The sequence below is a fragment of the Schistocerca cancellata genome, chromosome 7, assembly GCF_023864275.1.
Source record: "Schistocerca cancellata isolate TAMUIC-IGC-003103 chromosome 7, iqSchCanc2.1, whole genome shotgun sequence".
Taxonomy (NCBI): Eukaryota; Metazoa; Arthropoda; class Insecta; order Orthoptera; family Acrididae; genus Schistocerca; species Schistocerca cancellata.
Window position 1 is genome coordinate 464769225 of NC_064632.1, and position 288358 is coordinate 465057582.

Consider the following 288358-nt stretch of genomic DNA (forward strand, 5'->3'; position numbering starts at 1 on the left):
CTTTCGCTGCTTGTTTGAGAACATTGACTAAAATTATAATCTTCTCAATGGTGCCAGTAGAGTTATCTGTGAAACCATGTAGGTGACTCACCAGATTGTCAGATTTCGTCCACTTGTCACATTTCAAGTTCTCTTAATCCCCAGAATTAATATCCATTTCAAGGTTTCTGTAGGCAAACACACATTTTTGTGAAACACTTTTACTTCCAAGGAACTTGATATCTTGAAGCACACTGAAACTAATGGCACATCACTGACTGAATCATCCTTTAATTTAATGAAAGATACGTAGTCATACTTTACTAAAATTGTAAATGGACAAACATTCCTTTCTGCACTTCGCTTTGAAAATGCTGAAAGTAAGGTATATTGTCATTTTCGCACCACTTACTGAAACTACATTCATCACATTCCAGTAGCTGTTGAACACGATCTTCAGAATTCTTCCTTTCCTTAGGAACTGGTACTGTGTGATAAGAAGGTTGATTAGGAAAGATAGTTGGAATTGTATCATTTGTTAGTTTTGGTATTTTTCGTGGCACATGTATTGGTTCACTATTTTCCACAGGAAAAATGTCTTCCCTAACATCGTTCACTTCAAAATTATCTCGATGAATTAGTTTAATCTATTTGTTCCTCAGTGCTGTTTCTTTGGGAAACTTAAATGTTGAGGTATCGCATGTTTTGCCGTAATTGGATTTACATCCTGGTACACAACAGCTACGACCCATCGCAAGAACAGTTTACACTTGAAATTATGCCGAACTTACTACAGAATCTAGAAAATAAATACTAGCGTAGCACTTGTGACGACATTCACAGCATATAGCACAAATAACAGCTAGTAATAAATGCTTCCGCTTCTTTTGAACTTCGTGTATACAATGCTACACACACACGATATGGAAACACAAACACGCTGGATTGTTTCCCCCACGATTGGCGCCATATTGTCAACTATCGATATCTGCCTTAAGGTCTGATTTATTGTAGGTGGTCTTGGTCTGGAGACCGGTCTTATGCAGCTCTCCAGGGTGCTTTACCCTGCGCAAGGCTCTTTATCTCCGAATAACCACTGAAAACTACAACCATCTGAATCTGCTTACAGTATTCATTTCTTGGTCACCCTCTACAATTTTTATCCCCCACGCTTTCCTCCACTACTAAACTGGCGATCCCTTGACGTCTCAGAATGTGTGCTATCGACCGATTCCTTCTATTAGTCAGGTTGAGCAACAAATTTCTTTTCTCCCCAGTTCTGTTCAGTGCTTCCTCATTAGTTATGTCATCTACCCATCTAATCCTCAGCATTCTTCTTTAGCGCCAAACTTCAAAAACTTCTATTGTCTTCTTGTTTAAAGCGTTTATCATCCATGTTTCACTTCCATACCTAGTTACACTTCATACAAATACTTTCAGAAAATACTTCCTGACACTTATATATGTATTCGATATTCACAAATTTCTCTTCCTTCGAAACTATTTTCTTGCCATTGCCAGTCTGCATTTTATATCCTCTCTACTACGGCCATCATTAGTTATTTTGGTGCCCAAATAGCAAAACACATCTATTACTTTAAGTGTCTCGTTTTCTAACCTAATTCCCTCAGCATCATCTGATTTAGTTCGAGTTCATTCCATTATCCTCGTTTTGCTTCTCTTGTTCTTCTTATATCAAGACCCTGTCCATTCCATTGAACTGCTCTTCCAAGTCTTTTGCTGTCTCTGACAGAGTTGCAATGTATAGGATAACCTAAAAGTTTTTATTTCTTATTTCTGATCTTTAATTCCTACTAAAAATTTTTCTTTGGTTTTCTTCACCGTTTGTTCATTGTACAGACTGAATATCATCGAGAGTAGGCTACAAACCACTCCATTGCCTTATCAGTCACTGTTTCCCTTTCATACCCATCACCTCTTATAACAGTTGTCTGATTTCTGTACAAGTTGTAAATAGACTTTGGCTTCATGTACAGGGTTATTACAAATGATTGAAGCGATTTCATAGCTCTACAATAACTTTATTATTTGAGATATTTTCACAATGCTTTGCACACACATACAAAAACTCAAAAAGTTTTTTTAGGCATTCACAAATGTTCGATATGTGCCCCTTTAGTGATTCGGCAGACATCAAGCCGATAATCAAGTTCCTCCCACACTCGACGCAGCATGTCCCCATCAATGAGTTCGAAACGGTAAGGCTTCTGCTTTAGCCTTTTCCGAAAGATTTTCCAAACCGTCGGCTGTGGTACGTTTAGCTCCCTGCTTGCTTTATTCGTCGACTTCCGCGGGCTACGCGTGATACTTGCCCGCACGCGTTCAACCGTTTCTTCGCTCACTGCAGGCCGACCCGTTGATTTCCCCTTACAGAGGCATCCAGAAGCTTTAAACTGCGCATACCATCGCCGAATGAAGTTAGCAGTTGGTGGATCTTTGTTGAACTTCGTCCTGAAGTGTCGTTGCACTGTTATGACTGACTGATGTGAGTGCATTTCAAGCACGACATACGCTTTCTCGGCTCCTGTCGCCATTTTGTCTCACTGCGCTCTCGAGCGCTCTGGCGGCAGGAACCTGAAGTGCGGCTTCTGCCGAACAAAACTTTATGAGTTTTTCTACGTATCTGTAGTGTGTCGTGACCATATGTCAATGAATGGAGCTACAGTGAATTTATGAAATCGCTTCAATCATTTGTAATAGCCCTGTATTTTACCATGCCACCTTTAGAATCTCAAACACAGTATTTCAATCAACGTTGCCAAAAGCATTCTCTAAGTCTACAAACGCTATAAACATAGGTTTGCCTTCCCTTACCATGTCATCTGAGAGGAGCCATAGATCCAGTATTGCTTCCTGTGTTCTTACATATTTCCGGAATCCAAATTTGTCCTCCCCGATGTTGGCTTCTACCAGTTTTTCCATACTTCTATAACGAATTCGTATTTGTATTTTGCAACTATAACTTAATAAATTGATAGTTCGGTTAGCTCCTGCTTTCTTTGAAATTGGAATTATTATATTATTCTTGAAGTCTGAGGGTACTTCACCTGTCTCATATATTTTGCACAGCAGAGGGGGGTATTTTGTCATGGCTGCTCTCCCAAGGTTATTAGTTGTTCTGATAGAATGCCGTCTACCCCCAAGGCATTGTTTCCACTCAAGACTTTCAGTGGTCTCTCACATTCCTTTCCCCCATCTCATCTTCATCTAAGTACTCTTCTGTTTCTGTAAAGCTGCCTTCAAGTTCATCTCCCTTGTACGGACCCTCTGTATACTCCTTCCACATCTCAGCTTTCTCTTCTTTGCTTAGGACCGGTTTTGATTCTGCGCTCTTGTTGTTTCTACAACTGCTTCTCTTTTCTCCAGAGGCCCCTTTAATATTCCTGTAGGAGATATCTATCTTCCCTACATTGAAATACGCTTCTGAAACCTTACATTTACCGTTTAGCCATTTCTGCTTAACAGTCTTGTACTTCTTATCAATCTCATTTTTTATACATTTTTATTGGGTTCGACCTACTACATTTACTGCATTTTTATATTTTCTCCTTTCACCAATTAAGTTCTACACTGAAGGGCTAAAGAAACTGGTATAGACATGCGTACATAGAGATATGTAAACAGCAGACTAACCTGTATAAAACAAAAAGAGTCTGACGCATTTGTTAGATCGATTACTGCTATTACAATGGCAGGTTACCAAGATTTAAGTGAGTTTGAACGTAGTGTTATAGTCGACGCACGTGCGATGGGACGCAGCATCTCCGAGGTAGCGAAGAAGTGGAGATTTTCCCGTACGGCCATTTGACGAGTGCACCGTGAATATCAGGAATACGGTACAAAATGAAACCTCCGACATGGCTGCAGCCGGGAAAAGATCCTGCAAGAACGGGACCCGCGACGACTGAAGAGAACCGTTCAACGCGACAGAAGTGCAACCCTTCCGCAAATTGCTGGAGGTTTCAATGCTGGCCCATCAGCAAGTGTCAGTGTGCGAACCATTCAACGAAACATCATCGATATGGGCTTTTAGGAGCCGAAGGCCACTTGTGTATCCTTAAGACTGCACGACAGAACGCTTCACGCCTCGTCTGGGCCTATGAACACTAACATTGGACTGTAGATGACTGGGAACATGTTTCAAGTTGTACCGAGCGGATGGACGTGTAAGGGTATGGAAAAAACCTCATGAATCGATGGACCCTGCATGTCAGCAGGTGACTGTTCAAGCTGGTGGAGACTCTGTAATGGTGTGGACGTGTGCAGTTGGAGTGATACGGACTGTCAGGTGACATGTACGTAAGCATCATGTCTGATCACCTGTATCCACTCATGTTCACTGTGCATTCCGACGGACGTGGGCAATTCAAGCAGTGCAATGTGACGCCCCACACGCCCAGAATTGCTACAGAACGTGTGCACAAACTCTCTTCTGAGTTGAATCACTTCCGATGGCCACCAAACTCACCAGACATGAACGCTGTTGAGCATAGCTGGGATGCCTTTCAACGTGCTGTTCAGAAGAGATTTCCACGCCCTCGTACTCTTACGGATTTATGGACAGCCCTGTAGCATTGATGGTGTCATTTCCCTCCAGCACTACTTTAGACATCAGTCGAGTCCATGCCACGTCGTGTTTCGGCACGTCTGCGTGCTCGCGGGGGCCCTACACGATATTAGGTAGATGTACCAGTTTATTTGGCTCTTTCAGCTTATCCAGATCCCATCTCCTTAATTTCCTACCTTTTTGCAATTTCTTCAGTTTTAATTAACAGTTAATAACAAGTCAATTGTGGTCAGAGTCCATACTTGCTCTTGGAAACATGCTGAAATTTAATATCTAATTCCTAAACAACTGTCTTGCTATTGTATAATAAATCTGAAACCTCCTTGTGTCTCCAGGTCTCTTAACGATTCTCTAATCAGGTCTCGGTGATAAATGAATTGTGCTATGCGCATAATTCTAACAGGCGGCGTCCTCTTTCGTTCCTTTTGCCCAGTCCAGTCTGAAACCACCTACAAGTTTTCGTTCTCTTCCTTTTCCTGCTATCGAATTCCAATGACGAAATTTTCGTTTCTCTAATCTATCTGAATAATTTCTTTTATCTCATCGTATATTTCTGCGATTTCTTCACCATCTGCGGAGCTAGTTGGCATATAAATTTGTACTACAGTGGTGGCTGTGGGCTTCGTGTATATGTTGGTATCTTGGTTACAATAATGCGTTCACTGCACTGTTCACAGTTACCTACCAGCATTCCTATTTTCTTATTCATTATGAAGCTGACTCCTGCATTACCCCTGCTTGATTTTGTATCTGTAACCATGTATTCAATTGTCCGAAAGTCCTGTTCCACTTCCCAATAATCTTCACTTATTCTCACAATATCTAACTGTAGCCGCTCCATTTCCCTTTTTAGGTTTTCTAACCTACCTCCCCCTACTGAGAGATCTAACATACTACTCTACGATCCGTAGAACGCCAGTTTTGTATTTCCCGATGTCATCCTCTTAAGTAGTCCTCTCCTGAGTCTCCGAATGGGGGACTATTTTATTTACTGAATTTTCTACCCAAGGGGATGCCATCATCATTAAACATTACAGTAAAGCTCCGTACCCTCGGGAAAAATTTTGTATCTAGTTTCCCCTTGCTTTCAGCCTTTAGCAGTACCAGCACTGCAATATCGTTTTGGTTGATATTATAAAGCGAGACCCCTCAGTCATCCAGATTGTAGACTTATAAACTAAAAATCTACAAAACCCATCAAGTGAATTACAAAATAGACTAGCAATGGGGATATTAAGATGTAACAGCATACACTATTTATGAAACAGTAGTTTACGGGTTAAGAAAATACGTGTACCTGTTATTCTTACATGTTGACTTTAGTTGCTTGCATCCGAGAGGGTTACGTAAACATTATACAAGGACGAATGATGGAAGACTGGAAGACTGAACGATATCTTACATAACAATGCTAGAATGCAAAATGCTATCATAGCACAAAAAAAGACTACGAAGGCCTGTGCAGACTTAAGGATGTAAAAGAAGGGAACTAGCTTTTCTACTTGTCTGGAACATTCAGAGACATTTAAATCGAAATATCTTGACATACTCGCAATTTTTTACTTGTTAGTATTAGTACACGTGCCATGTAATGTTATATAATGTGTCATGTCAAGTCTAGTAACATCATTAGCCGGCCGCGGTGGTCTCGCGGTTCTAGGCGCGCAGTCCGGAACCGCGCGACTTCTACGGTCGCAGGTTCGAATCCTGGCTCGGGCATGGATGTGTGTGATGTCGTTAGGTTAGTTACGTTTAAGTAGTTCTAAGTTCTAGGGGACTGACGGCCACAGCTGTTAAGTCCCATAGTGCTCAGAGCCATTTGAACCATTTAACATCATTCAAGATGTCATATAACACGAAACATGGCTTCATGTCTATCAGAATGGCATTTGCCTTGTCGTGCGGTATGATACAACTGGTCACTGAAGTTTAGGATGCATGCATCCCCACTAGGGGATACATTCTATATACTCGTACAAGCAAACACGTATCTTGGATACTTCCTATTGCAGATACATTCCACTCCCTTTGTTCTTACTTCTCTTACCGTACATGTAACAGGTGGCGGGCTTGGGGAGAAATTGTCCTTTCGAGGAAAAAGAATAAAGAATAAAATGTTTTTTCATCCCAACAGTAGCAAATCCAGCCCCAGAAATTTTGTCCCTGTAGAAAAACTTTCTCAGAAATTACATGTATGCTCTTCAGGCGTATGGTACTATATATTGTTTAGTATGGCTGACGAATATTCTGGATTTTGGCACAGGATGAGAAACTTTTGCAAGATCAGGTGTACCAACACATTGCAGCTCAGATAGCTCACTGCCCTGAGGATGCAGGGTTAACTCAAAAAAGAGTGAATATGTCAAGACGTTTCTATTTAAATTTCTTTGAAGCTGGCAGATAATTTTCCTTCTTCTGGATCCCTAACTCTGCCCAGGAGGTACTCATCTTTTTTATGCTACAGTAAGGGCATTTTTCATTCGTGTGTCCCAACTTTTACTATATCACAATTCTCACATTAGACCGCCACAGCTTGCCAACCGATGTATATTTTTGTTGACTCGGACGACGACCGACCCGGAATAGGTTTTTTATTGTCCTTTCCACCATGTTCTTTGAGGTGGGCACCGTTAGTCTTTCTCCTCTACCATTACCAACCTGGGATGGTTGGACTTGTCCAACTGTGTCCTCAGACCATGCAAGCATGACCACCACACCAAGGTCACATGCTTGTACGACGGTTTTTGCTTTTATTTTTTCATACGTTTTTATTTTTTACTATTTTTCTATTTTGTTTTATAATTTGTATTTTCTAATTCTGCATATTTTTATTCTTAATTTTTTTGTTTTGTAATTACACATCTGATTCATATACGCATGAGGCTGTCTACGCATTGTAAAGATAAATGCTCAACACAGTATACAAAATAACAGCAAACAAAAATAGGATACATACAAAACATTAACTACTGTTCGAAGTTTTTGATAATATTTATATAAATATTTTATGCTGCCTTGATAAACTTACGATACAACCATAATATATAAATAAACTTAGGATGCGAACAAAAATGTGGAATGGCTGTACAAAAAATTACGTGTGCACATGGTTCATGTGAAGTAGCGGCTTCGAAGCTTAGGAAAATGTGTAAATATTTCCACTCACACATACTACTGTTAAAAAGGGTTACTTGTCAAAGGCTTTCTGGACGGCAAATGTCTTTCGCCTATTTCAACAGCAACAAGAGACGTTACGTCATTTTGCTTCATAAAAGTAGCTGCAAAATAGCCAACAAGATCAAGTGACCAAACACTTTCACAGACAAAATTACAATCGACCACTATAAAATGTCAAAGTATCTTTTTAATGTATCATGTCATGCAGGTAACCACACCCTAGGATAGGCTGACCAACATATACCCAATTTATTGGGAATCGTACAGATCTGTGGTCCAATGGAACCTGCTTGTCAGCTAAGCGTATGTGTTGTTTCAAAATGTAGAAAATTTCCGAATGATCTTGTAAATGGAATGTTTTATCTCAATCACAACAAGAAAAAAGTACTTTGTAATGAATTATACGAAAGCTGAAAGTTTCGAGCAACAAATAATAAATTACCGAAAAGCATACATGTTGCTGTTATGACTTATCTTAAAGTTCTTGTCATTGTTTGTTTGAACAAAGCAATAACATCTACATCTACATTGATACTCTGCAAATCACACTTAAATGCCTAGCAGAGGGTGCATGGAACCACCTCCATCATAATTCTCAGTTATTCCAATCTCGAACAGGGCGTGGAGAAAACGAATACGTATTCCTTTCCGTGCGAGCTCTGGTTTCCCTTATTTTATTATAATGACCGTTTCTCCGTATATAGGTCAACGTCAACAAAATAATTTTGCATTAGGAGCAGAAAGTTGATGATTGAAATTCCTTGAGAAGATTCTGCCGCATCGAAGAACGCCTTTGTTTTAATTATGTCCACCCTAAATTCTTTATCATGGCAGTGACACTCTCTCCTCTTCTTCGCAATGATACAAAACGTATTGCGCTTCTTTGAACTTTCTCGATGTATTCCGTTAATTCTATCTGGTAAGGATCCCAGCACTACTCCGAAAGAGGACGGACAAGCGTAGTGTAGGCAGTCTCATTAGTAGGTCCGTTACATTTTCTAAGTGTTCTGCCAATAAAAGGCAGTCTTTGGTTTGCATTCAACACAACATATTCTAAGTGTCAGTTCGAATTTAAGTTGCTCGTAATTGTAATGAAGAGGTATTTACTTGAATTTAATGCCTTTAGAATAGACACTGATTTATCGTGTAACCGAAGTTTCATGGATTCCTTTTAGCACTCGTGTAGGTGACCTCACTTTTTTTTATTATTTAGGAGCAATTTCCAATTTTCGAACATACAGATATCTTTTCCGAATCGTTTTGCAATTAGTTTTGATCTTCTGATGACTTTACTAGTCGATAAATGACTGCGTCATCTGCAAACAACCTTAGTCGGCTGTTCAGATTGCCTCCTAAATCTGTATACATAGATAAGGATGGTTCAAGTGGCTCTGAGGACTATGGGACTTAACTTCTGAGGTCAGCAGTCCCCTAGACGTAGAACTACTTAAACCTAACTAAACTAAGGACATCACACACATCCATGCCCCAGGCAGGATTCGATTGTGCGAACGTAGCGGTTGCACGGTTCCAGACTGTAGCGCCTAGAACCACTCGACCACCCCGGCCGGCATAGATAAGGAATCCAGTCACATAAATGAGACGATATTCCATAAGCACGCGATTACACTACACGCCGCCTGTGTGGTACAGTGTCAAAAGTTCTCTGGAAATCTAGAAATACGAAATAAATTTGAAATCCCTTGTGAATAGCACTCACCACTTCGCGTGTGTGAAGAGCTACTGTGTTTCACAAGAACGTTTTCCGAATCCGTATTGACTGTCTGGCAACAAACCGTTAGCCACGCGGAGGGGCCGCGCGGTTCGAGGCGCCATGTCAATGACTGCACGGCCACTCCCATCGGAGGTTCGAGTCCTCCCTCGGGCATGGGTGTGTGTGTTGTTCTTAGCATAAGTTGGCTTGCATTAGTTTAAGTAGTGTGTAAGTCTAGGGACCGATGACCTCAGCAGTTTTGTCCCTTAGAAATTCACACACATTTGAACATTTCAACAAACTGTTCTCTTCGAGATAATTCGTAATGTTCGAATACAACAAATGGGTTCAAATGGCTCTGAGCACTATGGGACTTAACGTCTAAGGTCATCAGTCCCCTAGAACTTAGAACTACTTAAACCTAACGAACCTAAGGACATCACACACATCCATGCCCGATGCAGGATTCGAACCTGCGACCGTAGCGGTCACGCGGTTCCAGACTGTAGCGTCTTTAACCGCTTGGCCACACCGGCCGGCTCGAATACAACATATGCTCCAAAATTCTGCTGCATATCGACGTTAATGATACGCGCCTGTAATTTAATGACTTACTCCTATTACCTTTCTTGAATATTGGTGTGACATGTGCAACTTTCAGTCTTTGGGTGCGGATCTTTCGTCTAACGAGCGGCTTTATATGATTGTTAAGTATGGAGCTATTGCATCAGCGTACACCGAAAGGAACCAAATTGGTATAAAGTCTGGACCCGAACACTTCCTTTTATTAAATGATTTTAGTTGCTTGATACTCCGAGGAAAAATGGTTCAGATAGCTCTAAGCACTATGGGACTTAACATCTGAGGTCATCCGTCCCCTAGACTTAGAACGACTTAAATCTAACTAACTTAAGGACGTCACACACATCCATGGCCGAAGCAGGATTCTAACCTACGACAGCAGCTGCAGCGTGGTTCCAGACTGAAGCGCCTAGAACCGTTCGGTCATAGCGGCCGGCTACTTGTCAGTTATTTATGGTGGCAGCTGTCCTTGATTCGAATTCTGGAATACTTGCTTAGTCTTCTTAGGTGAAGGAATTTAGGAAGATTGTGTTTAGTAATTCTGCTTCAGCAAGCTTGTAATTGATAGTATTTATCGTGCAGAGAAAGCACTGATTGTCTCTTGCCACTATCATACTTTACATACGTCCAGAATCTCCTTGAATTTTCGTTGTGGAAACTATTACAAGCGTTTCGCACTGAATTCCGCGTTAAATTTCGAGCTTCTGTAGAAGATCGCCAATCTTCGAGTCTTCGCGTTCGTTTAAATCTGGCGTGCTTCTTTCATTGTTTCTGCAACAGTGGTATAGCAAGGGGATCAGCTCGGTCGTTTGTTACTTTATTTGGCATAACTCTCTCAATTGCTGACGATAATATTTCTTTGAACACCGGTCTACACTTGCATTGTTAATTTGGAATGAGTGGAAATTGCTCCTTAGGAATGCGTCAAGCATATTTTTATCAGCTTTCATGACTAGAGGTTTTTAGTTTATTTTTGGTGGACTTTTAAGTTAAAGTATTTAGTCTCGCAATGACAACACTGTGTAAACTAATCCCTGTATCCGCTTTGATGACCGTTATTAGCGCAGGATTATTTGTTGCTAAGAGGTCAACAATGTTTTCGCATCCGCTTACTATCGGCCTGGGCTCATGAATTAACTGCTCGAAATAATTTTCAGTGAACGCGTTTATCACAGCTTCGGATGATGTTTTATGCATACCTCCGGATTTAAACATGTATTTTCGACAACGTATCCATTGTACATTAAAGGCATCACCAACTATAACTGTATGAGTCGGGTACGTGTTTAAAATTAGACTGGAGTTTTCTTTGAGTCTTTCAGCAATTGTATTATTTGGGAGGTCTATAAAACGATCCAGTTATTACTTTATTCCAGTTGCTACGAATGACATCCACCCATACTAACTCGCAGGAACTGCCTACTTAAATTTCGTTACAAGATGAACTACTTCTAACAGCAACAAACAAGACAACGCTGACTGTGTTTACCTTATCCTTTCGGAATACCGTTAGATTCTTTGCAAATCTTACGGCTGAACTTATCTCCGACTTCAGCCAGCTTTCAGTGCCTAAAACGACTTGAGCATCAGTGTTTTCTATTACCACTTGAAGCTCTGGTACTTTGCCAACACAGTTACAACAATTTACAACTGTTAAACCGATGATTCCTAGACCTACGTTCATCTTGCACATTTTGAGACAGGGCCCCTTTTTTTCTTTCCCCGAGACTCTGTAACCCTAAAAACCGCCCAGGCCACGCCACACAGCACCTCCTACCAGGTAACGCCGCATCATGTGTGTAGTGGGCTCCTGACCTATTCAGCGAAGCACGAAACCCAAGCACCCTATGGCGCAAATCGAGGAATCTGCGGCCTACACTGTCACAGTACCGTCTGTGCCTCTGATTTTGACCCCCCACTCGGTTCTCTACCAGAGGTCCGCGATCGGTCCTTGTCGACTATGCTGCAAACGTTGCGCTCTCCTTTCATCTCGCCACCAGGACTATCAGCTTTTGCCACTCTGTTAGCCTCTCGAAACCAGAGAGAATTTCTTTCGATCCAAAGGGACGCACATCAATGCTACCGACTTGAGCCACCACATGCAGTTCGCTTTAACCTCTTTCTTCATGGCATCCGGAAGGACCCGATCCATTTCTGGAATGACTCCACCCAGTATGCATACGGAGTGCACACTGGCTTTCTTCCCCTCCTTGCCAGTCAATTCTCTAGTAAGCCCCATAACACGTCTAAGATTGGAGTTCCCAAATACCAATAATCCGATACTCTGTGACTGCCCGGATCTTGCAATAATAACAAAAACTGAACATTAAAAATCCATCGCCAGAGAATTTCATATAATTAATTTTGGCACGAAATGTTGCAACAACCACACCGAATTAGCAGTGAGTATGATTGGCTGAAATAAACAGACGAACAGCGAAACATCCTATGCACGATAAAATACTATCAACTTTTTAATCCTGTATGAAAAATGATGAAATTAAGCGTGTTGTGTCCGAAAATAAATTTACTGTAAGACAACACGTTAGTGTTTAAGAAAACGCAGAAAAACCTTATCTACTGGTTAGAATTAAGGTGACCTCTTTTCTGACACTTACTTTTGTACCAATTCGTAGGTTAGTTTAACTGTCTGCGTGGTCGTCGACAAAGTTTTAAATGCTCTAGCACACAATATATCATTTTATACAGGGCTGTGCATAATTATGGTTTGCTACATGCTTTACGAGGTGCATTCAAGTTCTAAGGCCTCCGATTATTTTTCTAATTAACTACTCACCCGAAATCGATGAAACTGGCGTTACTTCTCGACGTAATCGCCCTGCAGACGTACACATTTTTCACAACGCTGACGCCATGATTCCATGGCAGCGGCGAAGGCTTCTTTAGGAGCCTGTTTTGACCACTGGAAAATCGCTGAGGCAATAGCAGCACGGCTGGTGTATGTGCGGCCACGGAGAGTGTCTTTCATTGTTGGAAAAAGCCAAAAGTCACTAGGAGCCAGTTCAGGTGAGTAGGGAGCATGAGGAATCACTTCAAAGTTGTTATCACGAAGAAACTGCTGCGTAACGTTAGCTCGATGTGCGGGTGCGTTGTCTTGGTGAAATAGCACACGTGCAGCCCTTCCCGGACGTTTTTGTTGCAGTGCAGGACGGAATTTGTTCTTCAAAACATTTTTGTAGGATGCACCTGTTACCGTAGTGCCCTTTGGAACGCAATGGGTAAGGATTACGCCCTCACTGTTCCAGAACATGGACACCATCATTTTTTCAGCACTGACGGTTACCCGAAATTATTTTGGTGGCGGTGAATCTGTGTGCTTCCATTGAGCTGACTGGCGCTTTGTTTCTGGATTGAAAAATGGCATCCACGTCTCATTCATTGTCACAACCGACGAAAAGAAAGTCCCATTCATGCTGTCGTTGCGCGTCAACATTGCTTGGCAACATGCCACACGGGCAGCCATGTGGTCGTCCGTCAGCATTCGTGGCACCCACCTGGATGACACCTTTCGCATTTTCAGGTCGTCATGCAGGATTGTGTGCACAGAACCCACAGAAATGCCAACTCTGGATGCGATCTGTTCAACAGTCATTCGGCGATCCCCCAAAACAATTCTCTCCACTTTCTCGATCATATCGTCAGACCGGCTTGTGCTAGCCCAAGGTTGTTTCGGTTTGTTGTCACACGATGTTCTGCCTTCATTAAACTGTCGCACCCATGAACGCACTTTCGACACATCCATAACTCCATCACCACATGTCTCCTTCAACTGTCGATAAATTTTAATTGGTTTCACACCACGCAAATTCAGAAAACGAATGATTGCACGCTGTTCAAGTAAGGAAAACGTCGCCATTTTAAGTATTTAAAACAGTTCTCATTCTCGCCGTTGGCAGTAAAATTCCATCTGCCGTACGGTGCTGCCATCTCTGGGACGTATCGACAATGAACGCGGCTTCATTTTAAAACAATGTGCATGTTTCTATCTCTTTCCAGTCCGGAGAAAAAAAATCGGAGGCCTTAGAACTTGAATGCACCTCGTATTTTGATGTACAAAGATGTTTAGAGAGTTATAAGCCACTGGTGAATAAAATGTAAACGCATTAATAAGGAAATGATAACCAACTGTAATAAACGTTATTTTAATTATGTCCAAATGCACAGCTAAAAATGAAATGCATTTCTACGAAACACAATTTCACGTGAAAACGCATGATTTTGCGCAAGTGAAAGACGAATAATAAAAGATTTTGGCAAACATTTCTTACATTTACAGTAGTACTGAATTTGTTATTATCACCTCTGTCACCTTAAACGGTCTCAGCTTGTGCTATTGACATAAAAACAGATTTGATTTGCATTTGTGTGCAAACTTAGACCGCTATATCGTGGCAAGAGATAAAGCTTTCACAAAAAAATAGGATATCCATTAATTACACGATTTTGTCTAACTTCTTACAACATTTGAACCGATTCGCGCAATTTGGGAACATAGAAATGGCATGGCGTGCTTAGAAAGGCTCACAGGAATGTGTATTTTGCATATAAAATCCAACTCTATCTAAATTTTTGAAAGCGAGTTTTCAATTTTATCGTAGTAATACGTTTTGTATTTGTTTGATTTACTTGAAACCGTTTACGCGCATTCGATTCAATTAGGTACGAATTTTATGTACTACAATAACCTCGAATCTAAAGTATTTTATCTCGATAACGGATCAACATTATTGGATTAAAACAAAATTTTTTGACTCTATTTATCTACATTCGTGCAGTGTTTGAGCAGTTTTGTATCAGTTTCAATTATAGAAGTGACGCGCTTCAGAAACGGCACAGGAAACGGTGTTTCTTGTACGTAAAAGCCAAACGAAGCAAGATTGTTTTGAAACTGTTGAAACTTATCTTAGACGAAGGTCCGACACATGAGTGGACCAAATTTGAACCATCAGTCTCACTCCAGTCAGCAGTTATTTAAGGACGACTTTTTTTCCTCATAAAATACGAATGGTTCACATACAAATGGTATCATTAACTGCCGGCTGATGTGGCCCAGCGGTTCTAGGGGCTTCAGTCTGGAACCGCGCGACCGCTACGGTCGCAGGTTCGAATCCTGCCTCGGGCATGGATGTGTGTGATGTCCTTAGGTTAGTTAGGTTTAAGTAGTTCTAAGTTCTAGGGGACTGATGACTTTCGATGTAAAGTCCCATAGTGCCATTTGAACCATTTTTTGGTATCATTAACTGAGCTTTAATTTCAGCCGAATTGCAATCTTTAGCGAATGGAATTAATCGATTCATCGATTTTTCCTGAGCGCCAGCTCCGGGTCGTCGATCAAACGTTGCTTATTATCCTGTAAAAAAGCTTATTATACTGTAAAAAGTAAACGTCAATAAAAATGGCCGCGGGTCCGGGCTAAAGAAAAGTATTTATACCCTATGTTCTTAGGTCAAACAGGAACCTAACACCAAGAGTCCGCAAAAAACAAGTCCGTGCGTGGGCTTTTCTACACTGTAACAATTCATCTCTCTTGCTTGTTACTTTAAATGTTTTTACTGTCTATCATACTCCTTCATACCATTTTCGTTATAGATTTATTTTCCTTTGTTAATCCACAATTCAATGTCTCTGTTGCGTATGTGCATTCTGTCCCAATTAATATTTTGTAATGATGAAATTTTGAACTTTTGCTTTCTACACAATGTTTTCTTTTACACATTTTCACGATTTTCTTGCAGTTACATAGCTTTTGAGGCATCTGTTTGTTATTGCTGTCAGTCTCTAGACTTTAATTAGCACCTTTCTCTGAAATATCCCGTCTTCCATGAGTGACAGTGCTGGGAAACTGCTGCGACGTTTGGAATGTGGGAGAGAGGTACTGGCGGAAGTAAACCTTGGGAACCGGTAATCGAAACCGGGACCCCGTGATCCAGAGGCAGCAACGCTAGCCACTAGACGAGGAACTGCGCACAACATCATAAGAGGAAAAATCTGTTTTCCATTGTTGTGAGCCCAGAAATTCCATGAAAAGCAACAAACAATTGGCTTTTACCTGTCGCAAGACTGTTCCAAGATATGTTCAACAGGCTGCCCAACGTCTTCTGCACAAGTTGAGATTGAGAAAAAACATGTTCCACAACAGGTCGGAGTATCTCAGGGGTCACGTTGAGAATGCGTTGGGCAATTTGTGCCTTCAGTTGAGCTACATTCGTAATGGGAGCCCTGAACACATCTTTCACAGCCAGAGATTGCAATGAGACTGTGGGAGACTGATTAGAAGAAGGGTTTAGGAGAGAATACAAGCTAGGTAGTAGGAATAACAGAGGAGAAAGACTAACGGAGTTTTGCGATAAATTTTTAGGTGCTAATAGCGAATATTGTCTTCAAAACTCACAAGAGGAGGAGGCATACCTGTAATAGGCCAGGAAATACAGGGCGAATCCAGCTGAATTACATTGTTGTAAGGTAGAAGTTCAGAAATCAGATACTGAATTGTAGGGCTTACCCAGGAGCAGATTAGATTCAAACCGCCATTTGGTATTGATGGAGGGTTGGCTGAAGATCAAGAGACTATTTAGAAAGATTCATTGCGTAAGATAGTGGGTTACGGAAGTACTAAGGAATGAAAAGATAGGGTTTGAGTTCTCTGAAGCTATAGATACTGCGAAAAATATATTAGTCAGTAGGCAGTTCAGATGAAGAGAAATGAGCGTCTCTAAAAATGGCAGTCATAAACGTTCGAAAGAAAAACGTAAGTACATGAAAGGTAACGACGAAAAAACCGTGTCTAACAGAGGAAATACTTCAGCTGGCCGACGAAAGAAGTAACTACAAAACTGTTCAGGCAAGTTCAGGAATATAGAAGCTCAAAACACTTAGGAACTAAATAGGATATTCAGGGAAGCAAAGGCGATATGACTACATGAAAAATATGAAGCAATCGGACAATAAGTTACTGTCGAAAGGACTGACTCAGCATACAGAAAAGTAAAACGAAGGCGTTAACACTAAGAGTGCAATGGAAATTCCTCTACTAAATGAATAGGAGAGAACGGGTGCGTGGAAAGAGTACATTGAAGGCCTCTGTGAGGGGGAGGACTTGCCTGATGACATCATGGAAAAATTAAGTAACGGAAGTCGACAGGGAAGGGCAAGGAGATGCAGAATTAGAGTCAGAATTTAAGAGAGTTTTCGATGAGTTGCGGTCACATAATGGAGAAGGGATGGATAACATTCAGTCAGAATTTCTAAAATTATTCGGGGGTGTTGCAACAAAACGACTAGTCACGTTGGTGTGTAGAGTAAATGAGACTAGTTATTTACAGTGTGACTACCGGAAAAATATCACTCGCCAGAAATGGATGGGTTTGAGTGACTTACAGCGATGGACCAGTGGGTTTGGTTAGGGGAGCTGGTGTGACTCTGAGGTGAGTTGCATGTTAAGAAAAGCCCGAGTACGTTCGCATGTCACAATTTTCGGGAAAGTTTTTAAAGGTACTGATAAAGGAAAAATGAGGGAGCTGATAACCTGCTTTTCAGTCAGAGTCCTTTAAATAAACAGGAACTTATTCGAATTTTTTGTACTCCCATATAAGCATTGTTCCACCGGTTGACAGATCTTTGGAATACTCGTAGAAACGGGGCTCGGCTACAGAATGTTCCGTGGTCGCTCATTGTACACTGCCATGCGAGCGAGGAATTCTAGAGCAAACGTGTGTCTAACTCGACGCCAGCATGAAGCAAGTCCTGAAAATGAGTAATTTTGTACGGATATGGATACATGATGTTTCGCAGAATTTTATGCACCGGTCTCACAGGCATGTCCAAAGTTCGGGAAATTGCCCGTGCAATCCATGTTTACAAACCTCTGCTCGAGCCCCCTGGCAATGCAGAATATTTCTTCAGGAATATCGTCATCATTTACTCCAGACCCTCGGCAGACATCGGACCAACAATCTTTTCCATACCCCTGAGTGTCCAGAACTTCTGCAGAGGTACTGGCGCACAGTCACCGTTCTTGTAAAAGAGCTTTACAAGCAACTTGCGACCCCGCATTGAGACCGTTACTCTGAGTATCTCAGACTCAAACTGAAAAACAGCCATTTACCATGTGTCTTGTATTTTGCATATTTTCCGCCTTACTGCGCCATCTGATGGCATAACTTTCGTATTTCTTTTTCTGTAGCGTTTCCGCCTTTTTCGATAATAACCCGTTCAAGTTATAAATAGTTCTGAGAAATGGTTAGCTGTTTACAGCGTTTTGAAACTGGAACTACCATTTTTATAACCTGGTGAATCCATAACGTTATTTTTCTTTCTAACACCATTATTACAGGGTGTTACAAAAAGGTACGGCCAAACTTTCAGGAAACATTCCTCACACACAAATAAAGAAAAGATGTTATGTGGACATGTGTCCGGAAACGCTTAATATCCATGTTAGAGCTCATTCTAGTTCCGTCAGTATGTACTGTACTTCCTCGATTCACCGCCAGTTGGCCCAATTGAAGGAAGGTAATGTTGACTTAGGTGCTTGTGTTGACATGCGACTCATTGCTCTACAGTACTAGCATCAAGCACATCAGTACGTAGCATCAACAGGTTAGTGTTCATCACGAACATGGTTTTGCAGTCAGTGCAATTTTTACAAATGCGGAGTTGGCAGATGCCCATTTGATGTATGGATTAGCACGGGGTAATAGCCGTGGCGCGGTACGTTTGTATCGAGACAGATTTCCAGAACGATGGTGTCCCGACAGGAAGACGTTCGAAACAATTGATCGGCGTCTTAGGGAGCACGGAACATTCCAGCCTATGATTCGCGACTGGGGAAGACCTAGAACGACGAGGAGATCTGCAATGGACGAGGCAATTCTTCGTGCAGTTGACGATAGCCCTAATGTCAGCGTCAGAGAAGTTGCTGCTGTACAAGGTAACGTTGACCACGTCACTGTATGGAGAGTGCTACGGGAGAACCAGTTGTTTCCGTACCATGTACAGCGTGTGCAGGCACTATCAGCAGCTGATTGGCCTCCACGGGTACACTTCTGCGAATGGTTCATCCAACAATGTGTCAATCCTCGTTTCAGTGCAAATATTCTCTTTACGGATGAGGCTTCATTCCAACGCGATCAAATTGTAAATTTTCACAATCAACATCTGTGGGCTGACGAGAATCCGCACGCAATTGTGCAGTCACGTCATCAACACAGATTTTCTGTGAACGTTTGGGCAGGCATTGCTGGTGATGTCTTAATTGGGCCCTATGTTCTTCCACCTACGCTCAATGGAGCACGTTATCATGATTTCATACGGGATACTCTACCTGTGCTGCTAGAACATGTGCCTTTACAAGTGCGACACAACATGTGGTTCATGCACGACGGAGCTCCTGCACATTTCAGTCGAAGTGTTCGTACGCTTCTCAACAACAGATTCGGTGACCGATGGATTGGTAGGGGCGGAACAATTGCATGGTCTCCACGCTCTCCTGACCTCAACCTCTTGACTTTCATTTATGGGGGCATTTGAAAGCTCTTGTCTACGCAACACCGGTACCAAATGTAGAGACTCTTCGTGCTCGTATTGTGGACGGCTGTAATACAATACGCCATTCTCCAGGGCTGCATCAGCGCATCAGGGATGCATGTATCCTCGCGAACGGAGGACATTTTCAACATTTCCTGTAACAAAGTGTTTGAAGTCACGCTGGTACGTTCTGTTGCTGTGTGTTTCCATTCCATGATTAATGCGATTTGAAGAGAGGTAATAAAATGAGCTCTAACATGGAAAGTAAGCGTTTCCGGACACATGTCCACATAACATATTTTCTTGCTTTGTGTGTGAATAATGTTTCCTGAAAGTTTGGCCGTACCTATTTGTAACAGCCTGTATAATGAACACCCGCAATCGAGTTAAACAGATTGCGAAATGAATTTTGAATTATCATTAATATGGTCCTGATTTAAAGGTCTTACCCTTATTCACCCCATTATGATCTGAGCAATTGTCGCGTTGTTATCAGGAGGTCGAGCGGAGAGCGAGATTGAGTGATCCTTCAGAACGCCAAGGCGCTAACGAAACGTCATTAAATTAAAATCGTTTCTTGGCGGGAATTTTACAGTCGCGCAGTCTTCTTCCCTGTGCTGTCTAGCAGCGAACGTGCCGAGTCCGCGCTGCTTGAAAGCGCGAGAGGTAGCGCGTCAGTGCCAGGCAAGGAGGAACTTGCCGAACACAGGTCCCGTGTTCCCCGTTGTTAGCGCTGCGCCTCCGTCGCAGGAGACTGCGGCGGCCGTGTGTCCCCGCAGCCCGGCGTGGACGTGGACGTCCGTCAGAGCCTCAGCGATCTCGACGAGTGAAGCAGCACCGAGGCTCGGTCCCAGGAATCCGCTCGTGTCTGTTGTCGGTTGTCGAGACGGTCTTTAGGCAAGAGACCCAGCAGCAACACACAGCCGGTACGGCTGTACTTGTACTGCCCCAGTAGCGGTGACACAGGCGCCCAGCCCAAGCTGAACAGCCTGAAGACAGGTAGATCGGTTCTTCACCGACGAAAGACAGGCTCCCCTCCCCCCCCCCCCCCCCCCACCAACCCACGCCAGCCACTGTTGTGGTCGGCAGGAATGCGGATCGTATATCAGAAGGCCGGACGGTTGTAGATTTGCAGCAGTGGACTCCAAGTTGCCGGAAGCTTGTAGACGGTAGTTGAATTCACCAGAGCATCCTGTAAATTGGGGATGAAGTGGAACTATCACCCCCCCCCCCACCTCCCATCCCCTCGCATACTGGTGACTCTGGTGACTGAGATGATTGAATATCCTCTCTTTTCCAAGCCTGTAAGTTCTATATTGAGCAAGCAGTGAAGGAAACAAAAGAAAAATTCGGAATAGGTATTAAATTCCATGGACAAGAAATAAAAACTTTGGGGTTCGCCGCTGTCAGAGACAGCAAAGGACTAGGAAGAGCAGTTGAATGGAATGGATAGTGTCTTGAAAGGAGGATATAAGATAAACATCAACAAAAGCGAAACGAGGATAATGGATTGTAGTCGAAATAAGTCGGGTGATGCTGAGGGAATTAGCTTAGGAAATGTGACACTTAAAGTAGTAAAGGTGTATTGCTATTTGTGGGGCAAAATAACTGATGATGATCGAAGCAGAGAGGATATAAAATGTAGACTGGCAATGGCGAGGAAAGAGTTTCTGAAGAAGAGAAATTTGTTAACATCGAGTATAGATTTAAGTGTCAGGAAGTCGTTTCTGAAAGTATTTGTATGGAGTGTAGCCAGTATGGAAGTGAAACATGGACGATAAATAGTTTGGACAAGAAGAGAATAGAAGCTTTCGAAATGTGGTGCTACAGAAGAATGCTGAAGATTAGATGGGTAGATCACATAACTAATGAGGAAGTATTGAATAGGATTGGGGAGAAGAGAATTTTGTGGCACAACTTGACTAGAAGAAGGGCTCGGTTGGTAGGACATGTTCTGAGGCATCAAGGGATCACCAATTTAGTATTGGAGGGCAGCGTGGAGGGTAAAAATCATAAAGGGAGACCAAGAGATGAATACACTAAGCAGATTAAGAAGCATGTAGGTTGCAGTAGGTACTGGGAGATGAAGAAGCTTGCACAAGATAGAGTAGCATGGAGAGCTGCATCAAACCAGTCTCAGGACTGAGGACCAAACAACTACAAGCCCTCTCGTCTGTTCTAATGTTTAACTTCAGGGTTTCTGAGTGTTCCTTTATGTGAACTTTGCGTCCCTAAAGGTATTCTTATGACACCTCTAAGTGAAGTTACTACATGTAGCCTCGTTGCTGTGGGACGTTCTGTCTGTTGCGCACTGTTGTCGAAATGCTGAATCGGTTGTTCTCGCATTCCCAGTCGCATAGTCTGATGAAATGTGCCCGTAAGTTGTTTGCGCTTTTGGCCTCCAACGTTGACATTCGGGTGCAACACCGTTACGAAGCCGGTAGCAGTTGCGGCCCAGTTAGCCATCTCTGTCGGTTCTTAACAAAATATTATCCGAGTTCGGGCACACAATTTTAATCTGCCAGGAAGTTGAAAATATTATCCGTGTACTACTTACTATTCCACTGTGCAACACACCTCAAAACGGTTAAATGTTTCTTAAAGGTCTGAAAGGGAGCTAAATTGGACTTACACATAAAAAGTGGAGAGTAAAAGCACTTGTTGTTACAAAACATGATTTTTAAATAGAATTTCTGATCCAATACTACGGAAAAAATTCGCAAAAGAGCTTCTGTAAGGTTTGGAAGGTAGGTGACGAGGTACTGGCAGAAGTAAAGCTGTGAGGACGGGGCGTGAGTCGTGCTTGGGTAGCTCAGTTGGTAGAGCACTTGCCCGCGAAAGGCAAAGGTCGCGAATTCGAGTCTCAGTCCGGCACAGTTTTAATCTGCCAGGAAGTTTCATATGGAGTTGCTGCTTCATAATAACGCACGTCCTCACATCGAAAATGTCGTGATGTATAAGTTACGCCAACGTAAGTGGGAGACACTTGAACATCCGGCCTATAGTCCTGAACTCATCCCGTTGGATTATCACGCCATCGCTCTCTTAAAATAAGACCTTGACAAGTCAGCTATACCTGTCGGAGGATGTGTATCAGGTAGTTACGCACTTCGTCAACCAGCAGGACTTGTTCTTTTAGCTAACAGTTATCTCCAACCTGATGCGTCGGTGGGATGATTTCCTGAATGCCCACGGCGATTTTTCCTGATCGGCATACCGATTCTGGACTGTACGGCTTTTAAGCAGAAACTTTCTAATCGTTCTTTATATAATTAGATGACTGACAGACATATGTGATTGAGCTTAAGTTGACATTTTATATGATTACGATCTTATTTTTTTAAGTTACTGTCATCTTCTTAGTAATCGTTTGTTTAGGTAATCCGTTCTAAAAAGACATTTTCTTCAGCACCAAGCTCCACAGCTCACATTACGCTCTCCACTAGTAAGTAGAGCAAACACAGACTGATCCATTAATGTCTCCTATGGCAAATCTTAAAGTGGACAGCTTTCATCTAGACTTGTCTGAGGATTTAGTGTCATCTAATCTGCCATGGGTCGTTCTAAGGAACACAACAGTTTAAGACCTTCCTGCAATATACCAGGAAAGTCGACACTGAAAAAATTATTTGTAACAGATGTATGAAAAGACGATTGCTGGTATTAAAACAGACATTTATGACCACTGCATTTGGTTTTCAGTCGACGGGACAACAGACGTTATGGCAAACCTTTCTCAGTCTCCAAAAATGTACTGAGAGACAGCAGAAAAGTTTCACATTACACAGCTTAAAAGTGTGGTTCATTGTGTACTGCAGTTCCAAAATGTTATATGATTGTAGCGTTAGGCCACGGACTGTGGTCGTACTCAGGTACGCATAATAAGTCTGTGTTTTTGTGTGAGTGACATGTGATAGGATTTTTTTCCGTAAAACGCATCCCATTACTATATTACCAAAAGAGAAGATAGTTTTAGCACCTGTAAATATCACAACTGCTTGTGAATTTTTCCGAGTTTCGACATAGGGAATAATTAGGCGCTCATTTGCTACAAAGAACTAGCATGGCTCTGTCAAAAATATAATGACGGCTTCTATGTTAATATTGGGAGTCCATTACACTTTCAGTTGAAGGACTCCAAAAACGCTAAAATCAGTCTTACAAAAACGCGATAATGCGGGCGCTAGTCATCACCAATATTCGCTGCTTAGTATCGGTCCCAGGGCAGGTTCACAACAATGAGAAAATCGCGCGACTTGACTCTGCCGTTGCTTAGCAACTGTCTGCTTCGAGAGCTCAAGTCATCCGGGCGTGTGTCGGAGTTCTTTGAGAGAATACAGTGATTAAAGAGTTTGCCGCCGTTCTTAGCACACAGAAGTTAAATAAGGCTTTGAAAGAAGGTTAACTGTTGAAGAGAAGCAGACTTGTGACGAAAAACAATGGAGGTAAGTGACCAATCCATATTCAGCCATCATAACAAGTCCGCGCTGAAATCTGATACTGTAGGCAACAATTTCAAAAGCTGCTACTGCTGATTGCTGCGTGTCCTAAAGAGAGGAAGATACAGCGTGAATCCGAGCATCACCAAAACCACTTCCAAAGTTTATACGCGTATTTCCTTAGTATTTTGGCTTGGGAGTCTCCTGTGAGTCGTGCATCACTCCGCTTCGACAGATATGCTCCGCAAACCGCTTCACGGTGTGTGGCACAGAGTGTTCCAGCGCTCCTGCCTTCCCTCTTGTATTCGCACGTCGTACAGTGAAGTTCTCCTGTAAACAAACTATCGTAACGACTCCAATTTACCAGTAGTTAGCATTTCGTGAGAATATTGTGCCCATCTTTCTTCGACATGTATGCTCTTTAAATTTCTACAGTACCATCTTCGTGATGTACAACATCTTGTGGCGTCTACGACTGGAGTATGTATTTTGAGCTTGCCGTAACGTTCTCGCGCCTACACAAGAATCCTTCGACGAAACGTACTGACCTTAGTTGAATCTTCTCAGTCTCTTATATTAGTCAAACCACACAAAGGCTCCAGGGTGATCAGCAATTCTTAAAAATCGGTCGAACAAAATTTTTGTAAGTCACTTCTCTCGTGAATGAATTACAGTAATACCGGCCTGCAATTATGTGCATCTACCCGACGACTCCTCTTGAATACGGGAATGCCTTGCACTTCTTTTCCAATCGCTTGATCCGAGTAGTCTGTGTAGAATGCCGCTCTGTCTCATGCATCAGGTATGTGTTTTCTTCTGATGAACGATTTCTGTTGATTTCCTATTTCGTGGTCGCTTGTTTCAAAACTAGCTCTTCGGCGTTTTTGTGCGATGATTCAAAGGAGCAATAATTGTAAAGCTTCGTGGCATAATATTTTCGGACAGTCAAATACAGCAATTCGACCTTCTCTTTATTGTCCTCTATTTCTGGGCCAGTAGGGCTAACGCAACGACTAATCAGAAAACATCGATCGTTTAAGGGGACTTGCGATGAACTCACACGTAGTAAGTGGATCTACACTTACGATGCTCTCAGCATGAGCCTCATGAGACTGACAAAGCGAGTAGCGGATACTTCTTCGCTAAACCACGTGAAACTAGCGTAGGTGCAGTAATCGAGAATGCACGCTGCTAAATTTTAACTCCGCTCAGGTGTGTGCATGTTCCTACAAGCAGTAAATATACGTTCGAAGGAAACAGGTTCGCCATCTTAGATTAATTCTTCGTGATATATGCTAAGCAAAACAGATCACCTAATATCCATTGTCAGTCAAATTACATTTTTTTTTAGAATCAGGAGAGATCGATTTCGATTTGTTTTGCGTTTGTAGCGTGACTGTAAAACTGCAGTAGTAAAACAAGAATCCCAATTAAATAACGTGTTTTCTCACTACGTACGAACCTATTTGTCTGATTACCATTAAGTCCTTTATGTTCAGTACACATGAAGGTGGAAGTGAATTAAAATATGTGGTTAGATGCATCTGAAAAGAATTTTAGCAATAAATAATTAAAAAACAATACCAGATACGGAATCATTTTCACTGTTGCCTCTCATTATCAGAATTTGCTGTTCCACTACTTAGAACCATTCATTATGTGGTACGGAATTGAAGTGTTTCGTAGGACAGCGTTCATACTGAATGTCATTATCAGCTTAGCATTAACATTACCATTGAAGTTTCTCTTAACATTTTATAGAAGTTTACATGTTCAGTAAAGTATGTATTACATAAATTTTCTCAGGCATTAGAAGGTAAAGACACTGCACCATGCATGTCGCCATGGGATGTACGTATTAATCTTCCTCGATTCCGCAGGATTTTGCATCTGAGTACGAGACATAAGATGACAATTTAGATTTTAACAACTTGTTTGCATGTTCCTGAAACTACGATCTTCAGTATTCTTATTCGGACACAACGATATATCAGTCACAAGAAAGGTGTAACATGAATATAATTAGTCAAATGTTCTCAAGTCTGATGCGCATGTTCATCACAAGATGTACGCTGCAAAGTCACCGAATTTTCTGATTCTGCAGCGGCTATGTTGTAACACTGGTAACTATTTACTGTAAACGCAACTAGCAGTTAATTTGGGAATCTCAAGTGTCTGATCATGATATATCTACTATCGGACTATTTACTGAAATTTGTGACTAATCCAATGAAAGATACTGTTTAGCTTTGTTGGTCGTAGGAATCGTTCCCTACTTAAGAGACAACCCAGAAAGAGGGATGGATGTGGATGCTAACCATGGCCGATTGACTCCATGGCGCACTGCTTCACTCTTTACTCTTCATCTCTAAAGAAAATAATGAAGGAAGGAAGGGAGATAATGCAAAGTTGATTACTAGGATCCAAAAATTTACCACCTGATTTCTAGAGCTGCGTTGGACCTTCGGCCTATGCTGTGAAGCTCTATATTCACAGACGTGGTCTAATGAATTCTCTTACTGCTTTGGTTTTTGATGAAAGTCTGTGTGTGTGTGAATGCAGCTTGCTTTTAACTTGGTCAGTAACGTTTTGTCTGTCCAGAAGTGTATCTGTCGCCTTTATCGCTCTCTCACCCTCATACACAATTCTGTACAATAAAGTCAAGGGCTTAGGTTTTCTTATCAGGCTTATCCGTGCAAAGACAGACAAAAAAAATTATACTAATGGGAGGATTCTGGGTAATTTCTAGAATTCCATTCGCTCTCTCTTTCTCTCTCTCTCTCTCTCTGTCCTTTATCTGTGTACAGTTCAAATATAAGTTACATGAAATCAGCCTAGTAGAATCTCTGGTGGAGCCCTTCGTCTTAATATTCAGTGGCTGGCTTGCTAGAAAAGATCTTTACATACGTTATTATTATTAAGCGCTGCATTCAGTTGGGAAAAACCGATCGTTTGAACACTTCGTTCAGTTTACGACAGATCTAGAATTTCAGATGTGGACGAAGCCTTTTTGGACGATTTCAAAAAAAACTCAGAGATTGCAGGCTCTCTTCGTCACAGCTGAAACTTCCCAATTAATTACAGGGCCCAGACAATCATCAATGATTCAGACAGAGAACGCATTCGTCATTCACTCTAGAATAAAATGGTCACAAACCTTATTTCTGAGGAAAATTGTATATTGAATCCATTTCCGTACATGTTCCGTTTCCGTGGATTTTAAGTCTCACGCAACTTACTTTTACAAGTCCTTCTTTCTCTTTATCTACCACGCTAGCGGCACAAACTTTCCTGTCTCGCTTTAGCGCGAAGAAGAGTAAATAAAAATCTCCTTTAGCAATCCGAAAATCTTTCAACCGATACTTTCCGAAGCTGTTCCTTTCTCTCTCCTCTCTCTATAATGACCATGGAGCATACATCTCTGTACCTCTGTTGTTCCAAAGAATAAACGTACTAGAAAAATACCTTGGCGTCGACGAGCTGTCGGCGCATATATTACTAGAAAATCTGCTCAGATACTTTTCAAACGTAAATAAATGTGGATGATTTGATTGACCATTATTAATTATTGCGTGGTAGAGGGTAATTTTCCGTGGGGAGATTACAGTGGGAAGTTGGTTTTGACGACTCGTCGACTTTCGGATTGGGCAAAGGTGTACTATTAAATGGATCATAAACTTTTCAGGTGAACCAATCCCGTTTCGTAAGTGGAAATGAATTAAATTTCACGTGAGATCGCTGAATGACGATGTGAGTAATTTTTGACGTATGAAACTCCAGAGCGTTAACCGCTCCGCCAACACTACAACATGGTTAGAACTTTACTAGAGAAATCGTTTTGTGTGTTGGAATTTGCGTGAGGTCAGTCCATTGTTCCAACGTCATTTCGCCGACGATACAGCAAGAAGCCACCTCTGCACTTGTAGATTTATTAGTGGTATACAAAATCCTTGAAAGTTGGTTGTATACCCACAGGGAAGGGCATTGGTCGGTTACGCACGTGTGATGATAACGTCGACCATGTCCGAGACGCGTTCACACAGAGCCCTCGCAAGTCCACAAGAGGGCAAGGACATGAATGTAAAGTTCCTCAAACAACTGTGTGGCTGTTCTGAAACGACGTCTGCATATGAAGCGGGAGGGGGCAGGCTACAGAAGACTTCCCGGGGAGGCCACCCCGGTTAGGTTGACAAACAGATTCCAGGTGCTATCTGCGGCTGACAGTGTCCCTCAGTCAGATGCACTCACTTGCCCTATTTCAAAAGAAACTTCTCTGCCTGCAAGATCCGGGCACTCACAAAGGGTTGGATTATTGGTAGCTGGGAGGTCCAATGTCAGGCGCGTTATGGAGACCCTTTAGGGATATGGCTGCCAAGGAAGGGAAGAAAGCCCACGTGCATAGCCGGTGGGGCCAATCCAGATGTGGAACGGATCCTTCCGGATGCCATGAAGAGCACAGGGTGCAGACAACTGCAGGTGGCTAATAGAAAGTACTGATGCTCTAATCGTTATAGGTACTTAAAGTTATGCTTAGACGACATTTTTTGCGAAGAACCTAACAGTGTTCAGAAAATATAGGCTAAATACAGCTGGCAATCTCGTGTTTGTTGCTGTTAGAAGCAGTTTATCTTGTACCGAAATGGAATTAGATAGTTCCTGTGAGTTAGTATGGGTACATGTCATTCTTGACAACCGGAATAAAATAATAACTGGGTCGTTTTACCGACCTCCCAGCTGAAATAATACACTTGCTGAAAGGTTGAAACAAAACTTCAGTCTAATTTCAAAAACGTACCCGACTCATACAGTTATAGTTGGTGGTGACTTCAACTTGCCCTCGATATGTTGGTGAAAATACGTGTTTAAATCCGAAGGTACCCATGAAACATCATGCGAAATGGTGCTAAACGCATTCTTTGAAAATTATTCCGAGTAATTAGTTGACCAAACTATTAGAATCTTAAATGATTGTAAAAACACTGTTGATCTCTTAGCAGCAAATTATCCTGAGGCAGAGACAAGCATCAAAACGGATACAGCAATCAGTGAACACAGGGTTGTCGTAGCGAGCCTAAGTACCGTAACTCCAAAGTCCACTAAAAATACTTCTATTCAAAAAACCAGATGAAAATTTCCTTCACTGTTTCCTGAGAGACAATTTATATTCCTCATTAATTAACAATGTAAGAGTAGAGTTGATATAACTTGAATTCAAACAAATAGTATCGATAGCAATTGAAAGATTTATACCAAACAAATTAAAAAACGACTACACAAACCAGGTCATAACATCGCTGCAGAAATAACGAAAAAGCATGCCAAACTTAAAAGGACGCAAAACACCCAAAATTGACCATCTTTTAGAAAAGCTCGAAATTTAGTGCGGATATCAACATGAAATGCTTTTATTAGTTGCCATAAAGGACCTTTGCCTCGAAACCTGGTAGAAAATCCCAAGAGATTTTGCTCGTGTGTTAAATATCTAGCGAGAAGACACAATCAGCACTTTCTTGCGTCAGAGCAAAGGAAATACTATCGATGACAATGCAGATTTGCTAAACAAAGCCTTCCGAAATTCTTTCAACAAAGAAGACGGATTAAATATTTCATAATTTCAATCAAGAACAGCTGCCAACAAGAATAACTTTTCGTTAAATGTCCTCGGAGTAGTGAAGCAACTGAAATCATTTAATAAAATCATATTTTCCGGTCCGGAATGTATGCGAATTAAGTTCCTATGAGAGTACGCTGATGCAATAGCTTAACAATTAACAATATAAACAACAGCTCTCTCATCGAAAGATCCGTACACAAGGACAGGAAAATTTCACAGGTCGCACTAATACTCAAGAAAGGCAATAGGAGTAAACCACTAAATTATAGAACGTTAACGTCGATATGTAGTCGGATTTTGGAACATATATTGTGATCAAACTTTTACCTCGAATATTTAAAAAAACATCGTTCTTATGAAACAGAAGTAGCTGTATACTCAAAGATGTGTTGAGTGGTACCTGCAAAGGATTTCATATTGATTCTGTTTTTCTAGATATGCAAAAGGCTATTGACACCGTACTTCACAAGTGGCTTGTAATCAAATAGCGTGCTTACTTGATATGGCCTCACTTATGCAAGTGGATAAGTGGTTTACTGTCAGAGAAGTCACAGTTCGTAGTAGACCGAGCGAGATTGAGGTTTGGTTAGCACACTGGACTCACATTCGGCAGGGCGAAAGTTCAAACTCGCGTTCGGTCATCCATATTTAGATTTTCTGTAATTTCCCTTAATCGTTTCAGGCAAGTGCCGGGATGTTTCCTTTGAAAGGGCACGGACGATTTCCTTCCCCGTCCTTCCCTACATAGTGCAGAGTTTCACAGACATGATACGGGATTTTGGGTGGGCGTCATTAAATCACAAGCGTTTCTCGTTGCGCCGGGACCTTATCACGACATATCAGTCAACAGTTTGCTCCTCCGAGTGCAAAAATATTTTGTTGAGGCCTACATACATCGGGAGAAAAGATCATGATGATAAAAATAAGGAAAATTAGAGTTCGCACGGAAAGGTATATGTGTTAGTTTTTTCTGCGCATTGCTCGAGAGTGGAATAACAGAGGATTATTGTAAAGGTGGCTCGATGAACCGTCTCCAAGGGATTTAAGTGTGATTTGCAGAGTATCCATGAAGATGAAGATGTAGATGTATGCAACTAATTTAGACCCTCACCCTCAAACGTTCCACGACGTTATCTCTACAGCAGCAGGTCGGCTCAGAAATCGTAAGACGCTGGAGCACCTATCTTTAACGACTTTATTGGTCCCGGTTTTCTTACCTGGTAAGCGCTTTCAGATGCTCGGACACTGTTCTAAGGAGTTCCGGCCTCGGCTTTTAGAGACTGTGGCTGGCACACCCTGCAGTATGAGCATACTGAATGAGTGACCTTGCATTCTTCCTCGACAGTACCAGGCCTTTAGGATGTGGGTACTTCTCCCTCTATGTCATAATTAGAACGCTGGATAAGTTTTGACAAGGGAAGGTGAAAAAGCTCTGTTCTCTCTGGTTCCAGCCTAGACACCGAGAAGAGCACGTGGTTCCAGTGTTTGCTAAAATTAAACATAACGTCAGTTCTACACTGATCAACAGAACTAACCACCGAGAGAGCTTAGCATTGGTCGCGGAGAGAGTGCGTGACATGTGTGACCGACTTGATGTGACATCCAGAGTGTTGCTGTCTGTACACTATTTTATTCCACACCTTCTAACCAGACAAGTCTTGAACCGATCTGATGGCAACCTTTGGCCGCTATCAGAGTACACAAGGAAGAAATCAGCGTCCTGTCAACTAGCCAAGTTTGAACGTCTTAATAACATGGCGCAGCCGAACGAGGACGCTCGCACGGTCGTCAACCTGAGTGAGAAGGGTTTCGACGCAACCACACTGAAAGTGCTCAGCAAGGGTCTTAATTTCTCAGTTACCCCCATAAATGTTCCTGCGGCGGCCTTCGTTGGTGCAATGGAGCAGGTGGCCCTGAAATTTACTGCCAATGATGCTGAAGACGTGCGAGGGGAGATTCGCAGACCGCTCACGAAACATCTCTGGAGATGGGATGTTTTCCCTTAAACAACTTTGGGTAGACGATAGCGTTGTGGTGTTACCAGCAGATGAAGGGGAATGCTACCGTCGTCCTAAACGAGGCAAATTATCACAGTAAGGTGCGACAACTTCTGGACGACCCGGTATAAAGACCAGTGGACAGCGACTCACAAGACAAGGTGGATAAGAAGATCTGGGCTCTTCTAAAGGAAATCTGCCTTCCAGAAAAGATCGTTAAGCAGCTAAGAGTAAAAGCACCAGTGACGTCAAGACCTTGTGGTCTGCCTAAGGTGCAAAAAGAAGGCGTTTAGAGGCCCAGTAGTCATCAACACGGGCGCAGCCACCTACCTCACTGCTCAACACCTTCAGAAGATGCTCTCGCCATATGTGGGAAAGTGTCCCCGTTACATTCGTAACGCCTGAGGCAGTTACAGGTCAAGGTATCTGACATTACGGTCGGTCAGCTTCGACATGGTGCCCCTGTTCACCCGCGTACCACTGAATGATTCACTTGATCTGATAGGGAAAAGTTCGACGGTTCTCTGCTAGACTTACTGAGGCACATATTTACCTCGACGTACCTCCTATACGGGGATCAATTCTACGTGCAAATGAAAGGGGTAGTAATGGGTAGCCTTCTCTCACCGATGATGGCCAATCTCCTTATGGAGAGATTTCAAGAGGAGGCACTTACATCGGCCCCAGATCAACTGTAATGCTTTTTAGGTACGTGGAAGACGCCTTCTGAAATCGCAACGGGAACAACATGAAGACCCCATGGGACACAAATATCAAGACGGAATCAGAGAAAACTGCCCGGTGCATGTAGCATAGGGCGCACATGAAGTGGTACCTTAGACAACAGATCAATACCTGAGGACACTCTACCGGGTATCGAGCGGCAGTTTGAGCAACAGCGGCCTGAAAACAACACTGCAGCCGCCGCTGGTGGGCACTGACCTCGCACGGAACGCCTGACACGGCACGCAACGGTTACAGAACGTCCTACCGTAGATCACAGGTGACGACGAGCGGAAGGTAAAATGTCTAGCACGACTTGGACGTCGTTCAGAACTGCAACAGCGAGACTGACAACGGGTAATGACCACAGCGTTCGGAACTGCCTCGGCCAGAGGGGAGCACTACAGTCGCTGCTATTGGTCGGTGCGTACCACAGACAGAGCGCATGACGCGGCGCGGACCGCAGAGAGAGCGCCTAGCACAACATAGTCATAAATACCGGACTCGTTCCACGCTGGAGTCAGTATCAGGCAGCACCTGAAGAAGACTGCGAGCTACACAGTTGAAATATCGGTACAAGAAAGCGGCGAACAACCGGCAGAAACCCGATCTTGATTTCTTTTCTCTGCACATTATTTCCTACTCCAAAATTTTGTTTAGTTTTCTATACTGCCTGCTCTGTGTACAGACTGAATAACATCGGGGATAAGCTACAACTCTGTCTCACTGCCTTCTCAGCCATCGCTTCCCATTCCCGCCCCTCGACTCTTATAACCGCCGTCTTGGCTTTTGTACAAGTTGTCAGAAGCCTTCACTCCCTTTATTTTACTCCTGTTGCCTTGAAATTTTCCAAGAGAGTGTTCCAGTCAGCTTTTCTGTAAGTTTTTCCTACCTCTACAAATATTATAGGTTTGTCTTTCCTTAATCTATCTTCTAAGAGCGGTCGTGGGGTCAGTATTGGGTTGCCTGTTATACCTTTCTAAGGAATCCTAACTGATCTTACCAGAGGTTGACTTCTACAAGCTTTTCCATTCTTCTGTAAAGAATTCGCGCTAGTATTTTGCAACCACGTGTAATTAAACTGATAGTTCGGCATTGTTCGCATCCGTCAGCACTTGCTTCAGCGCGGATGCACAAAAACGTCCGACTTCCTGCTGGAATCTCGAAGTCGCCACCATGAAGGACATGGGAGGGGAGTGCAGTTAGGTGGCGCCACACAGGAATGTGGGACTGCTGGGAGAAGCGCCAAGATTGTCAGCGCGTCTGCAGTAACTACCGGGTCGGGGTAGCTCAGTTGTAAACGTAACTGCCTAGCAAACAGGAGATCCCGGTTTCGAATACCTGTCCGGCACACATTTTCACTCGTCATCGCTGACTCTGCATTCCCGGATGCAGCTGATATCAATATTTCCTACCCTTTCAGTTAGTTTCTCCACCTTTTTTTCTATAGGATGGTGCCCCTCCACGCCCACACCGACGTGATGACCAAACAAAAAGTTCTACTGACACCACCACATAAGATGTTAGTTTTCGAATCAGAAGTCACAGGGTGCGGGCTGTAAAGTTGTCCATGCTTCTGGGTAAGATTACTCATTAACATGGTACATCAGGAGATAGAAAGTGGGCGAAAGCGATCGAAGGGTAGCGGTCTGTAAGGGCAGAGGGGAAGAAAATCCCAAGGCAAGCACCAAGAGAAAAAATCCTCTGCGACAGTAGGACTGTTAGTAAGGGCAGTAGCGGCTTGCTAGCTGCGACAGCGCATGCAAGGTGTGAGGTATCGTGCATCGTTACCTTTGTCGTTGCGGAAGCTCGTTGTGGGCTTGCTGCAGCGGCTGCGTCCCTGTAACATTAGTGGGCGATCGGCCATAGTTCAGCTCACAGTGTAAGGGGTGTGTGTGTGGCTGGTTTGCGTGCTGTGTACAGTACGGCTTCCCTGCGATTGCCTGTTTTTCGGCGGGTCGAGCATCTGCGGTTGCCGGTAGTAGCTGTGTTGCAGGGGCTCGCCAGTACTGTTGTGTTAGCGTGCTATGGACCATAGATGTTTAGTTTCCTTCTAATAGTGTCTTTGGTCTATTATGTTTCCATCTATGGTTGTGGTCGCAGTTCCCCAGAGAAAGAATAAACGGGTTACGCGAGTGTCTCGTGTTTCTGTAAAGTCGTGTGGAGAATTTTTGGAATACCTGCAAGACGGTATCTAGCCGATATTCCCGGTGAAGATCCGCGGCGCGTGTGTAACGCGGTGCATTGATTATGATTCTGAGTACTTTGTTTTGTATGAGCTGCAGACGGCGCAATGTGTGGGCGGAGCTTATCCCCAGATGGGAGCAGCATACGTCATCAGAGGTCTAACAAGTGTGATGCACATGGACCTGGACACCCTCCTATTCAGTGTGCTACGCCTGTTAAGCATAGGATAGAGTTGTTTGAGCCTCGCGTTTGCTTTGTAGTAGTTTCCGGTCCAGAATAGTTTCCGGTCCAGCTAGACAACAAGGTATTTTACCTTCTCACGGAAACGTATTAGGAGTGCATTTAGTGTTATTGGGTTGCAGCGTTGATGTTTGCGCAGTAGTTTCGGTCTTCTAGTGAACAGAACGGCTTCGCACTTGTCGACGTTTATTCTAATACCCCATTTTACCAACCAAGGCTCTGCCTCTCTGAGTGCAGTCTGTAGTCGTTAGTTAATGTTGGACGGTTTCCAATCTTGCTCGAGGGTGGCAGTGTCATCCGCGTAGATTGCCACCATCGTGTTGCGTGTAGCTGGAAGTTCATTAATGTAGAGGTTAGACAGTATGGGCCCTAGGATGCTTCCTTGGGGTACTCCAGCCTAGATACCATGTCGTGTTGATTGTTTGCCCTGCACGTCGGTCTTGAAATTCCTGTCCGTGAGATATGAGTGTATGTGAAGTACGAGCCCGTCGGGGAACCCTCCGTCGCCGAGTTTGCGTATGAGGCCGTTGTGCCACAGACGGTCAAATCCCTTTTCGATGTCCAGGAATACTGCCCCACTTGCTTTGTTTGTGTTGTATCCGTGTGTGATGTATTCAACGACGCGGAGGAGTTGGTGTGTTGTCGAGTGGTGATTCCTGAAGCCTTACTGCTCCGGCCTCAGGGTGTCTTTTGTAATGCTAGGATTACCTTCTACACGATCTTGCTGAGTGCGCTCAGCAGACTGATGGATCGGTAATTTTGTGGGAGGGAGTGGTCTTTCCCCGGCTTTCTGAACATCAGGACCTTGGCCGTCTCCCAAAAGGCGAGGAAGTGTATAGCATTCGTGATGTGTGTGAGGTATTCTACTGCTTTATCCATGAACTCCTGGGGGACACGGTTTTGAATGCCATCGTGACCAGGGGCCTTCCTAGCTATGGTATGCATGATGGCCCATTTGACTTCAGCTGTGGTAGCCTGTCGAATGTCATTGCGCGATGGTTCGGCCAAGATGCCTGTAACCTCCTGGTCGGTCGCTAGTGTGAACGCTGGGTCTGACGGATGCAGCTTTGGTGTGAATGACGCTGCAAGTGTGAGGGCCATAAGTTCCACTTTTTCTTCCCCAGGATATGCCGGTCCGTCGGACCCTTGTAGCGTGGGTGTGTGTCTTTTCTCCCTGGTGAGGTGAAGGGGGCAACTGCCACACACCAGGTTGCGTGGTGTCCAGCCCTTCGAGTTTCTGGTTCCACTGTTGTGTTTTAAATGTTTGGATTTGGTCCCGGATTATTAGTTTCTCCGTCCTCCACTATCAACTTATATACTGTTTATTCCGATGATGTGAAAACTTTTGAGCAGCAAATAAAGAACCAGAAGACCTCACTCATGACTTCGAGAGCACGAAGACAAGCCAGCACATCCCTCAGCAAGGTTTTACTTATTAGGAGCTTATTGCACCACTTGCGGCTTGGTGGGAGGCTGGTGGGAGCGTGTGGTGGGAACAATGGAACGCTCGCCGAGAAAAATTTAGAAAAATCGCTGGTAGATGAGGCAACACTTAGGACTTTATTGTTGCAATTAGAGTCCGCCATCAACTCGCGACCAGTCGCTCAGGGAGGCTCGGAAGTACCTACACTAAGCTGATACTTGACTGGAGAACGGTTGGCTATAATACCCATCGGCCATAGACAAAGTATACCGAAAGATATTGAAAGAGAGGCCAAGAAACGAGGAAGAGGGCAAATGATGAAGATATGGAAGGAAGCATACCTGCTCGACCTCTGAAACTTCCATAAAGTCCAGCGATCTAATAGGAAAACTGGGAAATGTCGAGTGGATTTTACCCTTGCAGGAAGACAGAGGGTGAAGCACTTGATGGAGAGAACCGGCATTATCGACAGAAGGCCAGGGAGAGATGGAATAGCAAGGACCTTAAAGCTTCGTACCCCAGAAGGAAGAAATATTAGTCGGCCGGTGCAACGGGTCATCCCACTTGATACTGACCAGGTGGTGAGGCTGTTGAGGATTAAATAAATTCTGAATTAGCGATTCATCTTTGTAATACTTATATCTTTGAAAGGAGACGAAAATAAAGCAGTAGATACGACATGTGGTGTCCGCTCAGTTAATACATGATATAAGATTGAGGGTGTTAGTTTGTTGCCTTGCCCAACACGTTCTCTAGATTGAAAACGTCTGGTAGTGCGTTGTCGAACGGCTAGCACTTGCTAGTCACGACAGTGGGTGGACTGTGGCCGTGAGTTGAAGCAACTCTGGATGATGTGCCCGTATCTCCCCTCTAGGCTCAGTTCAGTGCGATGGACGACCAAAGTAAAATTAATATCCCAGAGTGAGGAGGCAGTTCTGTGTATGTCACACTCTGAACGCCCCCGGATCACATGCAAATTTAAACGTGTATTCTTGCTGCTCTTGCATATACACGCAGTGAGTAAAGCTTCGTTACTTCTTAATCTTCCTAGTGTTACCATTTTAATGGCCAGAAGTGCACCTTTTTTGGGTGGTTGATTTAACATTAAAGGGATACGTTAAAGCAGGAATTAGAAAGGTACCTCTAAACTCTGTAACCTCTAGATAAAATGTGTTGCTTTTATCATTAGCGTTATGTGTTCTTAAGACTGTATCATCTTATGTCAGAGGAACGCTTACCAATGGGCATTTAAATTTCCTTTTCTCGTAATACACTTACACATGTACCAGTATTTCTGCAACATTTCCTCATAGAAAAATTAAAGACCAGGTTAAAACGTCGAGTAGATGACCATATCTTCGGAGAATTATCACAAGCACGAACTGAACAATGTTGGTTAACGGAGTGAACTGTGAACCTCTTCAATGGGCCCCGCCAGGCATTGACCTCAGTCGATGTAAGGTATCAAACAGAAGAGCATAATGAGGGTGGTCGGACGAGTGGGTGAACCCTTGTTATCCCGAATGTGACAAAACTGTCCTCTTCGTTCCTTTTCTTGGATAATGCTGACTTACACGTTCAACAGAAACACTTCAATTAATTGATTAATCATTCATTCTCTCTGCTATTGCGTATACGCACAAGTAGTAAGGCCTCGATTATTACTAATCATCTTGCTGTTGCAATTCTAATGGCCAGCGAGGTTACGTTACTAGTCGCGATTGCTTCAGATGTGCTAGGTACAATGAGTCCGTGTCTCAAGTTACGTAGAATGCGTTACTGCCGGTTTTTCTTCAGTTGAGAAACCATTAATGGAGCGCCTGGAGTAAAGCATTTAATTCCCTGTTTCAAAGAATGCCTGTGAAAGTACGACATTGAGACTTTACACGTGCCGACTCATTTTTCTAGCTGGCTACGCAAAATATTCACGGTTTTTGTAAATTAGTGAGCTGTGGGGTGAATCAAGCGATCAGCAGAAGCGATGTATTCCTAGCGAGTGGCATTAGCTAGCAACAGGTGCATGCCAGGAGCCACTGTGCTGTTTCAAGGGTCCGCAGTGGCGATTTCCTCTGCGGAACTTCTTAGACCGTGCTATCCACGTCTCACAGCGCACTCACCCTGTAAGCTACCTGAAAGTAACTTGTACTCGCTGTCCCTTCGATATTCCAATATCCTTTACATGTTAACTACTTCTAGATACCAGATCCCCTTTGTTATTACAGCTAAATCTACAAACCGTCAGGTATTCTCATTTTACCAGCGACATTCTACTGGCCCATATTCATTCAAGCAGTTCATCCAGCTTTGATCGCTCCTACGCAGTATGAGGCAGACATGTTGTGAATGGAGCTTCTTATTTATAAATAGCACTTTTCTTCTAGTACACACAGTGAGATTATTATTCACTTGTATTGAATTGCTAGTTAAAATATCCGGGCATGGTCAGCCAACTGTAAAGCAGCATTAGATATTATGTTACGTGATATGATTAATGTTAGCAGGCTAGGCCAACTGGAAGGTTACTTACATGGGAAAGAACAATGTTGCGTCTGTGAATATTGTACTTTATAGGAATCACATGTGCAGTACATATGTGTCTGTAGTCTGTTTAGCATCAAGTCCAATATTAATATACTGAAGATCAAACAAAACAAGATACGCCAATGATAGCTAATTTTTGATTTAGCGGGTTGTTGGATGAAGCAGGTATAATAATGTCTGTGGCTGTTGACTTTCAGAAGATGTCAAATGTGTGTTTATTATTCTTTCTCTTTATTGTTATATCCAAATAAATCTAAAGCAATAGTCTTTTGCTACTACACCTTGGTTGGCGATTGTTGATTCGGATGGTATTTTTTGGCTAGTTGAACTTTGAAACTGATTCTTCAGAACTGTTGTACGAGTATAAGCACATAATATTAATTTTAGTTTTTATTATTTTATGTCATTTGTCTGTTGCTTGAGTTTATACAGAAAGCCACTTACCTCTCTCTTTGCGAGCCTCTTCAGAGCAGAGGGGTACTTCCACCAAACGTCTTCAATTATATCTCGTACATATTCCTTGCTCTGTCTTCCCCTACAGTTTCCAACCTCTATAGATCCCTCTAGTGTCAAGAAAACTATTTCCTGATGTCTCAACACACATTCTATCACTGTGTCTCTTCTTGTGTCCTCTGTCCGGACGCCTTCTGCAGAGAAACTCTTCATCCCAGAACGAAATTTTCACTTTGCAGCGGAGTGTGCGCTGATATGAAACTTACTGGCAGATTAAAACAGTGTGCCGGACCGAGATTCGAACTCGGGACCTTTGCCTTTCGCGGGAAGTGCTCTACCACCTTTTTTTTTAATTATCAGATTGACTTGGTATTTTCATGAAAATGAGACAACCATAGTCTAATCATCATTTAATATCAGCTGCAAAAAGAAAATCAACAAATTAGTTCAAGCACAAACAATTATTAAATTCTAAAGGGGAAGACTAACCCATTATCCCACCCTTCTTGTCATTTCCCTATATACATGTGGAAGAAAAAAGTGACAAAACAAAGCTACAAGGGAGGGGACTCAAGCTCAGAGGAGAAACAGGGATCACAGGGGAGCTTAACCAGCACCTGGACAGTTAAATACAAGGAAAAGCATATTCGCAAAAAGCGTTCGGAATCGTGGCAACTGCTGTTGTCAGATAATGGTGAAAACCGCGGGGATCTGGGTCATTCCCACCTTCAACGACATAGTGAACATAGTAACCCAAAATTTGTTTTCGTCTGAGGAAAAGGAGAAAAGGATATGTCCGGATGTAGGAGAATGTTGTCTGCGAAAGCAGTTTCAGTCCCTCGAGTAAGGGAAAGCTAATTGACGGCGAAACCAGAGCCAACAGGAAACAAGCCTCTGAAATAAGGTGTCAGTGTGATGACATTCCTCGCGCTGATCAGTCGGACGATGGCCAATACCAAAAAGACGATCACCAGTAGGTATCAGACTGTGAATGACCTTACACCACGTTGAAGTCTTCTCCATCGGAAATACAGGAAGACTAAGATGAGACCAGACTGTTTTCCAACACGTTGATGGGGAAGCAAGTTCAACAAAGAGAAAGGGGAAATAGTGCACCCCAACGAGGTGACAGCATGCTCGTATTAATACGCGTCATAGAAAGTATGTCAGCACCTAGGATACCGATAATTAGAAAATATTCACGAATGTTCCGCAATTTAGTATTAATCCGTCCAATATCAACAGGAGGGGTCAGACAGACCAGCCAGAGGCGGGAAAGTAAACGAGAGGTAACTGAATGCAGAGCCCGCGTACAGGTTAAAACATTGCGGCAGGCAAATAAGATGGATGTCTTCATTTTGACATCGGAAAGAGCGAATCCTCCAAGCTTCCGAGGCCTGGCCACTACTTCGTACCGGACACGAAAGATATGGCGACGCCACAGGAATCGACCAGACACCTGTTTCAGTCTGCGGACCATCATCGCAGAAGCGGGAAGACCTGCGCAACTTAATATACTTTACTGAAGACATAGGTTTCTAAAACCCGTACCTGGTGAAGGAGGCTAAGCTAACGGCGTTCACGATCAAGGATCGCCCCGTCAACACGATTCGCAACCTCACGCCAATTTAGTGTCGCCATTTTGATCGGATTGCGATCCACTAAGATCCCTAAAGTCTTGGCGATTGACGACTGTCGCCTAAGGAATGACGACATTATCGAAGCCTCTCAACGGTAGGAACGTGCATTTACGATCATTAATGCGAGCACCAGCAAGACCAGCAGAGCGAAAATTTCATTCTGGAAACATCCCCCAGGCTGTGACTAAGCCATGTCCCCGCAATATCATTTCTTCCAGGAGTGTTAGTTCTGTAAGGTTTCGCAGGAGAGCTTCTGTGAAGTTTGGAAGGTAGGAGACGAGGTACTGGTGGAATAAAAGCCGTGAGGACGGGTCGTGAGTCTTGTTTGGGTAGCACAGATGATTGTGCACTTCCCCGCGAAAGACAAAGGTCCCGAGTTAGAGTCTCGGTCCGGCACACAGGTTTAATCCGCCATCAAGTTTCAGCTCTTTATTACTTATCTCAACAATCCAGGTAATTCTCAGCGCCATTCTGCAACAGCACATGACAAACGCTTCGATAATCATCTTACGCGGTTTCCCCACAATCCTTGATTACTTCCATACAATGATGTATGCCAGACACATAGTCAAAGAAATTTCATCATTAGTTGTTAAGGCCGATGAGCGATACTACTGGGCTTCTTTTGACCAGGAAGGCCTTCATTCTTCTAATTCATGGCCCAATTTTTATTTTGAGCTTATGGGTGTTCTCCTTTCTCCTACTCCTAATTGCTTTCTAATCTTTCTGGTTTACTCTGTAACTACTGTCTGTGCTCTTTAGACTATTGATTCCATTCAACAGGCTTTGCATTTCTACCTAACTTTCAATGAGGGTAGCAATGTCATCAGCACATCCTGTCATTGATATCTTCCACTTTGAATTCAATGCCAACTCATGAATTTCTCTTGTACACCCCAGATTGTTTCTAAGACGTACAGGTTGAACCATAGGTTCGTCTCTAATTAGAGCTCTCCGGTGTTGATTTTTTATTTCTTTCGTTCCCTCTTGCTCCTTGTACATATTTTATATTATCCGCATTTTCCTACAAGCTACACATTTCCTGTGAATTTTGAACATGTGGTACCATTTTACATTGCCGAACACTTAGTCTGTTGTCTTTTGTCTTAATTTTCCGTAAATCTTGCTTCAATTATCAATCACTATGTCAGAACTGCTTGCTCGTGTCCATCTTCATCAAAGCCAAATCCAGAAGCAGATCCAGATCATTCTCTCTCAGTCTTCTGTATATTATTCTTATCACCAATGTGGATGCACGAGCTGTTAAGCTGATTGTGCAACAGTCCTGCATTATGCTAGAGTAGCATTTGTTTCATATACGTATGTACTTCAGTCGTGCGTAGTAGGTGGAACATTGTGGACCTCTTGGCTGCTTGCTTCCGTTGTGCCATGACAAGAGCCAGGTTTGTTGGGTCGCTCAACTTTAAACCGGTCCGAACTTAAGCTCTAGAGCTTCGAAGATTGTGACTGATTCCAGTGACGAGTAGCCAATCTCGTGATCAAAGCACCTCATAACTTTTCGCCCATTATTAGCCGAGCGGTCAGAGGCGCTGCAGTCATGGACTGTGCGGCTGGTCCCGGCGGAGGTTCGAGTCCTCCCTCGGGCAGGGTTTGTGTGTTTGTCCTTAGGATAATTTAGGTTAAGTAGTGTGCAAGCTTAGGGACTGATGACCTCAGCAGTTAAGTCCCATAAGATTTCACACACATTTGAACATTTTCGCCCATTTAACGGCATTCATTATTTTTATTCTTTGTGGTCAGTCTTTGCGACATACGATCATCACCTACACTACCTGTGGATAAATACAGGTGTTCGAAAGCAAGTGCCATATATTCCAAACTGACGCAGTATTGTCCAAATCAGCAAGGAAATTTCCCGTAGTCACACATGGAGCTAGACTCTATAAGTAGGGCGGCGTGTGATTTTCTCGAATCATGACATCCTTCTCTGCTAAGCACACTGTCTTTCAAATACACCTGCCTCTGTCCGGATTGCGTTACATGCGTTGGTCACACGCTTCTGTTACGTTGGCACTTTGTCGATGGACTGGGCATACACCGATGACCTTAAATGCCTCCACAGCCAGAAATCCGGCACATTCGTCTCCGGTGAATGATTGGGACATGATACCGGACCTACTTGGCGAGGATATCGCCTAAGAAATGATGCGGTATGGTGTCCCGCTGTACACAGTTCTCTAATAGGACTGGTAATCGGTAATACAAAGCACTTGTTAACCTATCTGGATACGTGTCTCGCTCAATGACTCTGTCATCTGCAACTGCTGCGCACCCCACAAAGCCGCGTTCGCAGCAGGAATGGCATCAGCCCTGACGACCGTACCGCAGTAATTTACTGTGCCATCACATGAGATGCCGCCTTACTTGTAAATATAACGGAGACTGTGAACTGCGGATACTCAACGATCTATATCTCAATATGTTCTTGTTTACGAACACCTCATTATTTTCTTCTTTCAGTTTTGAATAATACTACATCCTGCAAGAATATCTGAAACTTTTTAAAATAGCATGCATCAGTTAACGCCTACATAGTGAGAAAAATCCCGATGGTATATGATTACAGGTTGAGCCAGCTTCCGAACTGTCTGTTAAGTCGGTCAAGATCTCTGTCTGCAGAAGACTCTTTTACAGATTTTCTTTCTGCTGAAACGTCCAAATGACTGAGCATAAAACTTGTTCCACAGATCTACAACAGACGGATGTTGTCAGTAGCGCCATATTATCATGTGAATCTGCCCGGCGACTTCTCCTGAAAACTGGATTGACGTACGCTTCTTTTCCAATCACTTGGTACCGTCAGTTCCTTAGTTGCTCCAACGACCTATAATAAACTGGTAATCGAAGGGGTGCTACTTCTTTGAGTGACCTCTGTAGAATGTCCCAGCTTCTCATCCGACCTTGATGCGTTTCCTCTGGAAAGGGATTTCAGTTGATTTCCTCTATCCTGAATACTTGTCTCAAAACTAACACTTTCACGTTTGTGCAATGGCTGAAAGCAGCATCCAAATTACGATCTGTTACAAATTTCGGAAAATCGAATTCAGTAATACGGTCTTCTTTTATCGTCTTCCATTTCTGTGCCAGTATGGCCAACGAAGTGACTGACAGATAATTCCGATTATTTACCATGAACCATGGACCTTGCCGCTGGTGGGGAGGCTTGCGTGCCTCAGCGATACAGATGGCCGTACCGTAGGTGCAACCACAACGGAGGGGTATCTGTTGAGAGGCCAGACAAACATGTGGTTCCTGAAGAGGGGCAGCAGCCTTTTCAGTAGTTGCAGGGGCAACAGTCTGGATGATTGACTGATCTGGCAGTGTAACATTAACCAAAACGGCCTTGCTGGGCTGGTACTGCGAACGGCTGAAAGCAAGGGGAAACTACAGCCGTAATTTTTCCCGAGGACATGCAGCTCTACTGTATGATTAAATGATGATGGCGTCCTCTTGGGTAAAATATTCCGGAGGTAAAATAGTCCCCCATTCGGATCTCCGGGCGGGGACTACTCAGGAGGACGTCGTTATCAGGAGAAAGAAAACTGGCGTTCTACGGATCGGAGCGTGGAATGTCAGATCCCTTAATCGGGCAGGTAGGTTAGAAAATTTAAAGAGGGAGATGGATAGGTTAAAGTTAGATATAGTGGGAATTAGTGAAGTTCGGTGGCAGGAGGAACAAGACTTTTGGTCAGGTGATTACAGGGTTATAAATACAAAATCAAATAGGGGTAATGCAGGAGTAGGTTTAATAATGAATAAAAAAATAGGAGTGCGGGTTAGCTACTACAAACAGCATAGTGAACGCATTATTGTGGCCAAGATAGACACAAAGCCCATGCCTACTACAGTAGTACAAGTTTATATGCCAACTACCTCTGCAGATGATGAAGAAATAGATGAAATGTATGACGAGATAAAAGAAATTATTCAGGTAGTGAAAGGAGACGAAAATTTAATAGTCATGGGTGACTGGAATTCGTCAGTAGGAAAAGGGAGAGAAGGAAACATAGTAGGTGAATATGGATTGGGGGGAAGGAATGAAAGAGGAAGCCGCCTTGTAGAATTTTGCACAGAGCATAAATTAATCATAGCCAACACTTGGTTCAAGAATCATAAAAGAAGGTTGTATACCTGGAAGAATCCTGGAGATACTAGTAGGTATCAGATAGATTATATAATGGTAAGACAGAGATTTAGGAACCAGGTTTTAAATTGTAAGACATTTCCTGGGGCAGATGTGGATTCTGACCACAATCTATTGGTTATGAACTGCAGATTGAAACTGAAGAAACTGCAAAAAGGTGGGAATTTAAGGAGATGGGACCTGGATAAACTGAAAGAACCAGAGGTTGTAGAGAGTTTCAGGGAGAGCATAAGGGAACAATTGACAGGAATGGGGGAAAGAAATACAGTAGAAGAAGAATGGGTAGCTCTGAGGGATGAAGTAGTGAAGGCAGCAGAGGATCAAGTAGGTAAAAAGACGAGGGCTAATAGAAATCCTTGGGTAACAGAAGAAATATTGAATTTAATTGATGAAAGGAGAAAATACAAAAATGCAGTAAATGAAGCAGGCAAAAAGGAATACAGACGTCTCAAAAATGATATCGACAGGAAGTGCAAAATGGCTAAGCAGGGATGGCTAGAGGACAAATGTAAGGATGTAGAGGCTTGTCTCACTAGGGGTAAGATAGATACTGCCTACAGGAAAATTAAAGAGACCTTTGGAGAGAAGAGAACCACTTGTATGAATATCAAGAGCTCAGATGGCAACCCAATTCTAAGCAAAGAAGGGAAGGCAGAAAGGTGGAAGGAGTATATAGAGGGTTTATACAAGGGCGATGTACTTGAGGACAATATTATGGAAATGGAAGAGGATGTAGATGAAGACGAAATGGGAGATAAGATACTGCGTGAAGAGTTTGACAGAGCACTGAAAGACCTGAGTCGAAACAAGGCCCCGGGAGTAGACAACATTCCATTTGAACTACTGATGGCCTCGGGAGAGCCAGTCATGACAAAACTCTACCATCTGGTGAGCACGATGTATGAGACAGGCGAAATACCCTCAGACTTCAAGAAGAATATAATAATTCCAATCCCAAAGAAAGCAGGTGTTGACAGATGTGAAAATTACCGAACTATCAGTTTAATAAGTCACAGCTGCAAAATACTAACGCGAATTCTTTACAGACGAATGGAAAAACTGGTAGAAGCCGACCTCGGGGAAGATCAGTTTGGATTCCGTAGAAATGTTGGAACACGTGAGGCAACACTGACCTTACGACTTATCTTAGAAGAAAGATTAAGAAAAGGCAAACCTACGTTTCTAGCATTTGTAGACTTAGAGAAAGCTTTTGACAATGTTAACTGGAATACTCTCTTTCAAATTCTGAAGGTGGCAGGGGTAAAATACAGGGAGCGAAAGGCTATTTACAGTTTGTACAGAAACCAGATGGCAGTTATAAGAGTCGAGGGGCATGAAAGGGAAGCAGTGGTTGGGAAAGGAGTAAGACAGGGTTGTAGCCTATCCCCGATGTTATTCAATCTGTATATTGAGCAAGCAGTAAAGGAAACAAAAGAAAAATTCGGAGTAGGTATTAAAATTCATGGAGAAGAAGTAAAAACTTTGAGGTTCGCCGATGACATTGTAATTCTGTCAGAGACAGCAAAGGACTTGGAAGAGCAGTTGAACGGAATGGACAGTATCTTGAAAGGAGGATATAAGATGAACATCAACAAAAGCAAAACGAGGATAATGGAATGTAGTCAAATTAAGTCAGGTGATGCTGAGGGAATTAGATTAGGAAATGAGACACTTAAAGTAGTAAAGGAGTTTTGCTATTTAGGGAGTAAAATAACTGATGATGGTCGAAGTAGAGAGGATATAAAATGTAGACTGGCAATGGCAAAGAAAGCGTTTCTCAAGAAGAGGAATTTGTTAACATCGAGTATAGATTTAAATGTCAGGAAGTCGTTTCTGAAAGTATTTGTATGGAGTGTAGCCATGTATGGAAGTGAAACATGGACGATAACTAGTTTGGACAAGAAGAGAATAGAAGCTTTCGAAATGTGGTGCTACAGAAGAATGCTGAAGATAAGGTGGGTAGACCACGTAACTAATGAGGAGGTATTGAATAGGATTGGGGAGAAGAGAAGTTTGTGGCACAACTTAACTAGAAGAAGGGATCGGTTGGTAGGACATGTTTTGAGGCATCAAGGGATCACAAATTTAGCATTGGAGGGCAGTGTGGAGGGTAAAAATCGTAGAGGGAGACCAAGAGATGAATACACTAAGCAGATTCAGAAGGATGTAGGTTGCAGTAGATACTGGGAGATGAAGAAGCTTGCACAGGATAGAGTAGCATGGAGAGCTGCATCAAACCAGTCTCAGGACTGAAGACCACAACAACAACTAAGCGGATTTGCAGTCAACTTACGCATCTTCAGTGGAGTACAACTTGCAGTAGTCACAGTATGAGCTCGTTGAGTTCCACCAAACTGCCAATGCGAGCAACGTATTCTCTTTGTGCTGGTTAATATGAAACTGTTTCAACAAGTCCACAGTGCAGATATAGTAATCGAGAATGCACGTTGCTAAATTTCAACTCCATCTCATGTGTGTGCACGTTTCTGCAAACAGCATTAAACACACATCCCAAGCAAATAAGTCAGTTAAATATCTCATCCGGAACCCTCCCACCTAACGCCATCGTAGATAAGTTCTTCGCTTTACGTTCTATCCAAATAGATCGCCTTATGTCCAATGTCAATAGCAAAACGAACATCCAAATTAAATAAACAGTTTTCTCTGGATGCACGAACCAACTTGCCTTATTACCGTAAGTGATCGGGTTCATTCCACAAGAAGGTGGAAGGGAATGCAAATACGTTGTCAGATGCATGTGAGAAGATTGCTAAGAATAAGTAAAAAAAAAAAAAAAAGCACACAGTTGTTGTATCATCATCACTATTCCCTGACAGTATCAGTTGTTCGTTTTCCACTACTTACGACCATACGTAGTGGGAGATAGAAGTGAAATAGTCTGTAGTAAGAACGTTCATACTGGCTGTGATTCTCGGCTTAGCATTATCATTAACGTGAAGTATTTCGGAACGTGTTATAGTGGTTTATAGGTTCAGGAAAATATGTCACATACGTTTTTTTAGGCGTTGGAAGTCAAAACCTTGCAACATGTGTGGCCGAACGACATCGTCGTCGGCTCTATGTGATGATGTGATGATCCTCCCCCCTTTCATAGCATTTTATCACTAACACCCAAACCTCCAGATGTGAAACAGTTAGATCAACACTAAACGTTGTGTGTCGATGGAGTACCGACCTGCTATTCTCGGTGGTATTAATGTTATATACATACATACACACACACACACACACACATATATATATATATATATATATATATATATATATATATATATATATATAGTATGTTCGTTGCACCCCCTACGCTTTCCTTTGTTTACTGGAGTGTGAAACGTCCCCTTAGAAAAATTTATGAATGACTGTGCTGATAAGCCTCTTACGTTATTTGCTTTTCAAACAGCTGAGAAAAACTGAACGTACTCAGGCATTACTCTCTTTACTTATTCTGATCAACAATAAACTGACACACAATATTTTTAGCGCAACGCAATCTGACTTTCAAAAATCCCTACAAAAGAAGGGCCCTGACTAACAATAACCTATAACTTTCATGAACCACTTACCCCACAAAAATCTTCGTTACTCGAAGTACTGCAATACAACGAGCGCCAATGCTGCCAGCTAAATAAAACATTCTAACTACTGAATGCACTAACTACTGATAGGCATAGTCAGCAAATGAAAGAGTTTGATAGAGAACAAACAATTTATTTACCTTAATAATGTTCCAAAGTCATCATATATATCAGTTTATGATATCTAATATTACAAATTTACTCTTTCTGATGGACACACCTCCAGATCCTCAAAATTCTGCCATTTCTCTCCCCAAATCCACCACTGCTGGCGGCTCACCTCCAACTGCGGAACGCTACGCGCTGTTCACATCCAACTGCCTAACACTACAATAGCAAATATTCCAACAATGCCAACCAGCCACAGACTGCACACAGCACAAACAGTGATTTTCATACAGAGCGCTACGTGGCGCTACAAATATAAAAAACCTAAACAGCCTGCTTACAAGTGTAGGACGGGATATGGTGGCCAGCAAAAATAACGTTGCTACAAACTCCGAAACGTCCTTTTACATGTCAGGAATATGTTATCCCTTATAACAATTTCACGCGTAAACTGTTTAAAAAATCGTCGTCAGTGGGCTTCGAACTCGGGACTTAAGACGAGGAGCTAATGCCTCACCCACTCGCCTACCAAAGCTCTCGGTGGCGTTTTATCACAGATACGCTTCTCCTACACTCCATTGTGCTGGTGTTACTTTTAATGATCGTTTATGAATGGTCTATTGGACGACAGAACCCAGCACGAACTAAATCGGTGTTTTGGTTAGTACTCTATTGACACACAACGTTAGGTACCGATCTGAGTGTCTGATATCTGTGGGTTTGGGTGTAAGTACGAGCAATAACGACACAATTTAAATTTTCTAACTTTTATTTGCGTGTTGCCTAGTTTACAATCTTCAGTGTTCTAATTTGGATGCAGTGATATATCAATAACAAGAAAGGCGTAACTGAAATATAATTATGTAAACGTGCTTAAGTGTGATGTGCATATAAATTACAAGATCCATGACTACACTAAAAGAGCTGAAAGACAACAGAATTTCCTCAATCTGCGAAGGGAGCAAATTGAGAACTGGCGTAACACGGATAAGGACATACAGTAAACGCAACTAGAACTTATTTTTGGAGTCTCAAATGTTTGATCACGATGGATTCATAATTGAATTATTCAGTGAAAGAAACTGATTAGGGTTACTGCTGCTACGGTACGTCTAGTACCTCAGGGAGACAACATGAACTCAGGAAAGTTGGATGGATATCAATGATAACCTTGGCAGTTTTACCCTATGAGGCATTACCTTTATTCGTTACTTTTCAACTCTAAATAAAATAGTGAAAGTTTAGTAGGCTAAAGGAATGAATTAAGATGATGTAAACTTGATTACCCCACATCCAAGTTATCGATAAAGGATCCAAAAAGTTGCCAACTGATTGAAGGAATTTCTAGAACCGCGCTCAAACTTTATCCTACTTTGTGATGTACTAGATAAGTAGAAACGAAAATTTGCTTTTGACGTCTCGTCGATGTTCGGATCGGACAAAGGTGTACCAATAAACGGATCATAACCTTTTCAGGTGAACCATTTCGGCACCTGCTTGAAGTGGACTGAGAAAATGAATAAAATTCAGGTGAGAACGTTGAATGAGGATCTCAGCAGCTCGAGATGTATGAAACTCCAACGCGTTAACCACTTCGCCAACACGGCCTTCTCTTCTTTCTCGGCCATAACTCAAAGAATACTTTCTATCTCATTAAGACATAAGATGTAGGCTGCTAGGCGCTGCTAGGCATTAGATACATTTGATGCACCGGTTTCCTCTCCCTCTTGGGGTCGATAATCTAACGACATTCTTGTTAGTCCTCTCATATTAGCTCTCAAGTCGATTTTAATCAACTGGGGAGCAGAGGAAGTAAAGTATGTAGTTATATGAAGAAGGCATAGGTAGGACAGCCAACACACACACACACACACACACACACACACACACACACACACACACATCCACACACACACACACACACACACACACACACACACACACACATCCTTTACTTTGTTGCATTTTTATTAATTTTATTATTACTACATTATTTCGCTTGGGTTTACTGAGCCCTACTGCAAACTGCGTGGTACAAATGTCAACTCAAATATTCAGAGAAAACATAGAATAAATAATGTAAACAACGGCTTTAAATTAATTTGCTGTTTGACATATGTTCAATACTTAGAGCTAAGGAATCTTCACATATCAAATGTTGTCAGAAAACACGAAGTAGTATCCAAGAGAGAATGAAATGCATACACACAGAGATTAACAAGAGTATTCACTTATAAACAAAAAACCATATTTCGTACAACCACACTATTATTTCGTGTAAAGCAAATAAGGGCTTTCTTGAATGACACCTCAGGTTGACTGCCGCATTATAAAATCAATTTCATTCAGTATTTTGGCGATCCAGCTGCTCCCTATCCTTATCAGAACCCCTGTTTCTGAGTCCTGTTGAAAACTGATGCCAAGGTTGCAGGTCTTCGTAATATACAGGCCTCTGAGGAGACTTTCGATTCTGATTACTCTGGGAAAGCCTAAAATTTCTAACAGGAGCTTTATTTATTCTCTTCGGTTCTGAGCTTGGGTTTTGCGAACGAAAATTTTGTATTGATTGTCAATTAAATGTTCTGGGACCGAATAAGACTTAAATAACAAATTTTAAAAAAATTCTTATGAATCATAAAAGTATTAGGGCAAATAGCCTGTTATATCCTACATCATTCATCAAACTCGTTTTACATCCTAACAATGACATATTTTCACAGATTATCTTTAGATATTTTATTTGTAATCTGACAACTGAAATATATAAACATTTTTACCTAAGTACCGCAAAATGTTAGTTAATTATTAAGTCATAAAATACTATCAGAAAATTGTTCACTCCAGCGCCTTCAGAAAGTACGTTGCACGTTGTTATGTCATGCCAAGTATATTATATTGATTGGTGTATTAAACTTCAAACAAACACAGATACATGACAATGTTTTGCAACACAGTCATCAAAGCTCTGTAAGCAAGACTCGAAATGTTTTAACAGTCGCTCACTTTCTCGACTATAGAAACCCGCTCCTGGTCACGCAGCCATTGTAGAACAGCTGTGTAAATTATACTAAAATGTAGACTTTCACAGCCGGAAATGTCAAGTCCATTATAATTATCCGGGCTGTTATGCCGTGGTCGGTTGATGAATTCTGTGTCAATTCCCAACGTTTCGTCCCCGTCTGCGGAGGACATCTTCAAGGGGGTCTGTAGCTCGATGGAAGGTCCAACACACCCACTGGTGATCTGAAGGGTACCGGTGTCTTCACTGCGGCAAGGTCGTTGACTCTATTTGTTATGGAACTGAAAAAATAGTTCCTTCTTTCTCTTTCTCTAAAACGAAAACGTATTTTCCATTTAGTGCACTACACAAATGTGATATGAAGAACATCATTACACCAGAGGTTAAAACTCCCCGGTATGCAGATGATTTATGCCTTTTTCTACACTTAAAGGCCAAATCTCTATGCCTGACTGCAGACAGGTATCCTTAAAACCAGGCAACGCAATCAGAATCAACTTTTACAAGTTTTATTCAACATCTCAGGTAGATGTACTATATGAAACATCCTTAATGTTCCGTTGGCATAGGCTTTGGTGTTCTGGCGCATTACCTCATTGGAAATGTGTAATCTTTGTCATCGTATTCGCCTTCTCTTCTTCGCTCTCTTCTACGTCTATTATTCTCTGCTGTGAATGTGCCGAATGGAGACATAGCGCTACACCTATAAACAGCATATCTGTGTTGTTTTGAGGAAATAAATGATCTCGTTCTCTATAGCGCAGGGTATATTAACATTTTGAAGCACTTTCTATAGGCAATCCAGTCCAAAAGTACAAAAATTACCTCTATTTCTTAAAACCATGCTAACGCTGCGATAAACATGTTTCTTCAGTCAACCTACTGGGAGCTTGCAGAAACGAAAGTGCGTGATGAACAGAAAGCACGTGGTGTGAAGTACAAGCCACAATCGAGGACAGCGAATTTACTTACTTTACTGAGCTAGAAGAAAATAAAATTAGTATGTAGCGTAAACGCATCAGAAGGAGTCGGAAAGATATTTGAGGATCCATATGATATAACAAAACATGAGCACTTGTTGGAATGGGAATCATCAATTTCAGAAGGTTTTGCACTAAAGAGTTTTCATGTATTTCCAAGTACTTGTAGGTAAACAGATGGTTACTTGCGTCTCCTTCTTTCTTGTGTCTTCTGGCACTCACAATAACGGATATACCGGACATCTACCAAATGTAAGTGCTTAGGATGAACTTACGGTTCATACAAATAAGTACCAAGACAGTTTTCCGCTTCTTGCTAGGCTGAAAGTCTCGAAGACAGAAGAACCTTCTGATTACTAGCTGGATCGCAGCGTCGCTCGCAACTGGAAATCTGAGGATGGTAGAACGACGTTCATCACACATCCAGAACCATTGGAATTCTTCGCCAGCTTTGCGACTAAGTCTCCTAAGCCAGCCATACATGATCTGGGGCCCACTGCAATGAAATTCTCATGCCTTTTCTTTTATTTCTCAATGTTTATCGTAAAATTTCAAATACCTGAATATTCATCTTACTGTTACACTCTAGTCGGAATAGAATGGAACACGCTTTTTGATTCCAAGACTACAGCAGGTTCTGGAGCCTCACATAATATCTAATGTCAGAGCCTCTCGAATCCCTGCCGCTTCTGCAGTAAAATATGAACAAGGTGGCGGCAAACGAAGTTCTTAGGAATACTTCAGCTGCGGGGAAAGTAATACGCATCTTTCTGCTGAAGTCTCTTGAAATTAAAAGCAATCAATATAAAAGAGAACAAAGTGCATTAGTAAAGTTTAAAGTAGGCAATGAAACTGGAAATCATTGTGGCAAAGCAATTTTTCGTCGTACTGTAAATAGTGACTACCGCGATTTTGCATCTGATATCGGAATGGATTTCTAAGTTGGTCTATGGATGTATCTGTTTGAACCTGACTGTAGATACTGTGCACCGAGCCCAATGCTTTCACTAGCAGAGGGCAGACACTCCTCATTTCCAATGCAGACCTTGTGTGTGGAAGACCCCCTCATTTGTGGCAGGAGCACGATTAATCTGTATTGGGCTGCTGCCCTACTTGGCTATTGTCGAAGTACTGACGTCGACATGCAGTAGAGCTTCAACAACTTCTCCTAGTAAGACATTCTTGTAAGTTGATCGCATTTCTCCAAGGCCCACAAGCCTGCAACCGAATTCTACTAAGTCAAACTGATGAAGTGCACCTTTCGCGACGGTATGGTACAACGATCATTCTAATCGATGATGCAGCGGACGAAGACAGAGTTACAGTGGTCACACCGTCAAGTTCCAGCTGCAGGTCTCATTGCGTTAATGCTGCTTCTTTTCGTTCTTAGCCGGCCGCGGTGGCCGTGCGGTTCTGGCGCTGCAGTCCGGAACCGCGGGACTGCTACGGTCGCAGGTTCAAATCCTGCCTCGGGCATGGGTGTGTGTGATGTCCTTAGGTTAGTTAGGTTTAAGTAGTTCTAAGTTCTAGGGGACTTATGACCTAAGATGTTGAGTCCCATAGTGCTCAGAGCCATTTTTTTTCGTTCTTACACAGTGGGCTGGTAACAACTGTAGAAAATTTCTTAGTCAAACTGTTGGGTCGTTGGCAGTCATACAGTCATTGAAGGCGTAAATGGCTCTGCCTGACATTAGGCATAGAGATCTGGTCTTTAAGTGTAGAAGAAAAGCGATAAATACTTTGCATACTGGAGAGATTTAACCTCTTGTGTAATGATGTTCTTCATATCTCGTGTGTATATTAAAAACGGAGTAGTGCGGTGATCTGGGCGTTTAGGGAGTCCTCTAGAGTTTGTATGAGTAATTTGTTTTATTCTTACACACTTGGTACTGTGCTTTGGAAAGATCTGAACACAAAACAAAATAAGTCTTTCAAGAGCTCTTTTAGTAAACGCCGACAAGCCGACAACGGGTTAGGTATGTAGGAAGTTGGACTTCCAGGCACCAATTTAGATTAGGGAACTGGAACCATTATTTGAACTGTTCAGGGAGGTAGCAGACTCTGAATCAGATGTCGATAAGGTTCGTAGAAAAGTCGTGAAGGGATGATTTGTCACGAGAGACGGCACAGGACAGTGAGCATAATACATTCCAAGGACTGAATTCGTAGAGGACTTCCGTATATAATTTATCTCTTTCATCTGAGACGGGGGTCTTAGAAAATGATCATATGCGATGACTGTTGGGGGGGGGGAATTTATCCAGTTAAGAGGTTTTCACAATTTTTAAAACATGTTAGTTCGAGCATTTACATCCCAGTTTCACGGGTAATCTTCCACAGATGAGAAGATTTCACCCTTCTTACGTTCTAGACGACGTTCGGTAGTCACTGGTGAGTATTCCGTATTCCACCGTACCGCGGAGTTCTTAACATGTAAATGTCGCTTTTGATACTAGAAGTCTTTCACATTTAATACTCTAAAGAATGTGTAGTATTATACTTACACTGAGCCGGTCTCTGGTAAACTTACTTCAGCAACTGTATTATTACTTTTTGAAAGAGTGCCAGTTTTTGTTGTTTATGTTCCAATGACTTTTAGGAAAGAATTCCACGTCTCTTGTTGTCGCTTCCATCGCCCAAATAACAGGAAAAGTTAGCTTATCCTGATTGTTGATGCAATATCGACCGTGTACAAATATTCACTTTTGGTGGCAAGAAATACGTGAGCCACTATTGTGGCGAGAGACTCCAGGATAGGAGAGCCGTCGTTGAGGCTTGTGGTGACTGTCTTCCATTACATCAGGTGAGCTCTGTCCTGGGCCTCTCGTACACGAATTTCCCTAAATAGAGGTGTGAGCGCTGAAATTCCCGCAGAGCACCAGCGGTTGCTCAAGTTGGAGCAACATTACTTTCAACTCTTACTTCACCTATCTCGGTTCTCGGGTATTTAAAACCGGCTAACGGGGTGGATAATACAGAACATAATTTAATTCTTGCTACCGATATCTGCAGTCCTGCGGTAGGGGAACTAATGTGTATATCCGAGAAAGTAATTCCTGCCACAGCAGGACAGCGGCACGCCCCCCCCCCCCCCCCCTTTAGAGTCGAGTCTGCCTGCCATAATAACAAAGTACCTTCTACAGGTGATATACCTATCTAGTTTGGATCACGTTTCGGAAATCGAAGCAGCACACACATTTTTTAGATGGATTTCTTGTAACAGGCTGTCTCTGTTGTCTACGGCTGACCGAATATGCCATTGAAGGACCATGAAAATTTTGATTGGAAATAGTGCTTGGAGTTAAAATTCTTGCGCCTCTCGTGCCTAACTGCTCGGATAAGGAAATACACCTCACTTGTTGATGTGACACTCCAGACATTATCTCGGAGTTAACTGCAGCTGCCATTCGTCGTGGACGTCCTGAACACTGACACTGTGTTACGGCTTGGTAATGTGGAATCCCAGATACTGAGTGAGCCTCTATTGTATCTCGTAACTCCTCACTTGATGTGACATAAAACTAATTCGAAAACATATGCATACCCTCACTGTTGGATATTGCACTTCACCACAGTCCCACTGAAATTGAAGCATTGATCGAAGTATACATTTAATTTTTTTTCTCAACGTTTGGAATAAATACGTCTATTAAAGCAGATCTTACAGTTTCAAGAGATTATTCCAACAAACTGAGGCAAGGGTCAAATCCGTGTCGGAGCCCGTCCACAAAAAAAAAAAAAAAAACTCAACTTTCTGATCGCTATGTAGTCCACGTTTGAGGCGGCGTCATCGTTGTCTTAATGTATATGCACTGGTTTACGCGTATAGTGATTTTGTTTTGGCTTCTCAGGTGCTACGGCGCATCTTGTGCTGTTCGTGTATTCCCTGCAGGAAGAAAGCGAAGAAAACGAAGAAAACGCAGAAAACGATGGAAGCGACACCTTATGTGGAGCGCTACACAAGTAGAAAAGAGTGGAAGAAAGACCTTGATGCTGGAATAATGGATCTGAACATGGTGAGCAACTCCAAGATGTATCAAAAACGGCACAGCGATGTTAAAGCATTGCTGAAATTAGTAGCAATGGTTACTCTAGTAGCAAAATCTGTTGCTTAAACTTCTCAGTTTTTTTCAATATTCGAACTATTTGTTTTATTTTTCTGTTTTATATTAAATCTTAAATTAGACCTTACAAACATATACCCTCGTTCGGTGTCTACGACTAGTTCTGGAGAACTGTTGTTAGACTTTATCTGATATCTTTACGCTCTCAACGTTAATATAAAATCGATGAGATGGCTTTCATTATCACATTGACTTTCCAGGTGCAGTTTTTTTATTTTATGTACTTCAAAGATTATGATTGTTGTATCATTTTATGTTCATCTGAACGCTCTCCCTCATCGTTGGTGGTTCACTGTCCAAATCTCTTTGCCCTCAGCCATCCACTCTCACTTCCCATGAAGAGTTTCAGATCTCACCTTAAGATAATTTTACGTCTTTATGAAGAACTATATTTTCATAGGTAATGAACATATATTTAAATGAGGAGCGTAGTATTATATAGTCGAAATATTTGTCTTATAAGAGGACAAATACTAAGAATTAAATAAATCCGTATAAATCAAATAGTGGGTGTATTATTAATAATTGCAAATCATATAATGCCTATTCGCTTTCATTAGTAAATTCTACAGCAGTATCATCATAAACATATGTTTTAAACGGATTTTGTTTTGAATATATTTGGCTTCAGTTGCCCATGAACTTTGCTACGAACAGGCTTTACACAAACACTGATCAGACAGAACATATGACGACGTACCTAATAGCCGGTATGTCTACCTTTGGCACGGATAACAGCGCTGTCACGTCGTGGCAAGGAAGCAGTGACACCTTGATAGGTCACTGGAGGAAGTTGGCACAGCGTCTGCACACACGAGTCACCCAATTCCCGTAAATTCCGGGAAGGGGAGCTGTAAGCTCTGAAGCCACGTTCGGTCACACCCCACGTGTTTTCGGTGGGGTACAGATCTAGCGGGTTGAAGTGTTCGTCAAACCACTCCACCACACTCCTGGACTTGTGACATGGTGCATTATCTTGCTGAAAATCGCACAGATGTCAGCACACGTAATCGTCATAATGGGATGTACTTGGTCTGCAAAGAGTGTACTCCCAGCCGTTACGGTGCCTTGCACAAGCTAAACTGGACCCACGGATGCTCACGTGAATGTTCTCCAGAGCATAATGGAGCCGCCGCCATCTTGTCTCCATTCCGCAGTACAGGTGTGAAGGCGCTGTTAACCTGGAAGACGATGGATTGGCCCCCTCCCATCGGCATTATGAAGAAGGTATTGGGATTCATCGGACCATGAAACGGTCTGCCACTGTGCCAACTCCTGTGTCGATAGTCACGTGCCCGTTTCGGCCGTAGTTGCCGATGTCAGGTGCTGACATTGGCACACGCATGCGTCGATGTTTGTGGAGGCCATTCGTTAGGAGTGGTCGGTGCTTCGTGTACTCATGTACACTTGTACTCTGCGCAGCCTTAAAGTCTGATCTTAATTTTGTCACAGTTAGCCACCTGTCCTGGTTTTGCAGTCTGGCTTCTGTAATGAGATGTTGGCGGCCAACGTCACGACGTAAGGACATGGTTTTACCTTGGTTTCACTGCATCTTGAAGTCATTCACCACAGCACTTCTCGAAAACTCGGTAAGTCGTGCAAATTCCTGCACGGTCATGCCAAGCCTCTGGGCCATCACAATCTGACCTCAGCCCAACGTAGACAGATCGCGCGCCTTCCCTTTTCTACAAACGAACAACATTGTCACTGATAGTACATGCACAAGCGTGTGTCAGACCGGCAGTCATTCCTTGCCGTGTGACGCCGCTATTGCCTGGACGTCTTTATACAGGGTGAAAAGTATTTAAACCGACAAACGGTGGGAGGTTGTAGGGGACATCGAAACAAATATTTTTCTCTCATGTCATTTTTTCCTATGAGGAGTATTTAAACCGGTAGAGGAAGATTTCTCTGAGTCAAATTAATTAAACCAACAAACACTTTTCCATTTTTTATGACCAAGAGACAACACATTAACACAATCTAATTTCAATTGCAGTAGATTTTCAAAAATGCCTCCATTGGCACGTAAACAAAGATTACATCGCCGGATCATGTTCTGTCTGACACGGACAAAAACCGCAGGAGTATCCTGAATTGTTCCTGCTGCTGCTACTATGCGGGCAAAAAGATCCTCTTCTGATGCAACAGGATTGCGTAAACAAGGCTGCGCATCTCTCCCCACACAAAAAAGTCCAGAGGGGAGATATCTCGGGATCGAGTAGGCCATGGTACAGGACCACCTCTGCCAATCCACGTTTCTGGGAAATGTCGGTTCAGGAATCGACGCACACGACGACTCTAATGTGCCGGCGCCCCGTCATGTTGGAACCACGTGCGTTGTATTGTAGGGAGCGGGACGTCTTACAGCAATGCTGGCAATGCTCTGATGAGAAAATTGTAATAGTGCCTCCCATTTAATGGCCTAGGTAGCAGATACGGCCCAATTAAACAGTTCCCAACAACACCGACCCACACATTAACGACGAACCGCACTTGATGAACGCTAGTAACTGTGGCATATGGGTTATCCTCACTCCAAACATGCGAATTGTGCATGTTAAAGACTCCATCACGCCCGAACGTTGCCTCATCTGTAAGCAACACAGAGGATGGAAATGTAGGATGCATTTCACACTGTTCCAGGTACGACTGAGAAAACTGTGCTCTGGGTGTATAATCAACTGGTTCCAGGCTATGGACACGCTATAAGTGGATTGGACGTAACAATTGCTCTCGAAGGACTGTTCTTACATTCGTCTGATTCGTCCCCACGTTACGTAAAATTGCACAAGTGCTGATTGAAGGATCCAGATCCACATGCTGCAAGACAGCTTCCTCAAATTGCAGCGTTCTTACCGTGCGACAGCGTGCCTGTCCAGGTAATCGGCTAAATGACCCGGTCTCATGCAGTTATTGGAACACAGCAGGAAAGGTCGTATGATGCGGGATACGGAGATTAGGATATTGTTGATAAACCCGCTGTGCAGCTCGTCCGTTGTGGTGCGCTACGTAGTCCGCACCAACCGTTTCATTGTACTCAGTCCAGGTGTATCGCTCGATTAGTAAACAGAGACAATGCACTACTAGACTGGTGGACAGCAGTTACCTACAACTGAAGAAAGTAATACGCCCTCTAACAACTGAAGATCGCAATACGACCTCTAAAAACTGTAGAGCGTAATATGGCCTCCACTGGTTTAAATAATCCTCATAGGAAAAAATGACATTAGGGAAAAATATTTATTTTGGTGTCCCCTAAAACCTCACAGACTTTGTCGGTTTAAATACCTTTCACCTTGTATGTATAGTAGGTCTGTGGTCATAATGTTCTGTCTGATCAGTGTATGTGACTTCTGCTGTGGTAAGAACTAAATATAAAACCGTCACCTACGCAATACCATAACTCCATGATATTTTTAGGTCATCAGACTCTCTGCTGTTTCATATTGCTTCCTTCGGTAATATTATAATGGCTGTGAACCTGTTATACCCATCACAGGTCATTGTGCGCTTATTCTATTGTATTCTTTACATACACCTACACTTGTCCACTCCATATGCCTTTTAAAGATTGAACTACACAATTTTCTTTTGGCAGGAATGGAGCTATACTAACTCATCAAAACTTCTGGCCACTATGCGCCCCGTAAATCTTTTGTTCTATGTCCACCCGTTTATCTACTTTCATTGCTCTCTTAGGATTAACTTTTAAAGAACAATATATTTGACCTGTGCGAAATATGATTTGCTTATTTTAGTGCGATATTTATTGGCTGAGTACACGGGGGCGCCCGGGTGTTTATTTCTCCCAATTTACTATTAGAAAGGAAGAAATACACACGTTTTCTGTCTCCTCTCTTCCATCTGCTAACTCACACACTCTCCCTCTCCAATTGACCACTACGTCACCATCTCCCTCATGCACACTTCCCAAACGCCCCTTCCCTCTATCTGTCTACTTCTACCACTTCTCTCTGCCCATCCCCTCTTTCCACCTCTCTCTGGCCATCTACTAGCCCGGTCTTGCTCCGTTCACTTCCTCCTCCCACACTATGTTCATGTACTCCTCCCCCTTTCTCTCCGTTCATCTTTTTCTCACAATATCTCCTGTCCAATGCGCCTGTCTCTCTTCTCTCACTTCCATCTCTTCTTCCCCTCACTCTGTCCGTCTCCTCTGCCATGTCTCGATGTCCATCTCTTCCTTTCCCTCTCCGACTGTCTCTTTCCTCGTCGCTCCTCTCTCGTACTCTCGTATACACATTATGACACACACAGAAAAACAGCAGTGTAACCCATAACACGCGAATAACCACACTGCATGCTTTCAGTATTTGACCTGAGAATGAGAGCACTCAGTGTCTTGCAAATTTCTCTCGTTGACAACTCCAGGAAATGAAGAAAGGAAATTAGTTTGACGTTTCTACATTTTCGCTGTTCGCACAGCATCAAGTTTTAATTTATTACTTCTGTACTACTGTGTACGAGACACCTCTTTGCAGGCTGTATTCACAATACCACAGAGTCTACCATTGTTGTACCACATATAACTGAGGAGGCATGATATCGAAGACTAAGAAGCGTGAAATACTGACACATCATGCATGATTTATTAATCTGTTGGTTCTTTACTATCAACTGCATTCGCAACGCTTGTGACAGACGTATCCACAAATCCCGTAGAACGTACTTAGAAAATTATTTATTTGCAAGTCATATATAATTCAGGAGATTTGATGTCATAAATAGTGAGCTGTGTGGAAATAAATCTGCAGGACGAACTTCGTTAGAGATATAGGTATAATATATCTACCAGACACGTTAAATACAGAGTCCGAAAGAAAAATTTATACACACTTTAAGGAACGGAACTTATTACTTATGTGTTATTTTACATTTAATAGTTATCACACATGTTTTACAACCTACAGTTTCGCACATTGTCACTTTAATTGTTCAAAATGTTCGCCGTTGGCGGCTGTACACATAACAGAACGACGAGCGGTCGCCGCAACTGCACCAGTCACTGCTACAGTGGAGATCGCTGCACATGTCGCTGTAATGTCCTGGCGAAGTTCCTCCAGCGTGCGTGGCTTACGTCGATAGACGTTATCTTTCACAGTTCCCCACACGTAAAAGTCCATAGTTGTTAGACCTGGAGACCGAGTAGGGAACTCAATGGGCCCTCTTCGTCTAATCCAGTGCCCCGGAAAATTATCATCCAGGAAAAAATGGTGTGGCTAGGTGGTAGTGTCCTGTTGGTTGAAGACCTCTTCATCAGCTCCATAAAGAGCACATATACCTGGAAAAATTTATGTGTGTAATATTTCCAGGTGCGTTTCTCCAGTGACAGTAACATCAAAGAAAGAGAGTTCTACTAAGCCCCTGGTTGATAGTCCACACCACAAATGGACTCCTGGTAGTTTGAGTGCTTTATGCACATAAAACATGCGGATTTTTCCGTTGTCCAGCAGACACTGTCATGGAGATTCACAGTTCCATTAAGTTTAAATTGATTCTCGCCACTCCACACTACCTTCGTCAAAAACTGTTCGTCATCCTTTAGCATTTGCTGATACCATTCGCAAAATTGCATTCGGCGATCAGGATCGTCATCATAAATCGCGTTCAGTAATCGTGGAATGTAAACTCTCAACTTTGCAGCTTTCAGGGTTCTTCGTACACTTGTACTGCTAACCCTCACTTCAAGTGCACATTGCGTAGCAGACGTCTGAGTAGAATTTGCAAAATAATTTTCAACACGAGTGCCGACGAAGCAGGACTTGTAGCTGTACGCTGCCTTCCTTATCTTCCTTTATGAATATCACAAATCGTTCCGTGCAATTCAAACTTGTCAATGATGCATTTAATTGTTAGGCGGGTTGGCGCTTCCCTTTTCCAACTCCCGCCTGCACTGAAATTGCACTTCAACGGCATTATCAAACCTGAAAAATCACTTCATTATACATTTTCGCTGCTCGAATGTCAAGCGTGCTCCGGCCATCTTCTTTTCTCAATTCCAAGATAAAAGTACTAACACCTGTTGAGACAAAGATCTTACTACAACACACTCGGAACTCATATCGAACGACATTATCGATATCTCGATAGAGCCTGACAAAGAGTGTATACATTTTTCTGGCGGACTCTCTATTTTAAATAAATGTGAAACATAGTTGTCATGTCCAACACAGCAAAAATCTCATTCTTTATCTTTAACATATTTGGTACACATATTCGTTACGATCTGGGAAAAACATATTGTGAACCGCAAGCCTCCTATACTTGTGAGAGTGATACCATGGACAGACAAGGGGAAAGGAGGATGTGGATATACAGTGAGGGAAAAGGAGGAGATCGAAACAGACAGTGAGAGGAGGTGACAAACAAAGAGTGGTGGAGGAAGAAATGGGCAGAGAGATGGGAGAGGAGGAGATGGACAGCGAAAGGAAAGAGGAAGAGAATGACTTTGACAGGGAGAGAAGACAAGGGTGGAGAAAGGAGAGAAGAAGATGGACAGAGAGAGGGGGAGCCAGAAATGGATTGAACAGGGGAAGAGAAGGAGACAGTCAAACAGAAGGACGCAGGGAAGGATGGGAAGAAGGAGTAAGAGGGAGGGGGTATGAGGAAGTGGAAGTAGAGGGGGGGAGCAGGAGATCGACATAAGGGAAAGGAGTGCATAGATAAAGGGGGAGCACAGAGAAAGGATGAGCAGATGGAAGGAGAGAATGGTTCAAATGGCTCTGAGCAATATGGGACTTCACATCTTAGGTCATCAGTCCCCTAGATCTTAGAACAACTTAAACCTAACTAACCTAAGGACATCACACACATCCAAGCCTGAGGCAGGATTCGAACCCTGCGACCGCAGCAGTCGCGCGGTTCCAGACTGAAGCGCCTAGAACCACTCGGCCACAGCGGCCGGCGGAAGAAGAGACTAGTGAGAAGTAGAAAGATGGAGAGATTGGTGGGAGGAGACAGACAGAGTGAAGGGCACGAGGAGATGGACAGAGTTGTGAGTACACAACGTCCAACGTATAATGCGTCGAAGAAAGCGGCAGCTAGACGAACGTTGATCGTAAAAGGAAGAAGAGTGCTTCTGCGATTCCATTTGCTTGGTTACAAGTCCCCTATATTCTTTCTCTCGAAACCGTTATGGAGGATAATTCCGATTACCTTAATAATATTAGCCCAAGTGACCCGTTGAGACAAGTGTGATCCTGTAAGGAGATGGTTTATTTGCGCAGTTTGTATGAAAACGTAGCGAACATGAACTGTGTAGGATAAATCGTGAAAAATATTGCTGCGCTTCATTAGAGAGGAGCAGAGGTGGCGAATGTTTCACGGTACATTTTCTTGTCAAGATATTGTGTGGACCAAACGGCATCCTACACCTATTACACGTATTCGGAAACTGAATCTAAGTCAAGGCACCATGATATGAACACATTAGTGTCTGATGGCAAACTGTAACCAGAATTGTGGAATTTTGTGTTTCGGCTCACGACAGCAGTAAGCTTTTTCGAGGGTGAATTCTTTAATGAACGAATGTGACATTGGATGAATTACTTTCTGTCTCAGGTTAAATCAGACCTCATTGACGACCCTGAAATCTGCTGAACGCGTTGCTTGCAGTAGTAGTTATTTTATCACTGTTTGAGCTGAGCTTAACGATAGAAGTGTGATTCAAGAATGGAGACAGACGGGAAATGTTTTAGACCATATGCTCTTTCCTGGCCACACGTATCACATAGCGTGGTGGAAATCTCGACCCACGACGTCTGAAGATAGCGAACCAGTACAATAAAACGTTTGTCAGCTTATTACCCTGATGAAAGCCTTGCCTGTGTCAGAAAAGCATTACAAGTTACCAGTTTCAACATCAAAAGCGTAAACTGTGCAAAAGAGTCACTGTTTAGGAATTGTCATGCTCTACTCAGAGGCAATAGACAGGGTATTTCGTCACAAAAAGAACACTGACTCCGTCAGTCAATACGTATCCCCAAATAGTCTCTGTGCTATAACCGTAATATCATCGTCAATGCGTCAGCATAAGTGCTGTTAAGGAGACGTAGCACGAGTGACAGTTAAGATTACTCCCTTAAAGAATACCACTGGTGCATGGTAGAACACTGATTATTGGAAACCCTGTGGAAATCGAAAGTATTGCGGAATGATGGCCCCTGGGACCGATCTAATGGCTCATTGTTCGTCTGGTTTGCATTAGAACGCTCCTTGCATTTATTAGTAGGGAAAATTTGATTGAAAGCATTGGCGCTTACGAATACTTGCTTGTTTTTCCATTTGATAACACAGCTACATTATTCGATGGAGAAATGCTGCCTTTGTTGCATCAAAGCGGAGGTTCTGGAACTATAAACATACAAGAGCATTTGCCAATGAAACTTAGATGTTACCAAAAAACTGGAAACCATTTAGGCCATTGAAAGATATTCTGTAACGGTAGATCAAGTATGTTTACTTAGGGAGATACCTAAATGAAACAATTGCCCTATAATAAAACAATAATTAAAAATAATAATGATGTACATATGGGATAACATTATGCGTGTGAATCATTAAAGAAAAAAAGATATAGTAACTTTAGAGCAACTATACAACTTCAGGAACTATTACACCGTGCGATGAATCTGAATTATTATATGTGGCTAAATCTAATAATATATCAGGACACATAATTTATATGCTATTAACAAGGTATTAGATTAATTAATTTAATCCAGCAGATGATTTAGGGTAGTATTATTAGCATAACTGTATATTATCGTTTCCAAGCCTCATGTTTACATTTGCATGCAAATTTTACTATGTACTTAGTGTTCACATCTATGCATACACATGTGCTGTGTAATTAGTAAACAAAACAGCATCATAGACGTTATACACACCCTGGGCCAAAGTTAATCAATTATGGTTAAGAAACATGAGTCTCTTGACTGGTTTCATTCTTCTTCACGGGCTAATCTTTTAATATCAGTATGTTTACCACACTGCATTGGCAAAATCTGCTTAATATCTTCTACAGTTAGCACCTACACAAAAGTTTTGGTTTCAAGTGGCCGTTACTAGTTTAGGATTTCTTAGCAGCAGTCTCATTAACCTGCGTCCAGTCCTGTTGAGCATGTTCCATTAAAGGCTTACCTCACCTTATCACTCTTGTATCTCTCATTTCTCTACTTTATTTGATTTCTTAATGTATAACCACTCCCTATAACACTATGTAACACATTCTTTAGACTTTACACTTACAAGTGCCTATGTGATATAAAATCCATTCAAGGGTGGTAAGTCGAATCTCTAGAGTATTCCTATGTGTTAGATATATGCAATACTACATGAGTCAGTAATAGCAAAAACAAAACACCCACAGTTTATGGAGTACGGACGCTTCAGAGAGAGAAGGGAGCCAGAATATCCGTCCATCTTCGAGATCTTTCCCTGTCAACCGACTCCAGGACCTGCCCCTCGCATCAAGAAAGAAGAGAATAGTAACGACGATACTCGAAAGGACGGCCGTGCAGAGGTGAGCAAACATGAGTACTACCGGGTATACAGCGCAGAATTAGTCACTCTCCCAGACGTGGGACTAGGTAAGGAACTTTGTTGTAATCCATTAATACAAAATAGCAGTGGTTACAATATCCTAAAATAAATGTAACATACAACGGAAAGATACTACTGTGGAAAGTAAACTTCCGTTGTAAAATTACAAGGCTACGGAATATACCACTCGTTTGAAACACAAGCTAAAAACGCATGTTAACAGTCGATTCAGTCTTACATGCTACCTCAATTGTCCAGTACACGATGTACGATCATACGGAGTGTTAGCTTCAATACCTGTCCATGAAACTAAGTACTGCTATGAACTGCAGTGGGCATATGCTGTCGGTAATAAGAGGCACAAATCCGACTTCAACTTCTATTCAGTAGCTGCAGGAGAAACACACACGATACCAATGCGACGTAATATGGTTTACAGTTCCAGTGCTTGTGGTCCCCATCAATGCGACATGCAGAATAAGGTTTTGAACCATGATGAATAGTTAATAAGAATATAAGTAACCAGACCAAACCACACGAAGATATAACAGAGGGTTGTATAGTGTGAGGGGCTCTTAAACAAAAGGTAACGATGTTGTCGTAATCTTTTTGTGTAGTCCTCCAGAATATGAATTCTGGGTAGAGTAGGCAGCGTCATAGAGCTTTACACGTATATTCACGTGACGATCAGAGGATCAAGTGAGAGAAATTAAGGTGGTAAGAGAGAGTATTATAAAAATAAATGTAGGTTCTAAGTAGAAAATTACCTTGTTTAGAATTGCCTGCGTATTTTACTATGTTCTTGCTGTTCGTATACTTCTGCTCTATTGTCGCAATTAGTGAACAAAGATGCATTACAAACGTTATACACAAAACAGATCACAGACAATGTCTATGTTTTTCGAGTCATATATCTATTGACTTGTTTCAGCTTTCTTCATATATTGTGTACCACACAGTGCGCGGACAACGATCTGGTGTTTATACACTTTGCACACGTTCACATTCTTCTCCTTTCAGATGTGGGGTTCATTATTCGATTGTTTCAAATGGCTCTGAGCGCTATGGGACTTAACATCTGAAGTCATCAGTCCGTTCATTATTCCTAGATGCCTAATCATTATTCGTGTCAACCAACCTTTATTTTGTTAAGTGTGCCCCATTAAAACATTCTGTACCCTTCTCATTCGCGTGCCTCTCAGTTCCCTATCTCAATTTGATATATTATTTTTTGACAAACGCCTATAGCAACACATTTCACATTCGTTATTAGACACAATTATGTTCTGCTACTTGATATACCAACTGTTTAACAAAGCTAAGTCAGTTGTCTAAAGTTTCCTTCTGTTAGACATATGGCATCGTAGTTGAATAAGAGATAATAAAACCAAACCATCTACAGGGCCATGCTGTTGGGCGCGTCAAGAAGAGGAAGGCAGCCGAAGAAATACCGCCGTCTGATGACCGCGAGCGCAAACACACCGAGCAGCGTCGCCGTCGCCGCAAGAGACGTGAGAATAAACTGGTGGCCGCGCCGCAGGAGGGCCCTGCTGGGGTAAGTCAGCGTCATCACTGCCGTGGAGGGCAGGCAGGGAGAGGCGGACAGACAGGTTGAGAGCTAAGAAACAACAGGTACTTCTTAAACAGCACTCATTGAAGAATCAGCCACTCTGCCAGATCATGTCTATCGAGAATTCCTGATGCTCCAGACATGCCTCCTCGATTATAAATTCCGGAAGGATAGTTTAAGGGATTCACTTTATTGCAATCAAATGATAGATTGGTTACAAGATAATGATGTAAATCTTGGGTCGTACGGATAGTTATTATTGTGGGACAGTAAGGCCCGGTGTAAAATATCCACGGGTTACGATTATAAAACTTGTGTGAAACACAGCAGCTTCAAACAGCTTCATGTGCACAAATTATAGATCTGCAGCTGTGCGAGTCACAACTGGCCAATGACTACTGCCAGTCGGAGACACATCCGTCCCTTAGTATCGCAGATTTGAGGTAAGACTAGCGAACGGCTTCCATTGTCGACGAATTCAAAAAAGTTCAAATTTGTGTGAAATCTTATGAGACTTAACTGCTAAGGTCATCAGTCCCTAAGCTTACACACTACTTAACCTAAATCATCCTAAGGACAAACACACACAGCCATGCCCGAGGGAGGACTCGAACCTCCGCAGGGACCAGCCGCACAGTCCATGACTGCAGCGCCTTCAGACCGCTCGGCTAATCCCGCGTGGCTGTCGACGGATTCATTATAGATGTAGTTCGAAGTGTGGAATGACGGGGAATGAAACTGTTTGACACATTTTAAACGCAAGTATGCCGATAACCGTTTTATGTGATTTGTGTAAACACGGAGAACTGCAATCCGATTGGCCGACGTGAATTTAACTGTGCACAAATACTGGCGCCAGGACGTATCACATCAAAGAGAAAACTGCCATGTACGTAAAGATATAGGTATAGGTGATATTAGTCCAGACTGTTAACGGAACTGAACACTTCAGTAGGATACCCTCGTACGAAACCACAAGCTGAATATCAATGACGCCCCATATAGCATCAGTGGCACTTATGAGACATTAGGGAACCAATAAAGCACTCGGAATCAATTACAACAGTTCGGCGATTTATGCCTGCAAGAAAGTGATGACTCATCTAACGTACATGGTAGAAGCGAAGTGACTACCTTAACATAGCAGGAAACTCGGTAAGAATTAGTCGATGTTAATCAGACTTCGAATACATTCCAACTGTACTAATGAAATCCTCTGTGACTGATACAAATGGCATACCGAGAACAACTTAAATTTCTTAAAACAGACCTGACACATGAAGAGCATCAGTGCAGTCTTTTCTGGTTTATTATAATTCCATCAACAATTGTTCACGTGATGAGATAAGCGTGAGTTTGCAACTACATAACTTAGCCAGACTATTTGTGTGAAACAGTAGTAATAACAGTCGGTAGAGCACACACGACGTCAATGGCACAACTCGCAAAAATGTGTTACTGCCTCTCACTGGAGCGAATCAGAGATGGCCCAGGAGCCTTGGTGCAGGTTCTGATAGGATTACTCCGAAGACGAAACCAGATGTCATCCCATCTATATGTACACTTCGTCTGCGATCAGTTTAAGAACTGAAGTTTTAGCACGTAAAGATACTAATTGAGAGCAAGGACAATGTACACAGATATAAAGGGCTCTGATATGACAGGTGTGAACTGATAAAATTGTGCCGCGTTAATAATCTTACAGCAGATATAGGGGCTCTGATACTATACACGAACAGCGTGTCACTAAGTACTTTCAGTATAACGAGTAATGTTTTATCGGGGCAACTGACATATAGGTAATTAATAACTCCACGTGATTCACATTTAATTGAAAGTAACACTTCTCTTTGGCACAAGATTCTGCATAATAATGTAAAAATAAATTACGTTTTCGTTAGGAAGCTCCCGTTGTGAGGTTATGACGAAGCCACCGACATACCTCTGTGGAAGTCAGAAGTATCTGTACCGGATGACCTTACCGGTTAACAAATCGCTTGCTATAGGATCACAGGAGTTTAGTTAAAGGTATTGGCAAGGCCAAAATTAATAAATTGAATTTATTTAATAAATTTTGGTCCTGGCGGCGTTATAAAAATAGAAATAGTGTGTTTATGATACTACTTAATGAAACAGTGGTCACTATAGTGCTCTATATATATTACAATTCGCTACAGACGTCATGTTAAACATAAGCGTACACGAACAGAAAACTATTATAATCAAAATATCCACGGGTATGCTGCCGGTCTATAGTGTCCAACGGGCACAATATTTCGGCGATCAAACATGTCGCCATCATCAGGTGAACTGACGGACTGAGCTCCTGTGAACGTACCGGCACGGAGATCCGTACGCTATGGCTGCTCAGAGGGAACTGGGTTCGGTCGCGGCGGCGGCCGATTTAAATACCCTCCGCCCGCGGCGCGCTCCCTCCGCCGTCCGCGCCCAGCGCCACGGTCGCGCGGTGGAACAGATTGCGACGGCGTCTGAGATGACGTCGGTGTGATGGCTCTGTCCGCCGTGGTCGTCACAACTATACGTCTGCTCGATTTACTCTTGATTAACCCGATCGCTGGTTCCCAAGCCTTGCTAAGATTATAGCTGGGCGCGGACAGCGGAGGGAGCGCGCCGCGGGCGGAGGGTATTTAAATCGGCCGCCGCCGCGACCGAACCCAGTTCCCTCTGAGCAGCCATAGCGTACGGATCTCCGTGCCGGTACGTTCACAGGAGCTCAGTCCGTCAGTTCACCTGATGATGGCGACATGTTTGATCGCCGAAATATTGTGCCCGTTGGACACTATAGACCGGCAGCATACCCGTGGATATTTTGATTATCAAATACGCCGGGAGAAACTCAAGAATCACAGAAAACTATTATGTTCATTAAGCACACTACTGGCCACTAAATTTGCTACACCATGAAGATGACGTGCTACAGAGGCGAAATTTAACCGACAGGATGAAGATGCTGTGATATGCAAATGATTAGCTTTTCAGGGCATTCACACAAGGTTGGCGCCGGTGGTGACACCTACGACGTGCTGACATGAGGAAAGTTTCCCGCCGGCCGGGGTGGCCGAGCGGTTCTAGGCGCTACAGTCTGGAACCGCGCGACCGCCACGGTCGCAGGTTCAAATCCTGCCTCGGGCATGGATGTGTGTGATGTCCTTAGGTTAGTTAGGTTTACGTTGTTATAAGTTCTAGGGGACTGATGACCTTATAAGTTAAGTCCCATAGTTCTCAGAGCCATTTGAACCATTTTTGAAAGTTTCCAACCGATTTCTCATACACAAACAGCAGTTGACCGGCGTTGCCTGGTGAAATGTCGTTGTGATGCCTCGTGTAAGGAGGAGAAATGCTTACCCCCACGTTTCCGACTTTGATGAAGGTCGGATTCTAGCCTATCGCGATTACGGTTTATCGTATCGCGACATTGCTGCTCGCGTTGGTCGAGATCCAATGACTGTAAGCAGGATATGGAATCGGTGGGTTCAGGAGGGTAATACGGAACGCCGTGCTGGATCCCAACGGCCTCGTATCACTAGCAGTCGAGATGACAGGCATCTTATCCGCATGACTGTAACGGATCGTGCAGCCACGTATAGATCCCTGAGTAGCCAGATGGGGACGTTTGCGAGACAACAACCATCTGCACTAACAGTTCGACGACGTTTGCAGCAGCATGGACTATCAGCTCGGAGACCATGGCTGCGGCTACCCTTGACGCTGCATCACAGACAGGAGCGCCTGAGATGGTGTACCCGGATGAATCCAGGTTCTGTTTACAGCATCATGATGGTCGCATCCGTGTTTGGTGACATCGCGGTGAACGCACATTGGAAGCGTGTATTCGTCATCGCCATACTGGCGTATCACGCGGCGTGATGGTATGGGGTGCCACTGGTTACACGTCTCGGTCACCTCTTATTCGCAATGACGGCGCTTTGAACAGTGGACGTTACATTTCAGATGTGTTACGACCCGTGTCTCTACCCTTCATTCGATCCCTGCGAAACCTTACATTTCAGCAGGATAATGCACGACCGCATGTTTCAGGTTCTGTATGGGCTTTTCTGGATACAGAAAATGTCCGACTGCTGTCCTGGGCAGCACATTCTCCAGATCTCTCACCAATTCAAAACTTGTGGTCAATGGTGGCCGAGCAACTGACTCGTCACAATACTCCAGTGACTACTCTTGATGAACTGTGGTATCGTGTTGAATCTGCATGGGCAGCTGTACCTGTACACGCCATCCAAGCTCTGTTTGACTCAATGCCCAGGCGTATCAAGGCCGTTATTACGGCCAGAGGTTGTTTTTTTGGGTACTGATTTCTCAAGATCTGTGCACCCAGATTGCGTGAAATTGTAATCACATGTCAGTTTAGTATAATATATTTGTCCAATGAATACCCGTTTATCATCTGCATTTCTTCTTGATGTAGTAATTTTAATGGCCAGAAGTGTATTAACTTACTTTATACCGTAACTAAAATATCCATACCTTGGTAAAGATTGGTTAATTAGTTTGGGAAAACAACGACGTTCGCAATAGCTCCACAGAGCTTCCGTAATTTTAATCATATATGAAAGAAGTACAGAAATACTCGTGCCTGCACCCACTGCCGTGACTGAGTTGTGTTCGAGATTACCAGTAAACTCAAGTGAACGGTGGAAGTCGTAATGTCAGTCTGAAATCCTTACATACGCCCTGCAGCTTAGTTAGCGAACGCCGCTGTCGCTCACCGTACTTAGCGTTACCTATGGCCGCGGGCGGCTGCCGTAGTGGCTGTAGCACTCTCATTCATCTGACCTGTACTGGAGACTGCTCTCCCTGAGGGCCGAAACTCTATGCGCCTCTCTCTGAACTGATGTGTCTGCTGGCGAGTCTCTGATGGAAGTTTGCTCTACAGGGCGCTCCCAATAAGGATCAGAAATTTTATTTACTTTTTGGAGTGTGCATGGTGTCAGATAATCAATGACTTACTCTCCTGAGCACCAGCCAATGAGATCCCTTGTAACAGTGCAAAAATCTCCCTTCCCTATTTAGTTTAACATAATAAACCAGTCATAGGTTCATTGTGCTGGAGCTGAGAAACAGGCAACTTCTGACTCGCACCATCTGTCCTATGTCACGTTCAGCCAATCAGGCGTTCTTCATGTAGAGATATGTGAGTTCTGTTCTTCCACTCGAGAATTTATTTGCATTATCCTATGTCAGTGCTCGCACGTTTCTTAGCAGAGTCAACGAAATTTCAGTTAGCTTCGCAGCGCCTGTCATCTCACGGAGCCGTGGCGTTAAGCACGTAAGATCTACATGGTCTTTCGTCCCACTCCAAACTTAGGTTTTCACCGTTGTGGGCCTCAAGTTCCCAGAACATGGGAACACAACCTGTAGCTGCTAACTGGCGATATGCCTGCTCTGCGCCAGTGGACACACCAAGCTAAAACGTACAGATCAGCTTTCCATCGTTTGGGATGCAGACACGGGCAGTGCCTCTGCCGTGGAGATCACGCCACGTGCAGTATACTGTGGCCGGACACCGAGACACGCTCCCTTCTCCTGGGGGCCTGTGTCCAACGTGTAGTCAGTAGGATTCCCCTCTACTCATTTAAACAATCGCCCACATTCAGGAAATAATATGGAAATCTAGCGTTAGATACGAAAATCACTGACGTCAGTTTCAACAAAAACACTTATTTCTTGCTGGGAATTGATTTAAATTCGTTGGGTTAGTGAAGCTAACGGAGTTTGAGTATGGCACCAGACAGGGTTTACGAAAACGTTTGCACAGCACCCTAGATTGAGATACATGCTTACCTTACTGTGTATTTGGCATGCATAAGTTTGTGCTGCACTGTGGTAAGCAGCAAAGAAAAAATCTTCACGAACGTTACCTCCAAAACAGGCCACGAAAAATGTCTCATGTGTTTACATCTATCACTTAAGAGGCTGGTTTCATTCTTCCGTGTGAGCTAAACTCATTATTTCAAATGGTTCAAATGGCTCTCAGCACTAGGTGACTTATCATCTGAGGTCATCAGTCCCCTAGAACTTAGAACTACTTAAACCTAACTAACCTAAGGACATCACACACATCCATGCCCGAGGAAGGATTCGAAACTGCGACCGTAGCGGTCGAGCGGTTCCAGACTGAAGCTCCTACAACCGCTCGGCCACGGCCGCCGGCTCTTTATGTCTTCTCGCACATTATGCACTGCTTCGATAGTAAATTGTTTCTTATATTCCAATCTAGGCACATAGTCTCAGCTTTTGCTATCAAGTGCCTGCGTAACTAGCGTAACTATTCATGGATGACATAGAAACAGTCATGCGAACCTACCACTAATCATCGACCTTCCATTCTTGTATCCCACAGTTGTCTACCTTGTTTAATAACTTAGCTTTTAACTGACGTCTTCTAATAGTCTACATTTAAGGGCTGCTAATTTAATATATAATCTGTTTAAAAATGCTAAGTGAAGTATCTAAAGCTTTATGTATGACTGATATATGCCATCCTAGCGGAATAAGTAACTATAAGATCAAACCATCCACAGGTCCACGTTATTGGGCGCTTCAAAGTAAATAAGGTCGAAGAAGATAATCCACAGTTTAAGGATCAAGACATCGACCAGACCACACAGACAGAGATTTTCCTCAAGGAACGAGATATAATACTGGTCGATGCGCCGCAGAAGGGCCCTAGTGAGGTAAGTCGACATTGTTACTAACATTAAGAGTATGCGTGTGAGAGCGATGAGGAAACAGTTACGTCTCTGACTGTACACACTGCATAATTAGCCACTTAGACAGGTGATATCAGTCGAGATAATCTCATGATTTGCACACATCTCCATGACTGTAAAATGCAGTTGTCCCTCATATTTACATGAGGTATTAACAGACTGATTCACGGTATTAGAAGAAGAAGGTTATTATATCCCATCTAACACGGATGGTTGAAATGGTATAATTACTACATCTAGTAATTGATAACGGTACTTTGGCATGATCTCTTGAAACAACTGAGTAGGATATATTCGGCCTCATAAACATTCCATCTGTGTAAATAAATGATCGTCTGAGCTAATGAACATTGTCATCTCTCTTCCAACACTACTCACACAATGAGAGCACAATTCGATCCAATTTCGTGGGGTCTCCTTTGCTCTGTTACGACACTTCTTCGAACATTGAAACAAACGTGATCTTGTAAAAGGATTGTCAGTCCATATTATCAATTTAACTTGATAAGAAGTGCAGGGGCCCAGGTTATCAGAAAGTATTACTGTCTCTCATTGAGGCGAATGATAGGTTTACGACGTGTCTCTATGCAGGTACTGCTAGAGATACTATGCCCACATTAGTTTTCAACACCATAATACTTAAGTTTTGGAACCAAAGAGATAATTAACAGGGTATTACCACATAATTCATGGATGTTAGTCTATAAAGTGGAATTACTTTGTTTTCTATAGATATAGGCTGCTTTAGAATTAAGCTGATTAAGTTACAGCTAGAACAATAGTGAGGATTATACTTTGTTCCAGACTGAGCAACAAGTTTGAGGTAAAGCGTACAAATTATAATTTGACGTGTTAAAAACATTTACTTTGACACAGCTGACGCGGATTGACAAAAAATTTACTCTTAGATGGAGGGTAACAGAGCAGCGTGTGCAAGGTACACTCTGATCAAAAGTATCCCAACATCTGGCTGAAAATGACTTACAAGTTCATGGCGCCCTCCATCGGTAATGCTGGAATTCGATGTGGCCAACCCTTAGCCTTGATGGCAGCTTCCACACTCGCAGGCATATGTTCAATCAAGTGCTGAAACGTTTCTTCCAGAATGGCAGCCCATTCTTAACGGAGTGTTGCACTGAGGAAAGGTATTGATGTCGTTGGGTGACGGCTGGCACGAAGTCGGCGTTCCAAAACATCCCAAAGGGGTTCTATAGGATTCAGGTCAGGACTCTGTTCAGGTCAGTCCATTACAGGGATGTTACTGTCGTGTAACCACTCCACGACAGGCCATGCATTACGAACAGGTGCTTGATCGTGTTGAAAGATGCAATCGCCATCTCCGAATTGCTCTTCAACAGTGGGAAGCAAGAAGATGCTTAAAACATCGATGTAGACCTGTGCTGTGGTAGTGCCACGCAAAACAACAAGGAGTGCAAGCCCTCTCCCTGAGAAAAACGACCATACCCTAACACAACCACCTCCGAATTTTAAGCTGGTAGATGATGTTTACCGGGCATTCGCCATACCCACACCCTGCCACCGGATGGCCACACTGTGTACCGTGATTCGTTACTCAACACAACGTTTTTCCACTGTTAAATCGTCCAATGTTTACTCTGCTTACACTAAGCGAGGCGTCGATTGGCATTTACCGGCGTTATGTGTGGCTTATGAGTAGCCGCTCGACCATGAAATCCAAGTTTTCTCACCTCCCGCCTCTCATAGTGCTGGCAGTGGATCCTGTGGAAGTTTTAAATTCCTGTGTGATGGTGTGGTTAGTGTCAGCATATTACACATTACTACCCTCTTCAACTGTCGGCGGTCTCTGTCAAAATGATGAAACCAGCCTGTAACCTTTTGTGCTGTACGTGTCCCTTCACGTTTCCACTTCCCTGTCACACCGCAAACAGTGGACCTAGGGATGTTTAGGAGTGTGGAAATGTCTCGTACAGACGTATGATACAAGTGACACACAATCACCTGACCATGTTCGAAATCCGTGAGTTCTGCGAAGCGCCCCATTGGTTCAAGTGGCTCTGAGCTATATGAGACTTAACATCTCAGGTCATCAGTCCCCTAGAACTTAGAACTACTTAAACCTAACTAACCTAAGGACATCACACACATCCATGCTCGAGGCAGGATTCGAACCTGCCACCGTAGCAGTCGCGCGGTTCCAGACTGAAGCGCCTAGAACCGCCCGGCCACCAACAGCCGGCATTCTACTCTCTCACGATGTCTAATGACTACTGAGGTCGCTGACATGGAGTGCCTGGCAGTAGGTGGCAGCACAATGCACCTGATGTGGAAAACGTATGTTTTTGGGGGTGTCCGGATAGTTTTGATCCCACAGTGTAGGTGCATTTCTCCCCTCACATACAGCACAGGCTAATTACTCAAACATGTACCCATTTCTGAACATTTAAAGCGTCTTGCCATTAGTTTTCAGAACTTATCATGATCTCCTTCTTCTTCTTTGGTCTTTAACTATCAGGTTGACTATCAGCAGCTTGCCAAGCATTTCTGTCTCCGGCCTTTTTCTTGAGTACAGTATAGGTGGTGGAACATATGTCGTCCACGATACGGTTGATGTATACTAGACTAAGTATGTCTCCTGTGTTCTTCCTTTCTGCTGTCCTTTGAGCAACACCTTTAATGACACCATAATGTCTCAACATGTGGCTGACACATGTGGCGTTCAATAAGCTTTAGGAGACATAGCTGCACGTTATCTACACTGCAGTTCTTCAGTTCGCTTAATACGTTCTTTTCACAGAAAATCTTGAGACTGCTGCGATAGAACCACATCTCGAAGGCTATTAGTTTTTTTTCGCCTCCTCGATTGTTCGTATTTCACATCTGTACAGCGGCACTCTCCACACAAAATCTTCATGAGGTCTTTCCTCAGGTATTGGGCTATGAAACGAGATGTGCAAGGTTCCTGCTTTTGTTGAAAGCAGCTGTTGCCTGCTTTATTTGGCTTGCAATATCCTTCCTCGATCAGTCTGAGAGTGGTTTTACTCCATAGGAAGCAAAAGGATTCTATTGTCTCCAGTCCCTCATTGTTAAGTGAGCACTGGGCAACGGTATTTTGACTACTCATCAAGATTATTAATTGGCATGTTAGGAAGAAATGGGGCTGACTTTCATCTGCATCTCGCTTTTGTAGTTCCGCACATTCACTTAACACTGTAGTATCATAAGAAAATCTCAACATGTCTGTTATCTTACCTTCAATTTTAATTCCTAGTGTGTCCCTAAAATCATCTAGAATCCTCTGAATGTATCCGCAGAATAAGATAGCAGAAAGTGAACAGCTCGGTCATACACCTTGTTTAACAGTGGCTTGCTCTTGATGTTATCCGTTTCTTATCACAGTCACCTTTTCTCTGTAAAGTTACTGCAGTACTTCTCTGTTCTGATACATTACGGCATACCACCTCTCAGCATCTCAAAAATCTATCGCTAGACTACAACGTCTAATACTCTCTATTTGTCAACGTAGGCAGTATACAGTGTCCTGTGAGGTATGATCAGTATTCAGAGATGCGACAGGAACGGTCATTCGAAGGAAAAGAGACTAGTAAACATGAACTCTACTCGTAGCTCAAGATCTGTAAGTACATGTTTTGTGGAAGAGATGTGTTTCACAACAGTGAAGCTGCACAAGTGCCGAAAGTCTGAAGGTGAGCACTTTACAGCCCATATTTACATGAAATTGTTTTCGTGATTTGGGCCATACTTACGCCCCTCAAAATATAGAAGGCCAAGACGAGGTTTTGTTACACTATCGAAGAAGAAGTGCTCATTGCTGCATTTTAGAGCCCATGTTTAGTAGACGGTTAAGCTTCGAATGATCGTTCCTGTCATACACCTGAATACTGACCATTCCTCCTACGACACTCTGCTGCATTCTTGGCTCTTGCTTAGTCTTGTCTCAGGTATTAGCCGCAACCCGAGTACTGCTTCTCGCGTGCCTAGAGCTCCTCTAAAGCCAAACTGATCTTCCGTATCTTGTACACCTATCCTTTCTTCAGTCCGCGTTACAATGACAGAGGTCAAGATCAGGGTGGCGTGTGTTATTAAATTGAGGGTGCAAAATTGTTCACATTTGTTTGCAGATACTTTCTCTTGTGTTGGTGCTGTAACTATTCTTCGAAGTCTTTTCGGTGTTCCCAGGTTTAGTATGTAATTTGTATGAAATGGAACAGTTCTTCATGTAGCTGTTGTCTAGCAGTCTTGATGAGTTCTGCTGGTTTATCACCATCTTCAGCGGCTTTCCCATGTTTTAGCTGCTTGACTACGAGATACAATTGATCACGCGGGGAACAAACTCCCCCCCCCCCCTTCCGGATTGCTTGCCTCAGCGTTCTCCAGTTCCTTATCTTCACTATTTCTTGCATATGGCTTTTCAAGGCATTATTTCCACCATTCTAGTACATCTTTATGATCATAGAACAAGAACCAGATGAGGGCGTAGAAGGTTGCTTGAAATACATTAAATGGTTACGAAAATATAATCCACTTATTGAAACAGTTCACGTTGTGGCAGAGTGAAAATATCCCGATGTTACACCAGACATCGTGCGCAACATAAAACAAAAAATTAAAATAGACGTGTTATCAAATGCCATGACAATAACAATCTAGAATAATCAATTACAGAAGATTAGGAAAAGAAAGTGTACTGAATGTTAGAAGGGTAATGCAGCTATTGAATATGGAGTTATAGGAACTGCTGTTTTACTACTTACAGTGAGTTAATCACCGCTACCAGAATGCACCACATCAGAATATTTTTCGCGTGAGGGTATATCCATGGAGTCTAGGCCCCTCTTCTTCAATGAATAACATCAATACGGCCATTTCCCGTTGGTAAGTAAGGGCCAAGCAACTGTTAGAAAATCTTCACGTGGTGTGTTGTTGATGATGCGGTCTCCCGTTTGAAGTACGATGTGATGCAGGTTCCCAGGGTAGTCTATCCTGTGAGAGGCTCTTTGCTTCTCTATAAGTGCAGCAGCAGACATTAATTTCAATCTGCTTAATGTGTTCAAGTCTTCCTCTACCTGTACGAATCTTACAACCCTTCCACCTCCTCTCCCCACTCGCCCTCTCGCAACACCCTGTTAACAGCGTAAGATCCTATGTATCCGCACGATGCATACTAGAAACTGATCCCAGCTATCAGCGAATTGTGTGATAAAAGACATTTTCCTCCATTTCGATTCATTTCCTCCTCGCAAGTTACACGCTGTACCCAGCTTATCTTCAGTGCTCCCCTGGAGAAATATATCAAAACTATATATTCCATTCTTTATGAACTGTCTATCTTCAGCGTTCCACTCATGTACATGGCTACACTATAGACAAATACCCCGAGAGAAGACTACCTAGTACTGAAATTTATATTATAGGTTAATTAATTTCTGCTTTTCAGAAACGTCTTTCTTGCTATTGACATCCTGATGTTTACATGTCCTCTACTTTGCTAATAATCTGTTACTTTTGCATAAACAACAAAGCTCAGTTTACTTCTCTCAGTGTAACTTGTTAATATTTTTCCACCTTCAACTCCTAGTTCAATCCTACTGCATTTTGCTATCCTACTTTTACGTTTGCTAGTATTCACAGATAATTTCTTTTCAATACATTACTCATTTCGTTCAACTGCTAATCAAAGGAAATTGGTGTATCTTACAGAACTGTAATTTCATAAACTCAACTTAAAGTTTTATTTTTTCTCTCTGAGCTTCAATCCCCATATATAATTTTTGTCTACTTTCCGTACTGCTTCCTTAACTGCTAGGTTACAAAGGTATCTCACTCCCGTCCTAGCTGCTGCGAGATCCTGAGACCTTTATAATTGCACTTTGTTTTATGCACACGTTTTGGACCACATCACTCCCTGTATTTTATCCCTGTGACCCTCAGAAATGGAATTCCTACAGATTTACTTTTGCCTAGCAGCAGTCTTTCTTCAGAGTCCTAAAGTCGGAAATGACTTACTCGTCCCCATACTTCCGCGAAACCTTCGCTACCAATGCCTTCATTAATTCGTATTAGATTTTTCGTGACTATTCCGTTAACTTTGAAACTTGTGAGCATTTGGTCTGGCTGGGTATGGGATTCTTACATTTTTTGGAAGTATGAGTGTATTTGGCCTGCTTAGGATGTTTTACGTATCACGTGGAACACCTTTTTCAGGTTCCCAACCAGTGATCTTAACAATTTTGAAACATTGTAGTGTATACCATGAGCATTTCTCCTAACTGGATCTATTACTGCAGTGAGAAACTCTATTTGCTGTACCATATTTCACTTCGAATCTTCATCCACTTCCTTTTTTAAATTGGTTTACTTTGTAGCACCCATTCATACGTTAAACCCAGCTTTCAGACCTCCGTCCTTTCGTTCGTAATGGCTTGCCAGGTAAGCGTTTGATATTTATGCATCTGAATCTCTCTCCTCTAACGGTTTCCATAATTTTTCCATATATGGTATCTAACTTTCCGATTGTTACACACGCTTCTATTGTTTCGCATTTCTTCTGCATCCAGCCTTCTTTTCCGTTTTCAGCTTACTGCACAACTTATTTTTACGTGTGTGTATTCACGTTTGAGGCTTCATTTCCTGTTTTTCTTTTTTAATTTTCTACTTTAAACAGTTAAAAGCAGCATCTGGAAAATTGGGTAAGAATTCTATTGGAAATAATCTTTTTGCCTGTGTGATTCTCTACTGCTCTCTCTATTTCATCTGTTCAATTTTTCCATTCGTCTTGTAATGCAATGCTTCCCCTTTCTCAGTGGGTTTTGGACTTATATCGGACCATTTTCCCAGATTTCTATCTTTTTGCAGCTTCTTCAATTTCAGTCCGCCGTCTATAAACAACACAGTATGGATATAGTCCATAACTGCTCATGGAAAGAAAAACGAGTTTCAAATCTGGTTTTCAAATCTATGTCTTGTTAATACACAATCTGCGCGGCATTAAAACATAGGGAATAAGAGAAAATGGGGAATTATGCGTCATTTGCGAATCCCCAAATCACATAACGCTTGTAACTGACACAGTTCTTCGTCGGGTGGTAGTATCATTTTCCGAGTCTATACTAGCACTACTGAGGGCGAAAAGACCGACATACGTCAAATTTGCATCCCGCACTTCGGTTGACGTATACAGGTCAACTGACGTACGGTATACTGGTGCTAGCTAGATGAAAAAAGCAACATGTCTAACATTGATGTGATTTACCCATATAGGTCAGTTGAAGTACAGAATACACATGTTACAATTGTTGTCATTTCCCATTCTGTGATAAATTTCAGTCGATGTTATAAGTATAGAAGCCAAAAATAAATTGTATCCCCTACTTCAGTTGACCTACATAGGTCAACAGGTTGCCAATGATACGTAAGCAGATTTCCTCGTTTCCGTTAGCACTAGTATCTTATTCTTCAGTTGAACTATTAGGTCAGCTGAAGTATGGGATGGAATATCATGTATGTAGATCTTTCTGCCTTCGCTAGTAATATTATGTACATCAGAACAGAATGTTAGTAGTAGTGGAGGCGAAAGAAACAACACCTTTAAAATTTGTATCTCGTTTTTCACTTGACCTATACAGTTCCACTGAAGAATAGGATACCAATGCTGACGACAACGAAGAAATCGACGTACGTTAAATTTGTATCCCTTACTGCAACTAACCTACACAGATCAACTGAATTTCGAGATGCAACTCATATATATGTCAACTGAGGTACTCTACGCTACCACTACTTCTTTCCATTTATTCGTTTATTTTTTACAGAAGCACTCGGACTCAAAACAAGCGGTATCCTAACATTATGGTCGAAACATTACTGGACGTTATATATGTCAACCACCTGTTTTTCTCTCATGCATTCCTTAGTTTAGGAACATTTGTCTCCACTGTTAAATCTGTGAAGTAAATCATCTCTGGCAAAATCTGACGTCATTGGTCAGAGCCGACAGGTTGTATCCCGTTCTTCAGCAGGCCCGAAACATTTTACTTACAGACATGCTGCCAGTATGAGGATCTCAGCGATATATTATTGCTAAATCGGTGATAATGGAAGACCCTCTCTTTCATACCATACACTAAGTCATCAGCTTCTAATGCCTGTGCGGTAATAATATTCCAATATCTTACTACCTGTTAAACACTATCAGTACGACTGAAATTTTTAATTTCTTTTGAAGCTGACATTAAACAGTGATAATCCATAGAAACCTCTTGTTCAACGCAATGTCTGAAAACTCATACCCATTATTATTTCACAATGTAAGTTCTAGCGTTTAATGTTGTTTCTATTTTAACCAAGCACCTAAAACTATCTTGGTTGCCTAGGTGGATGTTCTCAAGATGGATCAAGAGGAGGAGAGAGTAGCTGATTGTCTCGTGGAGGCTGTCAAGATCGACCAAGCCTGTCAAGATTTAGAGGAGGAGTCAGCTGAGAGTTTCACGGGTGCTGCCAAGATGGGCGAAGCATGTGGAGAGATTAAGGAAGGGGCAGATCGTGGTCTCATGGATGTTGCTGAGACTGACCCAGTATGTGGAGATGAGGTGGAAGGGGCAGCTGAGAGTCTAATGTGTCCTACCAGGATGGAACAAGCCCATCAATATTTAGAGAAGGAGGTAGCTGAGAGTCTCACGGGTGCTGCCAAGATGGGCGAAGCATGTGGAGAGATTAAGGAAGGGGCAGATCATGGTCTCATGGATGTTGCTGAGACTGACCAAGTATGTGGAGATGAGTTGGAAGGGGCAGCTGAGAGTCTAGTGAGTGCTGCAAAGATGGAACAAGGCCATCAAGATATAGAGGAGGAGGCAGCTGAGAGCGTCATGGGTGCTGCCAAGATGGGCGAAGCACGTGAAGAGATTAAGGAAGGGGCAGATCATGGTCTCATGGATGTTGCTGAGACTGACCAAGTATGTCGAGATGAAGTGGAAGGGGCAGCTGAGAGTCTAACGTGTCCTACCAGGATGGAACAAGCCCATCAATATTTAGAGAATGAGGCAGCTGAGAGTCTCACGGGTGCTGACAAGATGGGCGAAGCATGTGGAGAGATTAAGGAAGGGGCAGATCATGGTCTCATGGATGTTGCTGAGACTGACCAAGCATGTGGAGATGAGGTGGAAGGGGCAGCTGAGAGTCTAGTGAGTGCTGCCAAGGTGGAACAAGCCCATCAAGATATAGAGGAGGAGGCAGCTGAGAACGTCATGGGTGCTGCCAAGATGGGCAAAGCACGTGAAGAGATTAAGGAAGGGGCAGATCATGGTCTCATGGATGTTGCTGAGACTGACCAAGTATGTCGAGATGAGGTGGAAGGGGCAGCTGAGAGTCTAACGTGTCCTACCAGGATGGAACAAGCCCATCAATATTTAGAGAATGAGGCAGCCGAGAGTCTCACGGGTGCTGCCAAGATGGGCGAAGCATGTGGAGAGATTAAGGAAGGGGCAGATCATGGTCTCACGGATGTTGCTGAGACTGACCAAGTATGTGGAGATGAGGTGGAAGGGGCAGCTGAGAGTCTAGTGAGTGCTGCCAAGGTGGAACAAGCCCATCAAGATATAGAGGAGGAGGCAGCTGAGAGCATCATGGGTGCTGCCAAGATGGGCGAAGCACGTGAAGAGATTAAGGAAGGGGCAGATCATGGTCTCATGGATGTTGCTGAGACTGACCAAGTATGTGGAGATGAGGTGGAAGGGGCAGCTGAGAGTCTAGTGAGTGCTGCCAAGGTGGAACAAGCCCATCAAGATATAGAGGAGGAGGCAGCTGAGAGCGTCATGGGTGCTGCCAAGATGGGCGAAGCACGTGAAGAGATTAAGGAAGGGGCAGATCATGGTCTCATGGATGTTGCTGAGACTGACCAAATATGTCGAGATGAGCTGGATGGGGCAGCTGAGAGTCTAACGTGTCCTACCAGGATGGAACAAGCCCATCAATATTTAGAGAATGAGTCAGCTGAGAGTCTCACGGGTGCTGCCAAGATGGGCGAAGCATGTGGAGAGATTAAGGAAGGGGCAGATCATGGTCTCATGGATGTTGCTGAGACTGACCCAGTATGTGGAGATGAGTTGGAAGGGGCAGCTGAGAGTCTAGTGAGTGCTGCAAAGATGGAACAAGGCCATCAAGATATAGAGGAGGAGGCAGCTGAGGGCGTCATGGGTGCTGCCAAGATGGGCGAAGCACGTGAAGAGATTAAGGAAGGGGCAGATGAGAGTCTTGTGGATGCTTCTGAAATTGACAAAGCAGGTGTTGATGAGGAGGAAGAGACAGCTGAGATTCTAGTGAATCCTGCGAAGATGGAAAAAGCTCCCCAAGACTTAGAGGAGGAGGCAGCTGAGAGTCTCATGGGTGCTGCTGAGATTGATGAAGACTGTGCAGATGAGGAGGAGGGGTCAGCCGAGACTCTCGTGAATGTTGCAAAGACGGAACAAGCCCCTAGAGATCTAGAGGAGGGCGCAGCCGAGAGTGTCAGTGGTGATGCCAAGATGAAGGAAGTCAGTGTAGAGGTGGTGGAGGGGGTTGCTGTGAGTCCCTGTAACCAACCCTCGGGTGCCGCTTGCACCCACTGAAAAAATGTTTGTTTGTTCCTAAAGTTCTTGTTTGTGTTACGATTTTGTTCTGTTTGTTTTTGAGTTCGTTTTTCGTTCTGTGTTTAATTTTTCGTTGTGTTCATTTAATGTTGTTTGTGTTTATTCATTTTTCAATGTTCTTTAAGAAGCCTTGGTTTATTTAAAACAAAAAAATAAATTTTACGTATTTCACCTATTGTTCTCTTATTTATTTAGTGTACATGTGCAACAATAATAGTTACCGAATTGAAAGTACGTTTCATTTTCAGTTTATTCTATAGCTGACTGTCTCCCTCTCGTTACAATGAAATAAACAATAGACTAAACCTGGGACTCAGTCTAAGGCATTTATGAAGCTCATTTCAGTGGCACGAAAGGTCTGTGATATATACACGATAATAGTCATCAGTAGGTGCTACATTCACTTCTTTATTGCGAACATCACATAATGCCGATTTATGCAGTACGATTTTATAGTTGTTAGAGAAGGTCATGTAACCAGCCGTAATATTGTTGGCCCGATGTCTCTAATGACTCTGGGGAGGATCATGGCATGGACAATTGTCCGCACTTGTGACCAATCTGTGTGAGTGTATTTCATGGCTGCAACACGTGTGGGAGAGAGTTGGATGAAAAATGCCCGAAGAATATTGCATAGATTGCTGTAATCTGCTCTCCTCTATGTAGCTAAATTCTTTGTAGTAGAAGTGTACTTCCTTAAATCTGAGAGTTGTCAGATTCGGGACATTTTGTTTGTGATTCTCCCTGATTCTCCACTGAATTTCTTTGTAGCTTGTTTAAAAATACTGTCGTGACGTGCCGGAATATACAAACTGAAGTCAAGCTGCCATAATCTCATTTTTTTCTGACATGATTCTGCGCTAATAACACATGCGCAATAAATTGGATTGGTTTAGTATCCTCTCGGTTTAACTCGGGAAAATCCCTAGAGAGGAGATATAGAGTAAGAGTGGTTGTGTGGGGAAAAGTCCAGATTCGAGCACGTATCCTTCTCTGACCAGCTTCTCATCTGCGTAGCACGGTACTATGGTACACTCTAAAGTGAAATAAATGTATCGTATGCCACTCAGCTTAATTATGCTACTCATTCCTATCCTCAATGAATATTTTTGCACTATATGCTCATCAGTAGTATGTAAAACGACCCGGTTATTTACGGTTAATGGGCTACGAAAGTACGTGCGTGAGCAACAGAGATTTCTTCCGTATGCTAAACCAACGTTTAGTATCTGAAAGCACGTGTGTGGGGAGAAACAAAGCATACAATTTTGTAACTACATACAGTAAGTACAGGGCGTGGTGTACCATCTCAGTATGCTAAATGGTCTCATCATTATTTAATTTAGTGCAATGGATATGGAAGGGAAGTGTCTTCAGTAACTTACAGGTCGGTTTTATAGCTGGGCCGCAATACAATCGCTTTAAAAGTCTTAAGAAATCAACTGGGCCACCGTACGCCTACCAGAAATTGTGGGAAATCAGAACGGAGACTAAATATTTACAAACGGTACACAGAGAGAGCACACGTACCCATTGTTTGTATAAGTTAAGCAAGTAAGCGCAATAACAAAAAGAAGGTGTGCTCATCGGTATATCAGCGTAACAGAATTCACAACATCGCACAGGCCAAGAAAGAAGAGACCTCATCGTCTATGTAGTTGTGACCATGTGCGAGCATAGTAGAGATGTTTCATATACCTTACTCACAGCCACATCGTTCACGCATCGACTACAGTGCACACAAAAGATTTATATCAAATTCACATTAACACACGCCACTGCCTGATCTGAAAGCTACGTACAAGGAGCGATTGCCCATTGTACAGTCATGCGCACATGGCTTTTTTAAAACGATGGTATACACATTACGCACCATTTAATAGATCTTCATTCCGATAAAATTCACACACTAATATTCTTTCTCAATGTATGTTTGCACACACATGCTGCCTTAAATGAGAGCCATTGATGAACGATGAGAGATCACTGTCTGTGTAGTCATGGCCACGTGGTACATGGAGAACAGTGGCATACAGTTTACTGACCGTGAGATCGTTCGTCATTGTAAGAACGTTCACACGATAATATTTCTATGCAGTACACACGAAACATGCAACGTATTCTGTATGAAATGTCCGAGTTGAAGTGAAAGCTAATTGTCTGTGCGGCCAACAACGATAGCCCATGGAAGGCAATGGCTGATACAGATTGCTGGAAAAATATGAAAGGAACACCTGTAATTAAATAATGACAACATCAGCAGTCTTAAAGTTAAAGGTTAAAGGCTAAACGCTGATGATTCAATGATTGCAGGATAGAATTTCCATCAGACTTTGCTCTTCCTATTGAATTTACCGGAAACAAAAAATTAATGTGTATTATAACACTTTGCTACTATTAACAGATTCACAAGGAAAGTGATTAATCAGTTACATTTGTAAATAACTCATTCTTGTACCTCAGACAGCAACCTGAAGGAGACGCTGTGACGAAGCGACCGTTCACTTAAAAGACGAAGATACGATGAACATCGTGGCATACAGATGAGGCTGCATCGACTTTCTGTTCCACGGTAGAATAAATTGCATCATCTCTGTGACCAATGATGGCACAACAAATTTAATACTATTGTATATCCCCGTCATACCTATTTTGTTTGCTTTTTTAACATTTTTAACATTTTTATGCAGCGACAGCAACTGATATTGTTTATATAAGAATATGCAGCCTACAGTTGCAGGTTCAACGTTATTAATAACGTCTTCTTCAGAACCTGTTTTCTTTTTCTTTATTGTCATTTTGAAACCTGTATTACAGGCAGGCCATGCAGCAGCAGACGACGCCGCTCTTTAGCCGTAAAGAACACAAATATACAAATGAAGGCATTGAAAGAAAAAACATGGTGGACATATAAACGGAGACAAAACACTGTTTAAAATACAAGGTGCCGTTCACGGGCATAGAGTCTAAGATAAAATTGTTCAGACACTTCGACACAGACAGAGACGAAAATTGTCACACGTGAACGTAGGGGCACAAAACGAATAACACTAAATCACTGAAGCACAAAACGACGGCGCACACAGAACACGAGGCGTTGATCTCCGGCGCGCGAATGTTCACTATCCGTTTACGAGTCCAGGGACCTGCCAAGAGAGGAGCAGAGGGGGGGAGGGGAGAAGGAGAGGGGAGAGCAGATGCCATGGGCAGGGGAGAGAGGGGGGAGGGAGGGGAGGGAGGAAGGGGGAGGGGAAGCACGGAGGAAGAGGGAAGGAGGGAGGGGATGGGGAAAAAGGAAAGAGAAGGGAGGGAGGGTGCCTAATGAAGAGGACACAGGATGTGGGGGGGGGAGGATCAAAGTTGATAGGACGGGTAGATGGAGGGGAGGAGGACTTCAGCAGGGAGGGGGAGCTGGCGGAAGCCACCTTGGGAGAGGGTGAGGAGGGTGGAGAGTTGGAGACCAGGTGGGACGTAGGAATACAGGCGCGGCAGCGGGCGGGGGTGGGAGAGGATGGGTGAGACAAGCGGATGAGGAGGATCGAGTTTGCGGGAGGTGTACAGGATCCGTATCCTTTCAAGGAAAAGGAGGAGGTGGGGGAAGGGGATGAGATCATACAGGATCCGCGTGGGGGAGGGGAGACGGATGCGATAGGCAAGGCGGAGAGCATGGCGTTCAAGGATTTGGAGGGGGCGGAGATCCAGGCCGGATGGGCGTAACAAAGGAAAGGGCGGATGAGGGATTTATAGGTGTGGAGGATTGTGGAGGGGTCCAGACCCCACGTACGGCCGGAAAGGAGCTTGAGGAGACAGAGTCGGGAACGTTCCTTGGGTTGGATTGTCCGGAGATGGGGAGTCCAGGAGAGGCGACGGTCGAGGGTGACGCCAAGGTACTTAAGGGTGGGAGTGAGGGCGATAGGACGGCCATAGATGGTGAGATAGAAATCAAGGAGGCGGAAGGAAGGGGTGGTTTTGCCTACAATGATCGCCAGGGTTTTGGAGGGATTGACCTTGAGCAACCACTGGTTGCAAGCGGTGAACCGGTCAAGATGTCAGAAGCTGCAACAAGTTAGTATTATAATGCGCTAGTAAATTTCATTAGATATGGTCATTCTACAGGATGCAACATATAGTACTTACATAAATTATTATTTAAATGTTTGCCTAAAACAGGCCATGTCCTAAGCCAACTTCATAAAACTTGGTGCATAACCATAAGGTTTTGTCACTTCTATTAAACCAACTGTAGAAATTCACTTTAAGCCCGTTGTCGGCCAGTCGAGTTCGCGATGCCGACGAGCGAGGACGATGCGTGCGCGGCCGGGGCAGCCGCCTCGGACGCGCCGGAGTCGGCCGCTGGTCGGTCGGTTGGGCCTGGCCCGCCGGACGCCCCAGGGGCCGCTCCCCACAGGGCGGATCCCAGGTTGACGACCCAGGCTACGGCACCGGTTCGTGACAGGTTAGAACGACGATCGACAGGCGCTATTCGACCGCAGAAGACTACACACCGCACGACGAAACCGTATTCGGACGTCGGCCATACATCACATCACGACGGACGCAGCAATGAAGACGACCGCCAGGACTACGCCAGAAGACTCGATATATGTCGGGAGGAGGAAAAAGAAACGCTGAAGGGCATACAACGCCTTATCCACTATTCACGGGAAACGCAAGCGCAGGATAACGACAGCTGTCTGGCATCTCCATCTGTGGACTCAGATGTCGAATCACAGCACTCCCACCAAACGGTCGACGACGCGGAGATGGCAGCGGCCTTTCCAGCAGAAAACGACCACGACTCCCCACACGCAGAGGGGGACTTTACGCTCGTACACAACAAACGGCGCAGAAGCAACGCATTAGCCAAGGACTTAAGCCAACCCGGCTAAGAGACGAACGGAGACCATCCCCACGACGAACCGATTCGCCCCACTGACACATCAAGCTGCGCCTCCATCAACCACCAACAAGCCGCAGGCACAAACTTCTACTGCCGCAGAAGCTGTGGACAGAGACAAGAATGTGCTTCGCAAAGTGCCCCCAGTCACAATTTATTACACAAAGGATTACGTTCACCTCAATGAAACGCTCAACGGACTTCTAGAAGGCAACCTTAAAGCTATATACCAAAAGGACCGCATCAAATACCACTTTGAGTCCTTCGAAGACCAAAGACGTGCAATAAAATTCTTCACGAACCACAGCTTCTCCTATTTTACGCATCAAGCACCAGACGACAGGGAACTGAAAGTAGTTGTCAAACGCCTTCCGGCAGAAGTTACCGAAGAACAAATTTACTATGCCCTCAAGGAAAAATGCTTCAAAGTGCTACCAGTCTACCAATTTAAGGAACGCGACGAGAAGACGAAACAATTGATACCGCAACCTGTGTACCGAGTCACCCTCCCATCCGGAAAAGACTGTGACAAGATATATGATGTCAAATACCTGCTCTACACTGTAACGTCTAGAGAAACAAAAACAATATATTATGTAGTAATTAGAGAATTAGATGTATCATATTGTGTCATTGCATAAAATTATGTATTTTTTTTATTATTTATTTGTGAAAACGTCTGCGTCGGCGAGTAATAAAACCGACACAGAAGATAAATGTTAAACAGAGATAAAAGAAATGAACTAGTATATAATACGTGATGTAGATTAATGTCTTTGTCTTCTTAGTTTGGAAGTTGCGCGAGTAAGATCTCCTGTTGTTGTCGTAGAGAACGCGAATGTAGCACTCTTTTGTCGAAACTAAGCATTTGACGCCATTATGTCTGAATTCACAAAGGTCTGTAATCACTGAGATATTTAAAGGTTTTAATAGAGTTGTTTAAATGAAAACTTGTATCATTTATTGTTAAGCTTGCTTGCATATTATCCCATCCTGTTGAAACATTTTTCAGTTATATAAATATTATCTGTGGTGCTGAGCTGCGTGGAGAACGAAAAGCCGCTGCCGCGGCGTATTTAAACGACTTACGATATAGTCGAGCATACCGCAAGGAAGCGGTAAAATAATAGTAAAATAATATTATTTCTTTTAGCTCCCAGACTGGCAGTGAAGATCAGCGGATTTTATGATGTGTTGCAGATTGACGCGGGCTGCTGATAGGATATAATTTACAGTGCAAATAATTTAATGTACCTTCATAATCTGATAGGAATCTTGCTGTGCTCCGTTCTGATCTGGCAAACTTTATAGTGACAACGTATTTTTTAATGAGAGTCTCATGTTCTTGGGCTAGTCGTGGTGTGAAATAGCATTTTAACGAGAAATAAAATCCACTGCGAACTTGTGTTTTTGAACGATCATACGAACTGTAACATCAGTGTTCATAACAAAGTAATTTCAACTTTTACTCATTATGAAGTAGGGAAGATATATTGATTTCTAGCATGAGTTGCAGTTACGAAAAATCGTTCCTTAAATTGTAGGCCAGATCCAGAACAATCAAACTTCCATGTATACATTTTATTCCGCTAAAAGGTAATGATGATAATGAAAAGCAAAGCACAGCATTGATAAAAGTATTTCGCGTAACTCTTTCCGTAAATGTGTTGTTACAAAGAGAATAAATAAACCAAAGAGCAACAATTTAGCAATACGCGAGAAAGAGAACTATTACGCGAAAACACACGAGTGATAATAGAAACCTATAATAGTAAAGAAGGACTAGTCCAGTGCCGACATTGCCAACGTTTCGAGCATACAGCGAACTACTGCAGCATGCCAGCACGCTGCGTCCGCTGCGGTGAATCCCATAAATCATCGAATTGTACCCATCCTAGGACGGCGCCCCCAAAGTGCGCCAATTGTGAACAAGAACATCCAGCGACCTTCCGTGGCTGCCCCAAATTTCAAGAACTCCTACGGAAATATACTAGAAGGACACCAAAGAAATCGACCCCACAACGGCCTATAATTGCTAATAACTCGGCCATGGCAGCGATTCCGGCCACCCAACAACAAGCGGCACCTCTCTCTGTGGAAACAATCGCTTCTCGACCACAGCCGGCACCCAGAGTGACTCTACGACAGACAAGACAACAGCGCTCGTACTCCGAAGCAATACATGCCCATCCACCGACGCCAACACCAGCGGAGACATCATCTGCCTGGTCGACCACCTTTACACCACCGTTAACAGATATTCTTCAACTACTCACCGCCCTCCAGCATAAGCTGACTTCTATCCTCTCGCTTGTAGAAAGCGTACTGACAGCTTTTCAAACACCCTAAATGGATAGACGGCATCACACGAGGAATCTTAACTTCTGCATTTGGAATGCCAACGGCCTGAAACTGAAGAAAATAGAATTCACGGACTTCTTACATCGCTACAAGATAGACGTAGCATTTGTCTCCGAAACACATCTCCGCGAGTCAACCGACGTCCGCTTGAGGAACATGCACATCTACCGGACGGACAGACGGGACCAACGGGGTGGAGGGACCGCAGTTCTGATCAAAAAATGTATTCGTCACCACCAAGAACGTTTACCCCAACTCCAGACTTTAGAGGCCACGGCAGTAACAATCCACACGACGCTCGGAAACGTTACCTGTATTGCGGCTTACCTTAGCCCAAAGAAGCCTCTCCACCCAGAAGATCTTTACGCCGTCCCTAAAACTAGTAATAGAATTGCGAATCAGACGCATTGCGTATTCCAGCCAGTGGCAGCCGCGTCTTTGAGACGCCAGCTATGGTCACTTCCCCGCCCGCTGTAGGAACACATCTGTTCGTTTTCTTCCTGCTGGTGCTGTAACTAAGATTTGGCAAGAAGGCAAGGTATGTTTGGCAACTTTGTGATCGACGAGTTACTTCGTGGTATGCACAGAATTAAGCCTCAAATTTCACTTGATTTTTCCTGTCATTTCCATTGAATAATCTTAGTTGTAATCGCTTGAGGTGTAACAAAAGATTGTAAATTTGCGGTTTTCAGCCCACGAAAGTCATTGAACGTGGAAATCTGAACTAATCTCGTCCTTTAAATAGCGGTTTACGAGTGCTAGACACTATAGGCCGCGTAAGACGATGCTAAGACACATGCCTCTTCGCTAGCTCTGTGGTAACATGCTGACTTGTGAGGAACCGCGTGTTATGGTTCACGGTTACAGTCACACTGACTGTAACGATTCTATCCATTCTGTGAAAGAGCTACAAGCAGTCAAATTAGACATCGATAAGGACGTCATAAGAAAATACTGTCGGCTAATAGTGCAATGATGAAAAACATAAAATGCCTCTTTCTGATGCTGACAAGCAAATTTTGGGTTTCTAGGAATACATAACTTTATTTATGAATGCCACATTTGCATACCTGTTGAGTATGACACAGAATACCAATTAAACAGAGACCCAATCGAAATCTAAGTGAGTAGTATTTTACTAATTCGTGCAGATAGAGGCACGCTTGTGTACAGATACTCAGCTTTATTGAAACAGATTTTCGTCGTAAGGTTATCGTGGGTAGTTTTATTTCATTTCGTATAATACAATGCATAATTTTCGTAAGGTTTCTTTTAGTGTTGTTAAAACAATAGTAAACGTGTGAGACAAATTAATCATCAATGACATATACGAATTCTCTGATGTTTTTTACAACATTCTGAAAATGCACATGCAGTTTATTGATTACATGCATGTAGAAAAATTGTGCTGAGTTAAGGCTTTCAAACAACATTTGAAGAACAATACAATGCCACTACCACACGACAGCTAATGTAGGAAATACTTTCCTGACCTATTTTGGCACGATGCGCTCTCTCCATACTTAATACAAAAGTTTCGAGATGCATCTGCTGCCTGGCCGTCTATTAAAGATGAAGAAAAAAAAAATGTCGCAGAAGTTAGACCTTTATACACATGCGGCTATTTTGGGTTTAAAAGTGAAGGGTATTATGTTCAAAGTTCCATTACATGGATAACTTCAGCGGATAGCAGAATTGCGTTTTAAAAAATGCAGCAGTGAATGTACTCGAACTCGCGACACTTACCATGACGCTACCAGCTGACACATAGCTACATCAACTCCAGAAGTCAAGAACATCTCCTCCAGAACTTCTGCATTCCACAGTGCTGTGAGATAATGCATATGGACGTATCTAGACGTGTGAGAGACAGACAGTTACACCTTTTCTTTTGCACTGCACGACGTTTTCAACAAACAGATAGCGCAATAGAGTAGCTCAAGTGGAAAGGAACACTTCCCATTTGCCGGCCGGAGTGGCTGTGCACTTCTAGGCGCTACAGTCGGGAACCGAGCGACCACTACGGTCGCAGGTCCGAATCCTGCCTCGGGCATGGATGTGTGTGATGTCCGTAGGTTAGTTAGGTATAATTAGTTCTAAGTTCTAGGCAACTGATGACCTCAGAAGTTAAGTCGCATGGTGCTCAGAGCCATTTGAACCAACACTTCCCATTTAAATTTCTGCATCCTACAGTGTTGGCAGTTCTGTGTAGGTGGCAGTTAAATGATTTTTTTCGGTGAATATAAAATACAGTCGAATGTATCCACTGGATAGCCGAGGCAGCTAGTTCATGGCGATTCGGACAACCAAGTAAATGAATGTACTGAACACGTTGCAAACCACTACAGGGAGCCTGTGTGTCAGAATTCAAATCAGTGTGGCGCACCGCGATACGATAGAAAAATGAGTCACCGAGAAGAGGATTTGGTGATCTGTTGGATTGATGATGGGTGCATATACTTATGGTCTGGGTTCGATTCCAACTTCTGCTGATGATTTTTGATAGGGGGAGACAGACTCTATTCTCTTCTGGCTACGCCAAGTGAAGAAGATTTTTTTCGGTGAATTGTGGTCTGAAATTCACATTAAACATGATATTCCCTCTCTACCAAGTACACATTAGGTTGAAACACAATAAAGTCAGTAGTGGCGACATGTAGAAACTCTATCACCAGTAACCTTTCTTATACTAGTTATTTATTTCTAGTGACAGTACAAACGCTATGTAAGATCACAGGACACTTATTCCATCTTTTATTTGAGCTTCTGTACGTCGATAAAAATGGTTCTGAACTGGGAATGCAACTCACACCGCCTTCAACACGGTATTTGACCTCATCGTGACAAACAGCTCGACTACTATTTGTTGTTTGTTCAAAGCTTCAGATTCTTCAGCATCTCCACATATTGAGCGACAATGGGTTCGAATCCTAGCACGGCACTAAAGTTTTCAGTATGTATTATCAAAATGAGAACGCCTATCTGCTGGTGGATAATAATTTTGATTTTTAATGTATTTTCATTCGTTGTCAACACTAACGATATCTGACGTTTTTGACTCCCATTGAGACACAGAACTATTTTTGAGATCACAGTAAGTTCAATGATGTTATTCGGAGCTGCTGGTGGAGAAAAATTCGGTAGCTGACGTCTCTTTGTGTGTAGTCAACAACGATATGTGTGGGGTTCGATTACCAGTCAGCACTTATCTCTTCGTCATATTACTTCTAGTTCAAACATGCTCCCGCGTCACTGCTGATGTAACAAACCCGTATTTAACGTTCCGTTTCTCTAGAATATAACAGCGATAGTTGCCAGGTTGGAGTCCTGGGAAGGAAAAAATTAATGTTTGATCTCGTCATCTCAGTTAAAACATCTAGCTACTGCCGAGAAAATCCGGTATGTCACAGTTGATTATGCTTCGATAACAATCCGAATAGGTTCTGGGTGCGAATCTCTGTCCAACACAAAGCCTTACCTAACGGCATTTCAAGTAAGTCACTTGTGAAGAAGCAATGTTTAACATCTCTCGTAATTCGTTAACAGGGACAACAGTTGCTGGATGGAATTCGCGAACGTTAAAAATGTTTACGTTTTGTAATTTAAAGTTGATATTTGCTACCTGATACTATCTAAAATCGAGGTATATCACTTTCTGTGTGCCCTGTCAAGAATGACTGATAGTTTCCGTCAGTCAAGAAATCTTTGCTTAGTCTGCATCTCCTGGGTTTGAATCCATATGCAGAAGTAGACAGTTCGTCGTGGCGTTTGAATTTCAGACATATTCTCAATTATCTGCTCGTGAATAACTTAAATTTTTAATGTCATTTTGTGTTAAATAATAAGTACGGCATGTTACTTTGAAGAGGAAATCATGAATACGACGAACTTACTACGTGCATTGCCTATCTGACGTAATAATGAGAGTGGTAACATTTCAAGTATGTCATTTATTGTAATAAATATGAGCTTACAAGCCTTAAGGACAGTCTTATCTGTGATAAGGTGTTCCCTGGTATTTGTAGTATCGTGGTATTACTTTACATCTTGAATTATTGCGATACAGAGCAGTGTTTTCTAGTGGTGACTTGTTGGAAGCATTTTCAATAGTCAAACGACTGTACCGAGGAGCGATTAGAGGACCTGCTAGACAGCTGCGTTATGAGGGTTGTATGCGAATCAGGCGAAATGTAATTCAGGGCGTTCGGATACTTATGAGCACGACTGTACAAGTTGTTGGAGAAACCAACCTATTAACTGGGTTTGTCGCTCTCTTATTTACAGCGATTCCCACATCCGCTCAAATTTGTAACGGCAGGCTGTTTACAATGCAGCAATGCGGTATTGGTAGTTTATTCCAACAGGTTTCTCTGATTGTGTAATGGCTGATTTTTTGAATAAGTAACTCGATATATTAAGGAATGCTGGACACGTCCACTCGTTAATTTTTACTGGACACCCGTTTCTTGGGGTGTCTTGTACTCCCACCCCCTGCTGTGTCCGTAAGCGTCAGGAGACCATGTGTAAACGGCACGCCATGAAGTTGTCGGCCCGTAGCAACTGGCTCTGCTTCTTTGGCGGACATTTGCAGACTGCCAGGAATTTTAACGGAGATGTAACTCAGTACCAGCGATGGAAGGGGTCCCAATTAATTAGGAGACTGAAGGATGTCCACAGCAGGTACAACTCTAATTAAGACAGATGAATTTTTTTTCTTTTTTTTTTTCCTTTATTGAATTTCAATTCCCCCTGAAGGGGGCGGGCTGGCAGCAGCTTAGGACGCCGCTCTGCAGCCTACAGATTTTCTGACAAAGAGAATAAATAATAATAAAAAACAGGCGATAAAATCGGGGACTTAGTGAGTAACAAGGTGAAAAGAAAATGGGGAAATTAAAACAAACAACAGAGGGATGATGAAGCGAATAAAAATACATACGGAGCAGACAGGGGAAACAATAGACAATTAAAAAAACACGGCGTCAGTCTGGATTCTGTTCGCAAAGTATATAAAATGCACACCCAGCGACAGCATGGTTTCTGTTCGCAACACAACACTGAATAGTCACTAGAACACAGCACGAAAAAGTCGGCAAAGGTGACACCACAGTCGAGAGCAGGTGGGGGGAAACTGGACAGGAGATGGGAAAACAAAAAGGGGGGAAAGGAGAGTAAAAGCGAAGGGGGGGGGAACCGGGAAAGGAGCTGATGGAGGATGAGGACCCATAAGAGGGGTGGGGGGCAGACGCGACAGGGAGGGGGGTAGGCAGAGGAGGGGAATACAAAAGGACTGGGGGGGAGAAGGGAGGTAGGGAGAGGTGTAGTGGGGAGGAAACAGGACGGAAGGGGGGGGGGAAGAGGGAGCCCAGGGAAAGGACAGAGGAAAGGAGGGGGAGGGAGGATCAGAGTTGAGACAGATGAATGTTTAACAATTGTTTATATTTCTCTAAAATTTTGAACATATAGTTGAGAGCAGCTTTCACTGAGCACACAAACAAACTACTGACATATAAAGGTTGTAATTAATGAATACAGGAATAAACACACGCATAATTATGAAAAGGAACTGTGAAGTTTAATGTGCAGGACACAGCTGAAATCATGCGAGAATCCCAACTTACGAGGGTTATTCGGAAAGTAAGATCCAAGCGGTCGTGAAATGGAAACCACGGAGAAAATTAAAATGCACTACTGGCCATTAAAATTGCTACACCAAGAAGGAATGCAGATGATAGATAAACGGGTATTCATTGGACAAATATATTATACTAGAACTGACATGTGATTACATTTTCACGCACTTTGGATGCATAGATCCTGAGAAATCAGTACCCAGAATAACCACCTCAGGCCGTAATAACGGTCTTGATACGCCTGGGCATTGAGTCAAACAGAGCTTGGATGGCGTGTACAGGTACAGCTGCCCATGCAGATTCAACACGATACCACAGTTCCTCAAGAGTAGTGACTGGCGTATTGTCACGAGCCAGTTGCTCGGCCACCATTGACCAGACGTTTTTATTGGTGAGAGAACTGGAATATGTGCTGGTCAGGACAGCAGTCAAACATTTTCTGTATCCAGAAAGACCCGTACAGGACCTGCAACATGCGGTCGTGCATTATTCTCCTGAAATGTAGGGTTTCGCAGGGATCGAATGAAGGGTAGAGCCACGGGTCGTAACACATGTGGAATGTAACGTCCACTGTTAAAAGTGCCATCAACGCGAACAAGAGGTGACCGAGACGTGTAACGAATGGCACCCCATACCATCACGCCGGGTGATACGCCAGTATGGCGATGACGAATACACACTTCCAATGTGCGTTCACCGCGATGTCGCCAAACACGGATGCGACCATGATGATAGTGTAAACAGAACCTGGATTCATCCGAAAAAATGACGTTTTGGCATTCGTGCACCCAGGTTGAGAACACCATCGCTGCGGAGCTGATAGTCCATGCTGCTGCAAACGTCGTCGAACTGTTCGTGCAGATGGTTGCTGTCTTGCAACCGTCCCCATCTGTTGACTCAGGGATCGAGACGAGGCTGCACGATCCGTTACTGCCATGCGGATAAGATGCCTGTCATCTCGACTGCTAGTGATACGAGGCCTTTGAGATCCAGCACGGTGTTGCGTATTACCCTCTTGAACCCACCGATTCCATATTCTACTAACAGTCATTGGATCTTGGCCAACTCGAGCAGCAATGTCACAATACGATAAACCGCAATCGCGATAGGCTACATTCCGACCTTTATCAAAGTTGGAAACGTGATGATACGCATTTCTCCTCCTTACACGAGGCATCACAACAACGTTTGACCAGGCAACGCCGGTCAACTGCTGTTTGTGTATGAGGAATCGGTTGGAAATTTTCCTCATGTCAGCATGTTGTGGGTGTCGTCACCGGCGACAGCCTTGTGTGAATGCTCTGAAAAGCTAATCATTTGTATATCACAGCATCTTCGCCTCTGTAGCACGTCATCTGCGTGGTGTAGCAATTTTAATGGCCAGTAGTGTATTATATTTGCAACAGTTTGCTAAACCTTCCAGCAACTTCTCTACATAGTCGCCACTGCGGCTTAGACATTGGTCATAGCGTTGTGCCAACGCCTCAAATACCATCCTCATAGAAGGCAACCGTCTGTACTTGCCGGAACTTCCGTCACTGGTCTACAGTTCGTTGTCTGTACCAAAATGCTGTCTTCATAGCCAGCGGTTCATGATAGCAGAGCGGAATATCAGTGGGAGCCAAGTCCATGCTGTACGGTGGGCGCTCAAAAACTTCCTATCGAAAACGCTGCAGGCTCGTCCTCATTGCCATGCAGTGTGCGACCGAGAATTGTCATGAAGAAGAAAATGCATGACAGGTACGTTACGTAGGGTTGCACGAAATCAGCCGAAACCTCGCAGTGGGGACCAATTCTGGACTGGAGACTACCGTTCTAGGCAACTTTGCCCGCTCACTGTGTGCCCAGGACTGAAAAGAGCCACGTGAAACGACCGACGGACATAGTACAGACATTGCGCAACACATCTGTGCAAATCTTCATCGGATTTTCACTGTTGTTTCCGTTTCGCAATTTATCGGGCGTTAGTTGCCGAACAGTCCTCGTATTACAGAGACAGCTGAAGCCAAGAATCAGCTATCGGCTTGACAGAAAGGGAGTGGTTGCGTCGATGGCTTGCTGCATGGCGGAGTGTGTTATCTCGCTGCAAGAGCACGACAGAGTCACGCTCATTCGTTGTTGGTTGGTTGGTTGGTTTGGGGAAGGAGACCAGACATCGTGGTCATCGGTCTCATCGGATTAGGGAAAGATGGGGAAGGAAGTCGGCCGTGCCCTTTCAGAGGAACCATCCCGGCATTTGCCTAAAGTGATTTAGGGAAATCACGGAAAACCTAAATCAGGATAGCCGGACGCGAGATTGAACCGTCGTCCTCCCGAATGCGAGTCCAATGTCTATCATTCATTGTAAACGGTGGTGCCCATACACGATTGACATTTCTGCCTTCTCTTCAAGCTAATGAACAGGCAGACATTACTCTGACTTACGGTAGCAAATGCCGAGAGCATATCGCGTGTGCGTCGGAGTCGTCTGACTGCAACAGAAAAATAGGGCTGGTACCAGCTGGTGGGAGGTGCCGTGGTCAACGACTGCCTGATGGGGCTCAGAGAACAGGCCCCGTATGTTGTCCGCAGAGTTTTCCTCTCCTGCCTTGACCCCAATCGTCTAAACACAGTTGTTTTTGTAGAACTGTGTTTCCTGTAGGAAGAGTAAGATCCGTTTGCATTTTTGGCTGTATTTAACAGCTGACGCCATCTTGGGCAAATAATGAAATCGTCTCAAAATGATCGCATCCGAATTAAGGGTAGTGTATACTGTCCCTTATTCTGAGGGAATTAGATTAGGAAATGAGATACTTAGAGTAGCAAAGGAGTTTTGCTATTTGGAGAGCTAAATAACTGATGATGGTCGAAGTAGAGAGGATATAAAATGTAGACTGGCAATGGCAAGGAAAGCGTTTCTGAAGAAGAGAAATTTGTTAACATCGAGTATAGATTTAAATGTCAGGAAGTCGTTTGTGAAAGTATTTGTATGGAGTGTATCCATGTATGGAAGTGAAACATCGAGGATAAACAATTTAGACGAGAATAGAACAGAAGCTTTCGAAATGTGGTGCTACAGAAGAATGCTGAAGATTAGATGGGTAGATCACATTACTAATGAGGAGGCATTGAATTGGATTGGGGAGCAGAGACGTTTGTGGCACAACTTGACTAGAAGAAGGGATCGGTTGGTAGGACACGTTCTGAGGCGTCAAGGGATCACCAGCTTAGTAATGGAGGGCAGCGTGGAGGGTAAAAATCGTAAAGGGAGACCAAGAGATGAATACACCAAGCAGATTCAGAAGGATGTATGTTGCAGTAGGTACTGGGAGATGAAGAAGCTTGCACTGGATAGAGTAGCATGGAAGGCTACATCAAACCAGTCTCAGGCCTGAAGACCACAACAACGACAACAACAACAACATTCTGTCAAGAACATATCTATTACGGTCTCTGTTCTCTCTGAAATTTTAACCAGTGGTAAATTGGTATTTTTGTTTGGGCAGTAAAGTGAGGTGACAAAAGTCGTGGGATAGCGATATGCACATATTTAGACGGCGTTAGTTCCACGAACAACAGGTATAAAAGGGTAGTGAATTGGCGGATCTGTCATTTGTACTCAGGTGATTCAAGTGAAAAGTTTTCTGATGTGGTTGTGGTCGCACGACGGGAATTAACAAAATTTACAACGCGGAATGGTAGCTGAAGATAGGTGCATGGGAAAGGCCATTTCGTGAATCATTCCGAGATCCACAGTGTCAAGAGAGTTCAGACAATGCTAAATTTCAGGCATTACCTCTCAACATGGACACTCAATGACCCACAGCAGCGGCGTTTGCGTAGAGTTGTCAGTGCTGACAGAGAGTCAAAGCTGCGCGAAATCATCGCAGGAACCAATGTGGGACGTGCGACGAACGTATCCGTTACCAGAATGGTGCGAAACCTGGCGTTAATAGGCTATGGTAGCAGACGACCTAGGAGAAGGCCTTTGCTAACACCGCTACTTTGCCTGCAGCGCCCCTCCGGGGCTCGTGACCGGCTGGACCCTAGACGAGTGGAAAACCGTTGGCTGGTCAGATGAATACTGATTTCCGTTGGTAAGAGCTAATGGTGGGATTCGAGTGTGGTACTGACCCCACGAAGCCATGTGAAACGTCCCCTGAGAAAAATTTATGAATTACTGTGCTGATAAACCTCTTACGTTATTTGATTTGCAAACAGCTGAGCAGAACTGAACGTACTCAGACATCTCTCTCTTCACTTATCCTGATCGACACTAAACTGACTCACAATATTTTTAGCACAACGCATTCTGACTTTCAATAATCTCTACAAAAGAATGTCCCTGACTAACAATAACGTATACCTTTCATGAATTACTTACCTCACAAAAATCTTCTTTACTCAAACTACTGCAATACAGTATGCGCCAAAACTGCCAGCTAAATAAAAGATTCTAACTACGGAAGGCACTAACTACTGATAGGCATAGTCAGCAAATGAAAGATTTTGATAGAGAACAAACAATGTATTTACATTAATAGTGTTCAAAAGCATCATATATATATATATATACAGGGTTATTACAAATGATTGAAGCGATTTCACAGCTCTACAATAACTTTATTATTTGGGATATTTTCACAATGCTTTGCACACACATACAAAAACTCAAAAAGTTTTTTTAGGCATTCACAAATGTTCGATATGTCCGCCTTTAGTGATTCGGCAGACATCAAGCCGATAATCAAGTTCCTCCCACACTCGGCGCAGCATGTCCCCATCAATGAGTTCGAAAGCATCGTTGATGCGAGCTCGCAGTTCTGGCACGTTTCTTGGTAGAGGAGGTTTAAACACTGAATCTTTCACATAACCCCACAGAAAGAAATCGCATGGGGTTAAGTCGGGAGAGCGTGGAGGCCATGACATGAATTGCTGATCATGATCTCCACCACGACCGATCCATCGGTTTTCCAATCTCCGTTTAAGAAATGCCGAACATCATGATGGAAGTGCGGTGGAGCACCATCCTGTTGAAAGATGAAGTCGGCGCTGTCGGTCTCCAGTTGTGGCATGAGCCAATTTTCCAGCATGTCCAGATACACGTGTCCTGTAACGTTTTTTTCGCAGAAGAAAAAGGGGCCGTAAACTTTAAACTGTGAGATTGCACAAAACACGTTAACTTTTGGTGAATTGCGAATTTGCTGCACGAATGCGTGAGGATTCTCTACCGCCCAGATTCGCACATTGTGTCCGTTCACTTCACCATTAAGAAAAAATGTTGCTTCATCTCTGAAAACAAGTTTCGCACTGAACGCATCCTGTTCCATGAGCGTTTGTCTTTGTCATCGGGTGTCAGGGCTTGTAGCAATTGTAAACGGTAAGGCTTCTGCTTTAGCCTTTTCCATAAGGTTTTCCAAAGCGTCGGCTGTGGTACGGTTAGCTCCCTGCTTGCTTTATTCGTCGACTTCCGCGGTCTACGCGTGAAACTTGCCCGCACGCGTTCAACCGTTTCTTCGCTCACTGCAGGCCGACCCGTTGATTTCCCCTTACAGATGCATCCAGAAGCTTTAAACTGCGCAAACCATCGCCGAATGGAGTTAGCAGTTGGTGGATCTTTGTTGAACTTCGTCCTGAAGTGTCGTTGCATTGTTATGACTGACTGATGTGAGTGCATTTCAAGCACGACATACGCTTTCTCGGCTCCTGTCGCTATTTTGTCTCACTGCACTCTCGAGCGCTCTGGCGGCAGAAACCTGAAGCGCGGCTTCAGCCGAACAAAACTTTATGAGTTTTTCTACGTATCTGTAGTGTGTCGTGACCATATGTCAATGAATGGAGCTACAGTGAATTTATGAAATCGCTTCAATCATTTGTAATAGCCCTGTATATATATATATATATATATATATATATATCAATTCATGATATGCAATATTACAAATTTACTCGCTCTGGCGGACACATGTCCAGATCGTCCGCTCTTAAAATTCTGCTATCTCTCTCCCCACATCCACTACTGATGGCGGCTCACCTCCAACTGCGCAACGCTACGCGCTGTTAACAGCCAACTGCCCAACACTACAATAACAAATTCCAACAATGCAAACCAGCCACAGATTGCACGCAGTACAGTCAGTGATTTTCATATGGAGCGCTACATGGCGTTACCAACATAAAAACCTAAACAGCCTACTTACATAGCTCCCATGCTCCCCACAAAAAAAATTTACAAATTGTTTTGGGCAATGGCAAATACAGATTTGAAGAAATTTTTCATAATTACAATAACAAAGAAATCAAATGCAGACACTTATTGATACAATGTTCTCACAGTCCATGAAGACAGTCCTGATCATTCATCACAGTATTGCAGTGTTTTTCTCGAAGTCTGAGCAGTAAAAGAAAATGCACACGGAAGTAGTGGATTTCCATGCAGTCTTGAAGAAGTAGTGTTGTCCTTCCAACGGAAAGACAGTGCTGACTCTTGACATGCAGACAGGTAATGGGCCACAACAGAGCTAACCCACCTCAGAGTCAGTCGAAGTTTTGAAGAATATTGGTAGGTAGGTCATCACAGAGCAGATCCACTGTAGTCCTGGTAGAGATTACGGTATTGGTGGACCACCAGAGTTGCAGACCCACTGCAGTCCTTGCAGAGAAGGCCAGCAGCCACCTGTTGCGACTGTGCAGGTGCACAATCACCATCGAAGAGTCTTGCGGACAATATAGCAAGTCCATGAACCACCACTTGTGCACTCACAGAAATTTTCATGAAATGTCCTTAGAACCAGCAATTCTGTTAACCAGTCCCTTGCTGAATTATTAACACAGGTGCAAACACTAACAGTCCCAACTTCTCACATATTGTGCATATACTATGACCAACAGAAACGTGTGCAGTAAAATGCATGATTACAAGTTACTTAATTTGATGAACTGGTGTCCATTACAAGTTTACAACATCAGAATACAATTACAAAGATACAGAAAACATCATTAAAATAATTATAATAATACAGATAACATTTGCAGTAATACAGGCTTTACAAAAGAATAGAAATAGACATATACATCAGTGTTACAGGAATTATGACATAAATAAATATATAAAATAATGAGAATAGTTTTTGAAACATTAATTTCACACATGAGTATTGAAACAGAACAGAATTAATAATATCTAAACATCTTTACAAAGAAAATAACATATTATTAGAAAAATTCTACAACATAACTCTTATCAGCTAAACACATAAAGACAGGAAAAGCACAAATACACAAGAGTACACAAACACATAGCGGAATAACACAAAAGGAACAGACAGGGTTTGTTTTCAGTGAGACATCTGGAACTGCAGCCCAACCCAAAACTTCATTCCATAGATCTTCCCTCTTATTTCAACATTTGATCCTGCAAAAAAAAAAAAAAAAAAAAAAAAAAAAAAATCTATCTAAGCCTGTTGTCCTTAAACCCTACTGTTTTGTTCATACCCTGTTTCAAAATAAATATTTCTTATTGTACAATACTCATTTTCCCCAAATCTTTTTCATATAACTTCTCAATGCATTCTTTCCCTATTCTTCATAGTTAGTTTCTTATATAGTCTACCCCCTCTTAAGCTAACTTAAATCTACTGAGCTCAGATATATATACTAAGGGATGAGGCAATGCAGCAGCACATAACAAATTAACACAAACAGCAATGACAAAAAATACAAATTGGCAAAGCAAGCAGCAGTATATCTAAATTAGCAAAGCAATTGCAATATTACAACTAATATAAGGCACTGTGCAGTAAACAAGAAAAATAAATCAGTAGTAAAACTGGCTTAACAGAGTAATACAAAGTCAAATTCAGTAACACTATGCCTGGCAAACAGGAGCAGTAAATGCTATAACTTATACCTAAACATGACAAAGTTCAAGCAGAAAAAATATTACAGTAACGATAGGAAATGTCTAATAACTATGTCACATCTTGACTTACTCTACGAAACAAGTTACCAAATCGTTGAAAAAATTATGTTTGCAATTGCTGTGAAGGGAAATGTCAATTTCTGCTCTCTTATCTAAGAAAGTACATGGTGAAATTATTCTTTACTGGGTCTGTAAACAGAAAATAGTGATATTAGTACATCTATTAAATTTTATTTTAACCAGTGCTGCAGTGCAACTAGAAACTAGATATTAAACAAAATAGGCATATATATGCCAATTTATTTTAAACATTGCTGCAGTTCAACTAGAAACTAGATATTAAACAAAATAGGCATATATATATATGTGTGTGTGTGTGTGCCAATTTTGTTTAATATCTAGTTTCTAGTTGCACTGCAGCACTAGTTAAAATAAAATTTAATAGATGTACTAATATCACTATTTTCTGTCTACAGACCCAGTAAAGAATAATTTTATCATGTACTTCCTTAGATAAGAGAGCAGAAATAGACATTTCCCTTCACAGCAATTGCAAACATAATTTTTTCAACGATTTGGTAACTTGTTTCGTAGAGTAAGTCAAGATGATGCATCACTCTAGTGTTAAGATGTGACATAGTTATTAGACATTTCCTATTTTTACTGTAATATTTTTTCTGCTTGAACTTTGTTATATATATATATATATATATATATATATATAGGGTGAGGCAGCTAACGTTACCGCTGGATATATTTCGTAAACCACATCAAATACTGACGAACCGATTCCACAGACCGAACGTGAGGAGAGGGGATAGTGTAATTGTTTAATACAAACCATACAAAAATGCACGGAAGTATGTTTTTTTACACAAACATACGTTTTTTAAAATGGAACCACGTTAGTTTTGTTAGCACATCTGAACATATATAGAGATACGTAATCAGTGCCGTTTGTTGCATTGTAAAATGTTATTTACATCCGGAGATATTGTAACCGAAAGTTGACGCTTGAAACCTCCGACTTTCAGTTGCGTGTTGTAACAAACACGGGCCACGGTCGGCGAGTAGCATCTGCAGGGACATGTTTACGATGACGACCGTGTTTACGAGTGTGGCTGTAGTGCACTTTTGTGGTTTGGTCTAGCTGTCGCAGTGTCCGCATGTAGCGCTTGCTGCTATTGTTATTCTGTATTCGTCTCCGCACGCAGACCAACTGTAGTACACCGTGTTACCAGACGTCTGTGATAGTGTAGTGTTGTAGGAACTGTGACCATGGTGTATTCGAACTCTGAAAAGGCGGAAATGATACTCATCTATGGCGAGTGTCGACGAAATGCAGCTGAAGCCTGCAGGGTGTATGCAGAACGGTACGCGGACAAAGAGCATCCAACGTGCCGCACATTGCAAAACATCTACCGCCAACTGTATGCAACAGGTATGGTCGTAGCACCCAAACGGGTCCGTAACAGGCCCGTCACAGGAGAAGCGGGTGCGGTTGGTGTGTTAGCTGCTGTTGCCATGAACCCACACATGAGTACACGGGACATTGCGAGAGCCGGTGGACTGAGTCAAAGTAGTGTCATGCGCATACTGCATCGTCACCGCTTTCACCCGTTTCATGTGTCGCTACATCAGCAATTACAAGGTGATGACTTTAATCATCGAGTGCAATTCTGTCAATGGTCATTAACAGAGAATGCGTTGCAGTTCTACCTGTTTACCGATGAAGCTGGTTTCACAAACCACGGGGCAGTGAATCTACTGAACATGCATTACTGGTCCGTGGACAATCCTCGCTGGCTCAGACAGGTAGAGCGACAGCGACCGTGGACTGTAAATGTATGGCGCGGAATCATTGGCGACCACCTCATTGGTCCTCACTTCATTGCAGGGGCCCAAACAGCTGCAATATACATCGCGTTTCTACAGAATGATCTGCCAACCTTGCTCGGAAATGTCCCACTGGAATCGCGTCGACGTATGTGGTATCAGCATGATGGTGCACCTGCACATTCCGCAATTAACACTAGGCTGACCCTCGACAGGATGTTCGACGGGCGTTTCATGGGACGTGGAGGACGCATAAATTGGCCAGCCCGTTCTCCTGATCTTACACCTCTGGACTTCTTTCTGTGGGGTACGTTAAAGGAGAATGTGTACCGTGATGTGCCTACAACCCCAGAGGATATGAAACAACGTATTGTGGCAGCCTGCGGCGACATTACACCAGATTACTGCGGCGTGTACGACGTTCATTTCGCCAGAGATTGCAATTGTGTGCCCAAATGATGGCCACCACATTGAACATCTATTGGTCTGACATGTCGGGGTACACTCTATTCCACTCCGTAATTGAAAACGGAAACCACGTGTGTACGTGTACCTCACCCCTCATGGTAATGTACATGTGCGTCAGTGAAAAAGACCAATAACAAGGTGTTAGCATGTGGACGTAATGTGCTGTCCCAGTCTCTTCTGTACCTCCATCACCGTTCCCTTTGGATCCCTACGTAATTCGGTGCTCTCTGATACACACGATCGAACAGCGGAGAAGTGGTACTCAAGCGTCAACTTTAGGTTACAATATCTCCGGATGTAATTAACATTTTACAATGCAACAAATGGCACTGATTACGTATTTGTTTATATGTTCAGATGTGCTAACAAAACTAACGGGGTTCCATTAAAAAAATTGTATGTTTGTGTTAAAAAACATACTTCCGTGCATTTTTGTATGGTCTGTATTAACCAATTACACTAGCCCCTCTCCTCAAGTTCGGTCTGTGGAATTGATTCGTCAGTATTTGATGTGGTTTACGAAATATATCCAGCGGTAATGTTAGGTGAGTCACCCTGTATATACAAAGCAATGCGTGAAACGTCATTCACTAGCCATATGGCATTTCATACGGCAATAAAAAAGTCTCTCAACTATAAAGACAATAGCCGTGAAATGTTTATCATCATTTCATTAGTCAAAAATGGTTCAAGTGGCTCTGAGCACTATGGGACTTAATATCTGTGGTCATCAGTCCCCTAGAACTTAGAACTAACTAAACCTAACTAACCTAAGGTCATCATACACATCCATGCCCGAGGCAGGATTCGAACCTGTGACCGTAGCGGTCACGCGGTTCCAGAATGAAGCGCCTAGAACCACACGGCCACACCAGCCGGCTTTCATTAGTCATTTGACCAATATCAGAAAGTGTCGTATTTGCGAAGCTTTCTACATAGGAATGTCAATATCGAGGTTAATGGCCTCTTTCTTCTCCACCTAATGGCTTTTCCTCCAGGCAACTGGCACAGCTGGGCGTCCACAATGCACTATGTCAAGGTCACTTAGCTTTCTTACCGAAATATTTACGACAGCAGTTTGCACTACAGTGACAGTCTCATATAAAAAAAAAATTCACATGTCGAGAATTTGCGTTACAAATGTGTAGAAACAAAATCCTATAAATGTAACAGTGTCCAAAAAATTTTTGCCAGCGTAGTGATACATTCACGCATTTACACAAATTTCATAACTCTTAAAGTACGATTCTTGGTTTCCAACATCCTTTTTCACAAATAAGAGTACCTAACCACTACTCATTATTCCTTACCTTATTACACGTATAGATATTCGTCGATACTTCTTCAATATTTCATCATAATAAGTATGTAGTATAATCAAATTCCTCATATAGCATCAGTTTATTGATCATAAACATACCTCAACAGCACAATACACATCGGCGTCATAATAATATCATAACACCTCTTCCAAATCTCAAAAACGTCGTAGCTTTCTGCAATAATTTCAAAACCTAAAAAAAATTCTCTGCTCATTTCAATAGTGTCATCTACCTCAAATGTACTTTAAAAATTATGATTCCATTCCAAATACATCATTCAAAGCTCTCACAGTATCACAATGATTCCGAAAAAATATTAACAGTTCACAAAGTACAGACAGAATATAATTTCATAAGTGTGAAGTTATCCAACTGTGTAATTACGTAAACATCTGTCACTGATGTAGTAAAATAAATGTTTGTCTCCCTCAGTTAAGTGATCAGATAGCTGTGTAATTCTGTGTTACACAGATATGGTACCGATGTGTAAAGTTGTATAAGCAAATACCATATTGGATAGGGCTCCTTGTGCTTGCTAAACACATGGTTCACAAAGTAAGCGTGTACCCCACTGAGGATTAATGTAATTATACCCTCAGGTGTTACAGATTACAGCAATCGAATCAAATGTGTCACAGAAAACCTTTGTATCTTTGTAATTCAAGAATCTTTAAAAATAAATGTTTTAAGTACAAAATCAATCACACAAATGCGTGTCCTGTAGCGCTAAATGTGCGTCTTGCTGTAAGATAATTCTGTGGAAATGTCGTAGTTATCGTCCTCTGTAAGCAAAGTTCTGCTGAACTCAATGTACTCACCTCATCATAAACAAAAGTGAAATGCTTTGCGTATAGATAACTTAGTTATTACACTTATTGCCGTGATGAAGAAAGTACTGTGGTGTAACGTATTGTTGTGCTACGGAAAAGGCTGTCTCATTGTAGCTATACCACACAAGTTACTACTAAAACATGTTTTACTTTCCAGAATAATACAGAAAAACTGTGCACATATAAAACAGATACAGTGCAAAAGCAATAATATAAATTGTGTCACTCATTAGTAGCGTCGTGATATAATCGTGTAACTGTCAAATAAACTAACCACCGTGTCATCTGGTATCTTTCAGAAAGTACTTTAAATCCGGAATGTATTTTCAAGTAAACCAAAATGTTGCATTAAAATCTCATTAGCAGTACCGGTATATGTTCTAAGTATATAAGCCTTATAGTCGTTAAGTATTCAGAGGACTAAGAAGCAAGAATGTACACACGCAATAACACTGTGTCATCTGTTCACTAGAACAATGCATTCGTAATTACTGTCTAAATAAGTTGCCCAGTTTCTTGACGGGATAGTTAACTTTAAATCATTGTTCCATGTTAACAGTTTCTAAGTGTGACAAAGCTAGCGTGAAGTGAAAAATTTTATGGCAAAGACTAAGTTAAAAAGCAGCTAATCTTTCAATAAACGGTTTTACAAGTGAAATGTGGTGCAATCTTTTACCCTTTTTTACTACATAGAGTTACAACTTGAACGCAATTATCATGTGGTATACTGGAATTTTTCTCAAGGTTAGCGTCAGTGTTATTTTTCTCTGAGCTAACCAGCGCACGTGGATGCCTGCGGTGCGACCCATTGTCTGTCTCTTAGTTGGCGCTCGTCGTTATTGGGATTTGGAGGTATAACTTCTACAAATTCATCTTGCCGAGAGTGTCCTGCCCTGTTTGAATCCCGCCAGTTCTGATGAAATTCAGGTCTGTCGTTATGTCCGTAGTTTAAATAGTTTCTTGTTTGTCTGTCATGTGGTCGAGAATTTCTCCCGGAATCGTAACTGCGCGGTGGACCGTTTCGTCTGAAGTTATTCTGTCTCCCTTGGTAATAATTATTTTGGTTCCCATATTGACTGTTTCTCTGATTGTCTCTGTCATAGTCATTACCGGGGAGAGATGATCTTTCCCTGTAATTATTACCACTCTGCCAACGGTTGTCATACGGGTGGTGTCTGTTTTGGTCACGATTTACATTGTAAGAATAGCCTTGTCATGTCCAGTTATTATTTCTTTCATCGCGGAATTGTGACGGATGTGACCTGTAATTGTTGTGTTCCTGTCTTCGTGTCCCATGATTGTCAGTGTCAATTTCCAATTCTTGTAACAATCACTGAAAAGCTTCAATGTCGTGTTTGCAACGTCCTGACAAAATAATATGTCGTAAATGTTCAGGCAATTTTATTAAACAAATGCCGATGAGTTGTGAGGGGCTGTATGGGTTTGACAGGTACTGATTCTTGTGCAACATGTCTTCAAAATATTTCACAAGACTAGAAAATTCAGATTATTCGAAATGTTTCATCATTATGATGCTATGTTTTACTCGGTCTTGTGTAGCTTGAGACCAATATGCTGAGAGGAAGGCATGATAAAATTCTCCTTCACTGTGACAATCGTGAATGACCGATCGCATTCTTACAGCTGGTTCATTCTCTAAATAGCCACACACAAATTCTAACCTGTGCTCCAGTGACCAGTTGGGAGGAAAACAATGAGAGAATTGATGAAGCCATGCTTGTGCATAAATGACGTTGCCAGAATTCTTATATGTTTTGAATTTACGTGTAGGCTAGTCATGAACAGCTTATAGTCAAAATCATCATGTCGGCAAGTCGCATATCGGTCATTGTTACTTCTTTTCGGCTGTTCCATCTCAAAATTCGGTGTACCTTGCCAAATTCTTTCATAATTTCCTAAGTGCCCTGTGTTACTATTTTGTGGCTGTTCCGTATTTCTATGTCCCTCTTCCTGTATTGGAGCGTGAGTGTCCTCTGAAATATGTAATTCTTGTGTTACTTGTGCCAACTGATCTTGTACTTCCCGGATTTCTCTTTTGTACTGTGTATTGATTTGATTTTGATTTTGTTTGAATTTTCTAATTTGTTCAAACTCTTCTGTGTCAGTGAAGGCTATGGGTCTTGTGTCATTCATAGCATCATCTACTTTGTAGATAAGTTAGTGAACTGATCCGAAAGTTCGGCTGCTTTCTCCGATAGTGAACTGATTTCCTCAGTGTGTTTTTCTGAACCAAGTTTCAGAGTGTCCATTTGTGTTGAAATCGTATCTACTGTGCCCTCTGAGTTTTTGCAAGTTGCGTAACCGAATCGGTAGATGCAACTGAGTCAATTTTAGCTTGCAAGGTGTCGTGATTTTCATGAACAATAGTTTGCAGTTCTTTTATGGCTGCTTCGTGATTCTGTAACGCGTTTTCATGACGCGAAAGAATAGGTTGAAAATGCTCACAAATTTGTGTTTTTACGTCATTACAGACCTTTTGACATTTCGATTCGATTTTAAGTAATTCAGCTGTTAAACCTTCACGTGTTTGTTTAAGCGTTTGTTCCATTGAGTCTAACTTTTGAAGCTGTTGCTGTGTTTGTCTCTGATTTTGTCCCATTCTGTCTAACGTTTGAAGATTTTGTTCCATTGTGTCTAACTTTTGAAGCTCTTGTCCCATTTGTTGCATTAATTGTAATAACAATGCACTGGTGTCTGAAACATGTTCCTCAGTGCTATTCGGCAGTGCATTTGAACAGGCTATATTCGTATTTTGAAAAGCAGAAAATGTGTCTTGACTTATTTGAGAAAACGGTGAGGACGCAAACCTGAATCTACAGTATTTGCAAGATTGTGTCCTGTCATTTCGTATTCCTGAGGCGAGCTGTTGCCGACCGATCGACCGATAATGCTTCCCTGTTCACTAATTGTTTCACTGTCTGCACCATTACTTGCCGCCCGCTCCATTTTCCTATGCACAATTACCAAATTACTACTTTGAATGTCTATTAATTCATTACACGGTGCTGCTGATAAGCTATAATCTACGACACTATCATTTCTCAATTTACTTTGGAGCCTAGTGTTACGTTTTTCACACGCCATAATCATCACGTATTTCACACGATAAAAAGAAAAGCACAATTTTAAGAGCAAAAACAAGAAAACACATTAACATAGCACTGAAAATAATATCTAGTTAATTGCAAGCGCAGCTGCGAAATACTTGGTGCAAATCTACATGCATGCCACAACTGTTTTACTGTACAACAATGAAAAACTACAGCTACAAAGGAAATTTTCTCCATAATTACGCGCTAGAAATAAACAATGGCTACACTAATTACACAAACTACAAGGAAACCACAAGAAAAAAACAGAAGATTCCAGTGAGGTGTCCTCGGCTAAGGGTCGACATATGAAAAGTCCCCATAGAAATACACTCCTGGAAATTGAAATAAGAACACCGTGAATTCATTGTCCCAGGAAGGGGAAACTTTATTGACACATTCCTGGGGTCAGATACATCACATGATCACACTGACAGAACCACAGGCACATAGACACAGGCAACAGAGCATGCACAATGTCGGCACTAGTACAGTGTATATCCACCTTTCGCAGCAATGCAGGCTGCTATTCTCCCATGGAGACGATCGTAGAGATGCTGGATGTAGTCCTGTGGAACGGCTTGCCATGCCATTTCCACCTGGCGCCTCAGTTGGACCAGCGTTCGTGCTGGACGTGCAGACCGCGTGAGACGACGCTTCATCCAGTCCCAAACATGCTCAATGGGGGACAGATCCGGAGATCTTGCTGGCCAGGGTAGTTGACTTACACCTTCTAGAGCACGTTGGGTGGCACGGGATACATGCGGATGTGCATTGTCCTGTTGGAACAGCAAGTTCCCTTGCCGGTCTAGGAATGGTAGAACGATGGGTTCGATGACGGTTTGGATGTACCGTGCACTATTCAGTGTCCCCTCGACGATCACCAGTGGTGTACGGCCAGTGTAGGAGATCGCTCCCCACACCATGATGCCGGGTGTTGGCCCTGTGTGCCTCGGTCGTATGCAGTCCTGATTGTGGCGCTCACCTGCACGGCGCCAAACACGCATACGACCATCATTGGCACCAAGGCAGAAGCGACTCTCATCGCTGAAGACGACACGTCTCCATTCGTCCCTCCATTCACGCCTGTCGCGACACCACTGGAGGCGGGCTGCACGATGTTGGGGCGTGAGCGGAAGACGGCCTAACGGTGTGCGGGACCGTAGCCCAGCTTCATAGAGACGGTTGCGAATGGTCCTCGCCGATACCCCAGGAGCAACAGTGTCCCTAATTTGCTGGGAAGTGGCGGTGCGGTCCCCTACGGCACTGCGTAGGATCCTACGGTCTTGGCGTGCATCCGTGCGTCGCTGCGGTCCGGTCCCAGATCGACGGGCACGTGCACCTTCCGCCGACCACTGGCGACAACATCGATGTACTGTGGAGACCTCACGCCCCACGTGTTGAGCAATTCGGCGGTACGTCCACCCGGCCTCCCGCATGCCCACTATACGCCCTCGCTCAAAGTCCGTCAACTGCACATACGGTTCACGTCCACGCTGTCGCGGCATGCTACCAGTGTTAAAGACTGCGATGGAGCTCCGTATGCCATGGCAAACTGGCTGACACTGACGGCGGCGGTGCACAAATGCTGCGCAGCTAGCGCCATTCGACGGCTAACACCGCGGTTCCTGGTGTGTCCGCTGTGCCGTGCGTGTGATCATTGCTTGTATAGCCCTCTCGCAGTGTCCGGAGCAAGTAGGTGGGTCTGACACACCGGTGTCAATGTGTTCTTTTTTCCATGTCCAGGAGTGTATTATAAATGACTGTGCTTAAACTGACACACAATATTTTTAGCACAACGCAATCTGACTTTCAATAATGTCTACAAAAGAATGGCGCTGACTAACATTAACGTATACCTTTCATGAATTACTTACCTCACAAAAATCTTCGTTACTCTAACTACTGCAATACAGTGTCAGCCAATACTGCCAGTTAAATAAAAGATTCTAACTACGGAAGGCACTAACTATTGATAGGCATAGTCGGAAAACGAAAGATTTTGATAGAGAACAAACAATGTTTTGACCTTAATAGTGTTCAAAAGTCATCCTATATATATCAGTTCATGATATCCAATATTACAAATTTACTCTTTCTGGCGGACACACGTCCAGATCGTCCGCTCTTAAAATTCTTCCATCTCTCTCCCCAAATCCACCATTGCTGGCAGCTCACCTCCAACTGCGCAACGCTACACGCTGTTAACAGCCAACTGCCCAACATTACAATAGCAAATTCCAACAATGCCAACCAGCCACAGACTGCACACGGATCAGTCAGTGATTTTCATACAGAGCGTTACATGGAGTTACCAACATAAAAACCTAAACAGCCTCCTTACACATGGATCAAAGTTTTCAACAAGGTACTCTGCAAGCTGATGGTGGCTCCATAATGGTGGAGGTTGTGTTTACATGGAGCGCAATGGGCCCTCTGATCGAACTGAACCCATCATTTACTGGAAATGGTTATATTCAGCTACATGGATCGTTTTCAGCCATTCATTCACTTCAAGTTACCAAACAACGATGGAATTTGTATGGATATCAAATGCGCCACGTCACCGGGAGACAAGTGTTCGCGATTGGTTTGAAGAACATACATGATAATTTGAGCGGATGCTTTGGCTGTCCAGAGAACGGACATTGATTCCATCGTACATTAATGGGAGATAAGCGAGAGGTCGATTCGTGTACAATATCCTACACCAGCATCAAATTCGCAACCATGGACGGCTATAGAGGCATAATGGCTCAAGATTTCTGGGGGGGAGTTCCAAGGACTTGTTGCGTCCATGCCACGTCGAGTTGCTGCATTACGCCGGGCAAAGGGCGTCAGACACAATATTACAGGTATTCCATGACTTTTGTCACCGCAGTGTAGAACTGCTAACGTGTTAACAAGTTCCCCGGTGAGTTAGCTGTTAAAAATGACTCCGGATTCTGCACTGATACGGACTGAGTTTCAATAACCTGGTATTTCTTTATTTGTTAATGGCCTGTCGCCAAACCACACATGCACATCAAGACGCATGACGAGTCTTCCCAGGGTTATAGTCCCATCACACATAAAGAAATTATAGCTTTCACCGAATGGAGCAGAGAGAGTAATAAGCACATCGTACATGCCTCAAAGAGAATTTTAATCTTTCCTTCACAAAATTTATATTCACTAGTGATAACCTTAACCTTCAAAAAATACCTACGTAATTTGAAGTGGTTAATGATGTGTGAAGCTACAACTATGTAGTGCTCATAAATGAAACTGTCAGTGGCGGCTCTAAAGAAGAGCGATACGAAGTCACAAATTTTTTTATCATTTGCAAAAAAAAAAAAAAAAAAAAAAAAAAAAAAAAAAAAAAAAAAAAAAAAAACAGTGTCTGACGGGTAGGAAAGCACATTTCAGATCTAGCCTAAAATCTCGTCTTCTGGAAAACGCATTCTTTACTATGACGGATTTTTAATCGAAAATCGTCACCGTGTGTAGCTAAAAAACTCAATTTCAGTGTGCCATACCAGTTACATGAGTGGTATTGTTACGTGCAGCTTTTCCTCAATACTGTCATGCAATACATGGTGGTCCATTGATCGTGACCGCGCCAAATATCTCACAAAATAAGCGTCAAACGAAAAAACTACAAAGAACTTGTCTAGCTTGAAGGGGGAAACCAGATGGCGCTATGGTTGGCCCGCTAGATGGCGCTGCCATAGGTCAAACGGACATCAACTGCGTTTTTTTTTTAAATAGGAACCCCCATTTTTATGACATATTCCTGTAGTAAGTAAATAAATGTGAATGTTTTAGTTGGACCACTTTTTTCGCTTTGTGATAGATGGCGCTTTAATAGTAGAGACAAACACATGACTCATAATTTTAGACCAATAGTTCGTAACACGTAGGTTTTTTAAATTAAAATACAGAACATAGGTACGTTTGAACATTTTATTTCGGTTGTTGCAATGTGATACCTGTACCTTTGTGAACTTATCATTTCTGAGAACGCATGCTGTTACAGCGTGATTACGGTAAATACCACATTAATGTAATAAATGCTCAAAATGATGTCCATCAACCTCAATGCATTTAGCAATACGTGTAACGACGTTCCTCTCAACAGCGAGTAGTTCGCCTTCCGTAATTGACAATGCGTTGACGCATGTTGTCAGGCGTTGTCGGTGGATCACGATAGCAAATATCCTTCAAGTATCCCCACAGAAAGAAATCCGGAGACGTCAGATCCGGTGAACGTGCCGGCCATGATATGGTGCTTCGACGACCAATCCACCTGTCATGAAATATGCTATACAATGCCGCTTCAACCGCACGCGAGGTATGTGCCGGACATCCATCATGTTGGAAGTACATCGCCATTGTGTCATGCAGTGAAACATCTTGTAGTAACATCGGTAAAACATTACGTAGGAAATCAGCATACGTTGCACCACTTAGATTGCCATCGATAAAATGGGGGCCAATTCTCCTTCCTCCCATAATGCCGCTCGGTACATTAACACGCCAAGGTCGCTGATGTTCCACTTGTCGCAGCCATCGTGGATTTTCCGTTGCCCAATAGTGCATATTATGCCGATTTACGTTACCGCTGTTGGTGAATGACGCTTCGTCGCCAAATTGAACGCGTACAAAATATCTGTCATCGTCCCGTAATTTCTCTTGTGGCCAGTGGCAGAACTGTACTCGACGTTCAAAGTCGTCGCAACGCAATTCCTGGTGCATAGAAATATGGTACGGGTGCAATCGCTGTTGATGTAGCATTCTCAACACCGACGTTTTTGAGATTTCCGATTCTGGCGCAATTTGTCTGCTTCTGATGCGCGGATTAGCCGCGACTGCAGCTAAAACACCTACTTGGGCATCATCATTTGTCGCAGGTCGTGGTTGACGTTTCACATGTTGCTGAACACTTCCTTTTTCCATAAATAACGTATCTATCCGGCGAACGGTCCGGACACTTGGATGATGTTGTCCAGGATACCGAGCAGCATACATAGCACACGCCCGCTGGGCATTTTGGTCACAATAACCATACATCAACACGATATCGACCTTTTCCGCGATTGGTAAACGGTCCATTTTAACACGGGTAATGAATCAGGAAGCAAATATCGTCCGAACTGGGGGAATGTTACGTGATACCACGTACTTAGACGTTTGTGACTATTACAGCGCCATCTATAACAAAGCGAAAAAAGTGGTCCAACTAAAACATTCATATTTCCTTACGTACTACACGAATATGTAATAAAAATGGGGGTTCCTATTTAAAAAAAAAACGCAGTTGTTATCGGTTTGAGCTATGGCAGCGCCATCTAGCGAGCCAGCCATAGCGCCAGCTGGTTTCCCCCTTCAAGCTAGACGAGTTTCGTTCTCTGTAGTTTTTTCGTTTGATGCTTATTTCGTGAGATATTTGGCCCGGTCACTAGCAGTGGACCACCCTGTGTATCTCATGATATTGTATGCTCATCCCCTTTGGCCAACGTAATCGCACTCTCGTACTGCTTCATAACTGCAGACAATGTTCATTGCCACCAGTGACTGCCCAATAATTCTTCTCTTCCCTGCTTTTATTGCGGTAAGAGTCTCTTTAGTTTTATGCAGAGCTGAAAACTTCCAAGTTGGCTGGGACGAGATAGGGGTTTACATAAAAGGAACAGGGATATGCATCATAAATTTGCTAGCGACGAAGGCGACCCCATTACAGGTAGCCAAGAACGGAATTCACTTAGCCCACCCCCACACCCCAGGCGGTACACAGCGCCAGATATCTGCCAGAAAACATTATCGTTCGAAGAATCCCTTTAGAAAGATAAAAATCTAATCGAGGTGTAGCCTGTCAGAGACACTGCAGTGTGAAAACGCCGTTTGCCTTTGCATCACGCTACGGAAGAAGGTTTGGTTTAAACCTATGGGACAGGCTTCCTCCTCGGTTCATAGTAATATTTTGTATAGAGTGCATGCTTTCTCGTTTGTGCCTGCATGCAAGCCTTCCCATTTCTAGGCTTCAAGTTGTACCGTGGAATGGGAGAGGTTTCCTGAGCTCCTTCCCACTCCACAGCACTATTGGTTGATAATAACAAATTTGTCGCAGTATCTCCCGGTTCATTCCCACCTGTTGTGCAACTCATCTGTTTGTTTAACGTTATTAAAAATTATTACTGGGCGGCACTCAATGTCTGTCGCTACTGACCGGCAGATTCTTGCTTTGGCAGAAAAAGCCACGTTTCAGTGTATTAAGATAGAGGACACTTCTCATTGGGAGATGACGAGATGAGTAAAGACTCGCTGCTACACGAGACTTACGGAAGCACGTCGCCACTTCAGTTCTAAGTACAGAGGGCGAGCTAAACTTAGAATCTGCAGCCATTACCACCGCTGCCTCCTGCATTCACGCAACAGGAGAGTGAAAAATGGGCCAGCATGGCAATCACCGATTTGATGGAGACGCGACGTTGCTTAACTACCATAAGAAGCCAACTGCAGTTTTACCGTTTCACAGCCAGCTTGTACTGTGGCGATCTGACTTGTGTCCGAACTTATTTTCCCGTGTTATTTCTTTAACCATTAACCACTATTGCAGTCGTTGTTCAAATCTACGATTTATTACCGTGTTTATGTGTTTGTAGTGCTCACCCACCTGTGCCAAAGTTAGATTTACACGTTACAATCCTTTGGCCATTCATTAAATGTTCGTTCACTTATCTCAGTGTGTATTTCAAATGCTGATGCTTTACAATAATAAACACGATTGTTACAGTCACCACTTGTTTCTGTCATAGATGGATGATCCCTCCAGTCATTAATATATCTACGTGTGCTGTGGTAACCATATTTTCACGCTTCGTTGGGTCACTCCTACTAATTGTCACATAATAAGACGTTTCTCTTTGCATGACATTAGCATTTCATTAAAAATTTTGATGATATGGGGTGTTTCCTTTCTCTGTAGGTCAACAGAGATAGTACTATAGTATTTTAGGAGTATTCTAAATAGCGGAACTTACATCTTCGCAACATTAAAAGATAATGTGTGTATTGTTATTGAATTTAAGTCAGTATGTTATTTAGTAATCAGGAAATGGAGGAGATGTAGCATTACCCACAAACAAATCGTGTTTATATAGCCTGTGAGCTGAACCACACCAAATCATTTTGATGAAAAACGTGTATTTATGTCCTACACACAGCTCAACAATGTATTTCGAGACACAACACTCTCATCACATCAGACTATAAAATTAAGCTCATGAGGTTCAAACACAAAACTGTCCACCAATAATAATAACTGCGGCATTCATAAGATAAAAGAGAAAGAAAACCACATTCGAAATTATTACATTCCATCTTCGCGTGGTGGTACAGCAACGTTCTTCTGCTACAATATAAAAAACAGTCGTAGGTTGCAGAATGTTCTTTATTAACTTAACAACGACGCGTTTCGCCCGGATAGGACATCATCAGGTTATCTGAAAATATAAGGGGACGAAGATCCTACAATAAATCCAGCGTGGTCCTACTCTGGACTACTATAAAAGCAAGTAAGCTTCAAAAACCGACCGAATAAAATTATGTAGAGAAACGTAATGTATCTCACGTTAAAAGATCAGAAATTGTCTGCCAAAAAGCATACGCCAAGAAGGCACGATGTCGCATAAAACATACTAAAACGCAACTTGTATGGAAAAATCACATTGGAATGTGGGTCCTCATCTCACATTACAGACTAAGTGATTATGACAAATTATCTGTTGGAAATCATATATACGAAACATGTCATCGCTTTAAGGGAATAAAAGAAAAAAAATATTGGACTTGGAAAAGAAAGAGGCTAATCTAGATTTGCTAGAAGAATTTGAGATCATCATTCATTAAGAGAAAGAAGGCAATATTCTGAATGCACAGGTGAAAGACAAGGGAGTGAGATCTCTTAGCGGCTTTGTAGAATTATTGCCGGCCGGTGTGGCTGAGCGGCTCTAGGCGCTTCAGTCTGGAACCGCGCGACCGCTACGGTCGCAGGTTCGAATCCTGCCTCGGGCATGGATGTGTGTGATGTCCTTAGGTTAGTTAGGTTTAAGTAGTTCTAAGTCCTAGGGGATTGGTGACCTTAGATGTTAAGTCCCATAGTGCTCAGAGCCATTTGAGCCATTTTTGTAGAATTATTTTACGGCAGATACGTTATTATAATTTTGTAATACTTGTTACATCAAGCAACTGACAATGTAGGTTAAAAGTGCTAACTTGATACCCTTGGAGCTCACAGAAGAGAAGTAGGGCGTGGCCTGGTTTAGCATGTGGTATGAGATGGGATGGCCACTGATGGACGTCGACTACTTTAGTGTAAGACGAGAACCCACAGCCCGATATGTTTTTCTTCTATTTTTTTCTTATGAACGCCGCAGTTATTATTGTTCTTAACCGTTTTTTTGCGTTTTAAGCTCATGATTTGACTACAGCTTGGTGAGAGCATTGTCTCTCGAAACGCTTTGTTGAACAGTGTGCTGATCAGAAGTACAATTGAATGCAACCAGTTATTACTATAAACTGCTGTGAACAAGTGTTGACGCTGACAGCACACAAAGAAAGAGGTTTCCAAGATGTAATGAAGACAGACGTAGTGGTGCTGAATCTGTCAGTTTTGGACCCAAGGGCTTTAGGTAAACTCGCAGAAGTCACCAAAGTGAACGCTAAAGATCATGAAATCTATGCTTTTATAGACAAGTTGCAGAGTCCGTCTGAGAGGTAAACAGTGTCAGAACGCTACACAAGGGCCTACCACAAGGTTCAGTTCTCGCCATCTTACTTTTCAAATTCCATATCTCCTTTAGTAAAAGATTGTGGATTAGTCCCCCATACGGATCTCTAGAAGGGGACTACCAAGGGGGAGGTGACCTTAACAAAAAGATAGAATAACCAACGAAAGGATAACGATCTACGAGTCGAGGCGTGGAGTTTCCGTAGTTTGAACGTTGTCGGGAAGCTAGAAAATTTGAAAAGGAAAATGCTGAGGAGTCTAGATATAGTGTGGGTCAGTGAAGTGAAATGCAAAGAAGACAAGGACTTCTGGTCAGATGAGTACAGACAGGGTAATATCTACAGCAGCAGAAAGCGGTATAATGGGAGTAGGATTAGTTATAAATAGGAAGATAGGGCAGAGAGTGAGTTACTGTGAACAATTAGGTGATAGGGTTGCTCTCACCAGAAACGACGGCAAACCGACAACGATAGTTCAGGTATGCACGCCGATGTCGCAAGCTGAAGATGAAGAGATTGATAAAGTATATGAGGCTTCTGACGGCGTAATTCAGTACGTAGAGGAAGATGAAAATCTAATAGTCATGTGGGACTTGTAGGGAAAGTGATAGAAGAAAGGATTACGGGAGAATGTTAGCCTGGTACAAGGATTGAGATAGGAGAAACAGTAATTGAGCTCTGCAATAAATTTCAGCCAGTAATAACTAAGACTCTATTCAAGAATCGTAAGAGGAGGAGATATACTTCGAAAAGGAAAGCAGATATAGACAGATTTCAGTTAGATTACGTCATAATCAGGCAGAGATTCCGAATGAGATACTGGATTGTATGGCGGATACAGGAGCAAATGCAGACTCAGATCACAATTTAGTACTGATGAAGAGTAGGCTGAAGTTTAAGAGACTAGTCGAGAAGAATAAGTGCGCAAAGAAGTGGGATACGGAAGTAATAAGGAATTAAGGGAAACGCTTGAAATTCTCTGAAACTGGAGATACTGCGACGAGGAACAGCTCAATAGGCAGTTCATTTGAAGAGGAATGTACATCTCTAGAAAGGGAAATCACAAAAGCTGGAAAGAAAATTATTTGTGCAAGGAAGGTAAATGCGAAGAAGTCATGGGTAACAGAAAAAATAATTCAGCTGATCGATAAAAGAAGGAAGTACAAAAGTGTTCAGGGGATCTAGCAATGAAACAAATAGTAAGTGCAAGGAAGCTAAGGCGAAATGGCAGCACGAAAAATGCGAAGAAACCGAAAAAGAAATGATTATCGGAAGGACTGACTCAGCTTACAGAAAAGTCAATACAATCTTCGCTGAAACTAAAAGCAAGGGCAGTAAATTTAACTGTGGAAAGGGGATTTCATTGTTTAATGCAGAGGAGGGAGCGGATAGGTGGAAAGTGTACATTGAATGTTTCTGTGAGGGGGAAGACTTGACGTGACAGAAGAAGAAACAGGTGTCGACATTGAAGAGATAGGGGATCCAGTATTCTCATCAGAATTTAAAAGAGCTTTGGAAGACTTAAGATCGAATAAAGCAGAAAGGATAGATAACATTCCACCAGAATTTTTCAAATTCTTGGGGGAAGTGGCAACAAAACGGCTATTACGTTGGTGTGCAGAATGTGTATGTGTCTGGGGATATACCATCTGACTTTCGGGAAAATAGATTCCACACAATTCACAAGATAGCAAGAACCGACAAGTGCGAGAATTATCGCACAATCACCTTAATGACTCATGTATCCAAATTTCTGAAAAGAATAATGTACAGAAGAATGGAAAGGAAAACTGAGGATGCGTTACATGTCGGACAGTTTGGCTTTAGGAAAGTTAAAGACACCAGAGAGGCAATTCTGACATTGCCGTTGATAATGAAAGCACGATTAAAGCAATATCAAGACACGTTCACAGAATTTGTCAACCTGGGAAAAGCGTTCGACAATTTAAAATTGTGCAAGATGTTCGAAATTCCGAGAAAAATAGGGGTAAGCTATAGGGAGAGACGTTTAATAAACAACATGTACAAGAGTTAAGAGGGAACAATAGAATGTATGACCAAGAATGAAGTTCTCGGGTTAAAAAGGGTGTAAGACAGGGACGTAATCTTTCGCCCCTTTTGTTTAATCTACACACCGAAGAAGCAATGACGTGAATAAAAGGAAGGTTCAAGAATGGAGTTAAAATCCAAAGTGAAAGAGCATCAATGATAAGCATCACTTACGACATTTCTATTAAGAGTGAAAGTGAAGAAGAATTACAGGATCTGCTGAGTGGAATGAACAGTCTAGAAAGTACAGAATATGAATCGACAGTAAACCGAAAAAAGACGAAAGTAATGAGAAGTAGCAGAAATGAGAACAGCGAGAAACGTAACATCAAGACTGATGGTCACGAAGTAGATGAAGTTAAGGAATTCTACTACCTAGGCAGCAAAATAACTAATGACGGACGGAGCAAGGAGGGCATCAAAAGCAGACTAGCGGTGCGAAAAGGGGCATTCCTGGCCAAGATAAGTCTAGTAGTATCAAACATAGGCCTTAATGTGAGTAAGAAATTTCTGAGAACGTACGTTTGCAGCACAGCGTTGTATGGTAGTGAAACACGGACTGTGGGAAAACCGGAACAGAAGAGAATGGAAGCATTTGAGATGCGGTGCCACAGAAGAATGTTGAAAATTAAGTGGACTGATAAGGTTAGGAAAGAGGAGCTTCTCTAGAAAATCGGCAGGAAAGGAACTTACGGAAAACACTGACAAGAAGAAGGAACAGTATGTTAGGGCATCTGTTAAGACATCACGGAATAACTTCCGTAGTGCTAGAAAGAGTTGCAGAGGTTAAAAACTCTAGAGGGATACAGAGGCTGGGTTACATCCAGAAAATAACTGAGGACGTAGGTTGCAAGTGCTACTTGAGATGAAGAGATTGGTACAGGAGATGATATCGTGGCGGACCGCATAAAACCAGTCACTAAAATTGAAAAAAAAATTGCGTTTACCCAGCACACGACGCCGATTATTTAGCAACTGCCACACAATCACAGTCATTTGAACACATCTAAGATACCATGAATAGTGACCCAAATACTCTTCTAGAGTATTATATCAAATAGTATTTCAAGCCAAATGCTTCCCAACCTGTAACTATTGCTAAGCATTTCAACATTAAAGAAATTATCAGGAGAGTGGACCTTGAACTCAACGGAGAGCCAATGAACATGAAAAGACCCCAATAATAAGGAGTTAAAGTTGACCGAACGCTTTCCTATAGGCATCACCTAGAAGAAGTGAAAACTTAAATCCACAAACTCTATAGTAGCCAAACTCGCAGGCAGCTCACTGGGAAGCGACGCAAACACATGCTCACAACATGGGCATTGTTATATAGTACTGCGCCACAGTATGGACAAAAAGTTTATATGGAGTACAATGAATCGATGAGTGTCGTCAGTGGCTCACTGAAACCGATTCTCACATCCTGACTGCCAGTACTATCCAGTATCAAACCACAAAACATCAGACGTAAAACTGCAATGAAGAAAGGAGTGGAAGCGGATCTCAAACCAATGCAGTCTTCCTATTCATCATAATTTACACAAAAAGGACCGAGTGAAGTCGAGGACGCCTCGGTGGTAAACGGTCCAAAGATTAGAAGTTTTTGAAGAAGAAAGGGGTGGCAGGAACACTGGCGAAATAGATTCCTTATTCCTGACGTGTCCAAACAAGTTCATGATTTTGAGTTTCTAAGAAGAATTTGGACAAAATTAAACGGAGTAAGGACTAGAATGGTCCGCTTTAATAGATTAATGGTGAAGTGGGATCTTGCGAATGATCCTTTCTTAGAGCGCAGTGACCTTCAAACGACGGACCATATTTTAAATAGCGTAATTTACGGTTTTAACGGAGGAAAAATTAAAGATATATACAGTGTTTCAGGAGAAGCTTTCTAGTGGCTGAGTAATCTTCAGTGTGCTATTTGACTGTAGTGGGTGTAGTGCATATCCTATCTCACAAAATATATCTAGTAAACATGTGCTCTAAAATGCATACTTTAAGAGCTATGAGCAATTGTTCATCTTCGCTATTGTGAAACACATCTTCTCTATTGAATAAGGGCTCATAGCTCGTAAATATGCATTATAGGGCCCATGTTTACTGGATATTTTTTCTTGTTTTGGTCCATACTATCACCTCTGAAAATTCTGTACCCTAAAATCTTAGCAACAACAGTACCACTCCATGTATTTCACTGTCAGAGGTATCAGAACGGTTTGCGCTTAACTTTCGAGTCGTTCTTTTCCGGTATCTGGACCGTTACCTCAAACTGATGCATTTAATCTTCTCCACCATCCTAAAAAAGTTTGTAACAGCATCACGGAATCACCCAGTACACAGGGTGGTCCATTGATCGTGACCGCGCCAAATATCTCACGAAATAAGCGTCAAATGAAAAAACTACAAAGAACGAAACTTGTCTAGCTTGAAGGGGGAAACCAGACGGCGCTATGGTTGGCCCGTTAGATGGCGCTGCCATAGGTCAAATGGATATCAATTGCGATTTTTTAAACAGGAAACCCCATTTTTTATTACGTAAAGAAATATGAATGTTTTAGTTGGACCACTTTTTTCGCTTTGTGATAGATGGGGCTGTAATAGTAACAAAGATACGGCTCACAATTTTAGACGAGCAGTTGGTAACAGGTAGGTTTTTTAAGTTAAAATACAGAACGTAGGTGCGTTTGAACATTTTATTTCGGTTGTTCCAATGTGATACATGTACCTTTGTGAACTTATCATTTCTGAGAACGCATGCTGTTACAGCGTGATTACCTGTAAATACCACATTAATGTAATAAATGCTCAAAATGAGGTCCGTCAAACTCAGTGCATTTGGCAATACGTGTAACGACATTCTTCTCAACAGCGAGTAGTTCGCCTTCCGTAATGTCCGCACACGCATTGACAATGCGCTGACGCATGTTGTCAGGCGTTCTCGGTGTATCACGATAGCAAATATCCTTCAAGTATCCCCATAGAAAGAAATTCGGGGACGTCAGATCCGGTGAACGTGCGGGCCATGGTATGGTGCTTCTACGACCAATCCACCTGTCATGAAATATGCTATTCAATAACGCTTCAACCGCACGCGAGCTATGTGGCGGTCATCCATCATGTTGGAAGTACATCGTTATTCTGTCAAGCAGTGAAACATCTGGTAGTAACATCGGTAGAACATTACGTAGGAAATCAGCATACACTGCACCATTTAGATTGCCATCGATAAAATGGGGGCCAATTATCCTTCCTTCCATAATTCCCCACCATACATTAACCCGCCAAGAACGCTGATGTTCCACTTGTCGTAGCCATCGTGGATTTTCCGTTGCCCAATAGTGCAATTATGCCGGTTTTCGTTACCGTTGTTCGTGAATGACGCTTCGTCGCTAAATAGAACGCGTGCAAAAAATCTGTCATCGTCCCGTAATTTCTCTTGTGCCCAGTGGCAGAACTGTACACGACGTTCACAATCGTCGCCACACAATTCCTGGTACATAGAAATATGGTACGGGTGCAATCGATGTTGATGTAGCATTCTCAACACCGAAGTTTTTGAGATTCCTGATTCTCTCGTAATTTGTCTGCTACTGATGTGCGGATTAGCCGCGACAGCACTTAAAACACCTACTTGGGCATCATCATTTGTTGCAGGTCGTGTTTGACGTTTCACATGTGGCTGAACGCTTCCTGTTTCCTTAAATAACGTAACTGTCTGGCGAACGGTCCGGACACTTGGATGGTGTCGTCCAGGATACCGAGCAGCATACATAGCACACGCCCGTTGGGCATTTTGATCACAATAGCCATACATCAACACGATATCGACCTTTTCCGCAATTGGTAAACGGTCCATTTTAACACGGGTAATAAATCACGAAGCAAATACCGTCAGCACTGAGGGAATGTTACGTGATACCACGTACTTATACGTTTGTGACTGTTACAGAGCCATCTATCACAAAGCGGAAAAAGTATTCCAACTAAAACATTTATATTTCTTTAGGTACTACACGAATATGTAATAAAAAATGGGGGTTCCTATTTAAAAAAAAACGCTGTTGATATTCGTTTTACCTAAGGCAGCGCCATCTAGCGCGTCAACTATAACGCCATCTGGTTTCCCCCTTCAAGCTAGACGAGTTTCGTTCTTTGTAGTTTTCTCGTTTGATGCTTATTCGTGAGATATTTGGCCCAGTCACTATCAATGGACCACCCTGTATAACATACATTTACATGCGCCTGCGTTGTGTAGCCGGCCAGTGTGGCCACGCGGTTACAGGCGCTTCAGTCTGCAACCGCGCGACCGCTACGGTCGCAGGTTCGAATCCTGCCTCGGGCATGGATGTGTGTGATGTCCTTAGGTTAGTTAGGTTTAAATAGTTCTAAGTTCTAGGGGACTGATGACCTCAGATGTTAAGTCCCATGGAGCTCAGAGCCATTTGCGTTGTGTACCGTCGTTGGATAACGTTTTCGGACGTGGATTCCTAAGTAAAATTTGCTATACTAAATTCCCTCCACAGCTTCTAGAAGTGTTGACACAAATTGTGGAACATTCTGTATGTACTGTAAAAACTTAACAACTGTTACCTCATATCCGTAATGGAGAAATGAGCATTTAAGAGTTTCCGGAATTACACTTCTGGAAAGGAATCTTAACGAGCTTCTCCTCCAGGCTGTGGAGGCCCAACGGATGTCGACAGGCTGCCGTGTTGTCGTCTGCTTTGAGTCGTCATGGGCATGCGGTATGGAGGGACATGTGGTCGGCACACTGCTCTCTCGACCATTTAGTCGACTTCACAGTCCGTGGGGCCACTACTTTGCTTTGAATAGCTCCCCAGTTGGCATCACGAGGCTGAGATCACCCCTAAGGAAAAGCCCTTGGCGGTACCGGGAGTGGAACCCAGGACCTTTGCATGGCAGCAATCTACTCTGACCACTCAGATATGGAGGCGGATTGGAAAGGAATCTACTAACTGGAAAAGAAAGTAGGACGAAGTTCATCGGCTCAGAAGACGTATAAGTCGAAGAAGAAGCGAATGTGTGACGTAAGAAGCTGTCTCTCACTGACTAGGAATCCCCCTTGAATGTCAGGTCGCTGAAGGCCTCTTACGCTCACAACATTCGACGCCCCACATACCCACATTGTTGGTTGCTAATGACGACAATTGGTGGGACCTGGACCTATCCGATAGTGTGTGGTGTCACCGCCAGACACCACACTTGCTAGGCGTGCCGCCACTATCAGTGATTGCAGACCGAGCGCCGCCACAAGGCAGGTCTAGAGACACTTCCTAGCACTCGCCCCAGTTGTACAGCCGACTTTGCTAGCGATGGTTCACTGACAAACTACGCTCTCATTTGCCGAGACGATAGTTAGCATAGCCTTCAGCTACGTTATTTGCTACGACCTAGCAAGGCGCCATTACCAGTTACTATTGATGCAGTAAAACATGTACCGTCAAGAACGATGTTCACCAATTATGGATTAAAGTTAAGTATTCCAGCAGCTACGTACTTTTTTTGCTAGTATAATTATCTTGTCCTGTTCCAGTCCTCACGCCAGCCTGCGTGAGCTTAAACGCGTGGCTTTCGGCTTCCTGTCATAGTGGATTGGCTGTCTTGCCAATCCACAACATAGTGAGCACAGCTTAAGGCTGTAAGGCTGTGGAGCGTGGCTGAACTCCTTAGTCGCCGAGTAACTCACAACAGTGCTACAATGCTAATGGCCTTGATGCAAAGCAGAGCAATGGCAACGGTAAAGCAAACACTGCGCTTTATCTACGACAACAACAACTGCCGAAGTTGACATTTCGTCAGGAAGGATCTTAATGAATTCTCCAGATTGAGAAACAAGTGGCAGATGAAAATTTTAGGTTTCTGCAAGATGAATCAGTGGAATGTGTGGTGTTATATACGCTCGACTGTGTGGACAATGTAGGTGATGAGTACAATGATGAAAATACGTGCTTAATACGTGAAAGTGATATTCAAACAGGTGTCGAGCCAAGTAGTTCATTTTCCTTGTCGGACAGGGAGCACAAATCCCGTCTCCAGTGAAGCGTAGTAAAACACAATCGTTGTCCAAGGAGGGAGTACTAAACATATATACGAACATGGAATAAAAAACCAATTATGAACAGATTTCGAATGAATCCTCAGCAATATGACTGTGTAGGGCATAAGAAACGCTATGGATATTCAAGGGAAGACAAGGAGCACTTGGTACAAAAATGGTGTTTGCACGTTTCAAGGATGGCCGATACAATTTACAGGATGTTCATGATAGTGACCTACTACGTTATGCACATCAGATTGCGCTCGACATAGATTACAGTGATTTCAAAGCAAGCAGTGGACGGTTGCATAACTTCAAACAGAGCTACGGATTTGGAAGACGTAAGATAACGATATTTCAAACCAAGCGTCAACTTGACGATGCACAGAAAACTGCAGAATCGGTCCGAACATTTAAACTTATCTCATCGTTTAGTAAGGAATTTGTTTCCAACTCCAACCAATCGGAACTCGAAGAGCAAATGCGTATGGAAGGAACACTGGAAATTATAGGAACAAAGAAAGTTGTAGCAAGATAAACTAACATCAGTGCCTTAACGCATTCGTATACAGTTATGCGGACTGTTATCGCATGGTAAATTGGACGGAGAGAAGTTGGAGGTGCTCTGTCACGTACGATTCTTTCTCGTGTGTGTGATCATGCAAGCGCGGTAGGGAATGTTTACGTCACAGAAAGCAAGAGCCGGCCGTGTGGCCAAGCGGTTCTAGGCGCTTCAGTCTGGAACCGCGCGACCGCTACTGTCGCAGGTTAGAATCCTTCATCGGGAATGGATGTGTGTGATGTCCTTAGGTTAGTTGGGTTTAAGTAGTTCTAAGTTCTAGGGGACTGATGACCTCAAATGTTGTCCTATAGTGCTCAGAACCATTTGAACCACTTAGGAAGCAAGAGTGGGAAAATGGGCGTAACATAACGACGATCACGGTAAGAACACTGCTTTTGGCCAATAGCTGGTCAAAGTAGCTTGCTTGTGCTTGATTCCTGCTCTGCGTGTGAAGGTCATATTCCTTTAGAGCAAATTATCTCTCCTAAAAAATATGTGACATTGCAGTTAATACCTCCTGGGACCACTGGACAAACTCAGCCCCTGGATGTGTTTTCTTCGTGTCTGTAAAGCATATTATCGCACTGTCTGCAGCTACGCCTTAAACGATAGCCAGTTCCACGATAAGCTCCACGAAAGACTGTTTCACATTCGGTTGCATGCCATCAAATTCCATCAGCTGTCATCACCCATTACACCATTGTGATAGAGAGTTTAAGAGTGGATACCTAGCCAACGTCCAACACGGACTGTAGCTCCCAAGGACTTCGCCTTCGATCTTGATGGTGGGAACCTTTGAGATCACTGCGGCGACCCACTTTTCGTTCGGTGTTCATGGTGCAAGTTAATGGTTTGCTTTGAGCATTTCTTGAATCTACATCTACATGTAGGTCTGAGGGTCTGAATCAGAGGCTGAGACGGTTCTGCGACCATGTGGGCTGCAGATTCCTCGACTTGCGCCATAGGGTGGTGGGGTTTCGGGTTCCGCTGGATAGGTCAGGAGTCCACTACACGCAACAAGCGGCTACACGGGTAGCAGGGGTTGTGTGGCGTGGGCTGGGCGGTTTTTTAGGTTAGATGGCCTCGGGCAAGTGCAGAAAGGGCAACAGCCTCAACGGGTGCGGGGCAAAGTCAGGACATGCGGGGACCAAGCAGCAATCGGTATTGTAATTGTAAACTGTCGAAGCTGCGTTGGTAAAGTACCGGAACTTCAAGCGCTGATAGAAAGCACCGAAGCTGAAATCGTTATAGGTACAGAAAGCTGGCTGAAGCCAGAGATAAATTCTGCCGAAATTTTTACAAAGGCACAGACGGTGTTTAGAAAGGATAGATTGCATGCAACCGGTGGTGGAGTGTTCGTCGCTGTTAGTAGTAGTTTATCCTGTAGTGAAGTAGAAGTGGATAGTTCCTGTGAATTATTATGGGTGGAGGTTACACTCAACAACCGAGCTAGGTTAATAATTGGCTCCTTTTACCGACCCCCCGACTCAGCAGCATTAGTGGCAGAACAACTGAGAGAAAATTTGGAATACATTTCACATAAATTTTCTCAGCATGTTATGGTCTTAGGTGGAGATTTCAATTTACCAGATATAGACTGGGACACTCAGATGTTTAGGACGGGTGGTAGGGACAGAGCATCGAGTGACATTATACTGAGTGCACTATCCGAAAATTACCTCGAGCAATTAAACAGAGAACCGACTCGTGGAGATAACATCTTGGACCTACTGATAACAAACAGACCCGAACTTTTCGACTCTGTAAGTGCAGAACAGGGAATCAGTGATCATAAGGCCGTTGCAGCATCCCTGAATATGGAAGTTAATAGGAATATAAAAAAAGGGAGGAAGGTTTATCTGTTTAGCAAGAGTAATAGAAGGCAGGTTTCAGACTACCTAACAGATCAAAACGAAAATTTCTGTTCCGACACTGACAATGTTGAGTGTTTATGGAAAAAGTTCAAGGCAATCGTAAAATGCGTTTTAGACAGGTACGTGCCGAGCAAAACTGTGAGGGACGGGAAAAACCCACCGTGGTACAACAACAAAGTTAGGAAACTACTGCGAAAGCAAAGAGAGCTTCACTCCAAGTTTAAACGCAGCCAAAACCTCTCAGACAAACAGAAGCTAAACGATGTCAAAGTTAGCGTAAGGAGGGCTATGCGTGAAGCGTTCAGTGAATTCGAAAGTAAAATACTAGGTACCGACTTGACAGAAAATCCTAGGAAGTTCTGGTCTTACGTTAAATCAGTAAGTGGCTCGAAACATCATGTCCAGACACTCCGGGATGATGATGGCATTGAAACAGAGGATGACAAGCGTAAAGCTGAAATACTAAACACCTTTTTCCAAAGCTGTTTCACAGAGGAAGACCGCGCTGCAGTTCCTTCTCTAAATCCTCGCACCAACGAAAAAATGGCTGACATTGAAATAAGTGTCCAAGGAATAGAAAAGCAACTGGAATCACTCAACAGAGGAAAGTCCACTGGACCTGACGGGATACCAATTCGATTCTACACAGAGTACGCGAAAGAACTTGCCCCCCTTCTAACAGCCGTGTACCGCAAGTCTCTAGAGGAACAGAAGGTTCCAAATGATTGGAAACGAGCACAGGTAGTCCCAGTCTTCAAGAAGGGTCGTCGAGCAGATGCGGAAAACTATAGACCTATTTCTCTGACGTCGATCTGTTGTAGAATTTTAGAACATGTCTTTTGCTCGAGTATCATGTCGTTTTTGGAAACTCAGAATCTACTATGTAGGAATCAACATGGATTCCGGAAACAGCGATCGTGTGAAACCCAACTCGCTTTATTTGTTCATGAGACCCAGAAAATATTAGATACAGGCTCCCAGGTAGATGCCATTTTCCTTGACTTCCGGAAGGCGTTCGATACAGTTCCGCACTGTCGCCTGATAAACAAAGTAAGAGCCTACGGAATATCAGACCAGCTGTGTGGCTGGATTAAAGAGTTTTTAGCAAACAGAACACAGCATGTTGTTCTCAATGGAGAGACATCTACAGACGTTAAAGTAACCTATGGCGTGCCACAGGGGAGTGTTATGGGACCATTGCTTTTCACAATATATATAAATGACCTAGTAGATAGTGTCGGAAGTTCCATGCGGCATTTCGCGGATGATGCTGTAGTATACAGAGAAGTTGCAGCATTAGAAAATTGTAGCGAAATGCAGGAAGATCTGCAGCGGATAGGCACTTGGTGCAGGGAGTGGCAACTGACCCTTAACATAGACAAATGTAATGTATTGCGAATACATAGAAAGAAGGATCCTTTATTGTATGATTATATGATAGCGGAACAAACACTGGTAGCAGTTACTTCTGTAAAATACCTGGGAGTATGCGTGCGGAACGATTTGAAGTGGAATGATCATATAAAATTAATTGTTGGTAAGGCGGGTACCAGGTTGAGATTCATTGGGAGAGTCCTTAGAAAATGTAGTCCATCAACAAAGGAGGTGGCTTACAAAACACTCGTTCGACCTATACTTGAGTATTGCTCATCAGTGTGGGATCCGTACCAGATCGGGTTGACAGATGGGATACAGAAGATCCAAAGAAGAGCGGCGCGTTTCGTCACAGGGTTATTTGGTAAGCGTGATAGCGTTACGGAGATCTTTAGCAAACTCAAGTGGCAGACTCTGCAAGAGAGGCGCTCTGCATCGCGGTGTGGCTTGCTCTCCAGGTTTTTTGTAAGCCACCTCCTTTGTTGATGGACTACATTTTCTAAGGAGTCTCCCAATGAATCTCAACCTGGCACCCGCCTTACCAACAGTTAATTTTATATGGTCATTCCACTTCAAGTCGTTCCGCATGCATACTCCCAGATATTTTACAGAAGTAACTGCTACCAGTGTTTGTTCCGCCATCATATAATCATACAATAAAGGATCCTTCTTTCTATGTATTTGCAATACATTACATTTGTCGATGTTAAGGGTCAGTTGCCACTCCCTGCACCAAGTGCCTATCCGCTGCAGATCTTCCTGCATTCCCCTACAATTTTCTAATGCTGCATACAGTATCATCCGCGAAAAGCCGCATGGAACTTCCGACACTATCTACTAGGTCATTTATATATATTGTGAAAAGCAATGGTCCCATAACACTCCCCTGTGTCACGCCCGAGGTTACTTTAACGTCTGTAGACGTCTCTCCATTGAGAACAACATGCTGTGTTCTGTTTGCTGAGAACTCTTCAATCTAGTCACACAGCTGGTCTGATTTCCGTAGGCTCTTACTTTGTTTATCAGGTGACAGTGCGGAACTTTATCGAACGCCCGCCGGAAGTCAAGGAAAATGGCATCTACCTGGGAGCCTGTATCTAATATTTTATGTGTCTCATGAACAAATAAAGCGAGTTGGGTCTCACATGATCGCTGTTTCCGGAATCCATGTGATTCCTACAGAGTAGATTCTGGGTTTCCAGAAACGACATGACACGCGAGCAAAAAACATGTTCTAAAAGTCTACAACAGATCGACGTCAGAGATATATGTCTATAGTTTTGAGCATCTGCTCGACGACCCTTCTTGAAGACTGGGACTACCTGTGCTGTTTCCCAATCATTTGGAACCTTCCGTTCGTCTAGAGACTTGCGGTACACGGCTGTCGACCATGTCCATTTTGTGAAGTGTATGTAATACATACATTCCGTAGAAGGTTCATCTCTGCACATATTGGACTCTCATTTTCTGTCGCCCTTGTGATGTACATGGTGAATCATTAGCAGCTAATATTTTTTTTGTCATAATTCTTGGCTCTGAGCACTATGGGACTTAACGTCTGAGGTCATCAGTCCCCTAGAACGTAGAACTACTTAAACCTAACTACCCGAAGGAGATCACACACATATCCATGCCCGAGGCAGGATTCGAACCTGCGACCGTAGCGGTCGCGCGGTTCCAGACTGTAGCGCCTAGAACCGCTCGGCCACTCCGGACGGCGTCATAATTCTTAACGCAACACCTTCAAATGACCCTTGCTAACGATTGAACTAGCGATCTTTCTCTCAAGGGGTTCCTTGTGAGGCGTGGGTGTCGCGGGGAAATTGATTCTGGCGCCCTCCGTCAGGTGACGTGTGACGCGCAGCCTCTCACACACGTCTCGCGTCGTCGTGTGGCTCCTTCTGCGACGTCGGGACGCCGACGCCGACGCCGACGCCTGCGCAGGCAGCGGTAATTACGCTCCGCCAGCCGCTCGAATCTCGGCGTTTAATTAGCAGGGCCGTGACGTCACGCTCCTGGCTTATGATCCACGGTTTTAATAATCGCACAACTTGAGCTAGTGCCGGCAATCACACAGGCATGACTCGTCAGACAGTGATCGCACGACAAGTGCAGGCGTATGAGAAGTGGGAATGTGAAAACCTTCTGAGCGCCAAATCTCACATTCGTCAGGAGAATCTAAAGACAGAGAATCATAACTTACTCGCATCCAAAATATTGAGTGACTTGCGAGGTGCCGGGGCAAGCAGTGTATTTAACACTAAATTCTTCTAGAATCTACATATGTAAATGATGCTCTAAGCCCCCCCCTATTCTAACTCCGACTTTTGCTGTTGCACAAGGATTTAAAAAATACGCGAACTGACTCTAATCAACCCTGCCAGTGGAGTAGAAGAGAGTTTGGCACCTGCAATAATTTAATTTGATAAATAAGTTAAATAAACGAAGGTTTCATTAACATGGTGAGGAATGATAGGGTTGCTCTACCGATTAACAGAATGAAAATTCTGCCCAAAATAACAATATGATTTATTAAGACTAAACACAAAATAATAAACAAAAACACATGAAACATTTACAATACATCAAATTGGCTCAAATTGGATACTCAAACAAACGCTGTGAATGTGAAGTTGTCCCTAAACTAGATTGTGAGGATTATGACGAAGTGGTATGTGCAGCCATTTCCTTGCAACTCAAATCTTAGAGAAAACACATAGCCAACTCAACATTAATTGCTGCTACCCAAGACAGAACAAAGTTAGAAAAAGACGAACAGGTGCGCTCTGCTGAGCTCTGATTATCACCTAGGAAAATCCCTGTCTGCCGGTGCTGCGGACATACCTTACCAAACTGTCTTCTTAACTGCCAGAACACGATCTGGCGTACCGGAGGCGATGGCTGGTTGCTTCAACGTCCTCGACCGAAAGGCGAGAGCCGACTACCCACCAGAGCACCCATACAAAACCGAACACAGAACATTCCCGCCCCCACGACAGTGGCCGTGGTTAACCGTTCCCATCAGGAACTCGAAAACCGGCGGAAAATTCCACTCCATTGCCGGAACACTACCATTCCACCAATGGAGATCCTTGGCGCCAATTTCTGCGCCGATTTTGCTACGTCACGGAGCTATGCCCTGAGTAAGCCAATCACAGTTACGATTTTGCAGAAAGCGCGGGAATTTGCCCGCCACAACTGCCTGGGTACACAAGTCATTCCCACGCCTCGCTGGTAGCCCGGTAGAAAGTGTTTTCGCTAGGTTTCTGCGAAGTAACGGAACCTCTAGCCCAGCTGCTACTTCAGGCCCCTGCGGGCGTGCCTCTTGTTAATGTCGGCGTCTGGAAAGCATTCACTCGACTCCCTCACACCCGTCGGCTTACCCTTTCAAAGTCATCAGAGCCCGCCTGTCACCGGACCACCCGGGTGACGACAGACGCTGCGTGGGAAGTCCGCGTGTGAAGGAATAGCAACTTTTCACCGCATGCAATTAGAGAGGAGAATCGTAAGATAGAAATATGAGAGGGGGCTCATGCCACCTCTCAGACTATTCTGTTACAATCTTATGCGCTCTTCACTTCCTGACTGTTGAAAAAATAATGAGACGAATTAGAAAAAAATTGCCAGGTGCGAGTAGTTCTCGCGTTTCGAGGGTTACGTGCAAACTTAGTTTTGTATATAGACACTTCTTCCATTCCGGATATTTAGGATGACAACGATTTTTGCCTGTTACCGACGTTCACACTGACAAGTTATCGGTCCTAGGTATTCCAAGACTTTCGAGAAGATTTTAATTTCAACTATGAAGTTGACTACGAAGTCTTTCGCAACGGAGTCCTTGCATAAAAAGTTCCTCGGTTTACTTGCCGCGTCGAATTTGGATAAAATCCCGAGCTTTCGATTACCACCTCCGTCATCTTGGGTCAGGGGTAAAACTGATTTTAGCCAAATTTGACGCGGCAAGTAAACCGATAACTTTTTATGGAACTTTGAAGTTGGATAACAAATGACAAAAGAAACATTTTTTTAGTGTAATGTAATTACTAATTAACTAGTGATGATTTTTATCTTTTTCTTTTAATGTGTAACCTTTCTTCCTGCCAAATTTTATGATACGCGAAGTACCTTGTAATTTTAGATATATGACTTGGCGAGGACTAAATATGTGACTTAAATGGCTGTATGTTTTTATTGCATTGATTTAGAAGCTATCATTTATGCCGCAGAGGGACCATAGACTTTAGTGCGTGACATAAATTTGAACCTGATACGTCTACTCGTTCCTGAGAAAAAAGGTTTTGAGAAGTCGGCAGACAGACGGACAACAAACTGATCCCATACGGGTTCCGTTTTCCCAGACTTAGGTACGAGACCCTAATAAATAATTTATTCGGAACGATCTAGGTAGCCTGCCAGGAAACTGATTGATTCAAAATAACAATAAGCAATCTTCTGATCGCCTGCTACCACCACTAAAACACTACTTTTTATACGTGATAATACAAGAATAATACAAGAATAATAAAATTCAAGGGAAAAATCGTCCAGTGTTGCCTTGTGCTTCTTACGCACCTACACTACTGGCCATTAAAACTGCTACACCAGGAAACTGACGTGCTACAGAAGCGAAATTTAGCCAACAGCAAGAAGATGCTGTGATATGCAAATGATTAGCTTTTCAGAGCATTCACACAAGGTTCGCGCCCGAGGCGACACCTACAACGTGCTGACATGAGGAAAGTTTCCAACCGATTTCTCATACACAAACAGCAGCTGACCGGCGTTGCTTGGTGAAACGTTGTTGTGATGCCTCGTGTAAGGAGGAGAAATGCGTACTATCAGGTTTCCGACTTTGATAAAGGTCGGATTGTAGCCTATCGCGATTGCGGTTTATCGTATCGCGACAGTGCTGCTCACGTTTGTCGATATCGAATGACTGTTAGCAGAATATGGAATTGGTGGGTTCAGGAGGGTAACACGGAACGCCGTGCTGGATCCCAACGGCATCGTATCACTAGCATTGGAGATGAAACGCATCTTATCCGCATGGCTGTAACGGATCGTGCAGCCACGTCTCGATCCCTGAGTCAACAGATGGGGCATTTGCAAGACAACAACCATCTGCACGAACAGTTCGACGACGTTTGCATCAGCATGGACTGTCAGCTCAGAGACCATGGCTGCGGTTACCCTTGACGCTGCATCACAGACAGGAGCCCCTGCGATGGTGTACCCAACGACGAACGTGGGTGCACGAATGGCAAAACGTCATTTTTTTCGGATGAATCCAGGTTCTGTTTACAGCATCATGATGGTCACATCCGTGTTTGGCGACATCGCGGTGAACGCACATTGTATTCGTGATTGCCATACTGGCGTATCACCCGGCGTGATGGTATGGGGTGCCATTGGTTACACGTCTCGGTCACCTCCTGTTCGCATTGACGGCACTTTGAACAGTGGACGTTACATTTTAGATGTGTTACGACCCGTGGCTCTACCCTTCATTCGATCCCTGCGAAACCCTATATTTCAGCAGGATAATGTACGACCACATGTTCCAGGTCCTGTACGCGCCTTTCTGGATACAGAAAATGTTCGACTTATGCCCTGACCAGCACATTCTCCAGATCTCTCGCCAATTGAAAACGTCTGGTCAATGGTGGCCGAGCAACTGGCTCGTCACAATACGCCAGTCACTACTCTTGATGAACTGTGGTATCGTGTTGAAGCTGCATGGGCATCTGTACCCGTACCCGCCATCCAAGCTCTGTTTGACTCAATGCCCAGGCGTACCAAGGCCGTTATTACGGCCAGAGGTGGTTGTTCTGGGTACTGATTTCTCAGGATCTATGCACCCAAATTGCGTGAAGATGTAATCACATGTCAGTTCTAGTATAATATATTTGTCCAATGAATACCCGTTTATCTATCATCTGCATTTCTTCTTGGTGTAGCAATTTTAAAGGCCAGTAGTGTACATTCTGGGGACCAGACGTTGCAAATTTACTGTATTGTGCCCTTTGCTGTTGTGAAAGAAGTGACGTTTCGTAATAGACAACCGCTGTTTCGTCCTTTCCCTCCTCCAACTTTTTTTTTTGCTATCTCTGAAATCCAAATTACCTCCTTTCTCTATAAAGGTGTTTGGTGACGCGGAAAAAAGCTTACAGGCATTCTCCTTACCAAACAAATTGCGCATCAGCTAAATGGAGGCAACCTTGACGCACTGCACTTTTTAGTCCAAAAAGGAGCCCTGCTTGCCACAAAGACCATCCAATAATTAGTAATGAATTTTCTAATTTTTTTTCCAGGGCTTGACACTTCGAACAAGTCTACGAACAAGTAACAGAATACCGTGAACACGATAGCACTGAAAACGAGTTTTGTTAAAAAGCGCCACTCAAAACGTTTGAAATTTCCACTCCTGATAAGCCGGTTGTTCCGGAGAATTCTCCCAGTGTATTGCAATGGGGGGTAAGTAACTGCGATAAAGTGAAATTTATGACCATGTGCTTCCACGATACAAGTTTTTGTTTGGTAGGAACAGAATACAAAAATATTTAACGGCTGTGTTTGGAGTCTTGTCTGATTTAAATTCGTAGAATATTAAAAGAAAAGTATTCACCTTAAGTCATAAATCTTAGTTTTAGCTGAAAGCACTATGCATTTCTATTTCGAGATATTCACCTTCAAATACTTAACGTAACTATATCGTCATTATTACACTAAAGCGCCAAAGAAACTAGTGTAGGCATTCGTATTCAAATACAGAGATATGTAAACGCGCAGAATACGGCGCCGCGGTCAGCAACGTGTATATAAGACAAGTGTCTGGCGCACTTCTTAGATCGGTTACTACTGCTGCAATACAAGTTTATCAACATTTAAGTGAGTTTGAGGGCGGTGTTATAGTCGGCTTACGAGCGATGGGTCACAGCATCTCCGAGGTAGCGATAAAGAGGGGATTTTCCCGTACGATCATATCACCAGTGTTTCGTGAATATCAGGAATCCGGTAAAACATAAAATCGCCTTCATCGTTGACGACGGAAAAAGATACTGCAAGAACGGGACCAACGACGACTGAAGAGAATCGTTCAGAGTGACAGAAGCGCAACTCTTTCGCAAACTGCTGGAATTTCAATGCTGAGCCATCAACAAGTGTCAGCGTGGGAACCCTTCGACGAAACATTATCGATATGGGCTTTCGGAACCGAAGACCCACTCGTTTACCGGTGATGACTGTGCGACGCAAAGCTTACGCCTCGCCTGCTCCTATCAACACCGACATTTTGCTGTTGTGACTGGAAACATGTTGCGTGGTTGCACGAGTGTCGTTTCAAATTATATCGAGAGGGTGGAAGTGTACGGGTATGGAGACAACCTCATGAATCCATGGACCCTGCATGTCAGCAGGGGACTGTTCAAGCTGGTGGAGGCTCTGTAATGGTGTGGGACGTGTGCAGTTGGAGTGATACGGAACCCCTGACATGTGTAAATACGACTCTGACAGGAGACACGTTCGTAAGCGTCCTGTCTGTCCACCTGCATCCATTCATGTCCACTGTGCTATCCGACGGATTTGGGCAGTTCCCGCAGGACAACGTGACACCCCACACGTCCATAATTGCTACACAGTGGCTGCAGGAACACCCTTCTGAGTTTAAACTCTTCCGCTGGCAGCCAGATTCCCCAGACATGTACATTATTGAGCATTCTGTGATACCTTTCAACGTGCTATTCAGAAGAGATCTCCGCCCCGTAGTTCTCTTACAGATTTGTGGACACTCCTCCAGGATTCATGGTGTCAGTTTCCTCCAGCACTACTTCAGACACTAATCGAGTCCATGCCACATCGTGTTGAGGCACTTCAGCGTGCTCGCAGGGCCCCTAACGGTATTAGGCAGCTGTACCAGTTTCTTTGGCTCTTCAGAGTATTTTCTACGTTCCTAGTACAGTTTAGTTTCATGATGATGGTCATTGTATGTGAATAATGACCTGGCAGTTTGTGAAAACACACTCGGTGTCGAACTGAGATAACTGAAGGACATTATGTCCAGATGGGCAATACCACAAACAAAACTTCTAGGTCAGGTTAAAATCCTAAAAGAGGAAAACAAAAATCTGAGGATGCCCACAGAAGTTCCCAAATCTTACTCTGAGTTTTATGTGTGTTTCCAGTAATAGACCCGAAATAAAGCGAGGCTAGTCATGGAGTAAGTATGTATATATTTATTTATTTAAACGTCAAGTTCCCTAGGACCAAATTGAGGTGCAAATCTCCAAGGTCATGGAACGTGTCAGTACATGAAATTACAACATAAAAGTAATAACAGATAAAAATAAAATGTTTATGAACCCGAAAAAAGTCAGTCCATAAGTTTAAGTAATCAACAATACAAAAAGAACCAGCTTAATTTTTCAAGGAATTCCTCGACAGAATAGAAGGAATGACCCATGAGTAAACTCTTCACTTTCGATTTGAAAGCGCCTGGATTACTGCTAAAATTTTTGAATTCGAGTGGTAGCTTATTGAAAATGAATGCAGCAGTATACTGCACACCTTTCTGCATAAGACTTAAGGAAGTCTGATCAAACGTTTCTGAGCCCAAAATATCCTTTTAAAATGGGAAGAGTTACACCAGAATATAATACCATACGACATAAGCGAATGAAAATAAGCAAAGTAGACTAATTTTTCGTGTCGAACGGTCACTCACTTCAGATACCGTTCGAATAGTAAAAATGGCAGCATTAAGTCTTTGAACAAGATCCTGAACATGGGCTTTCCACGACAATTTACTATCTATCTAAACACCTAGAAATTTGAACCGTTCAAATTCACTAATCATATGCCCATTCTGTGAAATTAAAACGTCAGGTTTTGTTGATTTGTGTATTAGGAACTGTAAAAACTGTGTCTTAGTGTGATTTAGCGTTAGTTTACTAATATTTTCTACAAGCCATGAACATAGGTCATGAACTCCACTATTTGAAACCGAGGCTACGAAGCTAGTGTCATCAGCAAACAGAAATATTTTAGAGTTACCCGTAATACTTGAAGGAATATCGTTTATATAAATAAGAAACAGGAGTGGCCCCAACACTGATCCCTGGGGCATCCCCCACTTGACCATACCCCACTCAGACCACACATCACAGCCGTTATGAGCATTGTGAATAATGACCTTTTGCTGCCTGTTGCTAAAGTAAGAGATGAACCAGTTGTGAGCTACTCCCCGTATTGCGTAATGGTCCAACGTCTGGAGCAATATTTGGTGATCAACACAATCGAATGCCTTTATTAAATAAAAAATATATGCCTAGCGTTCGAAAAGTTTTGTTTAACCCATCCAGTACCTTACAGAGAAAAGAGAATACAGCATTTTCAGTTGTTAAACGACTTTCGGAGTCTATGGGTGCTCAAGGACACGGTTATCAGCTACCGTACGCATACCGTAAGAAAGGAATGTGGATAAAGGTACGACAGTTGTTATCACTCAGTGAGGATCTAATGAATTCTCTTCCTGCTTTTGGTTTTGATGAAAGTCTATGTGTGTGTTAATGCAGCTTGCCGCTAACTCGGTGTAATGTTTTGTCTGTACAGAAGTGTATCTGTCGCCTTTATCGCTCTCTCACCCTCACACACAATTCTGTACAATAAAGTCAAGGGCTTAGGTTTTCTTATCAGGCTTATCCATGCAAAGACAGACAAAAAATATTATACTAATGGGAGGATTCTGAGTAACTTCTAGAATTCCATTCGCTCTCCTCTCTCTCTCTCTCTCTGTCCTTTATCTGTGTACAGTTCAAATACAATTTACATGAAATCAGCCTAGTAGAATCTCTGGTGGAGCCCTTCGTCTTAATATTCAGCGGCTGGCTTGCTAGAAAAGATCTTTACATACGTTATTATTATTAAGCGCTGCATTCAGTTGGGAAAAATCGATCGTTTTGAACACTTCGTTCAGTTTACGACAGATCTAAAATTTCAGATGTGGACGAAGCCTTTTTGGACGATTTCAAAAAAACTCAGAGATTGCAGGCTCTCTTCGTCACAGCTGAAACTTCCCCATTAATTACAGGGCCCAGACAATCATCAGTTATTCAGACAGAGAACGCATTCGTCATTCACTCTAGAATAAATGGTCACAAACCTTATTTCTGAGGAAAATTGTATATTGAATCCATTTCCGTACATGTTCCGTTTCCGTGGATTTTAAGTCTCATGCAATTTACTTTTACAAGTCCTTCTTTCTCTTTATCTACCACGCTAGCGGCACAAACTTTCCTGTCTCGCTTTAGCGCGAAGAAGAGTAAATAAAATCTCGTTTAGCAATCCGAAAATCTTCCAACCGATACTTTCCGAAGCTGTTCCTTTCTCTCTCTGTAATGACCATGGAGCATACATCTCTGTACCTCTGTTGTTCCAAAGAATAAACGTACTAGAAAAATACCTTGGCGTCGACGAGCTGTCGGCGCATATATCACTAGAAAATCTGCTCAGATACTTTTCAAACGTAAATAAATGTGGATGATTTGATTGACCATTATTAATTATTGCGTGGTAGAGGGTAATTTTCCGTGGGGCGATTACAAGGAGGGAATCTGTAAAACGACAATCAAATAATCAATACGCAAAGAAGTGGGATACGGAAGTACTAATAAAAGGTGAAATACTCTTGAAGTACTCTGAAGCTATAGATACTCCAATAAGGAATAGCTCAGTAGGCAGTACACTTGAATAGGAATGGACATCTATAAAAACGGCAGTCACAGAAGGTGGAAAGAAAACCTTAGGTACTGCGAAGAAACCATGGGAAACAGAAGAAGTAATTCAGCTGATCGATGAAAGAAGGGAGTACAAAAATGTCGAGGGAAATTCAAGAAAACAGAAATACAAGTCGCTGAGGAATGAAATAAATAGGAAGTGTAGGGAAGCAAAGACGAAATGGCTGCAGGAGAAACGTGAAGACATCGAAAAAGAAATGATTATCGGAAGGACTGACTCAGCATACAGAAAAGTTAAAGCAAACTTTGGTGAAATTAACTGCAAGGATGGTAACATTAAGAGTGCAACGGGAATTCAATTGTTAAATGCAGCGGAGTGAGCGTATAGGAGGAAAGAGTACATTGAAGACCTCTATGAGGGGGAAGATTTGTCTGATGTGACAGAAGAAGAAACAGGAATCGATTTAGCAGAGACAGGGGATCCTGTAGTAGAATCAGAATTTAAGAGAGCTTTGGAGGGCTTAAGGTCAAATAAGGGAGAAGTAACATTTCAACCGAATTTCTAAAATCATTTTCGGAAATGGCAACAACAGGACTACTCACGTTGGTGTGTGGAATGTGTGAGTCTGACGACGTACAATAGAACTTTCGCAAAAGTATCATCCACACAATTCCTAGGACTGCAATATACAATATTTACAAGAGCCAAGAACGAAGGGCTCGAATTAAAAAGGGTGTAAGACATTGATGTAATCTTTCGCCCGTACTGTTCAATCTGTACATCGAAGAAGCAATGATGGAATTAAAGAAAAGATTCAGGAGTGGAATTAGAATTCATGGTGAAAGGACATCAATGATACGATTCGCTGATTTCATCGCTAGCCTTAGTGAATGTGAAGAAGAAATACCTGTCTACTGAAAGGGATTAACAGACTAACGAGTACAGAATATTGTTTGAGGAGAAATCGAAGAAAAACGACAGTAAAGAGAAGTAGCAGAAAGGAGAACAGCGGAAACTTAACATCAGGATTGATGGTCACGAAGCAGATGAAGTTAAGTAATTCTACTACCTAGGCAGCAAAATAACCAATGACGGACGGAGCAAGGAGGTACTAGAGGGAGCTGTAGACAGCAGAAACTGTACAGGAAGGCAGAGAGTGGAATACCTTGAACAAATAATTGAGGACGTAGTTTGCAAGTGCTACTCTGAGATGAGGAGATTAGCACAGGAGAGGAATTCGTAGCAGGCCGCATCAAGCCAATCAGAAGACCGATGACTTAAATAAAATCTCCTGTGTCTTCTGTTCTTGAAGGAAGACTCAGCAGACCCTACTCCAGATGGGGTGATCCCCAAGGCAATTCACACACTTCGGAGGAGATGAACATTTGACTCCTTCATACGCTGCTTTACCACATTTTCCACAAGTGGCTTCTCCCTTACATCCAACAGTGATGAGCTGAAGCATTGGCATTTAAAACAGCGCATTAGGTTGGGAATATGGGCCACATGGTTAATTGAAAAGAGCCCACCTTAATATTCTCTAGGAGTTCCGTGCTATTACAAGTGGCGACGATCGAGCTGGACTTGATCAGATCGACTTCCACGCTTTTCATGATATTCTGCGCGCCTACAATGCCTTCTTGGGCCCACTCAGCACATCCACCATGTCCCTGCACACCACAACACCGTTGCTATAGTTTAAGGTGGTGTGGAGCTAGTATTAATGGCATATTCACCAAGGAATTTGGCTTTCTGCAGGGTTGTCGCTTTTTGGAAAATTGCGTTTTCGACCAATAGCTGCCCATTTCACAACTGCTTATGAGATTTTAATGTACCTGCGTTCCCTTCTTAACCTTTTTGAATGTATAAAGGGAGACTTGTTCAAGACTTCCTTTTTAACCAATATAAACATGCACTGGCCAGCAGCATGCAGTTTGTTACTAAAGACACTAGAATTCTGAAACATACCTGAGACTGGAGGACTGACTATATGGGACCTCTTATTTGACTGGGTGTTAGTACCAGCGATCCACCCATTCCGCTGAGAGTGGAAGGGAAAGTTTTAAAGGGGCCATCTCGGTCTTACGAGTAGCTATGGAAATAAAAATCCATCTAGGAAGAGCCCCGTGTACCTAGGTAGACCTTACACAACTGAGGCGCGGCAGCTTTTCCCAAAGGTTGCCTGCTAACCACTGTTCCACCTCAACAGCTGTGCATCTCATCAGCGCGCAGCAGATTGAGGTTTTTTTAGAGATTTTCACCGTCCTCACGATCCCGGGGGTCAATCCAAGATTCCCGTTCCCTGTGACATGCAACGTTCCGTCGCCACGGCACACAGTGGCCGCTGAAGCATTCCCAGAGCTTACAGCTAGAGGACTGGTGCCGCATACCAGTACCCAGCTCAGGAACTCAAGGTCGCTAAGGCCATACTCAACAGACAAATACTGTGCACTGTGGGCTATTAAAAAGAAGAAGGATGATGGCATTAAAGTGTAACGTCCCCTTAGAATAATTTATACACGAGACTGTGCTTAAACTGACACAGAATATTTTTAGCGCAACGCAATCTGACTATCAGAGATCCCCGCAAAATAATGGCCCTGAGTAACATTAAACTATACCTTTCAGAAATCACTTACCTCACAAAAATCTTCGTTACTCGAACTACTGCAATACAGCGAGCGCCACTACTGCCAGCTAAATAAAAGATTCAAACTACGGAAGGCACTACCTACTGATAGGGATAGTTAGCAAATGAAAGATATTAATAGAGAACAAACAATGTATTTACCTTAATAGTCATAATATATATAGCAGTTCATGACAAATTACAAAACTCCGCCATCTCTCTCCCCACATCCACCACTGTTGGCGGCTCACCTCCAACTGCCCAACGCTACGCGCTGTTCACATCCAGCTGCCGCTGCCCAACACTACAATGACAGACAACAATGCAAACTAGCAACAGACTGCACACAGCACAGCCAGTGATTTTCATACAGAGCGCTACATAACTTTGCCAATAAGAAAACATAAACAGCCTACTTACATAGCCCCCATGCTCCCCACAAAAAATTTTACAAATTGTTTTGGCCAGTGGCCAGTAAGGATTTGATAAAATTTTTTCATAAATACAATAACAAAGAAATCAAATGCACACACTTATTGATACAATGTTGGTCAAAAGCTAAAATTTTCTCACAGTCCATAAAGACAGTCCTGATCATTCATAACAGTGAAACTGCCGTTTCTTTTCTCAAAGTCTGTGCGGTAAAAGACAATGCACACGGAAGTAGTGGATTTCCATGCAGTCTTGAAGAAGTAGTGTTGTCCTTCCAACGGAAAGACAGTGCTGACTCTTGACATGCTGACAGGTAATGGCCCACAACAGTGCAAACCCACAGCAGAGACAGTCGAAGTTATGAAGAATATTGGTAGGTAGGTCATCACAGAGTAGACCCACTGTAGTCCTGGTAGAGATTACGGTATTGGTGGGCCACCAGAGGTGCAGACCCACTGCAGTCCTTGTAGAAATAATGGTATTGGTGGGCCATCAAAGATGCAGACCCACTGTAGTCCTTGTAGAAATAATGGTACTGGTGAGTCAGCAAAGGTGTAGACCCACTGTAGTCCTTGTAGAAATAATGGTATTGGTGAGTCATCAAAGATGCAGACCCACTGCAGTCCTTGTAGAGATGGCCAGCAGCCATCTGTTGCGACTGTGCAGGTGCACAATCACCATTGAAGAGCCTTGCGGATAATATAGCAAGTCCATAAACCACCACTCGTGCACTCACAAAGTTTTTTTTTTTCTAATTGTCCTTAGAACAAGCAATGCTGTTAACCAGTCCCTTGCTGAATTATTAACACACGTGCAAACACTATCAGTCCCTACTTCTCACCTATTGTCCATATACTATGACCAACAGAAAAGTGTGCAGTAAAATGTAACTAACAAGTTAATAATATGATGAATTGGTGTCAATTACAATTTTATAACATAAGAATACAATTACAAAGGTACAAAATACATCATTAAAAACATAACAATACCGATAACATTTGTAGTACAGGCTTTACAAAAGAATCGAAATAACATATACATCAGTGTTATAGGAATTATGACATAAGGACATACGTAAAAGATCAGAATAACTTTCGAAACATCAACTTCACACATGAGCAACAAAACAGAATAAATAATGTCTAACATCTTTACAAAGTAAATAACATATTATTAATGCCAATTATATTTGAGGATAACAGTATTCCTCATCATAGTGAATGTAGCTTAATATTAAAAGAAGAAAAAATTCTATGAAACTACACAGAGACAGGAAGAAAACAAATACACAAGGGTACACAAACACATAGTGGGATAACACAAAAGGAAAGGACAGGGTTTGTTTTACTGCAGTATTTTGCATGGAGATCTCCCTTCGTTCATCATTATTCCCAAAAGTCCTATCTAAGCCTGCTTTCTGTATTCTGTTCACATCCTCTGTCAAAAATAGTTTTTCTCCACTGTACAGTATCCTTTTTTTTTGCCCAAACCATTTTCATATAGCTTCTCAATGCATTTCTTCCAAGTCATCATAGTTAGTTTCTTATATAGTCTACCCCTCTTAAGCTAATTTAAATCTACTGAGCTCAGATATATATACCAAGGGACGAGGCAATGCAGCATCACATAAAACAATTAATATAAACAGCAATGAAAAAAGACGCAGATTTGCGAAGCAAGCAGCATTATAGAAATTAGCAAAGCAATTGTAATATTACAACTAATATAAGGCAATGTGCAGCAAACAAGAAAACTAAATCCGTAGTAAAACTGGCTTAACAGCGTAATACAAAGTCAAATTCAGTAACACTATGCCTGGCAAACAGCAGCAGCAAATGCTATAACTTATACCTAAACATGACATAGCTCAAGCAGAAAAAATATTACAGTAAAAACAACAATGCAGAAAAGAGAAATGTCTATTCACATCTTAATGTCTATGTAATTAAAGTGGTGCACCACAAAAACTAATTCTACAAAAAATTACCAAGTACTCGAAAAGAAAATTATATATGCAGTTCCTGTTATTAGTCCCTTCTTATTGTTCTTTCCATTCCAAAAGCTCCTTTTTCGAAGAATGTGGATCATAAAATAATTATTTAATAGATCTGTTGACAGAAAGTGTTCACATTAGCAAATGCATCTAAGTTTATTTTATAAAACTAATGCTGCAACACAGCTGGAAACCAGATATTAAATGAAATAAGCAATTACGCAAACCAAAGCATAAAAATATCATTCAGTAGTCATGTGACATTTCATAAGTTAGTAGAAATTCTCTCAACTCTCGTAGAAAGATGCTTGTCATAATCAGGTGTGCAGATGTAAGTACCTTTCCAAGTAATGAGGGTGTCGCATTTGCAATGTTTTCTCTAGAGGTATGTCAATGGCGAGGATAATGGCCTCCCTTTTTTTTTCACCTAATGGCTTTCTTTTGTCAGACGACTACCTCTCAGCTGGGTGCCCAAAACGCATTACGTGCAGGTGGTCACTCAACTTTTTACGGAAATATTTACGACAGCAGTTTCGGCTGCAGTGACAGTCTCATATAAAAGTATTTCACAGGTCAAGAATTTGCGTTGCAAATGTGTAGAAACAAAATCTTATGAATATAACAGTGTCCAAAAAATTTTCGCCGGCATTGTGATACATTCACGCATTTACACACATTTCATAACTCTTAAAGTACGATTCTTGGTTTCCAACATACTTTTTCACAAGTCAAGAGTCCCTACCCACTATTCATTACTCCTTACCTTATTACACATATACGTATTCATGCTACCACTACTTCTATCCTTTTTTCAAAATGGTTCAAATGGCTCTGAGCACTATGGGAGCTCCAGGATGGACGGAAGATAGTGCAAAGTTGATTACTGGGATCCAAAAATTTACCACCTGATTTCTAGAGCTGCGTTGGACCTTCGGCCTATGCTGTGAAGCTCTATATTCACAGACGTGGAAAGTTGGTTTTGACGTCTCGTCGACTTTCGGATTGGGCAAAGGTGTACCATTAAATGTATCATAAACTTTTCAGGTGAACCAATCCCGTTTCTTAAGTGCTAAAGGAAATGAATTAAATTTCACGTAAGATCGCCAAATGACGGTGTGAGTAGCTCGAGACGTATGAAACTCCATTGTGTTAACTACTCCTTCAACACATCCTGCTCTTCTTTCTCGTGCATAGCACTAAACAAACGTCGCTGCTCGTTAAGAAAACGGATCTGGCATGCCGGGTATTAGATATATTTGCACATCTGTCCCCTTTTTCTTTCGAGGTCGTCAATCTTATGAAATTGCTGATTGCGATCTTATGCCAGGTGTTTCAAAAAGAAGGAATAGATTTCAGTTGTTTATTATACATGGCGTATGACACTGGATAGAGGAAGTTTCAAAGTTTTGAGCAACATCGGTACTGCAACACAAGAGAAATCATTTTGTGTGTTCGAATTTGGGTGAAATCAATTCATCGCTCACATCCACCGTGCATTTCGCCGCCGATACAGCAAGAAGCCACCTCTGCACTTGTAGATTTATTAGTGGTATACAAAATCCTTGAAAGTTGGTTGAATACCCACAGAGAAGGGCATTGGTCGGCTACGCACGTGTGATGATAACGTCGAGCATATCCAAGACGCGTTCACACAGAGCCCTCGCAAGTCCACAAGAAGGCAAGGACAGGTTGTAAAGTTCCTCAAACAACGGTGTGGGTGTTCTGAAACGACGTCTGCATATGAAGCATACGAAGGGGCAGGGGTCGTGCTACAGAAGACTTCCCGGGGAGGCCACCCCGGTTAGGCTGACAAACAGATTCCAGGTGCTATCTGCGGCTGACAATGTCCCTCAGTCAGATGCAGTCGCTTGCCCTATTTCAAAAGAAACCTCTCGGCCTGCAAGATCCAGGCACTCACAAAAGGTTGTATTATTGGTAGCTGGGTGGTCAAATGTGAGGCGCGTTATGGAGATCCTTAGGGATATGGCTGCCAAGGAAGGGAAGAAAGCACGTGTGCATACCCAGTGGGGCCAATCCAGATGTGGAACGGGTCCCTCCGGATGCCATGAAGAGCACAGGGTGCAGCCAACTGCAGGTGGCTAATAGAAAGTACTGATGCTCTAATCGTTATAGGTACTTAAAGTTATGCTTAGACGATATTTTTTGCCAAGAACCTAACAGTGTTCAGAAAGGATAGGCTAAATACAGCTGGCAGTCGAGTGTTTGTTGCTGTTAGAAGCAGTTTATCTTGTACCGAAATGGAAGTAGATAGTTCCTGTGAGTTAGTATGGGTACATGTCATTCTTGACAACCGGAATAAAATAATAACTGGATCGTTTTACCGACCTCCCAGCTGAAATAATGTACTTGCTGAAAGGTTGAAACAAAACTACACTCTAATTTCAAACATGAAGGCGACTTCAACTTGCCCTCGATATGTTGGTGAAAATACGTGTTTAAATCCGAAGGTACCCATGAAACATCATGCGAAATTGTGCTAAACTCATTCTCTGAAAATTGTTTCGGGGAATTAGTTGACCAACCTATTAGAATCCTAAGTGGTTGTAAGAACACTGTTGATCACTTAACAGCAAATTATCCTGAGCCAGTATCGAGCATCAAAACGGATACAGCAATTAGTGAACACAGGGTTGTAACTCAAAAATCCACTAAAAATACTTCTATTAAAAAAAAAAACAGATAAAAATTCGCCTAACTGTTTCCTGAGAGAAAATTTCCATTCCTCCTTAATTAACAGTGTAAGTGTAGACCTGATATAGCTTGAATTCAAACAAATAGCATCGACAGCAATTGAAATATTTATACCAAACAAATTAAAAAAAGACTTCCCAAACCAGATCATAACATCGCTGTAGAAATAACGAAAAAGCATGCCAAACTTAAACGGACGCAAAACACCCAAAATTGCTGATCTTTTACAAAAGTTCGAAATTTAGTGCGGATATCAACATGAAATGCTTTTATTAGTTACCATAAAGGACCTTTGTCTCGAAACCTGGTAGAAAATCGAAAGAGATTTTCCTCGTATGTTACCTATATCTAACGAGAAGACACAATCAGCGCTTTCTTGCGCGATAGCACAGGAAATACTATCGATGACAGTACTACCAATGCAGATTTGCTAAACAAAGCCCTCTGAAACTCCTTCAACAAAGAAGACGGCTTAAATATTTCATAATTTGAATCAAGAAAAGCTGCCAACAAGAATAACTTTCATTAAATGTCCTCGGAATAGGGAAGCAACTCAAATCATTTAATAAAAGCAAGTTTTCTGGTCCGGAATGTATGCGAATTAAATTCCTATGAGAGTACGCTGATGCGATAGCTTCACAATTAACAATATAAACAACAGCTCGCTCGTCGAAAGATCCGTACACAAGGACAGGAAAATTTCACAGGTCGCACTAATACTGAAGAAAGGCAATAGGAGTGATCCACTAAATTACAGAACCTTAGCATTAACGTCGATATGTAGTCGGATTTTGGAACATATATTGTGATCAAACTTTTACCTCGAAGATTTAAAAAAACATCGTTCTTATGAAACAGAAGTAGCTGTATACTCAAAGATGAGTTGAGTGGTATCTACAAAGGATTTCATATTGATTTCGTTTTTCTAGATTTCCAGAAGTGGCTTGTAATCAAATAACGTGCTTACTTGATATGGCCTCACTTATGCAAGTGGATACCTGATTTACTGTTAGAGAAGTCACAGTTCGTAGTAGACCGAGCGAGATTGCGCAGTGGTTAGCACACTGGACTCACATTCGGGAGGACGAAAGTTCAAACTCGCGTTCGGCCATCCATATTTAGATTTTCTGTAATTTCCCTCAATCGTTTCAGGCAAATGCCGGGATGTTTCCTTTGAAAGGGCACGAACGATTTCCTTCCCCATCCTTCCCTATATAGGGGGCAGAGTTTCACGGACATGATACGGGATTTGGGGTGGGCATCATTAAATCACAAGCGTTTCTCGTTGCGGCGGGACCTTATCACGACATTTCAGTCACAATTTCGCTCCTCCGAGTGCAAAAATATTTTGTTGAGGCACACATACCTCGGGAGAAAAGATCATGTTGATAAAATAAGGAAAATTAGACTTCGCACGGAAAGGTATGTGTTCGTTTTTTCTGCGCATTGTTCGAGAGTGGAATAACAGAAGATTAATGTAAAGGTGATTCGATGAACCCTCTGCAAGGGATTTAAGTGTGATTCGCAGAGTATCCATGAAGATTTAGATGTAGATGTATACAACGAAAGTTTGAAAGTGAGGGTTCTAATTTAGACCCTCACCCTCAAACGTTCGTTATATGTGAGGGTCAGGCTGACTAACGTTATCCCTACAGCAGCAGGTCAGCTGAGAAATCATAAGACGCTGGAGCACCTATCTTTAACGACTTCATTCGTCCTGGTTTTCTTATCTGGTAAGCGCTTTCAGATGCTCGGACACTGTTCTAAAGAGTCCCAGCCACGGCTTTTAGAGACTGTGGCTGGCACATCCTGCAGTATGAGCATACTTAATGGGTGCCCTTGCATTCTGAATATCTCTTCTTGCTGGACAGTACCAGGCCTTTAGTATGTGGCTACTTCTCCCTCTATGTCATAATTAGAACGCTGGATAAGTTTTGAAAAGGAAGGGGAAAAAGCTCTGTTCTCTCTGTTTCCGGCCTAGACACCGAGAAGAGCACGTGGTTCCAGTGTTTGCTAAAATTAAACATAACGTCTGTTCCAGACCGATCAACAGAATTAATTATCGGGTCGCTTAGCATTGGTCAAGGAGAGAGTACGTGACATGTGTGACCAACTTGATGTGACATCCAGAGTGTTACCGTCTCTACACTATTTTATACCAAACCTTCTAACCAGACAAGTCTTCGCATCTTTTGGTCACTAGCGGAGTACACAAGGAAGAAGTTAGCGTCCTGTCAACTAGCCAAGTTTGAACGTCTTAATAACAAGGCACAGCCGAACGAGGAAGCTCGCACGGTCGTCAACCTGAATGAGAAGGGAGTCGACTCAACCACATTGAAAGTGCTCAGCACGGGTCTTAATTTCTCAGATACCCCCATAAATGTTCCTGCGGCGGCCTTCGTTAGTGCAATGGAGCAGGCAGGGGCCCTGAAATTTACTGCCAATGATGCTGAAGAAGTGCGTGGGGAAATTCGCAGAGCGCTCACGAAACATCTCTGGTGATGGGATGTTTTCCCTTAAACAACTCAGGGAAGATGATAGCGTTGTGGTGTTACCAGCAGATAAAGGGGAATGCTATCCTCGTCCTACAGAAGGCAGATTATGACAGTAAGGTGCGACAACTTCTGGACGACCCGATATAAAGACCAGTGGACAGCGACTTCACAAGACAAGGTGTATAAGAAGATCTGGGCTCTTCTAAAGGAAATGGGCCCTCCAGAAAAGAGCGTTAAGCAGCTAAGAGCAAGAGCACCAGTGACACCAAGACCTTATGGTCTGCCTAGGGTGCAAAACGAAGGCGTTCCTCTACGTCCAGTAGTCAGCAACACGGGCGCAGCCACCTACCTCACTGCTTAACGCCTTCCGAAGATGCTCTCGCCATATGTGGGAAGTGTGCCCGTCATATTCGTAACTCAGAGGATTTCCTATAACGCCTGAGGCAGTTACAGGTCAAGGTATCTGACATCACGGTCAGTTTCGACGTGGTGACTCTGTTTACCCGCGCAGCACTGAATGATTCACTTGATCTGATAGGGAAAAGCTCGACGGTTCTCTGCTAGATTTATTGAGACACATATTACCTCGACGTACCTCCTATATGGGGATCAATTCTACGTGCAAATGAAAGGGGTGGTTAATCTCCATATGGAGAGATTTGAAGAGGAGGCACTTACATCGCGCCCAGATCAACGGCAATGCTTTTTTAGGTACGTGGAAGACGCCTTTGTTATATGGCACCACGGGAGGGAAAATCTCGATGTTTCCTTGGACCTCCTAAACTCACGCCATGATAACATTAAATTTAACGTGGAACTGGAGATGGATGGGCTATTCCATTCCTAGGTGTACTAGTGAAGAGGAAGGCAGATGGTATCTTCAGTCACAGTGCGTAGGCCTACCCCAAACACACTCCGACTTGTAACTGCACGCCAGCAGTTGTCAGTATCTGACATAGAAAAATAGTTTACTCAGAACTGGTTGAACAGACACGAATAATTTGGTGACGGAGATAGATCAATTGTAATCTGTGTTCTACAAAAACGGATGCTCTTCTAGATATGTCAAAAGGCACTGTGGTCTGTTTACCCATCAGAGGTTCCTTAAGAGGTAAAAGACGAAATGAAGAAAGTTGGATGTTTGCCATATGTCGGGCCGATATCTGCAAAAATCAGTAGAATTCTCCTCGAACATAACATCAAGAGCGTGTTCCCTCCAGCCACCAAGCTTAAGACTCTGCCAGGGAGTGAGAAGGTTTACCTGGATCTGCGGAAACCAGGCTTTTACCACATACACAGACGACTAATACCGTTGCCATAGGTGTAAAGAACATCAAAGGCACACCAGACTGAGGCAGGCAACCAAGTCAGAGATTGTCGTGCATCGTTTACAATTCAATCATTCTATGAACTATAACGATGCCAAGATTCTAACACATACATCGAGATATTGGGGCAGCATTAGCAAAGAATCTATTGAGATTAAGGTCACCGAGAGTATTATTAACCGCGACACCAGTTTGTAGTTGAGCTCTGCCTCGTATTGGGAACTCGATCTACTGAAGTCATAACGGGGGAACATGAAGAGCCCATGGGGTCAAATATGAAGATGCAGAAAAGGACGCACATGAAATGGTACCTTAGACAACAGATCAATACTTCAGGATGCTGTACCGGGTCTCGAGAGGCAGTTTGAGCAACAGCGGCCTGAAAACAACACCGCAGCCGCTCCTGGTGAGCACAGACCTCGCACAGAACGCCTGACACGGCACGCAACGGTTACAGAATGTCCTAGGTCACAGGTGGGCTTAAATGACGACAAACGGAAGATAAAGTGTCTAACACGACTTGGACGTCGTTCTGAGCTGCAACAGCGAGACTTACAACGGGTAATCACCACAGCGTTCAGAACTGCCGCGGCTAGAGGAAAGCACTGCAGTCACTGCTATTGGTCGGTGCATACCACAGGCATAGCACATGACGCCCTGCGGACCGTAGACGGAGTCCCTAGCACAACATAGTCATAAATACCGGACTCGTTCCACACTGGAATCAGTATCAGGCAGCACCTTGAGAAGACTGTGAGTTACACAGGTGAAATATCGGTACAAGAAAGCGGCGAGCAACCGGCAGAAACCCGATACTCTTGATTTCTTTTCTCTGCACAATGTTTCCTACTCCAAAATTTTCTTTAGTTTAATATACTACCTGCTCAGTGTACAGACTGAATAACATCGGGGACAAGCTACAACCCTGTCTCACTGCCTTCTCAGCCACTGCTTCCCATTCCCGACGTTCGACTCTTATAACCGCCGTCTTGGCTTTTGTACAAGTTGCCCACAGCCTTTCACTCCCTTTATTTTACTCCTGTTACCTTGAAATTTTCCAAGAGAGTGTTCCAGTCAGCTTTTCTATAAGTTTTTCCTACCTCTACAAATACACTCCTGGAAATGGAAAAAAGAACACATTGACACCGGTGTGTCAGACCCACCATACTTGCTCCGGACACTGCGAGAGGGCTGTACAAGCAATGATCACACGCATGGCACAGCGGACACACCAGGAACCGCGGTGTTGGCCGTCGAATGGCGCTAGCTGCGCAGCATTTGTGCACCGCCGCCGTCAGTGTCAGCCAGTTTGCCGGGGCATACGGAGCTCCATCGCAGTCTTTAACACTGGTAGCATGCCGCGACAGCGTGGACGTGAACCGTATGTGCAGTTGACGGACTTTGAGCGAGGGCGTATAGTGGGCATGCGGGAGGCCGGGTGGACGTACCGCCGAATTGCTCAACACGTGGGGCGTGAGGTCTCCACAGTACATCGATGTTGTCGCCAGTGGTTGGCGGAAGGTGCACGTGCCCGTCGACCTGGGACCGGACCGCAGCGACGCACGGATGCACGCCAAGACCGTAGGATCCTACGCAGTGCCGTAGGGGACCGCACCGCCACTTCCCAGCAAATTAGGGACACTGTTGCTCCTGGGGTATCGGCGAGGACCATTCGCAACCGTCTCCATGCAGCTGGGCTACGGTCCCGCACACCGTTAGGCCGTCTTCCGCTCACGCCCCAACATCGTGCAGCCCGCCTCCAGTGGTGTCGCGACAGGCGTGAATGGAGGGACGAATGGAGACGTGTCGTCTTCAGCGATGAGAGTCGCTTCTGCCTTGGTGCCAATGATGGTCGTATGCGTGTTTGGCGCCGTGCAGGAGAGCGCCACAATCAGGACTGCATACGACCGAGGCACACAGGGCCAACACCCGGCAGAATGGTGTGAGGAGCGATCTCCTACACTGGCCGTACACCACTGGTGATCGTCGAGGGGACACTGAATAGTGCACGGTACATCCAAACCGTCATCGAACCCATCGTTCTACCATTCCTAGACCGGCAAGGGAACTTGCTGTTCCAACAGGACAATGCACGTCCGCATGTATCCCGTGCCACCCAACGTGCTCTAGAAGGTGTAAGTCAACTACCCTGACCAGCAAGATCTCCGGATCTGTCCCCCATTGAGCATGTTTGGGACTGGATGAAGCGTCGTCTCACGCGGTCTGCACGTCCAGCACGAACGCTGGTCCAACTGAGGCGCCAGGTGGAAATGGCATGGCAAGCCGTTCCACAGGACTACATCCAGCATCTCTACGATCGTCTCCATGGGAGAATAGCAGCCTGCATTGCTGCGAAAGGTGGATATACACTGTACTAGTGCCGACATTGTGCATGCTCTGTTGCCTGTGTCTATGTGCCTGTGGTTCTGTCAGTGTGATCATGTGATGTATCTGACCCCAGGAATGTGTCAATAAAGTTTCCCCTTCTTGGGACAATGAATTCACGGTGTTCTTATTTCAATTTCCAGGAGTGTATTATAAACATAGATTTGTCTTTCCTTAATCTATCTTCTAAGAGCGGTCGTGGGGTCAGTATTGCGTTGCCTGTTATACCTTTCTAAGGAATCCAAACTGATCTTCCCAGAGGTTGGCTTCTACAAGCTTTTCCATTCTTCTGTAAAGAATTCGCGCTAGTAATTTGCAACCACGTGTAATTAAACGTATAGTTCGGTATTGTTCGCATCCGTCAGCACTTCCTTCAGCTCGGATGCAGAAAAACGTTCGACTTCCTGCTGGAATCTCGAAGCCGCCAGCGTGAAGGACATGGGAGGGGAGTGCAGTTAGGTGGCACCAAACAGGAATGTGCTACTGCTGGGAGAAGCGCCAAGTTTGTCAGCGCGTCTGCGATAACTACCGGGTCGGGGTAGCACAGTTGTTAACGTAACTGCCTAGCAAGCAGGAGATCCCGGTTTCGAATACCTGTCCGGCACACATTTTCACTCCTCGTCGCTGACTCTGCATAAATTCCTGGATGCAGCTGACATCAATATTTCCTTCCCTTTCAGTTAGTTTCAAATGTGTGTGAAACCTTATGGGACTTGACTGCTACACATTCCTTAAGCTAAATTATCCTAATGACAAGCGCACACACCCATGCCCGAGGAAGGATTCTAACCTCCGCTGGGACCAGCCGCACAGTCCATGACTGCAGCGCGGTAGACTCCTCGGCTAATCCCGCGCAGCTTTTAGTTATTTTCTCCGCCTTTCTTTTTCTCTATAGGATGGAGCCCCTCTAGGCTCACACCGACGTGATGACCAAACAAAAACTTCTACTGACACCACCATATAACATGTTAGTTTTCGAATCAGGAGTCACGGGATGAGGGCTGTGATGTTGTTCATGCTTCAGGGTAGGTTTACTCATTGACATGGTTCATCAGGAGACAGAAGTGGACGAAAGCGATCGAAGGGTAGCGATTTGTAAGGGCAGAGGGGAAGAAAGTGCCAAGGTAAGCACCAAGAGACAAAAGCCTCTGCGACAGTGGGACTGGTAGTAAGGGCAGTAGCGGCTTGCTAGCTGCGACAGTGCATGCAAGGTGAGGTTATGTCAGTGCGAGGTATCGTGCATTGTTACCTTTGTCGTTGCTGGTGCTCGTTGTAGGGCCTGCTGCAGCGGCTGCGTCCCTGTAACAGTTAGAGGTCGTCACACATTGGTGGGCGATCGGCCATAGTTCAGATCACAGTGTGGGTGTGTGTGTGTGTGTGTGGCTGGTTTGCGTGTTGTGTGTAGTATGGCTTCCCTGCGATTGCCTGTTTTTCGGCGGGTCGAGCATCTGGGGTTGCCAGTAGTAGCTATGTTGCAGGGACTCGACAGTACTGTTGTGTTAGCGTGCTATGGACTATAAATGGTTAGTTCCCTTCTGATAGTGTCTTTGGTCTATTATGTTTCCATCTATGGTTGTGGTCGTAGTTCCCCAGAGAATGAATAACCGGGATAGGCGAGTGTCTCGTGTTTCTGTAAAGTCGAGTGGAGAGTTTTTGGAATACCTGCAAGAGGGTATCTAGCCGATATTCCCGGTGAAGATCCGCGGCGCGTGTGTAACGCGGTGCATTGCTTATGGTTCTGAGTACTTTGTTTTGTATGAGCTGCAGACGGCGCTGGCGTGTGGGCGGAGCGTATCCCTAAACGGGAGCAGCATACGTCATCAGAGGTCTAATAAGTGTGATGTATATAGAACTGGACATCCTCCTATTTAATGTGCTACGCCTGTTAAGCATAGGGCCTCGTGTTTGCTTTGTTGGTCATGTGTTGAATGTGGTCCCCCCCAGAGTAGTTTCCGGTCCAGCAAGACACCAAGGTATTTTACCTTCTCACGGAAATGTATTGGGCGTGCATGTAGTGTTATTGGATTGCAGCGTTGATGTTTGCACAGTAGTTTCCGTCTTCTAGTGAACAGAACGGCGTCGCCCTTGTCGACGTTTATTCTAACACCCCATTTCACCAACCAAGGCTCTGCCTCTCTGAGTGCAGTCTGTAGTCGTGAGTTAATGTAAGACGGTTTCCAGTCTTGCACGAGGATGGCACTGTCATCCGTGTAGATTGCCACCATCGTGTTGCGTGTAGCTGGAAGGTCATTAATGTAGAGGTTAGACAGTATGGGCCCTAGGATGCTTCCTTGGGGTACTCCAGCCTGGATACCATGTCGTGTTGATTGTTTGTCCTGCACGTCGGTGTTGAAACTCCTTTCCGTGAGATATGAGTGCATGAGATGTACGAGCCCGTCGGGGAACCCTCCGTCGCTGAGTTTGAGTATGAGGCCGTTGTGCCACAGACGGTCGAAGGCCTTTTCGATGTCCAGGAACACTGCTCCAGTTCAAATAACTTACAGGTTTGTTCCCGGGTGACGTCGTCGAACACCGCCGATATTTCGACAGGAGCACACCCTACCATTCTCAAGGCACAAATGCAAGGCAGAAAAAATGTGCAAGCAGATTTAATACCTCGCTTCATAGAGGAGAAACAAGGAAGACACCACACTTAGAACAAGTGTCAACACAATCAAAGATAACCAACATCAGAAATATCGATAGTTACTATTAATCAACAGGTGAGGTAGCACTAATTCTGTCCCTCTGTTTTTTTTATGAGAGACAGAGCCGGACGCCAAGCAGCATTTAAACAAAATCCACCATCTCTGTTAATAAGGTTGCTTGATAGTCTGATTTCAACAGCTTCCTTAATAACACTATCCCAATAGCTGGATGTGCAAGGCAGAATCTCCGTGTTGTTGTATTCCATAGGATGACCGGTGTCAAGGCAATGTTCTGCAATAGCGGATTTGCTCGACTGTTGTAAGCGTGTGTGACGCTTATGTTCAATACACCGGTTTTCCACAGTCCTGATTGTCTGACCAATATATGACATGCCACAACTGCAAGGAATACGATAGACCCCAGTCTTACGCAAACCAGAATCATCTTTTACGGACGCCAACAGGGCCTTAATCTTAGAAGGTGGTCGAAAAACACATTTCACATCATATTTCCTCAAAATACGGCCAACCTGTGGGAAATGCTTCCTGCGTAAGGCAAAAAGGCCGTAGACTTAGGTGCCACTTCGTTGCTATCGTCACTCACCCGTTTCACAGAAGGCTGATGGCGCAACGCACGTTTGATCTGCCTCTCACTATAACCATTCTGACGAAAGGTGACTTCGAGATGTGGTGGCTCAGCTGCCAAACTTTCAGGGTCTGAGATAATGTGGGCCCTGTGAACCAAGGTGCGAAGTACTCCTTCGCGCTGAGCTGGATGGTGACAACTATCAGCTCGCAGACACAAGTCAGTGTGGGTGGGCTTCCTATAAACAGAATGTCCCAACGTACCATCAATATTCCTTTTGACCAACACATCAAGGAAGGGTAGGCATCCATTCTTTTCCACTTCCATAGTGAACTGAATACTCGGGTGGATTGAATTCAGATGTTCCAAAAACCGGTTTAAATTCTCAGTACCATGAGGCCAAACAACAAAAGTATCGTCTACATATCTGAAAAAAACACGCAGGTTTCAAGGTCGCTGACTCCAATGCACGTTCCTCAAAGTCCTCCATAAACAAATTGGCCACAATAGGTGACAACGGGATTCCCATTGCAACTCCATCAGTCTGTTCGTAGTACTGACCATTCGATTCGCCAGGAAAAGTTAAGGTCTCACTGCTCCAGTTGCTTTGTTTGTGTTGTATCCGTATGTTATGTATTCAACGACGCGGAGGAGTTCCTGTGTTGTCGAGTAGTGATTCCTAAAGCCGAATTGCTCCGGCCTCAGAGTGTCTTTTGTAATGCAGTGCCTAGTAAGTTGTTTCAGTGTTACCTTCTCAACGATGTTGCTGAGTGCGCTCAGCAGACTGATGGGTCGGTAATTTTGTGGGAGGGAGTTGTCTTTCCCCGGCTTCCTGAACATCAGGGCCTTGGCCGTCTTCCAAAAGGCGAGGAAGTGTTGGTGTTCAAGTATGGCATTCGTGATGTGTGTGAGGTAGTCTACTGCTTTATCCGTGAACTCCTGGAGGACACGGTTTTGAATGACATCTTCACCAGGGCCCTTCCTAGCTATGGTATGCATAATGGCCCATTTGACTTCAGCTGTGCTAGCCTGTCGTATGTCATTGCGCGATGGTTGGGCCAAGATGCGTGTAACCTCCTGGTCGGTCGCAAGTGTGAACGCTGTCTCTGACGGATCCAGGTTCGGTGTGAATGACGCTGCAAGTGTGAGGGCCATAAGTCCCACTTTTTCTTGCGCAGGATATGCCGGTCCGTCGGAACCTTGTAGCGTGTGTGTGTGTATTTTCTCCCTGGTGAAGTGAAGGGGCCAACTGCCACACGCCAGGTTGCATGGTGTCCAGCCCTTCGAGTTTCTGGTTCCGCTGATGTGTTTTAAATGTTTGTATTTTGTCCCGGATTATTAGTTTCTCCGCCCTCCACTATCAACTTATATACTGTTTATTCCGATGATACGAAAACTTTTGAGCAGCAAATAAAGAACTAGAAGACCTCACTCATGACTTCGAGAACACGAAGACAAGCCAGCACATCCCTCAGCAAGGTTTTACTTAGAAGCTTAATGCACCACTTGCGGCTTGGTGGGAGGTTGGTGCGAGCGTATGATGGGGACAATGGAACGCTCGCTGAGAAAAGTTTAGAAAAATCGCTGGTAGAGGAGGCAAGACTTAGAACTTTATTGTTGCAGGTAGAGTCCGCCATCACCTCGCGTCCAATCGCTCAGGGAGGCTCGGAAGTATTTACACTAAGCTGTTACTTGACTGGAGAATGGTTGGCTACAATACCCATCGGCCATGAACAAAGTATACCGAAAGATATTGAAAGAGAGGCCAAGCAACGAGGAAAAAGGCAAATGATAAAGATATCGAAGGAAGCATACCTGCTCGACCTCTGAAACTTCCATGAAGTCCAGCGATCTAATAGGAAACTGGGAAATGTCGAGTGGATTGTACCCTTGCAGGAAGACAGAGGGTGAGGCACTTGATGGAGAGAACCGGCATTATCGACAGAAGGCCAGGGCGAGATGGAATAGCAAGGACCTTAAAGCTTCATACCCCAGAAGGAAGAAATATTAGTCGGCCGGTGCAACGGGTCATCACAATTGATACTGACCAGGTGGTGAGACTGTTGAGGATTAAATAAATTCTGTATTTGCGATTCATGTCTGTAATACTTATGTCTTTGAAAGGAGACGAAAATAAAGCAGTAGATACGACATGTGGTGTGATTGAGGGTGTTACTTTGTTCCCTTGGCCAGCGCGTTCTCTAGATTGGAAACGTCTGGTAGTGCGTTGTCGAACGGCTAGCACGCTACCACTTGCCGGTCACTACAATGGGTGGAATGAGGCAGTGAGTTGAAGCAACTCTGGAACATGTGTCCCTGTCTCCCCTCTAGGCTCAGTCCAGCACGTTGGCCAATCGAATTAAAATTAATACCCCTGAGTGAAGAGGCAGTTCTGTGTATGTCACACTCTGTACACCCCCAGATCACATGCGAATTTAAACGTGTATTCTTGCTGCTCTTGCATATACACGCAATGAGTAAAGCTTCGTTACTGGTTAATCGAATAGGGGACTCCGTAATAGATGGCAATAAATGCTGAGGAAATAAAAGAAAGAAAGAAGTTGTTCAGTTGTTCTTATAAGCTTACTCTCTGTGCGCACCCACAGAACGTTAGTCCTCTTTTCCTAACTTAGTCCGTAATTATTTCTGCATAATTGTATACTTTTGCGTTACATGTTACTTTAAATGTTTTTTACTTTTTGTTACACTCTTTCTTTCCATTTCCCTCATTTCTTTATTTTCCTTTATTGATTTTTAGACAGTGTTTCTGTTGCATATCGGCATTATGGCCAACTCATTCTTTTGTAATGGGAAGTTTTTGCACATTTGCTTTCTAGACAATTTTTTGTTATGTACGAGCTTTGTTAAGTAGATTGCTGAGTCCATCTTCGTTAATCGTATTCTGGTAGCTTCCTTTCTCTTCCATTGGTCCGAATACCTTCTCCTATATATCAAAATTTGCTTGTTCTTCATGTACCTATATTTGGTGCTTAATTTTGATGATACAATAGTGAATTCTATCATTTGTAGACATTCATGGTGCTGATTTAATTACTCTTACTTATTTTAATGTTACCTCTTCGTTCGTAGAGATATGTATGGCCTATGCAACTAAGTGAAGGCAGTTTGTTTATTGCCATACGCGTTTCGTTCCTATTATTAGGGAAGCATCATCAGTGGCAGGAAATACATGTTTCTTTTTATACATACAATAAACGTATTATATGATGGATATAATATGCCTTTATATTACATTTTGTCGTGTTTTTCTCTTGCTTTTTAGGTTAGAAATAACTTCTGTAGCACAAGTTCCGTATTGTGAATGTATCGTTCGGTGTTACTTACGATTTCCAGCTCTGTTAACACATGCGTGTGGACCTGGAATTATAAAGGTAGCTGTAAACTCTGTAACCTCTAGAAGAAAAGTGTTGCTTTTATCATTCGTGTTATGTGTTCTTAAGACCGTATCTTCGTATGTCAGAGGAACGCTTACTAATGGGCATTTAATTTCCCTTTTCTCGTAATACACTTGTCTCGTAATATACTTACACATGTACCAGTATTTATGCAACATTTCCTCATAGAAAAATTAAAGACCAGGGTAAGACGTCGAGTAGATGACCATATCTTCAGAGAAATATCACAAGCGCGAATTGAACAATGTTGGTTAACGGAGTGAACTGTGAACCTCTTCAATGGACCCCGCCAGGCATTGACCTCAGTCGATGTAAGGTACCAAACAGAAGAGCATAAGGAGGGTGGTCGGACAAGTGTGTGAACCCTTGCTATCCCGAATGTGACAAAACTGTCCTCTTCGTCCCTTTTCTTGGATAATGCTGACCTACAAGTTCAACAGAAACACTCCAATTAATTAATTAATCATTCATTCTCTCTGGTATTGCGTATACGCACAAGTAGTAAGGCCTCGATAATTGCTAATCATCTACCTATTGCAATTCTAATGGCCAGCGAGGTTACGTTACTAGTCGTGATTGCGTCAGATGAGCTAGGTACAATGAGTGCGTGTCTCAAGTTACGTAGAATGCGTTACTGCCGGTTTTTCTTCAGTTTAGAAACCATTAATGGATCGCCTGGAGTAAAGCATTTAATTCCCTGTTTCAAAGAATGCCTGTGAAAGTACGACATTGAGACATTACGCATGTCGACTCATTTTTCTAGCTGGCTACACAAAAGACGCACGAGTTTTGTAAATTATTGAGCTGTGGGGTGAGTCAAACGAGCAGCAGAAGCGATGTGTTCCTAGCGTGTGGCATTAGCTAGCAACAGGTGGCTGCCAGAAGCCACTGTGCTGTTTCAAGGGTTCGCAGGGGCGATTTCCTCTGCGGAACTTCTTAGACCGTGCTATCCACGTCTCACAACGCACTCACCCTGTAAGCTACCTGAAAGTTACTTGCACTTGCTGTCCCTTCAATATTCCAATATCCTTTACATGTTAACCACTTCTAGATACCAGATCCCCTTTGTTGTTACAGCTAAATCTATAAACTGTCAGGTCTTCTCATTTTACCCGCGACATTCCACCGACCTATATTCATTCAAGCAGTTCATCCAGCTTTGATCGCTCCTATGTAGTATGAGTCAGGCATGTAGTGAATGGAGCTTACTTATTTATCAATATCACTTCCCTTCTAGTACACACAGTGAGATTATTATTCACTTGTATTGAATTGCTAGTTAAAATATCCGGGCATGGTCAGCCAACTGTAAGGCAGCATTAGATATTATGTTACGTTATATGATTAATGTTAGCATGATAGGCCAACTGAAAGGTTACTGACATGGAAAAGAACAATGTTGCATCTGTGGATATTGTTCCTTATACGAATCATATGTGCAGTGCATATGTGTCTGTAGTTTGTTTAGCATGCAGTCCAATATCAATATACTGAAGATCAAACAAAACAAGATACGCCAATGATAGCGAATTTTAATCATACAAACTGAACACCTCGAAGTGCCTGGGTATGTATTTATTCTAGTGTTCTGTTAGTCCACTCCTCCTCCACTTCTGTGTCCACTTTCTCTGTACCTATCTCCGTCCATCTCAGATTCCCCCCCCCCTTTCTCTACGCATCTCCTCCTTCCCCCTCTGTCCACATTATTCACCCCCTCATTCTTTCCGTTTCCTGCCGCTTCTCTTTTCACCCATCTCCCACGCCCTAAATCTCATCCTCTCCGTTTGTCTGCAGTTCTCGTCCTCTTAAGTACGTCCTGGTACTCCTTACCCCTCACTGTTTCTCCATCTCCTCTTCTTCCACCCTTCTCTCTCCTTGAGCACTCCTCAAAATAGTAGGTGATTCCTAGGCCCACAATATTTTTTTCCAGATAATACATAAGTAACATGTGTACCAAGTTTGGTTGACATTGGATTTAGGAGCAGTTTTTACTTGCAGCTTGTTTCACATACATTTCAAATATATTTAACATATTTCATACAAATTGGTACCCGTATTTAACCTGTACCCCTAGTGAATTTCAGCCCGCAGTTTCCTTTTCACGAAGTTCAATGTTTTGACGTCTTATCTTCTGAACAATGAGTCGTACTATGCTATAATGTTCCAGATTCATTCTACGGTATTTGTGCGTACTGTCCGCAAAGTGTGTTGGGAGTAGAGTTGGTTCTAGAGTAGCAATAAATTAAAACGTCAAGCTTTTCACGCACATCAGTGTGTATGACGTCATATTTCCAGAAGTATGTGCCCTACATTGGTATATTTTGCAAGTGCAGTCGGTGGTATATGTGAATACTGTATGCGAAATGTGTCACGAATAGAGTTTCTATCAAAAAAGCCATAAACTGAAATTTGATTCCTGATGCAGCTGTTTTACTGCACTACATGAAAATCTACTAAGGGATAAACATTGAAACTACGTATAGAGTTTGTTCCAAGTGATTAAGTGCTCTCACTCCTAAATGTTGAATGAATAAATTCCAGATATTTGTCAGTCGTGGGCTACGCTACTTTTTCACCTGCACCCCCACCTGTTTGATTGGTAGGTGGTTCTTACACACCACAGCGCTTCTTTCCAGACAGTGCGATGTTTGAATCAAATCGATCCAGTGGTTTAATAGCGGATGTGGAATATAGGCAACGATACAGTTATCCGTTTTTCTAAAATATATCGATTAATTCGGCACACGAGGACATTTTATTTCATTCTGTACCAAGGAAATGTACTGTATGTGGTCACTGGGTGCGCTGCTCGTCTAATTACGCTGAGAACTTAAAATTACATGTGATTAAATTACTTAGCTTCACAGCAACTAATGAATGACTTCTGGACAGAAATTTTCATTAAATTACCGTCATATGGATAGCACACACACACACACACACACACACACACACACACACACACACATGCATGCATGCCCATAAGTGTGTGTACGCGTTTGTGTGTGTCGGTTTCCTTGCACCGAAAAGTGTCTACTCTAAAATGCATATGTCTAAACTTGACAACCACCTCAGAACACTCGGAGTCACCTGATGCCGATTCATCAGATCGCCATGGAATACCGCAAGTGCTCACTCCTTAACTACGATTTCATAATTTCCTCCTTTGCTCCGCACTCGGCACCAACAGTTTAGAGGAAACCCCACTCTGTCAAAGCGTAACCACATTTCCATTAACCCGTCGTATAGCCATTCATCTTCGATAAAACTTGGCACGGTAGTTTAAGTCATCAACTTTTTTCGTTGGATCTTGAAGTAGCTGAGCGTTGTTGAGTGTACGTACGTTCGTTCCTGCGTTGGCGCCACCTGGATGTCACGTCGAAGAAACGGATACCTTCTGAATCAGCCTAGTGTGGTTGACGTCATTTCATACGGGTGGTTGGTGGATCTTGTAGGGCATTGTACATGGAAGAGCAAGTGTACCTCAGCTGCTTTCCTCCTTAGATATTCCGGAGCAATGTAAGACAGGGCAACTAATACGGAATGGAAGCAATAGGGTTGTGGGAACACGTGATAGCTGAAGAGCGAAGGAATCGGGAATAAAACCGCTGGGAAATCTGTTCACACTGGGTAGAGGGCTGTTTTAGTTTCTCTTTATTTGACCCGTAACAGTTTTCAAATAATGGGAATACCGCCATTTCTATTTAGAAGGGAATACAGTGACTAGTTATTCTTAGAGTAATTTAATTATCTGACACAGTCGAATGTATTCCTAACAAAGTAACCGGTTTCGGTCGACATCGGCCTCCAGTAATACTGAAATATAGTCTGTGCTTCCGTTCCACGACTGCGGAAACTATGTTGTCAGTCGTGGGACGTACCCACGCACTGTATTTTATGACCTGAGGATTGCAAATGTCAGCCGAAACAGGTTATTTTGTTAGATATAAATGTGATTGTGCAGATTATTTTATTATTATAATTCCAAAACCAATTCTAACGTGTATGGTAGACTGTGGTAGACTGCATCCTGGTTCATATGAGCCGTCAGTAAAGTGACTGAATTCATCACGTGTGAAAGAAACGTCGGAAACAGACTGAAGTTTACGCAGAAAATTTTAATAGTAATGTGTTCCCAACTTGCAAGAGCACCATGCGACCCCCATCGATTAAAGTAGCATGTGGACTTGCCTAGACGTTCGTCCGGTCAGCTCCTAAATTTCACCGCAAGAGTTAGAAAGCAGAAACTGCATATTTCAATCACGTTTCGGTCAAGGCCTGGTTTGTCACCACACCAAAAAATCCTGGAAAAGTTTTATGCAGCCCAGCCACAGGTCAGCTCAGAGAGAACTGTGTGAGTTCTGCCACTAATCGACACGTCGACACATCTCTGGCTATTTCTTTGCTTATACGAACTCACGGTAAGAAAGAAGTCCCAATAAATGCAACTTTTCAGCAGTATTCAGTTTCTACTAGATGGGCTTCTACACACTTCCAGCTCAACGTTTCTTCCGTCATTTACAGCATTACTTACCACGTGCTTTCTTTCCGCTAACTTCCACGCAGACATGTTTGACCGCCTGTTTGCCATATGATGGCTGTCTAAACGGAAAGACAAAGCACATAGTGAATTTCCGATGTGCTAGCCATGCCTCCCATTGTTATTTCCATATTCAGATGTCGTACATGAAGCTCACTCGAACATATTAAATTTCACACTCTTCTTTCATTAGAGACGAGCTGGGGACCATGTTTAGAACATTAAATTTGCGTTACGTTTTCTTTCTTCCCTCCTGCTGTGCATTTTATTAAATGTCTTTTTCGAACAGTTTTGTCTTAGAAATCTTGCCAACTTTCAGTTTCGCGTGAGTATGGTGTGTATAGAAAAAGACGTTTGGATGGATTACGTGGAAGAGGTGTATGGTGTACAAGCTGATAACATCAAATTGAATTTGCAAGATTAAGGGGAAGAAAATGAAGAAAAACGAAGTTCTAACATATTGAAATGTGTATTGGAGAAAGTGAATCAGCAGCTCGGGGAAAAGAAACCATTGGGCTGTAACAAAATACCATCTGAGACACTGAAAATCGTAGGTGTAAATTCGATAGCCAGATTGACTGTGGTAGTAAACAGAATTTATGATATCGGAATCTAGTATCAAGATTTACTTAAGACTATTCTACAACATTTACCTAAAAAGTACTATACAAAAGAATACAAAGAATATAAGACAATCAGTTTTATCTGTCCAGTAGCAAAGGCTATAACGAGAGTCATCCTACAGAGAATCGAAAGGAAAATTGAGGAAAATAATGGGGACAACCAGGTTAGATTCAAAAAGGGTAAAAGATCATTAGTTGCTATAGGTTGTATGAGAATGATAAGAGAAAGAATGACAGAAATGAACAAGGTGATGTATATTTGCTTTGTCGACTGGAAGAAGGCTTTAGATGTTGGTAGCTGGAGTACATTGCTGATATTTTTAAAAGAAGTGGAAGGTGGAAGGATGGAAGGTTAATATAGGAGATGTGTACAGAGCAAAAGGTGATAGTGTAGGCAATCTGGTGTCCGAATAGATGTGCACTGAAAGAGTTGTGAGGCAAAGATGCTCACTGTCACCGAAGCTATTCAACATACGTGGAGAAAAACTGTTAGGTAGGGCCATAGAGGATACAAGAGGCATTGTAATTAGAAGAGAAAGGAGAGTGACTATAAAATAAGCGAATGGGCCAGCAGTGCTGGCGGAATGAAAAGAGAAGCTACAGAAAATATTGAATAGTATTGCAGGAAGGAGCAAGGAGTATAGGATGAAGATAAATACTGGAAAGAGGAAGTGCTGAGAACAGGCATGAAGGAAGCTCCAGTAAACGTATTCCCAGAGAGAAAACAGAGAGAACAAGTAAGAGCCTTTCTACACGTGAATTTTTTTTATCATGGAACTGAAGTTATACGGACGAAATGAGGAGGAAAATATCTATAGGAAAGAGAGAGTTTGTAAAAGTGAAGCAGTTAGTAACATCTAGAGGAATTCCAACGCAGTTGAGGAAAGAATTTGCTCAATTTTGTGTCTGGATTGTAATGTATATAGCAGTGAATCATGGGTGGTTAAAAAGAAAGAAGAAATATTAGAAAGTTTCGAAATGTAGCTATGGAGAAGAATTCTGAAACCGACTTTAGAATGAGGAAGTTTTGAAGAAAATAGGTGATGAAAGAAAATTTATCGAGGGAATCTGAAAAGAACGCATAGGAGTTGCCTGCAACAAAGAATTACATAGGGAAAAGTGGAAGGAATTAGAGGAAGAGGTAGGAAGAGAACAGGAATGACAGATGACATTTGAAGATGACGGATGTAGAAACTGATGATGCTCAGAACAGTACAGATTTGTAATCCGAAACATCACAGGTACTCTAAAGAAATCGAATAAGAAGCAGCACACTAGATTGCACAAGAAGCTGATCCAGACTCTAATCGAATTCGCGCGGCAAAGTAACGACCTTGGGCTGGTACACGGATCAGCCTGACTGTGTGTTTTAGGTGGTTTCCACGCTCGTTTAGGCGAATGATATGCTGGTCCCCAAATTCCGACTCACATGACGTAACACATAAGCTGTTCAAATACGATAACATACAGAACAAAGTTTCCGTGATTCATCGACAAATGGCGCACATTGCTTTCCTCCCTTATCTTACAGTGACAACTGTGGCATCAGGAAGAGCATTCGTGCACAGATTTAAATAATAAAAAAAATTACTAAGCCTTCGAATAGGGGACTCTGTAATAGATGGCAATAAATGCTGGGGAAATAAAAGAAAGAAAAAAGCTGTTCAGTTGTTCTTATAAACTTACTCTCTGTACGCACCCACAGAACATTAGTCCACTTTTCCTTACTTAGTCCGTAATTATTTCTGCATAATTGTATACTTTTGCATTACATGTTACTTTAAATGTTTTTACTTTTTGTAACACTCTTTCTTTCCATTTCCCTCATTTCTTTATTTTCCTTTATTGATTTTTAGCTCAGTGTTTCTGATACATTCGGCATTATGGCCAACTCAATCTTTTTTAATGGGGAGTTTTTGAACATTTGCTTTCTAGACAATTTTTTGTTATGTACGAGTTTTGTTTAGTAGATTGCTGAGTCCATCTTCGTTAATCGTATTCTGGTAGCTTCCTTTCTCTTCCATTGGTTCGAATACCTTCTCCTATACATCAAAATTTGCTTGTTCTTCGTGTACCCATATTTGGTGCTTAATTTTGATGATGCAATAGTGAATTTTATCATTTGTAGACATTCATGCTGCTTATTTAATTACTCTTACTTATTTTAATGTTACCTCTTCGTTCGTAGAGGTATGTATGGTCTATGCAACTAAATGAAGGCAGTGTGTTTATTGCCATACGCGTTTCGCTCCTATTATTTGGGAAGCGTCATCAGTGGCTGGAAATACATGTTTCTTTTTATACTTACAATAAACGTATTATATTATGGATATAATATGCCGCTATATTACATTTTGTCGTGTTTTTCTCTTGCTTTTTAGGTTAGAAATAACTTTTGTAGCACAAGTGTCATATTGTGAATGTATCGTTCGGTGTTAACTTACGATTTCCAGCTCTGTTAACACATGTGTGTGGTCCTGGAGATGTACTTGTTAGTTTTCGTACTCCAGCTGGCCGATTTCTGGCGGTCCTTCATCCACATTTGTCACATCGCATGTTTCACTTTCAATTTCCATTTGGTGATCAACATCTGTGTGGTGTAGTGTTGCCAACTGCTGTTCTGTGTTTGTCTGTGTTTTGTTTGTGTTGTGTTTCATGTTTTCATTTGTTCTGTGTGTGTGTGTGTGTGTGTGTGTGTGTATTCTGCTGTGTGTAAATGTAATTTTTTAAAATAAATATGAGGTTTGTGTGTGTGTGTGTAAATGTAATTTTTTAAAATAAATATGAGGTTACGTGTGTGTGTGTGCGTGTGTGTGTGTGTATTTTTCTGTGTGTGCTCTAATTTTTTATAATAAATATGTGTGTGTGTGTGTGTGTGTGTGTGTGTGTGTGTGTGTGTGTGTGTGTCTGTTTTGCTGTGTGTAAATGAATTATTATTATTTGTAATAATTATGAGTTCATGCTTCTGTATGTGTTCTGTGGTGTGGGGATGATCCGAGATTCTGTTATTCTGTGCAATGGATTAATCTGAGATGTACCCTTTACCCTGTGGCTCCTGCAAGATGCAGTTTCCACCCCCACACTACTACAAAAGTCAGACAGACGCTCCTAACGTTCTAAAGAGAAATGCCTGAAAAATTTTCAGCAATAAATATCTTCTGGAGTCGTCCACTGTAAGGAAATGACACAAAAATTCACAGAATTTCTTACGTAACTGGTGGGATACTTGGGTACTGGAGTAATGCTAGTTAGTGTAAGAAAAACATGAAACTAACGAAAGTTATTATTTGTTTTGCAAAAATTCTGAGAAGTCACAATGGCACTTTTAGTTATGAATTGAACAAGCTATATCCTGGTTCTTTTTGGAATGTGAAGTTACCTCTCAAGGATAGGATTCGCTAATGAAATTTCTATACAAAGTTTAAGATTGTTATTAACTTGGCAGAATGGCTGAGAGGCGCGCCTACTCAACTTGAATAATTATCCTTTAGAATGTTGTTAGGTACAGTCTAGGCTGTCGCGTGTGAAATACAGTGAAGTGTATTGTTGTGGAGGAAATATGGGGCTTGCAATAGCTGTAGCGCACAATATCGTAAGCTGTGATGACTGCTGTCTGCGCCACTCGCTGCTGACAAATAAGATAACTCTCGTTCTACCTGGATTGACCTTCGCCAATCAAACTCTCCTTACGCCTTGATGTAGTCAAGGATTCCTGTTCGCCCCTAGTCTTAACTATTGGCGTGGCACACCGGTCAGATAACCAGTCCACCATGATGCCACTCAAAAATTCGCTCGCAGGCGTTTAACTATAACTCTGTCCATTCACACCGAATAAGTGTGTCGGCCAACACAGTGAACAACGCTTAATCGCAAGGACTCAATATAGAGAGTCGCACTTCGATTCGCTCTTGACAGAGGCGCTTTCCCAGTGAGGTCGCTCCAAGAGCGACAACGGAATGGCGCCTCTCCACGCCAGACGTGAAGGGGTATATCTTTCGGTCTCCTCCATTACTCCTTCAGCTCAAAGCGTCAGAAATATCGTCTGCCAATCAGCATTGCTCTTCTAAAACGGGAGAATGACGTTTCGTTTAAGGCGACCAATCCGGAAACCTGTAGTATCGGCGTTTGGCGTTTGCTGTCTCCCTGTGAAAATCTCTGAAACTGCGTGCTATGTGTAAAGAATGTGTAGGCTGCCTGCTCCCACACAATGTAGCGGAATTTCCTTTTAAGCCAAACACAGGGTCGTTCCTCCTTTCCCTCAGGCGAACGCTGTCCTCTCCACGGGCGGCCACCGACCGACATAGATGGGTTGGGACTGGCCTCCTGGCGTGCGGTTGCCTCTCTCTAACTGAAAGCTCCTGTGACCGTCGTGTCTGGAGTGTATGTGTGTACGCCAGCCTCGAGTATATCAACCACGGTGCGCACTTGCGATTTACTTGTTATTTGCAAATCGTTTACAAGAATTCATACAACATTGACTTTATCTTATCGAGTTTGGGTTCAAGTGAAGCGTCTTGATGTGTGGAATATGATTGTGAGGGCGGAATATGTAAGCAATGAAGGTCAGGAGACCACGACGTCTTACAGTGTGTGTGTGTGTGGGGGGGGGGGGGGGGGGTGAGGGGAAGGATATTCATTAATTATGTACCCTGGTTACATTTCTGTTTGTTATTGTTTTGGTGGCTAGCATGATCAGAGAGTTATGGTTTATATGGAGTTGGACGCTAAGTACCTTCTCTTCCATTGGAATGGCTCATTGTATGTGATAGTTTTCTTGCAATGTCAGGAGCTTTCTGTTGTGGTTATTCACTCTGATAGCTGTCACGTCACATTCCATGTTGGATGGTTGATGTCAATGTTTTATAAGGTGTTTAGCGAAGGTAGAATGGCTATTTTCGTGTTTCCAACTTCTTATGTGTTCTTTATATCTGGCTTCGAAGTTCCTCCTTGTCATCCCCAGATATACTGATTTACATTCTTGGCACTATAGCTGGTATATACCTGATCCTTGGTATTTATCTGGTTTGTCTGGTGTTTGTAAATGTTACTGGAGTGTGTTTCTTGTTCTGTAAGCTCTTTGTGATCCCTGTTTCGTTAGTATATTTGCTATCTTGTGTATTTCTTTTGTGATTGTGTGTAAGAGTGTACCATGTTTTTTGTTATTCATGTCATGGGTGTTATTGTTTTGTGTTTCCGTGTGTGATGTAGTGTACATGGGTTTCTGTGCTCTCGGCATGTCTTGATTTCTCTTTAGTTGTGTTTTCATTTTTTGATTGCATTATTGTATTATATGGGTGCTGTAATCATTGTTCGTGGCTATGAGTAATTCTTTTTCGTAGTTTTCTTTGCTGAGTGGAATGGTATTTAGTCTGTATAACATGTGTCGTGGGACAGCTAATTTTTGATTTAGCGGGTTGTTGGATGAAGCAGGTATAATAATGTCTGTGGCTGTTGGATTTTTGAAGATGTCAAATGTGTGTTTATTATTCTCTCTCTCTCTATTGTTATATCCAAATACATCTAAAGCAATAGTCTTTTGCTACTACGCCTTGGTTGGCGATTGTTGATGCGGATGGTATTTTTTGGCTGGTTCAACTTTGAAACTGATTCTTCAAAACTGTTGAATAAGCACAACACAACATTAATTTTAGTTTTTATTATTTTATGCCATTTGTCTGCTGCTTGAGTTTATGCGGAACGCCACTTACCTCTCGCTTTGCGAACCTCTTAAGAGCAGAGGGGTACTTCCACCAAACGTCTTCAATTGTCTGTCGTACATATTGCTTGCTCTGTCTTCCCCTACAGTTTTCAACCTCTATAGATCCCTATAGTGTCAAGAAAACTATTTCCTGAAATGAGACAACCATAGTGTAATCATCATTTAATATCAGCTGCAAAAAGAAAATCAACAAATTAGTTCAAGCACAAACAATTATTAAATTCTAAAGGGGAAGACTAACCCATTATCCCACGGTTCTTGTCGTTTTTTATATACATGTGGAAGAGAGAAAGTGACAAAACAAAGCTACAAGGGACGAGACTCAAGCTCAGGGGAGAAACAGGGATCACAGGGGATCTTAACCAACACCCGGACGGTTAAACACAAGAAAAAGCATATTCGCAAAAAGCGTTCAGTATCGTGGCAACTGCTGTTGTCAGATAATGGTGAAAAACGCGGGGATCTGGGTCATTCCCACCTTCAACGACATAGTGAACATAGTAACCCAAGAGCCAGACGATCATGTTTCTTTTCGTCTGAGGAAAAGGAAAAAAGGAAATGTCCGGATGTAGGAGAATGTCGTCTGGGAAAGCAGTTTCAGGCCCTCGAGAAAGGGAAAGCTAATTGACGGCGGACGCAGAGCCAGTGATCCCGTCCGCAAGCAACAAGCCTGTGAAGTAAGGCGTCAGTCTGACGACATTCCTCACACTGATCAGTCGGACGAAGGCCAATACCAAAAAGACAATCACCAGGATTGTCATCAGACTGTGAATGAGCTTATACCACGTTGAAGCCATCTCCATAGGAAATACAGGAAGACTAACAGGAGACCAGACCGTTTTCCAACACGTTGATGGGGAAGCAAGTTCAACAAAAGAAAGAGGAAATGGTGCACCCCAACGAGGTGACAGCATGCTTGTATTAATATGCGTCGTAGAAAGTATGTCAGCACCTAGGATACCGATAATTAGAAAATATTCACGAATGTTCCGCAGTTTAGTATTAATATGCCCAACATCAACAGGAGGGGTCAGACAGACCGGCCTGAGGCGGGAAAGTAAACGAGAGGTAACTGAATGCAGAGCCTACGTACAGGTTAAAACATTGCGGCAGGCAAATAAGATGGATGTTTTCATTTTGATATCGGAAAGAGCGAATCTTCCAAGCTTTCGAGGCCTGGCCTCTACTTCGTACCGGACACGAAAGATATGGCGGCGCCACAGGAATCGACCAGACAGCTGTTTCAGTCTGCGGGCCATCATCGTGGGAAGCGGGAAGACCTGCGCAACTGAATATAGAGGTTTCCAAAACCCGTACCTTGTGAAGGAGGCTAAGGGAACGGCGTTCATGTTCAAGGACCGCCCCATGAACACGACTCGCAACCTCACGCCAATTGAGTGTCGCCATTTTGATCGGATGGCGATCCACTAACATCCCAAAGGTCTTGGCGATTGAAGACTGTGGTGTCACCGCCAGACACCACACTTGCTAGGTGGTAGCTTAAATCGGCCGCGGTCCATTAGTACATGTCGGACCCGCGTGTCGCCGCCATCAGTACTTGCAGACCTAGCGCCACCACATGGCAGGTCTAGAAAGACGGACTAGCACTCGCCCCAGTTGTACGGACGACATTGCTAGCGACTAGACGTACGAAGCCTTCCTCTCATTTGCCGAGAGACAGTTAGAATAGCCTTCAGCTAATCACATGACTACGACCTAGCAAGGCGCCATTAGCCTTACCTACTTTGAGAGTTATAGTATAAATGTCTCAAGAAGAACGCTGTATTCATCAGAGAATAAAAGTTAAGTATAAAGCAACTACGTACTTTTCTTGCTACCATTCAATAGTTATCCTGTTCCAGAATTCACGCCCGTCTGCATTACATCGCGTGCCTTTCGGCTACCTCCGAGTGGCGTGGCTCTTGCTACGCCACAACAGTTTGGCGACGAGTCAACGTGTTCTTCCTACTTGTTTTGCTCTGATTTGATTTGCTTGTGTCATGGCTTCGCCACATTCTCCAGATGTACTGTCCGAATTTTATCGCTTGCAGAATCAGCAGACGCAGGCGTTATTGGATGCCCTTGGACAGCTCGTCCAGGGTCAACGTGCCATTCAAACCGATGCGGCAGCCGCCGCTTCGCCGCTCCCGCAGCCACAAAACGCAGTTGCACCCTCTTTTCGTCAATTTCGTCCCGACGACGAAACGTGGACGGAGTGGTCACGCCAGTTTGGATTCCATCTCGCAGCCTACAGAATTCAAGGTAACGAGCGGCAGCCTCACTTATTGTCTTGTGTCGGCGTGCAAACGTACCGTGTGATAGTGAAATTGTTTCCCCGCCGCGACGTAGCTACTCTGTCCTACGAAGAAATTGTGTCGGCTTTAGATGCCTATTTCAAAGAAACAGTTAATGTAGTTGCAAAAAGGTATACGTTCTTTCGTACCAAACGTACGGCCGGTCAAACTAATAGGGAGTGGGTTGCAACTTTGCAAGGCCTTACTAGGGATTGTGAATTTCAGTGTGACTGTGGCCTTCCTTATTCAGATACAATGGTGCGTGATGCAATAGCACAGAACGTTTCTGATGTTCGCATAAGGGAACAGATTTTGAAACTCGTTAATCCCTCCCTTCAACAAGTGATAGACATATTGGATAGGCAAGACACACTTGACTGTGCTCAGGAATCTTTTGAAGCTTCGCCAGCAGTGTGTAGCATTAACCGGCCCGCTGGACGCGCTGCGCGGCCCGGTAACCGGCCCTCGCGCACTTCGACGCAGCTGCCGCCGCGCTCTAAACCAGGTGTGCCTAGCCAGCCCGCAAATGCAGTGAAATCATGCCCGCGGTGTGCTACTAGACATTCGCGTGAAAATTGCCCGTCACGCCAAGCTATTTGCTTTTACTGTCGCAAGAAAGGACATGTTCAAAGTGTTTGCCAGAAAAAGCTCAGATCAGACAATCACAACCGTTCCAGGCCCTTTGCTTCGCGCCGGAATCGAACCACGGACACTCAGGCTCGGGAACCTTCGCCCATGGACATTCACGTAGTTAATGCCACTCCGCCCAGTGTTACTCTTTCTAACAGTGACTGTGTTCGTCACACAAAAAGTGTGCGTCGACGTCGACGGCAATCCCGTCACGTCGCAAGTGATTCTGTACCAGTGTCTGTTCACGTTGCACAAAACAGTCGCTCTTGTCGTCAGCAGGACAATAAACTTTTTGTAGATTTGGACTTTGCCGGACTAGTGATACCATTCCAGCTCGATACCGGAGCTGCAGTTTCATTGCTCAATCACGCCACGTACAAACAACTGGGCGCACCGCCGTTGCGTGCCGCAAAAGTTCAGCTCACTAGTTATTCAGGACAGCATATCCCTGTGTTAGGACAGTGCAGCCTTCTTGCAACATACAAGGGACAAACAAAGCTTGTGTCGTTTTACGTTCTTCGTTCTTCTGCTGCAGTGAACTTGTTTGGTTTAGATTTATTTCAATTGTTTAACTTATCTATCGTAAATCAGGTCCTATCAGTGAACCAGACTGTGCCTTCAGCCAGTGTTTCTCGACTATGTGAGGAATTTGCAGACCTTTTTGCACCGGGCCTTGGTTGCGCTAAGAACTATGGAGCACATTTGGAACTAAAAGTCAACGCGCAACCGAAATTTTTCAGAGCGCGCAATGTTCCCCGCGCATTGCGTGATGAGGTCGCAAGAACATTAAAAGATTTAGAATCGCAAGGTGTCATTGAACGTGTGCAGGCTTCTCTCTGGGCCTCACCCTTAGTGATTTTGCAAAAACCTTCCGGCAAATTGAGACTTTGCGTGGACTTCAAAGCAACAGTGAATCCACAACTAGTGACTGCTACTTTTCCTTTGCCCCGCCCGGAAGATCTTTTTGACAAACTGTGCCCGGGAAAATATTTTTCAAAGTTGGACCTAGCAGATGCGTACTTGCAAATACCGGTGGACGAAGAATCCCAGCGCGTATTGGTGGTTAACACGCATCTTGGATTGTACAGATTCAAAAGACTGCCATTCGGGTGTGCCTCCGCCCCTGCATTGTTTCAGCAATATTTACAAACTATTTGTGCGTCGGTCCCTACTGCAGCAAACTATCTGGACGATATAGTGATCTCAGGAAAGACAGAAGCGGAACATTTACAAAATCTCCGAACATTATTTCAGGTCTTGCGACAGAATGGTCTTCGCTTGCGGAAGGACAAATGTGTGTTTTTTGCTCGTGACTTGCCATATCTGGGCCATGTAATAAATGCCCAAGGCATACATCCGAGTCCAGAGCACCTCCGTGCCATACAGGACTTGCCTTCGCCGCAGAATTTGAAGCAGCTACAGAGTGTGTTGGGAAAAATAAATTACTACCATAACTTTATTCCGCATGCCTCTTCCATTTCAGCTCCGCTTCATCGCTTACGCCGTAAGGGTGTTCCGTTCGTCTGGTCGACGGAATGCGAACGCGCCTTTCGCCAATTGAAATCGGCGTTGCTTTCAAATACTTGCCTTACGCCATTCGATCCCCAGAAACCCCTTTTGTTGATGGTAGATGCATCGGATTTCGGGATCGGTGCTGTGCTTGCGCACAAAGATGGTTCGCATGATCGCCCTATTGCCTTTGCGTCCAAATTGCTCTCGTCAGCGCACAGAAATTATTCCCAGATAGAGAAAGAAGCTTTGGCTCTCGTGTTTGGGGTTACGAAGTTTCACGATTTCTTGTATGGTCGTCACTTTACCATCATTACAGACCACAAACCTTTGACATCGCTTTTTCATCCGAACAAGCCTGTACCTCCACGTACAGCGCAGAAATTCATTCGCTGGTCTCTTTTCCTCTCGCAGTACCGCTACGATATCTTGTACCGGTCCACTGCTAAGCACGGAAACGCAGATGCGTTGTCCCGTTTGCCTGTTGCCGAGGATAAAGCATTCGATTCTTCCGAACTTGCTTGCATGTTCATTGATGCGGAAACTGATGACGTGGTCGACTCGTTTCCGATTGATTTTCGTCGTGTAGCTACAGCCACAGCTGCAGACCCTGTCCTTGCTACCGTTTTGCGTTTTGTTACTACGCAATGGCCCTTGTCAAAGTCGCGGATCGAGGATCCGTTGGTTCGCAGATTTTTTGCTCACAAGGAGAGACTTTTTGTACGACGTGGTGTTTTGTTGTTGCGTTCTGATAATGATCAGTCTCGGGTCGTGGTCCCACGTTCGTTACAGTCCTCTGTCTTAAAGCTTCTCCACCAAGGCCATTGGGGTATAGTGCGTACGAAACAACTTGCTCGTCAGCACTGTACTTGGTTCGGAATCGATGCTGCGATTACTAATATGTGCTCTTCTTGCATGGCGTGTGCCGAACAACAATCCGCACCGCCGCGGAAATTCTTTGCATGGCCGAAAGCCACTTCCCCTTGGCAACGCTTACACATAGATTTTGCTGGTCCATTCTGGAATGCTCGATGGTTGGTTGTTGTCGATTCCTTCAGTAATTTTCCTTTTGTTGTCCGGATGTCTTCCACGACGTCCTCTGCCACCATCCAAGCGTTGTCTGCTATCTTTTGCATTGAAGGTCTTCCGCAGACTATTGTTTCTGACAATGGTCCACAATTCATGTCCGCAGAATTTCAGTCATTCTGCAAGGCCAATGGTATTCAACATCTGACGTCCGCGCCGTTTTCGCCTCAGTCAAACGGTGCCGCTGAACGTTTGGTCCGGACTTTTAAGTCACAGATGTTGAAGTTAAAAGAGTCGCATTCTCGGGAGGACGCGTTGTTGCTCTTTTTGTCTTCCTATCGCTCTCAGCCCCGCGATGGTCGCTCGCCGGCTGAGTTGCTTCACGGTCGTCCTCATCGAACCTTGATGTCTTTGCTGCATCCGCCGCATCAGGTTCCTGTGCAGCGGCAGACTCCTGCTTTTGCTCCTGGCGACGTGGTATTCTATCGCAACTATCGCGGTTCACGGCGTTGGCTCGCAGGGCGCATTCTTCGCTGCCTCGGCCGCGCGATGTATTTGGTTTTGGGGGCCACTGGTGAGGTGCGTCGGCATCTCAATCAGCTGCGCCTCTGTCGTCGCCTGGGTTCTGCCGCTCCCCGTCTGCTTTCAGCGACGGAGCCGTCCGGTCAGCGCCCTGGGGAACCATCTACTGGCTCGCCTCATCCCCAGGTGTTACCGACGATGCCTTCCATTCTGCCCCATGGCGTCGCGCCGCCGTCGCCGCCGCAGCCGCCGATGCCGCAGCCCGCAGCGGACGCTTCGCTGCCGCCGCCAACCGCCTCCCTGGGTCACGCGCCACCGATCGCTTCCCGTGACCAGCTGTCGTCCGCCCTGGACCTCTTGCCCGCTCCGGACCACATGGCGTCATCGCGCGTCGGATACCCCGACGCAATGGAGGTCGACCCTTCGGACACTCCTGTCTCTTTACGGGCGAATACGCCGCATGTTGACGTGCACCCTGGAGTAGGTTTCCAGGCGTTTCCTAGCTCCCCTCGGACCGAATGGCAGGGTGCGGGTGGCACAGCCTCGCCTGTTGTTAGGCTCCCCACCTCATCGCATACGTCAACATGGGGCCCTCCCCACGGCGGGCGGAAGCCTTATAACACGACCGTTCGCCGATTTGCGGGGGAGGAATGTGGTGTCACCGCCAGACACCACACTTGCTAGGTGGTAGCTTAAATCGGCCGCGGTCCATTAGTACATGTCGGACCCGCGTGTCGCCGCCATCAGTACTTACAGACCTAGCGCCACCACATGGCAGGTCTAGAAAGACGGACTAGCACTCGCCCCAGTTGTACGGACGACATTGCTAGCGACTAGACGTACGAAGCCTTCCTCTCATTTGCCGAGAGACAGTTAGAATAGCCTTCAGCTAATCACATGACTACGACCTAGCAAGGCGCCATTAGCCTTACCTACTTTGAGAGTTATAGTATAAATGTCTCAAGAAGAACGCTGTATTCATCAGAGAATAAAAGTTAAGTATAAAGCAACTACGTACTTTTCTTGCTACCATTCAATAGTTATCCTGTTCCAGAATTCACGCCCGTCTGCATTACATCGCGTGCCTTTCGGCTACCTCCGAGTGGCGTGGCTCTTGCTACGCCACAACAAAGACCGTCGCCTAAGAAATGACGACGTGACCGAAGCCTCTCAACGGTAAGAACGTGCATTTACGATGATTAATGCGAGCACCAGCAAGACGAAAAAAAGAACCCAAGGTGTCCGTAAGCCTCGCTATGTCCTTGACATGTCGTACTAAAACCATGACGTCATCGGCGTATGCACGGACCGATGAAAGCCGGGAGGGGGGGGGGGGGGGGTTAAGGGGACCGTTCACAATCACCGAGATACTGATACCGGTAAAAAGGCGACTCTTAGTCTGTTGTCTTTTGTCTTAATTTTCCATAAAACTTGCTTCCATTACCAATCATTACGTCAAAACTGCTTACTCGTGTCCATCTTCATCAAAGCCAAATCCAGAAGCAGATCCAGAACATTCTCTCTCATTCTTCTGTGTATTATTCTTATCACCTATGTGGATGCATGAGCTGTTAAGCTGACTGTGCGACAGACCTGCATCATACTAGAGTAGCATTTGTTTCATATACATATGCACTTCAGTCGTGCGTAATAGGTGGAACATTGTGAACCTTTTGGCTGCTTGCTTCCGTTGCGCCATAACAGGAGCCAGGTTTGTTGGGTCGTTCAACTTTAAACCGGTCCGAACTTAAGCTCCAGAGCGTCGAAGATTGTGACTGATTCCAGTGACGGATAACCAATCTCGTGATCAAAGCACCTCATAACTTTTCGCCCATTTAACGGCATTCATTATTTTTATTCTTTGTGGTGAGTCTTTGTGACATACGATCATCAACTACACTACCTGTGGATAAATACAGGTGTTCGAAAGTGTCATATATTCCAAACTGACGCAGTATTGTCCAAATCAGCAAGGAAATTTCCCGTAGTCACACATGCAGCTAGACTCTATAAGTAGGGCGGCATGTGGTTTTCTCGGATCAAGACATCGTTCTCTGTTAAGCATACTCTCTTTCAAATACACCTGCCTCTGTCCGGATTGCGTTACATGCGTTGGTCACACGCTCCTGTTACGTTCGCACTTTGTCGATGGACTGGGCATACACCGATGACCTGAAATGCCTCCACAGCCAAAATCCGGCACATTCGTCTCCGGTGAATGATGGGGACATGATACCGGACCTACTCGGCGAGGATATCGCCTAAGAAACGATGCGGTATCGTGCCCCGCTGTATACAGTTCTGCAATAGGACTGGTAATCGGTAATACAAAGCACTTGTTAACCTGTTTGGATAATTGTCTCGCTCAATGAGTCTGTCACCTGCAACTGCTGCGCATTAATTGATGCTGAAGCAATCATGACCCCACAAAGCCACGTTTGCAGCAGGAATGGCATCAGCCCTCACGACCGTACCGCCGTAATTTACTGTGCCATCACATGACAATGCCGCCTTATTTGCAAATATAGCGGAGACTGTGAACTGGGAATATTCAACGATCTATATCTCAATATGTTCTTGTTTCCGAACACGTCATTATTTTCTTCTTTCAGTTTTGAATAATACTACATCCTGCAAGAACATTTGAAACTTTTTAAAATAGCATGCATCAGTTAACGCCTAGGTAGTGAGAAAAATCCCGATGGTATATGATACAGGTTGAGTCAGCTTCCGAACTATCTGTTAAGTCGGTCAAGATCTGTCTACAGAAGACTCTTTTACAGATTTTCTTTCTGCTGAAACGTCCAAATGAGTGAGCATAAAACTTGTTCCACAGATCTACAACAGACGGACGTTGTCAGTAGCGCCATATTATCATATGAATCTGCCCGGCGACTTCTTCTGAAAACTGGATTTACCTACGATTCTTTTCCAATCACTTGGTACCGTCAGTTCCTTAGTTGCTCCAGATACCTATAATAAACTGGTAATCGAAGGGGTGCAACTTCTTTGAGTGACCTCTGTAGAATGTCCGAGCTTCTCATCCGATCTTGTTCTCTGGCAAGGGATTTCAGTTGATTTTCTATATTCTGAATACTTGTCTCAAAACTAACACTTCCACGTTTCTGCAATGACTGAAAGTAGCATCCGAATTACGATCTGTTGTGATTTTCGGAAAATCGAATTCAGCAATACGGTCTTCTCTTATCGTCTTGCATTTCTGTGCCAGTATGGCGAACGAAGTGACTGATAGATAATTCCGATTATTTAAGCGGATTTGCAATCAACTTACGCATCTTCAGTGGAGTAGAACTTTCAGTAGTCACAGTATGAGCTCGTTGAGTTCCACCAAACTACCAATGCGAGCAACGTATACTGTTTGTTCTAGTTCATGTGAAACTGTTTCCACAAGTCCACAGTGCAGATACAGCAATCGAGAATGCACGTTGCTAAATTTTAACTCCATCTCGTGTTTGTGCACGTTTCTGCAAATAGCATTAAACATACATCCCAAGCAAATAAGTCAGTTAAATGTCTCATTCGGAACTCTCCCACCTAACGCCATCGTAGATCAGTTCTTCACTTTACGTTCTATCCAAATAGATCGCCTTATGTCCAATGTCTTCTTTTTTTTTAGGATCAGAAATGACCGAATTATGTCCAGTAATTATGGAATCATTTTCAACGTAAATGTAAAACTGCAATAGCAAAACGAGCATCCAAATTAAATAAACAGTTTTCTCTGGATGTACGAACCAACTTGCATTATTACCGTAAGTGATTTGGTTCATTCCACAGAAAGGTGGAAGGGAATACAAATACGTTGTCAGATGCATGTGAGAAGAATGCTAAGAATAAGTAAATAAAAAAAAACACAGTGGTTGTATCATCATCACTAGTCCCTGACAGTATCAGTAGTTTGTTTTCCACTACTCACGACCATACGTACTGGGAGATAGAAGTGAAATAGTCCGTAGTAAGAACGTTCATACTGGCTGTGATTCTCGGCTTAGCATTATCATTAACGTGAAGTATTTCGGAACGTGTTATAGTGGTTTACAGGTTCAGGAAAATATGTCACATTTTTTTTTAGGCGTTGGAACTCAAGACCTTGCAACATGTGTGGCCGAACTACATCGTCGTCGGCTCTATGTGATTATCCTCCCCCCTTTCATAGTATTTTATCACGAACACCCAAACCTCCAGATGTGAAACAGTTAGATCAATACCAAACGTTGTGTGTCGATAGAGTATCAACCTGCTATTCTCAGTGGTATTAATGAGAGAAAAGGAAAATAAATAAACTATGTTCGTTGCATCTCCTACGCTTTCCTTGGGTCCTGGAGTGTAGTAACGGGATCAAGTGGCCAGCAAAAATAACATTGCTACAAACTCCGAAACGTCCTTCTACATGTCAGGAATATGCTATCCCTTATAATAATTTCACGCGTAAACTGTTTTTAAAAAAATCGCCGTCAGTGGGCTTCGAACTCGGGAAGCTTAAGACGAGGGGCTAACGCCTTACCCACTCACCTACCACAGCTCTCTGTGGCGTTCTATCACAGATACGCTGCTCCTATACTCTGTTGTGCTGGTGTTACTTTTAATTATCGTTTGTGAATGTTCTATTGGACGACAGCACCCAGAACAAACTAAATCGGTGTTTTGGTTGGTACTCTATTGACGCACAACGTTTGGTACCGATCTGAGAGTCTGATATATGGAGGTTTTGGTGTAAGTATGAGCAATAACGACACAATTTAGATTTTCTAACTTTTATTTGCGTGTTGCCGAGTTTACAATCTTCAGTATTCTAATTTGAATGCAGTGATACATCAATAACAAGAAAGGCGTACCTGAAATATAATTATGCAAACGTGCTTAAGTGTGATGTGCATATAAATTACAAGATCTATGACTACACAAAAAGAGCTGAAAGACCACAGAATTTCCTCAATCTGCGACGGGAGCAAATTGAGAACTGGTGTAACACGGATAAGGACATACAGTAAACGCAACTAGAACTTATTTTTCGAGTGTCAAATGTTTGATCAAGATGGATTCATAATTGAATTATTCAGTGAAAGAAACTGATTAGGGTTACTGCTGCTACGGTACTAGTACCTCAGGGAGACAACATGAACACAGAAAAGTTGAATGGATATCAGTGATAACCTTGGCATTTTACCCTATGAAGTATTACCTTTATTCTTTACTTTGAACTCTAAATAAAACATTCAAAGTTTTTAGTAGACCGAAGGAAGGAATTAAGATGATGCAAACTTGATTACTCTATATCCAAGCTATCGATTAAGGATTCAAAAAGTTGCCAACTGATTAAAGGGATTTCTAGAACCACGCTCATAATTTATCCAACTTTGTGATGTACTAGATAAGTAGAAACGAAAATTTGCTTTTGACGTCTCGTCGACGTTCGGATCGGACAAAGGTGTACCAATAAACGGATCGTAACCTTTTCAGGTGAACCATTCCGGCACCTGCTTGAAGTGGACTGAGAGAATGAATAAAATTCAGGTGAAAACGTTGCATGAGGATCTCAGCAGCTCGAGATGTATGAGGATCTCAGGAGCTCGAGATGTATGAAACTCCAGCGCGTTAACCACTTCGCCAACACGGCCTTCTCTTCTTTCTCGGCCATAAGTCAAAGAATACTTTGTACCTCATTACGACATGTGGGTTGCTAGGCGCTGCTAGGCATTAAATACATTTGATGCACCGGTTTCCTTTCCCTCTTGGGGTCGTTAATCTAACGAAATTCTTGTTAGTCCTCTCATATTAGCTCTCAAGTCGACTATAATCAACTGGGGAGCAGAGGAAGTAAAGTATGGAGTTATATGAAGAAGGCTACGTAGGGCAGCCAACACACACACACACACACACACACACACACACACACACACACACACACACACACACAGCCTTTACTTTGTTTCATTTTTATTAATTTTATTATTACTACATTATTTCGCTTGGGTTTACTGAGCCATACTGCAAACTGCGTGGTACAAATGTCAACTCATATATACAGAAAAAAATGTTCAAATGTGTGTGAAATCTTATGAGCCTTAACTGCTAAGGTCATCAGTCCCTAAGCTTACACACTACTTAAGCTAAACACACACCCATGCCCGAGGGAGGACTCGAACCTCCGCCGGGACCAGCTACACGCAGAGAAAACATAGTATAAATAATGTATACAATGGTTTTAAATTAATTTGCTGTTTCACATATGTACAATACTTAGAGCTAAGGAATCTTCACATATCAAATGTAGTCAGAAAACACTAAGTAGTATTCAAGAGAGAATGAAATGCATACACACAGAGATTAACAAGAGTATTCACTTATAAATAACGAACCATATTTCATACAACCACACAATTATTTCGTATAAAGCAAATATGGGCTTTCTTGAATGACACCTCAGGTTGGCGGCCGCATTATAAAATCAACTTCATTCAGTATTTCGGCGATCCAGTTGTTCCCCATCCTTATCAGAACCCCTGTTGCTGTGTCCTGTTGAAAACTGATGCCAACATTGCACGTCTTCGTAATATACAGGCCTCTGAGGAGACTTTCGATTCTGATTACTCCGAGAGAGCCTAAAATTTCAAACAGGAGCTTTATTTATTCTCCTCGGTTCTGAGCTTGGGTTTTGCGAATGAAAATTTTGTATGGGTTGTCATTTAAATGTTCTGGGACCGAATAAGACTGAAATAACAAATTTTAAAAAAATTCTTTTGAATCATAAATGCTTGCGTTAGATACGTGTGCAATATACGGTTATACGATCATATCAGTCCTTCATACTCCCAGCTAGGTTGGATACGCCCACATAAGGCACACGATCTCCACACGATGTGCTTACTTCATCGATTTCTTTGCCACTGGTGCCCCCAATACTTATCTTCTCACATTAAACACCTATCATCATTCCACAACCTCAGTACCAGATCGGATACGTCTAGCATCTTGGCTGTACCTTTACATAACACAAAAATCTTTCTCCGTGTCATTCTCCATCTCAGCCATACGACTATGGAACGCGCTCCCCTGTGATCTGCGTCTTATCCAGAACCACTCAACATTCAAGAGGGAACTCAAAACTTACATATTAGGGACGGTATAGCCACCATTGTTGTGCCCCTCTCATCTCTTTCTTTCTCCTCTCCATCATAGCTTCGAATTTTACCATTCTATTGCTCTTCCTCTAACCTATCTACCTCTTCTATATCTCTTTCACCCCATTCTATCGTCTTATGTCTCTGCTCGATGAGAATAACTCACAAGCTGCAAGAACATAACGAGAAAATTCCCAACTAGCAATACGACTGACATTCATAAAAGAAAAATATGTTTACTTTCATATACATAGTCATTATTATTATTATTATTATTGATTGTTATAATTATTTCTTTGATTGTTATAATTATCATTGTACTACTGTTATAATCTCTATTTTTTTTTCTTTAGCATTAATACTGTATAACACGTTATATGCCCTTAATGTTCTGTAGAAACTGTAATTCGTTCAATCTGAGTATGTCTGGTTAGGTGTAAGAGAGGGCCTGAAGGCCCTAATCTTGCCAGGTAAAATAAATGCATAAATAAATAAATAAATATTAGGGCAAGTAGACTCATATATGCTACATCATTCATCAAACTCGTTTTGCATCCTAATAATGACATATTTTCACGGTTTATCTTTAGATATTTTATTTGTAATCTGACAATTGAAATATACAAACATTTTTACGTAAGTACCGCAAAATGTTAGTTAATTATTATGTCATAAAATACTATTAGAAGATTGTTCACTCCAGCGCCTTCAGAAAATACGTTGCAGGTTGTTATGTCACGATAAGTATGTTATATTGATTGCTGCATTAAACTTCAAACAAACACAGATACATGACAATGTTTTGCAACACAGTCATCAAAGCTCTGTAAACAAGACTCGAAATGTTTTATCAGTCGCTAACTTTCTCGACTATAGAAACCCGCTCCTGGCCACGCAGCCATTGTAGAACAGCTGTGTAAATGTCTTCATCGTCGGAAAATTTGTGATTGGTGTGAATCAGTTCCTCGATACCTTCACATTGTCGCCTATGGTAGACGTACAAGTCGATGGCCTCCATTGGCGATCAGCATGACCCTCATCTGTCCGGATTGGTCAAACTGTTGGCAGAATTTCACTGTTGCTAAAAGCGATGTTGAATGTAGTCCATGCAGCGTCAGAATTCACGGCTAACCTGTGTGTCATACGTTATGCCCACAATGATCGTACTGTCCCATGTAATTCAAACTTGGAGTAAGTGTCCAGCTGTCGCGTGATTTCACTCTCACTTGTTATCTGTATCACTGAAGAACTTTGTCCGCTAGATACCCACAGCATGCACTGTCTTCTGACAACGCGTCACACTTGTTGCACAAGCATGGGCCGACATGTGTCACTACTTTTGCAAGTCCCTATGTATATGGTTCTTTATACTGTTTCTTCTATTTGCTATCTCTCTCTCTCTCTCGCTCTCTTCATCAGAACAGGCTATGAAGGCTCAACGGTACCGACCGGTCGCCGTGTCATCCTAAGACCACAGGCGTCACTGGATGCGGATATGGAGGGGCATGGGGTCAGCACACCGCTCTTCCGGGTGTGTGTCAGTTTACAAGACCGGAGCCGCTACTTCTCAAACAAGTAGCTCTTCAGTTTGCCTCACAAGGGCTGAGTGCACCCCGCTTACCAACAGCGCACGGCAGACGGGATGGTCACCCATCCATGTGCTAGCCCAGCCCGTAAGCGCTTGACTTCGGTGATCTGACGGGAACAGGCGTCTTCACTGCGGCAAGGTCGTTGACTCTATTTGTTATGGAACTGTAAAAATAGTTCCTTCTTTCTCTTAAACGAAAACGTATTTTGCATTTAGTGCACTACACAAATGTGATGTGAAGAACATCATTACACCAGAGGTTAAAACTCTCGAGTGTGCAGATGATTTATGCCGTCTTCTACACTTAAAGGCCAAATCTCTATGCCTGACTTCAGACAGGTATCCTTAAAATCAGGCAACGCAATCAGAATCAACTTTTACAAGTTTTATTCAACATCTCAGGTAGATGTACTATATGAAACATCCTTAATGTTCCGTTGGCATAGGCTTTGGTGTTCTAGTGCGTTACCTCATTGGAAATGCATAATCTATGTCATCATATTCCGTCTTCTCTTCTTCGCTCTCTTCTACTTCTAATATTCTCTGCTGTGAATGTGCCAAATGGAGACATAGCGCTACACCTATAAACAGCATCGCTGTGTTGTTTTGAGGAAATAAATGATCTCTTTCTCTATACCGCAGGGTATATTAAGATTCTGAAGCATTTTCTATAGTCAATCCAGTCCAGAAGTACAGATATTACCTCTATTTCTTAAAACCATGCTAACGCTGCGATAAACATGTTTCTTCAGTCAACCTACTGGGAGTTTGCAGAAACGAAAGTGCGTGATGAACAGAAAGCACGTGGTGTTAAGTACAAGCCACAATCGAGGATAGCGAATTTACTTACTTTTCTGAGCTAGAAGAAAATAAAATTAGTATGTAGCGTAAACGCATCAGAAGGAGTGGGGAAGACATTTGAGGATCCCTATGATATAACAAAACATGAGCATTTGTTGGAATGGGAATCATCAATTTCACAAGATTTTGCACTAAAGAGTTTTGATGTATTTCCAAGTATTTGTAGGTAAACAGATGGTTACTTACGTCTGCTTCTTTCTTGTGTATTCTGACTCTCGTAGAAACGGATATCCCTGACATCTACCAAATGAAAGTGGTTAGGATGAACTTATGGTTCATACGAATAAGTACCTAGATAGTTTTCAGCTTCCTGCTAGGCTGAAAGTCTCGAAGACAGAAGAACCTTCTAATTACTGGCTGGTTTGCAGTGTCGCCCACAGCTGGAAATCTGAGGATGGTAGAACGACGTTCATCGCAAATCCAGAACCATTGGAATTCTTCGCCAACTTTGCGACTAAGTCTCCTAAGCCAGCCATACATAATCTGGGGCCCATTGGAGTGAAATTCTCATGCCTTTTCGTTTATTTCTCAATGCTTATCGTAAAATTTCAAATACCTGAATATTCATCTTACTGTTACACTCTAGTCTGAATAGAATGGAACACGCTTTTAGATTCCTAGACTACAGCAGGTTTGGAGCCTCACATAAATACCTAATGTCAGGCCGGTTCTGCAGTAAAATGTGAACAAGGTGGCGGCAGACGAAGCTCTTAGGAATACTTCAGCTGCGGGAGAAGTAATACGCATCATTTTGCTGAAGTCTCTTGAAATTAAAAGCAGTCAATATAAAAGTGAACAAAGTGCGTCAGTAAAGTTTAAAGTCGGCAATGAAACTGGAACTCATTGTGACAAAGCAATTTTTTATCGTACTGTAAATAGTGACTACCGAGATTTCACATCTGATACCGGAATGGATTTCTGAGTTGGTCTATGGATGTATCTGTTTGAACCCAACTGTAGATACTGTGCACTGAGCCTAATTCTTTCGCTAGCAGAGGTCAGACACTCCTCATTTCCAATGCAGACCTTGTGTGTGGAAGACACCCTCATTTTTCACAGGAGCATGATTAATCTGTATTGGCCTGCTGCCCTACTTGGCTATTAAAATATCTCTCGAAGTACTGACGTCGACATGCAGCAGAGCTTCAACAACTTCTCCTAGTAAGACATTCTTGTAAGTTGATCGCATTTCTTCAAGGCCCACAAACCTGCACCCGAATTCTACTAAGTCAGACTGACGAAGTGCACCTTTCGCAACGGTATGGTACAACGATCATTCTAACCGATGATGCAGCGGACGAAGACAGAGTTACAGTGGTCACACCGTCAAGTTCCAGCTGCAGGTCTCATTGCGTTAATGCTGCTTCTTTTCGTGGTTACATAGTGGGCTGATGCCAACTGTAGAAAATTTCTTAGTCAAACTGTTGGGTCGTTGGCAGTCACACAGTCATTGAAGGTGTAAATGTCTCTGCCTGACATTAGGCGTAGAGATTTGGTCTTTAAGTGTATAAGAAAAGCGATAAATCATTTGCATACTGGAGAGATTTAACCTCTGGTGTAATGATGTTCTTCATATCTCGTCTCTATATTAAAACCAGAGTACTGCGCTGATCTGAGCGTTTAGGGAGTCCTCTTGAGTTTGTATGAGTAATTTTTTTTTAATTCTTACACACTTGGTATTTCGCTTTGGGAAGATCTGAACACAAAACAAAATAAATCTTTCAAGAGCTCTTTTAGTAAACGCCGACAAGCCGACAACGGGATAGGTATGTAGGAAGTTGGACTTCCAGGCACCCATTTAGATTAGTGAACTGGAACCATTATTTGAACTGTTCAGGGAGGTAGCAGACTCTGATTCAGACGTCGGTAAAGTTCGTAGAAAAGTCGTGAAGGGACGATTTGTCACGAGAGAGAGCACAGGACAGTGAGCATAACACATTCCAAGGACTGAATTCGTAGAGGAATTCCGTATATAATTTATCTCTTTCATCTGAGACGGGGTCTTAGGAAATGATCATATGCGATGACTGCTTGGGGGGGAGGGGGATTTATCCAGTTAAGAGGTTTTCACAATTTTTAAAACATTAGTTCGAGCATTTACATCCCAGTTTCACGGGTAATCTTCCACAGATGAGAAGATTTTGCCCTTCTTATGTTCTAGACGACGTTCAGCAGTCACTGGTGAGTATTCCGTACTCCACCGTACCACGGAGTTCTTAACGTGTAACTAAGTTAAATGTCTATTTTGATACTAGAAGTCTTTCACATTTAATACTCTAAAGAATGTGTAGTATTATACTTACACTGACCCGGTCTCTGGTAAACTTACCTCAGCAACTGTATTATTACTTTTTGAAAGAGTGCCAGTTTTTGTTGTTTATGTTCCAATGACTTTTAGGAAAGAATTCCACGTCTCTTGTTGTCGCTTCCATCGCCCAAATAACAGGAAAAGTTAGCTTATCCTGATTGTTGATGCAATATCGACCGTGTACAAATATTCACTTTTGGTGGCAAGAAATACGTGAGCCACTATTGTGGCGAGAGACTCCAGGATAGGAGAGCCGTCGTTGAGGATTATGTGGTGACTGTCTTCCATTACATTAGGTGAGCTCTGTCCTGGGTCTCTTGTACACGAATTTCCCTAAAAAGAGGTGTGAGCGCTGAAATTCCTGCAGAGCACCAGCGGTTGCTCACGTTGGAGCAACAGTACTTTCCACTCTTACTTCACCTATTTCGATTCTCGAGTATTAAAAACCGGCTAACAGGGTGGATAATACAGAACATAATTTAATTCTTGCTACCGATATCTGCAGTCCTGCGGTAGGGGAACTAATATGTATATCCGAGAAAGTAATTCCTGCCACAGCAGGACAGCGGCACGCCCCTCCCCCCCCCTTTAGAGTCGAGTCTGCCTGCCATAATAACAAAGTACCTTATACAGGTAATATGCCTATCTAGTTTGGATCACGTATCGGAAATCGAAGCAGCACACACATTTTTAGATGGATTTCTTGTAGCAGGCCGTCTCTGTTGTCTACGGCTGACCGAATATGCCACTGAAGGACCATAAAATAATGATTGTAAATGATGCTTAGAGTTAAAATTCTTACGCCTCTCGTGCCTAACTCTGCTCTGGTAAGGAAATATACCTCACTTGTTAATATGATACTCCAGATATTATCTCTGAATTAACTGCAGCTGCCATTCGTCGTGGACGTCCTGAACACTGACAATGTATTACAGCTTGGTAATATGGAATTCCAGTTCGCCTGGGATAAATGAAGCAGGAGCATACTGAGTGAGCCTCCATTGTGTCTCATAACTCCTCACTTGATGTAACGTAAAACTAATTCGAAAACATCTGCATACCCGCACTGTTCGATATTGCACTTCACCACAGTCCCACTGAACGTGAAGCATTGATCGAAGCATACAATTCATTTTTTCTCAACGTTTGGAATAAATACGTCTATTAACGCAGATTTTACAGTTTCAAGAGATTATTCCAACAAACTGTGGCAAGGGTCAAATCCTTGTCAGAGCCAGTCCACACAAAAAAAACTCAACTTTCTGACTGCTATGTAGTCCACGTTTGAGGCGGCGTCATCGTTGTCTTAATGTGTAGGCACTGGTTTACGCGTACAGTGATTTTGTTTTGGCTTCTCAGGTGCTACGAAGCATCTTGTGCTGTTCGTGTCTTCCCTGCAGGAAGAAAACGAAGAAAACGATGGAAGCGACACCTTATGTGGAGCGCTACACAAGTAGAAAAGAGTGGAAGAAAGACCTTGATGCTGGAATAATGGATCTGAACATGGTGAGCAAGTCCAAGACGTATCAAAAACGGCACAGCAATGTTAAAGCATTACTGAAAATAGTAACAATGCTTACTCTAGCAGCAAAATCTGTTCTTTTAACTTCCCAGTTTTTTTTTCAATATTCCAACTATTTGTTTTAGTTTTCTGGTTTATATTAAATCTTAAATTAGACCTTACAAACATACACTCATTTTCGGTGTCTACGTCTAATTCTGGAGAACTGTTGTTAGACTTTATTTGATATCTTTACGCTCTCAACGTTAATATAAAATCGACGACATGGCTGTCATTATCACATTGACTTTCCAGGTGCAGTTTTTTATTTTATGCACTTCAAAGATTATTATTGTTGTATCATGTTATGATCATCTGAACACTCAAGGAGACGCTCTCCTTTATTGTGTGTGGTTCACTCTCCAAATCTCTTTGCCCTCAGCCACCCACAATCACTTCCCATGAAGAGTTTCAGATCTCACCTTAAGATAATTTTACGTCTTTATGAAGCAACTATGTTTTCATAGCGAATGAACATATATTTAAATGAGGAGCGTAGTATTATATAGTCGAAATATTTGTCTTATAACAGGACAAATACTAACAATTAAATAAATCCGTATACATCAAATAGTGAGTGTATTATTAATAATTGCAAATCATACAATGTCCGTTCGCTTTCATTATTAATTAATACAGCAGTATTATCATAAACATACGTTTTAAACGGATTTTGTTTTGAATATATTTGGCTTCAGTTGCCCATGAACTTTGCTACATACAGGCTTTACACGTACACTGATCAGACAGAACATATGACGACCTACCTAATAGCCGGTATGTCTACATTTGGCACGGATAACAGCGCTGTCACGTCGTGGCAAGCAAGCAATGACACCTTGATAGGTCGCTGGAGGGAGTTGCCACCACATCTGCACACACTGGTCACCCGATTCCCGTAAATTCCGGGAAGGGGAGCGATAAGCTCTGAAGCCTCATTGGTCACATCCCACGTGTGTTCGGTAGGGTACAGATCTGGCGGGTTGAGTTGTTTGTCAAACCACTCCATCACACTCCTGGTCTTGTGACATGGTGCATTATCTTGCTGAACATCCCACTGCTGTCAGGAAACGTAATCGTCATAATGGGATGCACTTGGTCTGCAAACAGTGTACTCCCAGCCGCTACGGTGCTAAACTGGACCCATTGATGCTCACGTGAATGTTCTCCAGAGCGTAATGGAGGCGCCGCCATCTTGTCTCCATCCCGCAGTACAGGTGTGAAGGCGCTTTTAACCTGGAAGACGATGGATTGGCGCCCTCCCATCGGCATTATGAAGAAGGTGTGGGGATTCATCGGACCGTGAAACGCTCTGCCACTGTGCCGACTCCTGTGTCGACGGCCACGTGCCCATTTGAGTCGTAGCTGCTGACGTCAGGTGCTAACATTGGCACACGCATGCGTCGACGATTGTGGAGGCCATTCGTTAGGAGTGTTCGGTGCTCTATGTACTCAGATACACTTGTACTCTGCGCAGCCTTGAAGTCTGAGCTTAGTTTCGTCACAGTTCACCGCCTGTCCTGGTTTTGCCGTCTGACTTCTGTAATGAGGTGTTGCCGCCCAACCTCACGACGTGAGGACATGGTTTTACCTTTGGTTTCGCTGCATCTTGAAGTCATTAACTACAGCACTTCTAAAAACCTCGGTAAGTCGTGCAGTTCCCGGCACGGTCATGCCGAGCCTCTGAGCCATCACAATCCGACCTCAGCCCAACTTAGATATATCCCGCGCCTTCCCTATACTACAAAAGAACAACATTGTCACTGATAGTACATGCACAAGCGTGTGTCAGACTTGCAGCCATTCCTTGCCGTGTGACGCAGCTATTGCCTGGACGTGTTTATATGTATAGTAGGTGTGTGGTCATAATGTTCTGTCTGATCAGTATATGTGACTTCTGCTATGGTAAGAACTAAATATAAAACCGTCACCTACGGAATACCATAACTCCATGATATTTATAGGTCATCAGACTCTCTGCTTTTTCATATTGCTTCCCTCGATAATATTCTCATGACTTTGAACCTATTATATCCATCACAGGTTATTGTCCGCTTATTTTTTTGTATTCTTTACATACACCCACACTTGTCCACTCCATATGCCTTTTAAAGACTGAACTACACAATTTTCTTTTGGCAAGAATTGAGTCATCCTAACTCATAAAACTTTTGGGCACTCTGCGCCACGTAAATCTATTATAATCTTTTCGTTCTATGTCCACCCGTTTATCTACTTTCACTGCTCTCTTAAAATTAACTTTTAAAGAACAACATATTTGACCTGTGCGAATTATGATTTGCTTATTTTAGTGCGATATTAGTTTAGTTTTGAGAGCCAGTTGCCGTTTCTTATATATTTATTGGCTGAGTACACGGGAGCGCCCAGGTATTTATTTCTCCCAATTTACTATTAGAAAGGAAGAAATACACACGTTTTCTGTCTCCTCTCTTCCATCTGCTAACTCACACACGCTCCGTCTCCAATTGACCACTTCGTCATCATCTCCCTCATGCACACTTCCCAAACGCCTCTTCCCTCTGTCTGTCTACTTCTACCACTTCTCTCTGCCCATCTCCTCTTTCCACCTCTCTCTGGCCATCTACTAGCCCGGTTTTGCTCTGTTCACTTCCTCCTCACACACTATGTTCATGTACTCCTCCCCCTTTCTCTCCGTTCATCTTTTTCTCACAGTATCTCCTGTCCAATGCGCCTGTCTCTCTTCTCTCACTTCCATCTCCTCTTCCCCTCACTCTGTCCGTCTCCTCTGCCATGTCTCGATGTCCATCTCTTCCTTTCCCTCTCCGACTGTCTCTCTCCTCGTCCCTCCTTTCTCGTATACCCCCTGGTACACATTCCGACACACACAGAAAAACAGCCGTGTAACCCATAACACACGAATAACCACACTCCATGCTTTCAGTATTTGACCTGAGAATGAGAGCACTCAGTGTCTTGCAAATTTCTCTCGTTGACAACTCCACGAAATGAAGAAAGGAAATTAGTTTGACGTTTCTACATTTTCGCTGTTCGCACAGCATCAAGTTTTAATTTATTACTTCTGTACTACTGTGTACGAGACACCTGTTTGCAGGCTGTATTCACAATACCGCAGAGTCTACCATCGTTGTACCACATATAACTGAAGAGGCATGATATCAAAGACTAAGAAGCGTGAAATACTGACACCATGCATGACTTATTAATCTGTTGGTTCTTTACTATCATCTGCATTCGCAACACTTGTCACAGACGTATCCACAAATCCCGTAGAGCGTACTTAGAAAATTATTTATTTGTATGTCATATACAGGGTGATTCACCTAACATTACCGCTGGATATATTTCGTAAACCACATCAAATACTGACGAATCGATTCCACAGACCGAACATGAGGAGAGGGGCTAGTGTAATTGGTTAATACAAACCATAAAAAAATGAACGGAAGTATGTTTTTTAACACAAACCTACGTTTTTTTAAATGGAACCCCGTTAGTTTTGTTAGCACATCTCAACATATAAACAAATACGTAATCAGTGCCGTTTGTTGCATTGTAAAATGTTAATTACATCCGGAGATATTGTAACCTAAAGTTGGCGCTTGAGTACCACTCCTCCGCTGTTCGATCGTGTGTATCGGAGAGCACCGAATTACGTTGGGATCCAAAGGGAACGGTGATGGAACTTAGGTACAGAAGAGACTAGAACAGCACATTACATCCACATGCTAACACCTTTTTATTGGTCTTTTTCACTGACGCACATGTACATTACCATGAGGGGTGGGGTACACGTTCGACGAGCGTTTCATAGGACGTGGAGGACGCATAAATTGGTCAGCCCGTTCTCCTGATCTTACAGCTCGGGACTTCTTTCTGTGGGGTACGTTAAAGAAGAATGTGTACCGTGATGTGCCTGCAACCCCAGAGAATATGAAACAACGTATTGTGGCAGCCTGCGGCGACATTACACCAGATGTACTGCGGCGTGTACAACATTCATTACGCCAGAGATTGCCATTGTGTGCAGCAAATGATGGCCACCACATTGAACATCTATTGGCCTGACATGGTGGGACACACTCTATTCCACTCCGTACTTGAAAACGGAAACCACGTGTGTACGTGTACCTCACCCCCTCATGGTAATGTACATGTGCGTCAGTGAAAAAGACCAATAAAAAGGTGTTAGCATGTGGACGTAATGTACTGTTCCAGTCTCTTCTGTACCTAAGGTCCATCACCGTTCCCTTTGGATCCCTACGTAATTCGGTGCTCTCCGATACACACGATCGAATAGCGAAGGAGTGGTACTCAAGCGTCAACTTTAGGTTACAATATCTCCGGGTGTAAAAAATGGTTCAAATGGCTCTGAGCACTATGGGAGTTAACATCTGCGGTCATCAGTCCCCTAGAACTTAGAACTACTTAAACCTAACTAACCTAAGGACATCACACACATCCATGCCCGAGGCAAGATTCGAACCTGCGACCGTAGCAGTCGCGCTGTTCAGGACTGAGCGCCTAGAACCGCTAGACCACCGCGGCCGGCTCCGGATGTAATTAACATTTTACAATGCAACAAACGGCACTGATTACATATATGTTTATATGTTCAGATGTGCTAACAAAACTAACGGGGTTCCATTTAAAAAAACGTACGTTTGTGTTAAAAAACATACTTCCGTGCATTTTTTTATGGTTTGTTTTAACCAATTACACTAGTCCCTCTCCTCACGTTCGGCCTGTGGAATCGATTCGTCAGTATTTGATGTGGTTTACGAAATATATCCAGCGGTAACGTTAGGTGACTCACCCTGTATAATTAAGGAGATTTGATGTCATAAATAGTGAGCTGTGTGGAAATGAATCTGCAGGACGAACTTCGTTAGAGATACAGGTAAAATATATATACAAATACACGTTAAATACAGAGTTCGCAAAAAAAATTTATACGCACTTTAAGGAACGAAAAGTTTTACTTATGTGTTATTTTACATTTAATAGTTATCACACATGTTTTACAAACTACAGTTTCGCACATTGTTACTTTAATTGTTCAGAATGTTACGGTTGGCGGGTATACATCAAAACAGAACGACGAGCGGTCGCCGCAACTACATAAGTCAATGTTACAGTGGAGATCGCTGCACATGTCGCTGTAATGTCCTGGCGAAGTTCCTCCAGCGTGCGTGGCTTACGTCGATAGACGTTATCATTCACAGTTCCCAACAAATAAAAGTCCATAGGTGTTAGATCTGGCGACTGTGTAGGGAACTCAATGGGCCCTCTTCGTCCAATCCAGTGCCCCGGAAAATTATCATCCAGGAAAGCTCGTGAGGCCAGGTGGTAGTGTGGTGGCGCCCCGTCCTGTTGGCAGAAGACCTCTTCATCAGCTCCATAAAGAGCTAATATACCTGGCAAAATTTATGTGTGTGAAATTTACAGGTGCATTTCTCCAGTGACAGTAACATCAAAGAAAGAGAATTCTACTAAGCCGCTGGTTGATAGTCCACACCACAAATGGACCCCTGGTAGATTGAGCGCTTTATCCACATAAAACTTGCGGATTTTCCGGTGTCCAGCACACTCTGTCATGCAGATTCTCAGTTCCATTAAGTTTAAATTGCGTCTCTTCACTCCACACTACCTTCGTCACAAATTGTTCGTCATCCGTTACCATTTGCTCATACCATTCGCAGAATTGCATTCGGCGATCAGGATCGTCATCATAAATCGCGTTCAGTAATCGTGGAACGTGAACTTTCAACTTTGCAACTTTCAGGATTCTTCGTACACTTGTACTGCTAACCCTCACTTCACGTGCACATTGCGTAGCAGACTTCTGAGTAGAATTTGCAAAATAATTTCCAACACGAGAGCCGACGATGCAGGACTTGTAGTTGTACGCTGTTTTCCTGATCTTCCTTTATGAATATCACAAATCGTTTTCCATGCAATTCAAACTTGTGAATGATGCATTTAATTGTTAGGCGAGTTGGCGGTTCCCTTTTCCAACTCCCGCCTGCACGGACGTTGCACTTCAACAGCATTATCAAACCTGAAAAATCACTTCACTATACATTTTCGTTGCTAGAATGTCAACCGTGCTCTGGCCATCTTGTTTTCTCAATTCCAAGATAAAAGTACTAACACCTGTTGAGCCAAAGATCCTACGACAACATACTCGTAACTCAAATCGAACGACATTATCTATATCTCGATAGAGCCTGACAAAGAGTGTATACATTTTTTCTGGCGGACTCTGTATTTTAAATAAATGTGAAACATAGTTGTCATGTCCATACACTGTCAAAGACACTGCAAAAATCTCATCCTATATGTTTAACATATTTGGTACACATATTCGTTGAGATGAGAATCACAAGCCTCCTTTACTTGTGGGAGTGATAACATGGACAGACAAGGGGAAATGAGGATGTGGATATACAGTGAGGGAAAAGGAGGAGATCGAAACAGATAGTGAGAGGAGGTGACAAGCAAAGAGTGGTGGAGGAGGAAATGGACAGAGACAAGGGAGAGGAGGAGATGGACAGCGAAAGGAAAGAGGAAGAGAATGACTTTGACAAGGAGAGAAGAGAAGGGCGGAGAAAGGGGAGAAGAAGACGGACAGAGAGGGGGGGGGGGGGAAGAAATGGATTGAACAGGGGAAGAGGAGGAGACGGTCAAACAGAAGGAGGGAGGGAAGGACGGGAAGAAGGAATAAGAGGGAGGGGGTACGAAGAAGTGGAAGTAGAGGAGGGAGCAGGAGATCGACATAAGGGAAAGGAGTGCATAGATAGAGTGGGAGCACAGAGAAAGAATGAGCAGATGGATGGAGAGAATGGTTCAAATGGCTCTGAACACTATGGGACTTCACATCTGAGGTCATCAGTCCCCTAGAACTTAGAACTACTTAAATCTAACTAACCTAAGGACATCACACACATCCATGCCCGAGGCAGGATTCGAGCCCTGCGACCGCAGCAGTCGCGCTGTTCCAGGCTGAAGCACCTAGAACCGCTCAACCATAGCGGCCGGAGGAAGGAGAGACTAGTGAGAAGTAGAAAGATGGAGAGAGTGGTGGGAGGAGACAGACAGAGTGAAGGGCACGAGGAGATGGACAGAGAGATGTGAGTACACAACGTCCAACGAATAATGCGTCCAAGAAAGCGACAACTAGACGAACGTTGATCGTAAAAGGAAGAAGAGTGCTTCTGCGATTCCATATGCCTGGTTACAAGTCCCCTATATTCTTTCTCTCGAAACCGTTATGGAGGATAATTCCGATTACCTTAATAATAATAGCCCAAGTGACCCGTTGAGACAAGTGTGATCCTGTAAGCAGATTGTTTATTTGCACAGTTTGTATGAAAACGTAGCGAACATGAACTGTATAGGTTAAATCGTGAAAAATATTGCTGCGCTTCATTAGAGAGGACCAGAGGTGGCGAATGTTTCACGGTACATTTTCTTGTCAAAATATTGTGTAGACCAAACGGCATCCTACACCTATTACACGTAATCAGAAACTGCATCTAAGTAAAGGCACCATGATATGAACACGTTAGTGTCTGATGGCAAACTGTAACCAGAATTGTGGAATTTTGTTTTTCGGCTCACGACAGCAGTAAGCTCCTTCGAGGGTGAATTCTTTAATGAACGAATGAGACACTGGGTGAATTACTTTCTGTCTCAGGTTAAATCAGACCTCATTGACGACCCTGAAATCTGCTGAAGGCGTTGCTTGCAGTAGCAGTTATTTTATCACTGCTTGAGCTGAGCTTAACGATAGAAGTGTGATTCGAGAATGGATGATGATGATGATGATGTTTGGTTTGTGGGGCGCTCAACTGCGTGGTTATCAGCGCCCATACAATTACCCAATCTTTGCTCAGTCCAATTTCGCCACTTTTCTGGATGATGATGAAATGATGAGGACAACACAAACACCCAGTCATCTCGAGGCAGGTGAAAATCTCGAGAATGGAGACAGACAGGAAATATTTTAGACGATATGCTCTTTCCTGGCCACACGTATCACATAGTGTGGTGGAAATCTCGACCCACGACGTCTGAAGATAGCGAACCAGTACAATAAAAAGTTTGTCGTCTTATTCCCCAGATGAAAGCCTTACCTATGTCTCTGACAAACATTCTGAGTTACCAGTTTCAACATCAAAAGCGTAAACCGTCCAAAAGAGTAACTGTTTCGGAATTGTCATGCTCTACTCAAAGGCCCTAGACAGGATTTTTCGTCACAAAAAGAACACTGACTCTGTCAGTCAATACATATTCCCAAATAGTATCTGTGCTATAATCATAATATCATCGTCAATGCTCAGCATAAGTGCTGTTAAGGAGCCATAGAACGAGTGACAGTTACGATTACTCCCTTAAAGAATACCACTGATGCATGGTAGAACACTGATTATTGGAAACCCTGTCGAAATCGGAAGTATTACCGAATTGTGGCCCCTGGGTCCGATCTAATGGCTAATTGTTCGTCTGGTTTGCATTATAACGCTCCTTGCATTTATTAGTAGGGAAAATTTGATTGAAAGCGTTGGCGCTTACGAATATTTGCTTGTTTTTCCATTTGATAACACTGCTACATTATTCGATGGAGAAATACTGCCTTTGTTGCATCAAAGTGGAGGTTCTGGAACTATAAACATACAAGAACAATTGCCAATGAAACTTAGATGTTACCAAAAAACTGGAAACCATTTAGGCCATTGAAAGATATTCTGTAACGGTAGATCAAGTATATTTACTTAGGGAGCTACCTAAACGAAACAACTGTCCTATAGTAAAACAATAATTAAAAAGAATAATGATGTACCTAGGGAGTAATATTATGGGTGTGAATCATTAAAGAAAAAAAGATATAGTAACTTTAGAGCAACTATACAGTTTCAGAAACTATTACGCCCTGCGATGAATCTGAATTATTATATGTGGCCAAATTTATTCCATCTAGTAATTTATCAGGACACCTAATTTATATGATATTAGCAAGCTATTACATTAATTAATTTAATTCAGCAGATGATTTAGGGCGATATTATTAGCATAACTTTATATTTTCGTTTCCAAGTTTCATGCTTATATTTGCATGCACAATTTACTATGTACTTAGTATTCACATCTATGCATACACATGTACTGCTGTAATTAGTAAACAAAACATCATCATAGACGTTATACACACACCCTGGGCCAAAGTTAATCAATTATGGTTATGGAACATGAGTCTCTTGACTGGTTTCATTCTTCTTCATGGGCTAATCTTTTTATATCAGTATGTTTACCATACGGCATTGGCAAAATCTGCTTAATATCTTCTACAGTTAGCACCTACACAAAAGTTTTGGTTTCAAGTGGCCGTTAACTAGTTTACGATTCGTTAGCAGCAGTCCCATTAACCTGCGTCCAGTCCTGTTGAGCATGTTCCATTAAAGGCTTACCTCACCTTTGCACTCTTGTACCTCTCATTTCTCTACTTTATTTGATTTCTTAATTTATAACCACTCCCTATAACACTATGTAACACATTCTTCAGACTTTACACTTACGAACAGCCTATGTGATATAAAATCCATTCAAGTGTGGTACGTCGAATCTCTAGAGTATTCCTGTGTGTTAGATATACGCAATACTACATGAGTCAGTAATAGCAAAAACAAAGCACCCACAGTTTATGGAGTACGGACGATTCAGAGAGAGAAGGGAGCCAGAATATCCGTCCATCTTCGAGATCTTTCCCTGTCAACCGACTCCAGGACCGGCCCCTCGCATCAAGATAGAAGAGAATAGCAAGGACGATACTCGGAAGGACGGCCGTGCAGAGGTGAGGAAACACCAGTACTACCTGGTTTGCATCGCAGAACGAGTCACTCTCCCAGACAGCTCTCTCATTTTTACACGTGGGACTAGGTAAGGAACTCACTTTGTTGTAATCCATTAATACAAAATAGCAGTGGTTACAATATCCTAAAATAAATGGAACATACAATGGAATGATATTGCTGTGGAAGGTACACTTCCGTTGTAAAATTACAAGGATACGGAATATACCACTCGTTTGAAACACAACCTAAAAACGCATGTTAACAGTCGATTCAGTATCCCATGTGCATTCGACATGCTACCTCAAGTGTCCAGTACACGATGTACGATCATACGGAGTGTTAGCTTCAATACCTGTTCACTACACTAAGTCTGCTATGAACTGCAGTGGGCATATGCTGTCGGTAATAAGAGGCGCAAATCCGACTTCAGCTTCTATTCAGTAGCTGCAGGCGAAATAGACACGATACCAATGCGACGTAATATGGTTTACGGTTCCAGTGCTTGTGGCCCCCATCAATGCGACATGCAGAATGAGGTTTTGAAACATGAAGAATAGTTAATAAGAATATAAGTAACCAGACCAAACCACACGAAGATATAACAGAGAGTTGTATAGTGTGAGGGGCTTTTAAACAAAAGGTAACGATGTTGTCGTAGTCTCTTTGTGTAGTCTTCCAGAATGTGAATTCGTAGTAGACTAGGCGGCGTCATACAGCTTTACACGTATATTCACGTGACGATCAGAGGATCAAGTGATAGAAATTAAGGTGGTAACAGAGAGTATTATAAAAATAAATGTCGGTTCTCGCTAGCACATTTTCTTGTTTACAGTTGCGTGCGTATTTTGCTAAGTTCTTGCTGTACGTGTACTTCTGCTTTATTGTCGCAATTAGTGAACAAAGATGCATTATAAACGTTATACACAAAACGAATCACAGACAATGACTAAGTTTTTCGAGTCATATATCTATTGACTTGTTTCAGCTTTCTTCATATGTTGTGTACTACACAGTGCGCGGACAACATTCTGGTGTTTATACACTTTGCACACCTGCACATTCTTCCCCTTTCAGTTGCGGGGTTCATTATTCCTAGATGCCTTATCATTATTCGTGTCGACCAACCTTTATTTTGTTATGTGTGCCCCACTAAAACATTCTGTAGCCTTTTCATTCGCGTGCCTCTCAGTTCCCTATCTCTATTTGATATATTATTTTTTGACAAACGCCTATAGCATCACATTTCACATTCGCTATTAGACACAATTACGGTCTGCTAACTTAATATACAATCTGTTTAACAAAGCTAAGTCAGTTGTCTAAAGTTTCCTTCTGTTAGACATATGGCATCCTAGCTGAATAAGCGGTAGTAAAACCAAACCATCCACAGGGGCATGCTGTTGGGCGCGTCAAGAAGCGAAAGGCAGCCGAAGAAACACCACCGTCTGATGACCGCGAGCGCAAACACACCGAGCAGCGTCACCGTCGCCGCAAGACACGTGAGAATAAACTGGTCGCCGCGCCGCAGGAGGGCCCTGCTGGGGTAAGTCAGCATCATTACTGCCATAAAGGGCAAGCAGGGAGAGACGGGCAGACAGGTTGAGGGCTAAGAAACAACAGGTACTTCTTAAACTGCACTCACTGCAGAATCAGCCACTCTGCGAAATCATGTGTATCGAGAATTTCTGACGCTGCAGACATGCCTCCTCGACTATAAATTCCGGATAGTTTAAGGGGTTCACTTTATTACAATCAAATGATACATTGGTTACGAGATAATGATGTAAATCTTGGGTCGTACGGATAGTTATTATTGTGGGACAGTAAGGCCCGGTGTAAAATATCCACGGGTTACGATTATATCACTTGTGTGGAGCACAGCAGCTTCAAACAGCTTCATGAGCACAAATTATAGATCTGCAGCTGTGCGAGTCACAATTGGCCAATGACTACTGCCAGTCGGAGACACATCCGTCCATCAGTATCACAGATTTGAGGTAATGACGTAAGACTAGCGTACGGCATCCAGTCTCGACGAAATCATTATAGATCTAGTTCGAAGTGTGAAATGACGGGGAATGAAACCGTTTGACTCATTTTAAACGCAAGTATGCCATTAACCGTTTTATGTGATTTACGTTAACACAGAAAATCCGCAATCCGATCGGCCGACGTGAATTTAACTGAGCACAAATACTGGCACCAGGACCTATCACACCAAAGAGAAAACTGCCATCTACGTAAAGATATAGGTATAAGTGATATTAACCCAGACTATTAACGGAACTGAACACTTCAGTGGGATACCCTCGTACGAAACCATAAGCTGAATATCAATGACGCCCCATACACTCGGAATCAATTACAACAGTTCGGCGATTTATGCCTGCAAGGCCGGCCGGAGTGGTCGAGCGGTTCTAGGCGCTACAGTCTGGAACCGCGTGACCGCTACGGTCGCAGGTTCGAATCCTGCCTCGGGCATGGATATGTGTGATGTCCTTAGGTTAGTTAGGTTTAAGTAGTTATAAGTTCTAGGGGACTGATGACCTCAGCAGTTAAATCCCATAGTGCTCAGAGCCATTTGAACCATTTATGCCTGCAAGAAAGTGATGACTCGTCTAACGTACATGGTAGAAGCGAAGTGACTACCTTAACATAGTAGAAAACTTGGTAAGAATTTGTCGAAGTTAATCGAACTTCGAATACATTCCAACTGTATTAATTAAATCCTCTGTGACTGACACAAATGTCATACCGAGAACAACTTAAATTTCTTAAAACAGACCTGACACATGAAGAGCATCAGTGCAGTCTTTTCTGGTTTATTATAATTCCATCAACAATTGTTCATGTGATGAGATAAGCGTGAGTTTGCAACTACTTAACTTAGCCAGACTATCTGAGTGAAATAGTAGTAATAATAGTCGGTAGAGCACACACGACGTCAATGGCACAACTCGCAAAAATGTGTTACTGCCTCTCACTGGAGCGAATCAGAGATGGCCCAGGAGCCCTGGTGCAGGTTCTGATAGTATTACTCCGAAGACGAAACCAGATGTCATGCCATCTGCATGTCCACTTCGTCTGGTCTGAGATCAGCTTAATAACTGAAGTTTTAGCACGTAAAGGTACTAATTAACAGCAAGGACAATGTACACAGATATAAAGGGCTCTAATATCACAGGTGTGAACTGATAAAATTGTGCTGCGTTAATAATCTTACAGCAGATATAGGGGCTCTGATACTATACAGGAACAGCGCGAAAATCTGCTACGTGTCACTAAATACTTTCAGTATAACGACTAATGTTTTATCACGGCGACTGACATACAGGTAATTAATAATTCCACGTGATTCACTTTTAATTGAAAGTAACACTTTTCTTTGGCACAAGATCCTGCATAATAATGTAAAAGTAAATTAAGTTTTCGTTAGGAAGCTCCCTTTGTGAGGTTACGACGAAGCCACCGACATACCTCTGTGGAAGCCACAAGTAACTCTACCGGGTGACCTTACCGATTAACAAATCGCTTCCTATAGGATCACAGGAGTTTAGTTAAAGGTATTGGGCAAGGTCAAAATTAATAAATTGAATTTATTTAACAAATTTAATTCCTAGCGGGGTTATAAGAATATAAATAGGGTGTTTATGATACTACTGAATCGAACAGTGGTCACTATAGGGCTGAATACATTACACTTCGCTACAGACGTGATGTTGAACATAAGCGCACGCGAACAGAAAACTATTATGTTCATTAAATATACTACTCGCCATTAAAATTGCTACACCACGAAGATGACGTGCTACAGACGCGAAATTTAACCGACAGGAAGGAGATGCTGTGATATACAAATGATTAGCTTTTCAGAGCATTCATACAAGGTTGGCTCCGGTGGCGACGCTTACAACGCGCTGACATGAGGAACGTTTCCCACTGATTTCTCATTCACAAACAGCAGTTGACCGGCGTTGCCTGGTGAAACATTGTTGTGATGCCTCGTGTAAGGAGGTGAAATGCGTACCATCACGTTTCCGACTTTGATAAAGGTCGGATTGTAGCCTATCGCAACTGCGGTTTATCGTATCGCGACATTGCTGCTCGCGTTAGTCGAGATCCAAAGGCTGTAAGCAGAATATGGAATCGGTGGGTTCAGGAGGGTAATACGGAACGCCGTTCGAGATCCCAACGGCCTCGTATCACTAGCAGTCGAAACGACAGGCATCTTATCCGCATGGCTGTAACGGATCGTGCAGCCCCGTCTCGATGCTTGAGTCAACAGATGGGGACGTTTGCAAGACAACAACCATCTGCACTAACAGTTCGACGACGTCTGCAGCCGGACTGTGTGGCCGTGCGGTTCTAGGCGCTACAGTTTGGAACCGCGTGACCGCTACGGTCGCAGGATCGAATCCTGCCTTGGGTATGGATGTGTGTGATGTCCTTACGTTAGTTAGGTTTAAGTAGTTCTAAGTTCTAGGGGACTGATGACCTCAGAAGTTAAGTCCCATAGTGATCAGAGCCATTTGAACCATTTTTTGACGTTTTTTTTTTTTTTTACTATCAGCTCGGAGATCATGGCTGCGGTTACCCTTGACGCTGCATCACAGACAGGAGCGCCTGCGATGGTGTACTCAACGACGAACCTGGGTGCACGAATAGCAAAACGTCATTTTTTCGGATGAATTCAGGTTCTGCTTACAGCATCATGATGGTCGCATCCGTGTTTGGCGACATCGCGGTGAACGCACATTGGAAGCGTGTATTCGTCATAGCCATACTGGCGTAACACCCGGCGTGATGGTATGGGATGCCATTGGTTACACGTCTTGGTCAGCTTTTGCTCGGATTGACGGCACTTTGAACCGTGGACGTTACATTTCAGATGTATTACGGCTCTTAGCTCTACCCTTCATTCGATCCCTGCGAAACCCTACATTTGAGCAGGATAATGCACGACTGCATTTTGCAGGTACGGGCCTTTCTGGATACAGAAAACGTTCGACTGCTGCCCCGGCCAGCACATTCTCCAGATCTCTCACCAACTGAAAACGTCTGGTCAACGGTGGCCGAGCAACTGGCTTTTCACAATGCGCCAGTCACTACTCTTGATGAACTGTGGCATCGTGTTGAAGCTGCATGGGCAGCTGTACCTGTACACGCCATCCAAGCTCTGTTTGACTCAATGCCCAGGCGTATCAAGGCCGTTATTACGGCCAGAGGTGGTTGTTATGGGTACTGATTTCTCAGGATCTATGCACCCAAACTGCGTGAAAATGTAATGACATGTCAGTTCTAGTATAATATATTTGTCCAATGAATACCCGTTTATCATCTGCATTTATTCTTGATGTACCAATTTTAGTGGCCAGTAGTGTATTAACTTACTTTTTACTGTAACTAAAATACCCATACCTTGGCAAAGATTGGTTAATTAGTTTAGAAAAACAACCACGTTCCCAATAGTTCCACAGTGCTTCCCGAATATTAAACATATATGAAAGAAGTACAGAAATACTCGTGCCTGTACCCATTGTCTTGACTGAGTACATGTTGTGTTCGAGATTACCAGTAAACTCAACTGAACGGTGGAAGTCGTAATGTTAGTCGGAAATCTTTACATACACCCTGCAGCTTAGTTATCGAACGCCGCTGTCGCTCAACATACTGTGGCCGCGGGCGGATGCCGTAGTGGCTGCAGCACTCTGTCATCTGACCTGTACTGAAGACTGCTCTCCCTGAGAGCCGAACCTCTATGCGCCTCTTTCTGAACTGATGTGTCCGCTGGTGAGTCTCTGATGGAAGTTTGCTCTACAGAGCGCTCCCAATAAGTATCAGAAATTTTATTTACTTTTCGGAGTGTGCGTGGTGTCGGATAATAAATGACTACTCTCCTGGGAAAGATTGGTTAATCAGATCCCTTGTAACAGAGCAAAAATCTCCCTTCCCTATTCAGGTTAAAATAACATACCAGTCATAAGTTCATTGTGCTGGAGCTGAGAAACAGGCAATTTCTGACTCCCACCATCTGTCCTATGCCACGTTCAGCCAATCAGGCGTTCTCCATGTAGAAACATGTGAGTTCCACTCCTGAATTTATTTGCATTATCCTATGTCAGTGCTCGCACGTTTCTTAGCAGAGTCAACAAAATTTCAGTTAGCTTCGGAGCAGCCTGTCATCTTAGGGAGTCGTGCTTTTTAGGACATAAGATCCAGATGGTCTTTCGTCCCACTCCAGTCTTACCCTTTCACAGTTGTGGACCTAGCAGTTCCCATAACATGGGAACACAACCTGTAGCTGCTAAGTCACGATATGCCCCTTCTGCGCCAGTGGACACGCCAAGTTAAAACATACAGATCAGTTTTCCATCGTTTAGGATGCAGACACGGACAGTGCCTCTGCCGTGGAGCGCACGCCACATGCAGTATACTGTGGCCTCACAACGACACACGCTCCCTTCTTCTGGTGGTCTGCGTTCAACATGCAGTCTGTAGGATTCCCCGCAACACATTTAAACAATCGCCCAGATTCAGGAAATAATATGGAAATCTAGTGTTAGATACGAAAATCACTGACGTCAGTTTCAGCAAAAACTCTTATTTCTTGCTGGGAATTAATTTAGATTCGTTGGGTTAGTGAAGTTAACGAAGTTTGACTATGGCACCAGACAGGCTTTACGAAAACGTTTGCACAACACCCTGGTTTGAGATACATGCTTATTTTACTGTATATTTGGCATACATAAGTTTATCCTATACTGTGGTAAGTAGTAAACCTTCACGAACGTTACCTACAAAACAGGCCACGAAAAATGTCTCATGTGGTTAGATCTATCACTTAAGAGGCTGGTTTTCATTCTTCTGTGTGAGCTAAACTCATTATGTCAAATGGTTCAAATGGCTCTATGGGACTTAACTGCTGAGGTCATCAGTCCCCTAGAACTTAGAACTACTTAAACCTAACCAACCTAAGGACTTCACATCATCCATGCCCGAGGAAGGATTCGAACCTGCGACCGTAGCGGTCTCGCGGTTCCAGACTGAAGCGCCTATAACCGCTCGACCACGGCGGCCGGCTCTTTATGTCTTCTCGCACATTATGCACTGCCTCGGTAGTAAATTGTTTCTTATATTCCATTCTAGGCACATCGTCTCAGCTTTTCCTATCAAGTGCCTGCGTAACTATTCATTGATGAGATAGAAATAGTCGTGTCAACCTACCACTAATCATCGATCTGTCATTCTTGTATCGCACAGTTCTCTACCTTATTTAATAACTTAGTTTTTAAGTGACATCTTCTTATAGCCTACATTTAAGGGCTGCTAATTTAATATATAATCTGTTTAATAATGCTAAGTGAAGTATCTAAAGCTTTATCTATGATTGATATATGCCATCCTAGCTGAGTAAGTAACCATAAGATCAAACGACCCACAGGTCAACGTTATTGGGCGCTGCAAAGTAACTAAGGTCGTAGAAGATAATTCATCGTTTAAGGATCAAGACTTCGACCAGACTACACAGAGAGATATTTGCCTCAAGGAACGAGATATAACACTGGTCGATGCGCCGCAGGAGGGCCCCAGTGAGGTGAGTCGACATCGTTACTAACATTAAGATTATGCGTGTGAGAGCGATGAGGAAACAGCTGCGTCTCTGATTGTACACACTGCATAATTAGCCACTTTGACAGGTGATATCAGTCGAGATAATCTCATGGTTTGCACACATATCAATGGCTGTAAAATGCAGTTGTCTCCCATCTTTACATGAAGTATTAACAGACTGATTCACGATATTAGAATCCAATAATATAGCAACCGTTGGTTCGAACACCCAAATGTAAATATAAAGTACTACTCAGGGAATGTAAGATTCCGTTGTAAAACAGTCACGGGTTCGGCAAATATTACTCGTGTTACAGACACTAGCCTACAACGATTGTTGAGTCCGCCAACTGTAGAACTCCGTCACGACGGGTCTCAACGGTCCGAAGGCTGCTACCAGTCGGAGACACATCCGTTGAGCAGTACTGCACGTACCAGGCAATGCTGTGTAAGATCAGCAGCTGGATTTCAGTTTGCGACCAAGTCATAATTGACCTAATGCAACTTATGGCATTTTCTGTGGAATGATTGGCTTGTCTCTTACAGTGATGTAAGACTTCGGCAAAATATCCTACTGAATCATATCTGAAAAATTATACAGTTGCTAGTGAGGGTACGGACGTCTGGCTACAGTGCGATTGCTGCCGTTGTCATTTGCTATCAAGGATAGCGGAAGTTCTTTAGATGCTGCTGTGTAGTGCAATTTTCGACCACAGTAGCATACACTCGTCTGGTCAGTTACACCTTCAACAGTGACATTAGCGCCAAGAAATATCACAATAAAAAGCAAAACTTCCTATGTACTTATATACAAATAAGTACAAGTAGCCAAACCTCTTAGTGGAGCAGAGCACTTCTGCGTGCTACGCAAGAGTCAGTGGATGTGAAACCAGCAGCTGGGAATAATTGACGCCAGGAATACCACCAGAGAACATGTGAAACGTAGGAGACGGATAAGGCAGTCACAACAGTTACAACACTTCAACGATTGCTGCCTACAAGAAGGTTATTATATCCCATCTAATACGGATGTTTGAAATGGTATAATTACTACATCTAGTACGTTCGCTTGATAACGGTACTTTGGTATGATCTCTTCAAACAACTGTGTAGGATATATTCGGCCTCATAAACAGTCCATCTGTTTAAATAAATGATCGTCTCACCTAAAGGACATAGTCATCTCTCTTCCAACACTGCTCAAACAATGAGAGCACAGTTCGATGCAATTTAGTGGGGTTTGCTCTGTTACGACACTTCTTCGAACATTGAAACAAACGTGATCTTGTAAAAGGATTGTCAGTCCATACTATCAGTTTAACTTGATAAGAAGTGCAGTGGCCCAGGTTATGAGAAAGTATATCTGCCTCTCATTGAGGCGAATAATAGGTTTCCCACGTGTCTCCATGCAGGCTCTGCTAGAGATACTATGCCCACATTAGTTTTCAACACCATAAAACTTATGTTTTGGAACCAAAAAGATCATTAACAGGGTATTACCACATCCTTAATGGATGTTAGTCTATAAAGTGGAATTACTTTGTATTCTACAGATATAGGCTGCTTTAGAATTAAGCTGATTAAGTTACAGCTAGAACAATAGTGAGGATTATACTCTGTTCCAGACTGAGCAGCAAGTTTGAGGTAAAGCGTACAAATTATGATTTGATATATTAAAAAAAATTACTTTGACACAGCTGTCGCGGACTGACAAAAAATTTACTCATAGTAGGAGGTTAACAGAGCAGCGTGTGCGAGATACAATGTGATCAAAAGTATCCCAACATCTGGCTAAAAATGACTTACATATTCATGGCGCCCTCCATCGGTAATGCTACAATTCAATGTGGTGTTGGCCAACCCTTAGCCTTGATGACAGCTTCCACTCTAGCAGGCATATGTTGAATCAGGTGCTGGAAGGTTTCTTGGGGAATGGCAGCCCAATCTTAACGCAGTGTTGCACTGAGGAGAGGTATCGATGTCGTTGGGTGAGGGCTGATACGAAGTCGGCGTTCCAAAACATCCCAAAGCTATCCTATGAGATTCAGGTGAGGACTCTGTGCAGGCTAGTCCATTACAGGGATGTTATTGTCGTGTAACCACACTGCGACAGCCCGTGCATTACGAACAGGTGCTTGATGGTGTTGAAAGACGCAATCGCCATCCTCGAATTGCTCTTTAACAGTGGGAAGCAAGAAGGTGCTTAAAACATCAATGTAGGCCTGTGCTGTGACAGTGCCATGCAAAACAACAAGGAGTGCAAGCCCTCTCCATGAGGAAAACGACCACACCCTGACACCTCCGCCTCCGAATTTTACGCTGGCAGATGACGTTCGCCGGGCATTAGCCATACCCACACCCTGCCATCGGATGGCCACATTGTGTACCGAGATTCGTCACTCCACACAACGTTTTCCCATTGTTAAATCGTCCAATGTTTACTCTCCTTACACCAAGCGAGGCGTCGTTTGGCATTAACCGGCGTGATGTGTGGCTTATGAGCAGCCTCTCGACCATGAAATTCATGTTTTCTCACGTCCCGCCTGTCATAGTAATGGCAGTGGTTCCTGATGCAGTTTGGAATTCCTGTGTGATGGTGTGGATAGTGTCAGCCTATTACACATCACGACCCGCTTCAACTGTCGGCGGTCTCTGTCAAACAGACGAGGCCAGCCTGTACCCTTTTGTGCTGTACGTGTCCCTTCACATTTTCACTTCTCTGTCGCACCGGAAACAGTAGACCTAGGCATGTTTAGGAGTGTGGAAATGTCTAGTACAGACGTATGACACAAGTGACACCCAATCACCTGACCATGTTCGAAATCCGCGAGTTCTGCGGAGCGCCCCATTCTACTCTCTCACGAAGTCTAATGACTACTGAGGTCGCTGACATGGAGTGCCTGGCAGTAGGTAGCAGCACAATGCACCTAATATGGAAAACGTATGTTTCTGGGGGTGTCCGGATGCTTCTGATGACACAGTGTAGGTAAATTTTTCTCCTCACATGTAGCACAGGCTAATTACTCAAATATGTACCCATTTCCGAACATTTAAAGCGTCTTGCCATTAATTGTACCACTTTCAAAACTTATCATGATCTCCTTCCTCTTCTTTGGTCTTTAACTATCAGGTGGGCTATCAGCAGCTTGCCAAGCATTTCTGCTTCCGGCCTTTTTCTTGAGTGCAGTATAGGTGGTGGAACTTGTGTCGTCCATGATACGGTTGATGTATACTAGACTAGGTTTGTCTCTTGTGTTCTTCCTTTCTGCTGTCCTTTCAGCAACACCTTTAATGACACCATAATATCTCAGTATATGGCTGACACATGTGGCGTTCAATAAGCTTTAGGAGACATAGCTGCACGTTATCTACCCTGCAGTGCTTCAGTTCGCTTAATACGTTCTTTTCACAGAAAATCTTGAGACTGCTGCGATAGAACCACATCTCGAAGGCTATTAGTTCTTTTTTTCGCCTCCTCGATTGTCCGTATTTCACATCTGTACAGCGGCACACTCCACACAAAGTCTTCATGAGGTCTTTCCTCAGGTATTGGGCTATGAAACGAGATGTGCAAGGTTCCTGCTATTGTTAAAAGCAGCTGTTGCTTGCTTTATTTGGCTTGCAATATCCTTCCTTGATCCGGAGTCTAGGCCCCTCTTCTTCAATGAATAAAATCAATACGGCCATTTCCCCTTGGTAAGTAAGGGCCAAGCAACTGTTAGAAAATTTTGACGTGGTAGTGGTGTTGATGATGCGGTCTCCCGTTTGATGTATGATGAGACGCAGTTTCCCCCAGTAGTCTATTCTGTGAGAGGCTCTTTGCTTCTCCATAAGTGCAGCAGCCGACATTCATTTCAATCTGCTTACTGTCTTCAAGTCATCCTCTACCTGTACAAATCTTACAACCCTTCCACCTCCTCTTCTCACTCACCCTCTCGCATCACCCTGTTAACAACATAAGATCCTATCTATCCGCACGATGCATACTAGAAACTTATCCCAGCAATCAGCGAATTGTGTGATAAAAGACTTTTTCCTCCATTTCGATTCATTTCCTCCTCGCAAGTTACACGCTGTACCCAGTTTATCTTCAGTACTCTATTGGAGAAATATATCAAAACTATATATTCCATTCTTTCTTAATTGTCTATCTTCATTATCTTCATGCGTTCCACTCATGTACATGGCTACACTATAGACAAATACCTCGAGAAGACTACCTAGAACAGAAATTTATATTATAGGTTAACTAATTTCTGCTTTTCAGAAACGTCTTTCTTGCTATTGACGTCCTGATGTTTACATGTTCTCTACTTTGATAATAATCTGTTACTTTTGCCCAAACAACAGAGCTCAGTTTACTTCTCCCAGTGTCATTTGTTAATATTTTTCCACCTTCAGCTCCTAATTCAATCCTACCGCATTTTACTGTCCTACTTTTACTTTTGCCAGTATTCATAGGTAATTTCTTTTCAAGACATTACTCATCTTGTTCTACTGATAATCAAAGGAAATCCGTATGTCTTACAGAACTGTAATGTCATGAACGCAGAGTTTTATTTTTTCTCCCTGAGCTTCAATCCCCATACCTAATTTTTGTCTACTTTCCGTACTGCTTGCTGAATTGCTAGGTTACAATCGTATCTCACTCCCGTCGTAGCTGCTGTATGCCTGCGAGATCCTGAGACCTTTACAACTGCACTTTGTTTTATGCACGAGTTTTGGACCACATCACTCCCTGTATTTTATCCCTGTGACCCTCAGAAATGGAATTCCTACCGATTTACTTTTTCCTTGCAGCAGTCTGTCTTCAGAGCCCTAAGGTCGGAAATGACTTACTCGTCCCCATACTTCCGCGAAACCTCTGCTACCAATGTCTTCATTAATTCGTATTAGATTTTTCGTGACTATTCCGTTAACTTTGAAACTTGTTGAGCATTTGGTTTGTCTGGGAATGGGAGTATTACGTTTTTTTGAAAGTCTGAGCGTATATTTCCTGCTTAGGATGTTTTACGTATCACGTGGAACACCTTTTTCAGGTTCCCTACCACTGATCTGAACAATTTTGAAACTCTGTACTGTACGCCAAGAGTCTTTCACAGAATTGGTTCTTTACTGCTGTGTGAAACTCTTTTTAGTGTAGCATATTTCACTTCGAATCTTCATCCACTTCCCTTTTTAAGTTGGTTTACTTTGTAGGACCCATTCATACGTTAAATCCAGCTTTCAGACCTCTGTCCTTTCGCTCGTAACGGCTTGCCAGATAAGCGTTTGATATTTATGCATCTGAATCTCTCTCCTCTAATGGTTTCCATAATTTTCCCATATATGGTATCTGACTTTACGATTGTTACACACGCTTCTATTGTTTCGCATTTCTTCTGCATCCAGCCTTGTTTTCCCGTTTTCAGATTACTGCAAAACTTATTTTTACGTGTATGTATTCACGTTTGAGGCTTCATTTCCTCTTTTTCTTTCTTAATTTTCTTCTTTAATGAGTTAAAAGCAGCAGCTGGTGAATTAGGCAAGAATTCTATTGGAAATAAAGTTTTTGCCCGTTTGATTCTCTACTGCCTTCTCTATTTCATGTGTTCAAGTTTTCCATTCGTCTTGTAATGCAATGCTACCCATCTCTCAGTGGGTTTTGGACTTACCTCGGACCATTTTTCCAGATTTCAATCTTTCTGCAGCTTCTTCAGTTTCAATTAGCCGTTTATATCCAACAAAGTATGGATATGGGCCATAATTGCTCCTGGAAAGAAAAATGAGTTTAAAATCTGGTTTTCAAATCTCTGTCTTGTTCATGCACAATCTGAGAGGCTTTGAACAGATAGGGAATAAGAGCAAATGGGGAATTCTGCGTCATTTGCGAATCCCCAAACCACATAACACTTGTAACTGACACAGTTCTTCGTCGGGTGGTAGTATCATTTTCTGAGTCTATACAAGCACTACTGAAGGCGAAAAGACCGACATACCTAAAATTTGTATCCCGTAGTTCAGTTGACGTATACAGGTCAACTGAAGTACCGGATACTGGTGCTAGCTAGACGAAAACAGCGACATGTGTAACATTCATGTGATTTTCCCATGTTGCTCAGTTGAAGTACAGAATACACATGTTATAATTGTCGTTATTTCCCATTCGCTAATACTAATTAGTATCATATTCTTCAGTTGACCTTTATAGCTCAACAAATGAATGGGATACAATTTTGACTGCTATTGGTTTTCTTGACGTCGATAGCAAAACTGTGATAAATTTCAGTCGATACTATTAGTATCGAAACCAAAAAAAATTGTATCCCATACTTCATTTGACCTATATCGGTCAACAGGTAGCCAATTTTACGTACGTAGATTTCCTCGTTTTCATTAGCAGTAGTATCTTTTCCTTCAGTTGACCTATATAGGTCAACTGAAAAATGGGATGCAAGTATCATGTATGGAGATATTTCCGCCTTCGCTAGTAATACTATCTGCGTAAGAACAGAATGTTAGTAGTAGCGGAGACGAAAGAAACAACACCTTTAAAAATTGTAACCAGTACTTCACTTGACGTATACAGTACAACTGAAGAATAGGATACCAATGCTAACGAAAACGAAGAAATTGACATACGTTAAATTCGTATCCCATTCTGCAATTAACCTATACATATCGACTGAATTTCGAGATACAACTCATATATATGTCAACTGAGGTATTCTATGCTACCACTTCTTCTATCCTTTTTTTCCTTTATTTTTTACAGAAGTACCAGGACTCAAACAAGCGATATCCTTAACATTATGGTCGAAATATTACTGGACGTTATGTATGTCTATCACCTGTTTCTCTCTCCTGCATTCTTTAGTTTCTGAACACTTGTCTCAGCTGTTAAATCTGTGTAGTATATCATCTCTGGAAAATTCTGACGTCATTGGTCAGAGCGGACGGGTTGTATCCTGTTCTTCAGTTGGCCCGAGACTTTTAGTTACAGACATGCTGCCAGTATGAGAATCTTAGCGCTACATTATTGTGAAGTCGGTGATAATGGAAGACCCTCTTTCCCATACCATACACTAAGTCATCAGCTTCTAATGTCTGTGAAGTAATAATATTCCAATATCTTACTTCCTAACTGTTAAACATTATCACTACTATCCATATTCTGAATTTCTTTCGACTCTGAAGTAAAACAGTGATGCTCCATATATAAACCTCTTGTTCACCGCAATGCCTGCAAACTCTTACCAATTATTATTATTTCGTAATGTAAGTTCTAGTGTATAATGTTGTTTCTAGTTTAACCAAGCACCTAACACTATCTTGGTTGCCTAGGTGGACGGTGCCAAGATGGATCAAGAGGAAGAGAGAGTAGCTGAGTGTCTTGTGGATGCCGTCAAGATGGAACAAACCTGTCAACATTTAGAGGAGGAGGAACCCGAGAGTCTCATGGGTGCTACCAAGATTGGTGAAGCGTGTGGAGAGATTGAGGAAGGGGCAGATGAGGGTGTCGTGGACGCTTCTGATATTGACCCAGCATGTGGAGATGAGGAGGAAGCGGCAGCTGAGAGTGTAGTGAATGCTGCTAGGATGGAAGAAGCCCATCAAGATTTAGAGGAGGAGGCTGCTGAAAGTCTCATGGGTGCTACCAAGATGGGTCAAGCGTGTGGTGAAATTGAGGAAGGGGCAAATGAGGGTGTCGTGGACGTTTCTGATATTGACCCAGCATGTGGAGATGAGGAGGAAGCGGCAGCTGAGAGTGTAGTGAATGCTGCTAGGATGGACGAAGCCCATCAAGATTTAGAGGAGGAGGCTGCTGAAAGTCTCATGGGTGCTGCCAAGATGTGTGAAGAGTTTGGAGAGACTGAGGAAGCCGCAGATGAGGGTGTCTTGGACATTTCTGATATTGACCCAGGATGTAGAGATGAGGAGGAAGGGGCAGCTGAGGGTCTAGTGAATGCTGCCAGGATGGAAGAAACCCATCAAGATTTAGAGGAGGAGGCTGCTGAAAGTCTCATGGGTGCTGCCAAGATGGGTCAAGTGTGTGGTGAAATTGAGGAAGGGGCAAATGAGGGTGTCGTGGACGTTTCTGATATTGACCCAGCATGTGGAGATGAGGACGAAGCGGCAGCTGAGAGTGTAGTGAATGCTGCTAGGATGGACGAAGCCCATCAAGATTTAGAGGAGGAGGCTGCTGAAAGTCTCATGGGTGCTGCCAAGATGTGTGAAGAGTTTGGAGAGACTGAGGAAGCCGCAGATGAGGGTGTCTTGGACATTTCTGATATTGACCCAGGATGTAGAGATGAGGAGGAAGGGGCAGCTGAGGGTCTAGTGAATGCTGCCAGGATGGAAGAAACCCATCAAGATTTAGAGGAGGAGGCTGCTGAAAGTCTCATGGGTGCTGCCAAGATGGGTCAAGCGTGTGGTGAAATTGAGGAAGGGGCAAATGAGGGTGTCGTGGACGTTTCTGATATTGACCCAGCATGTGGAGATGAGGAGGAAGCGGCAGCTGAGAGTGTAGTGAATGCTGCTAGGATGGACGAAGCCCATCAAGATTTAGAGGAGGAGGCTGCTGAAAGTCTCATGGGTGCTGCCAAGATGTGTGAAGAGTTTGGAGAGACTGAGGAAGCCGCAGATGAGGGTGTCTTGGACATTTCTGATATTGACCCAGGATGTAGAGATGAGGAGGAAGGGGCAGCTGAGGGTCTAGTGAATGCTGCCAGGATGGAAGAAACCCATCAAGATTTAGAGGAGGAGGCTGCTGAAAGTCTCATGGGTGCTGCCAAGATGGGTCAAGCGTGTGGTGAAATTGAGGAAGGGGCAAATGAGGGTGTCGTGGACGTTTCTGATATTGACCCAGCATGTGGAGATGAGGAGGAAGCGGCAGCTGAGAGTGTAGTGAATGCTGCTAGGATGGAAGAAGCCGATCAAGATTTAGAGGAGGAGGCAGCTGAAAGTCTCATGGGTGCTGCCAAGATGTGTGAAGAGTTTGGAGAGACTGAGGAAGCCGCAGATGAGGGTGTCTTGGACATTTCTGAGGAGGAAGGGGCAGCTAAGGGTCTCGTGAATGCTGCCAGGATGGATCAAACCCACCAAGATTTAGAGGAGGAGGCAGCTGAAAGTCTCATGGGTGCTGCCAAAATGGAGGAAGTCCATGTAGTGGTGGAGGGGGCAGCTGAGAGACCCTGTAACCAACCCTCGGGTGCCGCTTGCACCCACTGAAAAAATGTTCGTTTGATCCTTTAAGTTCTTGTTTTTGGTTTCGTTTGCGTTCTGAGTTTCGTTTTTCGTTGTGTTCATTTAATTTTGTTATGTTTATTCATTTTTCAATTTTCTTTAACAATCCGTGGTTTATTTAAAACAAAAAAATAAATTTTACGTATTTCACCAACTGTGCTCTTGTTTTTTAGTGTACATCTGCAACAATAATAGTTGCCGAATTGAAAGTATGTTTCATTTTCAGTTTATTCTATAGGTCACACTCTCTCTGTCGTTACAATGAAATCAACTATAGACTACACCCAGGGCTCAGGATAAGGCATTTATGAAGCTCATGTCAGTGACATTGAAAGGTCTGTGATATATACACGATAATAGTCATCAGTTAAGTGCTATATTCACTTCTGTATTGCAAACATCACATAATGACGATTTACGAAGTATGATTTTATAGTTGTTAGAGAAGGTTAGGTAACCAGCCGTAATATCGTTGGTCCGATGTCTCTAATGACTCTGGGTAGGATCATGGCCTGGACAATTGTCCGCACTTGTGACCAATCTCTGTGAGTGTATTTCATGGCTGCAACACGTGTGGGAGTGCGTTGGATGAAAAGTGCCGAAAGAATATTGCAGAGATTGCTGTAATCTGTTCTCCCCTATACAGCTAACTTCTTTTTCGTAGAAGCGTACATCCTTCAATCTGAGAGTTGACAGATTTGCAACATATTTTGTTTGTGATCCTCCCTGCTTCTCCACCGAGTTTCTTTGTGGCTTGTTTAAAAATACTGACATGACATGCCGGGATATACAAACTGTAGTCAAGCTGCCATAGTCTCATTATTTTCTGGTACGATTCTGCTCTAATCATACATGCGCGATAAATTGGGTTGAAACAAGTTTTCCTCTCTTTTTAACTCGGGAAAACTCCCTAGAGAGGACAAATAGAGTAGGAGTTGTGCTGTGGGGAGAAGTCCAAATTAGAGCACGTGTCCTTCTCTGACCATCTGACCAGCTTATCATCTGCGTAGCACGGTAATATGATACGCTGTAACGTGAAATAAATGTGTCGTATGCCACTCAGCTTGATTATGCCACTCATTCCTATCCTCAGTATTCTTGCACTATGTGCTCATCAGTAGTATGTAAAAAGACCCAGGTATTTACGGTTAATGAGCTACGACAGTACGTGCGTGAGCAACAGTGAATTTTTCCGTATGCTACACCAACGCGTATTGTTTGAAAGCACGTGTGTTGTGGAAAAAACAAAGCATACAACTTTGTAAGTACATACAGTAGGTGCAGGGCGTGATGTACCATCTCAGTATGCTAAATGGTCTGATTATTATTTAATTTAGTGCAATGGATATGGAAGGGAAGTGTCCTCAGTAACTAATTGGTCGGGTTTATAGCTGGGCCGTAATACAATCACTTTAAAACTCTTAAGAAATCAATTGGGGCACCATACGCCTACCAGAAATTGTGGGCAATGAGAACGGAGACTGAATATTTACAAACGGTACACAGAGAGAGCACACCTACCCACTGATTGTAGAAGTTAAGCAAGTAAGCGTAATAACGAAAAGAAGGTGAGCTCATCGATGTATCAGCGTAACAGAATTCACAACATCGCACAGGCCAAGAAAGAAAAAAAACCTCATCGTCTATGTAGTTGTGACCACGTGCGAACGTAGTAGAGATATTTCATGTAACTTACCCACAGCTATATCGTCCACGCATCGACTACAACGCACACAAAAGATTTATATCAAATTCACATTAACACACGCACATTGCCTGATCTGAAAGCTATGCACAAGGAGCGGTTGCCCATTGTCTGTACAGTCATGCGCACATGGCTTTTTTAAGACGATGGTATACACATTACGCACCATTTAATAGATCTTGATTCCGATAAAATTTACACAGTAATATTCTTTCTCAATGTATGTTTGCACACGCATGCTGCCTTAAATGAGAGCTATTGATGAACGATGAGACCTCATTGTCTCTGTAGCCATGGTCACGTGGTACATGGAGAACCGCGGCATACAGTTTACTGACCGTGAAATCATTCTTCACTCTAAGAACGTTCACACGATAATATTTTTATAGAGTACACACGAAAACACGAAACTTATTCGGTATGAAATGTTAGAGTTGAAGTGAAAGCTAGTTGTCTGTGCTGCCATCAACGATAGCCCATGGAAGGCAATGACTGTCATGTTCACACAAAGAAATCATCAGTTGATCCTTTACAGATTGCTAGAAGATATGAAAGGAACACCTGTAATTAAATAATGATAACATCAGCAGTCCTAAAGCTAAAGGCTAAGGCTAAATGCTGACGATTCAATGATTGCACGATGGAAATTCCATCAGACTTTGCTCTTCCTATTGAATTTACCGGAAACATAATAATTAATGTGAATTATAACACTTCGCTAATATTAACAGACTTACAATAAAAGCGATTAATCAGTTACATTTGTAAATAGCTCATTCTTGTACCTTAGACAGCAACCTGAAGGAGACGCTCTGACGGAGCAAGCGTTCACTTAAAAGACGAAGATACGATGGGTTGGGGTTGTTTTGGGGAAGGAGACCAGACAGGGAGAGGTCATCGGTCTCATCGGATTAGGGAAGGATGGGGAAGGAAGTCGGCCGTGCCCTTTGAAAGGAACCATCCCGGCATTTGCCTGGAGCGATTTAGGGAAATCACGGAAAACCTAAATCAGGATGGCTTGACGCGTGGTTGAACCGTCGTCCTCCCGAATGCGAGCCCAGTGTGCTAACCACTGCGCCACCTCGCTCGGTCGAAGGTACGGTGCCCATCGTGGCACACAGATTAAGGCAGCATCGACTCTCGGTTCCACGGTGGAATAAACTGAATCATTTCCGTTGACCAACCATGGCACAACAAATTTCAGACTACTGTATATCTACGTCATACCCATTTTGTTTGCATTCTTTCCCAGAAACATAGGTAATTAACAACTTGACATTACACATGCATTTATGGATGCATCAGCTCCATGCATCCATGCTCTTGACTCACTCCCCGCTATCTACATGGTAATAAAATGCGGACACATAATTGAAAAAGGGGGTATGTGCACTAATTAATAACTAAACATGTTATCCACTATCTTCCTCAAGAGTCTACTGGTACACTGGATAGGTAAAGTTATTAAAAATATAGTTCTACTGACACAATTAAAAATGAAGTAGCACTTGTATAATGCAAGTAATACCAAAAGCCGCAGTAATGTAACGGTACATATGGTAGCCTGTCAGCATTAATGTAATATTGTAAATATCATCTTATACAGAACTCAAATGATTGGGTTAACTAATGTTTTGATTAAATGAACCTCCTCCTTCCATGATCATGGCCAAATGGTGATTTTTATCCACTTTATACAAACTCACTATTACCGAGATACAGAATTGAGTCGGAGTTCGATACAGACTGATGTCTCGAGGTATTATGGTTCTGCTAGATCTTATTTATTCGTTGAGTATACCAACTGTGCTGATCTCGCCTTGCTAATCGTTTAAAATTAGAGTGAGACTCCCTGCGTACGTCTCACCTGCACTCTTCATCAGGAGGAATGTAAGGGGTTTAAGGGTCATGTGTGCACACCATTCCTTCCTTCGAAGATTGTAGGTAGAGACTCCGACTGTGTCAGGTGGAGGTCATGTCACTGCCTAAGCCATGCCTATTTCTGTCATTTCATAATGTCTCTGCGCTCCAGTCTCACGCAAGTAATTTACCAGCCATGAAAACCGAAACAGCCAGTCAGAGTACAGTATTAAACTTGCCTTTAAAACGAAACTGACAGTCGCCCTCCTTGTTCTCTGTACCTTCTAATAGCCAACAATTCTCCAAATTAAATATTACCTGTATTTTTTATGGACTGTGTTAAGATATTGATGATAATGGTGTACATTACAGTACTTCAGTGTCTAAAATATATTTATTATCTATCGAAATGCACTTTTCACTATCGTCTTGTTGTTGTTGTGGTCTTCGGTCCTGAGACTGGTTTGATGCAGCTTTCCATGCTACTCTATCCTGTGCAAGCTTCATCATCTCCCAGTACCTACTGCAGCCTACTTCCTTCTGAATCTGCTTAGTGTGTTCATCTCTCGGTCTCCCTCTACGATTTTTACCCTCCACGCTGCCCTCCAATGCTAAATTTGTGATCCCTTGATGCCTCAGGACGTGTCCTACCAACCAGTCCCTTCTCCTTGTCAAGTTGTGCCACAAACTCCTCTTCTCCCCAGTTCTATTCAATACCTCCTCATTAGTTATGTTATCTACCCATCTAATCTTCAGCATTCCTCCGTAGCACCACATTTCGAAAGCTTCTATTCTCTTCGTGTCTAAACTATTTATCGTCCACGTTTCACTTCCATAGATGGCTACACTCCATACAAATACTTTAAGAAACGACTTCTTGACATTTATATCTATACTCGATGTTAACAAATTTCTCTTCTTCAGAAACGCTTTCCTTGCCATTGCCATTCTACATTTTATATCCTCTCTACTTCGACCATCATCAGAGTTTTTGCTCCCCAAATAGCTAAACTCCTTTACTACTTTAAGTGTCTCATTTCCTAATCTAATCCCCTCGGCATCACCCGACTTAATTCGACTACATTACATTATCCTCGTTTTGCTTTTGTTGATGTTCATCTTATACGCTCCTTTCAAGACACTGTCCATTCCGTTCAACTGCTCCTCCAAGTCCCTTACTGTCTCTGAAGGAATTACAATGTCATCAGCGAACCTCTAAGTTTTTATTTCTTCTCCATGGATTTTAATACCTACTCCGAACTTTTCTTTTGTTTCCTTTATTGCTTGCTCAATATACAGAGTGAACAACATCGGGGATAGGCTACAACCCTGTCTCACTCCCTTCCCAACCACTGCTTCCCTTTCATATCCCTCGACTCTTATATCTGCCATCTGCTTTCTGAACAAATTGTAAATAGCCTTTCGCTCCCTATATTTTACCCCTGCCACCTTCAGAATTTGAAAGAGAGTATTCAAGTCAACATTGTCAAAAGCTTTCTCTAAGTCTACAAATGCTACGTTTGCCTTTCCTTAATCTTTCTTGTAAGGTAAGTCTTAAGATCAGTATTGCCTCACGTGTTCCAACATTTCTACGGAATCCAAACTGATCTTCCCCGAGGTCGGCTTCTACCAGTTTTTCCATTCGTCTGTAAAGAATTCGCGTTAGTATTTTGCAGCTGTGACTTATTAAACTGATAGTTCGGTAATTTTCACACCTTGCAACACCTCCTTTCTTTGTGATTGGGAGGGTATTTCGCCTCTCTCATACATCTTGCTCACCAGACGGTAGAGTTTTGTCAGGACTGGTTCTCCCAAGGCTGTCAGTAGTTCTAATGGAATGTTGTCTACTCCGGGGGCCTTGTTTCGACGCAGGTCTTTCAGTGCTCTGTCAAACTCTTCACGTAGTATCATATCTCCCATTTCATCTTCATCTACATCCTCTTCCATTTCCATAATATTGTCCTCAAGTACATCGCCCTTGTATAGACCCTCTATACACACCTTCCACCTTTCTGCTTTCCCTTCTTTGCTTAGAACTGGGTTTCCATCTGAGCTCTTGATATTCATACAAGTGGTTCTCTTTTCTCCAAAGGTCTCTTTAATTTTCCTGTAGGCAGTATCTATCTTGCCCCTAGTGAGATAAGCACCTACATCCTTACATTTGTTCTCTAGCCATCCCTGCTTAGCCATTTTGCACTTCCTGTCGATCTCATTTTTGAGACATTTGTAATCCTTTTTGCCTGCTTCATTTACTGATTTTTTTTTATTTTCTCCATTCATCAATTAAATTCAATATTTCTTCTGTTACCCAAGGGTTTCTACTAGCCCTCGTCTTTTTACCTATTTGATCCTCTGTTCCCTTCACTATTTCATCCCTCAAAGCTACCCATTCTTCTTCTACTGTATTTCTTTCCCCCATTCCTGTCAATTGTTCCCTTATGGTCTCCCTGAAACTCTGTACAACCTCTGGTTCTTTCTGTTTATCCAGGTCCCACATCCTTAAATTCCCACCTTTTTGCAGTTTCTTCAGTTTTAATCTACAGTTCATAACCAGTAGATTGTGGTCAGAGTCCACATCTGCACCTAGAAATGTCTTACAATTTAAAACCTGGTTCCTAAATCTCTGTCTTACGATTATATAATCTATCTGATACCTTTTAGTATCTCCAGGGTTCTTCCATGTATACAACCTTCTTTCATGAGTCTTGAACCAAGGGTTAGCTATGATTAAGTTATGCTCTGCACAAAATTCTACCAGGCAGCTTCCTCTTTCATTTCTTAGCCCCAATCCATATTCACCTACTATGTTACCTTCTCTCCCTCTTCCTACTCTCGAATTCCAGTCACCCATGACTATTAAATTTTCGTCTCCCTTCACTACCTGAATAATTTCTTTTATCTCATCATACATTTCATCAATTTCTTCATCTGCTGAGCTAGTTGGCATATAAACTTGTACCACTGTAGTAGGCGTGGGCTTCGTGCCTATCTTGGCCACAATAATGCGTTCACTATGCTGTTTGTAGTAGCTTACCCGTACTCCTGTTTTTTTATTCATTATTAAACCTACTCCTGCATTACCCCTATTTGATTTTGTATTTATAATCCCTGTATTCACCTGACCAAAAGTCTTGTTCCTCCTGTCACCGAACTTCACTAATTCCGACTATATCTAACTTTAACCTATATATTTTCTTTTTTAAATTTTTAACCTACCTGCCCGATTAAGGGATCCGACATTCCACGCTGCGATCCGTAGAACGCCAGTTTTCTTTCTCCTGATAACGACGTCCTCTTGAGTAGTCCCCGCCCGGAGATCATCTACATCTACATCTACATGACTACTCTGCAATTCACATTTAAGTGATTGGCAGAGGGTTCGTCCAACCACAATCATACTATCTCTCTACCATTCCACTCCCGAACAGAGCGCGGGAAAAACGAACACCTAAACTTTTCTGTTCGAGCTCTGATTTCTCTTATTTTATTTTGATGATCATTCCTACCTATGTAGGTTGGGCTCAACAAAATATTTTCGCATTCGGAAGAGAAAGTTGGTGACTGAAATTTCGTAAATAGATCTCGCCGCGACGAAAAACGTCTTTGCTGTAATGACTTCCATCCCAATTCGCGTATCATATCTGCCACACTCTCTCCCATTCTACGTGATAATACAAACCGAGCTGCCCTTTTTTGCACCCTATCGATGTCCTCCGTCAATCCCACCTGGTAAGGATCCCACACCGCGCAGCAATATTCTAACAGAGGACGAACGAGTGTAATGTAAGCTGTCTCTTTAGTGCACTTGTTGCATCTTCTAAGTGTCCTGCCAATGAAACGCAACCTTTGGCTCGCCTTCCCCACAATATTATCTATGTGCTCTTTCCAACTGAAGTTGTTCGTAATTTTAACACCCAGGCACTTAGTTGAATTGACAGCCTTGAGAATTGTACTATTTATCGAGTAATCGAATTCCAACGGATTTCTTTTGGACCTCATGTGGATCACCTCACACTTTTCGTTATTTAGCGTCAACTGCCACCTGCCACACCATACAGCAATCTTTTCTAAATCGCTTTGCAACTGATACTGGTCTTCGGATGACCTTACTAGACGGTAAATTACAGCATCATCTGCGAACAACCTAAGAGAACTGCTCAGATTGTCACCCAGGTCATTTATATAGATCAGGAACAGCAGAGGTCCCAGGACGCTTCCCTGGGGAACACCTGACATCACTTCAGTTTTACTCGATGATTTGCCGTCTATTACTACGAACTGCGATCTTCCTGACAGGAAATCACGAATCCAGTCGCACAACTGAGACGATACCCCATAGGCCCGCAGATTGATTAGAAGTCGCTTGTGAGGAACGGTGTCAAAAGCTTTCCGGAAATCTAGAAATACGGAATCAACTTGAGATCCCCTGTCGATAGCGGCCATTACTTCGTGTGAATAAAGAGCTACCTGCGTTGCACAAGAACGCTGTTTTCTGAAACCAGTATATGATCCAAAACCCTACTGCAAACCGACGTCAATGATATAGGTCTGTAGTTAGATGGATTACTCCTACTACCCTTCTTAAACACTGGTGCGACCTGCGCAATTTTACAATCTGTAGGTACAGATCTATCGGTGAGCGAGCGGTTGTATATGAGTGCTAAGTAGGGAGTTATAGTATCAGCGTAATCTGAAAGGAACCTAATCGGTATACAATCTGGACCTGAAGACTTGCCCGTTCCAAGCGATTTGAGTTGCTTCGCAACCCCTAAGGTATCTACTTCTAAGAAACTCATGCTAGCAGCTGTTCGTGTTTCAAATTCGGGAATATTCCATTCATCTTCCCTGGTGAAGGAATTTCGGAAAACTGCGTTCAATAACTCCGCTTTAGCGGCACAGTCGTCGGTAACAGTACCATCGGCACTGCGCAGCGAAGGTATTGACTGCGTCCTGTCGCTTGTGTACTTTACATACGACCATAATTTCTTCGGATTTTCTACCAAATTTCGAGACAATGTTTCGTTGTGGAACCTATTAAAGGCATCTCGCATTGAAGTCCGTGCCAAATTTCGCGCGTCTGTAAATTTTAGCCAATCTTCGGGATTTCGCGTTCTTCTCAACTTCGCATGCTCTGCAACAGAGTTCGGACCTGTTTTGTGTACCACGGGGGATCAGTTCCATTTCTTACCAAATTATGAGGTATGAATCTCTCAATTGCTGTTGCTACAATATCTTTGAATTTGAGGCACATCTCGTCTACATTTGCATAGTCAGTTCGGAAGGAATGGAGATTGTCTCTTAGGAAGGCTTCCAGTGACACTTTATCCGCTTTTTTAAATAAAATTATTTTGCGTTTGTTTCTGGTGGATTTAGAAGAAACGGTATTGAGCCTAGCTACAACGACCTCAATTGCTGTTGCTACAATATCTTTGAATTTGAGGCACATCTCGTCTACATTTGCATAGTCAGTTCGGAAGTAATGGAGATTGTCTCTTAGGAAGGCTTCTAGTGACACTTTATCCGCTTTTTTAAATAAAATTATTTTGCGTTTGTTTCTGGTGGATTTAGAAGAAACGGTATTGAGCCTAGCTACAACGACCTTGTGATCAGTAATCCCTGTATCAGTCATGATGCTCTCTATCAGCTCTGGATTGTTTATGGCTAAGAGGTCAAGTGTGTTTTCGCAACCATTTACAATTCGCGTGGGTTCGTGGACTAACTGCTCGAAATAATTTTCGGAGAAAGCATTTAGGACAATCTCGGAAGATGTTTTCTGCCTACCACCGGTTTTGAACAAGTATTTTTGCCAACATATCGAGGGAAGGTTGAAGTCCCCACCAACTATAACCGTATGAGTGGGGTATTTATTTGTTATGAGACTCAAATTTTCTCTGAACTGTTCCGCAACTATATCATCGGAGTCTGGGGGTCGGTAGAAGGAGCCAATTATTAACTTAGTTCGGCTGTTAAGTATAACCTCCACCCATGCCAATTCGCACGGAGTATCTACTTCGACTTCACTACAAGATAAACCACTACTGACAGACACAAACACTCCACCACCAATTCTGCCTAATATATCTTTCCTGAACACCGTCTGAGTGCCGACATGTGCCACCACCTGCAGCTGGCTGCACCCTGTGCTCTTCATGGCATCCGGAAGGACCCTTTCCACATCAGGAATGACTCCACCCGGGATGCACACGGAGTGCACACTGGATTTCTTGCCCTCCTTAGCCGCCATATCCCTAAGGGGCCCCATTACGCGCCTAACATTGGAGCTCCCAACTACCAATGAGCCCACCCTCTGTGATTGCCCGGACCTTGAAGACTGAGAATCATCCTCTGAAACAGGGCAGGCAGCTGCATCTGGCTCAGCCAGAGACAGTGCCTGAAACCTGTTTGTCAGACGCACCGGGGAGGCTTTCTGATCAGCCTCCGGGGACGTCTTTCGCTGCTTGCCACGCCTTGGAACGAACTCCCAATCAACCACAGGCGAGGGCTCAGCTCCCCTGCGGGCAGCAACCGGGGCAACCACAGCGGCAGACCGATCTGGTGACAGACGGGGCGAGGTTGACATCCCCGTGATACCCAAGTCCGGCTCCCCACAGTGGTGCCCATTGGCAACAGCCTCAAGCTGCGCGACCGAAGTCAGCGCCGCTTGCAATCACAGTCCCTGTCCATTTTAATCGATGTTGAAGAACAGTTACTGAAACACGAGTCAGTGCCTAGATAACGCAAGGGAAACACGCAAAGAATGTATTAACTAACCTGTACAAATGCCTAACGACTGCGCTACAATCTGCCTGAATTTACGATTACAGTAACTAAAACTCGAAATTACACCTCCTATACGAAACTCACACGCAATTTAAGTAAGAATCTACGAAGTAAACACTAAAGCGTGATGCTACAACTCTCAAATACTATAATACGCCCGAAATTTATGAATTAAACAATGCAAGTACCCAAAAACACGCAAAGAAATTAAGAATTAAACTATGTAACAAATAAGTAAGCTAGGGGTATACGACTTGCTGCTGCAGCTGCTTATCCAACGACGGCAGGGAGGACACTGGCTGTGACCAACCGGGACTATTTTACCTCCGGAATATTTTACCCAAGAGGACGCCATCATCATTTAATCATACAGTAAAGCTGCATGCCCTCGGGAAAAATTACGGCTGTAGTTTCCCCTTGCTTTCAGCCGTTCGCAGTACCAGAACAGCAAGGCCATTTTGGTTAGTGTTATAAGACCAGATCAGTCAATCATCCAGACTGTTGCCCCTGAAACTACTGAAAAGGCTGCTGCTCACTATTGCTTATTAAATAGCAAAATTTGATATTGTACACATCTCCTAATTGTCTTTGGTAATTAAGAAATTACGAAAGGATATTGGCATTGCTATTTTAGATCTACCTGAGGCAATGAACTCTCTGTACAAAGATCGAATGTTCATCACCTGACATATTGTTAAGCACTTTTATAGAGGGGGAGGGGATGGAAGTTTTATGCTTAAATATAATCGATGTTATTGAACGCTAATACTGTTTGTATTACTTTAGAACTTCAACATACATGCGGTAACGTGTTTAACCAGCAATGTTTTATTTTTATGGTACTTAAGTACAGACGCTACAACAGGAATGATACTTTGTAACGAGATATCTAATGCCTTGTATCACTTGGAGTGCATATTATCTTAATATACAAAGTAAGTTTTATCATGTTCTCACTAAAATATGCAAACACCCAACATGACCAAAGGATAAGATCGTGTAACTCCCAAATGGGGCTTAAAACCCTAAACGCGTACTCTCAAATTAACTGAAACAGTAATAACACATGTACATCTATAACTGTGATATAACACGTGATATACTAAAATAGCTTATTAAGCTCGCAGCTCGTAGCTTTTGTTAGCTATACATGAGACTGTGGGAAAAAATCAAGCTGATCAAGCATCATTTTAGGGAAGAAGATTACCGTCTCATGACAAGACCTTTAATGCACTTTATCGATAAAACTACGTATTTGCGTAGTACCAAAGTGTAACTTTACACTGTAGTATTATGACGTGTAAAGAAACGAAATTATGAAAGGAAATGGTGATGTACTTTGCGGATAAGCAAAATTTTTAACATGAACGTTTTGATCACTGAAGCACTTTTGCAAGGCACAGTGGATCCTAAAATACGATGTTTCCACGTGTATTTGTCTGTATTATTCTTCACAGTACTTTTGGCTGATATGTTGGCATCAGTGATATAACATGCATGTTTATCAACGATTTCATGCCGACTTTTGTACCACAGATTAAAGAAAGCAAGAGTTGTATATATTATTTATCAAAATACGTAGAACTGTTTCCTAGAAGAATACAAAGCACACATGGCACATGATCTGACTCTGAGCTTATTATAATATAATATAATAAAATAATGGTATAGATGATAATAAAATGTTGAAATGCGTGGCTTTTTAAAATGTATTGAATTAATGAGATTACTTTTTTGGCATGAATAAAAAGCACAATAAGCTGAGCTATTGCTGGAAATAAGTTCGTATTAGTTCATATTATTTTGCAGGGGGAAGTAGTTTCTTTCTCCGCTGAAGATTTGTGCTTACCCTTCTTTATAATGCTATGTTTGGTCGCCGAGTTCACCTTCGAAGTCTTGACCGTGTTCCCATTGAGCTTATCGGATCTTCGTAATATTATAAAGTACACAGGGGGGCTTCAATTCTTGTAATTATCGTACTATTTGAAACGACAACTCACACGACCTTTCTGTTAATAAAACAATACTGTATTTTCTAAACGGTGCACATATGAAATACATACTCCTCACTTATTCATAGCGACCCCAAACAAGCGGTCTACAATTATTCGCTTAAAATGGCGTGCTTCTCACTCGTTCACTAAAGTACGCGTCATTTACGATGGCGGCCGAGTTTAGGTTCGTTCTGCGCATCTGACGTGACAAAACACAGTTAGCCAAGTAACAGAGAACGACGTTGCCAGAGCTCGACTGCAGTGCAGAGCACAGACGAGTGTCTTCAGTTTTAGAAATGTTCAGTCATAAATAAAGTAATAGAACAAAAGCAATGTTTTGATAGCAGACTTTCTTTTATAGAAAGTTTGGAAAAAGCATTGTTTATACCAATTGCTTCATATTCTATTAATTAATTAAACCAAACAAGCAATAAGCCTCTTAATTCAGGCGATAGCAAGGAAAGGCGTTTGCATCATTCTCACAAACCGCTTTTTCGCAATAAAGAACAGTGGTAATTGTTTATTTCCCATTGTACTTCGACGAAACGTGAGTAATTCATAGTCATACCAACAGTGTTTGTCGGTATTATGTGATATTTTAGAGTCCTCCAGGGGTGCTGTTGAAGTGGTTGGTTGGTTGGTTGGTTTGGGGAAGGAGACCAGACAGCGTGGTCATCGGTCTCATCAGATTAGGGAAGGATGGGGAAGGAAGTCGGCCGTGGCCTTTCAGAGGAACCATCCCGGCATTTGCCTGGAGTGATTTAGGGAAATCACGGAAAACCTAAATCAGGATGGCCGGACGCGGGATTGAACCGTCGTCCTCCCGAATGCGAGTCCAGTGTCTAACCACTGCGCCACCCCGCTCGGTCCTGCTGTTGAAGTATGAGGTGCGTTAGCATAATGGTTAAGGTGTTTGGCTGCTAAGTAGAAGGTTCTGAGTTCAAACCTTGTGAGTGCCGAATACTTCCTTTAATTAAAAGCAATATTGATGTGTCTTACTTCATGAATTTTATTCGTTTGAATGAAATTTTTTGAAATTTCTAGTGCTTTGTCTCTTCACTAAAACCATAATAAGTTTTCGGTTTTTCTAATTTTGTCCTCTAATATTTCTTTTCTGAGCAATTAAAAACAATGAAAAGGCACACATACAATATTCATGTTATCTGTTTTGTTTGTGTATCTCCTCTTCCGAAGTCGCTGTTTTACTATTTATATTGACATATATTCTTTTGCAACAGTATTAAAAGTATTTGAAATATATTCCTCTTCTGCAACTGTAACAAGCGTCTTATTTAGATTTGTTTAACGCGCCCGACGTAGTGACGCAAGCGCCACGTGAGCAGCAGCACTGCCCGCGCACACACTGTAATGTCTCGCCAGGCTCATGAAGTCGGTGTTGTATATGCCCTCCAGTCCGGAGACTGGATACGACGAATTCAGCTCCAACGCTCAACCCGAAGAACACCAATACCTCATCTCGCACCTGGGCGAGGTTTTCGGCCAGTGACATTGAAGATAAGAGCCGCACCGCAGGATTCAGCATTATCTTCCGTCGTGCATTATAGTTCAGCGGTTCTCACACCTCAACTCGTGGTTATACGGATTTCCTCTGATATCTCCGTCGCACACTCGTCACACTCTCTGTATTCACTTTGCTAGACTAGCGTGTACTCTTATTACGGCTCAGCCGTTATTTTCAATATTATTAGGCTTTACTATTTTTGTATCACTTCACAGGTGCGAGTATTTTACTCGTCCGTCGCGTTGCACTTCACATACATACATAAATTGTTCTTCTTCAAGAATAAAATTTTACATAAAATTGATAATAGTGCATACATATACATAAACATTGACAATAATAAAGTTGACATATAAATTTACAATTTACCTTCACATTTCATATATGGACTCCATGACATGCACCATCTTACACACTAATATGAAAATCAGGAGGAATCTTTCATTTATTCTGAATATATGCATTTTCTGTTCTTGTCTTGCAGGACTGACCTCCTGCGCGTTTTTACGTCTACAACTACACATAGAAAAGAATACATACATGCATTTTACATAGACATCGACATTGACAATAATATATTAAGCAAATAAATATCCAATTCACATTTCGTATATGGACTCTATGTTAAGCAGAATCTGACACACCAATAAGTAAATTAGAAGGAATCTTGCATTTGTTCTGAATGTTTGCTCTTTCTTGTTAATGTCTTGCAGGGCCGACCACCTAGGAAAGGGCCACGAAGCTGACGTACGAAAGAATACACTATTTCATTTATTTCTCCATACCGCTTTTTAAACATACAGTACTTACCTCAGTTATTTTGTTTTAAGTTAATGTAATTACGTTGCGTGCGTATTGGTTGGTTTTTGTATTTACTTAGCTTATCTCCCGCATGTTGTTCAATTCACGTTCACAGCTTTATTTTGCTGCTTATACTATAAGGTATCGTGTAATTAATAGCAACTAACGTAAGTGAGTTCTGTAATAGCTGATCTGTGGGTATCTATTCTCCCTGTACATTAAGCTCACTGCTTCTAATGTTGTCTGTAAAGAAATGTAGTTCTGTAAGTGCACAACTGCTCCTCTCGCTAAAATATGTTATTTTATAGTTTACGTCTCAGTCACACGCATTTTTCTATGTGTATATCTCATTCTACCTTTCACATCGACGTTCACTTATGTGTTGTATGTAAGTCGCTTAGTTCTTAAATTATGTGCTAATCGCGTTCTTTTAAGTGTACATGCTGCAACTTCTCTTTTCAACTTGTCTTAATCCTGTTGTATATAGTCGGGTAGTTTATTTCCTGTGTTTATTCTCTTCTACTTTGAATACTTAGAAATAAGTATAACTATGTACGTTCAATGGACTGTGTTAAGTTCACAAATTTAGCGTATTCTACGCTCCTTATACTTTACTTGCGTCAATGCGGTCATTTTTTAAAGCTACATATGCTTAGCTTAATGATATACTCTTAAAATCAGTGCTCTTTACAGTATAGTCGCCGACTTAGGAATAAATGTCTCTATTCGTTTTGTTTGTGTAGCCGATCTACGTCAGAGTAACCAACTGATAGGTACCCAATTTCGTGTCGCTTCTGTTTTGTCCAGTTGGATGCACGGTGTGGATGCCGATTCGCTTACATTCTAGAATGGTTTCCGTCACGGTGCGCAGTGTGTCTTTGCGCATCTTACAGGGGACACTGAACTTAACCTTGCTTTTTGCCTACTTGGCCCCTACGATCAGCTGTTAGCCGCTTCCTACATAATTGTTGAAGTACGCTCTGCTTTAAGCGCTGCAGCACGGCTCAGTATACCTCATCGCTCATGCCTCTCGCTTAAAGCTCGCGCGCTGTGAATTCCTTTCTTTTCCATCGCTCTTGTTTTGAATCTTTTCGCGTGATGTAGTGTAACTAATGGTTTTCACTCGTTCATTATTATGTATATTTGTTTTAGTTCTTATTGGTTATTCCGTGTTTCCTTAAGGAACATTAAAAGGTTTCCTTTGCTGCTATAGATATTTAAGTCTTAAGAAAGTACAACATCAAAACACAAGGAAAATTTCTTTTCACTAGCCTGCATCTCACTCTCTGCATGTTAGATAGTAGAAGAAAATTGAACATTCCTTATTGGCTAAACAGGATAGTAGAAGAGGGAGAGGGCACCGGAAATATAAATATTGTACCCCCTAGCTGGAGAGGAACCGAGTGGCAGTCGGTTTATTCGTCAAAAAGCGACAAACCTCCTACCTTCTTGAATGAGATTTTCACTCTGCAGCGGAGTGTGTGCTGATATGAAAGTTCCTGGCAGATTAAAACTATGTGCCCGACCGAGACTCGAACTCGGGACCTTTGCCTTTCGCGGGCAAGTGCTCTGCCATCTCTTTTTTTTTTTTTTTTTTTTTTTTTTTTTTAATCTAATGAACCGCTGCAGGAGCAGGACGACGGGTAGGGCAGGGGTCGACACCCGAAGCCTGGCCATCCCGCCGCCACGCACAAGCACCGTGTTCGAGTTCGAGGATCGAAGGATCAGGAAGAGGATGTAGTGGGTTTGTCGATGTTGTTTTATTTATTTATTTCTTTAATTTTTATAACATTTTTTTATAGATTTACTTTTGTTTCATTACAAAGAAAGATCCTACAACTGCCGTAGCCGTGCGTCCGAGTCGTCTTCTCTTCTGTTGGGAGGGGTTCCCCCCTATTCCGTCCGTAGAGGATCAATATGCTCCGGGATTCTTCTTTATTTTCAGCGTCTCATACCCGGAACGCCCCAGTGAGCAGGAGGGTCCGCAAATAATGAACCTAAATAATTTGCGAAACGAGTTCTGTATTTCGGGTGGCGGCTGAAAGCTGCATGTGTCGTCATCAATAGAGACCAAAAGTCGAGTGTGCCTTTGGGAGCATCGCAAAATATGTAGTAAACGGCCATGCCTTTTAGCCAGTTAACGGCGTTCGTTCTGGTTGATGGAAAGTATACGCTGTCGGGGCGCAATACTTCATCAGGGGAGATAGACTCCGGCAATCGCCGCAAGAGTAACGCCAGCATGCGCTGCGTCAGTAGCCAGCACTCGCTGGTCACGGCACACGTCAGACAGTGTGCGTCCGAGTCAGCGACTGAGCATGTCGGACACAAGGGGTCGTCCATCATATGTATGGAATGTAGCCTCTGACGAGTAGCGAACTTCCCATTCACAACCACGTACCACAATGAACGCACCGTCGTAGGTAGAAAAAGCGTGTGTACCGCTCGCCACACCGTGTTCCAGGCAACTTCAGGATGTCTGTGGGTGACCGTATTCACAGGTTGCTGCTGTTGATAGAGGCGATAATAGTCTTTTGTGCTGGGCTTCCGTGTCGTCGGAAGTTCTGACCGTAAGTAGCTGAAGTCAATCAAGAACTCTCTGATGTGGGTGAGTGCCGGTGAAATGTGTCCTACAGAAACCGGGGGATGCAGAGAGTGTGGTGCCACTTCCGCTATCAGGGTGCCCGTCAGAGTGGCGTGGGCAGAGGTCCACTTGCGACGCATAGTGTTGAGATAAAGCGATCGCGCACGGTTATATACATGAATTAAACCGATACTGCCCGCCCGCTGCGTCAGCGTCAGGATGGCGTATTGGACTTTAAAAACCAGACCGGTGCTTACGAAATGTCCATATGCTGCTGGAAATGTGTCGGCCATCGTAGCCGTCAAGGGAAGGATATGCGCAAAATAGTTCAGTTTTGAGACAAGATAGGTGTTGACATAACGTGTTCTGAGAAGCATATCCAAGCGACGTAGTTTGTTGTCCTGCAGCAGAGCACGTGTCTGGTGTAGGAGCCGGCGGTACGTAGCCGCCGCCGTGCGGTGGACATTGCTATAGAATTGCACTCCTAAACACTTGAGTATGGGCACCTTGTCAAAGGGCACCTCCGTTGTGTGGGAAAGCCCACATCCGACATCCATGTATTTTGTCTTCTTCACGTTGATGACGCTCCCAGCGACCGCCCCATACTGGCGTAGCCACTGTAGCGCCATATGGATTTCATCCTCTGATCGGGCGAGGAACACCACGTCATCGGCGAATGCACCACAACGAAAGGTCACGTCCCGCAAGGAGATACCAGTTAATCGCTGTCATAGACCATGTAAAGCTGGTTCAAGCGCTGCACAAATAATATACCCGACAGGGGGCACCCTTGTCGCACTGACCGTTCAACAACAATGTGACGAGACTGATAACCGTTGACCATCATGCTGGAGCGCGCTCCGTGGACCAGTCGAAGGACCACCTGTGCAGACTCCGGAGAGAGGCCCATGTGTTGCAAAACTGCGCGTAAGAAGCCGTGGTCGACGCGGTCGAATACGTGGTCAAAATCAGTTCTGTAATAGATGATTTGTGGGTATCTATTCTCCCTGTACATTAAGTTCACTGCTTCTAATGTTGTCTGTAACGAAATGTAGTTCTGTAAGTGCACAACTGCTCCTCTCGCTAAATCTTGTACAATATCTTATTTTATAGTTTACGTCTCAGTCACACGCATTTTTCTATGTGTATATCTCATTCTACCTTTCACATCGACGTTCACTTATGTGTTGTATGTAAGTCGCTTAGTTCTTAAATTATGTGCTAATCGCGTTCTTTTAAGTGTACATGCTGCAACTTCTCTTTTCAACTTGTCTTAATCCTGTTGTATATAGTCGGGTAGGTTATTTCCTGTGTTTATTCTCTTCTACTTTGAATACTTAGAAATAAGTATAACTATGTACGTTCAATGGACTGTGTTAAGTTCACAAATTTAGCGTATTCTACGCTCCTTATACTTTACTTGCGTCAATGCGGTCATTTTTTTAAAGCTACATATGCTTAGCTTAATGATATACTCTTAAAATCAGTGCTCTTTACAGTATAGTCGCCGACTTAGGAATAAATGTCTCTATTCGTTTTGTTTGTGTAGCCGATCTACGTCAGAGTAACCAACTGATAGGTACCCAATTTCGTGTCGCTTCTGTTTTGTCCAGTTGGATGCACGGTGTGGATGCCGATTCGCTTACATTCTAGAATGGTTTCCGTCACGGTGCGCAGTGTGTCTTTGCGCATCTTACAGGGGACACTGAACTCAACCTTGCTTTTTGCCTACTTGGCCCCTACGATCAGCTGTTAGCCGCTTCCTATATAATTGTTGAAGTACGCGCTGCTTTAAGCGCTGCAGCGCGGCTCAGTATACCTCATCGCTCATGCCTCTCGCTTAAAGCTCGCGCGCTGTGAATTCCTTTCTTTTCCATCGCTCTTGTTTTGAATCTTTTCGCGTGATGTAGTGTAACTAATGGTTTTCACTAGTTCACTATTATGTATATTTGTTTTAGTTCTTATTGGTTATTCCGTGTTTCCTTAAGGAACATTAAAAGGTTTCCTTTGCTGCTATAGATATTTAAGTCTTAAGAAAGTACAACATCAAAACACAAGGAAAATTTCTTTTCACTAGCCTGCATCTCACTCTCTGCATGTTAGATAGTAGAAGAAAATTGAACATTCCTTATTGGCTAAACAGGATAGTAGAAGAGGGAGAGGGCACCGGAAATATAAATATTGTACCCCCTAGCTGGAGAGGAACCGAGTGGCAGTCGGTTTATTCGTCAAAAAGCGACAAACCTCCTACCTTCTTGAATGAGATTTTCACTCTGCAGCGGAGTGTGCGCTGATATTAAACTTCCTGGCAGATTAAAACTGTGTGCCCGACCGAGACTCGCACTCATTCTGGAAACAACCCCCAGACTGTGGCTAAGCCATGTCCCCGCAATATCCTTTCTTTCAGAAGTGCTAGTTCTGCAAGGTTCGCAGGAGAGCTTCTGTAAAGTTTGGAAGGTAGGAGACGAGATACTGGCAGAAGTAAAGCTGTGAGCACGGCGCGTGAGTCGTGTTTCGGTAGCTCAGATGGTGGAGGACTTGCCCGAAAAGGCAAAGGTCCCGAGTTCGAGTCTCGGTCGGGCACACAGTTTTAATCTGCCAGGAAGTTTCTCCTATCTTCTTGCTTGTTATTGATGCAACAGATAAGGAAAGAATGAGACTTTAATTTTCATTTAATAAATTTTCCCAAATCTTTATGTGGATACATGCCTTTTATTTTACAATTTTTTATATTTTCTATCAAGTAGCACCCCGTATGTGGCTTGTCAACAATGATATACGGACCAATATATAACAATTGCCACTTTTTATTCAATGCCTTTAATTTCGATGATTTCTGATGCGTTCTTAGTAGTACCTCCTGTCCAATCTGGAATTCTGTTACGTTTTTCAATTTCCTGTCGTAAATTCCTTTCCTTATTTGAGCTTGCTCTTCCAATGTTATTAGCGCTCGCCATACTTTCTCATCTAAGGCTACGTCTTTGTGCCGTAATTTAGGTATCGGTTTTGCTCATTCATCTAGCTCCACCTTTTCAAACATAAGTTCGGCCGGTTTGTGCTCTGTTGATGTGTGTGGTAGGTAGGTGATTTAATATGTGCTGAAACGGACCGAGGTATTCTATCCATTTCCTTTAGTTCTGTGGTATAAGTGTGCGGATAAACCTATTAAATTTACGGAAGCACCGTCGACGGGACTTGCTTCCGGTTGGAACTTGGATACTAAAATATGACTTACGTTTTGTGATTTTAAAAGTGATTTCCATTGGTCACATGTAAAATTTAAGGCGTTATCAGTTAGGACTGCTTGAAGTTTCCCAATGCGTGGTATGTAGTCTTCCAGAATTCGCCTTATAATTGGCCCTGACCTAACTGTTTTGACTGCGTACAGCTGGAGATACTTACTAAAAACATCATACAGGGCTACGATGTATTTAACCCCGCCGCGGGCTTGGGGATAAGGTCCTGCGGCGTCAATAGATACAAGATCCCTTGGCTGCTTTGGTATTATTGGGTGTAGTACGTTTAGACATGTCCTATTTTGGTGTTTGATCTTTTCACACACCGCAAAGCGTCTGATTACTTGCTGTATACGTCGCCTCATATTAGGGAAATAACAATACGTAGAAATTTTGGCGGCACACTTTAGCACTCCATAGTGTCCCCATGTGCGGTGCGTGTGTGAATTAAGTTGTCCACATATTCCTGAGGTACGCACACACACCACTTATCCATTCGTCGATCTCTTCTATGAAAGAGGACGCCATTGTGTATAATATAATACTGCTCTAAAACATTCGTGTGTTCTAGCCTGCATTTTTTTTTTAACCTTGCTCCATCGCGGGTCTTCTTCCTGTAACCGTTGCATGTTTTTGCACATTTTAATATAATATGATTTAAAAGTTCCATCATTCATTAAAAGCACCTTGAAGTCTGATGTTTGTTCCTCTAACTCGTGGAAATCGGTAAGACCTTGAGGTAACCGTGATAGTGCATCTGCCAAAACATTGTTCCCCTTTTATATACACTATCTCAAAACCAAACTCTTGGACATACATGCATCACCTCGCTATTCTCTTATGTAAAACTTGCACGTAAGAAGAAAGGACAAGGCCTGATGATCACAGTAAACTTTGGTATGTTTTCCCCAAACGTAATATTGAAATTTACGAAACGCCCAAACTACTGCTAACGCTTCTAGCTCAGTTGCGGAATAAGATCTCTCACATTCTGTGAGGGTTCTACTGGCAAAACTGATTACATTGACTTTTTCCTTACTATCCTTTGTTATTATTTGAAACAGGCAAGCACCGAGCCCCTGGTAACTAGCATCGGTGCTTAAACGAAAATCCAATTCCATATTTGGGTGTTTCATGATGGGTTTGTTAATCAGCGCCTGCTTAATCTGCTGAAAATCATTTTCACATTATTTAGTCCACAACCAACTGTGGTTTTTACGCAGTAAGTTTAATAGTGAACTACTATTCAACGTTGTGGCAGAAACTTCCTAAAAAACGAAGCCATTCCTAGAAAACCCTTCAATTGTTTCGTGTTATAGGGTGTTGGGAAATTCTGTAACGCATTTAGTTTACTGGGGTCAGGTAGAATTCCCACTGGTGAAATAATATGCCCTAAGAATTTTATTTTTTCCTTTCCGAATTCAGACTTTTTAAAGTTAACTGTGACATTGTATTCATCAAATTTTTGAAAAACCTTTTCCAAAATACTTACATGTTCATCCCATGTCTGGGTTGCAATTAATAGATCATCAACGTAGAGTGTAACCTGGCCAAGCAGTTCCGGTCCAAGTACCCTGTCTAATGCTTCAATAAATACACCAGCGCTCACATTTAATCCGAAAGGCAGCACCCTAAATTGGTAGCTCCTCCCGGCATTTATGAAAGCTGTATACTTTCTACTCTCTTAATGTAATAACATTTGCCAGTACGAAGCTTTCAAATCATCATATGTCTCGCAAAGTTCTGACATCTCCGTAGCCCACAAAAGGGCATCACCCTCGGTGTGCCCTACTACATATTTGATCTTTTGAGCTTCTGTCCAAGTCCTGGGCAGTACATTTCTAAAGGATCGGACAAACACTACCGGGTGCGTTCGCTTTTTCTCGTTTGAGAATACGGGAAACAGTCGATGTTTTATTAAGCTCTCATCCATTAACAACGCTGTCAAGCACGGCGGAACAGAATTTCCCTGCGGTGATGGTATATTTGTTTCACCAAAGTTTTGCCCGTTGCTCGCGTCGTGCGTCGACATGCGGTCGCGCGGCGTGGGTTGGGCATTGTTGTCCGCGCCACTGATTTCTCCCACCGGCGGATGTTTATCGCTCCGCTTACCGCCCCCGGCGATTAAATTACCGTTCTTTGTTTGCTAACTATTTCGTCTCTTAACCTTTGTTCTAACTGTCTGATATCATGTCCTACGCGTTTTAAGATTTCTTCTTCCGTGTCCCCCATTACTTCCTTTACCGCTTCCATGTAAGTACGCTGTTCACGTACTCTTCCCACGCCCGCGTTCCCGGGTTCGATTCCCGGCGGGGTCAGGGATTTTCTCTGCCTCGTGATGGCTGGGTGTTGTGTGCTGTCCTTAGGTTAGTTAGGTTTCAGTAGTTCTAAGTTCTAGGGGACTGATGACCATGGATGTTAAGTCCCACAGTGCTCAGAGCGTGTTCACGTACTCATTTTTCTGCGAACGTTTTATTTTCGTCATTTGCATTGCTCTTTACCGATTCATAAAGCTGCACAATGTCTGAGCTGATTCTGTTGTGTTCTAACTTGAGTAATCCTATCTACAATATGATTTTTTCTACATTTTCTGGCAAGTCGTCACAGATAGAATGTCGCTTCGCTACTTCTGATTGTACATTGTCTAAGTTGACATGCGTATTCTTTTGCATTGCCTGTAAATTTTCTTGGGTTTCTCTAATTCCGGATAGCTCCTGTCGATAAGAGTGTGTTAGTATTTCAAATTTTTCTCCCATTATGCCTTTTAATTTCTCACCCATATCGTGAACCGAAATTTGTACTTGTTCATTAATTTTTCTATCCACCTCCGTGTGGATTTGCGAAATCTGCTGTGTGAACTTCGTATCCAGACTATTGGGTTCTGTGCGCAAATTTTTTACTTCGTCTGAAATGTGTGTCATGTTTGTATTAACCTTCCCGATTTCGGACTTTACTGTGGTCATGTCTGCTTGTATCGTTTCTAAACTTGACATTTTAGTCTCTAAACCAGACATTTGTGATTTTATGTCTCCTTTCATTGCATTCATGCCTGTTTGTATGGTTTCTGTTAAGGCTCGAAATAAGGCTTGCATATCTTCCCTATTCACTTCCGGCCTACGCCTGTCAGCATCTGCGTCCTTACTACGCGTACGACTCCCATTTAAAATATTCTCTTGCCTCGAGGTGCCATTAGTTACGCCTATTGTAATCAACGTATTGCTCGTCATGAAATATTCCGTCTTCACGGGCGTCGAATGCAACAATGGCATGTCGCGCCCAGCATCCAAATAATCACCGATTGACGGTTCCAAACCACTCATTGTTGCATTTTGCAAATGAACATCCACTACATTGGCATTTTGATTTCCGAATGACATTTCCTTATTGTTTTGACCCTCCATTGTAGAAATCCTTATGCCACTGCAGTTATCAAAATCAAAATTTTATCTCTTAAGATTTTACTTCCGCGCTACTTCACACTCGAAAAACATGCATATACAGCTGTATGTAATTGTAGTCTCAATTGTTGTTCAATCAATATATTTTCCGTACTAATAAAGAAATGTCATTGTCCCTACTTGACTACAATAGCTTTAATCTCTGAAGCTTTAGGTTCTGGATTTTAGGAAACAGGTGGATGGATTTTCTAATAGGTCTACTGGGAACGCATTCTCTATATGCATTGCGCGGTCATACATGATTGTTGCCTTGTAAATGGTACTTCCTCTATTGTGCTTTGTTGTGCGCTGTTGGTCTTGTCGTCTTCTTCCTTCTAATTTATTTATTATTTCCTTTTGATAGTATTTCTTCAGTATCACATCACCGTCTCCATCACATTATCAGCGTACATGGAAAACAAAGAAATTGTTAACATACATGTATATTCATTTTCCTAACAATACTAGTACTCACAGTTTTGCCCACTACGTATCGTATCTGTCATTCGTCGCCACTTTATAATATAATAAAATAATGGAATAGATGATAATAAAATGTTGACATGCGTGGCTTTTTAAAATGTTTTGAATTAATGATATTAATTTTTTGGCATGAATAAAAAGCACAATAAGCTGAGCTATTCCTGGAAATAAGTTCGTATTAGTTCATATTATTTTGCAGGGGGAAGTAGTTTCTTTCTCCACTGTAGATTTGTGCTTACCCTTCTTTATAATGCTACGTTTGGTCGCCGAGTTCACCTTCGAAGTCTTGACCGTGTTTCCATTGAGCTTATCGGATTTTCGTAATATTCCAAAGTACACAGGGGGGCTTCAATTCTTGTAATTATCGTACTATTTGAAATAACAACTCACACGATCTTTCTGTTAATAAAACAATACTGTATTTTCTAAACGGTGCACATATGAAATACATACTCCTCACTTATTCATAGCGACCCCAAACAAGCGGTCTACAATTATTCGCTTAAAATGGCGTGCTTCTCACTCGTTCACTAACTGAGCGCGAATCCTTCCTTCCGCCTACTGGTACAAGAAAAACTCCTCTCTTTTTTAACAACTGAAAATCAAAAATACCTGACTGTAGGCATACGTTCTATGATGGGCCACCGCGTCATCTTTTCTCTTTGCCTTTAAAGAAGACGAAAACATAAAAGAAATGCAAAAGGTTTATCACAACCTGTCAAATATTAAACAGATTGCACTGTAGGAGAGATATATTGGTCGCTAGCCGTCATTTGATCTGACGCGATTTTAAAACAATTAACTGGTCTATAAAGTATCACTCGTAATAAACAGCCAGAGAGCCATCAGAAACTTATATCAGCTCACGTTACCAACACAGTGCCACAAGTGCCGGAAATACTCAGCGAGTTAACAGTCGTCCAAAACACTCGGGTGGTGCCAGGCATTGGAACGGTCGCTACTGCCCACTGCAAAATGCCACAGAGATGAAGAGCCCACAAGAAAACAGGCTAAGTCACATTAGGTAAATTTCTCAGGATAGCAATTTTAAACTTCCAAGATTACTAAAAAATACACAATTAAAATGTCAAATTTAATAATGGTAGAGGATGTACAGTCGTGCTCAAAAGTATCCGAACGTCCTGAATTGCATTTCGCCTGATTCGCATGCAACTCGCATAACGCAGCTGTCTAGCAGGTCCTCTAATCGCTCCTCGGCATTGTCGTTGGACTATTGAAAATGGTTCCAACAAGTCACCACTAGAAAACACAGCTCTGTATCGCATTAACTCAAGATGTAAAGTAATACCACGATACTACAAATATCAGGGAGCACATTAACACAGATAAGACTGTCCTTAAGGCTTGTAAGCTCACATTTATTATAATAAATGACATACCTGAAATGTTACCACTCTCATTATTACGTCAGATACGTAATGCACGTAGTAAGTTCGCCGTATTCATGATTTCCTCTTCAAAGTAATTACCGTACTTATTATTTAACACAAAATGACATTAAAAATTTAAGTTATTCACGAGCAGCTAATTGAGAATATGTATGAACTTCAAATGACACGACGAACCGTCTAGTTCTGCATATGCATTCAAACCCAGGTCATGCAGACTAAGCAAAGATTTCGAGACTGACGGAAACTAACAGTTATTCCTGACTGGGCACACAGAGAGTGATATACCTCGATTTTAGATAGTATCAGTTACCAAATGTCAACTTTAAATTACAAAACGTAAACATTTTTAACGTACGCGAATTCCACTCAGTAACTGTTGTCCCTGTTAACGATTTACGACAGATGTTAATTATTGCTTCTTCACAAGTGACTTACTTGAAATTCCGTGAGGTAAAGCTTTGTGTTGGACAGGGATTCGAACCCAGAACCTATTCGGATTGTTATCGAAGCAAAATCAAATGTGACATATCGGATTTTCTCGGCAGTAGCTAGATATTTTAACTCAAACGACGAGATCAAACATTAATTTTTTCCTTCCCAGGACTCCAACCTGGCACCTATCGCTGTTATATCCTAGAGCAAACGAAAATTAAATGCGGGTTTTTTACACCAACAGCGACATGTGAGCATGTTTGAAGTACAAATAATATGACAAAGAGATCAGTGCTGACGGATAATAGAACCCCACACATATCGTTGTTGACTACACACAAATGGACGTGAGCTATCAAATAGCGTTTGTATCGTCACTAGAAATAAATAACTAATGTAAAAAAGGTTACTAGTGATAAGAGTTTCTACATGTCGCCACTCCTGACTTTATTGTGGTTCAACCTAAGGTCCACTTGGTAGAGAAAGAATATCATGTTTAATGTGAATTTCAGACCACAATGCCATTATACCTTCTTCACTTGGCGTAGCCAGAAGAGAATAGAATCTGTCTCTCCCTGTCAAAAATCATCGGCAGAAGTTGGAATCAAACCCAGACCATAAGTATATGAACCTATCATCAATCCAACAGACCACCAAATCCTCTCCTCTCCTCTCTTTCTCTATCTTTTCATCTTCAGCTTGCAACGTCGGCGTGTATTCCGAAACTATTGTTGCTAGTGTTCTTTTTCTGTCGACTCTGATGAGAACAACCCTATTACTGAGCTGTTCGCAGTAACGCATTCTCATCCCTACCTTCCTATTCATAACGAATCCTACTCCCGTTATACCATTTTCTGCTGCTGTTGATATTATCCTAGACTCACCCGACCAGAAATCCTTCTCTTCCTTCCATTTCACTTACTCCCACTATATCTAGATTGAGCTTTTTCACTTCCCTTTTCAGATTTTCTAGCTTTCTTACCATCTTCAAATTTCTTACATTCAATCCCCAATTCGTAGAACGTTATCCTTTCGATGTTTATTCAATTTTTTTCTCGTGATCACCTCCCCCTTGCTTGGCAGTCCCCTCCTGGAGATCCAAATGTGGGACAAGTCCGGAATCTTTTGCGAATGGAGAGAGCATCATGACGCTTTTTAATTACAGGTCACTTTTTGTATGTCTCATTAATCCAGTGGTTTCCACTACCTTCTGCATCCTCATGCTGTCGATCAATCATAGCTGATTCTTCCAACTTTAAGGGCAGTTTCCCAGTCCAAGAGCAAGAGTGTGGCCTGAACCTCTGTTCGCTCCTCCACCCTCTTTGACAAAGCCCTTGGCTGAATGAGATTGACTTCTTAAACCGGGCCGGCCAGAATGGCCGAGCGGTTCTAGGCGCTACAGTCTGAAACCGCGTGACCGCTACGGTCGCAGGTTCGAATCCTGCCTCGGGCATGGATGTGTGTGATGTCCTTAGATTAGTTAGGTTTAAGTAGTTCTAAGTTCTAGGGGACAGATGACCTCAGAAGTTAAGTCTCATAGTGCTCAGAGCTATTTGAATCTTAAACCGGAATGTTTCTGCCACCAAGGCTGACGATTTTTATACAAAATTTAATAGTTGGTTGAATCCGAACACGGGATCCACGACGTTCTGATCACTAACGAAAGCTTTTTTTTTTTAGTCGCAGCAAGGAAAAGTAGGGTCTGTCTGCAGTATGAATCAGGGACCTCCTGCAACCAACATTCCTTTTGGTTCGTGGACCTACCTCCGTACTGAACTACTTTTAATCTCGAAAAATAAAAGAAACGAAAATCAAAACTACTCGTATCCTACTTGGCACCGCTATTTTAACCCTACCATAAAAAAAGAAATTAACTTACCCTCTTGCCGGCCACTGTGACCGCCCGCTGTCGCAGGTTCGAATCCTGCCTCGGGCATGGATGTGTGTGATGTCCTTATGTTAGTTAGGTTTAAGTAGTTCTAAGTCTAGGGGCCTGATGACCTCAGATGTTAAGTCCCATAGTGCTTGGAGCCACTTGAACTATCCCTCTTCAGGCGTTATCCATAACCATTCCCAAAAATTTTCCCATGGCGATGGACTCCGTGAGTCTATAATTTGTTTTTTTTATTTGTTTACTTATTCACATATTTATCTTTAATTAAATCATTAGAAATAGTAAATGCGTACAAATGAATATACTATAAAACATAATATTACAATAAAAATGTGATTAAATGTATAAACTAAAATAGTTGTGCATATTGTTTGCGTTATGTCAACTAAAGGAATCTTTCTTCAGGAAATGGTGCAGCTGGAGTTTTCTTGCCCTTTGCCACTGGCGTTTTCTATTTCCAACAGCACTGTTTAAAATATCTACAACAGACTTACGCTGCATTGCTAATGCCTCAGCGAATGCAGAGTACCTTGAAACAGCCAATCGCTTTCCTTTCTCCTTTGCACCTCAGGTCATTCTGTCTTCGATCTGATGCTGCGTGGTCCGTTACACTGAGCACGGCACTCCTCAACTGTCGACGGGGTTTACATTATTTGCAAAGAGTGCACGGTACCTCGACGTGTGTTCAAGAATGTTATGAATGTTTTGCAGGTACCACCAGTAACAAAGCTCCAAATTCTCCTCTTCGCCGAAGATGCAGACATTCCCTTGCATCACGTAAGTGCATTATATTTGGCGAGGGGAAAGTAGTAGTCATCGGAGCACAGAAGGGACCGAGGCTCAGGTTAGGTGTGACAGGGAGGTAACAAGCTAGGACCTACTGTGTCAGATGCTAGACGACGACACGCATGTGAAGCGATTTTCATCGGTGTCCAGGAGGCGACAGTCTGGGCAGGGTAGGGAGTCAGTTCCGGTGTCTCTTCGCACACTTTTTGTTGATGACTTGATACCAGGTCGCGCGCACGGTGGTAGGCCAACTGACAGTTAGGTACTTGGTTTTCAACACGTTACGCGGAACTTCCCGCAGAAGGTTGGTGTAAAAGTATTTCATGTTCGGCAGGTGTGTTGTGGGAAGGTCCGAGCTACATAGCTGTTTTCCAGAATGAATGTCGAAATGTGGGAGAGCTGTGACGCGACGTGTGCCAGCGATACTACAGGGATATGAGAGGCCGGCACCAGGACCTGCAAGAGAAAACCCGTGAGGGAACCGTGTTGACTGAGCCATAATTTCCACATATTGCCCACATAGAAGGCAGCTTCTTGTGCTCGGACATTAACCAGTTCCAGCCCTCCATCACGTAAGGGGAGGGTGAGAGTGTCATAACGTACTTTAAATACGTGTCTTGTGGATAGGAAACAACCGAAGGCCGCCTGTAGTCTTCGACCTATCGTCGCTGTTAGGGGAAGGACCTGTGCCACGTGATTGAGTTTTAGCCGGCCGGAGTGGCCGAGCGATTCTAGGTACTACAGTCTGGTACCGCGCGACCGCTACGGTCGCAGGTTCGAATCCTGCCTCGGGCATGGATGTGTGTGATGTCCTTAGGTTAGTTGGGTTTAAGTAGTTCTAAGTTCTAGGGGACTGATGACCTCAGAAGTCAAGTCCCATAGTGCTCAGAGCCATTGAACCATTTTTTGATTGAGTTTTGATACCACGTAGAGGTCCAGGTATACGAGGTGCATTCAAGTTCTAAGGCCTCCGATTTTTTTCTCCAGACTGGAAAGAGATAGAAACATGCGCGTTGTTTTAAAATGAGGCCGCGTTCATTGTCAATACGTCCCAGAGATGGCAGCACCGTACGGCAGATGGAATTTTATCGCCAGCGGCGAGAATGAGAACTGTTTTAAATACTTAAAATAGCGACGTTTTCCTTACTTGAACAGCGTGCAATCATTCGTTTTCTGAATTTGCGTTGTGTGAAACCAATTGAAATTCATCGACAGTTGAAGGAGACATGTGGTGATGGAGTTATGGATGTGTCGAAAGTGCGTTCATGGGTGCGACAGTTTAATGAAGGCAGAACATCGTGTGACAAGAAACCAAAACAACCTCGGCCTCGCACAAGCCGGTCTGACGACATGATCAAGAAAGTGGAGAGAATTGTTTTGAGGGTTCGCCGAATGACTGTTGAACAGATCGCCTCCAGAGTTGGCATTTCTGTGGGTTCTGCGCACACAATCCTGCATGACGACCTGAAAATGCGAAAAGTGTCATCCAGGTGGGTGCCACGAATGCTGACGGACGACCACATGGCTGCCCGTGTGGCATGTTGCCAAGCAATGTTGACGCGCAACGACAGCATGAATGGGACTTTCTTTTCGTCGATTGTGACAATGGATGAGACGTGGATGCCTTTTTTCAATGCAGAAACAAAGCGCCAGTCAACTCAATGGAAGCACACAGATTCACCGCTACCAAAAGAATTTCGGGTAACCGCGAGTGCTGAAAAAATGATGGTGTCCATGTTCTGGGACAGCGAGGGCGTAATCCTTACCCACTGCGTTCCAAAGAGCACTACGGCAACAGGTGCATCTTACGAAAATGTTTTGAAGAACGAATTCCTTCCTGCACTGCAACAAAAACGTCCGGGAAGGGCTGCGCGTGTGCTGTTACACCAAGACAACGCACCCGCACATCGAGCTAACGTTACGCAACAGTTTCTTCGTGATAACAACTTTGAAGTGATTCCTCATGCTCCCTACTCACCTGATCTGGCTCCTAGTGACTATTGGCTTTTTCCAACAATGAAAGACACTCTCCGTGGTCGCACGTTCACCAGCCGTGCTGCTATTGCCTCAGCGATTTTCCAGTGGTCAAAACAGACTCCTAAAGGAGCCTTCGCCGCTGCCATGGAATCGTGGCGTCAGCGTTGTGAAAAATGTTTACGTCTGCAAGGCGATTACGTCGAGAAGTAACGCCAGTTTCATCGATTTCGGGTGAGTAGTTAATTAGAAAAATAATCGGAGGCCTTAGAACTTCACCTCGTAGATACCAAGAGGGCAACCTTATCACAGAGACATCTTGCTGGATATTGAGTCCACTGTTCGTCCGTTGTCCTGGACCTGAGAGCTAGCTGCTGTCAGAAGACACTGCAGGGTGTCATTGAGTCTGGTGGAAAATCCCATATGGTCCACCATTTTCAGGAAGAAATTATGGTGATCTCTATAGAATACCCCGTCGAAATCGATAGAGACTGATAGCCGCTCGCAGGCGGCATATCGAGGCCATCGCTATTAAGTCCATACAATCACCAGTGGCCGTTTTTAGTTGGTGTCTCACTTCTGTGACCTCTGTTCCGGAGCAAGAATCATTGGCAAAGTTCCTTTAATGTGCCCTGCCAAAAGCCTGGCAGAGGTATAGTTGTCAGCGTTCAACATTGTACGTGCCCGATAATCATTGACCTATTGCACTCCTGTTGGCTTGTGTGCTGGTATGAGAAGTCCTCCGACGAAGAAAGGCGGTATGGTGCAGTCTGGGGGCACGAGTACTATGAACATTGTAACCCAGCGGGGCATCACGTCACGGAAGGTCCGATAAAACTCGACTCGTAATCCAATTGGGTCCTGGAAACTTGCTGACCGTAACTTTGTCCGAGGAGTCAACATCTCCTCAAACGAGATTTCCTCCACTAACGCCATCGCCGCTTTTCTGTCAATAGTATGTGTTGTAAGAAGGCTGTTTAGGTTTTGTTATTGGTAACGCCACGTAGCACTCTGTATGAAAATCACTGGCTATGCTGTGTGCAGTCTGTGGCTAGTCTGCATTGTTGTCTGCCATTGTAGTGTTGGGTAGCTGTATGTTAACAGCGCGTAGCGTTGTGCAGTTGGAGGTGAGCCGCCAGCAGTGGTGGATGTGGGGAGAGAGATGGCAGAATTTTAAGAGCAGAAGATCTGGACGTGTGTCCGCCAGAGACAGTACATTTGTAAGACTGGATGTCATGAACTGCTATATACATTATGACTTTGGAACACTATTAAGGTAAATACATTGTTTGTTCTCTATCAAAATCTTTCGTTTGCTAACTATGCCTATCAGTAGTTAGTGTCTTCAGTAGTTTGAATCTTTTATTTAACTGGCAGTAGTGGCGCTCGCTGTATTGCAGTAGTTCGAGTAACGAAGATTTTTGTGAGATAAGTAATTTGTGAAAGGTATAAGTTAATGTTAGTCAGGGCCATTCTTTTGTAGGGATTATTAAAAGTCAGATTGCGTTGCGCTAAAAATATTATGTGTCAGTTTAAGCACAGTCATGTATAGTTGTTCAAAGGGGACGTTTCATATGTCGACCCCTAGCCGAGGATACCTCACTGGAATCTTCTGATTTTTTCTTGTAGTTTGTGTAATTTGTGTAGCTTTTGTTTATTGCTAGCGCGTAATTGTAGAGAGAATCTCCTTTGTAGTTGCAGTCTTTCATTGTTGTGCAGTGAAATAGTTGTGGGATGCATGTAGATTTGCACCAAGTATTTCGCAGCTGCGCTTGCGATTAACTAGATATTATTTTCAGCGCTATGTTAATGTGTTTTTTTTTATTTTGCTCTTCAAATTGTGCTTTTCTGTGTTATCGTGTGAAATATTGTGACAATTATGGCGTGTGAAAAACGTAATACTAGGCTCCAAAGTAAACTGAGAAATGACAGTGAAGACGAAAGCAGTGTGCTAGCGCCAGCGTGTAATGAATTAACTAATATTCAACATAGTAATTTGGTAATTGTGCATAGGGAAATGGAGCGGGCGTCAAACAATGGTGTAGACAGTGGAACAATTAGTGAACAGGGAAGCATTATCGATCGATCGGTCGGCAACAGCCCGCCTCAGGAATCGGAAATGACAGGACACAATCTCGCAAATACTGCAGATTCAGCTTTTGGGTCCTCAACGTTTTCTCAAATAAGTCAAGACACATTTTCTGCTTGTCAAAATGTGAATGTTGCCGGTGCAACTTCACTGCCGAAAAGCACTGAGGAACATGTTTCAGACATGTATCAAACTGTCACTGTAGCAGAAGCTGATGTAAATATTTCGGTAAGGAAGGTAGGTCACCTTGACGTAATGCACTGTAAGCACCCAGCTGCGTGACAGTTGCCTGGAAAAAAGCCATTAGTGTGTGCCTTTCAGAGGCACAGGTGGAGAAAAAAAAAGGGGGCCATTATTCTCGCTATTGACATTTCTTTGTAGAAAACATCGCAAATATGACACGCCCAAACCTGAAAACATATAATTACACTATGGAGCTCTTAAGTTATGATATTTACTAAATTGCCTAATGAAATGATGAGAAACATTTTTACATCTATTGTCTTTCTAGTTGCGAGATTTTTTACTGCCTTTGGAGACGCCATTTGCCTAGTGAATGACATTTTACACATTGCTTTGTATATATTTGCTCATTTTGTTTAATATCTAAATTCTAGCTGCACTGCAGCATTGGTTAAAATAAAATTTTATAGATGTACTAATACAGATAATTTATGCCTACAGATCCAGTAAATTATAACTTTATGATCTACTTCAAAAAAACGAAGGAGCACAAAAAGACATTTCCCTTCACAGGACTTGCATACATAATTTGTTTTCAACTACTTGGTAATATTTTTCGTAGAGTAAGTTGTGGTGCACCACTTTAATTACATAGACATTAAGATGTGAATAGACATTTCCCTTATCTGCATTGTTGTCTATAGTGTAATATTTTTTTCTGCTTGAGCTATGTCATATTTAGGTATAAGTTATTGCATTTGCTGCTGCTGTTTGCCAGGCATAGTGCTACTGAATTTAACTTTGTATTACTCTGTTAAGCTAGTTTTACTACTGATTTATTTTTCTTGTTTGTTGCACATTGCCTTATATTAGTTGTAATATTGCAATTGCTTTTCTAATTTATATTTTTTTGCTGCTTGCTTTGACAATTTCCATTTTTTGTCATTGCTGTTTGTGTTAATTGTTTTGTGCTGCTGCATTGCCTTGTCCCTTAGTTTATGCATCTGAGCTCAGTATATTTAAGTTAGCTTAAGAGGGGGTAGACTATATAAGAGAATGAGTTATGATGAATTGGAAGAAATGCATTCAGAAGCTACAAGAAAATGGTTTGGCCAAAAAAGTAGTGTACAATGGAGAAAAACTACTTTTGAAAGAGGATGTGAACAGAATACAGAAAGCATGCTTGGATAGGATTTTTTTTTTGGTGGAAACAAATGTTGAAATAAGAGGAAAGATCTACAGAATGAAGTTTTGGGTTGGTCTGCAGTACCAAATGTCACACTAAAAACAAACCCTATCCTGTATTTTTGTGTTATTACACTGTGTGAATTTGTGTTATTCCTGTCTTTATGTGTTTATCCAATAAGAGTTATGTTGTAGAATTTTTCTGATAATATGTTATTTACTTTGTAAAGATGTTTAGACATTATTTATTCTGTTTTGTTTCAATGTTCATATGGGAAATTAATGTTTCGAATACTATTCTCATTATTTTATACACTCCTGGAAATGGAAAAAAGAACACATTGACACCGGTGTGTCAGACCCACCATACTTGCTCCGGACACTGCGAGAGGGCTGTACAAGCAATGATCACACGCACGGCACAGCGGACACACCAGGAACCGCGGTGTTGGCCGTCGAATGGCGCTAGCTGCGCAGCATTTGTGCACCGCCGCCGTCAGTGTCAGCCAGTTTGCCGTGGCATACGGAGCTCCATCGCAGTCTTTAACACTGGTAGCATGCCGCGACAGCGTGGACGTGAACCGTATGTGCAGTTGACGGACTTTCAGCGAGGGCGTATAGTGGGCATGCGGGAGGCCGGGTAGACGTACCGCCGAATTGCTCAACACGTGGGGCGTGAGGTCTCCACAGTACATCGATGTTGTCGCCAGTGGTCGGCGGAAGGTGCACGTGCCCGTCGACCTGGGACCGGACCGCAGCGACGCACGGATGCACGCCAAGATGATAGGATCCTACGCAGTGCCGTAGGGGACCGCACCGCCACTTCCCAGCAAATTAGGGACACTGTTGCTCCTGGGGTATCGGCGAGGACCATTCGCAACCGTCTCCATGAAGCTGGGCTACGGTCCCGCACACCGTTAGGCTGTCTTCCGCTCACGCCCCAACATCGTGCAGCCCGCCTCCAGTGGTGTCGCGACAGGCGTGAATGGAGGGACGAATGGAGACGTGTCGTCTTCAGCGATGAGAGTCGCTTCTGCCTTGGTGCCAATGATGGTCGTATGCGTGTTTGGCGCCGTGCAGGTGAGCGCCACATTCAGGACTGCATACGACCGAGGAACACAGGGCCAACACCCGGCATCATGGTGTGGGGAGCCATCTCCTACACTGGCCGTACACCACTGGTGATCGTCGAGGGGACACTGAATAATGCACGGTACATCCAAATCGTCATCGAACCCATCATTCTACCATTCCTAGACCGGCAAGGAAACTTGCTGTTCCAACAGGACAATGCACGTCCGCATGTATCCCGTGCCACCCAACGTGCTCTAGAAGGTGTAAGTCAACTACCCTGGCCAGCAAGATCTCCGGATCTGTCCCCCATTGAGCATGTTTGGGACTGGATGAAGCGTCGTCTCACGCGGTCTGCACGCCCAGCACGAACGCTGGTCCAACTGAGGCGCCAGGTGGAAATGGCATGGCAAGCCGTTCCACAGGACTACATCCAGCATCTCTACGATCGTCTCCATGGGAGAACAGCAGCCTGCATTGCTGCGAAAGGTGGATATACACTGTACTAGTGCCGACATTGTGCATGCTCTGTTGCCTGTGTCTATGTGCCTGTGGTGTGATCATGTGATGTATCTGACCCCAGGAATGTGTCAATAAAGTTTCCCCTTCCTGGGACAATGAATTCACGGTGTTCTTATTTCAATTTCCAGGAGTGTATATTTACTTATGTCATAATTCTTGTAACACTGATGTACATGTTTATTTCTGTTCTTTTGTAAAGCCTGTACTACTACAAATGTTATCTGTATTGTTATGTTCTTTAATGATGTATTTTGTACCTTTGTAATTGTATTCTTATGTTGTAAATTTATAATCGTATAGACACCAATTCTTCTAATTAAGTTACATTTCACTACACAAGTTTCTGTTGGTCATAGTATACGGACAATATGTGAAAAAAGAGGACTGTTAGTGCTCGTACATGTGTTGATAATTCAGCAAGGGGCTGGTTAACAGCATTGCTGGTTCTAAGGACAATTCCAATAACTTTGTGAGTGCACAAGTGGTGCTTTATGGACTTGCTATATTGTCCGCAAGACTGTTCGATGGTGATTGTGCACATGCACAGTCGCAACAGATGGCTGCTGGCCGTCTCTATGAGGACTACAGTGGGTCTGCATGTCTGGTGGCCCACCAATACCATTATTTCTACAAGAACTGCAGTGGGTCTGCAGCTCTGGTGGCCCACCAATACCATAATCTCTACCAGGGCTACAGTGGGTCTACTCTGTGACGACCTACCTAACAATATTCTTCAAAACTTCGACTGACTCTGCTGTGGGTTTGCTCTGTTGTGGACCAATACCTGTCTGCATTTCAAGTGTCAGCACTGTCTTTTTGTTGGAAGGACAACACTACTTCTTCAAGACTGCATTGAAATCCATTACTTCCGCGTGCATTGTCTTTTACTGCTCAGACTTTGAGGAAAAAAACTGCAATTTACTGTGATGAATGATCAGGACTGTCTTTGTGGACTGTGAGAAAATTTTAGCTTTTGACCAACATTGTATCAATAAGTGTGTGCATATGATTTCTTTGTTATTGTAATTGTAAAAAAAATTTTTAACAAATATGTATTGGCCAGTGCCCAAAACAATTTGTAAAATTTTTTGTGGGGAGCATGGCGGCTATGTAAGTAGGTTGTTTAGGTTTTCTTATTGGTAACGCCACGTAGCATTCTGTATGAAAATCACTGGCTGTGCTGTGTGCAGTCTGTGGCTAGTTTGCATTGTTGTCTGCCATTGTAGTGTTGGGCAGCTGGATGTTAACAGCGCGTAGCGTTGTGTAGTTGGAGGTGAGCCGCCAGCAGTGGTCGATGTGGGGAGAGAGATGGCAGAATTTTGAGAGCGGACGATCTGGACGTGTGTCTGCCAGAGACAGTACATTTGTAAGACTGGATGTCATGAACTGCTATATATATTATGACTTTGGAACACTATTAGGGTAAATACATTGTTTGTTCTCTATCAAAATCTTTCATTTGCTAACTATGCCTATCAGTAGTTAGTGTCTTCAGTAGTTGGAATCTTTTATTTAACTGGCAGTAGTGGTGCTCACTGTATTGCAGTAGTTCGAGTAACGAAGATTTTCGTGAGGTAAGTAATTTGTGAAATGTATAGGTTAATGATAGTCAGGGCCATTCTTTTGTAGGGATTATTAAAAGTCAGATTGCGTTGCGCTAAAAATATTGTGTGTCAGTTTAAGCACAGTCATGTATAATTGTTCAAAGGGGACGTTTCAGTGTCATCTATTGTAATGCTTGCGCAGTGGTCTCGTTGTCTACAGCTCTTTCCTGGTAAAGGTGCCGAAAAGGATCCTGCATGGCTTCCACTATGTTTGGGTCGTGCATGAGCGATCTTCTTGCGTCGTAAGGCGTGTGATTAACTGTCGGCCATGTCCGCCACAATGCGATGCATGGTGGGGACCTCTCCAACTGTTCGGTCGTGAGAGGACTACGGAGCCTTCTAAGCGGCTCTTCGGCAACGATAATTGTGAGCCTTGATTCGATGTCATTCTCGTCGTCTGTCCGGCGATGGCGATAGAGCGTTGATGTTCGTGAGCGCCGAATAGCAAAAGTCCACGGTCTGCCGGTGCCACACAGCTATGTCCTTGAAAAACTGCAGGAGTGTCTTGCGGACAGCTGGTTTGGCGCAGAGGAGCCGCCACGCCGAAGTCGAGTAGTATCGAGAGTGACGTCGTTCACAGTTGGCCCAGGCCTCGACTTAACGACGGCAGTCTGAGTCCTGGAGGTGGTTACATTCATTTTCCAAAGGCTGTTACTTTGCCAGACTTGTAGATGGTCGAGATGCATCATACAGATGTGATCAGAAAACGCCAGTAGCTATTGTTCGGTGACCACCACACCCTGTGTAAGACTTTGTGACACAAATATGTAATCCAGTCGGCTCCCAGAATGACTGGTAAGATGCGTGTGTCCAGAGCTGTTGCGTGTATATTTTCCCACGTGTCACACAAGTGAATATCGTAAATCACCAATGCCAGTTTCGCACAAGACGTGTAGTGCAGGATTTGGTGCTTGGGATGAAGGATGTAATTAAAAGCCGGCCGAAGTGGCAGTGCGGTTCTAGGCGCTACAGTCTGGAACCGCGAGACCGCTACGGTCGCAGGTTTGAATCCTGCCTCGGGCATGGATGTGTGTGGTATCCTTAGCTTAGTTAGGTTTAAGTAGTTCTAAGTTCCAGGGGACTGATGACCTTAGCAGTTATGTCCCATAGTGCTCAGAGCCATTTGAACCATTTTTGTAATTAAAATCGTGACACGGTGTTCATACCGTTCTAGAAAAAGGGGGAGCTACGTCAGCGGAGTAGACCCTGGCTTGGTACGACGTTGTGCCGTGACTGATAATCCCCGTGCAGAGGGGAGTTGTGATGTCGGTGGCTCCGATGCCGTCACGCGTTAAAATCGCCACGCCGGTGTCTGTGGGACCACCAGGCTTTAAGTACGTTGCGTAGTCATAAAAGTGCGGTCGTTCGAACTTTTTGCAGGAATGCAGAGTCGACTTCTGTGGCTCGTATTGTTTCTCTCAGAAGTTGGATCTTGGGAGGAGAGCTAACGATGTTGATACTCATCGTGGCTAGGCGGTAAACCTGGCGTTGCGGTGGTAGTGATGGTGGAGAGAACCGGACGTCGCGAGTGATGTCACACCCCGCCGACTGCGGCCTACCTGGTGTTGTTCAGATTTCAGAATACCCCAGGTCGGAGTTCTGCTCAGTCTCGACCTCGATGTTAGCGCGGAAGTCTGTTCACGTTCCACAGAGTCACTGTTGTTGATAGGAAGGGACCGAGCGGCTTCGCAACCGGCACTGGAACCTTCCTCTTGATCACTGTTCCCCGCTGAGAACTGGCAAACAGACTCCGTCCGTCCCGACGTCCGTTCTGCAGGGATAGAGTAATGCCAGTGGTATCAGTCTCATGGTCGGCGTCCTACAAGCGGGAGCTGCTGTGTTCCAACGTGGTCCTATGGCGGCGTCTGAGGCGATTCGGACTACGCTGTTTTCATGTGTGGCCTTCCGTGTGGGACCATGGCACTGATTCATGCCTCGCTGGTAGAAAAGGCTTCCGTTCGTACGATAAGTTCGATTGTCATTCTGCTCTCGGCAGTGCCTGCAGCGTCCGCTGGTATCGATGCCGTTGGACGGAGCTCTGGCACTGGCCGGTCTGAATGATAGGTCCGGTGTAGATCTGCGGAGGGTGGTTCCGGTGCTGTGGCGTCTGGACAGACGGGGAGGTTGAGAGCACCCCTGCGTAAGTTATTGGGAGGATTGCCAGCAAAAGTGGAGGTGCTACGTACTGCGGTGGGAGGTGTGTGATCCGACGCTGGAAGCACTAGGAATATACTGAGTGATCAAAAAGTCAGTATAAATTTGAAAACTGAATAAATCACGGAATAATGTAGATAGAGAGGTACAAATTGACACACATGCTTCGAATGACAAAAAATACATAATTTCAAAAAATGACCGACAGATGCCGCTTCATCTGATCAGAATAGCCATAATTAGCATAACAAAGTAAGACAAAGCAAAGATGATGTTCTTTACAGAAAATGCTCAATATGTCCACCATCATTCGTCAAAAATAGCTGTAGTCGAGGAATAATGTTGTGAACAGCACTGTAAAGCATGTACGGAGTTGTGGTGAGGCATTGGCGTCGGATGTTGTCTTTCAGCATCCATAGAGATGTCGGTCTATCACGATACACTTGCGACTTCAGGTAACCCCAACGCCAATAATAGCACGGACTGAGGTCTGGGGACCAGGGAGGCCAAGAAGCATGACGAAAGTGGCGACTGAGCTCATGATCATCACCAAAGGACGCGCGCAAGAGATCTTTCACGCGTCTAGCAATACTTTTTTTTTTGTTGTAATAAAACCCCATGTCATTCCAAGCATGTGTGTCAATTTTTACCTCCCTATCTACATTATTCCGTAGTTTATTAAGTTTTCAAATTTATACTGACTTTTGATCACCTGGTATTTGACCTTCCCTGCCGCATCTGGAACACGTTTTAGACGGGCTATCACCAATAACTATGGCCCAGAAACCTCCTATTTCGAAGTATGGTGGTACGTGCCGTCTAAGATAAATGCGTACGTGGCATACTCCGTTGAGAACTGGATATTGAGGACTGGATACGTCTTAAAATGGGTCCCCTTTTCTGCCACATGTTCGTGTACTGTACCGTAGTGGCCAGAGCCTCCACAACGTCTGCCGCCAGAAGTTCAAAGGGTAGTTCGAATATGCGTATAGTCCACAATCCCAGTCCGACATGAGCACCCTCGACGTTGCCAACATTTCCGTCTGCGGAGCAAAGCGTAGTCCTTATTCAGTGTCTCGAAGAACCCTGTCGCCTACAGGGTCATTAATAAGTTTGACATAGATCGTGTGAAACTTCCCCTTTCAACAATTATTCATGACTGTGCTTAAACTGACACACAATATTTTTTTTTTAGCACAACGCAATCTGACTTTCAGATATCCCTACAAAGGAATGGCCCTGACTAACATTAACCTGTACCTTTCACAAATCACTTACCTCACAAAAATCTTCGTTACTCAAGCTACTGCAATACAGCGAGCGCCACTACTGCCAGCTAAATAAAAGATTCAAACTACTGAAGGCACTAACTACTGATAGGCATAGTTAGCAAATGAAAGATTTTAATAGAGAACAAACAATGTATTTACCTTAATAGTGTTGAAAAACCATAATATACATGTTCATGACATCCATTTTTACAAATTTCCAAACTCCGCCAACCCTCTCCTCACATCCACCACTGCTGGCGGCTCACCTCCAACTGCGCAACGCTACGCGCTGTTCACATCCAGCTGCCGCTGCCCAACACTACAATGGCAGACAACAATGCAAACTAGCCACAGACTGCACACAGCACAGCCAGCGATTTTCATACAGAACGCTATGTAACGTTGCCAATAAGAAAACATAAAGAGCCTAATTACACGTGTTTCTTACGTCCCAAAAGTGGATTCCGACGATGTCGGCAGCCAGGATCTTGGCATCTTAATTTAAAAAGTGCTGGTCATCGAGTGCATTTGGTCTAGCAAAGTCGTTTTTGAAAGCGAATCTCAATACTGATTTCCATATTGATTTGCCATGATCTTGTCGCGCTGCGACGTCACGTTAACATAAGCCGAAGGAAGTAAACAAGGCGAGCTTGCACGAGTTTCAGGTGGAGACTACGTCCGCTCTGCTCGGCCGCTAAAGCCGTACTGCCCTTAGACCACGGGTGCAGACACACGTTCGCCATATTGCATGCTCTCCATATAATGACCCTGCACCCCGATCACCTTCCCGCACACAGATGGGAGCCTTCGTACACCGTCAGCTCGTCCATCCCTGTCGATATCTCACAAGGACCACCCTACGACATGAATGATGTCTTCTCTTGTGTTTTAGTGCGTGCCACTACGACATTACTTCACTGTGACGAACAGGTCATAACCACAAGGGTTCGTATCGGGTGAACACGGAGGATATTCCAGTGTCTCCCTCTCCCACGTACGCAGGAGTTCTTGCACTGTGTTCGCCATGTAAGATCGTGCACTGTCATGATGGATGATGGGCTGCACCGGCAGAAGGCTCCGTCGCTTTCTTCTCAGTGTGGCAATAGGGTGATGTCGGAAGAAACTGCAGTATTAGGTTGCAGTGAGCGCCTGCTCCTGTAGTGCAATGTAATGCAGGATTAACCCACGGATATCGTAAGCCACAATAACTATCATATTGGTACCACTTACATCATGGCACACTTACTGTGGACGAAGAGAACTAGGGAGTTTCCATCCATTGGATTTCCACTTTAATTGTGGTTCGTATTACAAGCCCAGGTGTCTCCGTAGTGACGACCCTTTCAAATAAGTCTTCACCCTCTTCGTGGTCCCCCGCAAATGCATCACGATACCACTGTTGCTCCTCGATACCTAACGCGCTTCAATTTTGTGGAACCCAAGAACATCGTGCAAAATGTGGAGCACAGGTATGTGGCACACTCCTACCTCTGCAGTTAACTCACACGCAGTATGTCAGCGATCCACATCCAGAGGGGAGGCGAGAAGCCTAATTGTCCTGTTGTTCGTGGGTGGTCATCACGAATGGGGTCGATCATGACTGACATCAGAGCATCCCGAAACGCTTACTCACCTCGCCACCGTACAATATTCTAACGCTTCATCGCCACACGCCCCTCACAGTCTTCGTGAAAACAACGTTGTTCATGTTTCCTAAATATAACGCTAGGGCGCTTGAAATTGCCTACCGAAGTTTCAGGCAGTACACACTGTTACTGACTCAAAGCCGTCGCCGCTCACTGCACTACTTCAACCGACCTTCTGCTATCAGCTACAGACAGAGCGCATGCAATTTGATGCACATTGTTCATGTTACAGCAGTGTTGCACTAATTTTTATCGAACCCTCGTATATCAGTGCCTGTGGGGGACGCAGCTCATACTGACATTGATGATGGACATAAGATCTCAATGGAAGGAAAGCTTAATCATTTAATATTGTCTATGTGATGAGCATCTCGATAAAGTTTGATAAATATCGATATAGTGCTTCATGGTGCAATACTTACGATTTCCATCAGTGTACAAGTCACTGTGATAAACGTATTCACTTGTAGTAACGTGATAGAAGGATGTATTAGAAACAAAAATAACTGAAGAATTATAATCATCTTCTCTGAAGAGCGGATGTTTACGTCCCCATCCATCCTCTGCAGCATGCGCACGACACTGTCTTCCTTGATGGTTGGCAGCCCTGGCGCCAGATACGAACGCTTTTCGCTTGCTGTGTCATGAGATAAATAATTTAGCTAGTAATTAATCGTTTTTACTGTATATTCTATAGTATTTACGTGCATTAGTGTCAGATACACGTGATAAAAGGAAGCTTTCAGTTTTTATTTGCATCTGAATAAGCGAAGTTTCTGTTTAGGACTGTTTCACGTGTACGCAAACGTTTGTTTACATTCTTAAAAAATGGTTCAAATGGCTCTGAGCACTATGGGACTTAACTGCTGTGGTCATCAGTCCCCTAGAACTTAGAACTACTTAAACCTAACTAACCTAAGGACATCACGCACATCCATGCCCGAGGCAGGATTCGAACCTGCGACCGTAGCAGTCGCGCGGTTCTTACATTCTTAACTGACTTTAAATACGCGGGATTATCAATTAAGTCAGTGTACAATACTCAGTACTTATGTTTATTAGTGTCATTTAGACTCGATATATTGAGGGTAGCAGTTTTTATATGTATTATTAGGTCATTTTTCGCGTGTGAGTAAATGTTCGTTTTCATTATAAATACGACGGTTAATCAGTTTAAGTTAGTGTACAATACTCAGTATTCACGTTTATTAGTGTCATTTAGACTCGATACATTGAAGACAGTAGTTTTTATACGTTTTATTAGGAAAAGTGATACTGACAGTGAATTCTAACCTCACCTGTATACGTTTGACTAGCGCAACCTGCGACCGTTAACAGTTAAGCAAACGTAAAATACGTAGTAAATTAGTGTTACAATACAACTTTTGAGCCTTTCTTCCATATGGTTTAGTTAGCAGAGAGCTAAAACTCACCTCGCAGTCTGCTTAAATTCTTTAGCTTGTTGTGGGCTTTAGTGATCGTGTATGAAAGCCCATCGGTTCCTATATAGTAGAGTTCGTATTTGTGCTTTACATTCTGAACTCTTATTGTTAGCTAAAGGTTTTGTTTTGTACCTGAATCTGTCAGTGTACAATACCCAGTATTTACGTTTATTAGTGTCATTAGACTAAGTACATTTAAGGTAGCAGTTTTTATAGTTTTATTAGGCCATTTTCGAGTGTACGTAAACGGTTGTTTACATTATAAATAAAAGGGATAATCAGTAGGTGTAGCTTACCATAGGTTACTGTTTAATTCGTTAATAATATCCACTAGATAGGCCCTAGCAGTTTACTATAGGTCACTGACGTATTCTTTAGTATTCACTAGAAAGCCCATAGCAGGAAAATAAGCACCAGATCTAGCTTCTACCATACATTTTTATTGTTTTTCATTGTTGAGTGTCCTTGCTGCCAACTAGAGTGTAGCTGTTAATCTTGTGTATCAGTAGGTTTCGTTAAGTTTCTTATAGTAAATGAGTTATTAGCTAGATGGATAGGACTGTGTCTGTTGTGTGCGGATGCAGGAGGAGTTGGACATAGTCCAAACGCAGCTGGAAGCTTTGATGGCCGCAGTCAACAATCTCCAGAGTGCCACCTTGAGGTGCAGTGGAGATGGGGTGCCTGGGGCAGCCTCTGCTGTACTAGATGTGCACGGGGGGGGGGACTCTCACCTCAATGTGGGTGGCGGACTATGTCTGGATCTCGAGCCTCAAGGCGAAGGCTGCATGGGGGACGCAGGCTCCTACCTGATGCTTGGGGGGGGGGGGGGGGGAGGCTGAGCCGGATCAGAATGCATCTTCTGCCAGGATAGTGGCCGCTCGTTCAGCAAGGTCCGGACAGGCACGTGGGGGTAGCGGTTTGTTAGTTACTGGGAGCTCCAATGTTAGGCTGGTCATGAAGCCCCTCAGGAAGAAGAAGTCGTCGGGTTCAGAGGAAATCCTTGGGTCCTTTCGACGGCTGGCTAAATTGGCGAAGGCGGCCTCCATCTCTCGAGGAGTGGAAGCCAAACTAACGATCTGCAGGATCGTACCCAGGGTGGACCAGATTTCTCTGGTTTGGAGTCGAGTGGAGAATCTAAACCAGGGGCTACGTCGACTCTGTGACGAAAATGGATGTAGATTCCTCGACCTACGCAATGGGGTGGAAGGTTGTAGGACGCCCCTCGATAGATCAGGGGTGCACTACACACAGGAAACAGCTACATGGGTAGCACAGTACCTGTGACGTGCACATGGTGGTTTTTTAGATTAGGTTCCTCCCCACAGGAAACAAACTGTTGACCTGAAAAATTACCAGTTCATGACACCGATGTGGGTGTGCTAACTGTAAAAATTGTTAGTTCGCCTAAACAGGTCATTCCAAAGGATTTAAATATGCTTAATCTCATGTTAGTAAATTGTCGAAGTGTCTGTAGAAAGACCCCCGAGCTACTCTCCGAAATAAACAGTAGCAATGCCAATACTGTATTAGGTACAGAAGGCTGGTTGAAACCAAATATCAATTGCAGTGAAATTTTGAACTCGAATTGGACAGTGTTTAGAAAGGAGAGGACTGATTCTATGCGAAGTGGTGTGTTCATTGCAGTTAAAAGCTGTTTAAACTCAGTTGAGATCAATACTGGGTCGGACTGTGAAATAGTCTGGATAAAGCTGTCAATCAGACAAGGATTGACCATTGAATTAGGATGTTTTTATAGACCACCAGCATCCGCAACAAACGTCGCAGAACGTTTCAGGGAAAGTCTTGAGTACATAGTAAATAAATATCCAAACTATCCATTAATTATAGTTGGAGACTTTAATCTGGCGTCCATTGACCGAGAAAATTACACGTTTACCACAGGGGGCAGAAGCAAAGATTCGTGTGAAATTATTCCAGAAACGCTCTCAACATACAACCTTGAGCAATTGGGTTAGAAAACCAACTCAAGATGGTAGCATATTAGATATCTTGGCGACAAACAGACCTGATCTTTTTGGAGAAGGTATTAGCGACCATAATGTCGTTGTGGCTTCTATGTCAATGGAAGATGCAAAAAAAAAAAAAAAAAAAAAAAAAAAACAAAGAAACAGCGTATAGGTTTCTTGTTTGGGAAAGCAAATAAAAGTGCCATTAATGAATATCTTCATAGTCAGCTCCAAGCATTCACCGCGGTATACAAAGTAATTGAGCACCTTTGGTCGGAATTTAAAGGTATTGTCCACCACGTGTTTGAGAAGCATGTGTCTAGCAAAAATGTAGGGGAGGGAAACGATCCACCTTGGTACAACAAACATATTAGGAAGTTGCTGAGAAAGCAGAGAATTTTGCACAGTCGTTTTAAACGTAGTCACTGCCCCGCTGACAACCAGAAATTATGCGAAATGAAAACAGCTGACAAAAGGTCAATCAGAGATTCTTTAACGAATTTGAAAGCAATAGTTTATTGCAGATTCTAAAAATAACCCCAAAAAATTTTGGTCGTACGTAAAATCTATGAACGCTACAAATAATTCAATACCTTCTCTTGCTGACAGTACGGGTAATGTAACGGATAATGATAAACAGAAGGCCGAAATTCTAAACTTTGCTTTCAAGAACTCGTTTACGGTAGAAGACTGCAGCACCATTCCCCCTCTCAGTTATCGAACAAGCGCAAGGATGGCTGACATAGTGTTTAGTGTATCTGGGATTGTACAACAGTTAAGACCCTTAGACGCCAGGAAGGCATCTGGCCCAGACGGTATCCCCGTAAGATTATATGTTGACTTTTCTACAAATATAGCATCATTCTTATCCATCATCTGTCAGAGATAATTGGAACAGACGAAGGTTCCACGGGACTGGAAGAAGGCCCAGGTCATAGCAATCTATAAAAAGAGTAAAAAATCGGATGCACATAATTACGGCCAATTTCACGGACATCGATTTGTTGAAGAATCATGGAACATATTTTGTGTTCAGACATAATGACCTTTCTAGACTCTGAGAAGCTCATCTGCAGAAACCAGCACGGTTTTAGGAAACAACGGTCATGCGAGACACAGCTGGCCCTCTTTGTGCATGATATACAACAGGCTCTAGATACCGGCTCCCTGGTTGATGCCGTATTTCTCTACTTTCGAAAGGCGTTCGACTCAGTTCCGCACTGTCGCTTGCCCCAAAAAGTGCATGCTTACGGTTTATCCGATAACATATGCGGTTTGACAGAAAGTTTTCTAACAGACAGAGGGTAGTATGTCGTTCTGAATGGGATGACTTCAACAGAAACAAGCGTAACTTCAGGTGTGCCCTAGGCCAGCGTAATAGGTCCGCTGCTTTTTACGATTTACGTAAACGATCTAGTTGATGGCATTGACTGCGACATTAGACTGTTTGCCGATGATGCTGTAGTCTACAGGAAAGTAGTATTACACGAAAGTTGTGAACAAATCAATGAGGATTTGCAAAAAATAAATGTGTGGTGTAATGACTGGCAGTTCTCTCTCAATATTAGTTAAGTGTAACCTAAAGCGTATAACAAGGCGAAAATCCCCATTAATGTACGAGTACAAAATAAATTCCCAGTCTTTGAAAGCGGTAACATCCGTCAAGTGTCTGGGTGTAACTATTCGAAATGTTCTCAGACGGAATGATCAGATTACACAAGTAACGGGCAAGGCTAACTCTGGATTGTGGTTTATTGGTAGAATCCTGAAGCGATGCAGTTCTTCAACAAAGGAAATTGCTTACAGTACGTTAGTTCGTCCAATCTTAGAGTATTGTTCGTCTGTATGGGACCCTTACCAGTTGTGTCTGATTCAAGAGAATGAGAAGGCTCAAAGAAGAGCGGCAAGATTCAAAAAAATGGTTCAAATGGCTCTGAGCACTATGCGACTTAACTTCTGAGGTCATCAGTCGCCTAGAACGTAGAACTAATTAAACCTAACTAACCTAAGGACATCACACACATCCATGCCCGAGGCAGGATTCGAACCTGCGACCGTAGCGGTGGTTTGGCTCCAGACTGTAGCGCCCAGAACCGCACGGCCACTCCGGCCGGCTGGCAAGATTCGTGACGTACACTTAGCCATCGCGAGAGCGTTACAGATCTCATAGAGAGTTTGAAGTGGGACACACTTGCATATAGACGACTCGCTAAACGGAAGGGCCTGCTCACTAAATTCCGAAATCCGATGTTCGCCGAGGATGTAGAGCATATATTATTACCATCAACTTTCAAATCGTACAATGATCACCATTCAAAAAGAAAGGAAATTGGAGCTCGTACTGGGACGTTGAGACAGTAGTTTTCCCTCTCGCGATTCGCGAGTAGAGCAGTGAGAGGGGGGAGGGGGGGGGGGAATATGACTTTGGTGCGAATTGTGCCCTCCGCTACACATCGTTTGGTGGCTAGCGGTGTATATATGTAGATGTAGACCTCCCCACAACCCTCGAAACTTCTCCACGGTTCCTTCAAATCCATCTCGGTGACATTTCGTCCTCGTATTATCTCTATTACCTCAAAATAAATCCTATCAAAACCTTGGCAAACATCCCAGGACGTCACTTCGGTCTTCCTCACCTCCACCTTGCCATCGGTAACCATCTCGTCCACACTACTACCACATTAAAACGAAACAATAAGAGTTACCTTAATACAATGACGTCAAAAAAGAAGCACAATGTTAAAGTCGAGTATAGAAGACGTAAATCGTAACATATTTGTTAACTACACCATCAGTCTCATAAAACTTCCATTTTTCTGGGAGAATACTGTGATTCACACAGTCAAACGCCTTATATAAGTCACAGAAACACCACCATATACTAGCAGATTGGCGATACACAGATGCCGCGACTCCGTGACACACGGAAGATCCTGTACGTCTCAGCAGGTGGCCCCAAGGCTGGAGGAGTATTCTCGTTGTGGCGAGAAGGTCCAGGGCTCGAGGGAGGAGCCCGTGGGCAGTTCCATCCTTGAGCGGACGGCCGCGGCGACCTTGTGCAACCTGGTGGGGAGGTGCGAAACAGGTATGATTTGGCCCCAGAGCCTCAGCAGGAGACTGACTGTGCTGGCTGACAACACACAGATAAAGGCGTCGAATGCCCGGAGAATGGGCCGGCCGGAGCTGGCCTGATCCCTTACAAGTCTGTGCTTAGAGTGTACGCACAGTGATTACGCCGCGGGTTGTGTGCGCCGTACATAGAACTCGTCAAGGAAACTATCGTACCTCAGACCCGTTACACACTTTAGTGGATGTTCCGCGCACGGTTGGCAGTCAAGTACGCTTGTGGAGCGTTTCACAGTTGAGCGGACGGTTTGCACACGGTGGAGTCGTCCTCTCATGTTCTCCGTGACGCAGACCATCCGCGTCAGTTACGTTGTAAGGGGACAGATCATTGGGAAGGCGACGAACCCTGATTTCAGAAGACAACACGCGACCACAAGCGCCTAGGCGGCGTTTGAAATTGAGGCGCGCGTGTTTTGATACCTAAGATTGGTTTCATAAAAGCCCATGGGGGGCCAGTTCACACTTCTCTCCATAAATGGCGGTGTCTTTGAAACACGATGCGCCATTTCCCGATAGGAAAAACCTGCGCAGTTGACAGGGGATAATGGGGACCTTCTTATGGCTTTATCTGGACGACTATATGAAAAGTAAACTTACTCAGGAATTAATAACTATTGATCCATATATGTCACTGAGGGGCTAGTAGGCTCAAGGAGGAATGAGCCGCGCGGGGTAGCCGACCGGTCAGGGGCGCCTTGCCCCTCCCCCCGTCGGAGGTTGGAGTCCTCCCTTGGGTATGGGTGCGTGTGTTGTCCTTAGCGTAAGTTAGTTAGATTAAAGTAGTGCGTAAGCTTAGGGACCGATGACCTCAGCACTTTGGTCCCCTAGGAACTTACCACAAATTTCCAAATTTAAGGAGGAAAGAGACGAAGTGAAAACTCGCTTTCGATATTTCCATTCATTTGCAGTTTGTAGTAACATAAATATACGTATACGTTCTGAACCATAAAATGCAGGCAACGCATTGTACGATTATAGCAAACAAGGTGTCTACAGATACATCTCGCAGAACAGTGTAGGCCAGTCTAGTAGACTCACTAAAATTGTACACATTTTTAAATGATATTTCGCGCAGTGAAGACAGTTTTTCTTGCTAAGAAACTACAAAAATCCTAAAAGTATCGGCAGTACTGTAAACTAGAAATAAGTAGGAAGTTATTAGAATGTATAATTTAAATTATTTACTATTTCTAAAAACCCGAAAAACCCTGGGATAGCCACATAAAAATGTTATTTGTAAAGATATTATGCCAAATAGAAGAAAAGGAACGGCATTATGACCTTTCTCGCAAACTTTCTCTTTAAATTGATACATACCAGACATGTTAAATATTTCAATTCTGAATTTGAGCAATTGTCTTACTGAGTTGTCTTTAAATGAGGAGGTCGGTACAGACTTGGTTTGGCGGCAGTCTCTGTGAATCGTTGTGTTTGATGAGAGACAACAAGTCCGCTGTTTGTGGGGCTGGATTATTCTAAGGCCCCAACTCTGCACTTAGAGAATTTCATGGTGAGTTGTTCGTAGGAATCTGTGATTTTTATTTTCATGTGTGTGGAACTATTTGAAGTACCCAGTCTGGACTTACAGAATTTCGTGGTGTGTCGATTGCTAGTAGGACAAGCTCGTGCTGGCAGTTTTTGTTATATTTGTGGTTAATTTGTGAAATAAAAAATACCAAAGAAACATTACGGACTTTGTGAAAAAGGTTTATCTATCATACTTTGGATCCAAACTTGGTGATCAAGATAAATCTTGGGCGCTGCATAAGATATGTTATGTGTGTGTTGAAGACCTGAGAAAATGATCCAAAAAGGAGAAAAAAGCTTTTAGATTTGCTGTTAGTATGATACGGAGGGAGCCAAGAAACCATTCCGATGATTGCTACTTTTGCAGTGTTGATATTACTGGTCATAATTCGAAAAACAAGAATGTAATAAGCTACCCTAACCTTCCACCCGCCATCCGACCAGTAGGGCATGGTGTAGATTTGCCGGTTCCTGAATCACTAGATGATTTAAATTCTGTACCAATAGAAGTATTTTCTGATGTACAGTCTGATATCGATGAACCAAATGATGATGATTTCCACTGTAATACAGAAAGTCTAGAGCCCAAATTGTTTACTCAGATCGAGCTTAACAATTTGGTTAGGGGTCTGAGTTTGACGAAAGAAAAAGTGTTTTGCTCTAGATTAAAAGAAAAAAACTTACTGGCAGTTGGTACCAGCATATACATATATAGAAAGAGAGAGCAGCAATTTTCCAAGCTTTTGCAACAAGAAGGTGGTTTAGCGTACTGCTCAGACATTCCCAGTCTGAAGAGTGAGTTTGGTATTGAATACGAAAAGGAAGACTGGAGGCTGTTTATTGATTCATCCAAAACTACATATGAAAGACGTATACATTGCCAGCGATGGGCGAGGCATGACAGAATCTTTGACCAGAGAGTAGTTTATCGTTAGCTGTTGCTAGTCTGCGCTTGACCGCGCGAGCCGACAGTAGTAGTAGTCAGTCGACAGTAGTCGTCAGTCCGTGCTAGTCCGTCTTAGTCGGCTGGAGTCGGCATGCGTCGGCTGTGTGCTCTGCTCGCGACTCTGGTCAGGACTCTGGAGGATGAGTATTGTTGTAGAAGGTAAAGAAGCAGCCTTGCGCATATTTAATAATGTATGTTAGGGTAATTTAATTTGTTCAAAGAAATGCCTCAATAATAATTTTTATAATATAAAGCAACTCTTTTAAAGAAAAGCATTCATTTCAAATTAAAGAATATTTCAAATGCATGATCATTCCTTCCAATAATCAAAAAAAAAAAAAAAAAAAGATATACGCCAGCATTGCACGAAGCTGTGTCGAAAAATTCCGACTTAAGAGCAGATATAATTGCGGTTTTTATTGAGGTAAGAATTTTTGCTTTTTTATTCAGAATACAGGGCCGAAGGCCAGCGCTGCTGTCCTCAAAAAGTTTATCAGGTTACTAAACTTTTTTTATTATTTTGCTGTTTAGGAATTTTTCTGTTTTGAACTTGATATTAAATGAGAAAAGAATTTTGTGGGAACATTCAGTGTGAATGCATTCTTTGCACAGAGACTATAAATCGGAGCCAATTTTGTTCAGAGGTTACATTAAGATTAATTTTGTTCAGAGGTCACAATAATTAAAAATTCATTTTAATTATAAATTATACTTTTTGTGGGAATGTTACACTTGGCTCATTATCATTGACGATAAAGTTTGTGGGGAGGTTACACTTGGCGACCCTGCCGGGATCGTATTTCTTTGTGAATCTTCTGAGGAGTAGTCATATATCTGCTCTTAATTACTTAAACGTAGTTTGCATCTGGCGCAACACGTTTACTAATTTGTCACTCTTTCTTTCACAGATCATCGGCAATTTGTTGCTCTTTGTTGTATTAGTGTTTGTTGCATTTTGAATTGTGCTTGTTTCATTTGTGAATAATTTTGATTTGTGAAAAATGCCGCGAAAATCTGTTAACAGTACATCGCGATGTGAAATGAATGAAATAGCTGACTCTAATAATTTGACTGATAATACTTGCAACATTCAGTGTAATGATGATAATCCCCTAATTGTAGACAATCAGTGCGTACCGACCACTAATATTGATTTTGATCCTAGTGATGAGCAAATAAATGTAATTGTGTCCCCTGTTAATTTAACGATAATGGATGGCACGGCACGTTGTGTTACAATGAACGCTGCGCAGCTTGACACACCCAATTTGCAAAATTTACGTAATGAACAGACAAATTTTCCTAACGAAAATGAACAGTGTAATCAGAGTACGACAGATTTATTTAATTCCGGTGTAGTGACCAACAGTGCACATCCGATTGGCAAACCTTTTCGAGAATCACAGAATGACCAAATGGTTACACAAAACGTGACAATTGCAGATATGCCATCAAACAACAAAGAGAATAGAGTAGGTAATATTGGCTTGGAACAAATTATGGCATTATTGCTACAAAATAATGAAAATATCAAACAACTTAAGAAAGAACAAGACAACAATCACAAACAAAATAGTGAAAATTTCAAACAACTTAATGAAAATTATAAAATTCTCAAACAACAACTTAATGAAAAATTAGACATCAATTCCAGACAGCTTAGCCAACAGATTACAGCCCTTGCCGTGCAATGTCATGATACTAAAGAACAATTACGTGTGGAAATTGATGCTTGTGCTAGGAAAAGTAGTGAAGAAATTAGATCTGTGGCTCAAGAATTAAGGGATATGCAAACAGCTACAACAGAATCACTTAGAGACGAAATTAGTGCAGTCGGTAAACAATGCTCTGAAAAAGCAACACAGTTACGCGACGAGTTTACATTAATGACAGCAGAACTTTCGCGCGCACTGGATGCAAAAATAGACGCGAAATTCGACCAACAGAACAGTCAAATTGACGAACGTTTTAATCACCACCTACAAAACAGTGAAACGCGTTTCCGTAAATTTATACAGGAACAGAATAAAGTAAAGTGACAAGTTATGGAAACAATTACCGCACAGAGACTGGAAGATAAACGTAAATTGTTTACGAAAGCAAAAACATACGTAGACAACAATATTGCTACAGTATCAGACGAAATTAATACAATCAAACAGTTGAACACCGAATTGCTTGATGAAATTTCCGATCTAAAATCAAAAACAGATACACACACAGTAGACATTCAGACAGTGACAGACAAACTCGAACAATTAGAACGAACACAGGATTCCGATGTCATCAAAGCTGACGTTAAAAAATTGAACGAAACCACACGTAAAATACAAAAACAAATTAATGCTTGTGACACTAAAACCGATGATCAGGTAAAAATACTGACTGAAAAATATGATGAATTGGCCAGTCGTATTGATGTTATCGAAAGTAATAATGACAGCAAATCTGACGATACTTCACCGATTTCGTTTAATCAAACACCTGAATTCCAAAATTTACAGCAGACAATCAATGAGATGGATTCGTCCAATAATACATTACGTAGAAAATTGTCAACTTTACAGCAAGAGGTAACAGAAATGAAAAATGTTTAGTCACTAACACGTCGCAGCATACGGCACATTCCGAACATTTCTCACACTCACACAGCCAGTATAATTTAGGTAATTTACAGAGACTACGCGACTTAAAATCCGAAAAGATACAGACAAACAGATTCTTATGCAATCGTGAACCTGTTCACACATTCAGAGACGATAACGATTACGAGCAATTGTTATCCGTAAAAAAATCTAAGGTGTTTAAAAATGACAGAGCACAGGTACACGCTTTGAACTGGATATGGCAATTTGCTCTTGAATTTTTACCGGCATTTCCTGTAACGCAGAAACTAGAATTGGAATGGATACAGCAATTTGTTTTTGAATTTTTACCGGCATTGCCTGTAACGCAGAAGCTAAAATTTATTTGCAGCGCGTAATTGACCTCAGGGGATTCATAACACTTAGATGAATATGTGCTATAGCGTGCACAGGGCCCCGAGCCGTAGTAGTGCTGTTTCATCTTCAGTTTTCTGCACTGCTGCCTTCTCTTCTACTATCCTTTATATCTATCAAAACAGCTCTTTAACTATCGCTCTATCTAGGATTAAGAATGAGTAAAGAAAACCCGATAAGACAAGTTTTACCGAAAGTGACAATTTTTCATTAGACGCTCCAGAAATGACAACCACGAGAACTTTAATAACAAACAAAAATGTAATCATCAGCATGTGTAAAATTAGCAGCAACAGTAAAAGCACTTTGGTAACAAAAGAGGTTTTCCTCCGCAACAGCAACAAAACCAGCTGGTTAGCATACCTAACCAACAATGCAGTCTGCAAGGTCAACCAAGCTTTAATTTTTCGCCGCCTACACGTATAGCGTCAGCTCCACCAAATAGTAACGCACAGCAACAAGGAAACCAGTACGTCCAGAAGACACACTACTTCAATTCCTATCGCAATGCGCCCTATAGAAATGACTATCATGATAGACGTAAAAATAATGAGCACAATTTTCAGCGTACATTTAATAACAGTCGATCTTATGAGCAGCAAGAAGACCAGCAACAACATATTATCATGAATGAACCAGACAGTAGGTATCATCCAGAACGTAATACGTCTGGAAGAAATAATAGAACAGTACAAATAGTGGAAATGCCACAGCATCCTCCTGAAAATAATAGCACGTCAGATAGAATTTGACTAGATACAGTACAGGTTGCATTTTCCAGTAACGCAAGCAATACTTTTGACACACAGAATCTTGTTCACGAGAATGTTGTTTGAAACATGCTTTGTTGAATGCACCACTTATATCGCACCCAGATCTTACCAGAAATTTTTCCATTGCCACCGACAGTTCTAACACCGCTTTAGGCGTACATATTTTTCAGGAAATTGAAGAAGATGGTTCTACAGTAATTAAAAACATCGCTTTTGCAAGTCGCATTCTGTCACCTGCTGAACGAAATTATTCTGTTACAGAACTGGAAACACTATGTGTTGTTTGGGCTTTTACCAGATTTAGGCATTTTCTTTATGGAAGACATACCACCGTTTACACAGATCATAGAGCGATACAATTTTTACTTTCGGCTAAATGTACACACGACAGATTAAGTAGATGGAAACTTTATTTGCAGGAATTTAATTTCACAATTGTTCACATTCCCAGCACACAAAATGTTGTAGCACACGCACTATCTCGTTCTCTCAGCAACAATCAGCAAGACATCGCAACCAACTTCTGCAAAGCAAATTTCAGCGTCATGTACATTCAACAAGTTGCATTTGAAAATTTCATTTCGTCGTCATTACAAGACATAGCACAGGAGCAGAGTAAAGACAATGTATGGAAGGAGATTAAACACTTTTGGCAAGATAGGAATAATGTTATCATTAGAAACCATTACACTGTACGCAATAATATTCTGTTTCGCCGCTCTCATCCTGACAGCAACAATTGGTTATTATGCATTCCTGATGAACTTGTTAACAAATTAATCTGGTATACTCATTTAAGTTACACACATTATGGAGCCAGAAAATGTTTTCTTATACTGAGACAGAACTGTTATTTTGCCAACATGGAGAAACGTATTCGACGAGTTTTAGCCTCATGTAAAATCTGCCAGAAAGCTATATCAGACACGACTTCACATATTCCTCCATTACATCCCATTGTACCTGTTAAATTGAGGCATATGGCCGCTGTAGACATTTTTGGTCCAATTCCCAGAACTAATAGAGGTTTTTGCTACATCTTTGTCGCTGTTGAACTCACTTCAAAATTTTTTTACCTTCACTCCGTTACGCAAACCTAGTGCTAAAACTGTTTCGAAAGCATTTGTAAAACATTTTCTATTTCATGTAGGGCATGTGTTGAAAGTAATTTCCGACAATGGATCACAGTTTCGATCTGCTATATGGACACGTATGTTACGAGGTAGAAACATTTCTCCGATCTATATATCCAGGTACCATGCTTCTTCGAACCCTTGTGAACGATTAATGAAAGAAATTGGTAAACTGTGTAGAATATACTGCCATAAAAAACATATTGATTGGGACACATACATACTCTCATTCCAGGATGTAATTAATTCCATACCAAATGAATCTACTATGCTATCTCCGTCTGTTATACTGAAAAATGTTGAACCACCTAACAAAATTAAAGAATTAGTAACCTTTCCTACATCTCGTCGACTACGACACCATGAAATAATTGACATTGCGCTGAACAACATCAAACGTGCCGCAGAGCGCCGGAGAAGACAGCAAAAACAGGTTTGTACACGCCGTGACTTTCACATTGGACAGAAGATATTAGTACGTACACACTATTTATCTAATAGAGGAAAAGGTAGGTGTAGTAAATTTGAACTTCTATACGCAGGTCCATATCGGATTCGCAGCATTCCTCACCCCAATGTAGTACACGTCGAAACTTTGAGAATCAGAAAAACCAAAGGGAACCACCACGTCTCCAACATCAAACCTTTTATTGAATAAACATACTTTATGATTTATCACACTGTAATGCCATTTCCTAATTTTTTATGACCACTTATACAATTATATTCACATGAACACTGACTGATGATTATCGTATTTTCTCTTGGCAAGTGCCTGGCAAGGTAAGGTTAGCAGGTCGCTCTTCTTGTCGTTACACATCAGACCGTGCATATTTTTCCAGATGAACTTATACATTTTATGACCGCTTATGCAATTATATTTATGTGACTACTTACTGATGATTGTCGTATTTTTTCTTGGCAAGTGCCCGGCCAGGTAAGGTTAGCAGGTCGCTCTTCTTGTCGTTACACATCAGACCGTGCATATTTTTCCAGATGAACTTACGCATTTTATGACCACTTACGCAATTATATTTATGTGACTACTTACTGATGATTGTCGTATTTTTTCTTGCCAAGTGCCCGGCAAGGTAAGGTTAGCAGGTCGCTTTTCTTGTTGTTACACATCAGACCGTGCACATTTTCCAGATAAACTTACGTATCTTATGAATAATTATGCAATTTTATCTAGTGACATATTAATTTTATTAAATTCTCTCTCCATTAAAGTCTTCAATTCTCGCCTCTATTAACTACACAACATACATGCTGAACACAAAGAAGGTCATATTTCTTGTCATCATATATCAGACCATGCATATTTTCCATTTTTTTGTATGTATGATTGTTTTCCTGTTCTGTTTATATGCACTATGAAGTAGTTAAGATATAACAAACACCAGTTGACTTTAACATTTTTGCCCTATGATATCTCAACATCATGACTACTTTACTTTTTTTGCTGCTACATTGTGATACACTGTGTACATTTTTGCCTCTGAACACTGTCTATGTTTTTGACATATTACGTTTTCTGTCATGCTATGCTGTATGCTCAATTATGTTACTATAAACCAGTTTTTATTTAGTGGGTATGTGATTTAAATGCAAGACATTAATCTTTGTTTATCATTTTCAGAAAGCAATAACGTGTAATATATATATATATATATATATATATATATATATATATATATATATATATATATATATATTAAACAGACATGGGAATTTCACCTTCGGAATGAACGAAAGAAGATGTAATACCTCGTGAGGAAGAGTAAATGGATCAGAATTAACAAGCATTAACAAGAATATACTATACACATCGTAGAATAGCAGTCTTAACTGTTTTTTTCTTTCAGAATACGAGAATACGAGGCGATTGATGCAGGCTGTCAGACAGAACTACACATCTTAGTTTTAGTGAGGAAATATGCTAGAAATAAGGAATAGTTGTATAATGAATAATGAAGTGACTTTTGCAGATGATAATGAATGGTGATGAATAATGATGAAGAATATGCTACTATGGATAATGAAGTTTTTTTTACAGGTGATGATAGTAATGGAGTTATGATAATATGGATAATGAAGTTTTTTCTTTACAGATGAGGATAATGTTGCAGTTTATGTATTTATGCTATGTAGTTATTTAAGTATTTGTTGCAGTTCGTTTTGACAGTATGTCTTATATCGCATAGTATGATGACTGAAGGTTTTGGAAAGGACAGCTAGAGAACATACATTTTTTATACACATTTCACTACCTGTTAATTCGAAGTTCACTACTTTTCAGCATAATATGCGTTTCTTCTTTCAGTTTAATAATCCATTTTTGTATATTTTGCAGGAGAAATTATTCATGAAATTAATGTGCTATAAGCAGTTGTTCATTAAACCTATGTCATTTATGAATGTGATCACATATACTCTACTTGTTTCATAACCTTGCTACAGCTGACTCATGGCGAATGATGTTACACATCTTCATTTGCAGCAATAACTCAAAAGCAAATATTGTTATTAATTACACTGGTCAACACTCATGTTCTTGCCAAGGATATTTGAGTGGCTTTAGGATGGGTTAGTGGTGCTGAGGACGAATATAGCAACCATTTATGCAGTTTGGCTCTAGTTTTTGAGATAAAGCATGATTTATTCAAAAAATTAGAAAAAATTGCTAATACTGAACTCGAGCGCTACAAACTACAATGAAAAAAGAAAATAATCTTTATAAATAGCTTCTATGAAAACCTGATAGGCATTTGTCCACGTATAAAACATAATTGAAAAGTTTCTCTATAAGTATATCATTTTCCGTCCATGACGAACAGCTTCCTGCACGCTTTCCTTTTATAGGTCTGTTCAGAACAGTCACGTTGCAGATTCCAGCAATAATCTGCCATCATATGCCTGTCCCATCTTCCTTTATATCTTTCCTCTATTCCTTTCATATCTTGATGAAACCGCTCTCCTTGTTCCTCACTGAAATCACCTAGATTACGAGGAAATCGATCCAAGTGGCTGTGAAGGAAGTGCAATTTTATGCTCATGTTAGCTCCTAAGTTTTGAAAGTTAGTGAGCATGTTTTTGACCAGTTCCTCGTAATTGGGAGCTTTATGATTGCCCAAAAACATTTTACAACAGTGACAAAACTGTTCCAGGCCGATGCTTCAGTGACAGTCATGACACTTGTAAAATTGGTATCGTTGATGAGCCTGCGAATTTGAGGACCATCAAATATTCCTGCCTTAAGTTTTTCACTACTGAGTCCAGGGAACGTATTGCAGATGTATGTGAAGCAATTACCATTTCTGTCTAAAGCTTTGGTGAATTGCTTCATTAGTCCTAACTTAATATGTAATGGTGGAAGAACAATCTTGTCCCTACTAACCAGAGGTTCATTAATGATGTTTGCTTCACCAACAGCCATATGTTCCCTTGGAGGCCATGTTTTCTGCTTCCAATGTTCGTGCTTTGCCCTACTATCCCACATGCAGATAAAACATGGGTGCTTTGTGTATCCAGTTTGTTGTCCAAGCAAGAAGTTCACCATTTTCAAATCAACACAAATCCACCACTGGTGCTGCATATACTGAATTTTCTGCAGAACCATCTTGATGTTAGCATATGCTTCACAAAGTTTTCTTGAGTGGGCAATTGGAATAGATGCGTAACGATTGCCATTGTGTAGGAGAACACATTTTAAACTTCTAGTGGAACTGTCATTGAAGAGACGCCAGTCCTCTGGTCTATATTCCGGCAGCCCCAATTCAAGTAAAAGTCCAGGTATATTGCTGCAATACACTATAACCTCTTCTTGGTTGAAATATGGAAGAAGGTTTTCTTCTCTCGTCCGGTAAGCTGTTATTTTAACACTTGGATGAAGACAGTTCTTTTCCTTAAGCCTGGATGCTAAGAGTTCTGATGCTTGCTTTGAAAGATTGAGATTTCGTATCAAGTCACTGAGCTCCTTCTGGTCGAACTGCTGGGGTTGTGTCTCACGTCCTTCGTATTCCGAACCACTACTTGTACATTCCTCGCCGTGCACCTCGTCATCTGATGATGTTAGCGTGGGTAATGTTGTGAAGGTTGGTACAGGAACATCGTTGCTGTGCACCACCGGTCTTCTTGCTGACTCCAAATCGGGATATTCCCACTTTCGTTTTTTGAACCTATTAAAACCTTTCACATTAACAATGCAAAAATAGCAATCATCTGTATGGTTCTTCTGCTCTCGCCATACCATAGGCACTCCGAAGTTTAAGTTTTTCCTCTTTCTTTTTGTCCACTGCCGTAAGCACTCCACACAGCATTACAAACTTTATGGGGTGCCCACGCCTTGTCTTGATCTCCAAGTTTAATTCCGAAATATGCCAGATACGCTTCCTTCACAAAAGGAGTGATATTCTTCCTGTTCTTTTGAAGAACGTATTCACCACAAATGTAGCAGAACTCATCTGGATGGTTCACGCAAAGACGGCGTGAAGAACTCATGTTTTCCTAAAACAAAATTGCACAAATACTACATATTATGCAGAACTTTCTTGTATTTGCATGTCAATCACATCCAACAAACATCATTAATTGTTTTGTGTGAAATGAATACTCACCTCTTATTTGCTACGTCACGATGAAAAGATTCTATCTCCTTGAAGCTGCACTGCACATGTGTGTGACATTCGACCATCGCCATTTTCCTTGTTTACACTGAACGCTACCTATCGGCTGTTGCGGGGATTACCTCGGCCAACAAATGAATGTCGAGTACCGCCGAATTCAAATCTGCACAACCCTCAATATCTTCAACACACGCACCGCACAACAGGAATGAACACATGCTGACAGTGTGATGTTTGCATGATGTAATCCTCAACCACACAGATGCACTTCCTGAGCACAATTGTTTAATAAAGATAGTACAATATCACTAATTAAAAAAACAGGTAGCAAATACATTACACCATATACGGACCCTGCAGTCGATATTATCCACATGAAACTCTCATTTCCACAAATAACCTATATTTCAAAAACCAGAGCCAATTTGGAAAAAGTACAAATATACTCGGAATGAGTATCATAACAATATCCCATTTTCGTTCAAACTTCCCTGGCAACGAAAAAAAAAATTTATTTTGTAGAGCTGTGTTATCGATCCCAACGCAATCAATGCATTGCTAGCACAAAAAAAATAATGCTTTGTAACTGGCCAGTGAATGCCACTGATTATTGTAATAAGATTGTAAGTAGGTTGTTTAGGTTTTCTTATTGGCAACATTACGTAGCACTCTGTATGAAAATCACTGGCTGTGCTGTGTGCAGTCTGTGGCTAGTTTGCATTGTTGTCTGCCATTGTAGTGTTGGGCAGCGGCAGCTGGATGTGAACAGCGCGTAGCATTGCGCAGTTGGAGGTGAGCCGCCAGCAGTGGTGGATGTGGGAAGAGAAATGGCGGAGTTTTGAAATTTGTAAAAATGGATGTCATGAACTGCTGTATATATTATGCTTTTTCAACACTATTAAGAAAGCTACGACTTTTTTGAGATTTGACTGAGGAGTTATGATGTTATTATTACGACGACGATGTGTATTATGCTGCTGAGGTACGATTATGATTAATAAGCTGATGCTATATGAGTTATTTGATTATGCTACATATCTGTTATGATGAAATATTGAAGAAGTGTTGACGAATATGTATATATGTAATGAGGTAAGGAATAATGAGTAGTGGTTAGGGACTCTGGTTTGTGAATAAGGTTGTTGGAAACCAAGAATCATACTTTAAGAGTTATGAAATGTGTGTGTATATGCGTGAATGTATCACAATGCCGGCGAAAATTTTTTGGACACTGTTATATTTATAGGATTTTGTTTCTATACATTTGCAACGTAAATTCTTGACCTGTGAAATATTTTTATACGAAACTGTCACTGTAGCGGACACTGCTGTCGTAAATATTTCCGTAAGAAAGTTAACGGACCACCTGCACGTAATGCGTCGTGGGCACCCAGCTGTGTCAGACGCCTGAAAAAAAAGCCATTAGTGAGGGCCTTTTCAAAGGCACAGGTAGAAAAAAAAAGGGAGGCCATTATCTTCGCTATTGACATTCCTTTGTAGAAAGCATCGCAAATACGACACACTCAAACTTGAAAACATATGATAACAGTGTGGAGCTCTTAATTTATGATATTTACTGAAATGCCTAATAAAATGACGAGAAATATTTTTATGTCTATACACCTGATTATGACTACTGTCTTTCTAGTTGAGAGATTTTTCTACTAACTTATGAAATGCCTCATGACTACTGAATGATGTTCTTATGCTTTACTTTGTACATAGTTGCTTATTTCATTTGATATCTGGTTTCCAGCTGTCTTGCAGCATTGGTTTCATAAAATAAAATTAAATGCATTTGCTAATGTGAACACTTTCTGTCAACAGATCTATTAAATAATTATTTTATGATCCACATTCTTCGAAAAAGGAGCTCTTGGAATGGAAAGAACAATAAGAAGGGACTAATAACAGTAACTGCATATATAATTTTCTTTTCGAGTACTTGGTAATTTTTTGTAGAATTAGTTTTTGTGCTGCACTACTTTAATTACATAGACATTAAGATGTGAATATACATTTCCCTTGTCTGCACTGTTGTCTTTAGTGTAATATTTTTTTCGGCTTGAGCTATGTCATGTTTAGATATAAGTTATTTAATTTGTGGCTGCTGTTTGCCAAGCATAATGTTACTGAATTTGACTTTGTATTACGCTGTTAAGCCAGTTTACTACTGATTTATTTTTCTTGTTTAATGCACATTGCCTTATATTAGTTGTAATATTGCAATTGCTTTGCTAATTTCTATAATGCCGCTTGCTTCGCCAATTTCCATTTTTTTTGTCATTGCTGTTTGTATTAATTGTTTTGTACTGCTGCATTGCCTCATCCCTTAGTTTAGCATCTGAGCTCAGTAGATTTAAGTTAGCTTAAGAGGGGTAGACTATATAAGAAACTAACTATGGAGAATAGGTAAAGAATGCATTGCGAAGTTATATGAAAAAGATTTGGGCCAAAATGAGTATTGTACAATCAGAAATAATTATTTTGAAAGAAATAGGAATGGAATACAGGAAGGAGGTATAGATAGGACTTTTTGGGAATAATGATGAATGAAGGGAGATCTCCAAGAAGCAAAGAAAGTTTTGTTTGCAAAATACTGCAATAAAACAAAACCCTGACCTTTCATTGTGTCATCCCACTATGTGTTTATGTACCCTTGTTTATTTGTCTTTTTCCTGTCTTTGTGTGTTTAGCTAATAAGAGTTATGTTGTAGAATTTTTCTTTGTAAAGATGTTTAGACATTATGTATTCTGTTCTGTTTCTATGCTCAAGTGTGAAATTAATGTTTCGAAAACTATTCTCATTACTTTATATATATTTACTTATGTCATAATTCCTGTAACACTGATGTATATGTTATTTCTATTCTTTTGTAAAGCCTGTATTACTACAAATGTTATCTGTATTGTTATGTTTTTAATGATGTATTTTGTAGCTTTGTAATTGAATTCTCATGTTATAATATTGTAATTGACACCAGTTCATCTAATTAAGTAACTTGTACGTTACATTTCACTGCACACGTTTCTGTTGGTCATAGTATATGGACAATATGTGAGAAGTTGGGACTGTTAGTGTTTGCACGTGTGTTACTAATTCAGCAAGGGACTGGATAACAACATTGCTGGTTCTAAGGACAGTTCCAAAATTTTTGTGAGTGCACAAGTGGTGGTTTATGGACTTGCTATCTTCTCTGCAAGACTCTTCGATGGTGATTGTGCACCTGCACAGTCACAGCAGATGGCTGCTGGCCATCTCTACAAAGACTACAGTGGATCTACACCTTTGATGAGCCACCAATACCATTATTTCTACATGGACAACAGTGGGTCTGCATCTTTGATGGCCCACCAATACCATTATTTCTACAAGGACTGCAGTGGATCTGCACCTCTGGTGGCCCACCAATACCGTAATCTCTACCAGGACTACAGTGGGTCTACACCTTTGCTGACCTACCAGTACCATTATTTCTTTAAGGACTGCAGTGGGTCTGCACCTCTGATGGCCCACCAATACCATATTCTCTACCAGGACTACAGTGGGTCTGCTCTGCGATGACCTACCTACCAATATTCTTCAAAACGTCGAATGACTCTGCTGTGGGTTTGCTCTGTTGTGGCCCATTACCTGTCAGCATGTCAAGAGTCAGCACTGTCTTTCTGTTGGAAGGACAATACTACTTCTTCAAGACTGCATGGAAATCCACTACTTCCGTGTGCATTTTCTTTTACTGCTCAGACTTTGAGAAAAACACTGCAATTTTACTGTAATGAACAATCTGGACTGTCTTTATGGACTGTGAGAACATTTTAGATATTGACCAACATTGTATCAATAAGTGTGTGCATTTGATTTCTTTGATATTGTAATTATGAAAAATTTTTTCAAATCTGTATTGGCCACTGCCCAAAACAATTTGTAAAATTTTTTGTGGGGAGCATGGGGGCTATGTAAGTAGGCTGTTTAGGTTTTCTTATTGGCAACGTTACATAGCGCTCTATATGAAAATCACTGGCTGTGCTGTGTGCAGTCTGTGGCTAGTTTGCATTGTTGTCTGCCATTGTAGTGTTGGGCAGCAGCAGCTGGATGCGAACAGCGCGTAGCGTTGCGCAGTTGGAGGTGAGCCGCCAGCAGTGGTGGATGTGGGAAGAGAAATGGCGGAGTTTTGAAATTTGTAAAAATGGATGTCATGAACTGCGGTATATATTATGACTTCTGATGACTATTAAGGTAAATACATTGTTTGTTCTCTATTAAAATCTTTCATTTGCTAACTATGCCTGCTAGTAGTTAGTGCCTTCCGTAGTTTGAATCTGTTATTTAGCTGGCAGTAGTGGCGCTCACTGTATTGCTGTAGCTTGAGTAACGAAGATTTTTGTGAGGTAAGTGATTTGTGAAAGGTATAGGTTAATGTTAGTCAGGGCCATTCTTTTG

At 42.7% G+C, this 288358-nt stretch overlaps 1 protein-coding gene across 1 annotated transcript; it reads left to right on the forward strand.

Annotated features, from left to right (window-relative positions):
* Positions 1-56640: 56640 nt before the first annotated feature.
* Positions 56641-222742, forward strand: LOC126092826 (myosin-9-like). The gene is made up of 7 exons (XM_049908555.1): positions 56641-56727; positions 67802-67954; positions 74533-74685; positions 83094-85277; positions 207312-207464; positions 213363-213515; positions 220856-222742. Exons 1-7 carry the CDS (start codon positions 56641-56643, stop codon positions 222740-222742), a joined length of 4770 nt encoding a protein of 1589 aa, XP_049764512.1.
* The last annotated feature ends 65616 nt before the right edge of the window (positions 222743-288358 follow it).

Coding starts and splice junctions, on each gene's coding strand:
- LOC126092826 (XM_049908555.1), top strand. CDS start 56,641: ATGGAAGCGACACCTTATGTGGAGCGCTACACAAGTAGAAAAGAGTGG. Junction 74,686..83,093: donor CGCAGAAGGGCCCTAGTGAG/GTAAGTCGACAT, acceptor TTGGTTGCCTAG/GTGGATGTTCTCAAGATGGA. Junction 85,278..207,311: donor AGGTGGTGGAGGGGGTTGCT/GTGAGTCCCTGT, acceptor AACCATCCACAG/GGGCATGCTGTTGGGCGCGT.